Source organism: Lepisosteus platostomus, chromosome 4 (genome assembly GCF_059453375.1).
Source record: "Lepisosteus platostomus isolate fLepPlt1 chromosome 4, fLepPlt1.hap1, whole genome shotgun sequence".
Taxonomy (NCBI): Eukaryota; Metazoa; Chordata; class Actinopteri; order Semionotiformes; family Lepisosteidae; genus Lepisosteus; species Lepisosteus platostomus.
Window position 1 is genome coordinate 8,196,477 of NC_142614.1, and position 215,614 is coordinate 8,412,090.

General features: G+C 48.9%; 12 protein-coding genes and 2 long non-coding RNA genes across 29 annotated transcripts; 4 read left to right on the top strand and 10 right to left on the bottom strand.

Moving 5' to 3' along the window:
• Window positions 1-65,133: 65,133 nt before the first annotated feature.
• LOC148672401 (zona pellucida sperm-binding protein 3-like) lies at window positions 65,134-67,220 on the bottom strand. Its single transcript, XM_088630823.1, has 9 exons — window positions 66,843-67,220; window positions 66,654-66,772; window positions 66,475-66,578; window positions 66,199-66,376; window positions 66,000-66,117; window positions 65,799-65,884; window positions 65,599-65,717; window positions 65,372-65,497; window positions 65,134-65,285 (listed from the first exon to the last, which is right to left on the bottom strand). The coding sequence occupies exons 1-9, from the start codon at window positions 67,203-67,205 to the stop codon at window positions 65,170-65,172; spliced, it is 1,329 nt and encodes a 442-aa protein (XP_088486949.1). The 5' UTR covers window positions 67,206-67,220; the 3' UTR covers window positions 65,134-65,169.
• A 23,572-nt stretch (window positions 67,221-90,792) lies between these two features.
• LOC148672402 (zona pellucida sperm-binding protein 3-like) lies at window positions 90,793-92,040 on the bottom strand. The gene is made up of 5 exons (XM_088628133.1): window positions 91,663-92,040; window positions 91,474-91,592; window positions 91,295-91,398; window positions 91,019-91,196; window positions 90,793-90,937 (listed from the first exon to the last, which is right to left on the bottom strand). The coding sequence occupies exons 1-5, from the start codon at window positions 92,023-92,025 to the stop codon at window positions 90,808-90,810; spliced, it is 894 nt and encodes a 297-aa protein (XP_088484259.1). The 5' UTR covers window positions 92,026-92,040; the 3' UTR covers window positions 90,793-90,807.
• Window positions 92,041-104,237: 12,197 nt separating this feature from the next.
• On the bottom strand, window positions 104,238-106,234 carry LOC148672403 (zona pellucida sperm-binding protein 4-like). Its single transcript, XM_088628128.1, has 9 exons — window positions 105,980-106,234; window positions 105,717-105,904; window positions 105,542-105,639; window positions 105,340-105,467; window positions 105,073-105,262; window positions 104,838-104,985; window positions 104,686-104,761; window positions 104,480-104,602; window positions 104,238-104,394 (listed from the first exon to the last, which is right to left on the bottom strand). Exons 1-9 carry the CDS (start codon window positions 106,179-106,181, stop codon window positions 104,258-104,260), a joined length of 1,290 nt encoding a protein of 429 aa, XP_088484254.1. The 5' UTR covers window positions 106,182-106,234; the 3' UTR covers window positions 104,238-104,257.
• Window positions 106,235-108,259: 2,025 nt separating this feature from the next.
• On the bottom strand, window positions 108,260-110,349 carry LOC148672404 (zona pellucida sperm-binding protein 3-like). The gene is made up of 9 exons (XM_088627250.1): window positions 109,972-110,349; window positions 109,780-109,898; window positions 109,601-109,704; window positions 109,325-109,502; window positions 109,126-109,243; window positions 108,925-109,010; window positions 108,725-108,843; window positions 108,498-108,623; window positions 108,260-108,411 (listed from the first exon to the last, which is right to left on the bottom strand). The coding sequence occupies exons 1-9, from the start codon at window positions 110,332-110,334 to the stop codon at window positions 108,296-108,298; spliced, it is 1,329 nt and encodes a 442-aa protein (XP_088483376.1). The 5' UTR covers window positions 110,335-110,349; the 3' UTR covers window positions 108,260-108,295.
• A 4,936-nt stretch (window positions 110,350-115,285) lies between these two features.
• LOC148672405 (zona pellucida sperm-binding protein 3-like) lies at window positions 115,286-117,780 on the bottom strand. Its single transcript, XM_088628129.1, has 7 exons — window positions 117,300-117,780; window positions 116,906-117,021; window positions 116,683-116,786; window positions 116,183-116,360; window positions 115,981-116,098; window positions 115,824-115,906; window positions 115,286-115,755 (listed from the first exon to the last, which is right to left on the bottom strand). Exons 1-7 carry the CDS (start codon window positions 117,726-117,728, stop codon window positions 115,605-115,607), a joined length of 1,179 nt encoding a protein of 392 aa, XP_088484255.1. The 5' UTR covers window positions 117,729-117,780; the 3' UTR covers window positions 115,286-115,604.
• A 3,358-nt stretch (window positions 117,781-121,138) lies between these two features.
• Window positions 121,139-127,249, bottom strand: gabarapb (GABA(A) receptor-associated protein b). The gene is made up of 4 exons (XM_088628132.1): window positions 127,025-127,249; window positions 122,887-122,965; window positions 122,135-122,253; window positions 121,139-121,667 (listed from the first exon to the last, which is right to left on the bottom strand). Exons 1-4 carry the CDS (start codon window positions 127,112-127,114, stop codon window positions 121,587-121,589), a joined length of 369 nt encoding a protein of 122 aa, XP_088484258.1. The 5' UTR covers window positions 127,115-127,249; the 3' UTR covers window positions 121,139-121,586.
• A 215-nt stretch (window positions 127,250-127,464) lies between these two features.
• On the top strand, window positions 127,465-129,156 carry LOC148672407 (uncharacterized). Its single transcript, XR_015935779.1, has 2 exons — window positions 127,465-127,572; window positions 128,996-129,156. It is a non-coding gene; the product is annotated as an uncharacterized LOC148672407 (long non-coding RNA).
• Window positions 129,154-146,198, bottom strand: ctdnep1a (CTD nuclear envelope phosphatase 1a). 3 transcript variants are annotated; one of them, XR_015935777.1, is made up of 9 exons: window positions 145,599-146,195; window positions 136,800-136,866; window positions 136,532-136,650; window positions 134,429-134,500; window positions 133,789-133,905; window positions 133,163-133,274; window positions 131,807-131,891; window positions 130,375-131,058; window positions 129,154-130,340 (listed from the first exon to the last, which is right to left on the bottom strand). XR_015935777.1 is itself a non-coding variant. In XM_088628130.1 (8 exons), the coding sequence occupies exons 1-8, from the start codon at window positions 145,701-145,703 to the stop codon at window positions 130,998-131,000; spliced, it is 738 nt and encodes a 245-aa protein (XP_088484256.1). In that variant the 5' UTR covers window positions 145,704-146,195; the 3' UTR covers window positions 129,154-130,997. The 3 variants fall into 3 exon arrangements, 2 of the variants coding, with proteins under 2 accessions (XP_088484256.1, XP_088484257.1); XM_088628130.1 differs by having other exon boundaries at window positions 129,154-131,058; XM_088628131.1 differs by lacking the exons at window positions 129,154-130,340; window positions 130,375-131,058; window positions 131,807-131,891 and adding an exon at window positions 131,898-132,106 and having other exon boundaries at window positions 145,599-146,198.
• A 2,324-nt stretch (window positions 146,199-148,522) lies between these two features.
• On the bottom strand, window positions 148,523-157,298 carry elp5 (elongator acetyltransferase complex subunit 5). 3 transcript variants are annotated; one of them, XM_088628137.1, is made up of 9 exons: window positions 156,948-157,298; window positions 156,491-156,706; window positions 154,692-154,752; window positions 154,271-154,351; window positions 153,294-153,511; window positions 152,855-153,054; window positions 152,472-152,567; window positions 151,702-151,802; window positions 148,523-150,837 (listed from the first exon to the last, which is right to left on the bottom strand). In XM_088628137.1, exons 2-9 carry the CDS (start codon window positions 156,543-156,545, stop codon window positions 150,729-150,731), a joined length of 921 nt encoding a protein of 306 aa, XP_088484263.1. In that variant the 5' UTR covers window positions 156,546-156,706; window positions 156,948-157,298; the 3' UTR covers window positions 148,523-150,728. The 3 variants fall into 3 exon arrangements, with proteins under 3 accessions (XP_088484263.1, XP_088484264.1, XP_088484265.1); XM_088628138.1 differs by having other exon boundaries at window positions 156,926-157,298; XM_088628139.1 differs by lacking the exon at window positions 156,948-157,298 and adding an exon at window positions 156,880-156,898.
• A 155-nt stretch (window positions 157,299-157,453) lies between these two features.
• phf23b (PHD finger protein 23b) lies at window positions 157,454-162,503 on the top strand. 3 transcript variants are annotated; one of them, XM_088628134.1, is made up of 5 exons: window positions 157,454-157,983; window positions 158,961-159,962; window positions 160,361-160,453; window positions 161,285-161,867; window positions 162,242-162,503. In XM_088628134.1, exons 2-5 carry the CDS (start codon window positions 159,804-159,806, stop codon window positions 162,442-162,444), a joined length of 1,038 nt encoding a protein of 345 aa, XP_088484260.1. In that variant the 5' UTR covers window positions 157,454-157,983; window positions 158,961-159,803; the 3' UTR covers window positions 162,445-162,503. The 3 variants fall into 3 exon arrangements, with proteins under 3 accessions (XP_088484260.1, XP_088484261.1, XP_088484262.1); XM_088628135.1 differs by having other exon boundaries at window positions 158,961-159,917; XM_088628136.1 differs by having other exon boundaries at window positions 157,455-157,983; window positions 158,961-158,992.
• A 2,852-nt stretch (window positions 162,504-165,355) lies between these two features.
• Window positions 165,356-169,215, bottom strand: LOC148672411 (uncharacterized). The gene is made up of 5 exons (XM_088628140.1): window positions 169,111-169,215; window positions 168,759-168,848; window positions 167,470-167,669; window positions 166,737-166,803; window positions 165,356-165,920 (listed from the first exon to the last, which is right to left on the bottom strand). The coding sequence occupies exons 1-5, from the start codon at window positions 169,198-169,200 to the stop codon at window positions 165,825-165,827; spliced, it is 543 nt and encodes a 180-aa protein (XP_088484266.1). The 5' UTR covers window positions 169,201-169,215; the 3' UTR covers window positions 165,356-165,824.
• A 2,105-nt stretch (window positions 169,216-171,320) lies between these two features.
• On the top strand, window positions 171,321-174,496 carry LOC148672412 (uncharacterized). 3 transcript variants are annotated; one of them, XR_015935782.1, is made up of 3 exons: window positions 171,332-172,195; window positions 172,759-172,997; window positions 174,325-174,496. It is a non-coding gene; the product is annotated as an uncharacterized LOC148672412 (long non-coding RNA). The 3 variants fall into 3 exon arrangements; XR_015935783.1 differs by having other exon boundaries at window positions 171,321-173,005; XR_015935781.1 differs by having other exon boundaries at window positions 171,321-172,997.
• A 2,905-nt stretch (window positions 174,497-177,401) lies between these two features.
• LOC148672413 (phospholipid scramblase 2-like) lies at window positions 177,402-195,485 on the top strand. Of its 2 annotated transcripts, none has more exons than XM_088628150.1 (8): window positions 177,402-177,783; window positions 185,872-185,986; window positions 189,277-189,596; window positions 189,970-190,012; window positions 191,149-191,369; window positions 192,121-192,282; window positions 192,852-193,013; window positions 193,124-195,485. In XM_088628150.1, the coding sequence occupies exons 2-8, from the start codon at window positions 185,974-185,976 to the stop codon at window positions 193,181-193,183; spliced, it is 981 nt and encodes a 326-aa protein (XP_088484276.1). In that variant the 5' UTR covers window positions 177,402-177,783; window positions 185,872-185,973; the 3' UTR covers window positions 193,184-195,485. The 2 variants fall into 2 exon arrangements, with proteins under 2 accessions (XP_088484276.1, XP_088484274.1); XM_088628148.1 differs by lacking the exon at window positions 177,402-177,783 and adding an exon at window positions 186,947-187,053.
• A 2,143-nt stretch (window positions 195,486-197,628) lies between these two features.
• tnk1 (tyrosine kinase, non-receptor, 1) lies at window positions 197,629-212,977 on the bottom strand. 7 transcript variants are annotated; one of them, XM_088628145.1, is made up of 15 exons: window positions 212,722-212,977; window positions 211,898-212,019; window positions 205,499-205,683; window positions 204,959-205,029; window positions 204,404-204,586; window positions 203,589-203,741; window positions 203,136-203,413; window positions 202,750-202,876; window positions 202,359-202,505; window positions 202,062-202,156; window positions 201,023-201,220; window positions 200,756-200,826; window positions 200,014-200,423; window positions 199,830-199,925; window positions 197,629-199,540 (listed from the first exon to the last, which is right to left on the bottom strand). In XM_088628145.1, the coding sequence occupies exons 3-15, from the start codon at window positions 205,659-205,661 to the stop codon at window positions 199,418-199,420; spliced, it is 2,115 nt and encodes a 704-aa protein (XP_088484271.1). In that variant the 5' UTR covers window positions 205,662-205,683; window positions 211,898-212,019; window positions 212,722-212,977; the 3' UTR covers window positions 197,629-199,417. The 7 variants fall into 7 exon arrangements, with proteins under 7 accessions (XP_088484271.1, XP_088484268.1, XP_088484270.1 ...); XM_088628142.1 differs by having other exon boundaries at window positions 212,311-212,977; XM_088628144.1 differs by having other exon boundaries at window positions 211,902-212,019; window positions 212,722-212,976.
• Between the last annotated feature and the right edge of the window lie 2,637 nt (window positions 212,978-215,614).

The following is a 215,614-nucleotide window of genomic DNA, read 5'->3' on the forward strand; positions in this document are numbered from 1 at the left end:
AAGCCACCCGAGGTCACACCCACCCTTTGTTCTCAATGAAGGAGTAGCTGGGGGTGGAGGTCTGGTCAGGGACCAAGGTGGCCACGCAGCTGTCCACAAAGAGCCGAAGGGGCTGGTGGTTGGCCTGGGTGACGGAGGCTTCGATGTTCAGGACGTCCCCCAGGTAGAACACATTGGAGGACCTCTGGGAGCGCCAGTCATCTGGATGGGAAAGGAACCCCAATCTCAAGCACAGATCCCATCGATCCAACTGCACTGGCTGTACAGTCACACCGTGCTTCATCTCAGGGGAGACCTACCACTCATGAGGCTCAGGGAGAAGTCCAGCAGATCCTCAGCAGACTTGGTGGAGGTGTAGGGGACCCAGGTGGGCTTCAGGGCATTGCTGCTCACATTGTGGAGCCTAGCACACAGGAGGCAGGTGTCAGCAGGGAGTCAAGCTCCAGGCAGGCAGCCCTGCTGCTCCTCCAGGACTCACCTCATGTACTGACACTCGATACCCACAACAGCGCCATTCGTTCTCACTATGGGGGTGTTGGCCAGCGGCTTCGGGGTGTAGTTGAGAGAGAAGCTGTACACCAGTTGCTCGTCCACAGTCTAGACAGATCACAGATCCAGTCACCCAACTGCCGAGAACCCGAAGCTGCCCAACGGCAGAACCACTTACACTCAGCACACTGCGACACGCCTGCAGCTCAGCCTCGAAGATCAGGAGCTGCGCCGCGGTGTCCTGCCGGGTGACCGCACAGTCTCCCAGGCTGAGATCCGAAGCGTTGATCAGCTGCCCGGTGCCGAACAGGTCTGTCTTGACCTGCACCACGATCGTACTCTCCCCGCACTGCGCCGACACAGCCCGGATAACCTGCTGCTTCTGCTGCCGTGGCAGCAGAGGCGAGTCCAGAAAGGCGACCCCCTTGCGCCTGATGCCGGATTGGACGTTAGCGCGGGCGCGCCATTGCGCAGCATCACACAGAACTGCGAGGAACAGCAAGGTCAACAGCCGAAAGGCGAGACCACTAGAAAACCACATCTTGAAATGAAAACAACTCGCAAAACCACGATACCTGCTGTTTGCGAGCTCCTTCTTTTTAAAGCCACCGAGACTTTCGCACGTGATGACGTTCAGGTTCGCAGAGTGAAGATTTTCACGAGGACCCGAACTCGGTCAGCTCACACGCAGGAGGACAGGATATTGAATCCACCCCGTGGAAAAGCCATTATAGTTCAAGTGAAGGAGGATCATGGAGACTCATTTCTCCTGAATAGACGGGTCATTGTTTACAGTGAATACTTACGGTTAAACACCGGGGTAAAGTTAGCTTGAAGTTCGAAAACGATTTTGGCACGCCTGTAGCGTTTTCACGACACAAGCTATTGGCTTGTGAACAGCATTCCCCTATCCCAGTGCATAGTGCCACATTAAATAGAAGCACGAGAAAAAGAGATTCAGAACGCAAAGCTGTGTCGGTCTTCTGTGTAAACAATCGGTTTGAAAATCATGGGAGCTGTTTTTAATAAGCTGCTGAGTAAAGAATATTTGAATCTTTCTGCTGTCAGTATTGTGAATATAGTTGACCCTTACCTGAATGAAAACAGGACATAAAGAAAGGGTTTCAGAAATCAAGCAAAACTTTATTCCCGTGCTTACAGTCTGGGTAATTGGAGACTGCGCTGTTCTGCTTCCTATGGTGATATACGGTTTTTTCGCACGAAGCCGTGTTGAGCAGTGTTTCTCGCGTTGTGGACGTGTGTACACAGCGGTCCCCCCGGGTTCCAGTTAGTGCGTAATTACGCATCGATGAAAAACCGGAGGTTTAAAAAAAGATAATTAGCTCACTGATAGTTTGATGTAGAGGCTGTGGACATTTCCACAAGTCGTGGTCTTTAAAATGCATTTGGTTTGAAGGCGTTCTGTGCTTCCATTGCGAAGATATGGACAAAAGAATATTCGTGCGTGGTCCAAAAAAGTGCTAAAAACGACAATGTGAAGGCTATTAAAACATTCACAATGTACTTGATACACAAAGCAAGTGTTTTCGTAACCCTAGGAGGTTTCGTGAAAGCGCTACAGGCGTGCCAAAATCGTTTTCGAACTTCCGGCGAACTTTCCCCCGGTCAGTTACACTAGGACACTGGCTGTATTTTGCGGTACGTGCGTCTAATATTTCCTGTTAGAGCTTTTGCCTGCTGGCCACCAGATGTTAAGAATGATCTGATCAGAGGTGAACTAGTGAGAAAAGATAAGACCTGGTCCGAAAACGTCTCACTTTACATACAGTACATCATAAGATCTCATTATTGATTATGTGGGAAAGGTTTGCACAAATGATTTCAATGAATTTGCCGAAAATGAGATATTTCGTGGCTTTAATGTGTCCCTCTAGTGAAAAGACAAACTCGTAGTGATACAGTATTTCCTTCTCCAGATCTGTGGGCAGTGACGACACGTGTTTTGTCCCCCAGCTGAAATGTTGGTTGTGGGGACTTCAGGAGTCAGTCTTCTACAGTGGAAAACACGAATAGCTTTACTTTAAGTCTTCACGATAGCACACACACACACACAGTCATTGAAATCGATTTAGAGAGCTGGACTGATCTGAAGAGTGTCTATTGGGTTGGACTCCTGCCTAGTGTACATGCAGGGGGAGTTTGCATGTTCAGTTATGCTAGGAACTGGCTCATCTCCACCACTTTTATTGGACGCGGGCTGTAGAGAACTGGGTGAAAGTCACAATCATCTTGTTCATGCACAGCACTAGTCCCCAAGTTAAATCATGGTTTAATTTTTCCTTTGCCAGGTAGCTGAAGGAAAAACTAATTGTAATCAAACTAGAAATGTTTGGCTGCCTGGGTCCTGCTGTGTTGTTCTAAAGAACTAGAACAGGAGGGCATTGGCTGAACTCACTCAGAAGGGAGAGGGAGCAAGTTTGTCAACTTGCGCCCGAGGGCTGGAGAGATGAAAGAGGAATTGGTTATGAGCCCTATAGGTATTTCCCCCCTCCCCCAAAGTGCAGTCAATTAGAATCCAGGCCAGTCGAAGGAATATCATTAAGACCACAGACTCCAAGAAAAAGCAGTGGCCAAGAACTAGTGCAAGTACTTGTCTATGAAAGATGGAAAAACACGGCCATTGAAGAGGCTTACAGGGACATCTTCACATAGACACTGAACTACAGCACTTAATGCTGACAGAAGAGGGAAGCATACAAAAAAGTACACAAGGGAGTTCAGAACAAGGCCTTTATTCATACTCCAGATTAGGCTTGGTATTCTGGATGCGAGGTCTAGATCTCCACACAGCCACCAACACCAGAGAACAGACCACAAGCACAGTGGAGGCAGCTACTGCCAGCAGCCCATAGCTCAGGAACCGGGGTGCTGTGGAGAGAAGAGCTTTAGTGAGGGGTCAGACACAGGGAACAGGATCAGACACTCAGCCTCCATCCCCCTCCCTCACCTTCAGGATGGGAATCCAGCTGACCCAGAGCTGGAAGCTCAGATCCAACCAGGATCACTTCCCCACTGGACACCAGCACAGTTTCTCTGGAGGAGTCCTCTGCCACTCGAGCAACAGCTCTTCCTGCAAGAGGACAGGACAACAGCATCAGGAAAGGATACACACAGCTGACTGGCGCACAACCGCCCTGTCCCCAGAGAACTCACTCCTCCTGCCACAGGTGGGCACACAGCGGTCAGTAGCGGTCGGCTGGCACACTGCTGCACTACAGTGGATGAACACCTGGAGAGAGTACAGCAAGGGTCACTGCACAGCCCAGGACCAGCCACCACCTCCTTCCCCACAAGCTGCTCCCTACCTTCTCCTTCAGAGGAACCTGAGAGGCAGGATCCACAAAAGTGAACATCTGAATCATGAAGCGCTGGTAGTGCGTTGGGTACGGCAGCCCTGAGGGGCCACCCACGGGGATCAAGGTGGTCTGGTAGTTGTCACCTCCATAGGGACACCTGCAAGGACAGCAACAGGGAGGGTGAGCCCTGCCACAAGGGGACACTACTGAGACAAGCCAGTCTGAGCCACAGGGGTCAGGTTACCCAGCAACCAGAAGGCTCCAGCTGGGCTGGCTGAGAGGACTGGGAGTGGAAGTGGCCCAGCAGTCCCCCAGGGTCAGGACAATGTTGGGGTCAGTCCTGTTCAAGATGTGGACCTCCACATACACAGGATCCCGCAGCACCTTGGTCACAGGGTAGTCCAGGTCACTGTAGTAGGAGTCATACAGCTCTCCTGAGGACAAGAGCAGCAGCGGGGTTCAGCAGAAGCCCCACACACTCGGCTCACACAGCCCAAGGCCCGACAGCTACCTCTGGCAATCCTGAGCTCCACACGGAGAGGTCCTGGAGACACTGCCGGAAGGGGTGGGGAGACCGTGTAGACCACAGCCCGCACTGGAACAAGGTCATCGTCTGCATACCTGCACTGGAAGAACAGCCTGGAGAGAGAAGCAGGCAGTCATGGGATCCAGCAAGACCAGAGCACTGTGGGAAGCAGCAGCTGCTCACTCACTTGTAGAAACTGTCCCTTGTGATGGAGCCAGCAGGTCCCCCAATCACAGCAAATGTTGAGGACATCATGTTCTCATACACCACAGCACCACCTTCAGTCTGGAGGAAGGACACATGAACAAGGTCAGGAATCACCACAGGAACAACATCCTCAGCTGAAGGATCAAGCCCCTCACCTTCATGCTGGTGCCACAGGCACTGACTGGGAACTGGAACATGGCAAAGCCAGCAGTGGTGCTAACAGGGCCACAGGGGGCACTCCTGCCCCCTTGCAGGCTGACTGAATCCAGGCTCAGCTGAGGGCTGGTGGCATTCTTGGACACGACCACCACAAACTGGCCATCCCTGGTGCACTGGACAGTCACTGGAGGAAAGCAAGAGCTGGTAAACCAAGCCTGTTAAGCTCATCATAGAAGACGCTCAAGATCCCAAAACCCACCTTCATTCCCATAGTAACAGCGATTTTGGCTGGTCACATCAAAGCAGCAATTTTTAGCTTCACAGTCGCTTTTACCGATAGTCAAGTTACCACATGCTATCTTATCACCGTCATTAACCAGGCACTTCTGAACCTGAGCTACAGACCAATCCAACACCAGCAAAAACAACACACTGTACAACCCCATCCTCCCTCTGATCATGAACTTCTCCACCGTGAAACTCGCCGAGGAACTGCAAACAAGCGGCGCTCAGCTCCTGAAATACTCGCTGCGCCCTGATCGGCTGAGGGTGGCGATTGGAGGGCTGTAGGGCCGGAGCGCGCGCACGAGGATTTCGGACACTCAGAGGGTCGTCAGACTCAGCTGATTAATCACGGAGCGTCCTGTTCGACTGGAACGAGCTATCACGCGCGTTAGACCTAGGTCTCCGACTCAAAACTAAATATGTGTGGCGTCTATTGCTTCTTTTAGTGATGACCTCGTCTCACATGATCGTTTCGATCCCTGAATGACTTGTTGTGTTTAGCCAGACGTAGCGATGATTGCCGCTTTCCCTTTTGTATTAGGCCTCGTGAAATCCGACTGCCGCTAGCTGAGATTTTTGTTTTTCCACTTTTCTTTTTGCTTTTAGCTAACTCGCTATTAGCGGGAGAGTGTGCAGTTTTGAAATGTTGTTCTGTTTTTCCCTTTTTCGCGTAGACTCTGGCATTGCAGATTAGATATCATGCGGGTTAGACTAATGTATCTGACTCAAAACTAATTTATGGCGTCTGTTAGGGTAACCATATTTTGTTTTTCAAGAAAGAGGACGTGGGGACGAACATCGACACTCGACACATGCCTCCAAAGTAATGAATCTTTATTACTTTTTCTAATCAAAAATCAATTTAAACTCTAATTTTTATTAATCTTCTTAGTAAACTTTTAAACACTTGCAGGGATGCTCTTTCTCTTCCATATTGGCAAACAAGGAAAAAAAATATAGCCCTATTTTTAAAAGTTTTTTTTTTCATTTTAACAAAAGTCTTAACATCTGAGGAAAAAATGAGGACATCATAACTTTTGCAATCAATGAGGACTTCTCCTAAATGATCGATTTGGCTCTACCTTTATTTCTAGAATTCATTTATAATCGTCAATTGATAATGTTTTAGGCCAGGCGTTTAACTTATTAACGTTCATTTGAATTTGAACAGAAAAGACGCAGAGTACATTATACTGCGTTTTTGCGCTGTATTACTAAACATCGTTTTTACTCTCCCCAACGAGCAGAAAAGTGAGATGTAAGAATATTTCAACATGAATTCGTCCACTGGTTTGGCGCGAATGTTTTCTTGAAAGAGCGCTAGAAAAACACGCGGCGGCTGTGACAGGGGCCAGGCGACTCTCCCGGCCAGCGGAGAAGGTTAAAGCCGCGAGTTCAGCGTTTTGTGCTGAAACCCCGGGGGAAGACTGGGTCGACAAAACCGCTAGAATACCGGGTCTCTCCCCTTGTGAAAGAAACATTCGTTTCCTTGTGACCGGTATGAAGCTGGATAATACGATACCCGTTTGTGAGTAAAATTCTACTGCTCCTGGGAAGGGCAGGAACAATCGCTACCAGCACAGACGAGAAGCTCGGTCCCTAGCGTCCCCATGTAGTTTCACAGAAATTCCTACATTTTAATCCCATGTTCTACTGCCCAAAGGGACATGGATTCGTCCGATATACGTACATACACGGTACAGGGAAAACACGGCTATACGTAAAAATACTGAAACGCTCTCGGCTGGGTCTTTACACCCACCTTTGATGTCCAATAAAGGGATCTGTATGCTAGATCTCCAACCATTTATGTATAATGGTCATATACATTAGAATTTCATTCTAGACAAATTAAGGACCACATTTGTGCATCTAAGGTATGCATTTAATAGGTGTATGTTCAACATCTTCTCCTCAATAGATGAACAGCCCTAAAATCCTCTCTCCAAGGCTAAGGTGGAGATGGCATAAGTGCTCCTGCACTAGTGGGACTCTCCTCCAGGCAAGCTTGAAAGGGCAGCTGTTGTTCCCCCCGATTTGATGTCCCTGCTCTTCTGCCATTGAGCAGATACTAAGGAACAAGCCTGAGACTCCCACAGGAACAGCTGGTGTTCTTCCAAACCGCAGGTAGAGTCTGCTGGAGGAGCTGTAAGAAGAGTGGCCATAGCCTCAGACAGCACAGCATTCATACCCAACCCATACAGATCCCCCCCTCCAGCACAGCAAGAAGCAGCTCATGACAAGAGACCCTTTGCAACCAGTTTATTGCTCATTCACATCAAGTCAGTTCATGGGTTTGTGTTGCTTCCTCCTGCGCAGGACTGTCCCCAGCAGAGCAGCAGAGACCAGCCCCACCGCAGTCACCACACCAGCCAGGATCACAGCCTCCACAGGCAGGCCTGGAAAGAAAGCACAGAGGAGCCTCAGCAAGTGGGCACTGCCACAGAGAGGGGCCAGCCGACATGACAGCACCTCCTGCCAGTACCTGTGGACTTGCCCTCCTCTGCTCTTAGCTGGGAGCTCTGGCCTTCTGCCTCCACTGGCCTCTCAGCAACCTGCTCTTGCAGCACAAACACGGGACCAACAGTGGCATCAGCTTCCCACTCAGGAGCTGCAACAAGAGCAGGACAAGCCTGGCTGTAGACCACACTGCTTGACCCCCACTTTCCCGAGGAGATCCATGCCATGAGCGGCAGAGCAAGGGTGCCTTACCCCCTGTAGAAGCCAGGTCCCTCCTGCTCCTGCCACCCCAATACCTGGATCGTACACTTGGCACACAGCTCGAGTCACAGCAGCTGCAGACCTGGTCACTCCCATCCACTGATCTCCACCTACAGCAGGGACACAGGGTCAGAGCAGCTCCCTCACCTGAGCACCAGCTGGACACAGCAGCCCCCTGCCTCCTCACTGACCTGCTGCCCTCAGTGTAGCAGTCCTTGTTCAGGGAGTCCACACTCTGGGAAGCAGGAGTCACCTTCAGGTGGCAGGTGATGTAGATCTGCCAAGAGCACGAGTGGATCAAGCTACACCCAGGCCTCCATCTGGGGCTTGTAATGGAAATGCTGTTCCACAACCTTCACAAACCCATAAAAGCAGAAGGATCAAGTACTCACTGAGCTCCTGGCATCCTGATAGAACCTGAAGGCATCCAGCTTCATCTGCAGCTTGGTGTCCTGGGTTCTTGGCATGAACTGCGAGCTGGAGCCTGTGGATTTGGCGTCAGTCAGGCACCTGAAAGGAGAGAAGGCAGTGTAGAACTGGAGAGACGGCAGGCAGTATTCACTAGCTCAAGCCACCCGAGGTCACACCCACCCTTTGTTCTCAATGAAGGAGTAGCTGGGGGTGGAGGTCTGGTCAGGGACCAAGGTGGCCACGCAGCTGTCCACAAAGAGCCGAAGGGGCTGGTGGTTGGCCTGGGTGACGGAGGCTTCGATGTTCAGGACGTCCCCCAGGTAGAACACATTGGAGGACCTCTGGGAGCGCCAGTCATCTGGATGGGAAAGGAACCCCAATCTCAAGCACAGATCCCATCGATCCAACTGCACTGGCTGTACAGTCACACCGTGCTTCATCTCAGGGGAGACCTACCACTCATGAGGCTCAGGGAGAAGTCCAGCAGATCCTCAGCAGACTTGGTGGAGGTGTAGGGGACCCAGGTGGGCTTCAGGGCATTGCTGCTCACATTGTGGAGCCTAGCACACAGGAGGCAGGTGTCAGCAGGGAGTCAAGCTCCAGGCAGGCAGCCCTGCTGCTCCTCCAGGACTCACCTCATGTACTGACACTCGATACCCACAACAGCGCCATTCGTTCTCACTATGGGGGTGTTGGCCAGCGGCTTCGGGGTGTAGTTGAGAGAGAAGCTGTACACCAGTTGCTCGTCCACAGTCTAGACAGATCACAGATCCAGTCACCCAACTGCCGAGAACCCGAAGCTGCCCAACGGCAGAACCACTTACACTCAGCACACTGCGACACGCCTGCAGCTCAGCCTCGAAGATCAGGAGCTGCGCCGCGGTGTCCTGCCGGGTGACCGCACAGTCTCCCAGGCTGAGATCCGAAGCGTTGATCAGCTGCCCGGTGCCGAACAGGTCTGTCTTGACCTGCACCACGATCGTACTCTCCCCGCACTGCGCCGACACAGCCCGGATAACCTGCTGCTTCTGCTGCCGTGGCAGCAGAGGCGAGTCCAGAAAGGCGACCCCCTTGCGCCTGATGCCGGATTGGACGTTAGCGCGGGCGCGCCATTGCGCAGCATCACACAGAACTGCGAGGAACAGCAAGGTCAACAGCCGAAAGGCGAGACCACTAGAAAACCACATCTTGAAATGAAAACAACTCGCAAAACCACGATACCTGCTGTTTGCGAGCTCCTTCTTTTTAAAGCCACCGAGACTTTCGCACGTGATGACGTTCAGGTTCGCAGAGTGAAGATTTTCACGAGGACCCGAACTCGGTCAGCTCACACGCAGGAGGACAGGATATTGAATCCACCCCGTGGAAAAGCCATTATAGTTCAAGTGAAGGAGGATCATGGAGACTCATTTCTCCTGAATAGACGGGTCATTGTTTACAGTGAATACTTACGGTTAAACACCGGGGTAAAGTTAGCTTGAAGTTCGAAAACGATTTTGGCACGCCTGTAGCGTTTTCACGACACAAGCTATTGGCTTGTGAACAGCATTCCCCTATCCCAGTGCATAGTGCCACATTAAATAGAAGCACGAGAAAAAGAGATTCAGAACGCAAAGCTGTGTCGGTCTTCTGTGTAAACAATCGGTTTGAAAATCATGGGAGCTGTTTTTAATAAGCTGCTGAGTAAAGAATATTTGAATCTTTCTGCTGTCAGTATTGTGAATATAGTTGACCCTTACCTGAATGAAAACAGGACATAAAGAAAGGGTTTCAGAAATCAAGCAAAACTTTATTCCCGTGCTTACAGTCTGGGTAATTGGAGACTGCGCTGTTCTGCTTCCTATGGTGATATACGGTTTTTTCGCACGAAGCCGTGTTGAGCAGTGTTTCTCGCGTTGTGGACGTGTGTACACAGCGGTCCCCCCGGGTTCCAGTTAGTGCGTAATTACGCATCGATGAAAAACCGGAGGTTTAAAAAAAGATAATTAGCTCACTGATAGTTTGATGTAGAGGCTGTGGACATTTCCACAAGTCGTGGTCTTTAAAATGCATTTGGTTTGAAGGCGTTCTGTGCTTCCATTGCGAAGATATGGACAAAAGAATATTCGTGCGTGGTCCAAAAAAGTGCTAAAAACGACAATGTGAAGGCTATTAAAACATTCACAATGTACTTGATACACAAAGCAAGTGTTTTCGTAACCCTAGGAGGTTTCGTGAAAGCGCTACAGGCGTGCCAAAATCGTTTTCGAACTTCCGGCGAACTTTCCCCCGGTCAGTTACACTAGGACACTGGCTGTATTTTGCGGTACGTGCGTCTAATATTTCCTGTTAGAGCTTTTGCCTGCTGGCCACCAGATGTTAAGAATGATCTGATCAGAGGTGAACTAGTGAGAAAAGATAAGACCTGGTCCGAAAACGTCTCACTTTACATACAGTACATCATAAGATCTCATTATTGATTATGTGGGAAAGGTTTGCACAAATGATTTCAATGAATTTGCCGAAAATGAGATATTTCGTGGCTTTAATGTGTCCCTCTAGTGAAAAGACAAACTCGTAGTGATACAGTATTTCCTTCTCCAGATCTGTGGGCAGTGACGACACGTGTTTTGTCCCCCAGCTGAAATGTTGGTTGTGGGGACTTCAGGAGTCAGTCTTCTACAGTGGAAAACACGAATAGCTTTACTTTAAGTCTTCACGATAGCACACACACACACACAGTCATTGAAATCGATTTAGAGAGCTGGACTGATCTGAAGAGTGTCTATTGGGTTGGACTCCTGCCTAGTGTACATGCAGGGGGAGTTTGCATGTTCAGTTATGCTAGGAACTGGCTCATCTCCACCACTTTTATTGGACGCGGGCTGTAGAGAACTGGGTGAAAGTCACAATCATCTTGTTCATGCACAGCACTAGTCCCCAAGTTAAATCATGGTTTAATTTTTCCTTTGCCAGGTAGCTGAAGGAAAAACTAATTGTAATCAAACTAGAAATGTTTGGCTGCCTGGGTCCTGCTGTGTTGTTCTAAAGAACTAGAACAGGAGGGCATTGGCTGAACTCACTCAGAAGGGAGAGGGAGCAAGTTTGTCAACTTGCGCCCGAGGGCTGGAGAGATGAAAGAGGAATTGGTTATGAGCCCTATAGGTATTTCCCCCCTCCCCCAAAGTGCAGTCAATTAGAATCCAGGCCAGTCGAAGGAATATCATTAAGACCACAGACTCCAAGAAAAAGCAGTGGCCAAGAACTAGTGCAAGTACTTGTCTATGAAAGATGGAAAAACACGGCCATTGAAGAGGCTTACAGGGACATCTTCACATAGACACTGAACTACAGCACTTAATGCTGACAGAAGAGGGAAGCATACAAAAAAGTACACAAGGGAGTTCAGAACAAGGCCTTTATTCATACTCCAGATTAGGCTTGGTATTCTGGATGCGAGGTCTAGATCTCCACACAGCCACCAACACCAGAGAACAGACCACAAGCACAGTGGAGGCAGCTACTGCCAGCAGCCCATAGCTCAGGAACCGGGGTGCTGTGGAGAGAAGAGCTTTAGTGAGGGGTCAGACACAGGGAACAGGATCAGACACTCAGCCTCCATCCCCCTCCCTCACCTTCAGGATGGGAATCCAGCTGACCCAGAGCTGGAAGCTCAGATCCAACCAGGATCACTTCCCCACTGGACACCAGCACAGTTTCTCTGGAGGAGTCCTCTGCCACTCGAGCAACAGCTCTTCCTGCAAGAGGACAGGACAACAGCATCAGGAAAGGATACACACAGCTGACTGGCGCACAACCGCCCTGTCCCCAGAGAACTCACTCCTCCTGCCACAGGTGGGCACACAGCGGTCAGTAGCGGTCGGCTGGCACACTGCTGCACTACAGTGGATGAACACCTGGAGAGAGTACAGCAAGGGTCACTGCACAGCCCAGGACCAGCCACCACCTCCTTCCCCACAAGCTGCTCCCTACCTTCTCCTTCAGAGGAACCTGAGAGGCAGGATCCACAAAAGTGAACATCTGAATCATGAAGCGCTGGTAGTGCGTTGGGTACGGCAGCCCTGAGGGGCCACCCACGGGGATCAAGGTGGTCTGGTAGTTGTCACCTCCATAGGGACACCTGCAAGGACAGCAACAGGGAGGGTGAGCCCTGCCACAAGGGGACACTACTGAGACAAGCCAGTCTGAGCCACAGGGGTCAGGTTACCCAGCAACCAGAAGGCTCCAGCTGGGCTGGCTGAGAGGACTGGGAGTGGAAGTGGCCCAGCAGTCCCCCAGGGTCAGGACAATGTTGGGGTCAGTCCTGTTCAAGATGTGGACCTCCACATACACAGGATCCCGCAGCACCTTGGTCACAGGGTAGTCCAGGTCACTGTAGTAGGAGTCATACAGCTCTCCTGAGGACAAGAGCAGCAGCGGGGTTCAGCAGAAGCCCCACACACTCGGCTCACACAGCCCAAGGCCCGACAGCTACCTCTGGCAATCCTGAGCTCCACACGGAGAGGTCCTGGAGACACTGCCGGAAGGGGTGGGGAGACCGTGTAGACCACAGCCCGCACTGGAACAAGGTCATCGTCTGCATACCTGCACTGGAAGAACAGCCTGGAGAGAGAAGCAGGCAGTCATGGGATCCAGCAAGACCAGAGCACTGTGGGAAGCAGCAGCTGCTCACTCACTTGTAGAAACTGTCCCTTGTGATGGAGCCAGCAGGTCCCCCAATCACAGCAAATGTTGAGGACATCATGTTCTCATACACCACAGCACCACCTTCAGTCTGGAGGAAGGACACATGAACAAGGTCAGGAATCACCACAGGAACAACATCCTCAGCTGAAGGATCAAGCCCCTCACCTTCATGCTGGTGCCACAGGCACTGACTGGGAACTGGAACATGGCAAAGCCAGCAGTGGTGCTAACAGGGCCACAGGGGGCACTCCTGCCCCCTTGCAGGCTGACTGAATCCAGGCTCAGCTGAGGGCTGGTGGCATTCTTGGACACGACCACCACAAACTGGCCATCCCTGGTGCACTGGACAGTCACTGGAGGAAAGCAAGAGCTGGTAAACCAAGCCTGTTAAGCTCATCATAGAAGACGCTCAAGATCCCAAAACCCACCTTCATTCCCATAGTAACAGCGATTTTGGCTGGTCACATCAAAGCAGCAATTTTTAGCTTCACAGTCGCTTTTACCGATAGTCAAGTTACCACATGCTATCTTATCACCGTCATTAACCAGGCACTTCTGAACCTGAGCTACAGACCAATCCAACACCAGCAAAAACAACACACTGTACAACCCCATCCTCCCTCTGATCATGAACTTCTCCACCGTGAAACTCGCCGAGGAACTGCAAACAAGCGGCGCTCAGCTCCTGAAATACTCGCTGCGCCCTGATCGGCTGAGGGTGGCGATTGGAGGGCTGTAGGGCCGGAGCGCGCGCACGAGGATTTCGGACACTCAGAGGGTCGTCAGACTCAGCTGATTAATCACGGAGCGTCCTGTTCGACTGGAACGAGCTATCACGCGCGTTAGACCTAGGTCTCCGACTCAAAACTAAATATGTGTGGCGTCTATTGCTTCTTTTAGTGATGACCTCGTCTCACATGATCGTTTCGATCCCTGAATGACTTGTTGTGTTTAGCCAGACGTAGCGATGATTGCCGCTTTCCCTTTTGTATTAGGCCTCGTGAAATCCGACTGCCGCTAGCTGAGATTTTTGTTTTTCCACTTTTCTTTTTGCTTTTAGCTAACTCGCTATTAGCGGGAGAGTGTGCAGTTTTGAAATGTTGTTCTGTTTTTCCCTTTTTCGCGTAGACTCTGGCATTGCAGATTAGATATCATGCGGGTTAGACTAATGTATCTGACTCAAAACTAATTTATGGCGTCTGTTAGGGTAACCATATTTTGTTTTTCAAGAAAGAGGACGTGGGGACGAACATCGACACTCGACACATGCCTCCAAAGTAATGAATCTTTATTACTTTTTCTAATCAAAAATCAATTTAAACTCTAATTTTTATTAATCTTCTTAGTAAACTTTTAAACACTTGCAGGGATGCTCTTTCTCTTCCATATTGGCAAACAAGGAAAAAAAATATAGCCCTATTTTTAAAAGTTTTTTTTTTCATTTTAACAAAAGTCTTAACATCTGAGGAAAAAATGAGGACATCATAACTTTTGCAATCAATGAGGACTTCTCCTAAATGATCGATTTGGCTCTACCTTTATTTCTAGAATTCATTTATAATCGTCAATTGATAATGTTTTAGGCCAGGCGTTTAACTTATTAACGTTCATTTGAATTTGAACAGAAAAGACGCAGAGTACATTATACTGCGTTTTTGCGCTGTATTACTAAACATCGTTTTTACTCTCCCCAACGAGCAGAAAAGTGAGATGTAAGAATATTTCAACATGAATTCGTCCACTGGTTTGGCGCGAATGTTTTCTTGAAAGAGCGCTAGAAAAACACGCGGCGGCTGTGACAGGGGCCAGGCGACTCTCCCGGCCAGCGGAGAAGGTTAAAGCCGCGAGTTCAGCGTTTTGTGCTGAAACCCCGGGGGAAGACTGGGTCGACAAAACCGCTAGAATACCGGGTCTCTCCCCTTGTGAAAGAAACATTCGTTTCCTTGTGACCGGTATGAAGCTGGATAATACGATACCCGTTTGTGAGTAAAATTCTACTGCTCCTGGGAAGGGCAGGAACAATCGCTACCAGCACAGACGAGAAGCTCGGTCCCTAGCGTCCCCATGTAGTTTCACAGAAATTCCTACATTTTAATCCCATGTTCTACTGCCCAAAGGGACATGGATTCGTCCGATATACGTACATACACGGTACAGGGAAAACACGGCTATACGTAAAAATACTGAAACGCTCTCGGCTGGGTCTTTACACCCACCTTTGATGTCCAATAAAGGGATCTGTATGCTAGATCTCCAACCATTTATGTATAATGGTCATATACATTAGAATTTCATTCTAGACAAATTAAGGACCACATTTGTGCATCTAAGGTATGCATTTAATAGGTGTATGTTCAACATCTTCTCCTCAATAGATGAACAGCCCTAAAATCCTCTCTCCAAGGCTAAGGTGGAGATGGCATAAGTGCTCCTGCACTAGTGGGACTCTCCTCCAGGCAAGCTTGAAAGGGCAGCTGTTGTTCCCCCCGATTTGATGTCCCTGCTCTTCTGCCATTGAGCAGATACTAAGGAACAAGCCTGAGACTCCCACAGGAACAGCTGGTGTTCTTCCAAACCGCAGGTAGAGTCTGCTGGAGGAGCTGTAAGAAGAGTGGCCATAGCCTCAGACAGCACAGCATTCATACCCAACCCATACAGATCCCCCCCTCCAGCACAGCAAGAAGCAGCTCATGACAAGAGACCCTTTGCAACCAGTTTATTGCTCATTCACATCAAGTCAGTTCATGGGTTTGTGTTGCTTCCTCCTGCGCAGGACTGTCCCCAGCAGAGCAGCAGAGACCAGCCCCACCGCAGTCACCACACCAGCCAGGATCACAGCCTCCACAGGCAGGCCTGGAAAGAAAGCACAGAGGAGCCTCAGCAAGTGGGCACTGCCACAGAGAGGGGCCAGCCGACATGACAGCACCTCCTGCCAGTACCTGTGGACTTGCCCTCCTCTGCTCTTAGCTGGGAGCTCTGGCCTTCTGCCTCCACTGGCCTCTCAGCAACCTGCTCTTGCAGCACAAACACGGGACCAACAGTGGCATCAGCTTCCCACTCAGGAGCTGCAACAAGAGCAGGACAAGCCTGGCTGTAGACCACACTGCTTGACCCCCACTTTCCCGAGGAGATCCATGCCATGAGCGGCAGAGCAAGGGTGCCTTACCCCCTGTAGAAGCCAGGTCCCTCCTGCTCCTGCCACCCCAATACCTGGATCGTACACTTGGCACACAGCTCGAGTCACAGCAGCTGCAGACCTGGTCACTCCCATCCACTGATCTCCACCTACAGCAGGGACACAGGGTCAGAGCAGCTCCCTCACCTGAGCACCAGCTGGACACAGCAGCCCCCTGCCTCCTCACTGACCTGCTGCCCTCAGTGTAGCAGTCCTTGTTCAGGGAGTCCACACTCTGGGAAGCAGGAGTCACCTTCAGGTGGCAGGTGATGTAGATCTGCCAAGAGCACGAGTGGATCAAGCTACACCCAGGCCTCCATCTGGGGCTTGTAATGGAAATGCTGTTCCACAACCTTCACAAACCCATAAAAGCAGAAGGATCAAGTACTCACTGAGCTCCTGGCATCCTGATAGAACCTGAAGGCATCCAGCTTCATCTGCAGCTTGGTGTCCTGGGTTCTTGGCATGAACTGCGAGCTGGAGCCTGTGGATTTGGCGTCAGTCAGGCACCTGAAAGGAGAGAAGGCAGTGTAGAACTGGAGAGACGGCAGGCAGTATTCACTAGCTCAAGCCACCCGAGGTCACACCCACCCTTTGTTCTCAATGAAGGAGTAGCTGGGGGTGGAGGTCTGGTCAGGGACCAAGGTGGCCACGCAGCTGTCCACAAAGAGCCGAAGGGGCTGGTGGTTGGCCTGGGTGACGGAGGCTTCGATGTTCAGGACGTCCCCCAGGTAGAACACATTGGAGGACCTCTGGGAGCGCCAGTCATCTGGATGGGAAAGGAACCCCAATCTCAAGCACAGATCCCATCGATCCAACTGCACTGGCTGTACAGTCACACCGTGCTTCATCTCAGGGGAGACCTACCACTCATGAGGCTCAGGGAGAAGTCCAGCAGATCCTCAGCAGACTTGGTGGAGGTGTAGGGGACCCAGGTGGGCTTCAGGGCATTGCTGCTCACATTGTGGAGCCTAGCACACAGGAGGCAGGTGTCAGCAGGGAGTCAAGCTCCAGGCAGGCAGCCCTGCTGCTCCTCCAGGACTCACCTCATGTACTGACACTCGATACCCACAACAGCGCCATTCGTTCTCACTATGGGGGTGTTGGCCAGCGGCTTCGGGGTGTAGTTGAGAGAGAAGCTGTACACCAGTTGCTCGTCCACAGTCTAGACAGATCACAGATCCAGTCACCCAACTGCCGAGAACCCGAAGCTGCCCAACGGCAGAACCACTTACACTCAGCACACTGCGACACGCCTGCAGCTCAGCCTCGAAGATCAGGAGCTGCGCCGCGGTGTCCTGCCGGGTGACCGCACAGTCTCCCAGGCTGAGATCCGAAGCGTTGATCAGCTGCCCGGTGCCGAACAGGTCTGTCTTGACCTGCACCACGATCGTACTCTCCCCGCACTGCGCCGACACAGCCCGGATAACCTGCTGCTTCTGCTGCCGTGGCAGCAGAGGCGAGTCCAGAAAGGCGACCCCCTTGCGCCTGATGCCGGATTGGACGTTAGCGCGGGCGCGCCATTGCGCAGCATCACACAGAACTGCGAGGAACAGCAAGGTCAACAGCCGAAAGGCGAGACCACTAGAAAACCACATCTTGAAATGAAAACAACTCGCAAAACCACGATACCTGCTGTTTGCGAGCTCCTTCTTTTTAAAGCCACCGAGACTTTCGCACGTGATGACGTTCAGGTTCGCAGAGTGAAGATTTTCACGAGGACCCGAACTCGGTCAGCTCACACGCAGGAGGACAGGATATTGAATCCACCCCGTGGAAAAGCCATTATAGTTCAAGTGAAGGAGGATCATGGAGACTCATTTCTCCTGAATAGACGGGTCATTGTTTACAGTGAATACTTACGGTTAAACACCGGGGTAAAGTTAGCTTGAAGTTCGAAAACGATTTTGGCACGCCTGTAGCGTTTTCACGACACAAGCTATTGGCTTGTGAACAGCATTCCCCTATCCCAGTGCATAGTGCCACATTAAATAGAAGCACGAGAAAAAGAGATTCAGAACGCAAAGCTGTGTCGGTCTTCTGTGTAAACAATCGGTTTGAAAATCATGGGAGCTGTTTTTAATAAGCTGCTGAGTAAAGAATATTTGAATCTTTCTGCTGTCAGTATTGTGAATATAGTTGACCCTTACCTGAATGAAAACAGGACATAAAGAAAGGGTTTCAGAAATCAAGCAAAACTTTATTCCCGTGCTTACAGTCTGGGTAATTGGAGACTGCGCTGTTCTGCTTCCTATGGTGATATACGGTTTTTTCGCACGAAGCCGTGTTGAGCAGTGTTTCTCGCGTTGTGGACGTGTGTACACAGCGGTCCCCCCGGGTTCCAGTTAGTGCGTAATTACGCATCGATGAAAAACCGGAGGTTTAAAAAAAGATAATTAGCTCACTGATAGTTTGATGTAGAGGCTGTGGACATTTCCACAAGTCGTGGTCTTTAAAATGCATTTGGTTTGAAGGCGTTCTGTGCTTCCATTGCGAAGATATGGACAAAAGAATATTCGTGCGTGGTCCAAAAAAGTGCTAAAAACGACAATGTGAAGGCTATTAAAACATTCACAATGTACTTGATACACAAAGCAAGTGTTTTCGTAACCCTAGGAGGTTTCGTGAAAGCGCTACAGGCGTGCCAAAATCGTTTTCGAACTTCCGGCGAACTTTCCCCCGGTCAGTTACACTAGGACACTGGCTGTATTTTGCGGTACGTGCGTCTAATATTTCCTGTTAGAGCTTTTGCCTGCTGGCCACCAGATGTTAAGAATGATCTGATCAGAGGTGAACTAGTGAGAAAAGATAAGACCTGGTCCGAAAACGTCTCACTTTACATACAGTACATCATAAGATCTCATTATTGATTATGTGGGAAAGGTTTGCACAAATGATTTCAATGAATTTGCCGAAAATGAGATATTTCGTGGCTTTAATGTGTCCCTCTAGTGAAAAGACAAACTCGTAGTGATACAGTATTTCCTTCTCCAGATCTGTGGGCAGTGACGACACGTGTTTTGTCCCCCAGCTGAAATGTTGGTTGTGGGGACTTCAGGAGTCAGTCTTCTACAGTGGAAAACACGAATAGCTTTACTTTAAGTCTTCACGATAGCACACACACACACACACAGTCATTGAAATCGATTTAGAGAGCTGGACTGATCTGAAGAGTGTCTATTGGGTTGGACTCCTGCCTAGTGTACATGCAGGGGGAGTTTGCATGTTCAGTTATGCTAGGAACTGGCTCATCTCCACCACTTTTATTGGACGCGGGCTGTAGAGAACTGGGTGAAAGTCACAATCATCTTGTTCATGCACAGCACTAGTCCCCAAGTTAAATCATGGTTTAATTTTTCCTTTGCCAGGTAGCTGAAGGAAAAACTAATTGTAATCAAACTAGAAATGTTTGGCTGCCTGGGTCCTGCTGTGTTGTTCTAAAGAACTAGAACAGGAGGGCATTGGCTGAACTCACTCAGAAGGGAGAGGGAGCAAGTTTGTCAACTTGCGCCCGAGGGCTGGAGAGATGAAAGAGGAATTGGTTATGAGCCCTATAGGTATTTCCCCCCTCCCCCAAAGTGCAGTCAATTAGAATCCAGGCCAGTCGAAGGAATATCATTAAGACCACAGACTCCAAGAAAAAGCAGTGGCCAAGAACTAGTGCAAGTACTTGTCTATGAAAGATGGAAAAACACGGCCATTGAAGAGGCTTACAGGGACATCTTCACATAGACACTGAACTACAGCACTTAATGCTGACAGAAGAGGGAAGCATACAAAAAAGTACACAAGGGAGTTCAGAACAAGGCCTTTATTCATACTCCAGATTAGGCTTGGTATTCTGGATGCGAGGTCTAGATCGCCACACAGCCACCAACACCAGAGAACAGACCACAAGCACAGTGGAGGCAGCTACTGCCAGCAGCCCATAGCTCAGGAACCGGGGTGCTGTGGAGAGAAGAGCTTTAGTGAGGGGTCAGACACAGGGAACAGGATCAGACACTCAGCCTCCATCCCCCTCCCTCACCTTCAGGATGGGAATCCAGCTGACCCAGAGCTGGAAGCTCAGATCCAACCAGGATCACTTCCCCACTGGACACCAGCACAGTTTCTCTGGAGGAGTCCTCTGCCACTCGAGCAACAGCTCTTCCTGCAAGAGGACAGGACAACAGCATCAGGAAAGGATACACACAGCTGACTGGCGCACAACCGCCCTGTCCCCAGAGAACTCACTCCTCCTGCCACAGGTGGGCACACAGCGGTCAGTAGCGGTCGGCTGGCACACTGCTGCACTACAGTGGATGAACACCTGGAGAGAGTACAGCAAGGGTCACTGCACAGCCCAGGACCAGCCACCACCTCCTTCCCCACAAGCTGCTCCCTACCTTCTCCTTCAGAGGAACCTGAGAGGCAGGATCCACAAAAGTGAACATCTGAATCATGAAGCGCTGGTAGTGCGTTGGGTACGGCAGCCCTGAGGGGCCACCCACGGGGATCAAGGTGGTCTGGTAGTTGTCACCTCCATAGGGACACCTGCAAGGACAGCAACAGGGAGGGTGAGCCCTGCCACAAGGGGACACTACTGAGACAAGCCAGTCTGAGCCACAGGGGTCAGGTTACCCAGCAACCAGAAGGCTCCAGCTGGGCTGGCTGAGAGGACTGGGAGTGGAAGTGGCCCAGCAGTCCCCCAGGGTCAGGACAATGTTGGGGTCAGTCCTGTTCAAGATGTGGACCTCCACATACACAGGATCCCGCAGCACCTTGGTCACAGGGTAGTCCAGGTCACTGTAGTAGGAGTCATACAGCTCTCCTGAGGACAAGAGCAGCAGCGGGGTTCAGCAGAAGCCCCACACACTCGGCTCACACAGCCCAAGGCCCGACAGCTACCTCTGGCAATCCTGAGCTCCACACGGAGAGGTCCTGGAGACACTGCCGGAAGGGGTGGGGAGACCGTGTAGACCACAGCCCGCACTGGAACAAGGTCATCGTCTGCATACCTGCACTGGAAGAACAGCCTGGAGAGAGAAGCAGGCAGTCATGGGATCCAGCAAGACCAGAGCACTGTGGGAAGCAGCAGCTGCTGCTCACTCACTTGTAGAAACTGTCCCTTGTGATGGAGCCAGCAGGTCCCCCAATCACAGCAAATGTTGAGGACATCATGTTCTCATACACCACAGCACCACCTTCAGTCTGGAGGAAGGACACATGAACAAGGTCAGGAATCACCACAGGAACAACATCCTCAGCTGAAGGATCAAGCCCCTCACCTTCATGCTGGTGCCACAGGCACTGACTGGGAACTGGAACATGGCAAAGCCAGCAGTGGTGCTAACAGGGCCACAGGGGGCACTCCTGCCCCCTTGCAGGCTGACTGAATCCAGGCTCAGCTGAGGGCTGGTGGCATTCTTGGACACGACCACCACAAACTGGCCATCCCTGGTGCACTGGACAGTCACTGGAGGAAAGCAAGAGCTGGTAAACCAAGCCTGTTAAGCTCATCATAGAAGACGCTCAAGATCCCAAAACCCACCTTCATTCCCATAGTAACAGCGATTTTGGCTGGTCACATCAAAGCAGCAATTTTTAGCTTCACAGTCGCTTTTACCGATAGTCAAGTTACCACATGCTATCTTATCACCGTCATTAACCAGGCACTTCTGAACCTGAGCTACAGACCAATCCAACACCAGCAAAAACAACACACTGTACAACCCCATCCTCCCTCTGATCATGAACTTCTCCACCGTGAAACTCGCCGAGGAACTGCAAACAAGCGGCGCTCAGCTCCTGAAATACTCGCTGCGCCCTGATCGGCTGAGGGTGGCGATTGGAGGGCTGTAGGGCCGGAGCGCGCGCACGAGGATTTCGGACACTCAGAGGGTCGTCAGACTCAGCTGATTAATCACGGAGCGTCCTGTTCGACTGGAACGAGCTATCACGCGCGTTAGACCTAGGTCTCCGACTCAAAACTAAATATGTGTGGCGTCTATTGCTTCTTTTAGTGATGACCTCGTCTCACATGATCGTTTCGATCCCTGAATGACTTGTTGTGTTTAGCCAGACGTAGCGATGATTGCCGCTTTCCCTTTTGTATTAGGCCTCGTGAAATCCGACTGCCGCTAGCTGAGATTTTTGTTTTTCCACTTTTCTTTTTGCTTTTAGCTAACTCGCTATTAGCGGGAGAGTGTGCAGTTTTGAAATGTTGTTCTGTTTTTCCCTTTTTCGCGTAGACTCTGGCATTGCAGATTAGATATCATGCGGGTTAGACTAATGTATCTGACTCAAAACTAATTTATGGCGTCTGTTAGGGTAACCATATTTTGTTTTTCAAGAAAGAGGACGTGGGGACGAACATCGACACTCGACACATGCCTCCAAAGTAATGAATCTTTATTACTTTTTCTAATCAAAAATCAATTTAAACTCTAATTTTTATTAATCTTCTTAGTAAACTTTTAAACACTTGCAGGGATGCTCTTTCTCTTCCATATTGGCAAACAAGGAAAAAAAATATAGCCCTATTTTTAAAAGTTTTTTTTTTATTTTAACAAAAGTCTTAACATCTGAGGAAAAAATGAGGACATCATAACTTTTGCAATCAATGAGGACTTCTCCTAAATGATCGATTTGGCTCTACCTTTATTTCTAGAATTCATTTATAATCGTCAATTGATAATGTTTTAGGCCAGGCGTTTAACTTATTAACGTTCATTTGAATTTGAACAGAAAAGACGCAGAGTACATTATACTGCGTTTTTGCGCTGTATTACTAAACATCGTTTTTACTCTCCCCAACGAGCAGAAAAGTGAGATGTAAGAATATTTCAACATGAATTCGTCCACTGGTTTGGCGCGAATGTTTTCTTGAAAGAGCGCTAGAAAAACACGCGGCGGCTGTGACAGGGGCCAGGCGACTCTCCCGGCCAGCGGAGAAGGTTAAAGCCGCGAGTTCAGCGTTTTGTGCTGAAACCCCGGGGGAAGACTGGGTCGACAAAACCGCTAGAATACCGGGTCTCTCCCCTTGTGAAAGAAACATTCGTTTCCTTGTGACCGGTATGAAGCTGGATAATACGATACCCGTTTGTGAGTAAAATTCTACTGCTCCTGGGAAGGGCAGGAACAATCGCTACCAGCACAGACGAGAAGCTCGGTCCCTAGCGTCCCCATGTAGTTTCACAGAAATTCCTACATTTTAATCCCATGTTCTACTGCCCAAAGGGACATGGATTCGTCCGATATACGTACATACACGGTACAGGGAAAACACGGCTATACGTAAAAATACTGAAACGCTCTCGGCTGGGTCTTTACACCCACCTTTGATGTCCAATAAAGGGATCTGTATGCTAGATCTCCAACCATTTATGTATAATGGTCATATACATTAGAATTTCATTCTAGACAAATTAAGGACCACATTTGTGCATCTAAGGTATGCATTTAATAGGTGTATGTTCAACATCTTCTCCTCAATAGATGAACAGCCCTAAAATCCTCTCTCCAAGGCTAAGGTGGAGATGGCATAAGTGCTCCTGCACTAGTGGGACTCTCCTCCAGGCAAGCTTGAAAGGGCAGCTGTTGTTCCCCCCGATTTGATGTCCCTGCTCTTCTGCCATTGAGCAGATACTAAGGAACAAGCCTGAGACTCCCACAGGAACAGCTGGTGTTCTTCCAAACCGCAGGTAGAGTCTGCTGGAGGAGCTGTAAGAAGAGTGGCCATAGCCTCAGACAGCACAGCATTCATACCCAACCCATACAGATCCCCCCCTCCAGCACAGCAAGAAGCAGCTCATGACAAGAGACCCTTTGCAACCAGTTTATTGCTCATTCACATCAAGTCAGTTCATGGGTTTGTGTTGCTTCCTCCTGCGCAGGACTGTCCCCAGCAGAGCAGCAGAGACCAGCCCCACCGCAGTCACCACACCAGCCAGGATCACAGCCTCCACAGGCAGGCCTGGAAAGAAAGCACAGAGGAGCCTCAGCAAGTGGGCACTGCCACAGAGAGGGGCCAGCCGACATGACAGCACCTCCTGCCAGTACCTGTGGACTTGCCCTCCTCTGCTCTTAGCTGGGAGCTCTGGCCTTCTGCCTCCACTGGCCTCTCAGCAACCTGCTCTTGCAGCACAAACACGGGACCAACAGTGGCATCAGCTTCCCACTCAGGAGCTGCAACAAGAGCAGGACAAGCCTGGCTGTAGACCACACTGCTTGACCCCCACTTTCCCGAGGAGATCCATGCCATGAGCGGCAGAGCAAGGGTGCCTTACCCCCTGTAGAAGCCAGGTCCCTCCTGCTCCTGCCACCCCAATACCTGGATCGTACACTTGGCACACAGCTCGAGTCACAGCAGCTGCAGACCTGGTCACTCCCATCCACTGATCTCCACCTACAGCAGGGACACAGGGTCAGAGCAGCTCCCTCACCTGAGCACCAGCTGGACACAGCAGCCCCCTGCCTCCTCACTGACCTGCTGCCCTCAGTGTAGCAGTCCTTGTTCAGGGAGTCCACACTCTGGGAAGCAGGAGTCACCTTCAGGTGGCAGGTGATGTAGATCTGCCAAGAGCACGAGTGGATCAAGCTACACCCAGGCCTCCATCTGGGGCTTGTAATGGAAATGCTGTTCCACAACCTTCACAAACCCATAAAAGCAGAAGGATCAAGTACTCACTGAGCTCCTGGCATCCTGATAGAACCTGAAGGCATCCAGCTTCATCTGCAGCTTGGTGTCCTGGGTTCTTGGCATGAACTGCGAGCTGGAGCCTGTGGATTTGGCGTCAGTCAGGCACCTGAAAGGAGAGAAGGCAGTGTAGAACTGGAGAGACGGCAGGCAGTATTCACTAGCTCAAGCCACCCGAGGTCACACCCACCCTTTGTTCTCAATGAAGGAGTAGCTGGGGGTGGAGGTCTGGTCAGGGACCAAGGTGGCCACGCAGCTGTCCACAAAGAGCCGAAGGGGCTGGTGGTTGGCCTGGGTGACGGAGGCTTCGATGTTCAGGACGTCCCCCAGGTAGAACACATTGGAGGACCTCTGGGAGCGCCAGTCATCTGGATGGGAAAGGAACCCCAATCTCAAGCACAGATCCCATCGATCCAACTGCACTGGCTGTACAGTCACACCGTGCTTCATCTCAGGGGAGACCTACCACTCATGAGGCTCAGGGAGAAGTCCAGCAGATCCTCAGCAGACTTGGTGGAGGTGTAGGGGACCCAGGTGGGCTTCAGGGCATTGCTGCTCACATTGTGGAGCCTAGCACACAGGAGGCAGGTGTCAGCAGGGAGTCAAGCTCCAGGCAGGCAGCCCTGCTGCTCCTCCAGGACTCACCTCATGTACTGACACTCGATACCCACAACAGCGCCATTCGTTCTCACTATGGGGGTGTTGGCCAGCGGCTTCGGGGTGTAGTTGAGAGAGAAGCTGTACACCAGTTGCTCGTCCACAGTCTAGACAGATCACAGATCCAGTCACCCAACTGCCGAGAACCCGAAGCTGCCCAACGGCAGAACCACTTACACTCAGCACACTGCGACACGCCTGCAGCTCAGCCTCGAAGATCAGGAGCTGCGCCGCGGTGTCCTGCCGGGTGACCGCACAGTCTCCCAGGCTGAGATCCGAAGCGTTGATCAGCTGCCCGGTGCCGAACAGGTCTGTCTTGACCTGCACCACGATCGTACTCTCCCCGCACTGCGCCGACACAGCCCGGATAACCTGCTGCTTCTGCTGCCGTGGCAGCAGAGGCGAGTCCAGAAAGGCGACCCCCTTGCGCCTGATGCCGGATTGGACGTTAGCGCGGGCGCGCCATTGCGCAGCATCACACAGAACTGCGAGGAACAGCAAGGTCAACAGCCGAAAGGCGAGACCACTAGAAAACCACATCTTGAAATGAAAACAACTCGCAAAACCACGATACCTGCTGTTTGCGAGCTCCTTCTTTTTAAAGCCACCGAGACTTTCGCACGTGATGACGTTCAGGTTCGCAGAGTGAAGATTTTCACGAGGACCCGAACTCGGTCAGCTCACACGCAGGAGGACAGGATATTGAATCCACCCCGTGGAAAAGCCATTATAGTTCAAGTGAAGGAGGATCATGGAGACTCATTTCTCCTGAATAGACGGGTCATTGTTTACAGTGAATACTTACGGTTAAACACCGGGGTAAAGTTAGCTTGAAGTTCGAAAACGATTTTGGCACGCCTGTAGCGTTTTCACGACACAAGCTATTGGCTTGTGAACAGCATTCCCCTATCCCAGTGCATAGTGCCACATTAAATAGAAGCACGAGAAAAAGAGATTCAGAACGCAAAGCTGTGTCGGTCTTCTGTGTAAACAATCGGTTTGAAAATCATGGGAGCTGTTTTTAATAAGCTGCTGAGTAAAGAATATTTGAATCTTTCTGCTGTCAGTATTGTGAATATAGTTGACCCTTACCTGAATGAAAACAGGACATAAAGAAAGGGTTTCAGAAATCAAGCAAAACTTTATTCCCGTGCTTACAGTCTGGGTAATTGGAGACTGCGCTGTTCTGCTTCCTATGGTGATATACGGTTTTTTCGCACGAAGCCGTGTTGAGCAGTGTTTCTCGCGTTGTGGACGTGTGTACACAGCGGTCCCCCCGGGTTCCAGTTAGTGCGTAATTACGCATCGATGAAAAACCGGAGGTTTAAAAAAAGATAATTAGCTCACTGATAGTTTGATGTAGAGGCTGTGGACATTTCCACAAGTCGTGGTCTTTAAAATGCATTTGGTTTGAAGGCGTTCTGTGCTTCCATTGCGAAGATATGGACAAAAGAATATTCGTGCGTGGTCCAAAAAAGTGCTAAAAACGACAATGTGAAGGCTATTAAAACATTCACAATGTACTTGATACACAAAGCAAGTGTTTTCGTAACCCTAGGAGGTTTCGTGAAAGCGCTACAGGCGTGCCAAAATCGTTTTCGAACTTCCGGCGAACTTTCCCCCGGTCAGTTACACTAGGACACTGGCTGTATTTTGCGGTACGTGCGTCTAATATTTCCTGTTAGAGCTTTTGCCTGCTGGCCACCAGATGTTAAGAATGATCTGATCAGAGGTGAACTAGTGAGAAAAGATAAGACCTGGTCCGAAAACGTCTCACTTTACATACAGTACATCATAAGATCTCATTATTGATTATGTGGGAAAGGTTTGCACAAATGATTTCAATGAATTTGCCGAAAATGAGATATTTCGTGGCTTTAATGTGTCCCTCTAGTGAAAAGACAAACTCGTAGTGATACAGTATTTCCTTCTCCAGATCTGTGGGCAGTGACGACACGTGTTTTGTCCCCCAGCTGAAATGTTGGTTGTGGGGACTTCAGGAGTCAGTCTTCTACAGTGGAAAACACGAATAGCTTTACTTTAAGTCTTCACGATAGCACACACACACACACACAGTCATTGAAATCGATTTAGAGAGCTGGACTGATCTGAAGAGTGTCTATTGGGTTGGACTCCTGCCTAGTGTACATGCAGGGGGAGTTTGCATGTTCAGTTATGCTAGGAACTGGCTCATCTCCACCACTTTTATTGGACGCGGGCTGTAGAGAACTGGGTGAAAGTCACAATCATCTTGTTCATGCACAGCACTAGTCCCCAAGTTAAATCATGGTTTAATTTTTCCTTTGCCAGGTAGCTGAAGGAAAAACTAATTGTAATCAAACTAGAAATGTTTGGCTGCCTGGGTCCTGCTGTGTTGTTCTAAAGAACTAGAACAGGAGGGCATTGGCTGAACTCACTCAGAAGGGAGAGGGAGCAAGTTTGTCAACTTGCGCCCGAGGGCTGGAGAGATGAAAGAGGAATTGGTTATGAGCCCTATAGGTATTTCCCCCCTCCCCCAAAGTGCAGTCAATTAGAATCCAGGCCAGTCGAAGGAATATCATTAAGACCACAGACTCCAAGAAAAAGCAGTGGCCAAGAACTAGTGCAAGTACTTGTCTATGAAAGATGGAAAAACACGGCCATTGAAGAGGCTTACAGGGACATCTTCACATAGACACTGAACTACAGCACTTAATGCTGACAGAAGAGGGAAGCATACAAAAAAGTACACAAGGGAGTTCAGAACAAGGCCTTTATTCATACTCCAGATTAGGCTTGGTATTCTGGATGCGAGGTCTAGATCTCCACACAGCCACCAACACCAGAGAACAGACCACAAGCACAGTGGAGGCAGCTACTGCCAGCAGCCCATAGCTCAGGAACCGGGGTGCTGTGGAGAGAAGAGCTTTAGTGAGGGGTCAGACACAGGGAACAGGATCAGACACTCAGCCTCCATCCCCCTCCCTCACCTTCAGGATGGGAATCCAGCTGACCCAGAGCTGGAAGCTCAGATCCAACCAGGATCACTTCCCCACTGGACACCAGCACAGTTTCTCTGGAGGAGTCCTCTGCCACTCGAGCAACAGCTCTTCCTGCAAGAGGACAGGACAACAGCATCAGGAAAGGATACACACAGCTGACTGGCGCACAACTGCCCTGTCCCCAGAGAACTCACTCCTCCTGCCACAGGTGGGCACACAGCGGTCAGTAGCGGTCGGCTGGCACACTGCTGCACTACAGTGGATGAACACCTGGAGAGAGTACAGCAAGGGTCACTGCACAGCCCAGGACCAGCCACCACCTCCTTCCCCACAAGCTGCTCCCTACCTTCTCCTTCAGAGGAACCTGAGAGGCAGGATCCACAAAAGTGAACATCTGAATCATGAAGCGCTGGTAGTGCGTTGGGTACGGCAGCCCTGAGGGGCCACCCACGGGGATCAAGGTGGTCTGGTAGTTGTCACCTCCATAGGGACACCTGCAAGGACAGCAACAGGGAGGGTGAGCCCTGCCACAAGGGGACACTACTGAGACAAGCCAGTCTGAGCCACAGGGGTCAGGTTACCCAGCAACCAGAAGGCTCCAGCTGGGCTGGCTGAGAGGACTGGGAGTGGAAGTGGCCCAGCAGTCCCCCAGGGTCAGGACAATGTTGGGGTCAGTCCTGTTCAAGATGTGGACCTCCACATACACAGGATCCCGCAGCACCTTGGTCACAGGGTAGTCCAGGTCACTGTAGTAGGAGTCATACAGCTCTCCTGAGGACAAGAGCAGCAGCGGGGTTCAGCAGAAGCCCCACACACTCGGCTCACACAGCCCAAGGCCCGACAGCTACCTCTGGCAATCCTGAGCTCCACACGGAGAGGTCCTGGAGACACTGCCGGAAGGGGTGGGGAGACCGTGTAGACCACAGCCCGCACTGGAACAAGGTCATCGTCTGCATACCTGCACTGGAAGAACAGCCTGGAGAGAGAAGCAGGCAGTCATGGGATCCAGCAAGACCAGAGCACTGTGGGAAGCAGCAGCTGCTCACTCACTTGTAGAAACTGTCCCTTGTGATGGAGCCAGCAGGTCCCCCAATCACAGCAAATGTTGAGGACATCATGTTCTCATACACCACAGCACCACCTTCAGTCTGGAGGAAGGACACATGAACAAGGTCAGGAATCACCACAGGAACAACATCCTCAGCTGAAGGATCAAGCCCCTCACCTTCATGCTGGTGCCACAGGCACTGACTGGGAACTGGAACATGGCAAAGCCAGCAGTGGTGCTAACAGGGCCACAGGGGGCACTCCTGCCCCCTTGCAGGCTGACTGAATCCAGGCTCAGCTGAGGGCTGGTGGCATTCTTGGACACGACCACCACAAACTGGCCATCCCTGGTGCACTGGACAGTCACTGGAGGAAAGCAAGAGCTGGTAAACCAAGCCTGTTAAGCTCATCATAGAAGACGCTCAAGATCCCAAAACCCACCTTCATTCCCATAGTAACAGCGATTTTGGCTGGTCACATCAAAGCAGCAATTTTTAGCTTCACAGTCGCTTTTACCGATAGTCAAGTTACCACATGCTATCTTATCACCGTCATTAACCAGGCACTTCTGAACCTGAGCTACAGACCAATCCAACACCAGCAAAAACAACACACTGTACAACCCCATCCTCCCTCTGATCATGAACTTCTCCACCGTGAAACTCGCCGAGGAACTGCAAACAAGCGGCGCTCAGCTCCTGAAATACTCGCTGCGCCCTGATCGGCTGAGGGTGGCGATTGGAGGGCTGTAGGGCCGGAGCGCGCGCACGAGGATTTCGGACACTCAGAGGGTCGTCAGACTCAGCTGATTAATCACGGAGCGTCCTGTTCGACTGGAACGAGCTATCACGCGCGTTAGACCTAGGTCTCCGACTCAAAACTAAATATGTGTGGCGTCTATTGCTTCTTTTAGTGATGACCTCGTCTCACATGATCGTTTCGATCCCTGAATGACTTGTTGTGTTTAGCCAGACGTAGCGATGATTGCCGCTTTCCCTTTTGTATTAGGCCTCGTGAAATCCGACTGCCGCTAGCTGAGATTTTTGTTTTTCCACTTTTCTTTTTGCTTTTAGCTAACTCGCTATTAGCGGGAGAGTGTGCAGTTTTGAAATGTTGTTCTGTTTTTCCCTTTTTCGCGTAGACTCTGGCATTGCAGATTAGATATCATGCGGGTTAGACTAATGTATCTGACTCAAAACTAATTTATGGCGTCTGTTAGGGTAACCATATTTTGTTTTTCAAGAAAGAGGACGTGGGGACGAACATCGACACTCGACACATGCCTCCAAAGTAATGAATCTTTATTACTTTTTCTAATCAAAAATCAATTTAAACTCTAATTTTTATTAATCTTCTTAGTAAACTTTTAAACACTTGCAGGGATGCTCTTTCTCTTCCATATTGGCAAACAAGGAAAAAAAATATAGCCCTATTTTTAAAAGTTTTTTTTTTCATTTTAACAAAAGTCTTAACATCTGAGGAAAAAATGAGGACATCATAACTTTTGCAATCAATGAGGACTTCTCCTAAATGATCGATTTGGCTCTACCTTTATTTCTAGAATTCATTTATAATCGTCAATTGATAATGTTTTAGGCCAGGCGTTTAACTTATTAACGTTCATTTGAATTTGAACAGAAAAGACGCAGAGTACATTATACTGCGTTTTTGCGCTGTATTACTAAACATCGTTTTTACTCTCCCCAACGAGCAGAAAAGTGAGATGTAAGAATATTTCAACATGAATTCGTCCACTGGTTTGGCGCGAATGTTTTCTTGAAAGAGCGCTAGAAAAACACGCGGCGGCTGTGACAGGGGCCAGGCGACTCTCCCGGCCAGCGGAGAAGGTTAAAGCCGCGAGTTCAGCGTTTTGTGCTGAAACCCCGGGGGAAGACTGGGTCGACAAAACCGCTAGAATACCGGGTCTCTCCCCTTGTGAAAGAAACATTCGTTTCCTTGTGACCGGTATGAAGCTGGATAATACGATACCCGTTTGTGAGTAAAATTCTACTGCTCCTGGGAAGGGCAGGAACAATCGCTACCAGCACAGACGAGAAGCTCGGTCCCTAGCGTCCCCATGTAGTTTCACAGAAATTCCTACATTTTAATCCCATGTTCTACTGCCCAAAGGGACATGGATTCGTCCGATATACGTACATACACGGTACAGGGAAAACACGGCTATACGTAAAAATACTGAAACGCTCTCGGCTGGGTCTTTACACCCACCTTTGATGTCCAATAAAGGGATCTGTATGCTAGATCTCCAACCATTTATGTATAATGGTCATATACATTAGAATTTCATTCTAGACAAATTAAGGACCACATTTGTGCATCTAAGGTATGCATTTAATAGGTGTATGTTCAACATCTTCTCCTCAATAGATGAACAGCCCTAAAATCCTCTCTCCAAGGCTAAGGTGGAGATGGCATAAGTGCTCCTGCACTAGTGGGACTCTCCTCCAGGCAAGCTTGAAAGGGCAGCTGTTGTTCCCCCCGATTTGATGTCCCTGCTCTTCTGCCATTGAGCAGATACTAAGGAACAAGCCTGAGACTCCCACAGGAACAGCTGGTGTTCTTCCAAACCGCAGGTAGAGTCTGCTGGAGGAGCTGTAAGAAGAGTGGCCATAGCCTCAGACAGCACAGCATTCATACCCAACCCATACAGATCCCCCCCTCCAGCACAGCAAGAAGCAGCTCATGACAAGAGACCCTTTGCAACCAGTTTATTGCTCATTCACATCAAGTCAGTTCATGGGTTTGTGTTGCTTCCTCCTGCGCAGGACTGTCCCCAGCAGAGCAGCAGAGACCAGCCCCACCGCAGTCACCACACCAGCCAGGATCACAGCCTCCACAGGCAGGCCTGGAAAGAAAGCACAGAGGAGCCTCAGCAAGTGGGCACTGCCACAGAGAGGGGCCAGCCGACATGACAGCACCTCCTGCCAGTACCTGTGGACTTGCCCTCCTCTGCTCTTAGCTGGGAGCTCTGGCCTTCTGCCTCCACTGGCCTCTCAGCAACCTGCTCTTGCAGCACAAACACGGGACCAACAGTGGCATCAGCTTCCCACTCAGGAGCTGCAACAAGAGCAGGACAAGCCTGGCTGTAGACCACACTGCTTGACCCCCACTTTCCCGAGGAGATCCATGCCATGAGCGGCAGAGCAAGGGTGCCTTACCCCCTGTAGAAGCCAGGTCCCTCCTGCTCCTGCCACCCCAATACCTGGATCGTACACTTGGCACACAGCTCGAGTCACAGCAGCTGCAGACCTGGTCACTCCCATCCACTGATCTCCACCTACAGCAGGGACACAGGGTCAGAGCAGCTCCCTCACCTGAGCACCAGCTGGACACAGCAGCCCCCTGCCTCCTCACTGACCTGCTGCCCTCAGTGTAGCAGTCCTTGTTCAGGGAGTCCACACTCTGGGAAGCAGGAGTCACCTTCAGGTGGCAGGTGATGTAGATCTGCCAAGAGCACGAGTGGATCAAGCTACACCCAGGCCTCCATCTGGGGCTTGTAATGGAAATGCTGTTCCACAACCTTCACAAACCCATAAAAGCAGAAGGATCAAGTACTCACTGAGCTCCTGGCATCCTGATAGAACCTGAAGGCATCCAGCTTCATCTGCAGCTTGGTGTCCTGGGTTCTTGGCATGAACTGCGAGCTGGAGCCTGTGGATTTGGCGTCAGTCAGGCACCTGAAAGGAGAGAAGGCAGTGTAGAACTGGAGAGACGGCAGGCAGTATTCACTAGCTCAAGCCACCCGAGGTCACACCCACCCTTTGTTCTCAATGAAGGAGTAGCTGGGGGTGGAGGTCTGGTCAGGGACCAAGGTGGCCACGCAGCTGTCCACAAAGAGCCGAAGGGGCTGGTGGTTGGCCTGGGTGACGGAGGCTTCGATGTTCAGGACGTCCCCCAGGTAGAACACATTGGAGGACCTCTGGGAGCGCCAGTCATCTGGATGGGAAAGGAACCCCAATCTCAAGCACAGATCCCATCGATCCAACTGCACTGGCTGTACAGTCACACCGTGCTTCATCTCAGGGGAGACCTACCACTCATGAGGCTCAGGGAGAAGTCCAGCAGATCCTCAGCAGACTTGGTGGAGGTGTAGGGGACCCAGGTGGGCTTCAGGGCATTGCTGCTCACATTGTGGAGCCTAGCACACAGGAGGCAGGTGTCAGCAGGGAGTCAAGCTCCAGGCAGGCAGCCCTGCTGCTCCTCCAGGACTCACCTCATGTACTGACACTCGATACCCACAACAGCGCCATTCGTTCTCACTATGGGGGTGTTGGCCAGCGGCTTCGGGGTGTAGTTGAGAGAGAAGCTGTACACCAGTTGCTCGTCCACAGTCTAGACAGATCACAGATCCAGTCACCCAACTGCCGAGAACCCGAAGCTGCCCAACGGCAGAACCACTTACACTCAGCACACTGCGACACGCCTGCAGCTCAGCCTCGAAGATCAGGAGCTGCGCCGCGGTGTCCTGCCGGGTGACCGCACAGTCTCCCAGGCTGAGATCCGAAGCGTTGATCAGCTGCCCGGTGCCGAACAGGTCTGTCTTGACCTGCACCACGATCGTACTCTCCCCGCACTGCGCCGACACAGCCCGGATAACCTGCTGCTTCTGCTGCCGTGGCAGCAGAGGCGAGTCCAGAAAGGCGACCCCCTTGCGCCTGATGCCGGATTGGACGTTAGCGCGGGCGCGCCATTGCGCAGCATCACACAGAACTGCGAGGAACAGCAAGGTCAACAGCCGAAAGGCGAGACCACTAGAAAACCACATCTTGAAATGAAAACAACTCGCAAAACCACGATACCTGCTGTTTGCGAGCTCCTTCTTTTTAAAGCCACCGAGACTTTCGCACGTGATGACGTTCAGGTTCGCAGAGTGAAGATTTTCACGAGGACCCGAACTCGGTCAGCTCACACGCAGGAGGACAGGATATTGAATCCACCCCGTGGAAAAGCCATTATAGTTCAAGTGAAGGAGGATCATGGAGACTCATTTCTCCTGAATAGACGGGTCATTGTTTACAGTGAATACTTACGGTTAAACACCGGGGTAAAGTTAGCTTGAAGTTCGAAAACGATTTTGGCACGCCTGTAGCGTTTTCACGACACAAGCTATTGGCTTGTGAACAGCATTCCCCTATCCCAGTGCATAGTGCCACATTAAATAGAAGCACGAGAAAAAGAGATTCAGAACGCAAAGCTGTGTCGGTCTTCTGTGTAAACAATCGGTTTGAAAATCATGGGAGCTGTTTTTAATAAGCTGCTGAGTAAAGAATATTTGAATCTTTCTGCTGTCAGTATTGTGAATATAGTTGACCCTTACCTGAATGAAAACAGGACATAAAGAAAGGGTTTCAGAAATCAAGCAAAACTTTATTCCCGTGCTTACAGTCTGGGTAATTGGAGACTGCGCTGTTCTGCTTCCTATGGTGATATACGGTTTTTTCGCACGAAGCCGTGTTGAGCAGTGTTTCTCGCGTTGTGGACGTGTGTACACAGCGGTCCCCCCGGGTTCCAGTTAGTGCGTAATTACGCATCGATGAAAAACCGGAGGTTTAAAAAAAGATAATTAGCTCACTGATAGTTTGATGTAGAGGCTGTGGACATTTCCACAAGTCGTGGTCTTTAAAATGCATTTGGTTTGAAGGCGTTCTGTGCTTCCATTGCGAAGATATGGACAAAAGAATATTCGTGCGTGGTCCAAAAAAGTGCTAAAAACGACAATGTGAAGGCTATTAAAACATTCACAATGTACTTGATACACAAAGCAAGTGTTTTCGTAACCCTAGGAGGTTTCGTGAAAGCGCTACAGGCGTGCCAAAATCGTTTTCGAACTTCCGGCGAACTTTCCCCCGGTCAGTTACACTAGGACACTGGCTGTATTTTGCGGTACGTGCGTCTAATATTTCCTGTTAGAGCTTTTGCCTGCTGGCCACCAGATGTTAAGAATGATCTGATCAGAGGTGAACTAGTGAGAAAAGATAAGACCTGGTCCGAAAACGTCTCACTTTACATACAGTACATCATAAGATCTCATTATTGATTATGTGGGAAAGGTTTGCACAAATGATTTCAATGAATTTGCCGAAAATGAGATATTTCGTGGCTTTAATGTGTCCCTCTAGTGAAAAGACAAACTCGTAGTGATACAGTATTTCCTTCTCCAGATCTGTGGGCAGTGACGACACGTGTTTTGTCCCCCAGCTGAAATGTTGGTTGTGGGGACTTCAGGAGTCAGTCTTCTACAGTGGAAAACACGAATAGCTTTACTTTAAGTCTTCACGATAGCACACACACACACACAGTCATTGAAATCGATTTAGAGAGCTGGACTGATCTGAAGAGTGTCTATTGGGTTGGACTCCTGCCTAGTGTACATGCAGGGGGAGTTTGCATGTTCAGTTATGCTAGGAACTGGCTCATCTCCACCACTTTTATTGGACGCGGGCTGTAGAGAACTGGGTGAAAGTCACAATCATCTTGTTCATGCACAGCACTAGTCCCCAAGTTAAATCATGGTTTAATTTTTCCTTTGCCAGGTAGCTGAAGGAAAAACTAATTGTAATCAAACTAGAAATGTTTGGCTGCCTGGGTCCTGCTGTGTTGTTCTAAAGAACTAGAACAGGAGGGCATTGGCTGAACTCACTCAGAAGGGAGAGGGAGCAAGTTTGTCAACTTGCGCCCGAGGGCTGGAGAGATGAAAGAGGAATTGGTTATGAGCCCTATAGGTATTTCCCCCCTCCCCCAAAGTGCAGTCAATTAGAATCCAGGCCAGTCGAAGGAATATCATTAAGACCACAGACTCCAAGAAAAAGCAGTGGCCAAGAACTAGTGCAAGTACTTGTCTATGAAAGATGGAAAAACACGGCCATTGAAGAGGCTTACAGGGACATCTTCACATAGACACTGAACTACAGCACTTAATGCTGACAGAAGAGGGAAGCATACAAAAAAGTACACAAGGGAGTTCAGAACAAGGCCTTTATTCATACTCCAGATTAGGCTTGGTATTCTGGATGCGAGGTCTAGATCTCCACACAGCCACCAACACCAGAGAACAGACCACAAGCACAGTGGAGGCAGCTACTGCCAGCAGCCCATAGCTCAGGAACCGGGGTGCTGTGGAGAGAAGAGCTTTAGTGAGGGGTCAGACACAGGGAACAGGATCAGACACTCAGCCTCCATCCCCCTCCCTCACCTTCAGGATGGGAATCCAGCTGACCCAGAGCTGGAAGCTCAGATCCAACCAGGATCACTTCCCCACTGGACACCAGCACAGTTTCTCTGGAGGAGTCCTCTGCCACTCGAGCAACAGCTCTTCCTGCAAGAGGACAGGACAACAGCATCAGGAAAGGATACACACAGCTGACTGGCGCACAACCGCCCTGTCCCCAGAGAACTCACTCCTCCTGCCACAGGTGGGCACACAGCGGTCAGTAGCGGTCGGCTGGCACACTGCTGCACTACAGTGGATGAACACCTGGAGAGAGTACAGCAAGGGTCACTGCACAGCCCAGGACCAGCCACCACCTCCTTCCCCACAAGCTGCTCCCTACCTTCTCCTTCAGAGGAACCTGAGAGGCAGGATCCACAAAAGTGAACATCTGAATCATGAAGCGCTGGTAGTGCGTTGGGTACGGCAGCCCTGAGGGGCCACCCACGGGGATCAAGGTGGTCTGGTAGTTGTCACCTCCATAGGGACACCTGCAAGGACAGCAACAGGGAGGGTGAGCCCTGCCACAAGGGGACACTACTGAGACAAGCCAGTCTGAGCCACAGGGGTCAGGTTACCCAGCAACCAGAAGGCTCCAGCTGGGCTGGCTGAGAGGACTGGGAGTGGAAGTGGCCCAGCAGTCCCCCAGGGTCAGGACAATGTTGGGGTCAGTCCTGTTCAAGATGTGGACCTCCACATACACAGGATCCCGCAGCACCTTGGTCACAGGGTAGTCCAGGTCACTGTAGTAGGAGTCATACAGCTCTCCTGAGGACAAGAGCAGCAGCGGGGTTCAGCAGAAGCCCCACACACTCGGCTCACACAGCCCAAGGCCCGACAGCTACCTCTGGCAATCCTGAGCTCCACACGGAGAGGTCCTGGAGACACTGCCGGAAGGGGTGGGGAGACCGTGTAGACCACAGCCCGCACTGGAACAAGGTCATCGTCTGCATACCTGCACTGGAAGAACAGCCTGGAGAGAGAAGCAGGCAGTCATGGGATCCAGCAAGACCAGAGCACTGTGGGAAGCAGCAGCTGCTCACTCACTTGTAGAAACTGTCCCTTGTGATGGAGCCAGCAGGTCCCCCAATCACAGCAAATGTTGAGGACATCATGTTCTCATACACCACAGCACCACCTTCAGTCTGGAGGAAGGACACATGAACAAGGTCAGGAATCACCACAGGAACAACATCCTCAGCTGAAGGATCAAGCCCCTCACCTTCATGCTGGTGCCACAGGCACTGACTGGGAACTGGAACATGGCAAAGCCAGCAGTGGTGCTAACAGGGCCACAGGGGGCACTCCTGCCCCCTTGCAGGCTGACTGAATCCAGGCTCAGCTGAGGGCTGGTGGCATTCTTGGACACGACCACCACAAACTGGCCATCCCTGGTGCACTGGACAGTCACTGGAGGAAAGCAAGAGCTGGTAAACCAAGCCTGTTAAGCTCATCATAGAAGACGCTCAAGATCCCAAAACCCACCTTCATTCCCATAGTAACAGCGATTTTGGCTGGTCACATCAAAGCAGCAATTTTTAGCTTCACAGTCGCTTTTACCGATAGTCAAGTTACCACATGCTATCTTATCACCGTCATTAACCAGGCACTTCTGAACCTGAGCTACAGACCAATCCAACACCAGCAAAAACAACACACTGTACAACCCCATCCTCCCTCTGATCATGAACTTCTCCACCGTGAAACTCGCCGAGGAACTGCAAACAAGCGGCGCTCAGCTCCTGAAATACTCGCTGCGCCCTGATCGGCTGAGGGTGGCGATTGGAGGGCTGTAGGGCCGGAGCGCGCGCACGAGGATTTCGGACACTCAGAGGGTCGTCAGACTCAGCTGATTAATCACGGAGCGTCCTGTTCGACTGGAACGAGCTATCACGCGCGTTAGACCTAGGTCTCCGACTCAAAACTAAATATGTGTGGCGTCTATTGCTTCTTTTAGTGATGACCTCGTCTCACATGATCGTTTCGATCCCTGAATGACTTGTTGTGTTTAGCCAGACGTAGCGATGATTGCCGCTTTCCCTTTTGTATTAGGCCTCGTGAAATCCGACTGCCGCTAGCTGAGATTTTTGTTTTTCCACTTTTCTTTTTGCTTTTAGCTAACTCGCTATTAGCGGGAGAGTGTGCAGTTTTGAAATGTTGTTCTGTTTTTCCCTTTTTCGCGTAGACTCTGGCATTGCAGATTAGATATCATGCGGGTTAGACTAATGTATCTGACTCAAAACTAATTTATGGCGTCTGTTAGGGTAACCATATTTTGTTTTTCAAGAAAGAGGACGTGGGGACGAACATCGACACTCGACACATGCCTCCAAAGTAATGAATCTTTATTACTTTTTCTAATCAAAAATCAATTTAAACTCTAATTTTTATTAATCTTCTTAGTAAACTTTTAAACACTTGCAGGGATGCTCTTTCTCTTCCATATTGGCAAACAAGGAAAAAAAATATAGCCCTATTTTTAAAAGTTTTTTTTTTCATTTTAACAAAAGTCTTAACATCTGAGGAAAAAATGAGGACATCATAACTTTTGCAATCAATGAGGACTTCTCCTAAATGATCGATTTGGCTCTACCTTTATTTCTAGAATTCATTTATAATCGTCAATTGATAATGTTTTAGGCCAGGCGTTTAACTTATTAACGTTCATTTGAATTTGAACAGAAAAGACGCAGAGTACATTATACTGCGTTTTTGCGCTGTATTACTAAACATCGTTTTTACTCTCCCCAACGAGCAGAAAAGTGAGATGTAAGAATATTTCAACATGAATTCGTCCACTGGTTTGGCGCGAATGTTTTCTTGAAAGAGCGCTAGAAAAACACGCGGCGGCTGTGACAGGGGCCAGGCGACTCTCCCGGCCAGCGGAGAAGGTTAAAGCCGCGAGTTCAGCGTTTTGTGCTGAAACCCCGGGGGAAGACTGGGTCGACAAAACCGCTAGAATACCGGGTCTCTCCCCTTGTGAAAGAAACATTCGTTTCCTTGTGACCGGTATGAAGCTGGATAATACGATACCCGTTTGTGAGTAAAATTCTACTGCTCCTGGGAAGGGCAGGAACAATCGCTACCAGCACAGACGAGAAGCTCGGTCCCTAGCGTCCCCATGTAGTTTCACAGAAATTCCTACATTTTAATCCCATGTTCTACTGCCCAAAGGGACATGGATTCGTCCGATATACGTACATACACGGTACAGGGAAAACACGGCTATACGTAAAAATACTGAAACGCTCTCGGCTGGGTCTTTACACCCACCTTTGATGTCCAATAAAGGGATCTGTATGCTAGATCTCCAACCATTTATGTATAATGGTCATATACATTAGAATTTCATTCTAGACAAATTAAGGACCACATTTGTGCATCTAAGGTATGCATTTAATAGGTGTATGTTCAACATCTTCTCCTCAATAGATGAACAGCCCTAAAATCCTCTCTCCAAGGCTAAGGTGGAGATGGCATAAGTGCTCCTGCACTAGTGGGACTCTCCTCCAGGCAAGCTTGAAAGGGCAGCTGTTGTTCCCCCCGATTTGATGTCCCTGCTCTTCTGCCATTGAGCAGATACTAAGGAACAAGCCTGAGACTCCCACAGGAACAGCTGGTGTTCTTCCAAACCGCAGGTAGAGTCTGCTGGAGGAGCTGTAAGAAGAGTGGCCATAGCCTCAGACAGCACAGCATTCATACCCAACCCATACAGATCCCCCCCTCCAGCACAGCAAGAAGCAGCTCATGACAAGAGACCCTTTGCAACCAGTTTATTGCTCATTCACATCAAGTCAGTTCATGGGTTTGTGTTGCTTCCTCCTGCGCAGGACTGTCCCCAGCAGAGCAGCAGAGACCAGCCCCACCGCAGTCACCACACCAGCCAGGATCACAGCCTCCACAGGCAGGCCTGGAAAGAAAGCACAGAGGAGCCTCAGCAAGTGGGCACTGCCACAGAGAGGGGCCAGCCGACATGACAGCACCTCCTGCCAGTACCTGTGGACTTGCCCTCCTCTGCTCTTAGCTGGGAGCTCTGGCCTTCTGCCTCCACTGGCCTCTCAGCAACCTGCTCTTGCAGCACAAACACGGGACCAACAGTGGCATCAGCTTCCCACTCAGGAGCTGCAACAAGAGCAGGACAAGCCTGGCTGTAGACCACACTGCTTGACCCCCACTTTCCCGAGGAGATCCATGCCATGAGCGGCAGAGCAAGGGTGCCTTACCCCCTGTAGAAGCCAGGTCCCTCCTGCTCCTGCCACCCCAATACCTGGATCGTACACTTGGCACACAGCTCGAGTCACAGCAGCTGCAGACCTGGTCACTCCCATCCACTGATCTCCACCTACAGCAGGGACACAGGGTCAGAGCAGCTCCCTCACCTGAGCACCAGCTGGACACAGCAGCCCCCTGCCTCCTCACTGACCTGCTGCCCTCAGTGTAGCAGTCCTTGTTCAGGGAGTCCACACTCTGGGAAGCAGGAGTCACCTTCAGGTGGCAGGTGATGTAGATCTGCCAAGAGCACGAGTGGATCAAGCTACACCCAGGCCTCCATCTGGGGCTTGTAATGGAAATGCTGTTCCACAACCTTCACAAACCCATAAAAGCAGAAGGATCAAGTACTCACTGAGCTCCTGGCATCCTGATAGAACCTGAAGGCATCCAGCTTCATCTGCAGCTTGGTGTCCTGGGTTCTTGGCATGAACTGCGAGCTGGAGCCTGTGGATTTGGCGTCAGTCAGGCACCTGAAAGGAGAGAAGGCAGTGTAGAACTGGAGAGACGGCAGGCAGTATTCACTAGCTCAAGCCACCCGAGGTCACACCCACCCTTTGTTCTCAATGAAGGAGTAGCTGGGGGTGGAGGTCTGGTCAGGGACCAAGGTGGCCACGCAGCTGTCCACAAAGAGCCGAAGGGGCTGGTGGTTGGCCTGGGTGACGGAGGCTTCGATGTTCAGGACGTCCCCCAGGTAGAACACATTGGAGGACCTCTGGGAGCGCCAGTCATCTGGATGGGAAAGGAACCCCAATCTCAAGCACAGATCCCATCGATCCAACTGCACTGGCTGTACAGTCACACCGTGCTTCATCTCAGGGGAGACCTACCACTCATGAGGCTCAGGGAGAAGTCCAGCAGATCCTCAGCAGACTTGGTGGAGGTGTAGGGGACCCAGGTGGGCTTCAGGGCATTGCTGCTCACATTGTGGAGCCTAGCACACAGGAGGCAGGTGTCAGCAGGGAGTCAAGCTCCAGGCAGGCAGCCCTGCTGCTCCTCCAGGACTCACCTCATGTACTGACACTCGATACCCACAACAGCGCCATTCGTTCTCACTATGGGGGTGTTGGCCAGCGGCTTCGGGGTGTAGTTGAGAGAGAAGCTGTACACCAGTTGCTCGTCCACAGTCTAGACAGATCACAGATCCAGTCACCCAACTGCCGAGAACCCGAAGCTGCCCAACGGCAGAACCACTTACACTCAGCACACTGCGACACGCCTGCAGCTCAGCCTCGAAGATCAGGAGCTGCGCCGCGGTGTCCTGCCGGGTGACCGCACAGTCTCCCAGGCTGAGATCCGAAGCGTTGATCAGCTGCCCGGTGCCGAACAGGTCTGTCTTGACCTGCACCACGATCGTACTCTCCCCGCACTGCGCCGACACAGCCCGGATAACCTGCTGCTTCTGCTGCCGTGGCAGCAGAGGCGAGTCCAGAAAGGCGACCCCCTTGCGCCTGATGCCGGATTGGACGTTAGCGCGGGCGCGCCATTGCGCAGCATCACACAGAACTGCGAGGAACAGCAAGGTCAACAGCCGAAAGGCGAGACCACTAGAAAACCACATCTTGAAATGAAAACAACTCGCAAAACCACGATACCTGCTGTTTGCGAGCTCCTTCTTTTTAAAGCCACCGAGACTTTCGCACGTGATGACGTTCAGGTTCGCAGAGTGAAGATTTTCACGAGGACCCGAACTCGGTCAGCTCACACGCAGGAGGACAGGATATTGAATCCACCCCGTGGAAAAGCCATTATAGTTCAAGTGAAGGAGGATCATGGAGACTCATTTCTCCTGAATAGACGGGTCATTGTTTACAGTGAATACTTACGGTTAAACACCGGGGTAAAGTTAGCTTGAAGTTCGAAAACGATTTTGGCACGCCTGTAGCGTTTTCACGACACAAGCTATTGGCTTGTGAACAGCATTCCCCTATCCCAGTGCATAGTGCCACATTAAATAGAAGCACGAGAAAAAGAGATTCAGAACGCAAAGCTGTGTCGGTCTTCTGTGTAAACAATCGGTTTGAAAATCATGGGAGCTGTTTTTAATAAGCTGCTGAGTAAAGAATATTTGAATCTTTCTGCTGTCAGTATTGTGAATATAGTTGACCCTTACCTGAATGAAAACAGGACATAAAGAAAGGGTTTCAGAAATCAAGCAAAACTTTATTCCCGTGCTTACAGTCTGGGTAATTGGAGACTGCGCTGTTCTGCTTCCTATGGTGATATACGGTTTTTTCGCACGAAGCCGTGTTGAGCAGTGTTTCTCGCGTTGTGGACGTGTGTACACAGCGGTCCCCCCGGGTTCCAGTTAGTGCGTAATTACGCATCGATGAAAAACCGGAGGTTTAAAAAAAGATAATTAGCTCACTGATAGTTTGATGTAGAGGCTGTGGACATTTCCACAAGTCGTGGTCTTTAAAATGCATTTGGTTTGAAGGCGTTCTGTGCTTCCATTGCGAAGATATGGACAAAAGAATATTCGTGCGTGGTCCAAAAAAGTGCTAAAAACGACAATGTGAAGGCTATTAAAACATTCACAATGTACTTGATACACAAAGCAAGTGTTTTCGTAACCCTAGGAGGTTTCGTGAAAGCGCTACAGGCGTGCCAAAATCGTTTTCGAACTTCCGGCGAACTTTCCCCCGGTCAGTTACACTAGGACACTGGCTGTATTTTGCGGTACGTGCGTCTAATATTTCCTGTTAGAGCTTTTGCCTGCTGGCCACCAGATGTTAAGAATGATCTGATCAGAGGTGAACTAGTGAGAAAAGATAAGACCTGGTCCGAAAACGTCTCACTTTACATACAGTACATCATAAGATCTCATTATTGATTATGTGGGAAAGGTTTGCACAAATGATTTCAATGAATTTGCCGAAAATGAGATATTTCGTGGCTTTAATGTGTCCCTCTAGTGAAAAGACAAACTCGTAGTGATACAGTATTTCCTTCTCCAGATCTGTGGGCAGTGACGACACGTGTTTTGTCCCCCAGCTGAAATGTTGGTTGTGGGGACTTCAGGAGTCAGTCTTCTACAGTGGAAAACACGAATAGCTTTACTTTAAGTCTTCACGATAGCACACACACACACACAGTCATTGAAATCGATTTAGAGAGCTGGACTGATCTGAAGAGTGTCTATTGGGTTGGACTCCTGCCTAGTGTACATGCAGGGGGAGTTTGCATGTTCAGTTATGCTAGGAACTGGCTCATCTCCACCACTTTTATTGGACGCGGGCTGTAGAGAACTGGGTGAAAGTCACAATCATCTTGTTCATGCACAGCACTAGTCCCCAAGTTAAATCATGGTTTAATTTTTCCTTTGCCAGGTAGCTGAAGGAAAAACTAATTGTAATCAAACTAGAAATGTTTGGCTGCCTGGGTCCTGCTGTGTTGTTCTAAAGAACTAGAACAGGAGGGCATTGGCTGAACTCACTCAGAAGGGAGAGGGAGCAAGTTTGTCAACTTGCGCCCGAGGGCTGGAGAGATGAAAGAGGAATTGGTTATGAGCCCTATAGGTATTTCCCCCCTCCCCCAAAGTGCAGTCAATTAGAATCCAGGCCAGTCGAAGGAATATCATTAAGACCACAGACTCCAAGAAAAAGCAGTGGCCAAGAACTAGTGCAAGTACTTGTCTATGAAAGATGGAAAAACACAGCCATTGAAGAGGCTTACAGGGACATCTTCACATAGACACTGAACTACAGCACTTAATGCTGACAGAAGAGGGAAGCATACAAAAAAGTACACAAGGGAGTTCAGAACAAGGCCTTTATTCATACTCCAGATTAGGCTTGGTATTCTGGATGCGAGGTCTAGATCTCCACACAGCCACCAACACCAGAGAACAGACCACAAGCACAGTGGAGGCAGCTACTGCCAGCAGCCCATAGCTCAGGAACCGGGGTGCTGTGGAGAGAAGAGCTTTAGTGAGGGGTCAGACACAGGGAACAGGATCAGACACTCAGCCTCCATCCCCCTCCCTCACCTTCAGGATGGGAATCCAGCTGACCCAGAGCTGGAAGCTCAGATCCAACCAGGATCACTTCCCCACTGGACACCAGCACAGTTTCTCTGGAGGAGTCCTCTGCCACTCGAGCAACAGCTCTTCCTGCAAGAGGACAGGACAACAGCATCAGGAAAGGATACACACAGCTGACTGGCGCACAACCGCCCTGTCCCCAGAGAACTCACTCCTCCTGCCACAGGTGGGCACACAGCGGTCAGTAGCGGTCGGCTGGCACACTGCTGCACTACAGTGGATGAACACCTGGAGAGAGTACAGCAAGGGTCACTGCACAGCCCAGGACCAGCCACCACCTCCTTCCCCACAAGCTGCTCCCTACCTTCTCCTTCAGAGGAACCTGAGAGGCAGGATCCACAAAAGTGAACATCTGAATCATGAAGCGCTGGTAGTGCGTTGGGTACGGCAGCCCTGAGGGGCCACCCACGGGGATCAAGGTGGTCTGGTAGTTGTCACCTCCATAGGGACACCTGCAAGGACAGCAACAGGGAGGGTGAGCCCTGCCACAAGGGGACACTACTGAGACAAGCCAGTCTGAGCCACAGGGGTCAGGTTACCCAGCAACCAGAAGGCTCCAGCTGGGCTGGCTGAGAGGACTGGGAGTGGAAGTGGCCCAGCAGTCCCCCAGGGTCAGGACAATGTTGGGGTCAGTCCTGTTCAAGATGTGGACCTCCACATACACAGGATCCCGCAGCACCTTGGTCACAGGGTAGTCCAGGTCACTGTAGTAGGAGTCATACAGCTCTCCTGAGGACAAGAGCAGCAGCGGGGTTCAGCAGAAGCCCCACACACTCGGCTCACACAGCCCAAGGCCCGACAGCTACCTCTGGCAATCCTGAGCTCCACACGGAGAGGTCCTGGAGACACTGCCGGAAGGGGTGGGGAGACCGTGTAGACCACAGCCCGCACTGGAACAAGGTCATCGTCTGCATACCTGCACTGGAAGAACAGCCTGGAGAGAGAAGCAGGCAGTCATGGGATCCAGCAAGACCAGAGCACTGTGGGAAGCAGCAGCTGCTCACTCACTTGTAGAAACTGTCCCTTGTGATGGAGCCAGCAGGTCCCCCAATCACAGCAAATGTTGAGGACATCATGTTCTCATACACCACAGCACCACCTTCAGTCTGGAGGAAGGACACATGAACAAGGTCAGGAATCACCACAGGAACAACATCCTCAGCTGAAGGATCAAGCCCCTCACCTTCATGCTGGTGCCACAGGCACTGACTGGGAACTGGAACATGGCAAAGCCAGCAGTGGTGCTAACAGGGCCACAGGGGGCACTCCTGCCCCCTTGCAGGCTGACTGAATCCAGGCTCAGCTGAGGGCTGGTGGCATTCTTGGACACGACCACCACAAACTGGCCATCCCTGGTGCACTGGACAGTCACTGGAGGAAAGCAAGAGCTGGTAAACCAAGCCTGTTAAGCTCATCATAGAAGACGCTCAAGATCCCAAAACCCACCTTCATTCCCATAGTAACAGCGATTTTGGCTGGTCACATCAAAGCAGCAATTTTTAGCTTCACAGTCGCTTTTACCGATAGTCAAGTTACCACATGCTATCTTATCACCGTCATTAACCAGGCACTTCTGAACCTGAGCTACAGACCAATCCAACACCAGCAAAAACAACACACTGTACAACCCCATCCTCCCTCTGATCATGAACTTCTCCACCGTGAAACTCGCCGAGGAACTGCAAACAAGCGGCGCTCAGCTCCTGAAATACTCGCTGCGCCCTGATCGGCTGAGGGTGGCGATTGGAGGGCTGTAGGGCCGGAGCGCGCGCACGAGGATTTCGGACACTCAGAGGGTCGTCAGACTCAGCTGATTAATCACGGAGCGTCCTGTTCGACTGGAACGAGCTATCACGCGCGTTAGACCTAGGTCTCCGACTCAAAACTAAATATGTGTGGCGTCTATTGCTTCTTTTAGTGATGACCTCGTCTCACATGATCGTTTCGATCCCTGAATGACTTGTTGTGTTTAGCCAGACGTAGCGATGATTGCCGCTTTCCCTTTTGTATTAGGCCTCGTGAAATCCGACTGCCGCTAGCTGAGATTTTTGTTTTTCCACTTTTCTTTTTGCTTTTAGCTAACTCGCTATTAGCGGGAGAGTGTGCAGTTTTGAAATGTTGTTCTGTTTTTCCCTTTTTCGCGTAGACTCTGGCATTGCAGATTAGATATCATGCGGGTTAGACTAATGTATCTGACTCAAAACTAATTTATGGCGTCTGTTAGGGTAACCATATTTTGTTTTTCAAGAAAGAGGACGTGGGGACGAACATCGACACTCGACACATGCCTCCAAAGTAATGAATCTTTATTACTTTTTCTAATCAAAAATCAATTTAAACTCTAATTTTTATTAATCTTCTTAGTAAACTTTTAAACACTTGCAGGGATGCTCTTTCTCTTCCATATTGGCAAACAAGGAAAAAAAATATAGCCCTATTTTTAAAAGTTTTTTTTTTTCATTTTAACAAAAGTCTTAACATCTGAGGAAAAAATGAGGACATCATAACTTTTGCAATCAATGAGGACTTCTCCTAAATGATCGATTTGGCTCTACCTTTATTTCTAGAATTCATTTATAATCGTCAATTGATAATGTTTTAGGCCAGGCGTTTAACTTATTAACGTTCATTTGAATTTGAACAGAAAAGACGCAGAGTACATTATACTGCGTTTTTGCGCTGTATTACTAAACATCGTTTTTACTCTCCCCAACGAGCAGAAAAGTGAGATGTAAGAATATTTCAACATGAATTCGTCCACTGGTTTGGCGCGAATGTTTTCTTGAAAGAGCGCTAGAAAAACACGCGGCGGCTGTGACAGGGGCCAGGCGACTCTCCCGGCCAGCGGAGAAGGTTAAAGCCGCGAGTTCAGCGTTTTGTGCTGAAACCCCGGGGGAAGACTGGGTCGACAAAACCGCTAGAATACCGGGTCTCTCCCCTTGTGAAAGAAACATTCGTTTCCTTGTGACCGGTATGAAGCTGGATAATACGATACCCGTTTGTGAGTAAAATTCTACTGCTCCTGGGAAGGGCAGGAACAATCGCTACCAGCACAGACGAGAAGCTCGGTCCCTAGCGTCCCCATGTAGTTTCACAGAAATTCCTACATTTTAATCCCATGTTCTACTGCCCAAAGGGACATGGATTCGTCCGATATACGTACATACACGGTACAGGGAAAACACGGCTATACGTAAAAATACTGAAACGCTCTCGGCTGGGTCTTTACACCCACCTTTGATGTCCAATAAAGGGATCTGTATGCTAGATCTCCAACCATTTATGTATAATGGTCATATACATTAGAATTTCATTCTAGACAAATTAAGGACCACATTTGTGCATCTAAGGTATGCATTTAATAGGTGTATGTTCAACATCTTCTCCTCAATAGATGAACAGCCCTAAAATCCTCTCTCCAAGGCTAAGGTGGAGATGGCATAAGTGCTCCTGCACTAGTGGGACTCTCCTCCAGGCAAGCTTGAAAGGGCAGCTGTTGTTCCCCCCGATTTGATGTCCCTGCTCTTCTGCCATTGAGCAGATACTAAGGAACAAGCCTGAGACTCCCACAGGAACAGCTGGTGTTCTTCCAAACCGCAGGTAGAGTCTGCTGGAGGAGCTGTAAGAAGAGTGGCCATAGCCTCAGACAGCACAGCATTCATACCCAACCCATACAGATCCCCCCCTCCAGCACAGCAAGAAGCAGCTCATGACAAGAGACCCTTTGCAACCAGTTTATTGCTCATTCACATCAAGTCAGTTCATGGGTTTGTGTTGCTTCCTCCTGCGCAGGACTGTCCCCAGCAGAGCAGCAGAGACCAGCCCCACCGCAGTCACCACACCAGCCAGGATCACAGCCTCCACAGGCAGGCCTGGAAAGAAAGCACAGAGGAGCCTCAGCAAGTGGGCACTGCCACAGAGAGGGGCCAGCCGACATGACAGCACCTCCTGCCAGTACCTGTGGACTTGCCCTCCTCTGCTCTTAGCTGGGAGCTCCGGCCTTCTGCCTCCACTGGCCTCTCAGCAACCTGCTCTTGCAGCACAAACACGGGACCAACAGTGGCATCAGCTTCCCACTCAGGAGCTGCAACAAGAGCAGGACAAGCCTGGCTGTAGACCCCCCCACTTTCCCGAGGAGATCCATGCCATGAGCGGCAGAGCAAGGGTGCCTTACCCCCTGTAGAAGCCAGGTCCCTCCTGCTCCTGCCACCCCAATACCTGGATCGTACACTTGGCACACAGCTCGAGTCACAGCAGCTGCAGACCTGGTCACTCCCATCCACTGATCTCCACCTACAGCAGGGACACAGGGTCAGAGCAGCTCCCTCACCTGAGCACCAGCTGGACACAGCAGCCCCCTGCCTCCTCACTGACCTGCTGCCCTCAGTGTAGCAGTCCTTGTTCAGGGAGTCCACACTCTGGGAAGCAGGAGTCACCTTCAGGTGGCAGGTGATGTAGATCTGCCAAGAGCACGAGTGGATCAAGCTACACCCAGGCCTCCATCTGGGGCTTGTAATGGAAATGCTGTTCCACAACCTTCACAAACCCATAAAAGCAGAAGGATCAAGTACTCACTGAGCTCCTGGCATCCTGATAGAACCTGAAGGCATCCAGCTTCATCTGCAGCTTGGTGTCCTGGGTTCTTGGCATGAACTGCGAGCTGGAGCCTGTGGATTTGGCGTCAGTCAGGCACCTGAAAGGAGAGAAGGCAGTGTAGAACTGGAGAGACGGCAGGCAGTATTCACTAGCTCAAGCCACCCGAGGTCACACCCACCCTTTGTTCTCAATGAAGGAGTAGCTGGGGGTGGAGGTCTGGTCAGGGACCAAGGTGGCCACGCAGCTGTCCACAAAGAGCCGAAGGGGCTGGTGGTTGGCCTGGGTGACGGAGGCTTCGATGTTCAGGACGTCCCCCAGGTAGAACACATTGGAGGACCTCTGGGAGCGCCAGTCATCTGGATGGGAAAGGAACCCCAATCTCAAGCACAGATCCCATCGATCCAACTGCACTGGCTGTACAGTCACACCGTGCTTCATCTCAGGGGAGACCTACCACTCATGAGGCTCAGGGAGAAGTCCAGCAGATCCTCAGCAGACTTGGTGGAGGTGTAGGGGACCCAGGTGGGCTTCAGGGCATTGCTGCTCACATTGTGGAGCCTAGCACACAGGAGGCAGGTGTCAGCAGGGAGTCAAGCTCCAGGCAGGCAGCCCTGCTGCTCCTCCAGGACTCACCTCATGTACTGACACTCGATACCCACAACAGCGCCATTCGTTCTCACTATGGGGGTGTTGGCCAGCGGCTTCGGGGTGTAGTTGAGAGAGAAGCTGTACACCAGTTGCTCGTCCACAGTCTAGACAGATCACAGATCCAGTCACCCAACTGCCGAGAACCCGAAGCTGCCCAACGGCAGAACCACTTACACTCAGCACACTGCGACACGCCTGCAGCTCAGCCTCGAAGATCAGGAGCTGCGCCGCGGTGTCCTGCCGGGTGACCGCACAGTCTCCCAGGCTGAGATCCGAAGCGTTGATCAGCTGCCCGGTGCCGAACAGGTCTGTCTTGACCTGCACCACGATCGTACTCTCCCCGCACTGCGCCGACACAGCCCGGATAACCTGCTGCTTCTGCTGCCGTGGCAGCAGAGGCGAGTCCAGAAAGGCGACCCCCTTGCGCCTGATGCCGGATTGGACGTTAGCGCGGGCGCGCCATTGCGCAGCATCACACAGAACTGCGAGGAACAGCAAGGTCAACAGCCGAAAGGCGAGACCACTAGAAAACCACATCTTGAAATGAAAACAACTCGCAAAACCACGATACCTGCTGTTTGCGAGCTCCTTCTTTTTAAAGCCACCGAGACTTTCGCACGTGATGACGTTCAGGTTCGCAGAGTGAAGATTTTCACGAGGACCCGAACTCGGTCAGCTCACACGCAGGAGGACAGGATATTGAATCCACCCCGTGGAAAAGCCATTATAGTTCAAGTGAAGGAGGATCATGGAGACTCATTTCTCCTGAATAGACGGGTCATTGTTTACAGTGAATACTTACGGTTAAACACCGGGGTAAAGTTAGCTTGAAGTTCGAAAACGATTTTGGCACGCCTGTAGCGTTTTCACGACACAAGCTATTGGCTTGTGAACAGCATTCCCCTATCCCAGTGCATAGTGCCACATTAAATAGAAGCACGAGAAAAAGAGATTCAGAACGCAAAGCTGTGTCGGTCTTCTGTGTAAACAATCGGTTTGAAAATCATGGGAGCTGTTTTTAATAAGCTGCTGAGTAAAGAATATTTGAATCTTTCTGCTGTCAGTATTGTGAATATAGTTGACCCTTACCTGAATGAAAACAGGACATAAAGAAAGGGTTTCAGAAATCAAGCAAAACTTTATTCCCGTGCTTACAGTCTGGGTAATTGGAGACTGCGCTGTTCTGCTTCCTATGGTGATATACGGTTTTTTCGCACGAAGCCGTGTTGAGCAGTGTTTCTCGCGTTGTGGACGTGTGTACACAGCGGTCCCCCCGGGTTCCAGTTAGTGCGTAATTACGCATCGATGAAAAACCGGAGGTTTAAAAAAAGATAATTAGCTCACTGATAGTTTGATGTAGAGGCTGTGGACATTTCCACAAGTCGTGGTCTTTAAAATGCATTTGGTTTGAAGGCGTTCTGTGCTTCCATTGCGAAGATATGGACAAAAGAATATTCGTGCGTGGTCCAAAAAAGTGCTAAAAACGACAATGTGAAGGCTATTAAAACATTCACAATGTACTTGATACACAAAGCAAGTGTTTTCGTAACCCTAGGAGGTTTCGTGAAAGCGCTACAGGCGTGCCAAAATCGTTTTCGAACTTCCGGCGAACTTTCCCCCGGTCAGTTACACTAGGACACTGGCTGTATTTTGCGGTACGTGCGTCTAATATTTCCTGTTAGAGCTTTTGCCTGCTGGCCACCAGATGTTAAGAATGATCTGATCAGAGGTGAACTAGTGAGAAAAGATAAGACCTGGTCCGAAAACGTCTCACTTTACATACAGTACATCATAAGATCTCATTATTGATTATGTGGGAAAGGTTTGCACAAATGATTTCAATGAATTTGCCGAAAATGAGATATTTCGTGGCTTTAATGTGTCCCTCTAGTGAAAAGACAAACTCGTAGTGATACAGTATTTCCTTCTCCAGATCTGTGGGCAGTGACGACACGTGTTTTGTCCCCCAGCTGAAATGTTGGTTGTGGGGACTTCAGGAGTCAGTCTTCTACAGTGGAAAACACGAATAGCTTTACTTTAAGTCTTCACGATAGCACACACACACACACAGTCATTGAAATCGATTTAGAGAGCTGGACTGATCTGAAGAGTGTCTATTGGGTTGGACTCCTGCCTAGTGTACATGCAGGGGGAGTTTGCATGTTCAGTTATGCTAGGAACTGGCTCATCTCCACCACTTTTATTGGACACGGGCTGTAGAGAACTGGGTGAAAGTCACAATCATCTTGTTCATGCACAGCACTAGTCCCCAAGTTAAATCATGGTTTAATTTTTCCTTTGCCAGGTAGCTGAAGGAAAAACTAATTGTAATCAAACTAGAAATGTTTGGCTGCCTGGGTCCTGCTGTGTTGTTCTAAAGAACTAGAACAGGAGGGCATTGGCTGAACTCACTCAGAAGGGAGAGGGAGCAAGTTTGTCAACTTGCGCCCGAGGGCTGGAGAGATGAAAGAGGAATTGGTTATGAGCCCTATAGGTATTTCCCCCCTCCCCCAAAGTGCAGTCAATTAGAATCCAGGCCAGTCGAAGGAATATCATTAAGACCACAGACTCCAAGAAAAAGCAGTGGCCAAGAACTAGTGCAAGTACTTGTCTATGAAAGATGGAAAAACACGGCCATTGAAGAGGCTTACAGGGACATCTTCACATAGACACTGAACTACAGCACTTAATGCTGACAGAAGAGGGAAGCATACAAAAAAGTACACAAGGGAGTTCAGAACAAGGCCTTTATTCATACTCCAGATTAGGCTTGGTATTCTGGATGCGAGGTCTAGATCTCCACACAGCCACCAACACCAGAGAACAGACCACAAGCACAGTGGAGGCAGCTACTGCCAGCAGCCCATAGCTCAGGAACCGGGGTGCTGTGGAGAGAAGAGCTTTAGTGAGGGGTCAGACACAGGGAACAGGATCAGACACTCAGCCTCCATCCCCCTCCCTCACCTTCAGGATGGGAATCCAGCTGACCCAGAGCTGGAAGCTCAGATCCAACCAGGATCACTTCCCCACTGGACACCAGCACAGTTTCTCTGGAGGAGTCCTCTGCCACTCGAGCAACAGCTCTTCCTGCAAGAGGACAGGACAACAGCATCAGGAAAGGATACACACAGCTGACTGGCGCACAACCGCCCTGTCCCCAGAGAACTCACTCCTCCTGCCACAGGTGGGCACACAGCGGTCAGTAGCGGTCGGCTGGCACACTGCTGCACTACAGTGGATGAACACCTGGAGAGAGTACAGCAAGGGTCACTGCACAGCCCAGGACCAGCCACCACCTCCTTCCCCACAAGCTGCTCCCTACCTTCTCCTTCAGAGGAACCTGAGAGGCAGGATCCACAAAAGTGAACATCTGAATCATGAAGCGCTGGTAGTGCGTTGGGTACGGCAGCCCTGAGGGGCCACCCACGGGGATCAAGGTGGTCTGGTAGTTGTCACCTCCATAGGGACACCTGCAAGGACAGCAACAGGGAGGGTGAGCCCTGCCACAAGGGGACACTACTGAGACAAGCCAGTCTGAGCCACAGGGGTCAGGTTACCCAGCAACCAGAAGGCTCCAGCTGGGCTGGCTGAGAGGACTGGGAGTGGAAGTGGCCCAGCAGTCCCCCAGGGTCAGGACAATGTTGGGGTCAGTCCTGTTCAAGATGTGGACCTCCACATACACAGGATCCCGCAGCACCTTGGTCACAGGGTAGTCCAGGTCACTGTAGTAGGAGTCATACAGCTCTCCTGAGGACAAGAGCAGCAGCGGGGTTCAGCAGAAGCCCCACACACTCGGCTCACACAGCCCAAGGCCCGACAGCTACCTCTGGCAATCCTGAGCTCCACACGGAGAGGTCCTGGAGACACTGCCGGAAGGGGTGGGGAGACCGTGTAGACCACAGCCCGCACTGGAACAAGGTCATCGTCTGCATACCTGCACTGGAAGAACAGCCTGGAGAGAGAAGCAGGCAGTCATGGGATCCAGCAAGACCAGAGCACTGTGGGAAGCAGCAGCTGCTCACTCACTTGTAGAAACTGTCCCTTGTGATGGAGCCAGCAGGTCCCCCAATCACAGCAAATGTTGAGGACATCATGTTCTCATACACCACAGCACCACCTTCAGTCTGGAGGAAGGACACATGAACAAGGTCAGGAATCACCACAGGAACAACATCCTCAGCTGAAGGATCAAGCCCCTCACCTTCATGCTGGTGCCACAGGCACTGACTGGGAACTGGAACATGGCAAAGCCAGCAGTGGTGCTAACAGGGCCACAGGGGGCACTCCTGCCCCCTTGCAGGCTGACTGAATCCAGGCTCAGCTGAGGGCTGGTGGCATTCTTGGACACGACCACCACAAACTGGCCATCCCTGGTGCACTGGACAGTCACTGGAGGAAAGCAAGAGCTGGTAAACCAAGCCTGTTAAGCTCATCATAGAAGACGCTCAAGATCCCAAAACCCACCTTCATTCCCATAGTAACAGCGATTTTGGCTGGTCACATCAAAGCAGCAATTTTTAGCTTCACAGTCGCTTTTACCGATAGTCAAGTTACCACATGCTATCTTATCACCGTCATTAACCAGGCACTTCTGAACCTGAGCTACAGACCAATCCAACACCAGCAAAAACAACACACTGTACAACCCCATCCTCCCTCTGATCATGAACTTCTCCACCGTGAAACTCGCCGAGGAACTGCAAACAAGCGGCGCTCAGCTCCTGAAATACTCGCTGCGCCCTGATCGGCTGAGGGTGGCGATTGGAGGGCTGTAGGGCCGGAGCGCGCGCACGAGGATTTCGGACACTCAGAGGGTCGTCAGACTCAGCTGATTAATCACGGAGCGTCCTGTTCGACTGGAACGAGCTATCACGCGCGTTAGACCTAGGTCTCCGACTCAAAACTAAATATGTGTGGCGTCTATTGCTTCTTTTAGTGATGACCTCGTCTCACATGATCGTTTCGATCCCTGAATGACTTGTTGTGTTTAGCCAGACGTAGCGATGATTGCCGCTTTCCCTTTTGTATTAGGCCTCGTGAAATCCGACTGCCGCTAGCTGAGATTTTTGTTTTTCCACTTTTCTTTTTGCTTTTAGCTAACTCGCTATTAGCGGGAGAGTGTGCAGTTTTGAAATGTTGTTCTGTTTTTCCCTTTTTCGCGTAGACTCTGGCATTGCAGATTAGATATCATGCGGGTTAGACTAATGTATCTGACTCAAAACTAATTTATGGCGTCTGTTAGGGTAACCATATTTTGTTTTTCAAGAAAGAGGACGTGGGGACGAACATCGACACTCGACACATGCCTCCAAAGTAATGAATCTTTATTACTTTTTCTAATCAAAAATCAATTTAAACTCTAATTTTTATTAATCTTCTTAGTAAACTTTTAAACACTTGCAGGGATGCTCTTTCTCTTCCATATTGGCAAACAAGGAAAAAAAATATAGCCCTATTTTTAAAAGTTTTTTTTTTTCATTTTAACAAAAGTCTTAACATCTGAGGAAAAAATGAGGACATCATAACTTTTGCAATCAATGAGGACTTCTCCTAAATGATCGATTTGGCTCTACCTTTATTTCTAGAATTCATTTATAATCGTCAATTGATAATGTTTTAGGCCAGGCGTTTAACTTATTAACGTTCATTTGAATTTGAACAGAAAAGACGCAGAGTACATTATACTGCGTTTTTGCGCTGTATTACTAAACATCGTTTTTACTCTCCCCAACGAGCAGAAAAGTGAGATGTAAGAATATTTCAACATGAATTCGTCCACTGGTTTGGCGCGAATGTTTTCTTGAAAGAGCGCTAGAAAAACACGCGGCGGCTGTGACAGGGGCCAGGCGACTCTCCCGGCCAGCGGAGAAGGTTAAAGCCGCGAGTTCAGCGTTTTGTGCTGAAACCCCGGGGGAAGACTGGGTCGACAAAACCGCTAGAATACCGGGTCTCTCCCCTTGTGAAAGAAACATTCGTTTCCTTGTGACCGGTATGAAGCTGGATAATACGATACCCGTTTGTGAGTAAAATTCTACTGCTCCTGGGAAGGGCAGGAACAATCGCTACCAGCACAGACGAGAAGCTCGGTCCCTAGCGTCCCCATGTAGTTTCACAGAAATTCCTACATTTTAATCCCATGTTCTACTGCCCAAAGGGACATGGATTCGTCCGATATACGTACATACACGGTACAGGGAAAACACGGCTATACGTAAAAATACTGAAACGCTCTCGGCTGGGTCTTTACACCCACCTTTGATGTCCAATAAAGGGATCTGTATGCTAGATCTCCAACCATTTATGTATAATGGTCATATACATTAGAATTTCATTCTAGACAAATTAAGGACCACATTTGTGCATCTAAGGTATGCATTTAATAGGTGTATGTTCAACATCTTCTCCTCAATAGATGAACAGCCCTAAAATCCTCTCTCCAAGGCTAAGGTGGAGATGGCATAAGTGCTCCTGCACTAGTGGGACTCTCCTCCAGGCAAGCTTGAAAGGGCAGCTGTTGTTCCCCCCGATTTGATGTCCCTGCTCTTCTGCCATTGAGCAGATACTAAGGAACAAGCCTGAGACTCCCACAGGAACAGCTGGTGTTCTTCCAAACCGCAGGTAGAGTCTGCTGGAGGAGCTGTAAGAAGAGTGGCCATAGCCTCAGACAGCACAGCATTCATACCCAACCCATACAGATCCCCCCCTCCAGCACAGCAAGAAGCAGCTCATGACAAGAGACCCTTTGCAACCAGTTTATTGCTCATTCACATCAAGTCAGTTCATGGGTTTGTGTTGCTTCCTCCTGCGCAGGACTGTCCCCAGCAGAGCAGCAGAGACCAGCCCCACCGCAGTCACCACACCAGCCAGGATCACAGCCTCCACAGGCAGGCCTGGAAAGAAAGCACAGAGGAGCCTCAGCAAGTGGGCACTGCCACAGAGAGGGGCCAGCCGACATGACAGCACCTCCTGCCAGTACCTGTGGACTTGCCCTCCTCTGCTCTTAGCTGGGAGCTCTGGCCTTCTGCCTCCACTGGCCTCTCAGCAACCTGCTCTTGCAGCACAAACACGGGACCAACAGTGGCATCAGCTTCCCACTCAGGAGCTGCAACAAGAGCAGGACAAGCCTGGCTGTAGACCACACTGCTTGACCCCCACTTTCCCGAGGAGATCCATGCCATGAGCGGCAGAGCAAGGGTGCCTTACCCCCTGTAGAAGCCAGGTCCCTCCTGCTCCTGCCACCCCAATACCTGGATCGTACACTTGGCACACAGCTCGAGTCACAGCAGCTGCAGACCTGGTCACTCCCATCCACTGATCTCCACCTACAGCAGGGACACAGGGTCAGAGCAGCTCCCTCACCTGAGCACCAGCTGGACACAGCAGCCCCCTGCCTCCTCACTGACCTGCTGCCCTCAGTGTAGCAGTCCTTGTTCAGGGAGTCCACACTCTGGGAAGCAGGAGTCACCTTCAGGTGGCAGGTGATGTAGATCTGCCAAGAGCACGAGTGGATCAAGCTACACCCAGGCCTCCATCTGGGGCTTGTAATGGAAATGCTGTTCCACAACCTTCACAAACCCATAAAAGCAGAAGGATCAAGTACTCACTGAGCTCCTGGCATCCTGATAGAACCTGAAGGCATCCAGCTTCATCTGCAGCTTGGTGTCCTGGGTTCTTGGCATGAACTGCGAGCTGGAGCCTGTGGATTTGGCGTCAGTCAGGCACCTGAAAGGAGAGAAGGCAGTGTAGAACTGGAGAGACGGCAGGCAGTATTCACTAGCTCAAGCCACCCGAGGTCACACCCACCCTTTGTTCTCAATGAAGGAGTAGCTGGGGGTGGAGGTCTGGTCAGGGACCAAGGTGGCCACGCAGCTGTCCACAAAGAGCCGAAGGGGCTGGTGGTTGGCCTGGGTGACGGAGGCTTCGATGTTCAGGACGTCCCCCAGGTAGAACACATTGGAGGACCTCTGGGAGCGCCAGTCATCTGGATGGGAAAGGAACCCCAATCTCAAGCACAGATCCCATCGATCCAACTGCACTGGCTGTACAGTCACACCGTGCTTCATCTCAGGGGAGACCTACCACTCATGAGGCTCAGGGAGAAGTCCAGCAGATCCTCAGCAGACTTGGTGGAGGTGTAGGGGACCCAGGTGGGCTTCAGGGCATTGCTGCTCACATTGTGGAGCCTAGCACACAGGAGGCAGGTGTCAGCAGGGAGTCAAGCTCCAGGCAGGCAGCCCTGCTGCTCCTCCAGGACTCACCTCATGTACTGACACTCGATACCCACAACAGCGCCATTCGTTCTCACTATGGGGGTGTTGGCCAGCGGCTTCGGGGTGTAGTTGAGAGAGAAGCTGTACACCAGTTGCTCGTCCACAGTCTAGACAGATCACAGATCCAGTCACCCAACTGCCGAGAACCCGAAGCTGCCCAACGGCAGAACCACTTACACTCAGCACACTGCGACACGCCTGCAGCTCAGCCTCGAAGATCAGGAGCTGCGCCGCGGTGTCCTGCCGGGTGACCGCACAGTCTCCCAGGCTGAGATCCGAAGCGTTGATCAGCTGCCCGGTGCCGAACAGGTCTGTCTTGACCTGCACCACGATCGTACTCTCCCCGCACTGCGCCGACACAGCCCGGATAACCTGCTGCTTCTGCTGCCGTGGCAGCAGAGGCGAGTCCAGAAAGGCGACCCCCTTGCGCCTGATGCCGGATTGGACGTTAGCGCGGGCGCGCCATTGCGCAGCATCACACAGAACTGCGAGGAACAGCAAGGTCAACAGCCGAAAGGCGAGACCACTAGAAAACCACATCTTGAAATGAAAACAACTCGCAAAACCACGATACCTGCTGTTTGCGAGCTCCTTCTTTTTAAAGCCACCGAGACTTTCGCACGTGATGACGTTCAGGTTCGCAGAGTGAAGATTTTCACGAGGACCCGAACTCGGTCAGCTCACACGCAGGAGGACAGGATATTGAATCCACCCCGTGGAAAAGCCATTATAGTTCAAGTGAAGGAGGATCATGGAGACTCATTTCTCCTGAATAGACGGGTCATTGTTTACAGTGAATACTTACGGTTAAACACCGGGGTAAAGTTAGCTTGAAGTTCGAAAACGATTTTGGCACGCCTGTAGCGTTTTCACGACACAAGCTATTGGCTTGTGAACAGCATTCCCCTATCCCAGTGCATAGTGCCACATTAAATAGAAGCACGAGAAAAAGAGATTCAGAACGCAAAGCTGTGTCGGTCTTCTGTGTAAACAATCGGTTTGAAAATCATGGGAGCTGTTTTTAATAAGCTGCTGAGTAAAGAATATTTGAATCTTTCTGCTGTCAGTATTGTGAATATAGTTGACCCTTACCTGAATGAAAACAGGACATAAAGAAAGGGTTTCAGAAATCAAGCAAAACTTTATTCCCGTGCTTACAGTCTGGGTAATTGGAGACTGCGCTGTTCTGCTTCCTATGGTGATATACGGTTTTTTCGCACGAAGCCGTGTTGAGCAGTGTTTCTCGCGTTGTGGACGTGTGTACACAGCGGTCCCCCCGGGTTCCAGTTAGTGCGTAATTACGCATCGATGAAAAACCGGAGGTTTAAAAAAAGATAATTAGCTCACTGATAGTTTGATGTAGAGGCTGTGGACATTTCCACAAGTCGTGGTCTTTAAAATGCATTTGGTTTGAAGGCGTTCTGTGCTTCCATTGCGAAGATATGGACAAAAGAATATTCGTGCGTGGTCCAAAAAAGTGCTAAAAACGACAATGTGAAGGCTATTAAAACATTCACAATGTACTTGATACACAAAGCAAGTGTTTTCGTAACCCTAGGAGGTTTCGTGAAAGCGCTACAGGCGTGCCAAAATCGTTTTCGAACTTCCGGCGAACTTTCCCCCGGTCAGTTACACTAGGACACTGGCTGTATTTTGCGGTACGTGCGTCTAATATTTCCTGTTAGAGCTTTTGCCTGCTGGCCACCAGATGTTAAGAATGATCTGATCAGAGGTGAACTAGTGAGAAAAGATAAGACCTGGTCCGAAAACGTCTCACTTTACATACAGTACATCATAAGATCTCATTATTGATTATGTGGGAAAGGTTTGCACAAATGATTTCAATGAATTTGCCGAAAATGAGATATTTCGTGGCTTTAATGTGTCCCTCTAGTGAAAAGACAAACTCGTAGTGATACAGTATTTCCTTCTCCAGATCTGTGGGCAGTGACGACACGTGTTTTGTCCCCCAGCTGAAATGTTGGTTGTGGGGACTTCAGGAGTCAGTCTTCTACAGTGGAAAACACGAATAGCTTTACTTTAAGTCTTCACGATAGCACACACACACACACACAGTCATTGAAATCGATTTAGAGAGCTGGACTGATCTGAAGAGTGTCTATTGGGTTGGACTCCTGCCTAGTGTACATGCAGGGGGAGTTTGCATGTTCAGTTATGCTAGGAACTGGCTCATCTCCACCACTTTTATTGGACGCGGGCTGTAGAGAACTGGGTGAAAGTCACAATCATCTTGTTCATGCACAGCACTAGTCCCCAAGTTAAATCATGGTTTAATTTTTCCTTTGCCAGGTAGCTGAAGGAAAAACTAATTGTAATCAAACTAGAAATGTTTGGCTGCCTGGGTCCTGCTGTGTTGTTCTAAAGAACTAGAACAGGAGGGCATTGGCTGAACTCACTCAGAAGGGAGAGGGAGCAAGTTTGTCAACTTGCGCCCGAGGGCTGGAGAGATGAAAGAGGAATTGGTTATGAGCCCTATAGGTATTTCCCCCCTCCCCCAAAGTGCAGTCAATTAGAATCCAGGCCAGTCGAAGGAATATCATTAAGACCACAGACTCCAAGAAAAAGCAGTGGCCAAGAACTAGTGCAAGTACTTGTCTATGAAAGATGGAAAAACACGGCCATTGAAGAGGCTTACAGGGACATCTTCACATAGACACTGAACTACAGCACTTAATGCTGACAGAAGAGGGAAGCATACAAAAAAGTACACAAGGGAGTTCAGAACAAGGCCTTTATTCATACTCCAGATTAGGCTTGGTATTCTGGATGCGAGGTCTAGATCTCCACACAGCCACCAACACCAGAGAACAGACCACAAGCACAGTGGAGGCAGCTACTGCCAGCAGCCCATAGCTCAGGAACCGGGGTGCTGTGGAGAGAAGAGCTTTAGTGAGGGGTCAGACACAGGGAACAGGATCAGACACTCAGCCTCCATCCCCCTCCCTCACCTTCAGGATGGGAATCCAGCTGACCCAGAGCTGGAAGCTCAGATCCAACCAGGATCACTTCCCCACTGGACACCAGCACAGTTTCTCTGGAGGAGTCCTCTGCCACTCGAGCAACAGCTCTTCCTGCAAGAGGACAGGACAACAGCATCAGGAAAGGATACACACAGCTGACTGGCGCACAACCGCCCTGTCCCCAGAGAACTCACTCCTCCTGCCACAGGTGGGCACACAGCGGTCAGTAGCGGTCGGCTGGCACACTGCTGCACTACAGTGGATGAACACCTGGAGAGAGTACAGCAAGGGTCACTGCACAGCCCAGGACCAGCCACCACCTCCTTCCCCACAAGCTGCTCCCTACCTTCTCCTTCAGAGGAACCTGAGAGGCAGGATCCACAAAAGTGAACATCTGAATCATGAAGCGCTGGTAGTGCGTTGGGTACGGCAGCCCTGAGGGGCCACCCACGGGGATCAAGGTGGTCTGGTAGTTGTCACCTCCATAGGGACACCTGCAAGGACAGCAACAGGGAGGGTGAGCCCTGCCACAAGGGGACACTACTGAGACAAGCCAGTCTGAGCCACAGGGGTCAGGTTACCCAGCAACCAGAAGGCTCCAGCTGGGCTGGCTGAGAGGACTGGGAGTGGAAGTGGCCCAGCAGTCCCCCAGGGTCAGGACAATGTTGGGGTCAGTCCTGTTCAAGATGTGGACCTCCACATACACAGGATCCCGCAGCACCTTGGTCACAGGGTAGTCCAGGTCACTGTAGTAGGAGTCATACAGCTCTCCTGAGGACAAGAGCAGCAGCGGGGTTCAGCAGAAGCCCCACACACTCGGCTCACACAGCCCAAGGCCCGACAGCTACCTCTGGCAATCCTGAGCTCCACACGGAGAGGTCCTGGAGACACTGCCGGAAGGGGTGGGGAGACCGTGTAGACCACAGCCCGCACTGGAACAAGGTCATCGTCTGCATACCTGCACTGGAAGAACAGCCTGGAGAGAGAAGCAGGCAGTCATGGGATCCAGCAAGACCAGAGCACTGTGGGAAGCAGCAGCTGCTCACTCACTTGTAGAAACTGTCCCTTGTGATGGAGCCAGCAGGTCCCCCAATCACAGCAAATGTTGAGGACATCATGTTCTCATACACCACAGCACCACCTTCAGTCTGGAGGAAGGACACATGAACAAGGTCAGGAATCACCACAGGAACAACATCCTCAGCTGAAGGATCAAGCCCCTCACCTTCATGCTGGTGCCACAGGCACTGACTGGGAACTGGAACATGGCAAAGCCAGCAGTGGTGCCAACAGGGCCACAGGGGGCACTCCTGCCCCCTTGCAGGCTGACTGAATCCAGGCTCAGCTGAGGGCTGGTGGCATTCTTGGACACGACCACCACAAACTGGCCATCCCTGGTGCACTGGACAGTCACTGGAGGAAAGCAAGAGCTGGTAAACCAAGCCTGTTAAGCTCATCATAGAAGACGCTCAAGATCCCAAAACCCACCTTCATTCCCATAGTAACAGCGATTTTGGCTGGTCACATCAAAGCAGCAATTTTTAGCTTCACAGTCGCTTTTACCGATAGTCAAGTTACCACATGCTATCTTATCACCGTCATTAACCAGGCACTTCTGAACCTGAGCTACAGACCAATCCAACACCAGCAAAAACAACACACTGTACAACCCCATCCTCCCTCTGATCATGAACTTCTCCACCGTGAAACTCGCCGAGGAACTGCAAACAAGCGGCGCTCAGCTCCTGAAATACTCGCTGCGCCCTGATCGGCTGAGGGTGGCGATTGGAGGGCTGTAGGGCCGGAGCGCGCGCACGAGGATTTCGGACACTCAGAGGGTCGTCAGACTCAGCTGATTAATCACGGAGCGTCCTGTTCGACTGGAACGAGCTATCACGCGCGTTAGACCTAGGTCTCCGACTCAAAACTAAATATGTGTGGCGTCTATTGCTTCTTTTAGTGATGACCTCGTCTCACATGATCGTTTCGATCCCTGAATGACTTGTTGTGTTTAGCCAGACGTAGCGATGATTGCCGCTTTCCCTTTTGTATTAGGCCTCGTGAAATCCGACTGCCGCTAGCTGAGATTTTTGTTTTTCCACTTTTCTTTTTGCTTTTAGCTAACTCGCTATTAGCGGGAGAGTGTGCAGTTTTGAAATGTTGTTCTGTTTTTCCCTTTTTCGCGTAGACTCTGGCATTGCAGATTAGATATCATGCGGGTTAGACTAATGTATCTGACTCAAAACTAATTTATGGCGTCTGTTAGGGTAACCATATTTTGTTTTTCAAGAAAGAGGACGTGGGGACGAACATCGACACTCGACACATGCCTCCAAAGTAATGAATCTTTATTACTTTTTCTAATCAAAAATCAATTTAAACTCTAATTTTTATTAATCTTCTTAGTAAACTTTTAAACACTTGCAGGGATGCTCTTTCTCTTCCATATTGGCAAACAAGGAAAAAAAATATAGCCCTATTTTTAAAAGTTTTTTTTTTCATTTTAACAAAAGTCTTAACATCTGAGGAAAAAATGAGGACATCATAACTTTTGCAATCAATGAGGACTTCTCCTAAATGATCGATTTGGCTCTACCTTTATTTCTAGAATTCATTTATAATCGTCAATTGATAATGTTTTAGGCCAGGCGTTTAACTTATTAACGTTCATTTGAATTTGAACAGAAAAGACGCAGAGTACATTATACTGCGTTTTTGCGCTGTATTACTAAACATCGTTTTTACTCTCCCCAACGAGCAGAAAAGTGAGATGTAAGAATATTTCAACATGAATTCGTCCACTGGTTTGGCGCGAATGTTTTCTTGAAAGAGCGCTAGAAAAACACGCGGCGGCTGTGACAGGGGCCAGGCGACTCTCCCGGCCAGCGGAGAAGGTTAAAGCCGCGAGTTCAGCGTTTTGTGCTGAAACCCCGGGGGAAGACTGGGTCGACAAAACCGCTAGAATACCGGGTCTCTCCCCTTGTGAAAGAAACATTCGTTTCCTTGTGACCGGTATGAAGCTGGATAATACGATACCCGTTTGTGAGTAAAATTCTACTGCTCCTGGGAAGGGCAGGAACAATCGCTACCAGCACAGACGAGAAGCTCGGTCCCTAGCGTCCCCATGTAGTTTCACAGAAATTCCTACATTTTAATCCCATGTTCTACTGCCCAAAGGGACATGGATTCGTCCGATATACGTACATACACGGTACAGGGAAAACACGGCTATACGTAAAAATACTGAAACGCTCTCGGCTGGGTCTTTACACCCACCTTTGATGTCCAATAAAGGGATCTGTATGCTAGATCTCCAACCATTTATGTATAATGGTCATATACATTAGAATTTCATTCTAGACAAATTAAGGACCACATTTGTGCATCTAAGGTATGCATTTAATAGGTGTATGTTCAACATCTTCTCCTCAATAGATGAACAGCCCTAAAATCCTCTCTCCAAGGCTAAGGTGGAGATGGCATAAGTGCTCCTGCACTAGTGGGACTCTCCTCCAGGCAAGCTTGAAAGGGCAGCTGTTGTTCCCCCCGATTTGATGTCCCTGCTCTTCTGCCATTGAGCAGATACTAAGGAACAAGCCTGAGACTCCCACAGGAACAGCTGGTGTTCTTCCAAACCGCAGGTAGAGTCTGCTGGAGGAGCTGTAAGAAGAGTGGCCATAGCCTCAGACAGCACAGCATTCATACCCAACCCATACAGATCCCCCCCTCCAGCACAGCAAGAAGCAGCTCATGACAAGAGACCCTTTGCAACCAGTTTATTGCTCATTCACATCAAGTCAGTTCATGGGTTTGTGTTGCTTCCTCCTGCGCAGGACTGTCCCCAGCAGAGCAGCAGAGACCAGCCCCACCGCAGTCACCACACCAGCCAGGATCACAGCCTCCACAGGCAGGCCTGGAAAGAAAGCACAGAGGAGCCTCAGCAAGTGGGCACTGCCACAGAGAGGGGCCAGCCGACATGACAGCACCTCCTGCCAGTACCTGTGGACTTGCCCTCCTCTGCTCTTAGCTGGGAGCTCTGGCCTTCTGCCTCCACTGGCCTCTCAGCAACCTGCTCTTGCAGCACAAACACGGGACCAACAGTGGCATCAGCTTCCCACTCAGGAGCTGCAACAAGAGCGGGACAAGCCTGGCTGTAGACCACACTGCTTGACCCCCACTTTCCCGAGGAGATCCATGCCATGAGCGGCAGAGCAAGGGTGCCTTACCCCCTGTAGAAGCCAGGTCCCTCCTGCTCCTGCCACCCCAATACCTGGATCGTACACTTGGCACACAGCTCGAGTCACAGCAGCTGCAGACCTGGTCACTCCCATCCACTGATCTCCACCTACAGCAGGGACACAGGGTCAGAGCAGCTCCCTCACCTGAGCACCAGCTGGACACAGCAGCCCCCTGCCTCCTCACTGACCTGCTGCCCTCAGTGTAGCAGTCCTTGTTCAGGGAGTCCACACTCTGGGAAGCAGGAGTCACCTTCAGGTGGCAGGTGATGTAGATCTGCCAAGAGCACGAGTGGATCAAGCTACACCCAGGCCTCCATCTGGGGCTTGTAATGGAAATGCTGTTCCACAACCTTCACAAACCCATAAAAGCAGAAGGATCAAGTACTCACTGAGCTCCTGGCATCCTGATAGAACCTGAAGGCATCCAGCTTCATCTGCAGCTTGGTGTCCTGGGTTCTTGGCATGAACTGCGAGCTGGAGCCTGTGGATTTGGCGTCAGTCAGGCACCTGAAAGGAGAGAAGGCAGTGTAGAACTGGAGAGACGGCAGGCAGTATTCACTAGCTCAAGCCACCCGAGGTCACACCCACCCTTTGTTCTCAATGAAGGAGTAGCTGGGGGTGGAGGTCTGGTCAGGGACCAAGGTGGCCACGCAGCTGTCCACAAAGAGCCGAAGGGGCTGGTGGTTGGCCTGGGTGACGGAGGCTTCGATGTTCAGGACGTCCCCCAGGTAGAACACATTGGAGGACCTCTGGGAGCGCCAGTCATCTGGATGGGAAAGGAACCCCAATCTCAAGCACAGATCCCATCGATCCAACTGCACTGGCTGTACAGTCACACCGTGCTTCATCTCAGGGGAGACCTACCACTCATGAGGCTCAGGGAGAAGTCCAGCAGATCCTCAGCAGACTTGGTGGAGGTGTAGGGGACCCAGGTGGGCTTCAGGGCATTGCTGCTCACATTGTGGAGCCTAGCACACAGGAGGCAGGTGTCAGCAGGGAGTCAAGCTCCAGGCAGGCAGCCCTGCTGCTCCTCCAGGACTCACCTCATGTACTGACACTCGATACCCACAACAGCGCCATTCGTTCTCACTATGGGGGTGTTGGCCAGCGGCTTCGGGGTGTAGTTGAGAGAGAAGCTGTACACCAGTTGCTCGTCCACAGTCTAGACAGATCACAGATCCAGTCACCCAACTGCCGAGAACCCGAAGCTGCCCAACGGCAGAACCACTTACACTCAGCACACTGCGACACGCCTGCAGCTCAGCCTCGAAGATCAGGAGCTGCGCCGCGGTGTCCTGCCGGGTGACCGCACAGTCTCCCAGGCTGAGATCCGAAGCGTTGATCAGCTGCCCGGTGCCGAACAGGTCTGTCTTGACCTGCACCACGATCGTACTCTCCCCGCACTGCGCCGACACAGCCCGGATAACCTGCTGCTTCTGCTGCCGTGGCAGCAGAGGCGAGTCCAGAAAGGCGACCCCCTTGCGCCTGATGCCGGATTGGACGTTAGCGCGGGCGCGCCATTGCGCAGCATCACACAGAACTGCGAGGAACAGCAAGGTCAACAGCCGAAAGGCGAGACCACTAGAAAACCACATCTTGAAATGAAAACAACTCGCAAAACCACGATACCTGCTGTTTGCGAGCTCCTTCTTTTTAAAGCCACCGAGACTTTCGCACGTGATGACGTTCAGGTTCGCAGAGTGAAGATTTTCACGAGGACCCGAACTCGGTCAGCTCACACGCAGGAGGACAGGATATTGAATCCACCCCGTGGAAAAGCCATTATAGTTCAAGTGAAGGAGGATCATGGAGACTCATTTCTCCTGAATAGACGGGTCATTGTTTACAGTGAATACTTACGGTTAAACACCGGGGTAAAGTTAGCTTGAAGTTCGAAAACGATTTTGGCACGCCTGTAGCGTTTTCACGACACAAGCTATTGGCTTGTGAACAGCATTCCCCTATCCCAGTGCATAGTGCCACATTAAATAGAAGCACGAGAAAAAGAGATTCAGAACGCAAAGCTGTGTCGGTCTTCTGTGTAAACAATCGGTTTGAAAATCATGGGAGCTGTTTTTAATAAGCTGCTGAGTAAAGAATATTTGAATCTTTCTGCTGTCAGTATTGTGAATATAGTTGACCCTTACCTGAATGAAAACAGGACATAAAGAAAGGGTTTCAGAAATCAAGCAAAACTTTATTCCCGTGCTTACAGTCTGGGTAATTGGAGACTGCGCTGTTCTGCTTCCTATGGTGATATACGGTTTTTTCGCACGAAGCCGTGTTGAGCAGTGTTTCTCGCGTTGTGGACGTGTGTACACAGCGGTCCCCCCGGGTTCCAGTTAGTGCGTAATTACGCATCGATGAAAAACCGGAGGTTTAAAAAAAGATAATTAGCTCACTGATAGTTTGATGTAGAGGCTGTGGACATTTCCACAAGTCGTGGTCTTTAAAATGCATTTGGTTTGAAGGCGTTCTGTGCTTCCATTGCGAAGATATGGACAAAAGAATATTCGTGCGTGGTCCAAAAAAGTGCTAAAAACGACAATGTGAAGGCTATTAAAACATTCACAATGTACTTGATACACAAAGCAAGTGTTTTCGTAACCCTAGGAGGTTTCGTGAAAGCGCTACAGGCGTGCCAAAATCGTTTTCGAACTTCCGGCGAACTTTCCCCCGGTCAGTTACACTAGGACACTGGCTGTATTTTGCGGTACGTGCGTCTAATATTTCCTGTTAGAGCTTTTGCCTGCTGGCCACCAGATGTTAAGAATGATCTGATCAGAGGTGAACTAGTGAGAAAAGATAAGACCTGGTCCGAAAACGTCTCACTTTACATACAGTACATCATAAGATCTCATTATTGATTATGTGGGAAAGGTTTGCACAAATGATTTCAATGAATTTGCCGAAAATGAGATATTTCGTGGCTTTAATGTGTCCCTCTAGTGAAAAGACAAACTCGTAGTGATACAGTATTTCCTTCTCCAGATCTGTGGGCAGTGACGACACGTGTTTTGTCCCCCAGCTGAAATGTTGGTTGTGGGGACTTCAGGAGTCAGTCTTCTACAGTGGAAAACACGAATAGCTTTACTTTAAGTCTTCACGATAGCACACACACACACACAGTCATTGAAATCGATTTAGAGAGCTGGACTGATCTGAAGAGTGTCTATTGGGTTGGACTCCTGCCTAGTGTACATGCAGGGGGAGTTTGCATGTTCAGTTATGCTAGGAACTGGCTCATCTCCACCACTTTTATTGGACACGGGCTGTAGAGAACTGGGTGAAAGTCACAATCATCTTGTTCATGCACAGCACTAGTCCCCAAGTTAAATCATGGTTTAATTTTTCCTTTGCCAGGTAGCTGAAGGAAAAACTAATTGTAATCAAACTAGAAATGTTTGGCTGCCTGGGTCCTGCTGTGTTGTTCTAAAGAACTAGAACAGGAGGGCATTGGCTGAACTCACTCAGAAGGGAGAGGGAGCAAGTTTGTCAACTTGCGCCCGAGGGCTGGAGAGATGAAAGAGGAATTGGTTATGAGCCCTATAGGTATTTCCCCCCTCCCCCAAAGTGCAGTCAATTAGAATCCAGGCCAGTCGAAGGAATATCATTAAGACCACAGACTCCAAGAAAAAGCAGTGGCCAAGAACTAGTGCAAGTACTTGTCTATGAAAGATGGAAAAACACGGCCATTGAAGAGGCTTACAGGGACATCTTCACATAGACACTGAACTACAGCACTTAATGCTGACAGAAGAGGGAAGCATACAAAAAAGTACACAAGGGAGTTCAGAACAAGGCCTTTATTCATACTCCAGATTAGGCTTGGTATTCTGGATGCGAGGTCTAGATCTCCACACAGCCACCAACACCAGAGAACAGACCACAAGCACAGTGGAGGCAGCTACTGCCAGCAGCCCATAGCTCAGGAACCGGGGTGCTGTGGAGAGAAGAGCTTTAGTGAGGGGTCAGACACAGGGAACAGGATCAGACACTCAGCCTCCATCCCCCTCCCTCACCTTCAGGATGGGAATCCAGCTGACCCAGAGCTGGAAGCTCAGATCCAACCAGGATCACTTCCCCACTGGACACCAGCACAGTTTCTCTGGAGGAGTCCTCTGCCACTCGAGCAACAGCTCTTCCTGCAAGAGGACAGGACAACAGCATCAGGAAAGGATACACACAGCTGACTGGCGCACAACCGCCCTGTCCCCAGAGAACTCACTCCTCCTGCCACAGGTGGGCACACAGCGGTCAGTAGCGGTCGGCTGGCACACTGCTGCACTACAGTGGATGAACACCTGGAGAGAGTACAGCAAGGGTCACTGCACAGCCCAGGACCAGCCACCACCTCCTTCCCCACAAGCTGCTCCCTACCTTCTCCTTCAGAGGAACCTGAGAGGCAGGATCCACAAAAGTGAACATCTGAATCATGAAGCGCTGGTAGTGCGTTGGGTACGGCAGCCCTGAGGGGCCACCCACGGGGATCAAGGTGGTCTGGTAGTTGTCACCTCCATAGGGACACCTGCAAGGACAGCAACAGGGAGGGTGAGCCCTGCCACAAGGGGACACTACTGAGACAAGCCAGTCTGAGCCACAGGGGTCAGGTTACCCAGCAACCAGAAGGCTCCAGCTGGGCTGGCTGAGAGGACTGGGAGTGGAAGTGGCCCAGCAGTCCCCCAGGGTCAGGACAATGTTGGGGTCAGTCCTGTTCAAGATGTGGACCTCCACATACACAGGATCCCGCAGCACCTTGGTCACAGGGTAGTCCAGGTCACTGTAGTAGGAGTCATACAGCTCTCCTGAGGACAAGAGCAGCAGCGGGGTTCAGCAGAAGCCCCACACACTCGGCTCACACAGCCCAAGGCCCGACAGCTACCTCTGGCAATCCTGAGCTCCACACGGAGAGGTCCTGGAGACACTGCCGGAAGGGGTGGGGAGACCGTGTAGACCACAGCCCGCACTGGAACAAGGTCATCGTCTGCATACCTGCACTGGAAGAACAGCCTGGAGAGAGAAGCAGGCAGTCATGGGATCCAGCAAGACCAGAGCACTGTGGGAAGCAGCAGCTGCTCACTCACTTGTAGAAACTGTCCCTTGTGATGGAGCCAGCAGGTCCCCCAATCACAGCAAATGTTGAGGACATCATGTTCTCATACACCACAGCACCACCTTCAGTCTGGAGGAAGGACACATGAACAAGGTCAGGAATCACCACAGGAACAACATCCTCAGCTGAAGGATCAAGCCCCTCACCTTCATGCTGGTGCCACAGGCACTGACTGGGAACTGGAACATGGCAAAGCCAGCAGTGGTGCTAACAGGGCCACAGGGGGCACTCCTGCCCCCTTGCAGGCTGACTGAATCCAGGCTCAGCTGAGGGCTGGTGGCATTCTTGGACACGACCACCACAAACTGGCCATCCCTGGTGCACTGGACAGTCACTGGAGGAAAGCAAGAGCTGGTAAACCAAGCCTGTTAAGCTCATCATAGAAGACGCTCAAGATCCCAAAACCCACCTTCATTCCCATAGTAACAGCGATTTTGGCTGGTCACATCAAAGCAGCAATTTTTAGCTTCACAGTCGCTTTTACCGATAGTCAAGTTACCACATGCTATCTTATCACCGTCATTAACCAGGCACTTCTGAACCTGAGCTACAGACCAATCCAACACCAGCAAAAACAACACACTGTACAACCCCATCCTCCCTCTGATCATGAACTTCTCCACCGTGAAACTCGCCGAGGAACTGCAAACAAGCGGCGCTCAGCTCCTGAAATACTCGCTGCGCCCTGATCGGCTGAGGGTGGCGATTGGAGGGCTGTAGGGCCGGAGCGCGCGCACGAGGATTTCGGACACTCAGAGGGTCGTCAGACTCAGCTGATTAATCACGGAGCGTCCTGTTCGACTGGAACGAGCTATCACGCGCGTTAGACCTAGGTCTCCGACTCAAAACTAAATATGTGTGGCGTCTATTGCTTCTTTTAGTGATGACCTCGTCTCACATGATCGTTTCGATCCCTGAATGACTTGTTGTGTTTAGCCAGACGTAGCGATGATTGCCGCTTTCCCTTTTGTATTAGGCCTCGTGAAATCCGACTGCCGCTAGCTGAGATTTTTGTTTTTCCACTTTTCTTTTTGCTTTTAGCTAACTCGCTATTAGCGGGAGAGTGTGCAGTTTTGAAATGTTGTTCTGTTTTTCCCTTTTTCGCGTAGACTCTGGCATTGCAGATTAGATATCATGCGGGTTAGACTAATGTATCTGACTCAAAACTAATTTATGGCGTCTGTTAGGGTAACCATATTTTGTTTTTCAAGAAAGAGGACGTGGGGACGAACATCGACACTCGACACATGCCTCCAAAGTAATGAATCTTTATTACTTTTTCTAATCAAAAATCAATTTAAACTCTAATTTTTATTAATCTTCTTAGTAAACTTTTAAACACTTGCAGGGATGCTCTTTCTCTTCCATATTGGCAAACAAGGAAAAAAAATATAGCCCTATTTTTAAAAGTTTTTTTTTTCATTTTAACAAAAGTCTTAACATCTGAGGAAAAAATGAGGACATCATAACTTTTGCAATCAATGAGGACTTCTCCTAAATGATCGATTTGGCTCTACCTTTATTTCTAGAATTCATTTATAATCGTCAATTGATAATGTTTTAGGCCAGGCGTTTAACTTATTAACGTTCATTTGAATTTGAACAGAAAAGACGCAGAGTACATTATACTGCGTTTTTGCGCTGTATTACTAAACATCGTTTTTACTCTCCCCAACGAGCAGAAAAGTGAGATGTAAGAATATTTCAACATGAATTCGTCCACTGGTTTGGCGCGAATGTTTTCTTGAAAGAGCGCTAGAAAAACACGCGGCGGCTGTGACAGGGGCCAGGCGACTCTCCCGGCCAGCGGAGAAGGTTAAAGCCGCGAGTTCAGCGTTTTGTGCTGAAACCCCGGGGGAAGACTGGGTCGACAAAACCGCTAGAATACCGGGTCTCTCCCCTTGTGAAAGAAACATTCGTTTCCTTGTGACCGGTATGAAGCTGGATAATACGATACCCGTTTGTGAGTAAAATTCTACTGCTCCTGGGAAGGGCAGGAACAATCGCTACCAGCACAGACGAGAAGCTCGGTCCCTAGCGTCCCCATGTAGTTTCACAGAAATTCCTACATTTTAATCCCATGTTCTACTGCCCAAAGGGACATGGATTCGTCCGATATACGTACATACACGGTACAGGGAAAACACGGCTATACGTAAAAATACTGAAACGCTCTCGGCTGGGTCTTTACACCCACCTTTGATGTCCAATAAAGGGATCTGTATGCTAGATCTCCAACCATTTATGTATAATGGTCATATACATTAGAATTTCATTCTAGACAAATTAAGGACCACATTTGTGCATCTAAGGTATGCATTTAATAGGTGTATGTTCAACATCTTCTCCTCAATAGATGAACAGCCCTAAAATCCTCTCTCCAAGGCTAAGGTGGAGATGGCATAAGTGCTCCTGCACTAGTGGGACTCTCCTCCAGGCAAGCTTGAAAGGGCAGCTGTTGTTCCCCCCGATTTGATGTCCCTGCTCTTCTGCCATTGAGCAGATACTAAGGAACAAGCCTGAGACTCCCACAGGAACAGCTGGTGTTCTTCCAAACCGCAGGTAGAGTCTGCTGGAGGAGCTGTAAGAAGAGTGGCCATAGCCTCAGACAGCACAGCATTCATACCCAACCCATACAGATCCCCCCCTCCAGCACAGCAAGAAGCAGCTCATGACAAGAGACCCTTTGCAACCAGTTTATTGCTCATTCACATCAAGTCAGTTCATGGGTTTGTGTTGCTTCCTCCTGCGCAGGACTGTCCCCAGCAGAGCAGCAGAGACCAGCCCCACCGCAGTCACCACACCAGCCAGGATCACAGCCTCCACAGGCAGGCCTGGAAAGAAAGCACAGAGGAGCCTCAGCAAGTGGGCACTGCCACAGAGAGGGGCCAGCCGACATGACAGCACCTCCTGCCAGTACCTGTGGACTTGCCCTCCTCTGCTCTTAGCTGGGAGCTCTGGCCTTCTGCCTCCACTGGCCTCTCAGCAACCTGCTCTTGCAGCACAAACACGGGACCAACAGTGGCATCAGCTTCCCACTCAGGAGCTGCAACAAGAGCAGGACAAGCCTGGCTGTAGACCACACTGCTTGACCCCCACTTTCCCGAGGAGATCCATGCCATGAGCGGCAGAGCAAGGGTGCCTTACCCCCTGTAGAAGCCAGGTCCCTCCTGCTCCTGCCACCCCAATACCTGGATCGTACACTTGGCACACAGCTCGAGTCACAGCAGCTGCAGACCTGGTCACTCCCATCCACTGATCTCCACCTACAGCAGGGACACAGGGTCAGAGCAGCTCCCTCACCTGAGCACCAGCTGGACACAGCAGCCCCCTGCCTCCTCACTGACCTGCTGCCCTCAGTGTAGCAGTCCTTGTTCAGGGAGTCCACACTCTGGGAAGCAGGAGTCACCTTCAGGTGGCAGGTGATGTAGATCTGCCAAGAGCACGAGTGGATCAAGCTACACCCAGGCCTCCATCTGGGGCTTGTAATGGAAATGCTGTTCCACAACCTTCACAAACCCATAAAAGCAGAAGGATCAAGTACTCACTGAGCTCCTGGCATCCTGATAGAACCTGAAGGCATCCAGCTTCATCTGCAGCTTGGTGTCCTGGGTTCTTGGCATGAACTGCGAGCTGGAGCCTGTGGATTTGGCGTCAGTCAGGCACCTGAAAGGAGAGAAGGCAGTGTAGAACTGGAGAGACGGCAGGCAGTATTCACTAGCTCAAGCCACCCGAGGTCACACCCACCCTTTGTTCTCAATGAAGGAGTAGCTGGGGGTGGAGGTCTGGTCAGGGACCAAGGTGGCCACGCAGCTGTCCACAAAGAGCCGAAGGGGCTGGTGGTTGGCCTGGGTGACGGAGGCTTCGATGTTCAGGACGTCCCCCAGGTAGAACACATTGGAGGACCTCTGGGAGCGCCAGTCATCTGGATGGGAAAGGAACCCCAATCTCAAGCACAGATCCCATCGATCCAACTGCACTGGCTGTACAGTCACACCGTGCTTCATCTCAGGGGAGACCTACCACTCATGAGGCTCAGGGAGAAGTCCAGCAGATCCTCAGCAGACTTGGTGGAGGTGTAGGGGACCCAGGTGGGCTTCAGGGCATTGCTGCTCACATTGTGGAGCCTAGCACACAGGAGGCAGGTGTCAGCAGGGAGTCAAGCTCCAGGCAGGCAGCCCTGCTGCTCCTCCAGGACTCACCTCATGTACTGACACTCGATACCCACAACAGCGCCATTCGTTCTCACTATGGGGGTGTTGGCCAGCGGCTTCGGGGTGTAGTTGAGAGAGAAGCTGTACACCAGTTGCTCGTCCACAGTCTAGACAGATCACAGATCCAGTCACCCAACTGCCGAGAACCCGAAGCTGCCCAACGGCAGAACCACTTACACTCAGCACACTGCGACACGCCTGCAGCTCAGCCTCGAAGATCAGGAGCTGCGCCGCGGTGTCCTGCCGGGTGACCGCACAGTCTCCCAGGCTGAGATCCGAAGCGTTGATCAGCTGCCCGGTGCCGAACAGGTCTGTCTTGACCTGCACCACGATCGTACTCTCCCCGCACTGCGCCGACACAGCCCGGATAACCTGCTGCTTCTGCTGCCGTGGCAGCAGAGGCGAGTCCAGAAAGGCGACCCCCTTGCGCCTGATGCCGGATTGGACGTTAGCGCGGGCGCGCCATTGCGCAGCATCACACAGAACTGCGAGGAACAGCAAGGTCAACAGCCGAAAGGCGAGACCACTAGAAAACCACATCTTGAAATGAAAACAACTCGCAAAACCACGATACCTGCTGTTTGCGAGCTCCTTCTTTATAAAGCCACCGAGACTTTCGCACGTGATGACGTTCAGGTTCGCAGAGTGAAGATTTTCACGAGGACCAGAACTCGGTCAGCTCACACGCAGGAGGACAGGATATTGAATCCACCCCGTGGAAAAGCCATTATAGTTCAAGTGAAGGAGGATCATGGAGACTCATTTCTCCTGAATAGACGGGTCATTGTTTACAGTGAATACTTACGGTTAAACACCGGGGTAAAGTTAGCTTGAAGTTCGAAAACGATTTTGGCACGCCTGTAGCGTTTTCACGACACAAGCTATTGGCTTGTGAACAGCATTCCCCTATCCCAGTGCATAGTGCCACATTAAATAGAAGCACGAGAAAAAGAGATTCAGAACGCAAAGCTGTGTCGGTCTTCTGTGTAAACAATCGGTTTGAAAATCATGGGAGCTGTTTTTAATAAGCTGCTGAGTAAAGAATATTTGAATCTTTCTGCTGTCAGTATTGTGAATATAGTTGACCCTTACCTGAATGAAAACAGGACATAAAGAAAGGGTTTCAGAAATCAAGCAAAACTTTATTCCCGTGCTTACAGTCTGGGTAATTGAAGACTGCGCTGTTCTGCTTCCTATGGTGATATACGGTTTTTTCGCACGAAGCCGTGTTGAGCAGTGTTTCTCGCGTTGTGGACGTGTGTACACAGCGGTCCCCCCGGGTTCCAGTTAGTGCGTAATTACGCATCGATGAAAAACCGGAGGTTTAAAAAAAGATAATTAGCTCACTGATAGTTTGATGTAGAGGCTGTGGACATTTCCACAAGTCGTGGTCTTTAAAATGCATTTGGTTTGAAGGCGTTCTGTGCTTCCATTGCGAAGATATGGACAAAAGAATATTCGTGCGTGGTCCAAAAAAGTGCTAAAAACGACAATGTGAAGGCTATTAAAACATTCACAATGTACTTGATACACAAAGCAAGTGTTTTCGTAACCCTAGGAGGTTTCGTGAAAGCGCTACAGGCGTGCCAAAATCGTTTTCGAACTTCCGGCGAACTTTCCCCCGGTCAGTTACACTAGGACACTGGCTGTATTTTGCGGTACGTGCGTCTAATATTTCCTGTTAGAGCTTTTGCCTGCTGGCCACCAGATGTTAAGAATGATCTGATCAGAGGTGAACTAGTGAGAAAAGATAAGACCTGGTCCGAAAACGTCTCACTTTACATACAGTACATCATAAGATCTCATTATTGATTATGTGGGAAAGGTTTGCACAAATGATTTCAATGAATTTGCCGAAAATGAGATATTTCGTGGCTTTAATGTGTCCCTCTAGTGAAAAGACAAACTCGTAGTGATACAGTATTTCCTTCTCCAGATCTGTGGGCAGTGACGACACGTGTTTTGTCCCCCAGCTGAAATGTTGGTTGTGGGGACTTCAGGAGTCAGTCTTCTACAGTGGAAAACACGAATAGCTTTACTTTAAGTCTTCACGATAGCACACACACACACACACAGTCATTGAAATCGATTTAGAGAGCTGGACTGATCTGAAGAGTGTCTATTGGGTTGGACTCCTGCCTAGTGTACATGCAGGGGGAGTTTGCATGTTCAGTTATGCTAGGAACTGGCTCATCTCCACCACTTTTATTGGACGCGGGCTGTAGAGAACTGGGTGAAAGTCACAATCATCTTGTTCATGCACAGCACTAGTCCCCAAGTTAAATCATGGTTTAATTTTTCCTTTGCCAGGTAGCTGAAGGAAAAACTAATTGTAATCAAACTAGAAATGTTTGGCTGCCTGGGTCCTGCTGTGTTGTTCTAAAGAACTAGAACAGGAGGGCATTGGCTGAACTCACTCAGAAGGGAGAGGGAGCAAGTTTGTCAACTTGCGCCCGAGGGCTGGAGAGATGAAAGAGGAATTGGTTATGAGCCCTATAGGTATTTCCCCCCTCCCCCAAAGTGCAGTCAATTAGAATCCAGGCCAGTCGAAGGAATATCATTAAGACCACAGACTCCAAGAAAAAGCAGTGGCCAAGAACTAGTGCAAGTACTTGTCTATGAAAGATGGAAAAACACGGCCATTGAAGAGGCTTACAGGGACATCTTCACATAGACACTGAACTACAGCACTTAATGCTGACAGAAGAGGGAAGCATACAAAAAAGTACACAAGGGAGTTCAGAACAAGGCCTTTATTCATACTCCAGATTAGGCTTGGTATTCTGGATGCGAGGTCTAGATCTCCACACAGCCACCAACACCAGAGAACAGACCACAAGCACAGTGGAGGCAGCTACTGCCAGCAGCCCATAGCTCAGGAACCGGGGTGCTGTGGAGAGAAGAGCTTTAGTGAGGGGTCAGACACAGGGAACAGGATCAGACACTCAGCCTCCATCCCCCTCCCTCACCTTCAGGATGGGAATCCAGCTGACCCAGAGCTGGAAGCTCAGATCCAACCAGGATCACTTCCCCACTGGACACCAGCACAGTTTCTCTGGAGGAGTCCTCTGCCACTCGAGCAACAGCTCTTCCTGCAAGAGGACAGGACAACAGCATCAGGAAAGGATACACACAGCTGACTGGCGCACAACCGCCCTGTCCCCAGAGAACTCACTCCTCCTGCCACAGGTGGGCACACAGCGGTCAGTAGCGGTCGGCTGGCACACTGCTGCACTACAGTGGATGAACACCTGGAGAGAGTACAGCAAGGGTCACTGCACAGCCCAGGACCAGCCACCACCTCCTTCCCCACAAGCTGCTCCCTACCTTCTCCTTCAGAGGAACCTGAGAGGCAGGATCCACAAAAGTGAACATCTGAATCATGAAGCGCTGGTAGTGCGTTGGGTACGGCAGCCCTGAGGGGCCACCCACGGGGATCAAGGTGGTCTGGTAGTTGTCACCTCCATAGGGACACCTGCAAGGACAGCAACAGGGAGGGTGAGCCCTGCCACAAGGGGACACTACTGAGACAAGCCAGTCTGAGCCACAGGGGTCAGGTTACCCAGCAACCAGAAGGCTCCAGCTGGGCTGGCTGAGAGGACTGGGAGTGGAAGTGGCCCAGCAGTCCCCCAGGGTCAGGACAATGTTGGGGTCAGTCCTGTTCAAGATGTGGACCTCCACATACACAGGATCCCGCAGCACCTTGGTCACAGGGTAGTCCAGGTCACTGTAGTAGGAGTCATACAGCTCTCCTGAGGACAAGAGCAGCAGCGGGGTTCAGCAGAAGCCCCACACACTCGGCTCACACAGCCCAAGGCCCGACAGCTACCTCTGGCAATCCTGAGCTCCACACGGAGAGGTCCTGGAGACACTGCCGGAAGGGGTGGGGAGACCGTGTAGACCACAGCCCGCACTGGAACAAGGTCATCGTCTGCATACCTGCACTGGAAGAACAGCCTGGAGAGAGAAGCAGGCAGTCATGGGATCCAGCAAGACCAGAGCACTGTGGGAAGCAGCAGCTGCTCACTCACTTGTAGAAACTGTCCCTTGTGATGGAGCCAGCAGGTCCCCCAATCACAGCAAATGTTGAGGACATCATGTTCTCATACACCACAGCACCACCTTCAGTCTGGAGGAAGGACACATGAACAAGGTCAGGAATCACCACAGGAACAACATCCTCAGCTGAAGGATCAAGCCCCTCACCTTCATGCTGGTGCCACAGGCACTGACTGGGAACTGGAACATGGCAAAGCCAGCAGTGGTGCTAACAGGGCCACAGGGGGCACTCCTGCCCCCTTGCAGGCTGACTGAATCCAGGCTCAGCTGAGGGCTGGTGGCATTCTTGGACACGACCACCACAAACTGGCCATCCCTGGTGCACTGGACAGTCACTGGAGGAAAGCAAGAGCTGGTAAACCAAGCCTGTTAAGCTCATCATAGAAGACGCTCAAGATCCCAAAACCCACCTTCATTCCCATAGTAACAGCGATTTTGGCTGGTCACATCAAAGCAGCAATTTTTAGCTTCACAGTCGCTTTTACCGATAGTCAAGTTACCACATGCTATCTTATCACCGTCATTAACCAGGCACTTCTGAACCTGAGCTACAGACCAATCCAACACCAGCAAAAACAACACACTGTACAACCCCATCCTCCCTCTGATCATGAACTTCTCCACCGTGAAACTCGCCGAGGAACTGCAAACAAGCGGCGCTCAGCTCCTGAAATACTCGCTGCGCCCTGATCGGCTGAGGGTGGCGATTGGAGGGCTGTAGGGCCGGAGCGCGCGCACGAGGATTTCGGACACTCAGAGGGTCGTCAGACTCAGCTGATTAATCACGGAGCGTCCTGTTCGACTGGAACGAGCTATCACGCGCGTTAGACCTAGGTCTCCGACTCAAAACTAAATATGTGTGGCGTCTATTGCTTCTTTTAGTGATGACCTCGTCTCACATGATCGTTTCGATCCCTGAATGACTTGTTGTGTTTAGCCAGACGTAGCGATGATTGCCGCTTTCCCTTTTGTATTAGGCCTCGTGAAATCCGACTGCCGCTAGCTGAGATTTTTGTTTTTCCACTTTTCTTTTTGCTTTTAGCTAACTCGCTATTAGCGGGAGAGTGTGCAGTTTTGAAATGTTGTTCTGTTTTTCCCTTTTTCGCGTAGACTCTGGCATTGCAGATTAGATATCATGCGGGTTAGACTAATGTATCTGACTCAAAACTAATTTATGGCGTCTGTTAGGGTAACCATATTTTGTTTTTCAAGAAAGAGGACGTGGGGACGAACATCGACACTCGACACATGCCTCCAAAGTAATGAATCTTTATTACTTTTTCTAATCAAAAATCAATTTAAACTCTAATTTTTATTAATCTTCTTAGTAAACTTTTAAACACTTGCAGGGATGCTCTTTCTCTTCCATATTGGCAAACAAGGAAAAAAAATATAGCCCTATTTTTAAAAGTTTTTTTTTTCATTTTAACAAAAGTCTTAACATCTGAGGAAAAAATGAGGACATCATAACTTTTGCAATCAATGAGGACTTCTCCTAAATGATCGATTTGGCTCTACCTTTATTTCTAGAATTCATTTATAATCGTCAATTGATAATGTTTTAGGCCAGGCGTTTAACTTATTAACGTTCATTTGAATTTGAACAGAAAAGACGCAGAGTACATTATACTGCGTTTTTGCGCTGTATTACTAAACATCGTTTTTACTCTCCCCAACGAGCAGAAAAGTGAGATGTAAGAATATTTCAACATGAATTCGTCCACTGGTTTGGCGCGAATGTTTTCTTGAAAGAGCGCTAGAAAAACACGCGGCGGCTGTGACAGGGGCCAGGCGACTCTCCCGGCCAGCGGAGAAGGTTAAAGCCGCGAGTTCAGCGTTTTGTGCTGAAACCCCGGGGGAAGACTGGGTCGACAAAACCGCTAGAATACCGGGTCTCTCCCCTTGTGAAAGAAACATTCGTTTCCTTGTGACCGGTATGAAGCTGGATAATACGATACCCGTTTGTGAGTAAAATTCTACTGCTCCTGGGAAGGGCAGGAACAATCGCTACCAGCACAGACGAGAAGCTCGGTCCCTAGCGTCCCCATGTAGTTTCACAGAAATTCCTACATTTTAATCCCATGTTCTACTGCCCAAAGGGACATGGATTCGTCCGATATACGTACATACACGGTACAGGGAAAATACGGCTATACGTAAAAATACTGAAACGCTCTCGGCTGGGTCTTTACACCCACCTTTGATGTCCAATAAAGGGATCTGTATGCTAGATCTCCAACCATTTATGTATAATGATCATATACATTAGAATTTCATTCTAGACAAATTAAGGACCACATTTGTGCATCTAAGGTATGCATTTAATAGGTGTATGTTCAACATCTTCTCCTCAATAGATGAACAGCCCTAAAATCCTCTCTCCAAGGCTAAGGTGGAGATGGCATAAGTGCTCCTGCACTAGTGGGACTCTCCTCCAGGCAAGCTTGAAAGGGCAGCTGTTGTTCCCCCCGATTTGATGTCCCTGCTCTTCTGCCATTGAGCAGATACTAAGGAACAAGCCTGAGACTCCCACAGGAACAGCTGGTGTTCTTCCAAACCGCAGGTAGAGTCTGCTGGAGGAGCTGTAAGAAGAGTGGCCATAGCCTCAGACAGCACAGCATTCATACCCAACCCATACAGATCCGCCCCTCCAGCACAGCAAGAAGCAGCTCATAACAAGAGACCCTTTGCAACCAGTTTATTGCTCATTCACATCAAGTCAGTTCATGGGTTTGTGTTGCTTCCTCCTGCGCAGGACTGTCCCCAGCAGAGCAGCAGAGACCAGCCCCACCGCAGTCACCACACCAGCCAGGATCACAGCCTCCACAGGCAGGCCTGGAAAGAAAGCACAGAGGAGCCTCAGCAAGTGGGCACTGCCACAGAGAGGGGCCAGCCGACATGACAGCACCTCCTGCCAGTACCTGTGGACTTGCCCTCCTCTGCTCTTAGCTGGGAGCTCTGGCCTTCTGCCTCCACTGGCCTCTCAGCAACCTGCTCTTGCAGCACAAACACGGGACCAACAGTGGCATCAGCTTCCCACTCAGGAGCTGCAACAAGAGCAGGACAAGCCTGGCTGTAGACCACACTGCTTGACCCCCACTTTCCCGAGGAGATCCATGCCATGAGCGGCAGAGCAAGGGTGCCTTACCCCCTGTAGAAGCCAGGTCCCTCCTGCTCCTGCCACCCCAATACCTGGATCGTACACTTGGCACACAGCTCGAGTCACAGCAGCTGCAGACCTGGTCACTCCCATCCACTGATCTCCACCTACAGCAGGGACACAGGGTCAGAGCAGCTCCCTCACCTGAGCACCAGCTGGACACAGCAGCCCCCTGCCTCCTCACTGACCTGCTGCCCTCAGTGTAGCAGTCCTTGTTCAGGGAGTCCACACTCTGGGAAGCAGGAGTCACCTTCAGGTGGCAGGTGATGTAGATCTGCCAAGAGCACGAGTGGATCAAGCTACACCCAGGCCTCCATCTGGGGCTTGTAATGGAAATGCTGTTCCACAACCTTCACAAACCCATAAAAGCAGAAGGATCAAGTACTCACTGAGCTCCTGGCATCCTGATAGAACCTGAAGGCATCCAGCTTCATCTGCAGCTTGGTGTCCTGGGTTCTTGGCATGAACTGCGAGCTGGAGCCTGTGGATTTGGCGTCAGTCAGGCACCTGAAAGGAGAGAAGGCAGTGTAGAACTGGAGAGACGGCAGGCAGTATTCACTAGCTCAAGCCACCCGAGGTCACACCCACCCTTTGTTCTCAATGAAGGAGTAGCTGGGGGTGGAGGTCTGGTCAGGGACCAAGGTGGCCACGCAGCTGTCCACAAAGAGCCGAAGGGGCTGGTGGTTGGCCTGGGTGACGGAGGCTTCGATGTTCAGGACGTCCCCCAGGTAGAACACATTGGAGGACCTCTGGGAGCGCCAGTCATCTGGATGGGAAAGGAACCCCAATCTCAAGCACAGATCCCATCGATCCAACTGCACTGGCTGTACAGTCACACCGTGCTTCATCTCAGGGGAGACCTACCACTCATGAGGCTCAGGGAGAAGTCCAGCAGATCCTCAGCAGACTTGGTGGAGGTGTAGGGGACCCAGGTGGGCTTCAGGGCATTGCTGCTCACATTGTGGAGCCTAGCACACAGGAGGCAGGTGTCAGCAGGGAGTCAAGCTCCAGGCAGGCAGCCCTGCTGCTCCTCCAGGACTCACCTCATGTACTGACACTCGATACCCACAACAGCGCCATTCGTTCTCACTATGGGGGTGTTGGCCAGCGGCTTCGGGGTGTAGTTGAGAGAGAAGCTGTACACCAGTTGCTCGTCCACAGTCTAGACAGATCACAGATCCAGTCACCCAACTGCCGAGAACCCGAAGCTGCCCAACGGCAGAACCACTTACACTCAGCACACTGCGACACGCCTGCAGCTCAGCCTCGAAGATCAGGAGCTGCGCCGCGGTGTCCTGCCGGGTGACCGCACAGTCTCCCAGGCTGAGATCCGAAGCGTTGATCAGCTGCCCGGTGCCGAACAGGTCTGTCTTGACCTGCACCACGATCGTACTCTCCCCGCACTGCGCCGACACAGCCCGGATAACCTGCTGCTTCTGCTGCCGTGGCAGCAGAGGCGAGTCCAGAAAGGCGACCCCCTTGCGCCTGATGCCGGATTGGACGTTAGCGCGGGCGCGCCATTGCGCAGCATCACACAGAACTGCGAGGAACAGCAAGGTCAACAGCCGAAAGGCGAGACCACTAGAAAACCACATCTTGAAATGAAAACAACTCGCAAAACCACGATACCTGCTGTTTGCGAGCTCCTTCTTTATAAAGCCACCGAGACTTTCGCACGTGATGACGTTCAGGTTCGCAGAGTGAAGATTTTCACGAGGACCAGAACTCGGTCAGCTCACACGCAGGAGGACAGGATATTGAATCCACCCCGTGGAAAAGCCATTATAGTTCAAGTGAAGGAGGATCATGGAGACTCATTTCTCCTGAATAGACGGGTCATTGTTTACAGTGAATACTTACGGTTAAACACCGGGGTAAAGTTAGCTTGAAGTTCGAAAACGATTTTGGCACGCCTGTAGCGTTTTCACGACACAAGCTATTGGCTTGTGAACAGCATTCCCCTATCCCAGTGCATAGTGCCACATTAAATAGAAGCACGAGAAAAAGAGATTCAGAACGCAAAGCTGTGTCGGTCTTCTGTGTAAACAATCGGTTTGAAAATCATGGGAGCTGTTTTTAATAAGCTGCTGAGTAAAGAATATTTGAATCTTTCTGCTGTCAGTATTGTGAATATAGTTGACCCTTACCTGAATGAAAACAGGACATAAAGAAAGGGTTTCAGAAATCAAGCAAAACTTTATTCCCGTGCTTACAGTCTGGGTAATTGAAGACTGCGCTGTTCTGCTTCCTATGGTGATATACGGTTTTTTCGCACGAAGCCGTGTTGAGCAGTGTTTCTCGCGTTGTGGACGTGTGTACACAGCGGTCCCCCCGGGTTCCAGTTAGTGCGTAATTACGCATCGATGAAAAACCGGAGGTTTAAAAAAAGATAATTAGCTCACTGATAGTTTGATGTAGAGGCTGTGGACATTTCCACAAGTCGTGGTCTTTAAAATGCATTTGGTTTGAAGGCGTTCTGTGCTTCCATTGCGAAGATATGGACAAAAGAATATTCGTGCGTGGTCCAAAAAAGTGCTAAAAACGACAATGTGAAGGCTATTAAAACATTCACAATGTACTTGATACACAAAGCAAGTGTTTTCGTAACCCTAGGAGGTTTCGTGAAAGCGCTACAGGCGTGCCAAAATCGTTTTCGAACTTCCGGCGAACTTTCCCCCGGTCAGTTACACTAGGACACTGGCTGTATTTTGCGGTACGTGCGTCTAATATTTCCTGTTAGAGCTTTTGCCTGCTGGCCACCAGATGTTAAGAATGATCTGATCAGAGGTGAACTAGTGAGAAAAGATAAGACCTGGTCCGAAAACGTCTCACTTTACATACAGTACATCATAAGATCTCATTATTGATTATGTGGGAAAGGTTTGCACAAATGATTTCAATGAATTTGCCGAAAATGAGATATTTCGTGGCTTTAATGTGTCCCTCTAGTGAAAAGACAAACTCGTAGTGATACAGTATTTCCTTCTCCAGATCTGTGGGCAGTGACGACACGTGTTTTGTCCCCCAGCTGAAATGTTGGTTGTGGGGACTTCAGGAGTCAGTCTTCTACAGTGGAAAACACGAATAGCTTTACTTTAAGTCTTCACGATAGCACACACACACACACAGTCATTGAAATCGATTTAGAGAGCTGGACTGATCTGAAGAGTGTCTATTGGGTTGGACTCCTGCCTAGTGTACATGCAGGGGGAGTTTGCATGTTCAGTTATGCTAGGAACTGGCTCATCTCCACCACTTTTATTGGACGCGGGCTGTAGAGAACTGGGTGAAAGTCACAATCATCTTGTTCATGCACAGCACTAGTCCCCAAGTTAAATCATGGTTTAATTTTTCCTTTGCCAGGTAGCTGAAGGAAAAACTAATTGTAATCAAACTAGAAATGTTTGGCTGCCTGGGTCCTGCTGTGTTGTTCTAAAGAACTAGAACAGGAGGGCATTGGCTGAACTCACTCAGAAGGGAGAGGGAGCAAGTTTGTCAACTTGCGCCCGAGGGCTGGAGAGATGAAAGAGGAATTGGTTATGAGCCCTATAGGTATTTCCCCCCTCCCCCAAAGTGCAGTCAATTAGAATCCAGGCCAGTCGAAGGAATATCATTAAGACCACAGACTCCAAGAAAAAGCAGTGGCCAAGAACTAGTGCAAGTACTTGTCTATGAAAGATGGAAAAACACGGCCATTGAAGAGGCTTACAGGGACATCTTCACATAGACACTGAACTACAGCACTTAATGCTGACAGAAGAGGGAAGCATACAAAAAAGTACACAAGGGAGTTCAGAACAAGGCCTTTATTCATACTCCAGATTAGGCTTGGTATTCTGGATGCGAGGTCTAGATCTCCACACAGCCACCAACACCAGAGAACAGACCACAAGCACAGTGGAGGCAGCTACTGCCAGCAGCCCATAGCTCAGGAACCGGGGTGCTGTGGAGAGAAGAGCTTTAGTGAGGGGTCAGACACAGGGAACAGGATCAGACACTCAGCCTCCATCCCCCTCCCTCACCTTCAGGATGGGAATCCAGCTGACCCAGAGCTGGAAGCTCAGATCCAACCAGGATCACTTCCCCACTGGACACCAGCACAGTTTCTCTGGAGGAGTCCTCTGCCACTCGAGCAACAGCTCTTCCTGCAAGAGGACAGGACAACAGCATCAGGAAAGGATACACACAGCTGACTGGCGCACAACCGCCCTGTCCCCAGAGAACTCACTCCTCCTGCCACAGGTGGGCACACAGCGGTCAGTAGCGGTCGGCTGGCACACTGCTGCACTACAGTGGATGAACACCTGGAGAGAGTACAGCAAGGGTCACTGCACAGCCCAGGACCAGCCACCACCTCCTTCCCCACAAGCTGCTCCCTACCTTCTCCTTCAGAGGAACCTGAGAGGCAGGATCCACAAAAGTGAACATCTGAATCATGAAGCGCTGGTAGTGCGTTGGGTACGGCAGCCCTGAGGGGCCACCCACGGGGATCAAGGTGGTCTGGTAGTTGTCACCTCCATAGGGACACCTGCAAGGACAGCAACAGGGAGGGTGAGCCCTGCCACAAGGGGACACTACTGAGACAAGCCAGTCTGAGCCACAGGGGTCAGGTTACCCAGCAACCAGAAGGCTCCAGCTGGGCTGGCTGAGAGGACTGGGAGTGGAAGTGGCCCAGCAGTCCCCCAGGGTCAGGACAATGTTGGGGTCAGTCCTGTTCAAGATGTGGACCTCCACATACACAGGATCCCGCAGCACCTTGGTCACAGGGTAGTCCAGGTCACTGTAGTAGGAGTCATACAGCTCTCCTGAGGACAAGAGCAGCAGCGGGGTTCAGCAGAAGCCCCACACACTCGGCTCACACAGCCCAAGGCCCGACAGCTACCTCTGGCAATCCTGAGCTCCACACGGAGAGGTCCTGGAGACACTGCCGGAAGGGGTGGGGAGACCGTGTAGACCACAGCCCGCACTGGAACAAGGTCATCGTCTGCATACCTGCACTGGAAGAACAGCCTGGAGAGAGAAGCAGGCAGTCATGGGATCCAGCAAGACCAGAGCACTGTGGGAAGCAGCAGCTGCTCACTCACTTGTAGAAACTGTCCCTTGTGATGGAGCCAGCAGGTCCCCCAATCACAGCAAATGTTGAGGACATCATGTTCTCATACACCACAGCACCACCTTCAGTCTGGAGGAAGGACACATGAACAAGGTCAGGAATCACCACAGGAACAACATCCTCAGCTGAAGGATCAAGCCCCTCACCTTCATGCTGGTGCCACAGGCACTGACTGGGAACTGGAACATGGCAAAGCCAGCAGTGGTGCTAACAGGGCCACAGGGGGCACTCCTGCCCCCTTGCAGGCTGACTGAATCCAGGCTCAGCTGAGGGCTGGTGGCATTCTTGGACACGACCACCACAAACTGGCCATCCCTGGTGCACTGGACAGTCACTGGAGGAAAGCAAGAGCTGGTAAACCAAGCCTGTTAAGCTCATCATAGAAGACGCTCAAGATCCCAAAACCCACCTTCATTCCCATAGTAACAGCGATTTTGGCTGGTCACATCAAAGCAGCAATTTTTAGCTTCACAGTCGCTTTTACCGATAGTCAAGTTACCACATGCTATCTTATCACCGTCATTAACCAGGCACTTCTGAACCTGAGCTACAGACCAATCCAACACCAGCAAAAACAACACACTGTACAACCCCATCCTCCCTCTGATCATGAACTTCTCCACCGTGAAACTCGCCGAGGAACTGCAAACAAGCGGCGCTCAGCTCCTGAAATACTCGCTGCGCCCTGATCGGCTGAGGGTGGCGATTGGAGGGCTGTAGGGCCGGAGCGCGCGCACGAGGATTTCGGACACTCAGAGGGTCGTCAGACTCAGCTGATTAATCACGGAGCGTCCTGTTCGACTGGAACGAGCTATCACGCGCGTTAGACCTAGGTCTCCGACTCAAAACTAAATATGTGTGGCGTCTATTGCTTCTTTTAGTGATGACCTCGTCTCACATGATCGTTTCGATCCCTGAATGACTTGTTGTGTTTAGCCAGACGTAGCGATGATTGCCGCTTTCCCTTTTGTATTAGGCCTCGTGAAATCCGACTGCCGCTAGCTGAGATTTTTGTTTTTCCACTTTTCTTTTTGCTTTTAGCTAACTCGCTATTAGCGGGAGAGTGTGCAGTTTTGAAATGTTGTTCTGTTTTTCCCTTTTTCGCGTAGACTCTGGCATTGCAGATTAGATATCATGCGGGTTAGACTAATGTATCTGACTCAAAACTAATTTATGGCGTCTGTTAGGGTAACCATATTTTGTTTTTCAAGAAAGAGGACGTGGGGACGAACATCGACACTCGACACATGCCTCCAAAGTAATGAATCTTTATTACTTTTTCTAATCAAAAATCAATTTAAACTCTAATTTTTATTAATCTTCTTAGTAAACTTTTAAACACTTGCAGGGATGCTCTTTCTCTTCCATATTGGCAAACAAGGAAAAAAAATATAGCCCTATTTTTAAAAGTTTTTTTTTTTTCATTTTAACAAAAGTCTTAACATCTGAGGAAAAAATGAGGACATCATAACTTTTGCAATCAATGAGGACTTCTCCTAAATGATCGATTTCGCTCTACCTTTATTTCTAGAATTCATTTATAATCGTCAATTGATAATGTTTTAGGCCAGGCGTTTAACTTATTAACGTTCATTTGAATTTGAACAGAAAAGACGCAGAGTACATTATACTGCGTTTTTGCGCTGTATTACTAAACATCGTTTTTACTCTCCCCAACGAGCAGAAAAGTGAGATGTAAGAATATTTCAACATGAATTCGTCCACTGGTTTGGCGCGAATGTTTTCTTGAAAGAGCGCTAGAAAAACACGCGGCGGCTGTGACAGGGGCCAGGCGACTCTCCCGGCCAGCGGAGAAGGTTAAAGCCGCGAGTTCAGCGTTTTGTGCTGAAACCCCGGGGGAAGACTGGGTCGACAAAACCGCTAGAATACCGGGTCTCTCCCCTTGTGAAAGAAACATTCGTTTCCTTGTGACCGGTATGAAGCTGGATAATACGATACCCGTTTGTGAGTAAAATTCTACTGCTCCTGGGAAGGGCAGGAACAATCGCTACCAGCACAGACGAGAAGCTCGGTCCCTAGCGTCCCCATGTAGTTTCACAGAAATTCCTACATTTTAATCCCATGTTCTACTGCCCAAAGGGACATGGATTCGTCCGATATACGTACATACACGGTACAGGGAAAACACGGCTATACGTAAAAATACTGAAACGCTCTCGGCTGGGTCTTTACACCCACCTTTGATGTCCAATAAAGGGATCTGTATGCTAGATCTCCAACCATTTATGTATAATGGTCATATACATTAGAATTTCATTCTAGACAAATTAAGGACCACATTTGTGCATCTAAGGTATGCATTTAATAGGTGTATGTTCAACATCTTCTCCTCAATAGATGAACAGCCCTAAAATCCTCTCTCCAAGGCTAAGGTGGAGATGGCATAAGTGCTCCTGCACTAGTGGGACTCTCCTCCAGGCAAGCTTGAAAGGGCAGCTGTTGTTCCCCCCGATTTGATGTCCCTGCTCTTCTGCCATTGAGCAGATACTAAGGAACAAGCCTGAGACTCCCACAGGAACAGCTGGTGTTCTTCCAAACCGCAGGTAGAGTCTGCTGGAGGAGCTGTAAGAAGAGTGGCCATAGCCTCAGACAGCACAGCATTCATACCCAACCCATACAGATCCCCCCCTCCAGCACAGCAAGAAGCAGCTCATGACAAGAGACCCTTTGCAACCAGTTTATTGCTCATTCACATCAAGTCAGTTCATGGGTTTGTGTTGCTTCCTCCTGCGCAGGACTGTCCCCAGCAGAGCAGCAGAGACCAGCCCCACCGCAGTCACCACACCAGCCAGGATCACAGCCTCCACAGGCAGGCCTGGAAAGAAAGCACAGAGGAGCCTCAGCAAGTGGGCACTGCCACAGAGAGGGGCCAGCCGACATGACAGCACCTCCTGCCAGTACCTGTGGACTTGCCCTCCTCTGCTCTTAGCTGGGAGCTCTGGCCTTCTGCCTCCACTGGCCTCTCAGCAACCTGCTCTTGCAGCACAAACACGGGACCAACAGTGGCATCAGCTTCCCACTCAGGAGCTGCAACAAGAGCAGGACAAGCCTGGCTGTAGACCACACTGCTTGACCCCCACTTTCCCGAGGAGATCCATGCCATGAGCGGCAGAGCAAGGGTGCCTTACCCCCTGTAGAAGCCAGGTCCCTCCTGCTCCTGCCACCCCAATACCTGGATCGTACACTTGGCACACAGCTCGAGTCACAGCAGCTGCAGACCTGGTCACTCCCATCCACTGATCTCCACCTACAGCAGGGACACAGGGTCAGAGCAGCTCCCTCACCTGAGCACCAGCTGGACACAGCAGCCCCCTGCCTCCTCACTGACCTGCTGCCCTCAGTGTAGCAGTCCTTGTTCAGGGAGTCCACACTCTGGGAAGCAGGAGTCACCTTCAGGTGGCAGGTGATGTAGATCTGCCAAGAGCACGAGTGGATCAAGCTACACCCAGGCCTCCATCTGGGGCTTGTAATGGAAATGCTGTTCCACAACCTTCACAAACCCATAAAAGCAGAAGGATCAAGTACTCACTGAGCTCCTGGCATCCTGATAGAACCTGAAGGCATCCAGCTTCATCTGCAGCTTGGTGTCCTGGGTTCTTGGCATGAACTGCGAGCTGGAGCCTGTGGATTTGGCGTCAGTCAGGCACCTGAAAGGAGAGAAGGCAGTGTAGAACTGGAGAGACGGCAGGCAGTATTCACTAGCTCAAGCCACCCGAGGTCACACCCACCCTTTGTTCTCAATGAAGGAGTAGCTGGGGGTGGAGGTCTGGTCAGGGACCAAGGTGGCCACGCAGCTCTCCACAAAGAGCCGAAGGGGCTGGTGGTTGGCCTGGGTGACGGAGGCTTCGATGTTCAGGACGTCCCCCAGGTAGAACACATTGGAGGACCTCTGGGAGCGCCAGTCATCTGGATGGGAAAGGAACCCCAATCTCAAGCACAGATCCCATCGATCCAACTGCACTGGCTGTACAGTCACACCGTGCTTCATCTCAGGGGAGACCTACCACTCATGAGGCTCAGGGAGAAGTCCAGCAGATCCTCAGCAGACTTGGTGGAGGTGTAGGGGACCCAGGTGGGCTTCAGGGCATTGCTGCTCACATTGTGGAGCCTAGCACACAGGAGGCAGGTGTCAGCAGGGAGTCAAGCTCCAGGCAGGCAGCCCTGCTGCTCCTCCAGGACTCACCTCATGTACTGACACTCGATACCCACAACAGCGCCATTCGTTCTCACTATGGGGGTGTTGGCCAGCGGCTTCGGGGTGTAGTTGAGAGAGAAGCTGTACACCAGTTGCTCGTCCACAGTCTAGACAGATCACAGATCCAGTCACCCAACTGCCGAGAACCCGAAGCTGCCCAACGGCAGAACCACTTACACTCAGCACACTGCGACACGCCTGCAGCTCAGCCTCGAAGATCAGGAGCTGCGCCGCGGTGTCCTGCCGGGTGACCGCACAGTCTCCCAGGCTGAGATCCGAAGCGTTGATCAGCTGCCCGGTGCCGAACAGGTCTGTCTTGACCTGCACCACGATCGTACTCTCCCCGCACTGCGCCGACACAGCCCGGATAACCTGCTGCTTCTGCTGCCGTGGCAGCAGAGGCGAGTCCAGAAAGGCGACCCCCTTGCGCCTGATGCCGGATTGGACGTTAGCGCGGGCGCGCCATTGCGCAGCATCACACAGAACTGCGAGGAACAGCAAGGTCAACAGCCGAAAGGCGAGACCACTAGAAAACCACATCTTGAAATGAAAACAACTCGCAAAACCACGATACCTGCTGTTTGCGAGCTCCTTCTTTTTAAAGCCACCGAGACTTTCGCACGTGATGACGTTCAGGTTCGCAGAGTGAAGATTTTCACGAGGACCCGAACTCGGTCAGCTCACACGCAGGAGGACAGGATATTGAATCCACCCCGTGGAAAAGCCATTATAGTTCAAGTGAAGGAGGATCATGGAGACTCATTTCTCCTGAATAGACGGGTCATTGTTTACAGTGAATACTTACGGTTAAACACCGGGGTAAAGTTAGCTTGAAGTTCGAAAACGATTTTGGCACGCCTGTAGCGTTTTCACGACACAAGCTATTGGCTTGTGAACAGCATTCCCCTATCCCAGTGCATAGTGCCACATTAAATAGAAGCACGAGAAAAAGAGATTCAGAACGCAAAGCTGTGTCGGTCTTCTGTGTAAACAATCGGTTTGAAAATCATGGGAGCTGTTTTTAATAAGCTGCTGAGTAAAGAATATTTGAATCTTTCTGCTGTCAGTATTGTGAATATAGTTGACCCTTACCTGAATGAAAACAGGACATAAAGAAAGGGTTTCAGAAATCAAGCAAAACTTTATTCCCGTGCTTACAGTCTGGGTAATTGGAGACTGCGCTGTTCTGCTTCCTATGGTGATATACGGTTTTTTCGCACGAAGCCGTGTTGAGCAGTGTTTCTCGCGTTGTGGACGTGTGTACACAGCGGTCCCCCCGGGTTCCAGTTAGTGCGTAATTACGCATCGATGAAAAACCGGAGGTTTAAAAAAAGATAATTAGCTCACTGATAGTTTGATGTAGAGGCTGTGGACATTTCCACAAGTCGTGGTCTTTAAAATGCATTTGGTTTGAAGGCGTTCTGTGCTTCCATTGCGAAGATATGGACAAAAGAATATTCGTGCGTGGTCCAAAAAAGTGCTAAAAACGACAATGTGAAGGCTATTAAAACATTCACAATGTACTTGATACACAAAGCAAGTGTTTTCGTAACCCTAGGAGGTTTCGTGAAAGCGCTACAGGCGTGCCAAAATCGTTTTCGAACTTCCGGCGAACTTTCCCCCGGTCAGTTACACTAGGACACTGGCTGTATTTTGCGGTACGTGCGTCTAATATTTCCTGTTAGAGCTTTTGCCTGCTGGCCACCAGATGTTAAGAATGATCTGATCAGAGGTGAACTAGTGAGAAAAGATAAGACCTGGTCCGAAAACGTCTCACTTTACATACAGTACATCATAAGATCTCATTATTGATTATGTGGGAAAGGTTTGCACAAATGATTTCAATGAATTTGCCGAAAATGAGATATTTCGTGGCTTTAATGTGTCCCTCTAGTGAAAAGACAAACTCGTAGTGATACAGTATTTCCTTCTCCAGATCTGTGGGCAGTGACGACACGTGTTTTGTCCCCCAGCTGAAATGTTGGTTGTGGGGACTTCAGGAGTCAGTCTTCTACAGTGGAAAACACGAATAGCTTTACTTTAAGTCTTCACGATAGCACACACACACACACACAGTCATTGAAATCGATTTAGAGAGCTGGACTGATCTGAAGAGTGTCTATTGGGTTGGACTCCTGCCTAGTGTACATGCAGGGGGAGTTTGCATGTTCAGTTATGCTAGGAACTGGCTCATCTCCACCACTTTTATTGGACGCGGGCTGTAGAGAACTGGGTGAAAGTCACAATCATCTTGTTCATGCACAGCACTAGTCCCCAAGTTAAATCATGGTTTAATTTTTCCTTTGCCAGGTAGCTGAAGGAAAAACTAATTGTAATCAAACTAGAAATGTTTGGCTGCCTGGGTCCTGCTGTGTTGTTCTAAAGAACTAGAACAGGAGGGCATTGGCTGAACTCACTCAGAAGGGAGAGGGAGCAAGTTTGTCAACTTGCGCCCGAGGGCTGGAGAGATGAAAGAGGAATTGGTTATGAGCCCTATAGGTATTTCCCCCCTCCCCCAAAGTGCAGTCAATTAGAATCCAGGCCAGTCGAAGGAATATCATTAAGACCACAGACTCCAAGAAAAAGCAGTGGCCAAGAACTAGTGCAAGTACTTGTCTATGAAAGATGGAAAAACACGGCCATTGAAGAGGCTTACAGGGACATCTTCACATAGACACTGAACTACAGCACTTAATGCTGACAGAAGAGGGAAGCATACAAAAAAGTACACAAGGGAGTTCAGAACAAGGCCTTTATTCATACTCCAGATTAGGCTTGGTATTCTGGATGCGAGGTCTAGATCTCCACACAGCCACCAACACCAGAGAACAGACCACAAGCACAGTGGAGGCAGCTACTGCCAGCAGCCCATAGCTCAGGAACCGGGGTGCTGTGGAGAGAAGAGCTTTAGTGAGGGGTCAGACACAGGGAACAGGATCAGACACTCAGCCTCCATCCCCCTCCCTCACCTTCAGGATGGGAATCCAGCTGACCCAGAGCTGGAAGCTCAGATCCAACCAGGATCACTTCCCCACTGGACACCAGCACAGTTTCTCTGGAGGAGTCCTCTGCCACTCGAGCAACAGCTCTTCCTGCAAGAGGACAGGACAACAGCATCAGGAAAGGATACACACAGCTGACTGGCGCACAACCGCCCTGTCCCCAGAGAACTCACTCCTCCTGCCACAGGTGGGCACACAGCGGTCAGTAGCGGTCGGCTGGCACACTGCTGCACTACAGTGGATGAACACCTGGAGAGAGTACAGCAAGGGTCACTGCACAGCCCAGGACCAGCCACCACCTCCTTCCCCACAAGCTGCTCCCTACCTTCTCCTTCAGAGGAACCTGAGAGGCAGGATCCACAAAAGTGAACATCTGAATCATGAAGCGCTGGTAGTGCGTTGGGTACGGCAGCCCTGAGGGGCCACCCACGGGGATCAAGGTGGTCTGGTAGTTGTCACCTCCATAGGGACACCTGCAAGGACAGCAACAGGGAGGGTGAGCCCTGCCACAAGGGGACACTACTGAGACAAGCCAGTCTGAGCCACAGGGGTCAGGTTACCCAGCAACCAGAAGGCTCCAGCTGGGCTGGCTGAGAGGACTGGGAGTGGAAGTGGCCCAGCAGTCCCCCAGGGTCAGGACAATGTTGGGGTCAGTCCTGTTCAAGATGTGGACCTCCACATACACAGGATCCCGCAGCACCTTGGTCACAGGGTAGTCCAGGTCACTGTAGTAGGAGTCATACAGCTCTCCTGAGGACAAGAGCAGCAGCGGGGTTCAGCAGAAGCCCCACACACTCGGCTCACACAGCCCAAGGCCCGACAGCTACCTCTGGCAATCCTGAGCTCCACACGGAGAGGTCCTGGAGACACTGCCGGAAGGGGTGGGGAGACCGTGTAGACCACAGCCCGCACTGGAACAAGGTCATCGTCTGCATACCTGCACTGGAAGAACAGCCTGGAGAGAGAAGCAGGCAGTCATGGGATCCAGCAAGACCAGAGCACTGTGGGAAGCAGCAGCTGCTCACTCACTTGTAGAAACTGTCCCTTGTGATGGAGCCAGCAGGTCCCCCAATCACAGCAAATGTTGAGGACATCATGTTCTCATACACCACAGCACCACCTTCAGTCTGGAGGAAGGACACATGAACAAGGTCAGGAATCACCACAGGAACAACATCCTCAGCTGAAGGATCAAGCCCCTCACCTTCATGCTGGTGCCACAGGCACTGACTGGGAACTGGAACATGGCAAAGCCAGCAGTGGTGCTAACAGGGCCACAGGGGGCACTCCTGCCCCCTTGCAGGCTGACTGAATCCAGGCTCAGCTGAGGGCTGGTGGCATTCTTGGACACGACCACCACAAACTGGCCATCCCTGGTGCACTGGACAGTCACTGGAGGAAAGCAAGAGCTGGTAAACCAAGCCTGTTAAGCTCATCATAGAAGACGCTCAAGATCCCAAAACCCACCTTCATTCCCATAGTAACAGCGATTTTGGCTGGTCACATCAAAGCAGCAATTTTTAGCTTCACAGTCGCTTTTACCGATAGTCAAGTTACCACATGCTATCTTATCACCGTCATTAACCAGGCACTTCTGAACCTGAGCTACAGACCAATCCAACACCAGCAAAAACAACACACTGTACAACCCCATCCTCCCTCTGATCATGAACTTCTCCACCGTGAAACTCGCCGAGGAACTGCAAACAAGCGGCGCTCAGCTCCTGAAATACTCGCTGCGCCCTGATCGGCTGAGGGTGGCGATTGGAGGGCTGTAGGGCCGGAGCGCGCGCACGAGGATTTCGGACACTCAGAGGGTCGTCAGACTCAGCTGATTAATCACGGAGCGTCCTGTTCGACTGGAACGAGCTATCACGCGCGTTAGACCTAGGTCTCCGACTCAAAACTAAATATGTGTGGCGTCTATTGCTTCTTTTAGTGATGACCTCGTCTCACATGATCGTTTCGATCCCTGAATGACTTGTTGTGTTTAGCCAGACGTAGCGATGATTGCCGCTTTCCCTTTTGTATTAGGCCTCGTGAAATCCGACTGCCGCTAGCTGAGATTTTTGTTTTTCCACTTTTCTTTTTGCTTTTAGCTAACTCGCTATTAGCGGGAGAGTGTGCAGTTTTGAAATGTTGTTCTGTTTTTCCCTTTTTCGCGTAGACTCTGGCATTGCAGATTAGATATCATGCGGGTTAGACTAATGTATCTGACTCAAAACTAATTTATGGCGTCTGTTAGGGTAACCATATTTTGTTTTTCAAGAAAGAGGACGTGGGGACGAACATCGACACTCGACACATGCCTCCAAAGTAATGAATCTTTATTACTTTTTCTAATCAAAAATCAATTTAAACTCTAATTTTTATTAATCTTCTTAGTAAACTTTTAAACACTTGCAGGGATGCTCTTTCTCTTCCATATTGGCAAACAAGGAAAAAAAATATAGCCCTATTTTTAAAAGTTTTTTTTTTCATTTTAACAAAAGTCTTAACATCTGAGGAAAAAATGAGGACATCATAACTTTTGCAATCAATGAGGACTTCTCCTAAATGATCGATTTGGCTCTACCTTTATTTCTAGAATTCATTTATAATCGTCAATTGATAATGTTTTAGGCCAGGCGTTTAACTTATTAACGTTCATTTGAATTTGAACAGAAAAGACGCAGAGTACATTATACTGCGTTTTTGCGCTGTATTACTAAACATCGTTTTTACTCTCCCCAACGAGCAGAAAAGTGAGATGTAAGAATATTTCAACATGAATTCGTCCACTGGTTTGGCGCGAATGTTTTCTTGAAAGAGCGCTAGAAAAACACGCGGCGGCTGTGACAGGGGCCAGGCGACTCTCCCGGCCAGCGGAGAAGGTTAAAGCCGCGAGTTCAGCGTTTTGTGCTGAAACCCCGGGGGAAGACTGGGTCGACAAAACCGCTAGAATACCGGGTCTCTCCCCTTGTGAAAGAAACATTCGTTTCCTTGTGACCGGTATGAAGCTGGATAATACGATACCCGTTTGTGAGTAAAATTCTACTGCTCCTGGGAAGGGCAGGAACAATCGCTACCAGCACAGACGAGAAGCTCGGTCCCTAGCGTCCCCATGTAGTTTCACAGAAATTCCTACATTTTAATCCCATGTTCTACTGCCCAAAGGGACATGGATTCGTCCGATATACGTACATACACGGTACAGGGAAAACACGGCTATACGTAAAAATACTGAAACGCTCTCGGCTGGGTCTTTACACCCACCTTTGATGTCCAATAAAGGGATCTGTATGCTAGATCTCCAACCATTTATGTATAATGGTCATATACATTAGAATTTCATTCTAGACAAATTAAGGACCACATTTGTGCATCTAAGGTATGCATTTAATAGGTGTATGTTCAACATCTTCTCCTCAATAGATGAACAGCCCTAAAATCCTCTCTCCAAGGCTAAGGTGGAGATGGCATAAGTGCTCCTGCACTAGTGGGACTCTCCTCCAGGCAAGCTTGAAAGGGCAGCTGTTGTTCCCCCCGATTTGATGTCCCTGCTCTTCTGCCATTGAGCAGATACTAAGGAACAAGCCTGAGACTCCCACAGGAACAGCTGGTGTTCTTCCAAACCGCAGGTAGAGTCTGCTGGAGGAGCTGTAAGAAGAGTGGCCATAGCCTCAGACAGCACAGCATTCATACCCAACCCATACAGATCCCCCCCTCCAGCACAGCAAGAAGCAGCTCATGACAAGAGACCCTTTGCAACCAGTTTATTGCTCATTCACATCAAGTCAGTTCATGGGTTTGTGTTGCTTCCTCCTGCGCAGGACTGTCCCCAGCAGAGCAGCAGAGACCAGCCCCACCGCAGTCACCACACCAGCCAGGATCACAGCCTCCACAGGCAGGCCTGGAAAGAAAGCACAGAGGAGCCTCAGCAAGTGGGCACTGCCACAGAGAGGGGCCAGCCGACATGACAGCACCTCCTGCCAGTACCTGTGGACTTGCCCTCCTCTGCTCTTAGCTGGGAGCTCTGGCCTTCTGCCTCCACTGGCCTCTCAGCAACCTGCTCTTGCAGCACAAACACGGGACCAACAGTGGCATCAGCTTCCCACTCAGGTGCTGCAACAAGAGCAGGACAAGCCTGGCTGTAGACCACACTGCTTGACCCCCACTTTCCCAAGGAGATCCATGCCATGAGCGGCAGAGCAAGGGTGCCTTACCCCCTGTAGAAGCCAGGTCCCTCCTGCTCCTGCCACCCCAATACCTGGATCGTACACTTGGCACACAGCTCGAGTCACAGCAGCTGCAGACCTGGTCACTCCCATCCACTGATCTCCACCTACAGCAGGGACACAGGGTCAGAGCAGCTCCCTCAGCTGAGCACCGGCTGGACACAGCAGCCCCCTGCCTCCTCACTGACCTGCTGCCCTCAGTGTAGCAGTCCTTGTTCAGGGAGTCCACACTCTGGGAAGCAGGAGTCACCTTCAGGTGGCAGGTGATGTAGATCTGCCAAGAGCACGAGTGGATCAAGCTACACCCAGGCCTCCATCTGGGGCTTGTAATGGAAATGCTGTTCCACAACCTTCACAAACCCATAAAAGCAGAAGGATCAAGTACTCACTGAGCTCCTGGCATCCTGATAGAACCTGAAGGCATCCAGCTTCATCTGCAGCTTGGTGTCCTGGGTTCTTGGCATGAACTGCGAGCTGGAGCCTGTGGATTTGGCATCAGTCAGGCACCTGAAAGGAGAGAAGGCAGTGTAGAACTGGAGAGACGGCAGGCAGTGTTCACTAGCTCAAGCCACCCGAGGTCACACCCACCCTTTGTTCTCAATGAAGGAGTAGCTGGGGGTGGAGGTCTGGTCAGGGACCAAGGTGGCCACGCAGCTGTCCACAAAGAGCCGAAGGGGCTGGTGGTTGGCCTGGGTGACGGAGGCTTCGATGTTCAGGACGTCCCCCAGGTAGAACACATTGGAGGACCTCTGGGAGCGCCAGTCATCTGGATGGGAAAGGAACCCCAATCTCAAGCACAGATCCCATCGATCCAACTGCACTGGCTGTACAGTCACACCGTGCTTCATCTCAGGGGAGACCTACCACTCATGAGGCTCAGGGAGAAGTCCAGCAGATCCTCAGCAGACTTGGTGGAGGTGTAGGGGACCCAGGTGGGCTTCAGGGCATTGCTGCTCACATTGTGGAGCCTAGCACACAGGAGGCAGGTGTCAGCAGGGAGTCAAGCTCCAGGCAGGCAGCCCTGCTGCTCCTCCAGGACTCACCTCATGTACTGACACTCGATACCCACAACAGCACCATTCGTTCTCACTATGGGGGTGTTGGCCAGCGGCTTCGGGGTGTAGTTGAGAGAGAAGCTGTACACCAGTTGCTCGTCCACAGTCTAGACAGATCACAGATCCAGTCACCCAACTGCCGAGAACCCGAAGCTGCCCAACGGCAGAACCACTTACACTCAGCACACTGCGACACGCCTGCAGCTCAGCCTCGAAGATCAGGAGCTGCGCCGCAGTGTCCTGCCTGGTGACCGCACAGTCTCCCAGGCTGAGATCCGAGGCGTTGATCAGCTGCCCGGTGCCGAACAGGTCTGTCTTGACCTGCACCACGATCGTACTCTCCCCGCACTGCGCCGACACAGCCCGGATAACCTGCTGCTTCTGCTGCCGTGGCAGCAGAGGCGAGTCCAGAAAGGCGACCCCCTTGCGCCTGATGCCGGATTGGACGTTAGCGCGGGCGCGCCATTGCGCAGCATCACACAGAACTGCGAGGAACAGCAAGGTCAACAGCCGAAAGGCAAGACCACTAGAAAACCACATCTTGAAATGAAAACAACCCGCAAAACCACGATACCTGCCGTTTGCGAGCTCCTTCCTTTTAAAGCCACCGAGACTTTCGCGCGTGATGACGTTCAGGTTCGTAGAGTGAAGATTTTCACGAGGACCCGAACTCTGTCAGCTCACACGCAGGAGGACAGGATATGGAATCCACCCCGTGGAAAAGCCAGTGTAGTTAAAGCGGAGGAAGATCGCGGAGACTAATTTCTCTTGAGCAGACTGCTGATTGTTTACAAAGAATATTATAAACTAGGATCTTCGCTATATTTTGCGGTCACGGTATCTAATATTTCCTGTTACAGCTGTTGCTTCTGACAAGATGTACAAAATGAATAAGATAAGAGTTAGTCCCGAAACGTCTGAATTCACATAAGTTATATGATTATTATTGAATTGAAACTGTGAATGTCTCCTTCTGTAAAAATGACCATTGTATAGTTACAGTCTTGTAAATGATAAAACTCCTTCTTTATTTTCGTTCGAATATTCACTCTACTTCGCCGGTCAATTTGGAGGAAAAGCGCTGGGTGAACGATTTCAAGAATTAAAAGCCTAAAACGACATCTTTCGTGTTTTAACTATGTCCCTGTGGTGAAAAGGGAGAAACTCGACGTGATATTTCCTTCTCCGGATCTGTGTGCAGTGCAGACACGCTTTGTCCCAGCGAACATGTCGGGCGCGCGCGGAGCGCAGACAACTGTTCTCACACCTTCCGATTCAGGAGTGAAACAGGCGCCTGGCGTTGCTGCTCTTTACATTAGCAGCCGCGCTTGATCGTTTGCAACAGATTAAAAACGGGCTGCACGCATGCTTCTCTGTTAGCATTGCTGCGTTGCAGCTCTGGGGTCCTGGGTTCGATTCGTGGTGCTGTTTGTTCTGGAGGAGTTTGCAAGCTCTCCATTTTCACCCCACCGTCCAAATACTGTACGTGCTGTCTTGCTTAAGCCTGTATTTTACACACAAAAGAAACATTTGTAGCGTAACAGGAATTGTGTAATAAATCTGTAGATTTTCTAACATTTTTATCCTGTACAGTGTTGCAAGGGAAGCTGAAGCCTATCCCAGCAAGCAACAGGCCCAAAGTGGGGTACACCCAGGATGGGACACCAGTCTATTGCAGTAAATATTGGAAGGTAGTGTTGTTTTTTTTAAATGGTCCAATAAAACAATGAATTTCCGATCCAGTGGGGGTGTTCGAGACGTATGCCTAGCTTTCCTGTTTAATCTTTCCATGCTATGTTTCTGCTGTAATAGTGCGTCTTCCTGACTACATAGTTTTAAATCAGCACTGCTTCTACGACAAACCAAGGGAAGGTGTTGAAAAAGTGGTTTTTAAGAGCTCTTCGATGTCAATCATGCGTCACATTTCCGGTTTTGCTTTTCTTTCAGATATCTGCTTGAGCATGTACTGTGTCCTCCAGAATTATTGTCACCCTTGGTAAAGATGAGCCAAAAAGGCTATGAAAAATGTCTTTGTTGTTCATCAGCTTGATCTTACACTGAAAATATGAGAGAAATCGAACCTTTCGGTGAGGTAAAACTGTTCAAAGACAAAAAATCCTTTTAAGAAACATAAACATTTTTCTCAAAAACACACGTGTCACAATTATTGGCACCCCTCCCTTTGCCAAGATAACAGCACGGAGTCTTCTCTTATAATGCTGGATGAGGTGGGAGAACACATACTGTATAAAGGGATCTTAGATCCTTCAGAGTCCTTGGTCCTCGCTTGTGGACTCTCCTCTTCAGCTCACCCCACAGCTTGATTCTGTGGTCAGTGAACCATTTCTGTGTGGGTTTGGATCATTGTCCTGCTGGAAGATCCAACCATGACCCAGTCTTAGCCTCCTGGCAGAGGCAGCCAGATATTGACCTAAAATCTCCTGGTATTTGATGGAGTCCATGATTCCATGTATCCTAATAAGATTTCCAGGGCCTTTGGGAGATAAACAGCCCCACAACATCACAGACCCACCACCACACTTCACAGGGGGGAGAAGGTTCTTTTTCTGCATCACCTTGACTCTTTTTATGCCTAACCCACCACTGGCGTTTGTTGGCAAAATGCTCTCTTTTTGTCTCATCTGACCATAGAACCCGTTTCCAATCAAAGTTCCAGTAGTACTTCGCGAACTCCAGGCGCTTACTTTTGTGGTTTGACGACAGCAGGGGCTTTCTTCTGGCAAGCCTTCCAAATAGTCTGTTGGCATAGAGGTGGCGTCTAATTGTAGGTTTGGAGACTTGGCGACCCCAGGATGCAACCAACTCCTGCAATTGTCCAACTGTGATCCTTGGAGAAAGTTTTGCCCTAATAGTGGAGATGGGTATTTTCAGGTGTGAAGCTATTTTTTATAGGCATTGTCTATGAAAGTCAAAAAACCTTTTGTCTCCTTTAATTTTTGTCATCTCTGGTCTTCCCCATGTTTATGGATGACTGAGGGTGTTACCTCATATTTATACTGCAGTGAAACAGGAAGTCATGGATGACCACTTAAGAGTTCCTAAAGACTCAGGTGTACTTTAAAAAGGTCAAATATGAATGGGAATACATGTCAATTAGATTTTGCTCTTAGGAATTTCTAGGGATGCCAATAATTGTGACACCTGTGCTTCTGAGAAAAACAATTAAGGCTTTTTTTTTCTTTGACTAATTTTACCTCACTGAAAGGTTAGAGTTCTCTCCTATTTTCAGTGTGAGATCAAGCTGATGAACAAAGATTTTTCATAGCCTTTATTGCTCATCTTAACCAAGGGTGCCAATAATTCTGGAGGGCACTGTAAGTTTGCATTAAAAAGTCTGATTTGAAAAGGGTGTGTAAGTACCATCTGTTACCCAGCAACATTTGAAAAGGGTCTGGATACTTCTGCAAGGCACTTTGGCTGCTTTCAGGGACACAGACAAGCAGTAGCAGATTCTTAGTAAGGTCTCTGGTAAAGAACTGCCAACCACTGACAATGACTGTTGGAGGCAATGCACAGACATTCATCACAGGCATTTTGTTTTCACAAAATGACACGATACACGATGCACTGACAGCCTTAAGTGTTGCCCTTGTGGTAAAACATTAAAGACCTGGACTGGTGTGGATTTCAGGCAGCCCATTTGCTTAAGGTGACCAAGTGAGGGAACTGACCAGGGTCCTGAAGTGCTTCAGCAGGCAGCATTAACCTAGCTCTACCTACTCACTCAAGAATAAAAGGCAACAGGTTAATTAGATAGCAGCCCACTTCCAGCTCTCACTACTGACAGGAGTATTTCACAACAAGACCACCACTCTTGCGACTCAAACTTGTGAACAGGCACTAAACAGACAAGTCATTACAGATTGATAAACACATCGTCTACTGGACGGGCAAAACCCTCCAGCTGGGAGCAGGGGTGTAGCCTAGATGGAACTAGAGAAGAAAGCCCAAGTACACCCCAGCAAGCTACCGTTCTTCAAATTGGAGAGGTGCCCCTATGCTGGCAGGACAGCCAGTTAGAGCCCAGGCCACTCGCTTTTGCACAGCTCCAGCCCCAAGTGTAAGCACTTGAACAGGAAATTTGGAAAACACTGATCCCCACCAAGAGTCTTCCAGCTTCTTCTGAGCATACTGGAAGAGCTAAAGCAAGCAAATAGGATGTAAACAAGGGGTGATGCAATTGTGCATGACTACACAAAGGGAATGATGGAACTCTCCCAAAATCAGTACATTTCGGGAAGAGAGCTCACAACTACAGACCCTGGTCAAGCAAGAAGAAATCAGGGGTAGGATAAAGAGAAGGAACTACACTGAGTAACTAAATGTGGAAAGGAAGCTTAGCCGGGTGTCAAAAACCTAAGCAGATTCACATCTTTCCCGCAGAAGCAGCCAGGAATCAACACCACTACTATGATAGTCACAAGGAACACACTAAAACAATACCAAGCCACAATGAGTAGAGATCAGTGCAAATCCTTTATTCACACTCCATGCACAGCTTGGTATTCTGGATCCGAGGTCTAGATCTCCACACAGCCACCAGCACCAGAGCAGAGACCACAAGCACAGTGGAGGCAGCTACTACCAGCAGCCCATAGCTCAGGAACGGGGGTGCTGTGGAGAGAAGGGCTTAACTCAGTGGTCAGACACAGGGAACGGGATCAGACACTCAGCCTCACCCTCCAACCCCCTCCCTCACCTTCAAGATGGGAATCCAGTTGACCCAGAGCTGGAAGCTCAGATCCAACCAGGATCACTTCCCCACTGGACACCAGCACAGTTTCTCTGGAGGAGTCCTGTGCCACTCGAGCAACAGCTCTTCCTGCAAGAGGACAGGACAAAAGCATCAGGAAAGGATACACACAGCTGACTGGCGCACAACCGCCCTGTCCCCAGAGAACTCACTCCTCCTGCCACAGGTGGGCACACAGCGGTCAGTAGCAGTCGGCTGGCACACTGCCGCACTACAGTGGATGAACACCTGGAGAGAGCACAGCAAGGGTCACTGCACAGCCCAGGACCAGCCACCACCTCCTTCCCCACAAGCTGCTCCCTACCTTCTCCTTCAGAGGAACCTGAGAGGCAGGATCCACAAAAGTGAACATCTGAATCATGAAGCGCTGGTAGTGCGTTGGGTACGGCAGCCCTGAGGGGCCACCCACGGGGATCAAGGTGGTCTGGTAGTTGTCACCTCCATAGGGACACCTGCAAGGACAGCAACAGGGAGGGTGAGCCCTGCCACAAGGGGACACTACTGAGACAAGCCAGTCTGAGCCACAGGGGTCAGGTTACCCAGCAACCAGAAGGCTCCAGCTGGGCTGGCTGAGAGGACTGGGAGTGGAAGTGGCCCAGCAGTCCCCCAGGGTCAGGACAATGTTGGGGTCAGTCCTGTTCAAGATGTGGACCTCCACATACACAGGATCCCGCAGCACCTTGGTCACAGGGTAGTCCAGGTCACTGTAGTAGGAGTCATACAGCTCTCCTGAGGACAAGAGCAGCAGTCGGATTTAGCAGAAGCCCCACACACTTGGCTCACACAGCCCAAGGCCCGACAGCTACCTCTGGCAATCCTGAGCTCCACACGGAGAGGTCCTGGAGACACTGCCGGAAGGGGTGGGGAGACAGTGTAGACCACAGCCCGCACTGGAACAAGGTCATCGTCTGCATACCTGCACTGGAAGAACAGCCTGGAGAGAGAAGCAGGCAGTCATGGGATCCAGCAAGACCAGAGCACTCTGGGAAGCAGCAGCTGCTCACTCACTTGTAGAAACTGTCCCTTGTGATGGAGCCAGCAGGTCCCCCAATCACAGCAAATGTTGAGGACATCATGTTCTCATACACCACAGCACCACCTTCAGTCTGGAGGAAGGACACATGAACAAGGTCAGGAATCACCACAGGAACAACATCCTCAGCTGAAGGATCAAGCCCCTCACCTTCATACTGGTGCCACAGGCACTGACTGGGAACTGGAACATGGCAAAGCCAGCAGTGGTGCTAACAGGGCCACAGGGGGGACTCCTGCCCCCCTGCAGGCTGACTGAACCCAGGCTCAGCTGAGGGCTAGTGGCATTCTTGGACACAACCACCACAAACTGGCCATCCCTGGTGCACTGGACAGTCACTGGAGGAAAGCAAGAGCTGGTAAACCAAGCCTGTTAAGCTCATCATAGAAGACGCTCAAGATCCCAAAACCCACCTTCATTCCCATAGTAACAGCGATTTTGGCTGGTCACATCAAAGCAGCAATTTTTAGCTTCACAGTCGCTTTTACCGATAGTCAAGTTACCACATGCTATCTTATCACCGTCATTAACCAGGCACTTCTGAACCTGAGCTACAGACCAATCCAACACCAGCAAAAACAACACACTGTACAACCCCATCCTCCCTCTGATCATGAACTTCTCCACCGTGAAACTCGCCGAGGAACTGCAAACAAGCGGCGCTCAGCTCCTGAAATACTCGCTGCGCCCTGATCGGCTGAGGGCGGCGATTGGAGGGCTGTAGGGCCGGAGCGCGCGCACGAGGATTTCGGACACTCAGAGGGTCGTCAGACTCAGCTGATTAATCACGGAGCGTTCTGTTCGACTGGAACGAGCTATCATGCGCGTTAGACCTAGGTCTCCGACTCAAAACTAAATATGTGTGGCGTCTATTGCTTCTTTTAGTGATGACCTCGTCTCGATCCCTGAATGACTTGTTGTGTTTAGCCAGACGTAGCTCACACGATGCGATGATTGCCGCTTTCCCTTTTGTATTAGGCCTCGTGAAATCCGACTGCCGCTAGCTGAGATTTTTGTTTTTCCACTTTTCTTTTTGCTTTTAGCTAACTCGCTATTAGCGGGAGAGTGTGCAGTTTTGAAATGTTGTTCTGTTTTTCCCTTTTTCGCGTAGACTGGCATTGCAGATTAGATATCATGCGGGTTAGACTAATGTATCTGACTCAAAACTAATTTATGGCGTCTGTTAGTTAGGGTAACCATATTTTGTTTTTCAAGAAAGAGGACGGGGGGACGAACATCGACACTCGACACATGCCTCCAAAGTAATGAATCTTTATTACTTTTTCTAATCAAAAAATCAATTTAAACTCTAATTTTTATTACTCTTCTTAGTAAACTTTTAAACACTTGCAGGGATGCTCTTTCTCTTCCATATTGGCAAACAAGGAAAAAAAATATAGCCCTATTTTTAAAAGTTTTTTTTCCATTTTAACAAAAGTCTTAACATCTGAGGAAAAAATGAGGACATCATAACTTTTGCAATCAATGAGGACTTCTCCTAAATGATCGATTTGGCTCTACCTTTATTTCTAGAATTCATTTATAATCGTCAATTGATAATGTTTTAGGCCAGGCGTTTAACTTATTAACGTTCATTTGAATTTGAATTGAAAAGACGCAGAGTACATTATACTGCGTTTTTGCGCTGTATTACTAAACATCGTTTTTACAGAATGAATCGTTTTGCTCATTACTCTCCCCAACGAGCAGAAAAGTGAGATGTAAGAATATTTCAACATGAATTCGTCCACTGGTTTGGCGCGAATGTTTTCTTGAAAGAGCGCTAGAAAAACACGCGGCGGCTGTGACAGGGGCCAGGCGACTCCCCCGGCCAGCGGAGAAGGTTAAAGCCGCGAGTTCAGCGTTTTGTGCTGAAACCCCGGGGGAATACCGGGTCTCTCCCCTTGTGAAAGAAACATTCGTTTCCTTGTGACCGGTATGAAGCTGGATAATACGATACCCGTTTGTGAGTAAAATTCTACTGCTCCTGGGAAGGGCAGGAACAATCGCTCCCAGCACAGACGAGAAGCTCGGTCCCTAGCGTCCCCATGTAGTTTCACAGAAATTCCTACATTTTAGTCCCATATTCTACTGCCCAAAGGGACATGGATTCGTCCAATATACGTACATACACAGTACAGGGAAAATACGGCTATACGTAAATATACTGTAACGCTCTCAGCTGGGTCTTTACACCCACCTTTGATGTCCAATAGTCCTCTAAAGGGATCTGTATGCTAGATCTCCAACCATTTATGTATAATGATCATATACATTAGAATTTCATTCTAGACAAATTAAGGACCACATTTGTGCATCTAAGGTATGCATTTAATAGGTGTATGTTCAACATCTTCTCCTCAATAGATGAACAGCCCTAAAATCCTCTCTCCAAGGCTAAGGTGGAGATGGCACAAGTGCTCCTGCACTAGTGGGACTCTCCTCCAGGCAAGCTTGAAAGGGCAGCTGTTGTTCCCCCCGATTTGATGTCCCTGCTCTTCTGCCATTGAGCAGATACTAAGGAACAAGCCTGAGACTCCCACAGGAACAGCTGGTGTTCTTCCAAACCGCAGGTAGAGTCTGCTGGAGGAGCCGTAAGAAGAGTGGCCATAGCCTTAGACAGCACAGCATTCATACCCAACCCATACAGATCCGCCCCTCCAGCACAGCAAGAAGCAGCTCATGACAAGAGACCCTTTGCAACCAGTTTATTGCTCATTCACATCAAGTCAGTTCATGGGTTTGTGTTGCTTCCTCCTGCGCAGGACTGTCCCCAGCAGAGCAGCACAGACCAGCCCCACCACAGTCACCACACCAGCCAGGATCACAGCCTCCACAGGCAGGCCTGGAAAGAAAGCACAGAGGAGCCTCAGCAAGTGGGCACTGCCACAGAGAGGGGCCAGCCGACATGACAGCACCTCCTGCCAGTACCTGTGGACTTGCCCTCCTCTGCTCTTAGCTCGGAGCTCTGGCCTTCTGCCTCCACTGGCCTCTCAGCAACCTGCTCTTGCAGCACAAACACGGGACCAACAGTGGCATCAGCTTCCCACTCAGGTGCTGCAACAAGAGCAGGACAAGCCTGGCTGTAGACCACACTGCTTGACCCCCACTTTCCCAAGGAGATCCATGCCATGAGCGGCAGAGCAAGGGTGCCTTACCCCCTGTAGAAGCCAGGTCCCTCCTGCTCCTGCCACCCCAATACCTGGATCGTACACTTGGCACACAGCTCGAGTCACAGCAGCTGCAGACCTGGTCACTCCCATCCACTGATCTCCACCTACAGCAGGGACACAGGGTCAGAGCAGCTCCCTCAGCTGAGCACCGGCTGGACACAGCAGCCCCCTGCCTCCTCACTGACCTGCTGCCCTCAGTGTAGCAGTCCTTGTTCAGGGAGTCCACACTCTGGGAAGCAGGAGTCACCTTCAGGTGGCAGGTGATGTAGATCTGCCAAGAGCACGAGTGGATCAAGCTACACCCAGGCCTCCATCTGGGGCTTGTAATGGAAATGCTGTTCCACAACCTTCACAAACCCATAAAAGCAGAAGGATCAAGTACTCACTGAGCTCCTGGCATCCTGATAGAACCTGAAGGCATCCAGCTTCATCTGCAGCTTGGTGTCCTGGGTTCTTGGCATGAACTGCGAGCTGGAGCCTGTGGATTTGGCATCAGTCAGGCACCTGAAAGGAGAGAAGGCAGTGTAGAACTGGAGAGACGGCAGGCAGTGTTCACTAGCTCAAGCCACCCGAGGTCACACCCACCCTTTGTTCTCAATGAAGGAGTAGCTGGGGGTGGAGGTCTGGTCAGGGACCAAGGTGGCCACGCAGCTGTCCACAAAGAGCCGAAGGGGCTGGTGGTTGGCCTGGGTGACGGAGGCTTCGATGTTCAGGACGTCCCCCAGGTAGAACACATTGGAGGACCTCTGGGAGCGCCAGTCATCTGGATGGGAAAGGAACCCCAATCTCAAGCACAGATCCCATCGATCCAACTGCACTGGCTGTACAGTCACACCATGCTTCATCTCAGGGGAGACCTACCACTCATGAGGCTCAGGGAGAAGTCCAGCAGATCCTCAGCAGACTTGGTGGAGGTGTAGGGGACCCAGGTGGGCTTCAGGGCATTGCTGCTCACATTGTGGAGCCTAGCACACAGGAGGCAGGTGTCAGCAGGGAGTCAAGCTCCAGGCAGGCAGCCCTGCTGCTCCTCCAGGACTCACCTCATGTACTGACACTCGATACCCACAACAGCGCCATTCGTTCTCACTATGGGGGTGTTGGCCAGCGGCTTCGGGGTGTAGTTGAGAGAGAAGCTGTACACCAGTTGCTCGTCCACGGTCTAGACAGATCACAGATCCAGTCACCCAACAGCCGAGAACCCGAAGCAGCCCAACCGCAGAACCACTTCTTACCTGCAGCACACTGCGACACGCCTGCAGCTCAGCCTCGAAGATCAGGAGCTGCGCCGCAGTGTCCTGCCTGGTGACCGCACAGTCTCCCAGGCTGAGATCCGAGGCGTTGATCAGCTGCCCGGTGCCGAACAGGTCTGTCTTGACCTGCACCACGATCGTACTCTCCCCGCACTGCGCCGACACAGCCCGGATAACCTGCTGCTTCTGCTGCCGTGGCAGCAGAGGCGAGTCCAGAAAGGCGACCCCCTTGCGCCTGACGCCGGATTGGACGTTAGCGCGGGCGCGCCATTGCGCAGCATCACACAGAACTGCGAGGAACAGCAAGGTCAACAGCCGAAAGGAAAGACCACTAGAAAACCACATCTTGAAATGAAAACAACCCGCAAAACCACGATACCTGCTTTTTGCGAGCTCCTTCCTTTTAAAGCCATCGAGACTTTCGCGCGTGATGACGTTGAGGTTCGCAGAGTGAAGATTTTCACGAGGACCCGAACTCTGTCGGCTCACACGCAGGAGGACAGGATATTGAATCAACCCCGTGGAAATGCAGTTGAAGTGGAGGACGACCGCGGAGACAAAATTCTCCTGACTAGACTGGTTCTTGTTTCCAGTGAATATTCCTACTGTACTACTCTACACTACGACTGCAGCTTTATCTTCCTATACACGTCCGCCCTAACATTTTCCCTCACATCATTTGCCGATTGATTGGAACACGACATCAATGAACCAATCTGTCGATTGAGCCACAGTTTAATAGATCTTGTATATACATCTCGGAGCTACTGCTTTATTAAAGTAATTATATCATTCTACTGTCGTACCTTTTATTATCGTAAACGTCCAGTTTTCTTTTTAATTTTTTTTTGGGGGGGGGGGTTGTTTTCGCTGTTTGCGTGAGAGCAAAGAGACAGCTGAGTGTGCGACATCATGAACAATGACGAAATGGACGTCTTTTGTTCTTTCAATATCGGTGTCGAAACCGAAACTATTATCTCCTCCTAATCTGTGTACAGTAACACTATCGATGTGACGCGAGTTTCATCCGCCATCCTTATTGAGATGTGTGCCGAAGTGTTTTACAATTGAAGAAAAATTAATGACGCTCATTGCCTGAAACTGTTTTTCTGTTTACCACAGAAAACACACACTGTCATTTGCGCTACACTGAAAGCTGCCAGGCTGTTACAGAGACGAGTTTGTTAGCAGCTGGGTCGCTGTGCGCCAGATCCTGTCCTGACAAGCAATGGGCGCAAGGCAGGTCACACCCTGGACAGGACACCAGTCCATTGCAGGGCACACACAGCCACAGACATGCGCACACTCACACCAGAGTCCATTTTCTCAGAAAGTAGAATGTGTGGAGGAAACTAGAGCATCTCGAGAAAACCCACCCCAAAATGGGGAGAACATACAAACTCCACGCAGATGGCACTGCTGGAAGTGAAGCCAACACTCCAGCACTGCGAGACAGCAATGCCTGCCACTGCCCACGGTGCCAGCCTGCCTTGATATAATTTCTGATATTAAACCGTTAAAGGTTTTCTATGTCTTGTGCGTTCGTATTGAAATTTGTTCCAACATGCTTGGCGTCCTTTTGATATCCCGTCCTTTCTCGAAAGACCATGGTCAGCTCACAGCTCTTGGGGACCCTGGTTTAATTCCGAGCTGGGGCACCTTCTGTGGGGCGTTTGTACTGTATGTCCTCCTTGCAGATGTGAGTGCTTGGTGTGCTGTATAAGCACCAGAGCACCTCAGTAGTGAGGGATATGATCAGGCTTGGGTGGTGAGGTGATTAACGTACCAAATGTCAAAGTGTGATGTCGCTGCTACAGAACTCCAAATGCACAGATAAGTGCAATCTTGGTTTTTTATTAACTGGAAAACATAAAACGGCTCTACATACAGTATGATTTGATACAGCAGGAATTAGTCATATGGAAAAACAAATAACTGAAGATACTTTACAAACCACTTAACTGTAACATCAACTATTTCTCATCTGAAGAGTAGGAAGCAAAGGATCAGCGCCCTTGGAAATCTTGGTAACAAAATAAATTAATTGAAAGTATCACAAAATTGTATGAATTCTGAATTAAGCACAAAATCAAGTTCAAGTTCAAGTTTATTGTCATTATACTCATATACAGGTATATGGTATAACGAAATGCTATTTAGCTAGCTCTCAGACGATACGTAGTACAAAAAAAACAACAATACAATTGTATAATAAAAGAAAGACCGAGACAACAGGCAGTGTGCAAAACAACAAAAAGGTAACAGGTAATGTGCAAAAACAACATCAGATGTGCAAAAACATGCATCGACAGAATGAAATAAAAGGATAGAAATTATGGGGAGTGAGCTTTTTGACATGTAAGGTAGAGGTAGATTTCAATCTGTGTTTGAGTCTTTGGTAAGAAAGAAGGCACTGTGAGGTTCAGATCATAGGTGAGAGGTGAGAGAGGCTGGGAGTTTAATAGTTTGATAGTGCGGGGGTAAAAACTGTCTCTGAGTCTGGTGGTCAGGGCCCGAATGCTCTGGTACCGTTTTCCAGATGGTAGAGGGTCATACAGTCTGTAGCTGGGATGTGTGGGGTCTTTGACGATGCTCAGAGCTTTCCTCAAGCACTGTCTATCATAAATGTCCTGTATAGATGGGAGGGCAACCCCAGTGATGGACAGTTTTCACCACCCGCTGTAGGGCTTTGCGGTCAGCAGTACTGCAGTTGCCATACCACACTGTGATGCAACCTGTCAGTGTGCTTTCTGTAGTGCATCTGCAAAAGTTAGTGAGGATCTGGGGACATAGCCTTCTTCAACCGTCTTAGGAAGTACATGCGCTGTTGCACTTTCTTGATCAGACAGGTGGCATTGAGAGACCATGTGAGTCTCACAAATCACAAGCTTTGTGAAAGTATTGCATGGTTCACCATTGTTGTTGCAAAGCCTTGGGCTCGTCACAGGCAAGAGCGAGAGTTAACGAGAATTGTGACGTGAAGTGGCCCTTCCTGCTCACTAGTCACTGTAATGACTAATGTAATACAATGGACGAGCACCTAAAAACAGGTTGTCCAGCAGATATTCCACTGCAGAAATGTTCCAATGTGATGCAGTTAACAAGTAAGTATTTTTCAGCAAAACCATCTCAAAGTCAAGAGCAATATTTTTTTTGGATTAGAACAGATATACTCAAAAACCTGCAATGAAATAGGGGCTGCTTCACCTCACGAGATGTTTTGTTTCCTTATTCTGAATTGCAGACAATGATAGCAATATGATGCTACTCATACCGGGAAATTCTATTTTTTATGTAAATAAGAGGTTTTAGAAGTTGCTGTGTAATTTTACTTGCACAGTGGTTTGAAATGCACTCATCAATTCCCATTTTTTCTAACCCCAAAACCTAAAAATAACATTGCAGTTCCCCTTTCAAGAGTGGATATGTTGCTTAACAGAAGCATATGGTGTCTATAAACTAATCTACCAGCTACTACTGTCTCTTTACTAATCAGCAAGATCATAGGACTAGTGACCAGAGAGCAGCCCTGTTGCTGCAGTGCAGACTTACCATGTCCCAGATCACCCAGTGTGTCTGCAGTGTTCCTTCCTAACAGCACTTAACCTAAAGGAGCTTATTGGCTCGATTGTAGCAGTTCAGTTTTATTAAGATGGTTATGCTGTAAAGAGGGCATGCAGTAGGGAAGCTCTTGAATTTCTGGTCTGCCTATGTCCTCATCCTTACCTATGGATTCAGATGGTCAAGAGCTTATGCTGTCAACTGAAAGAATGGGATCATGGATATGAGTTGCAGAAATGAGGTTTCTCTGGAGGGTTACTGGGATTGCTCTCTGTGACAGGGGGAGGAGCTCAGCAGTCTGGGAGAACCCTGGAAGAGTATCGCTGCTCCTCCGGATCAAGAGGAGCCAGTTGAGTTGGCTCAGGAATCTGGTAAGGATGTCACTCTTTGGGCCTCCCACCGGAAGTGTACTTTGTATATGGGCGATCCATGACACACTGGAGAGATTATATCCATTGACTCATGTCCAGCTGGTGCCCAAGCTGGGCACCATCGGAGTTGGATGCTGCATCCCTGCCATAAATCTATGAGGGATTTTGCAGATACAGCTATCATTTAGGAGGATTTGCTGGTCTACAGCGATCCACATGGTTTACTAGCACACAGAAGGACATAATGGAAGACTTAATGCTCCACATCTAGTACTTTTTCAGAATTGTATAATGTTAGCATACCCAGAGGGGTTGGGCAGCCAATTGACCTTGGACCCCTAGAGGTTTTTTTTCCCTCATTACAGAGGAGTTTTGGATTCCTCTCATCCTTTCTGCTTCCACCACCACCCCCCCCCCTTCTGTATTGTAATGTCATGCATTGTCATACAGCTGTTAAGTGCCACAGGGCAACCCTGTGAAAAGGTGCTATATAAAAATGCATTGACTGTTGCTGGGGAAAGGGAAGTCTGGTCTGTATGGCACAGCCTATTACTGCACCCCTCACCAGGAGTCAGCAACTAGAAAATAGGTGTCAAAAGATGGAAGACCCTCATGATTCCATTCTCACACCAGACATGCATTTTCTTACTGATGCACCAGTTCACAAAATGCAGGTATAACCCACTCCTGTAGATTTGGGACAGAGAAGACCTACTGGAGAAGTCAAGGGATCCTCAGAATCAGTATTCTGAATGTTAAGGAAACCCACAACTGTGGCTAGTTGTAGTTTGGCTACCATTAAGTGTTTAACAGTGTCCAGCACAGCACTCTCCCATGGCCATTTGCCTATGTTAAATTAGGCAAGCAGTTGCAGTCCTGTAGGACAGCAAACAGATTTAATATAAAACTACCTTAAAACCAGTTCCTCCAGCCTACCAGTTACCAGCTTGCTTTTGCAGCTTAGTCTACCCAAACCTTCTGCATGGAAGATATGGTTCCACAAGAAATTACATGGATTGGCTATTAAGAGAGCCTTTCAACAAGAGAAGCTGATGCTAGTGTCACTTGGAGATTTGTGTTCTCCTACATACCTAATGCTGGGGCTTCAATTTTGATGCTCTGCCACATTTGTTTGAATTTTATTCTGAGGTAATGTACTCCAGATTCCATTGATGCCTTTAGATATCAAGTGGGTCTCAGTGTTATCTTCTTTGGTCAAAAGCCTTTAGTTTCAGCCTGCCCTGTAACTAGAGGATTCAGGCATCCATGGGCAAATGAAGTTCCTCACATTTCCTAAAGAAACATGCACATTTATACCATCACACCCCCAATTTACTCCTTAATATAGAAAAAGGGAAGTCCAGTTTTAATTATGTTTTTTTTTTTATTTAGCACATAGCACACATGAGGTTATGCATAAAGACACAGCAAGACATCTTTCAGCCAAAACCAACTCCACTTGGATACATTGGGGAAGGGGCAAACCTCAATGCAAATTCATTTAAGTACTTGGTTGAGCCAAAACACATCCAGGTACTCTAAGCTGGAGTGTCTGATGGAGGTCTAGTATCCCATCACTCCATCCATGATGGACAGAGGCCCAAGCATAGAGTCACCCTCCCACTCTGATCCTGCAACAGAGAACAGGCATCAATCTCCACCCTAGAGACGGTGGTAACAAGCTCAAGAGCAGATGCTGCACAAGGAAAACTCACTGATCTTGGAAGATGAGTCCCCCCTCTTCCAGCGGAGGAAAGCCCGAGATCTGAAGCCATTCCCACAGCTGGAATCACAGCAGCCACAGACCCGATTGCTCCCATCTGCCGACTCCCACCTAGGAGAGACACTGCATGAGGATCCACACAGGGGAGACCAACAAGTCAATGGACAACTGAGACCCACCTCCCACCAGTATAGGAGCAGGCTTTGTTCTTCATGTCCACTTGGGAGACTGGAGCCACTTTCAGGCGGCAGGTGATGTAGATCTGGAACAGACCAGAAGCTCACAGTCAAGCCACACCAGCTCAGATTCCAGTTGAACAGAGGCTGGAAAACTCACTGAGCTCCGGGGATCCCGATGGAACCTGAAGGCATCCAGCTTCATCTGCAGCTTGGTGTCCACTGACCTTGGCATGAACTGAGAGTTGGAGCCGGTCACTCTGGCATCAGTCAGGCACCTGTAATTACAGCAAGTGGGCATGGAGAAGGTATATAACCTGACCTACTGGGGCTTAGGCCCACTAGTGGCATTTAATGCACACCCATATTTCTCAATGAAGGAGTAGCTGGGGGTGGAGGTCTGGTCAGGGACCAAGGTGGCCACACAGCTGTCCACAAAGAGCCGCAGAGGCTGGTGGTTGGCCTGGGTGACGGAGGCTTCGATGTTCAGGACGTCCCCCAGGTAGAACACATTGGAGGACCTTTTGGAGCTCCAGTCATCTGCATTAAATCAGACACATTAGGCTGATTAATAGAAACCTGGCCTTCAGCAATCATGGCTTCCTAATCACCATCTATAGATTGACTTCATTACTGTTCTCTTCCCCATCAAGAGAAGAGGCAGGTCAAGTGTACGGTTGCACTTCCGCTGCATGCATCCAGGTAGAGGAGGGGACTCCCCTCCCTGACCTGTAATGTACAGTGCTTTTCTGGACACTCCAACTCTCCTATACTTGGACTTTGAGTGAAGTCAAGTCTCCTGCACATCCCCCTCTGCCAATGGCCAGCAGGATCTACAGAAGCACATTAAGAAAAAGAGTACCGTTCATGAGTGTCAGAGTGAAATCCAGGACATCCTCTGCAGACTTGGTGGAGGTGAAGGGGACCCAGGTTGGCTTCAGAGCATTGCTGCTCACGTTGTATCTCCTAAGAATGAACAGGAGACTCAGGATAGTTTACCCATAATGCCAAGACCAGGGGTGGGTTAAAACCCAGGGCTGCAAGCAGCTCAGACGTTTCGGTTCAGGCCAGCAAACACCACCCACCTGGCATAACGGCACTCGATGGGAATGGCTGCGCCGTTCATCCTTATAATTCCGCCGGGAGAGGGGGCGGGCGTGTAGAAAAGCTGATTGGTGTAAATCAGCAGCTCACCCACAAACTAGGAGCAGAACAGGAGATCAGCGTGGACTCGCGAGTCGGAAGCCGACAGCAACAACAGTGCGCCTACACGAGCTTTTAGAGAATACCAGGGCATCGGCGCAAGGCAACCGAACAGAACCATAGCGCTGCCCGAATCCGCATTCTTCTCCAGTGCCTCACCCTCCTCGCACAGGAGCTGCATTCGCAAAGGACCCGCTACTATTCCAAGACCCACCCTTGTCTTCAGTTCAGCCGTAGCCCCTCACAGTGCGGCGCCCTAGGGCTTCGGTTTCTTACCGAGAGCGCGGTGCCGCAGTCGCTCAGGTTGGCGCGGATGAGGAACGAGCCCCCGGACCCGGCCGCCGCCGCCGCGCCGCAGGAGCCGCCAGCCGAGAGTGGGCCGAGCCGCAGCTCCTCGGCGCGGACGGGCGTGCCGATGCCGTAGAGGTCGGCGCTGACCGTGATATCCACGGTGGCCTCGTGGCACTGCACGGTGACGGTCTTAGACGCCGCGCCGGCTCTCCCCTCACCCTGCAGGAAGTGGGAAGCCCGGGTTTGCGCTTGGCCGTGATGGTGCCCAGCGAGGCGGAATCTCCCGCCGGCTTTAGAACTGGGCTTCGGGATGTGAACGTCCTTGTGGTGAGTTCGCCAGCGGTAGCCGTGAAGTGAGCTGCACATCAGCAGCACAACCCCCAACACATAAAATGCTTTAGTTAAGCTCCCCATTTCGCCACACTCAAAACTAGGATGTGTTAAAACTACCACAGACGATAACTTCTGCTGCCCTGGTTCTTATTTATACACGGCAGGACAGCGGACCTGCTGGCTTAGACCCAGGTGCGAATGCGCTCCGGCTGCCTTGCTCTGATTGGTCTATTTGGAACAAGGTTCTCTGCACTCCAATCAGTTAATTGACACCGGATGCCGTTGAACGTGTTCTCATGCAACGCAGCTGAACAGCAGAATAGTGCTACAGCTTTTAAAAAAGTTTGCTGGCGCAAGTAGATTGCTGACTACTTTTACCACAAGCTTGGAGTAAGAAAGGCACTTGCGGTTTGTTTCAAACAAACATGGATTATGATTAAGGTCATATATAGAGATTTTATTTATACCCTATTTACATAAAAATGGAATCTAATGCAATTAATTTAATCATGTTATAATAGAGGTCATATGGTATCATTTTGTACATTCTTATAGCGTGCTATATAGGTAATATTTATACTATGTTCTAAAATATTTCGATTGGTTACATTGGTTTTATCATTTAATTAGCCTATGGGTTTATCTGAGGCGGCAGTTGTACAGTTGTGCTGGGATTCTTACTGAAAATTAGAATCCCCCCACCCGACCCCCCTCGGGATTTGAAATCATAGCTCTCCAGGTCCAAGTTTCAAAACCCCTAGCACTGCTGGAGCTTCATCCATTTTCTCCCAGCTTTCTCCCAGTCAGGGAACGGAGCCCCACGAGGCAAGCAGGGGGTCCCTGCAGAGGGTGATGGGAAACCTGCACATCACACGGCAAACCCAGATTCACACCCACTCACACCAGGGTCACGAGGGGAACATAGAGACTCCACACAGACAGCACCCCAGGTCCAGAATTGAACCCCAACGCAGTACTGCTAACCATTGTGCCGCCCCCTGAAGTTTTGTCAAATGCATGTCAAATTCTGCCATATGCTTTATGATGAGGTAATTTATTTACAAAATGTAATGGCCTACAAATCACGTTACACATTGATTAACAGCATTCCTGCTGAAGACCCCTATATTGTTTGAAACCTTTTGTGGTTTGCACAAAAAGCAATACAATATTAACCTTGCAGGAGTTACTTTTGAGTTTGCCTGAGAAAAACAGATCAGTCGAGGTAACTAAAAAAATAAGCAGTTTTCTTACAGCCGGCGTCCGACAGCTGACAAGTCTAGCCTGCTAGACCACTATTGACCACTAGAGACCGCCAAAAGACATGAAAATAGTTCACATGTTACATTGGTCTCGTTAATTGTAAAACTGGGTAACGGTTTAGGGTGCACATTCCCACATAAGCTTCTTTGTTTGGGTTATTTGTCAATGTAAAAAGATGTATCTGAGGTGTAAAGGTTGTTGTGATCAGGTTACATGGTATAGTGTGATAATGTGAATATCTTAGGCTGTAACAGCAGAAGGAGTTCAAACCATTCTCTTGTCAAGGAAGTAGTTTTGTGTATGCTCTCTGGGATTTTTAAATGTGGCTGCTCTCGGAGGTCTGAATGAAGATCTGAGTATAGCTGTTGGAAACAGGGCTTTTCCACAGCAGGATTTTATAAACAGGCGGCTGAATTAGTGTTCTTATGGGGTTTGGGCATCTAAGTGGGTGCCATTTGCTTATTCTTTCAGTTTTACCAGTTTGAACAGCAGACTCTGGGCTCCAAAAGCAAGAAGGTACTGTTCTAGCAGCAAGCAACCAGACATATTTGACTTGAATACCTGCCTAGTAACAAAAATTTGAGCTGATGCTCAAGCATGTGGAGCTTCCATCATCAGTCCTGCTTCAAAATGAGAATCGTGCGTGATTCCCTGGAGTGACTGGATACATCATCAAGAGAAGACACCAGGAAAACAAAAACAACTTGATGGGCGTGAAGACTGCAGAACGTGGGTTCTTGGTACCTTTTTCACACCAATTCCTGAGCACCACCTCTTGGTAAGGAAGAAAAAAAATCAAGTCCCATGATCCTGCCGACACAGGAAGTGCAGACATGCATTCTCCATTAATATCTTTAATCATGCTGGATTCTAGATTTAAGTCTGTATCATTAGCTTCTGTATTTGGGGCTCATGAGCAGGCTTGTATTCCATTAAATACTGGCATGAGTTTGTTTCCTGTAGCTATTGGCAAGATGAAGAAAGGGATAAGTATTAAAAGGTGGCAGCATGAAAAATTGTTTCACACACAGAGCCCTTCAGCCACCCAGGCTATACGGAACTGCTTGGTTCTCTTCTTAGCTGTGTACAGTGGTCACCTGTGGGTTCAGCCTCTACACCAGTCCTGAACCATGTCTGAGCCAGACCCCTCCAGACTGGTCAGGGAAAACAGCAGCAGGCACAGAGCTGAATATATCACCACCAGCCCTGCAAAGAACTCCTTCCCAGGAGTGGGCGAGTTCCCCCACATGCAGCACGAGAATTTCAAACATTACTACAATGGCCAATGATATTCATGTGGGAGATGATTATATGTGCTTTTAAAAATAAACTGTAGGTGCTTTACAGACCATTTTAAGGAAAGATGCAGGCAGCCTGGCTCAACTTCCATGTTTTAGCCAGATATTGACTTTTTTTAATCACTTCTGACATGTCAGCCTTCCTGGGAGCTGTTCAAGACTTCATAGAAAAAAAAACATCTCAAGCTGTTTAGACTTCCATCAGCTATTCCTGATAATTGGCCATAGCATTTTATTTCCAAGAAGCAGAAAATGCAGGGAAAAAAGAAGGCCAACAAAATCTGTTCCTTTCATGCTGCCCATTTCTAAAATTGTTATTCCTCTCAACTCGTCATTGGCTTATTCTTTCAGTTTTACCAGTTTGAAAAGCAGACTCTGGGCTCCAAGACTATGCTAGAAACCACACACACGTTTGTCTTGAATACCTACCAAGTCACAAAGATTTCAGCTGATGCTCAAGCAGGTGATCTGTTGGAGGTCATCTCATCTGGTGAGATTTTTTTCCAGTCCTCTTCAGTTCAACAGATCTCTTTTACCCCCCTAAGCGACGCGCAAGTAAGGCAGTGAAGCCATCTCTCTGCAAGAAGGGGGTACCCTTTCCAACTAATTTTGTCCCCTTCCTTTTTTTAAAGGATACAGTAAGAGTACAGCACTCATTATCACAAGCATGAAAATGTGTGTTACATGCGACGGGGGATAGCAAGTAAGTACGATACGAAGAAGTGACAGAGGAAGGGGTACAGACTGGAAATCCTACAATTGATCATTACTACCTGTGGCAACATTTACATGGGGCACTTGAGGAACATGGACTGCACTTGAAAACCACAGTTCCCAAATTTGATGATGACACAGATGTACTCTTGGCACCAACCAGTTTAAACGCACAACCCAGAGTCAGGCAAAAACACAAAGAAAAAAAAAGGGACCTTTAGTTTATACCTAAATTTACTTGGCAAACTCTAGTTACACACTCCAGACTGTCATGTATGTTTTAATGTCTATATACACATCAAGACTTTGCATCTTCATTAATAAAAGAACAAAACAGAAAAGAAAGCGGAAAATCAAATCCATTTTTTTTTGCCACTTTTATAATGGTCGCAAGTGGAAAACGCCAACTGCTACAGAGTTAGGATTTACAAACCAAAAAAAAAAAAAAAACCTGAACAGGGCTTGACAAGAGCTCAAGAAATTGAACCACCAAAATAATTACAAGAACAATAATAATTAGACCCATAAAGAAGTCATTGAAAGCGGGAGGGGAGTGAAAAGTGCTTTGATGTCTCTACTCAGGACACGAGACTGCTGCTCCAGCCAGGAAGGGGAGGTTGGGGTACACAGGGAAAGGGAGAGGGGTCAGAGGGCGTCTTGGCTGTTACATCTCAGTCACTCCTCCGCCATATACGCTCTCATCGCTGTACGCAATGTAAAGGAAGAAGTCTTCTTCGTGGTGCTCCTGCCGTAGAAGAGAGAACAGACCCAGCGTTAAAGTCTTGAGGGGCACAAGCCCCCACACAGCACAGCCGCAGTACAGTTCACCTAGGGGCGAACAGCGAGACGCTGCAATGCCAACAGCTGCCACAAGGGGGCAACAATTAAAAAAACGTTGTGACATTTGCGGCACAGTTCAGGTGTCCAGGATCAAGGGGCACAGGGAATCATAAGATTACACAGTCCAGGAGGCAAAAGGTTTAAGCTAGTTGACCCCACCTTCCACAGCTAGTTATCAAGACGGAGCAGGAAATGAGGAAAAGGTGTCCAGCTGGGACTGGTCAGAAGCACTGGGAAGTATTACACAGCAGACACTGTGCATCCGATACCACAGCAAGTAGGAGAGTAAAGGAGAAATTGACACAAGACACCCAGCATGGAGCAAAGATAAACAGACCCAAGACATAGCGAGAGAGGAGGCGGGGGGCGTACCTGGTACAGCAGGCCCATGGTGGCGCTGGTGGGGGGAATGACATTGTTGACAAAGAAGAAGAGAGCGTCCTCAGCCCGCAGGTGGATCCGTTTCCGAATCAGGAAGTAGAACTGGCCCACTGGGAAAGGGGGAACACAGCCAGTTAACCCACAGCAGTCTGCCACCTCAACACACTTCAAAACAGGAACATGACAAGGCAGCAGGAACCGGAGCGGCTCAAGGTGAGCCACGCGACACTGAAGGAGCAGAATCTTTTCCACGACAGCCGGGCACCCTGTGGAACTCCTGAAAGTGGGAAAAATAGCCCAGCACGGTAAAATAACAAGGAGATCACAGGAGTGCTGGAGCTAAAAATCAACAAACTGCAAAGGCAAGTCACATCACCAGCCTGCAAAGGGATGGGAGGCGTTTTGACAGCAGTGCCTCCCCTCAGTGGGCAAGGCAGGCAGGCTGTTTTACCAACGGCCCTCTGGCAGGTGGAGGGCCTGCTGCCTTGCAGTCTCACGTCGGGCACTGCACCTCTCTTCGAAAACGCTGCCATTGCCCGTCCCGACAGCTACCGTGCCGATCTCGGAAACGCCCGCACTGCTTGCTTCCGGAGTGCTCGGGAGTGCTGGCGATGGCTGTAGCCATGCCCGATTGTCAGGGTGTGCCACCTGGACCTTCCCGACGCTCAGAGAGCCAGGAAGTCACACCACAGTGGCCCGACCCCAAGGCCTCCACTCTGGCCACAGACAGGAAGTCTTCTCACCTGTAAGGTCAGAGGGCACCAGGTACTTCTTCTTGTCCAGATCTCCTATCCTGGCTTTTGGAGCTTTTTCGACAATCACCTAAAAACACAAGAGAACAAATTGCATATAAAGACAGAGCAAGCAGCACGAGACATCAGGACTTACAGAAATGCCTTTCCTAAGGGTTAATACCCCAACTGACTACATTAACTGGTGTTACCATTTTATCTACTGGACAAGACCACTGTGCAACAATCTGATCTGTCACCTTGAAAATCCAGCTTGGAACTTAAATTGACTAAAGAGAGGATTCCTGCTAGCTGGCTGGTTTGATACCTCAGTCTTAGCAACCCAAAAATTCACACACAGGCACACCATGAGGGAACTGCTGTCTTCATAGAACCCAGAACAGTCCAAGTGTTCCAGATGAGCAGGAAATCCATCTGAAGTCTTCGGGATCAGGCCGTTTTAGAAGTTGCAGGAGCTGAAGACCGATTCCCACAATAACAATCCTTTTGTAAAACTGACACTCTTCTCCAAGAAGGAGTTAATCTAATTTTTGTTCACTCATCCTCTCCACTGCGCCCTCATGATCACCCAGAGCTCTATTTTTAGGGCAGTTCCGTCTAGAACCTGCAGGAATGTGCCGGGTCTACTGGCAAACTTTCTAATTAGAACGGCAGCCTTGGGAATCCCAGGGAAATAAAGGAAAAGCAAAAAACAGAGGTCAGCCCACGCTCGGAGAGAAACTGACCCTTTCCAGGGCAAAGCACTGCGACAGAAAACACAAGTAAAAGAGGACAAACCAAATGCCAAGGAGGAAGCCTCCAGGAATCAAGACGCTCAGATCTGGTGGCCTTCAGAACCGCCTGTGCTCAAACTCTAGATCCCCGAAACTGTAAGAACAAGCCAGTCAGAGCTGACATCTCAAGGAATTGACACCAATCCGTGGCTAAACTTTAACCTGCACCTAAGGCAGGGTACAGAGCTGCAGAAATCACCAGAGTGGCAAAATAACAGGGAAATGATCAGGGCTTTGTGAATACAGGCACTGGAAGGGAGCCCCTCTTCAAGTCATAAGAAATGAAAAGGTCACCAGGCTGCATGGACTACTGCAGAGCAAAATGAATGAACACTGCAGTACCAGCAAGAAGATTATAACAACAGACAATGCAGTGCAGGAAGCTCTATAATAATAAACAGAACAGCTGTCTGTCTGTGTCTGTCTGTTGAAATGAATGAAACTGAGAGGCTACCAACTGCCCAATGGTCTGCTCACAGGCAACAGCCCAGAAAACAGGGAATCGTGCACAGCGCCTTACAGAAACGCGCAGGATGAGGACAGTTAACCCATCTAGCTCGCTTATTTCCTAGTGGCTGACTGGAGGATCTCAAAGCATCGGCCTCCAGGACATTTGGCTACAATCTCCTCTTATTTTGGGCTGCAGATTATTGCAAACTGAGCAAGAAAGAACCCATCTTGAAGAAGTGGATATGTTAGGTTAGAACACACACCTGAGGGTGGCATGCAAACCCTACACTCCTGAGAATGTGTGGGAAAGGCTAGATGACTCTGTTAGAAAGGATCTGACTGGTTGGTAGGCATACTAGCATGAGGGTGGGGAAGGATACTTTCCATTCCTCTCTCGCAGAACGCACCACAGCTCACTAACAACAACCGCAGAAACAACGCAGTGAAACCCGTTCACCTCCATCTAACTTCTCCTTTCTGGGAAAAGCAAAGCCAACCAGAGAGAAGAGGAAGTGAGGAAACCCCCCCCCTCTATACTCTCACAATTCAGTCCGTCTTTTTAAAAGCCACACAGCCCTGTCCCGGGACCTTCTGGGCAGGAGGAGAGCAACGATGAGCCTGGACTGGATGAGCTTGTCACTTAACAGATAGCACTGCCACTTCAATTCACATTGACCACCTGCCCTGCAGAGTCTCTTGTCTTGAAAGCAATGGATTATTTTCACAAGGATACTGCGTTTCTACAGTACGTTCAACTACAGGCCTCGTCAGATTGAAACCTCTATAAACCTGACTAGGCTGCATGGAAATTAAACTCACGATAGGCATTATCTCAAACTATCACCACTAAGTAAATATTAAGGCAGAGGGCATCGAGCCATCAGTATAGTCTATGGCTGGTTCACTGCAGCAGTTTGTATCTGGTGTATAAGGTTTTCAGCCAGAAGAGGTTTGTCTGAGCGAAGTGCTCCCCTCCTACAAGTCTGACTCACTCCCGCTGAGTGCAGCCAACATTAAACATATTATTAAGCCGTCGTCTGCAGATGTTAACTTGGGGCCACTGGATCAATTTGATCATGCATTTTGAGCAAAACACCAAAATGCACAGCTACACACGGACAGAATTAAGGTTTTCTACTTCCCATTTAAAACGATCAGATTAAATCGCTTTTTTCCTCCCCCCAATAGATAAACGGACAGCAAAAAACCATGCACCTGCCATGGACCTTTGCAAGTTTTTGACATGGAGAGCTGTGCGATCTGCAACGCAGGCTGGCTGGATGCTGCAGTGGCAGAATTGCAGTTTAAAAGCTGCATTCACTGGTGAGCCACCGCCGACTGCGCACAGCATGGCTTTCAGACAGCCCTGCTGGCAGCACAAGGCAGAAATGAGGATCTCCAGGCCCTGCAGCAGGGAGAATCACGATCAGCCCAGGTTTCACAGGTCTCCTCAAAGCACCAGCACTGCGAGGAACCGGGAACATCGATCGACTGGGGGTCCAAGCGAATCATTCATGAATCAAACTTAGCCATTACGAGCTCAAATGAGCTTCCGAACTTAGCCATTACGAGCTTCGAAATAAGAGGAGGGGAAACTTTGATAAAATACTTAACTCGGCCTCTCTCAAGGTCATTGATCATCCTAGCAGCATTACAAGGACTACAGAGGTTGATGAAATAATCTGCACCCTCTCGTTTCCACTTGGCCCAGCCCCACCTATACTCACTGCTGATCCTGGACTCTTCCTTCATCTGGAATCAATAGCTCGCTTAATCAATCAGTACTACTGCCTGCTCCTGCTCTTGAGTACCGATTACTACCTACACAACCTGGTGGGCTGTGGTTCTCTGGGCCAGGCAGTGAATGTAGGGTTAATTCTTTCCATCCCAGAGTCACTCCCAAAAAAGAAATGCACACCTCGGTAACCCCTCATCTGATTCACTGTAAACTCCCCTGTCGGCGCCACTGATCAGACAGGATCACAGCAGGCGAGGGAACAGCGACCCGAACGGCATTCTCCGAGAAATTCAGCTCAGATGCGAGAGGAAGGCTACAGAACGAGACAACCGTCAATCACCATTCAGATGTCATCTCTCAAAAGCTGACCATCACACATCAAACCGGCATGGAAACCGAACTGAAGCCTTCTTATTCCAAATCCAGGTCCCACACTTAAGGCCCAGAGCTCTAATATTTTGAAGTTCCCCAGTAAAAGTTTCTTTTAGAAGTTCCATTTTCACTGGAGTAAGGTTGTCTTTTGCTCCACACGCTTTGTTGTTGTTGTTGTTGTTTTTCTCCCATGAAGAAATGATGATGTTCTCTTAGCTGAACACTCGAGCTCGCCTGCACCGATTTGGACAGAAACAAGATGACGTGTGGCAGAGAGAGCCGGGGTTTATAATTCGGGGCGCCTGTTTCGGGGAAACTGATTCATCAGGTCATCGGTTACACGGTGAGACCCTAACTTGTAAAACAAGAAAATTGGGTTAACAAAAAGGGGGATATCGCTTAACAGCGCCGACGTAGGGTTCATCTGCTATGCAGGGCGGCTTTCAAAACAAAAACGCTTTAACAGAACTGTTACGCAGCTCTCTATTCTCGCTATCTTCGACGATATCGGGGTGTTATTTAAATTTAGGTCTTAACAGCCCCCTCCCACCCACTTTTGCAGGACCCCTATAAAAATGATCAGACGTGCAGGAAAAAAACCAAAGTCCTGGGACGAAATCGCACCCCAGTCTCAGCAGATCCCTAATAACTTCATGGCCAGCGGTTTCTGCTGACTGGATGAACCATGCCTGCTTCGGGCCCCAGATCTAAATACTGTTGTCCTCACCGGACACCCAGGCCTGCGCCAGTTTTCGCCTGCCTTTACACAGTTGTCATTCGCCGTTACTGTACTTACTGGCACCCGGTCGGGGTATTTCTTCCTAATCTTCTCTCCCTCCGACCGCCTCTTCTCGAACGGGTGTTCTTCTTTGTACTGAAACTTCATAGTCGAACCGGGACTGAGCTCAGTCCGATCAAGTCTAGAGAAATTTAGGTGAAGACGAGGTTGTTTCGCGTCGCTACCTGGTCGCTGGGTCCGGGAGCTCTCGCTGCTTTCAACACTGCAGCGGCGGAGGGATACCGTGCGATAACAACACAGGCAGCGCCGCATGAGCCAACCAGCCGAATTCTGCAAACCCCGCTACGCCCCTCCGCCGCTCACCTCGGAGGACTGTCCCCGTGCTTTACGTAGAGAACGTACGTGTACAACCCCCCCATCATTTTACGCTGTTGTAGTATTCTCAAAGAGAAACTGCGCGTTGTTGGTAACGTAGCAATCCGTGAGGTTGAAGGGAGATGAAAACACGCAAACGGAGATTACGGGACGGTGTTGCGCTATTCCTGCAGCAAGTTCAACAGGCGCAGTTTTTTTTCTTGCATTGATTTTGAAACTGCGTTGAACGGGTCTGAGCTCAAGAAAAAGTCATAACTTTTCAGATGTTTTTTTTTTCATTCGAGTGTGCGTATGAACTGTTTGATTTTTCTACAAAGTTTCAGAACCGGGATTCGCTCTTTGGAAACTGCAGAGCTGGCGAGGTGGTTGTTATTGCTATTGCGCAACACGCAAGTCCAGCTAAAAATGATATTAAAAGATAGGACTGACCCGCCCCGACTGATAAGAAAAACGTTTAAATTGACGATTGTGCTGGTGGAAACTGCTCCCATAGATTAACCTGCGTGAACAGAACGTTTTTAATTTCGAAATGTCGTGTTTTTCTCAACAACTACGTTAAATGACAACGTATCCTTTTACAACCTAATTCCTAAACGCCGTCGTAAAACCAGTATTTTTCTGCTCGATAATGACGTATTTTTTCAAATTGATTTAAAAGTCAATAAAGAGCTACCGTCACAACGTCACTTATTTGTAAATGTCACTTATTGTTTTTGTCGGGATCTATTTTGTTTTGACTCCAGTGCCCGTTTTCCTATTACGAGCAAAGCGGAAGGACACATTTGTGGCCCGAGAGGGTGGTTGGGAGTCGCAGACTAATCATGTGACTACGTCGTGATTGTGACATCATTAGTCTCATGATGTGAAAAAAACTTCCGGGTAACACAAGAGTCATTGGGGAGGAGTCAATGGAAATTTCCGTCATCGTCGATGTATCACCAATTTGTAATGTGTAAATGGAAACTGTGACAACATATATTCGTTATCTGAATGCAGACTGTTCTGTGTTATGTATTTAGGTACAATTAGTGAATGCAGTCTTCGTTACTTGAATTGGTGGATGCTGTAGCTCTCCTAAAGCAAATAGTTTGCCATTAGGAATTTGGTAGTTCGACCTTAAGTGTTACATCACCAAAGCAAACATATCAAAGTCTGACTGCTTTAATTTCCCCCCTGAGAAAGAGACTATTTAACACACTACTCCATGGGTCTTGAGTACTAGCTGGTTCTGGAAAACCCAATACATCATTTAATAATAATAATAATTGCTTACACTGATATAGCGCTTTACAGGTAATGGGGACTCCCCTCCACCACCACCAATGTGCAGCCCTCAACTGGATGATGCGACGGCAGCCATAGTGCGCCAGAACGCTCACCACACATCAGCTATCAGTGGGGAGGAGAGCAGAGTAATGAAGCCAATTCATAGATGGGGATTATTAGGAGGCCATGATTGGTAAGGGCTAAGGGGAAATTATCAAAAATTTGATCACTTGTGCATCTATGATTATATATGATTAGTTAAGGAGCTGAAGAGCATTCAGATTTATTTTCCAAATGAACTGCAGTCTAATAACCTATTTTAATTGATCACAAGAAGTCTGTAAAGATATAATGGTGAATTACAATGCTCTTCTTGTTGTGTTCCAGAGTGTTGGAATGAGAAAAAACCAAAGAGATGACACCAAAAAGACACCAAAGGTTTGCGTAGTGGAGTCTCTAAGGACCAGAATTGGTCGCACTCGTTCTAGCTGACTAAACACTGGATTTGTTGCCGTTTAATAAAAATAAAACACACCTAAGAAATGTCAGCGATACCGAAGAGTGTTTTATTAGTAACACGTAGAGATCTGGGCACTGAGCCATAAAAGATGCCCCCTGTAGCCTGCTGAGACTAAACTGTTCAACTGGCACAATCTGGGGCATATCTGAGGTGTGTATTGGGGATCAGAGGTAGCAGGACTGACAAATGGTCACCCAACCCCAGAACCCCTGCAAACGGGACAGGGTTCCTGAACAAGGGTGACAACAGAAAAAAATCTGATTATGGCACCTTTAAAGCTCTCTTTGCAAGTCAGATGGCAACATCTGAAACTTATTATGGTCTCTAGTATTCAATGTAGTAGTCCTTTCTGCCAATCAACCAATCTGAACCAGGGGGCCGTGCAGACAAAGGCTGCATGTCGGTCATCGGCAGGCAAATATAAAATTTAGGTTAACAGCACCATAGAAAAAATGAAGATAAATTATCCACATGAATTTTATTTCCTAAAAATGACAGTGCTGTAGTGCTGCCTTATTGCAATTAAGGAGAAAAAAAGGTCCAAGGGTATAGCATTAGGGGTAACTAGAAGTTCATTTCCTGTAGAATATGATCCTGGAATTGGGTGCCAGGTGTCAGCCCTAGTAACAGAGGGAAGGGTGGGGCACTGGGGGAGGGCACTGCGGTTACGTAGGATTTCTCAAATGGTTTGGTAAAAAAAAATCTTTAAGTTCCAGTCAAAAATTGAGATCAAAGATGAAGGGCCTCCAGTGAGCTATGGCTTCTGCAAGATGCAGGGCAAGGGAGCACAAGCCCATTCTCTGGGGGGGGGGGGGGGGGGGACTTGGTGGGGTAGCTATTTTAGCAGTGTACCCCTCTGCTCCTTTCCCCCCAGCACAAAACAGGAATAAAAAAAAACAGGAGAAAATGACTGACTTTCTTTGATGGACTGAACAAGACCAGCAAAGGACAATCCTCTTTCGTCATCTGTTAAAACATTTCATTGTCCGTTTCCGGCTCTCTCCCTCTGGGCGCCTCTTTCTGCAGATCCCTGTACCCTGCTGGCCGAGCAAATGCGTCAGATGTGGAGGGAGGGAGAGGAGGAGGAGGAGAAGAACGTGCAAAGGAAATCGCAAAGGATATGATCAAGCCCAGAGGTGGCAACAAGCCATCAATCTGTCCATCTGTCCACTGTGGCCTATATGGTTCCGGCCCATTGCCTCCATCCCAGGGCTCCCCAGCCTCGCCTTCCTTCCAGTCAAAATACAACTGGACTCCTCAAAAGTGTTGTACCGTTATTGTCCCTCAACCTCTGCCTCCGGCACCCCCAGACATCCCTAAATCTCCCATTCTCAAACGTGATCCAGTTAGGAAAAAAAAAACACTCCGTATCCCGCCTTCTCCCCTGTAAAGTCAATAACCCAGGCTAGTTGCTTTTGAAAGAGTCCAGCAACTTGTCATTTCTGCGTGGGAGACAGGAACAGGGGATCTCTGCTGAGAGCGACCAGGGGCGCTGGGGTGGGGGGGTGATGGAGAGAACGCAGGAGGGGAACAAGGGAGGCTGGCTTCACGGATTTCTTTCTTTCGTCTTTAAAAAGAACTGCTCGAGGGAAAAAAAAAAACAGACAGGCATACATACAGTCACACACACGCCCCAAGGGGAAGCAAGTTGTAAGGCAGAGGTTCAATGTCAGAAAATGGCCTCCAGAGTCACCCACCCACCACCCCCCACTCTCCCCTCCTGAGCCCCCCCTCCATGTGTGCCTTCTCCCCTCCCGGTGCTTGGTGGGGGGGGGGGTCCTATGAAGGGTTCGCTAGGAGGTCATTGAGAGGCGGGGTCCGGCGAGACGAAACAAGGAGGGACTACCCCTCCAGGCGGGAGACGACCCATCACCAGAGCCGGTGCTGATGTAGGTTTCGACTGAGGACGGATCGGACATCTGCAGTGAACCTGCTCCGCCGGGACACAGAGGGAGAGGAGCGATCAGAAAGAGCAGCAGCACCTGAATGCCTAGCGTGCAAGATTTGTTCCAACAACCCGCCCCACCACCACCACCATCCGCCCCTCCCAGTGTCTGCAGTTTTCATTCTGCTGCGCAGGGAGAAATTAAACCACTGATGCTGAAAATGCTGGAAAACATTAACAGTGCCAGTGCATCATCCACAGGCAAGCAGATCAAATTCAACTTTATAGGCAGTTTAGCAGGTCAAACCTAACGCCGATACAAAACTAAAGGAAATGGCACCAAGTGACACAAAGAAACGTTTCTTTATCATTTGGAAATACAATGATAAATCCCAGATATTTTGAAACAATCTGTTTGGGGTGAATGGAGAAGCTTGCAGACCAATTTAAATTGAACTGTAGGAACTATTTTTTTCCTTCTATAAAGTACAACCAGGCCTTAAATGGGAGTATGTTCTGTCTTGGATCATCTGTGCATTCTTGTTGATTTTTACTGAAATCTCCATGTAATTTACGTAGTAATGGTTTAAACCTCAGACACAATTTTAATGGGTGCCACTGCCTACAAAAGCATACTTTCAAAGACACAGGCCCAGATAGTAAAGATCAATACTAAATTTCCCTATAAGAGCCTGATGACAGATCTGATCTCAGGCTGAACCCTTTCCAATGGGCACAAAGCTGGATCTCAGGACACATGGATCAACCAAAGACAGGCTCTGGAATTACCTACCTCAGCGCGTCCAGCATAGGTAAGAGGTTCAGAAGTGCTGTGTCGCTGGGGTCGCTAAACCATGATTTTATAGGAATTGCATTGTCTGGAAGGTAGAACGGACACAGGTTAGCATGGAAAAATGGACCAAATATTACCTCGATCATCGGAGAGCAGAGACAGTAGGTGCTCCAGCATCACTCTCCTACAGTGGGTTTTACTGTAATGCTGTTACAGCTCCCTGCAGCCAGTTCTGCTCCTTGCCACCTCTCTTTTGTGCGGGCAGCAGTGCACAAGCTCAAGTTGTCTTTGAACAGAGAACTGAGTAATGGATGAAAATGGAGAGCACAGATAAAGGGTAAGTAGTCAAATTGGGAAAGATGTCATCAGTCATCAGGACTAATGCTGATCCTAATTTAGAGCAGGGTTTTAGATTCTGGTGTAGGCAGGTAAATAGTACATGGATGATACCAAAACAGAAGGTCCAGCAAACTGTAGTTGCCAAAAGATTGAGACAAAGTTTAAAATTGGGAAAATACCTAGCAGCTTCATCTGCTGTGCCCCAGAGATCTGGAATTCTATCCCTAAGGATATAGAGAGTCACCTTGACTGAGCACTCTCAAATCAAGACTGAAAACTTGATTCTTCAGAAGGGATTTTATTTAGGTGGTTCCATGTCTGCCCCTTTTGTTTTCTTACTATATTCCAAACCCTTACTGAAATTGTGTAATCCTGCTGTCTCCACTCATTGTGCACTTTGTTTCTTACTGTAAAGCACTTTTGAGAAGCTACTTTTAATGGCCTTACATACAATACAATTTTATCATAACAACAACAACAAGAACAATAATCATTATTATTAGTTCGGGTGGGTAGCTGCGTCAGCATGCTCACACCCGAAGAAGGCTCCATAGCCAAAATGTTGTTTTCTTTCTTCTCTTTTCAGCATGGAATAAACATATTACTTGTTCCATAATTATTATTATTACTACTATTATTATTATTATAAAGATAGGTACTGTATATAGTGTTACATGCAAGTAGCAGAAAAACTACATACTGTACATTCGATGGGAACCGCTGAGCTTTAAAAGGGTATCTACCGTATGTTGCACTTTTATCTTTTGGGGGAAGGAATGACAAACAACTAGTGCTAATTGTGCAATTCACTAGTAAGTCCTTAGGCACAATAATAGTTACCACATTACAGAGAAACTCTGGAATCAGTCTGGAGAAGAAAGTCCAACTACATCCACAGGCTCAAAGACCTCAATCTTTTTAGTCCTGGCCAGAGAAGGTTACAAGCGCACCCTGACTCATATGTGGGAAAGCCCAGAGAGGCTGGAGAAATTGGGGAGAAAGAGGGTGCGCTCTCACCTGGGTGGCTGCGGTAGGCCCCGGGGGAGTTGTCTAGGATGACAATGCTGGAAAGGTCGCTGTGTACCACAGACAAGTCTTTAATGTAACTACCTAGATCCAGCGTACAGTGCTGCAGGGAGAGAGGGGGAGAGAGACAGTGAGATCTAGCATACAGAGAGATAAACTACCAAAATCCTGTACAATGCAATGCAGGCCTGGGTCGTATACACACTTGGACGCAAATAGTCACCGACAAGCAAACGGTGCGGAAGTCCAATATCATCACAGACTGTCACGACCGCCTTTTGCACAGTGAATTTGCCCTCCTGCCATCAGGGCATGAATTTATACTGCCTAGATTCAAGAGCTTTGGAACTGAGTCGTGTTTTATTCTCATAGCTATTAACCTGCTTAATTTGGACAATTGCCTGTTAATCTTGCTTTACTTATATATTTTTCTTTTCCTCATGTCTCATGTCTCTTTTTTGTTAATGGGTTCATGTTGTGTTAAAAGTGTTGTGTATTGAATTACATTTTTACCTGCCTAAAAAGCAAATTTCCCATCTGGGACAATAAAGTAAAGTAAGTAAAGACATGCCGCACTCAAAAACAAGATAGAAAAGACAGACAGAGAAGGGAGTCACCTGTCTGTAGTATCTCCGTTTCAAGATCCCTCTGTTGTTGTCTAGTTTGTCAGCCACTGCTGAGCCATATATCTCCATACTGGCTGTGAAGACTACCAGCTCATACCACTGGCTGACCTGAGATGAAGAGAGGGATAGAATAAGGAAACGGCTTTGAAGAAAAGCCTGGATGCGATCCTCCAGGAACCCTTCTGAAATGACTCCTGATCTGTCCTAAACGACTTGTTCATGATTAATGCTAATTGATCTCTCAATCACTATAAATAATGACTTAATTAGATTAAGGGCAGTAGGCACATCTTTACTTTTACAGTAGGGTGGTGGTACAGAACAAGCTACCCAGCCATTTTGTTGACATTGATACCCTGGCTTATTTCAGGAAGCCAGCTGGATGAGATCACTGGATCAATTAACTACTCCCTACCAAACGGGCCAGAGGGGCACAGTGGCCTCCTCTCGTTTCTAATCATTCTTATGTTCCTAAACAAAATGATCAAATCATTCAGCTGTGGATTAGAACAGGGCTGAGAGGAGCTGCAGCCAGATCTGCACAGAAACACAATCCATGGGCCAGCGCAGCAGGTCCAACTCGCATCTCACCTGAAATTAGGAAATCAAACAAGACAGAAGTCTCACTCACCACTTCCAGAAAGAAGTCGACATGCGGCCTTTTATGTACAAAGAACCTGACGGGGTGTTTGTCTATTACCACCTAGGTGGGCAGAGAGAAGAGAGAGACAACCAGAGGCTTAACATCGCAAAAAAAAAAAGACCTCAGTGTGGCGTTCATCCTCACTGACCCACAAGGCACCTACTCCGCTATTGCAAGAGCCACTGTTACAAAAGAGAACAGCGTTCCTGCAAATAATGCCACTGCAACAATGTCTTTTTTTAAACGCATGCTATTTAGAAACCTTGGGAGAGCTGAAAGGGTGAAGCGACAGAGAGAAGAGACCTTTTCGCCTTCCGCCACTGTAGATGGGCTTTCAGAAGGGGCACAGCATGCTCTCTAGTGATGCCACCCACATCGCCTCCACTCCCGCAAAGAAGCTGAGCAAACCACCAGCCCTGGTTTCTTACGTAATTGCTCATTCAGCAAAGCCAACTCCAATCTCAATTTCAATAATGAAGTTAGAAACATCACTTCCACACACTATAACATTTTCACCTTTCGTTTAAAACATTTCTGAAGTGTTCAGTGAATAGGTAGGTGCCTTTTACTCATCACAGTCCTAGAGGAAAACCTCACCACTGCAGTCAGAGCCCATATTCCAGCTGCAGAACGTTTAGAGCAGACTCCTCTAACTCTTGTATTTTATTAACAAAGTACCAGATTTGGGTGCAAACACTATTTGAAAACTTTTTAAATCAAAACTTTAAAACTGAGATATGCCAAGATGAGATATACTAAGTACATCCCTGAGCAAATATCTTCCATTCAACGCACTCTTACCTGCTTGCGATCTTTTTGAACCACTAAACATATAAAGGTTGCCATTATATCACAGGGATAGACAAGGAGTCATGACAGGTCAGTCAGTGATTTTCAGGTTCCCAATCCTAGTCCTGGAAATTAACTAAATATTCTATTCAAGCATCTTGCTAGTTAAATGAAGACTTTAACTGGGTAATCAAGCTAGGCTGGAATGAAAACCAGCAGGTCCGTGGTCCTTCAGGACCCAGATTGGGAACAAGTGTTATAAAGGAATAAACCTAATTTTCAGGAACCCTTCCCAAGTGTTTCCTTGTTACTCCTTGACTTGTGTAGCAACATATTAGTTCATTATTAACGCTAATTGAGCTTTCAATTACACAAAGGACTAGTTTTTTGCAGGTTTTTTCTGCAGTTGGCACTCTTGGCTTTCTGAAACACAGGGCTGCTGGCTTACAGCAGCCAATACATTCAGCAAACAGGACTCTGATCAAAAAGGGCTTTTTTTGCTTTCTATGACAAATTCTACAGTCCTTAATAGGTGACTGATGAATGCTGTGCAGACAGATGGGAAATCTCTGACACAAGAGGATACTGTCTAAAATACAAAACGCCTGTTAACTGGAATAGCAGACCTCAAAGAGCAGAGCTCTGAAACCCAGCTCTTGGGACGAGACTGGTGCAAATGTGTAATCCTGTCCAATGCTTTAAGAGCTGGTTGACAACGGTGCTGCAGGAGACCCCAAGTGACTTTCCTAGAGCGTACCCAGCACGAACCAGGTCCAGGTCACAGGCCGCGTTCCATTCGCAACCCCTCGGCTTGCAGACCCCGTCCTTCTACCTGCAGGGCGTCGAGGGGCTCCCAGCGTTAAAACCGCTGCAGGCTCCCCTCCCCCCAGTCCGCACGGCGTCTCCTCGGCTGAGGAGCTGGGCCTGATGTGACCGTCCGCGCAGCCACCAGGACAGAGCAGCACAAAGAGCGAACGGGCAGCTAGCTGCACGGATGTAAATGCCTAACTTACATTAGCCTAAACGCTGATCAAGGGTGCAATCTAAAAAGTCCAGAATATTACATGCCGTACAGCAGATGGATTTTTTTTTCCATTCCCCTGCCGGTCGAAATATTTCAGTGTATAATGCCACCACTGTTTCAGTCAAAGCACGTCCTCCCTGCTTTAAACTGATCAGAAAACCTACAGAACCCAGTAAATCGTTAGGCATTTCTACTGTGTGTAAGTGCCAGCCTGCACAGCCCCCTGGCTCACTCCAGAGACTGGAGACCACCAGACAGGCTAGGGGGATGCCGCTCACCTTCAGGATGAAGTCAGGCGGCGTGCCAGGCCGCACTGTGGGCCGCAGGACGCCGTCGTGGTGCGAGTGGATGAGCGTCTCGTCCAGGTCTAGCACCAGGATCTTCCTCTTCACTGCGTCTGCGCGAGAACACACACACGCGTATTCAGGCCAGGAGCCAGGCACGGCACGCAAAGGCAGAGCAGGGTGGGGGGTGCAGGTTGGCAAATCTGAGCTTCTGACACATCATGCCGACATCCAACCTGTGGAGATGTAGAGTTATACTTACTCAATCTGTTTCTGGAGATGGGGGAGAGAGGTAACGTGTCATAACGCACAGTCTGGTACTGGATTATCTGCAAAGAGAAGAGGAGGAACCAGTTACAAACAGTGGCGGCCAGGTGGCGCTGTTGCGCCACAAGTCCGGCAGACCCAAGGAGTCACCTATTGCCATATGATGCAAAGGAGCACATAAACGTTCCGTGCTGAAAAGAGAAGACAAGAAACACAACGGTTCGGCTGTGGAGCCTTCTATGGGTGTGACACACTCCATGGCCGAAACGTTCTTTCTTTTTTCTTTTCAGCATGGAATAAACCTTAACTTGTTCCTTTGCCGCCTACGTATGCTGACTAAGCTACCTACTTGAACTACTATTGCCACATGATGCCTGATGTCTCCGGAGCCCTGAAGAGCCCAGAGGGACTGCCAGTTTGGAAAGATACTTTTAAACAGTTCATGGCACGAGACGGCACATAAACACAGGTTCCACTCGATGCGGATTTTGCACATGCCGCTCCAATTTCCCAAAGGGAGACATTTTAGGAATGAGAACACTCTGTAAACAGACGAAAGAAAACCAACAGTCGGATGGGGAGTAATTAACGTCCAGACAATTTTGGAAATTGTGGGTTGTTAATCGATCAAGCCAGCCGCCTGAGACTCCCAGCTTCCGTACGCTTGACACTCTCCTGGGACCGGAAGCGCGTTTCTTGCCGATGTCATTGCCAGGCCTGGAGCAGTCGGCAAGCCTCGAGTGCCTGTTGGCAAATCCAGGGAAATCCAGCCGACCCCCAGCCATGCCAACACCGGCAACGTCTGGCACATTCAGCGTCTGGCAAGGCAGCCCGGGGAGTCCTCCTGCTGGCTGGCCGAGGACCGCAGTGCCAGCTGAACCCAACCACAGCAGAGCCCCTTGGGAGCCTTGTAGGGGGGGGGGGAAAGTCTTGACTCAAAAAAGCAAATTCTCTTGCTTTTAATGGCGGTGGGGACTTCAAACGCAACCCCCAGTCCGCATTTCCTCCTGACCCAACAACCAGAGCCGGTTGCAATTAAATCTTGTACCGGGGAGGAGGGAGGGGGAGCCTGGGGGGGTGCTGGTGTGCGAGAGAGAGATGATCCGGACCAGTAGCGGGGATTGACAGAAGAGCGGATGTGGAACACAGCTGTCCAGCACGCACTCCTTCAGGGATCCCAGTCACATTCCTGTGCAGCCCTGGCTCTCCTGATCTCTGCTAGGTCTCCCTGTTCCGATTATACTTCCTGCCAGTGCAGCTGCCTCACTAACCCATCTCTGAAGCCAGCAAAAGTCGTTCTATCCAAGAATGGACGAGACGTGGCTGCACCTGGCGCCAACGGTTTTCTTGTAAAGCAGAACACTTCTTAGACTGCCATCAATCTTTTACCGCTCTGTGCTAAAAGTGCTTTTGTCAAACACCACACAATCTCAGTTTTTTACTACAACTGCCATTTCCCTCACCCACCCTGACTATTCCAGCAAAAGCACCTTCTTAAAAGCCCTACTGTCAGGGTGCTCTTTCACCCAGTGCTTTTCGGACAACCCTGGGACCTACGCACAGCCAAGGAATTCACCTCCCGGCTTCTGTTCCTCCAGCCACGAAGAGCGAAAGCTTTTGTTTATCTGCCATTTTCAGAACGTAAAATTGAAAACCGATCCTGCCAAACAAAACAGAAGGAGGTGGCCCACAGGGGAAGAAAATCCTCTAGCGTCTGCTTTGGCACGGATCGGAGAATGCGCCGGTGAAAAGGGGAAGGCAGGTGAAGTTCAGAAACCACCAAGAGAGATCTGATAGCGGTAATCACAAGGCTGTGTAACGCGATGCCATTACCTCTCCCTGCCCCTCTTATGTAATCCAAGACTGTCATCAGCCATCCCTGCAGCTGCCTCTCCATGGCTCTGCGTTATACAAGAAAGCCGCCTCCCATTCTCTCTCGCGCTCTCACTGGGTTTGGAAACGACTAGGCATCGCCGGACAAAGGCAGGGAGAGAGAGGTACCCTCTCCCCCACCCCCCACCTCGACTCTGGTGGGGCACTGCCAGCGGAAGTGTCCCAGCACCGGCTATTCCTGGCCGCCTCAGCTGTCGAGGCGCGTCAGCCGGGGGGCGAGACAGGGCGCTGGGGAACAGCTGGAAGCGCCTGTTTGTCACGCTGGCGAATTCCGGGTGGATGCCGGGCACCTCAGTCCAGCCAGTGTCCGGGCCCCAACTCCCACCCCCCATTTCCCTGCATCCTCTCTGTTGGAGCCCCCACATGCTGCCAACCAGAGCCGTGCTGAAGACACACGAGAGACAAGAAGCAGCAACAGACAGAGGTCTGCCGCTCGTCACTCAGATGAGCAATGTCCGCATCACCGCACCTGAACCCCCTGGGGGGGAGAACATTGTCAAACACAAGGGAATCATGACCCATCTAGGTTTCACAGAGGGTGCTACTTACACACAATGCATAGAAAACCTCCAACTCCCCAAAGGATTCTCTGTGGCTACAGTAAGCTGCAGAAATATTATTGTAGCGCAGGTTGCAATCGCAGATCTTCAGAAGTATGAGTGAACAAAGTATAGAGATCAGTACTCAGCGCGCACACTCCTGCATCTCGGGATCCTGGCTTGTTTAACTGCCTAGGTCACAAGCTTCCAAATCCCACAGAGCAGTTTTCCATCACTCCAAGTAAGCCCTACAGACCCTCTGTAACAAGTCTTAATAAAGAAATGAAGACTGGGGCTGTATGCGTCACTCAGGAACACACCTGAAGAGTGCTGGCAAATGGATCACAAATTGTACTTTGCGAAGCTAAAAAGTGTGAAAGCCAAAAATGTGCATTTAACGTGTTATGAAACATCTTCAGCTGAGAATGAACTTGGACAAGAAGGTGGGGAAGTACAATGAGGAAGTGTATTAGCTTTGTGCTGCCTAATGATTCAGCAGTGGAAATCTCAATTGCGACCCGAGAGTTAAAAATATACTTGGATTTCAACACTTTGAAAGTTTTGAACATTACTGCCTGCCTACCATTACTGATCTGTTTTTTTTTCATTTCATCTTAAGAATCACTATGCGTTTGTAAAATCACTTGAAAATTCAGCAGTTTTATTTTTGCATGCTACACCCTGTGACCAAATTATGTTCACCTTTCCCAACTTTAGCCATGTAATATCAAAGACCAGCGGCTGTGGCTTCAGGGATGGGAGACACCAGTGGCGTAGCCATGGCTACAGCGATGGGAGACACCAGTGGCGTAGCCATGACTACAGCGATGGGAGACACCAGTGGCGTAGCCATGGCTACAGCGATGGGAGACACCAGTGGCGTAGCCATGGCTACAGCGATGGGAGACACCAGTGGCGTAGCCATGACTACAGCGATGGGAGACACCAGTGGCGTAGCCATGGCTACAGCGATGGGAGACACCAGGGGCGTAGCCATGGCTACAGCGATGGGAGACACCAGTGGCGTAGCCATGGCTACAGTGATGGGAGACACCAGTGGCGTAGCCATGGCTACAGCGATGGGAGACACCAGGGCCATGGCTACAGAGATGGGAGACACCAGGGGCCATGGCTACAGGATGGGAGACACCAGGGGCCATGGATACAGGGATGGGAGACACCTGTGGTGTAGCCAAGGTTACGGGGATGGCATATACCAGTGGCCATGTTTACAGGGATCAGCAATTTCTATCACATCTTTAAGAGGATTTTTCTAAAGCATAAGTGACTATTGCTACAGGAGCAGAGCCTTGTGCTTTCTGTTCTCTCACAACAGTAAACCCGGCTGACCGTGCCCCGACACAATCAGCTGACTCCTGATGTATTTAAATAGAGCCAGGGAGGCAACTGCACAGAAACAGGGGGCATAAAAACATAACATTTAAAAATTAGAGGAGGCCTTCCTGCCCATCAAGCCCATTTCCTAAAAGCAGCTAAAGTATCTACCAGAAAACAACTGGAAGAGGTTATAAGACCAATTAGCTCTAAGAGAAACCCAAACTCTTATCTTCATCGGGAAGCTGCAGTTAGACACGGCCTGCATTAAAAGAGCTCTTGATATTAAAGAATACAGTTTACTATTCTCAAAGTTAAAAATTCTCTAAGAAAAGGATGCTTTCCTTAACCAGATCCTTCTGAACCAGTCCTCTCTGGGTTTAATCACAGGGAGGGATTTTTTTAAATACAAGCACCATCACACTACACAGTCAGAAAACACCCCCGATATAAAAGACGACTCGACATCGTTTCTGGAGCAGTAACTTGAGTAACAAGTATTAACATAATTGTTTTCCAACCAGACATACCTGTTTGGCACTCTCTCAGAAGCAATGTTGCCACACCGGTAACTCAAGCTATAAACTGTATAGTGCACTCAGAACAATGGAATTTAGATTTCTAACATTGAATAGTATATACATAAAGTATGTTATGCAGGAAGCCGTGTGGTGGGGAGTCTTTGAGTTAATTCAGTAGAGAAAAACATACTTTTTTCAAGGAAGTCATCACCACTGCACATTACTTCTGCTTCACTTAAGCAAGCAAAAAAACAAAGGAGAGACCTGCAAAAAGTCTCTCATGCAGGCACTTATGGACTGAGGGAGGGAACAAGCCCCCCTTTGTGCCCAGTAATCTCCAAAGCACAGAGTCTGTGATGTGATTTGATGTATTGGGACCATCTTTTCTATAAGATCCTGCTGCTCTGGAATCAGTCCAAGTAAGAGCGATCAGGTGCATTCCAGGGCTCAAGAGAATGTCCAACGCTGACAGGCTGAAAGAACTGAACACTTTTCGTCTTGAACAGAGCCAATTACAAGGAGCCCTGATGCAAGTATTCAAAATCCTCCAGGGCACTGACAGAGTCGACCCAGTGGATCTCTTCAGACTCGACAGTGCAACAAGAACCAGAGGGCGAAAATAGAAACTACGTGGTACTGTATATGTCACCGAGACGGGAAGGTGCTTATTTACACAAAGAGTGGCTGGAGTATGGAACATGATATCATGTTCAAGAATCCGCTGGGTAAGATCTGGGCCAAAAGGTCTCTTTCTTATTTGTTCTCATGGTCTTGCCTTGCTCTGACACAGGGCTGTCTGCTCCCTGCTCTCTACATTTCAGAATCTTTACTGACTGCAATGACAATCTCGTCCAGGAGTTTACAGGTGAACATGACTCATTTGTCCGCCGCGCTGTGATCAGGATTTATCATGACAGCCTTCAAATAAAACATGATTCACCACAGGATATTCTCTGCAAGGCAGCAAAGATTGACCTAAGAAAATTAACCCCAGGGGCACATCTTTTGGTATTAGTTTTAAGCTCTTAAAAAAGATCAACATACTCGATGAAGTCACAGCTCTGTAGTGGAACCAAACTCATGTTACACTGTTTCCTAGGAACAGCCTTAGGGACGTACTGGCTTAAACTCGGAGAATAGAAGACTTATCCCCCCCACACTTTTGACCTCCCAGCTCTGCAGCGCCATCCCCAGGCAGTTAGTAAGGAAAAGCTTGCCCACACAACCCAGGACAGAACGAGCACAGAAGTTACTGTTACCATAAAACTTCAAGTTACATTTACAGTGCCTGTCCTACGGATTAATCCAACACCTTCAATTCAGGTAACACTGGATCAGTGTTTTAAATTGTGCCATTTCAATGGGTTTCTACAAGCTGCACGTTTGGAACCCATCACAAAAGATGGGATCCAAATCAAATCTCATGGCAGATGACAGAAAGAGCAAGAGGTGAGCAGAGAGAGCCATTTATAAACCACATAAACAAGACTACGAATAGGAAAATGAGCACCTCTGATAAAATCTTTCGACAGGCTAGCTGCAAATGTAACTCCACAACCAGCTTCAGCAGAATGGGCTGTGACGCAGTTACCCCCACACTGGCCAAGACTAATTAACTAATTAGGCCAATTAAGCAATTGTGCTTGGAAATGAGGTAAGACCCTTCAGGGCATATGAAGCTGCTGAGCACTTCTGATTTCAATAGCGGGAAAAAAAAGTGGTTATCAGGAAACTTCTCTTCACTCCTGTGCAGTCCAACAGTGTGTGAATTCAACCTCTCACAGAAGATCTGCTCCCTGATCGACAGATCTTACAGCTGGCCTGAGGGTCTGCACTTCTGCTTTCGATATTTTAGAATCATGTATAACAATTAAGGAGTTCAATCTGCCTTCTTGAATGGGGACAGAAATGGATGAAACTTTTCAGGCAGAGCGACTTTCACTCAAGCAGAATGAAAAGAGTGACCCTTTTTTTTCCACTGTGTCTGAAGGGAACATTTATTCTGCCACTGCTCAGATACTTCTGACAGTCTCCAAAAAGGGTCTCTCTCTCTCTCTCGCAAACCACATGCCAGCATGACAAGGACCAAGGTCTTGGATTCTAAAGATACTTTCCCCTTTCTGAGTTGGCTGGGAGGCCACAAGAAATATACAGATGATGAAAGAAAATAACATGCCTGTCAAGGCATGGTAATTCTAACCATGTGTGTGGATACGAGGAGAGAAAAGAGTCCTTCACACGCCTCAACACACTAAGAAAGCTTCAAGTTCAGAGGAGGCCACTGTCCCTCGGGCCCATTTGGTTGCGAGTAGTTAATCGATTGCAGGATCTCAAACTGCGGTGTCCTGAAAGAAGCCAGGGTATCAGCTTCAACAACGTAGCTGGGTACTTTCTGCCACACTCCTGCAACTCTTTGTGCAAAGGAGTGCCTCTTCCTAACCGAAGGCTCCCATTCAGGGTAAAACTGATTCAGGGTAACGGCTTCAACAACATGGCTGGGCAGCTAGCTCCATCTAAGCCTTTGTTTAAAGAAGCACCTCATTTTCTCAGTTTTTAATTAAACTACCTCAGAGGTCCCACGTTTGGCCTCTGGTTTGTGTTTCCCTGTTAGTTCCAAGTTCACTGGCTTGACTTTATCAGTGCCTCTGAGGATTTTGAATACTTGTATCAGGTCCCCTCGTAAATCTTCCCTGTTAAAGACTAAAAAGATTTGGTTACTTAAGGCAGACAGTGTCTGACATTCCCTTAAGAGCCAGAATGCGTCTGGTTACTCATCTATGCACCACTTTTTGAGCAGCAATGTCTGTTCCAAAACGCTTGACGTTTCTAACTATAACACACACTTAACTGACCCAAAACCACTACTCAAAATGTGTGCTACCACATGCACCTCTTAAATCTATGGAAATCCAAATTAAAGAGGGACTTTGAAAATAATTCATGAGGCTGCCTCCGTCTCAGTCTCTGCCCTCTGATGGGGAAGTGCAGATACACATCTGCAGGGAAGTTTGGGCTCCCAGGTCAAGATCAAGACTGTCCAAATCACATTTCGCAGTCCGGATGCGAGTGCCTACACACGTACATGGCATAGCCCCACAGAATCACGTACTTCTCAACAACAGCTCCTCGGCGCCCTTTTCTCCGCGATCTTTCTCACTCCTGGTCCCAGGAAAAGCACCTGTCAGGATATGGCTGACCAGAACGCGAGATCGCTTGTGGTACAGAGGACGAGACCGGACACCGGCCTCTGGAGCAAGCAAGCTAGAAACGTGGACCTTACCCACGTTGTTAAATTATTTTTCACACTCTTGAACTTGAACTTGAACTTTATTGCCATATGTAACCAGTACTGGTACAATGGAATTCTTACTTACAGAAAGTCTCTCGATTGTAAAAAACAAGACAAAGTGCAAACGGTGCATCAAGACAATGTACAAACAAACAATAGACAATGTGCAAGTAAACATGTAGGCAGTTTGAATGTAAACAATACAGATGTGTAAACAATGACTGGAGATGTGCAATAGATAAGAAATCATAAAGAGGTAGATGGTGATGGTGTAGGTGTGGTCCGAGGGGGATGGCTAAATGTGTTCGCCAGTCTCACTGCTTGTGGATAGAAGCTATTGAAGAATCTAGTGGTAAGTGTCCGTATGCTCTTGTATCTCTTGCCTGAGGGCAGTGAGGTGAAGGGCTCATGCCCGGGGTGGTGACTGTCCTCTGTGATGGCCAGAATTCTACCACGGCAGCGGTCCTCATAGAGCTGTTTAATCTCGGTGAGACCGCAGCCGATGATCTTCTGGGCAATATTGACCATTCTCTGCAGTGCCTTTCTTTCTCTTTCTTACTCTTTTGAAAGAATACCGCAATCCGAAAGAGGGAAGCCAGACCGTGATCCCCGTGTAGCTAATGCATCTAGGAAATGACCACCTGCAACAGCTTTTGGCGTTGTTTTTTGTTTCCAAAGATCCCGATAATGACACAAAGCGCGCTGGGAGGGGGCGGCACTGCCCCGCAAACTCAACTTGCACACTCTCTCCGCCCAGTGCTCCAAATCCAACGAGCTGGGCTCGGGCAACCCTCGGATCGAGCAATGGCAGCACCACCGTTTAAGAGTTCGAGTTCGAGTTCGTGAGGGTTTGCTACCGGAGTTGAACACATCGTTGAGCAGCAATAAACTTTACGTCGATGGCTCTCCCGGGGTAGGTGAGAGGAGGACATTAAAAAAAAAAACAAGATTAGTTTCCACAGAAGTGAGAGATCACTCGTTGCACAAATCGTCTAGTTCACAAGTTACAAACTAACCGGTGCGTTTGTAATAAGCATCGGGTCTCCAAGGTGTGTGTGCGCACATAACATACGGTTCACACTCAGCACGGTGTGCGCGTTTCTAATTTGTGGTGCAGCCCCGCACTTCGCTTGACAGCTAATTTGACTTAGAGAAGGAAGACAGAAGCGATTTTATGCCCCCCATCTAGGAAGATACATGCAGAATTTGCTACTCACTGTGCGAAGGTGTTTCCTGAGAATATAGAGGATCAATCCCCAGATCCGGGAGGTGACCCCAAGGAAAGTCCGGATCCCGAGCAGGCACTGTCGGGTCTTGAACATGTCGACAGACTCGGGGCCGCAGGATCTAACACCACAATCAGGCGCCACGAAAGGGTTCCGACGCGACCACCTCGCAGCCGGCGCACTGACAAAGGCGGAGGTGGCAGAGGGGAGGGGGGGGAGGCGAAGCCGGTACCGAACCGAACCCGCTCCCGGGCGGGTTGGTGGGTTGGTGGGGGTAAAACAAGTATGTGTTTGGTTGAAGGCGAACCAGCGCTCCTTTCACTTTAAAAATTGAAGTACAAAAAAAAAAAGAGCACACAGGACCAGCGACCAAGTAGGCTCCGAGACCGAAACAAATTCCCCCCAAAAGTTCCGAGAACCTTTTAGGAATGATAATGTTGTTGCTGTTGTTCCACTCCTTCCCAAAAAAAAAAACACCATACATAAGTCCAGTCCAGCAGTCAAAACCGCTTCTCCACTTCACAGCGAATCCGGAACCGAACTGAGAGCCGCCATGGCCGCCGAGACGTCACTTCCGCCGAAAGCTCCCACATTCATCGCGTTCTCGTGGCAGAAGGGTTAGCGGCAGGGTTGCCCGCTGCCTGACGTCACACGCAGCTCCTCTGCACACCCCTTTCCAAAGACGCGTTGTGCTCTACAGGAGAGAACGGCTCTGATTATTGTATTTGCGTCGACAGCGATTCAAGTACTTAATGCATGCTAGTGCAATACCAGTATATAACACAGCAGCCATGAAAGCAGCGCTGGGATCAACTGCACGGGCCTGCGCCGAAATAGCTGGCGTGGTGTCTGGCAGTTCCTTCGAAGAACGCACAGCTGCGCAGATGCTGGTATCTGCGCTCCACAGACGCGCCTGCGCACGCCCCATGGCAATCGGGGACGCGCTTTCAGTTCCAGACAGCGCGCGCAAGTCTTGCTCAAAAATAGAAACCACTTTCTTCTAAAGGAAGAGACACGCTCTCACTAACCGACATAACGAGGGATGTAGGCCTCAGCACTATTCATTCAGCGCTTTCCAGAAATCCCGTGTCTTCAAGTTACTGATTTTTCTGAAAGCTTCATACTCATAATAAAATTAAAAAAGCTTAACTCATACTCAACTTCCACAGAAAACAACAATAATAATAATAATACCCCCTACACTTATATACTGCTTTTCTGGACACTCCACTCAAAGTGCTTTACAGGTAAGGGGGATCCCCTCCACCCCCACCAGTGTGCAGCCCCACCTGGATGATGTGACAGCAGCCATAGTGCACCAGTACTCTCCCCACACACCAGCTCTCAGTGGGGAAGAGAACAGAGTGATGAAGCCAGTTCAGAGGGGGGGATTATTAGGAGGCCATGATTGGTAAAGGCCAGGGGGAATTTGGGCAGGACACCGGGGTAACACCCCTACTCTTTTCGAGAAACACCCTGGGATTTTTAATGACCACAGAGAGTCAGGACCTCGGTTGTAAGTCTTAACTGAAGGACCGTACCTTTTTGGCAGTATAGTGTCCCCTCACAATATTGGGGCATTAAGACCCACACAGACTGCAGGGTGAGCGCCTCCTACTGGCCCCACTAACACCTCTCCCAGCAGCAGCCTTAGTTTTTCCCAGGAGTCTCCCTCCAGGTACTGGCCAGGCTCACACCTGCTGAGCTTCAGTGGGGCTGCTGGTTATAAGCTGCAGGGTGATATGTGTATTTATTCACTTTCATTGGTATGTGGCCCTATCTAGAAATAAAAATTCTTAAGAGCAAGAAACATGGAGGAAATTTTGACAAAACACCTATAATCAGTATCTGGTGAAAGTAACCCCTTACTATTAAATCTTTAGGCAAACATAAAATCAAAACGAATTTAAGGAACATAAATGAATTATAGCTGATTTTTAAAAAATGATTTAGTTAAGGAACAATAACTTTTAAAAATCATCTCTTACGCACTTAGCATGTGTGTAATGGCGGGTTTTTTAAAAAAAGTCACTTTCCTCAACACTGTCTGTGAAAGGGATATTGCTTTATGAATGTGCACACGTCTCCAGGAACAATAGAAAATAAAAAAAGGTGAATTCCACAGTGACATAACCTCACTACACTGCTCCGGAAAAGGGCATTGGCAAATCAAGTCAATAGAAAAGCACAGATTGAATGCTTCTTGACCTAACTACAAAATAAATACTCCTACAACACAAAATACTCATTGCTTTTAATGTATACTACTGAAATCTATATAGGTTGTACTTACTGTACTTTGATATACCATAAGCCAGTTTGTCAGGATAGGCTCCAGCTCCACCATGACCCTGAATTGGAGGGAGTAGTTAGAACATGGATGGACAGATATCAAAACCCAGTACAGGGTTTATTCCATTTTATATTTCACATAATTAACTTAAACTTTCATTAATGAAACCATCTGAGGTCATTGGGGATAAAAGGTACTATATAAAGATAAGATGTGCAGGCTTTATATGTATAAAGGTATAAAGTGTCTGTTATTCACTAAGAAATGCTTTAGAAGATTTTCTTACTTCATTTTGTGTTTTATTTTTACCCTTATTTAAGTAGATGTGTCAATTGAGAAGAAATTGTCATTGACGGTGAGGACCAGGCTGAAACATATAAGCCCCCTGCAGCAGAGCTCAAGTTAGAAAAATAAGATCAAGTCGAAAATGTAGAAATCATAGCTAGCATGAGCCAAGTATCCGTGAATAGGAATTTAATTATATAAAGAGACCCTCAGACACAGAAGTAGATCGTTTTAGTGGAAACACTTTTAACACTGGAAAGAACAATACCCACAAGAACAGTACATGTTCAGTGTGATGGCTTGGTCTTAAATTCTAACACAGAAACACAAAGAACTGTTGTAAATTAGATGGGGTCATCCAGTTGTTTTTTTATTTCTTCCTTGCCACATTCCTTATCAGTGACTGTACAATGGCCATCAACATTTTGCCCACTTTCCATATTTGAACGGAGCAACTGTACCCCAGTCTTCTACGACGGTAACCCCAATACACTTGGGATGAGACTCACAGTTGTGTACTGTTATTCTTCAATGGCTGCCATCACACAGCACAACACAGGTAACAACAGCTGTAGGCCACAGCATGTAGATAAACAGGCTGTAGGGACACACAGGTGTCCAGTGTGGAGAGAAAAAGGCTGTAGGGACACACAGGTGTCCAGTGTACTGAGAGAAACAGGCTGTAGGGACACAAAGGTGTCCAGTGTGGAGAGAAAAAGGCTGTAGGGACACAAAGGTGTCCAGTGTGGAGAGAAAAAGGCTGTAGGGACACACAGGTGTCCAGTGTACAGAGAGAAACAGGCTGTAGGGACACAGGTGTCCAGTGTGGAGAGAAACAGGCTGTAGGGACACAGTCGTCCAGTGTGGAGAGAAACAGCCTGTAGGGACACACAGTCCTCCAGTGTGGAGAGAAACAGCCTGTAGGGACACACAGGTGTCCAGTGTATTTAGGGATACAAACACTTAATGGGCAACAGGCAGGCAGGAAGTGGTCCCAGAAGAGGACTGGTGTCCACAATGACCCAGCACTCTTTGCTGCTGCTTTTAATCTTATTGTAATTACCCCACCTGGTGGCAAAACGTGCACACTACCACCCACAGAATGCAGCACCACCTGTTGCACCCAGGGCCACCATATCATCCGAAGACACGCCATACCAGATACATAAGAAGAAAAAACACTTACTGCACCATAATTCAACAGAGGATATTACAAAACACAACACTTAACAAAAAATTATTTATTTTTATCCAGTTCCCTTTAGGCAACATCTAGATCACACACACCTCTGGAAATGGTCATGTGTTTATAAAATTGCATGACAGCCTGCAGAACTAGCAGACTCCACTTAGGTCATAAGGTCTGGTCTCTATTCCAATGGCAGGAAGGTACTGCTGCTGTAAATTCTGCATTTTCAACCGCCCTCCAGCCCAGAACACGTGGGGAGCTTACAACCACACTTAAATCAGCACTAAAACTGATAAGGATAGGGTTGTCAGCATCTTTCATTCCTTAATTGACACAGCTTGTAACAAAACGACAAAAACATTACTTGTGGTCTCACTGCAAACATGGAAATGATAAAAATCTTGTTACCAGGAGCAGAGCAATTAGAGAAACAGGGGCACTGCTTGATTAAATGGGACAAACGTTTGTGACCAGAGACCACTGGGCACAAAACTTCAATGGATGGAAACATGCAGGTAAAGAACATTTCAACAGCAGCGCTGGCTTTCAACAATGTCAATACCGAGTCCATGGCGACTTGAACTGCCAGGTCCATCTCCCTCTGGAGCTGGGCTGGGAAAAGGGTGCAGCAGGCATTGATATAAAGAATTTTACCTACTACAGGTGTGGCAGATGCACAGTGTTGTGGATGTTTTACAGCCTGCTGGTGGTTGGCTGGGGGGGGGAGGGCTCCTCTGCTGTACCCAGCAGAAGCTGCAGCATTAGGAAAGCTGGCAGCAACCAGGAACAATCATGTGAACGGTAAAGACCGCAGGCGCGTTGCCTGAACACTCTCACTGACCTCCGGATTAGTTAGAACAGTGTTCTGTGAAACAAAGGAAGCGAGCAGCTCCCTTTAAAATGATAGAAAACTCAAGAATCTAATAAAGATCAAGATCAATAAAGAGATGCGGAGGTGAGATTTTGTGTTTCTCTTCGCAGGAAGGTGGGCTTCTTGTTGACTATTGTTCTCCAAAGACGTGCTGTCAGCATGACCAGTGCAGAATCCTCTCTTTTTCCACTTGCGAGCAGAAATGGCCATTCCGGAAAAAATCCGGCGTGATTATAATTAAGCAGATTCAGGATATGACATGTCTACAACGTTTTGGCCCAGATATGTTGAAACAGCACCTTTCACCCTGCAGTAACAGGGTCGTCCCACAGTTAATCAGATCAAGTTAAATATTTTCTTGACCGTTCTTGGCATGTCACCGCAGACTTCTCAGGAGAGGAGCAGGACAGGAGCAGTAAAGGACACAACTCCTCAGACAGACTCCCTTCCCAGGTGCTACTCGAGTCAGGTGGCTCCTCCAAGTCAGACATCCAAGTCGTCATCCGGGTCCTCCTGGTCGAAATCATCGGCAGCGTCAGGCTCATACAGAATCTGCCCGCCGCCGGCACGGGGCCGCAGCAACGCCGACTTCCTGTGAGAGAGAGAGAGAGCGAGAGACACAGTGACGGTGATTGCCAGCAGCCATATCACTCTGCAACTCACAACTGGCAGCCCACTGAAGCTCCGCAGGTGTGAGCCTGGTCAGTACCTGGAGGGGAGACCTCCTGGAAAAACTAAGGTTGCTGCTGGAAGAGGTGTTAGTGGGGCCAGCAGGGGGTGCTCACCCTGCAGTCTATGTGGGTCCTTATGCCCCAGTATAGTGATGGGGACACTATACTGTAAACAGGCGCCGTCCTTCGGGTGAGACGTAAAACCAAGGTCCTGACTCTCTGTGGTCATTAAGAATCCCAAGGTGTTTCTCGAAAAGAGTAGCGGTGTAACCCTGGCGTCCTGGCCAAAATTTCCCATTTACCCTTATCAATCATGGCCTCCTAATCATCCCCATCTACGAGTTGGCTTCATTACTCTGCTCTCCTCCCCACTGAGAGCTGATGTGTGGGGAGAGTACTGGTGCACTAAGGCTGCTGTCGCATCATCCAGGTGGAGCTGCATACTGGTGGCGGTGGGGAGTCCCCATTACCTGTACAGCGCTCTAACTGGAGTGTCCAGAAAAGTGCTATAAATAATTAATTATTATTATTATTATTTTTATTATTATTACAACCGCGCCACCCCCTTTCAGACTGCCATTGGCTTAAATCACCCTCTAGGTGGCACTGCTGTAACACATAGTTACCACCTGTCACCTGTTAATCCACTGGAAATCTCTACCACTGCTGGGTAGGATGAGCAAGCGCTCAATATAAGATTGTAGGTGACATTTCACTTTCACGTTTTGAAGGCAGAGAGCAAGTAAATGCTGGAAGGATCCTGGGAGAGGCAGGTGTAGTCTTACTTCTCCTGGCTGAAGGCGAAAGGCAGGGCCAGGTTGTCCTTCGCCTGGCGCTCGTGCTCTGATAGTCGGAGGTTGAATGTGAGGTTGGCGGCCGGGTCAGCCTGCGGAGCCGAGACAAACAAGCAGTGTTAGGAAATGTAGCGTTGAGAAAAGGAGAGGGAGAGCAGCATCTGCAATACAGGTGTGTCAGTGTGTGTGTGTGTGCTGGTGAATTCAGGGGGAGTGTGAGAGGAGAGGGACAGCAGTGGCTCTAGCAGTGTCTACAGTACAGTCAGGTGTGACAGTGTGTGTGTGTGCTGGTGAATTCAGGGGGAGTGTGAGAGGAGAGAGACAGCAATGGCTCTAGCAGTGTCTACAGTACAGTCAGGTGTGTCAGTGTGTGTGTGTGCGCTGGTGAATTCAGGGGGAGTCTGAGAGGAGAGGGACAGCAGTGGCTCTAGCAGTGCCTACAGTACAGTCAGGTGTGACAGTGTGTGTGTGCTGGTGAATTCAGGGGGAGTGTGAGAGGAGAGGGACAGCAGTGGCTCTAGCAGTGTCTACAGTACAGTCAGGTGTGTCAGTGTGTGTGTGCTGGTGAATTCAGGGGGAGTGTGAGAGGAGAGGGACAACAGTGGCTCTAGCAGTGTCTACAGTACAGTCAGGTGTGACAGTGTGTGTGTGCTGGTGAATTCAGGGGGAGTGTAAGTGATGGGGAATAGCAGGTTCTGTTTCAATGTGTAATGTACATTAAGCTGAGGAATCTAACACTGACGCGTGAGGGCTGTGTGTACCTGAGAATCCTCTGGCTCTGGCTCTGTCAGGCCTGGCTGGCTGGGTCTGCCGTACACTTGCACTGAGAGATCCTCTCCTACACTGAAACATTCCTCCTGGCCAGCAGAAAAACACAGTACAGAACACTTCATAACACATACACACTGAATAAAACCTACATGTCAGGTTCAATGTTTTAAGTGCTACAGAATAGAACAAGACACCAATCAAATGGTTTCTGCTTGACTATTTGTCCATAGCCGTCAACACACAAGAAATGAGAAATCTGCACAAAACCATTATAATGATATATGAAACTACAGCTGTTTTTTTAAAACAGTTGTCTCAGGTGGCAAGTGCATGCCAGCGAGCCTTCCAAACCCAGCATGCTGGGTCCCCTCACCTCTTGCAACACTTTCCCCGATTTGATGCGCTGTGTCGTCATGGCGATGCCCTGCGGCGCTGCCTCCCCGACCACGCCCCCCAACCCGGAGAAGGGCGTAACCGTGACGACTGTGCTGGCCAGGTGGCACACGCTATCCACCATCCCATGCTGGTGAAGGTCAGAGTGCAGGAGGACCAGGATACGTTTCAGCAGCCCATCTGTGGACACACAGACAACGGATCAGAAGCCAAAGCAGACAGACAAGAGAAGATGTTGTAATGACATAATAATGGCCGAGCATGATGCTGTTCTGCTCGGGGAATTCTAGCAGTAGGCAGTCATGGTTCCACCTGAGTGATGTGTATACTATAGAGATCAGCCTGTTCTCCGAGCCAGCATTCCAGATGCCCCACCCCAAAGTGTTGCTGATCCCTCACTACCCCTGTTGGGTCCTGACCTCTCCTCAGCTCCTGCAGTGACTGGCAGACGGAGGCCGTGGGGTTGTGCCGCAGTACCCAGGACAGCGAATCCACAGCCAGCGTCACCGGCTCGGGCCCCCTGGACTGGCTGATCTGCGCCCGGATTTCCTGGGCAGAGAAGTGGAGTGCCGTGAGCTGGCCCGTCCCCATCCCGGTCCAGCAGAGGGGGTCCGTGTATCCGTTGTGGAACACCAGACTGCCGGGAAAGGAAAGACAGAGAACAGGAATTCAGGAAGCTGAGACAGGCCATCCTGAAGATCGACCTGGTCAGATCTCGAAAGCTAAAGGGCAATTTCATAGTCAGCCATTGCATGGACTCAAGAGCTCAAATAAAGCACTATTTGGCCAAAGGTTTTGCTCTTAGACCCAAATGGCTATTTTTCAAACACAAAAATGATCTGGCTTATACCTCTTGTTAAGCTTGCTTCCTTTCTTGCAATACCCTACCCCAGGGACTCCGCATTCAACATCTGGGAACCCACACAACTGCTCATTTGTTTTTTCAGTTTAAACATGTAGGAGATTGCCTCTTAACTATTGTGTTTCTTAAAAAATCTTCTAATGTAGGTCATTTTAGGTCAGGTGCCCCTAATCTTGGACCTGAAGGGCTGCCACATCTGCAAAGCTCTGCCAGCTGATGACATGGGAGAAGTTGCTAAATTGGTCTCATTAAGAAAATAATGAGCTGATGGAGATGTTTAAGAGCCGAGCTGGAATGAAAACGTGCAGCTACCCCCCATGACCAGGGCTGCCTGCCCCACCCTTAAATAAATGTTAACTAAAGAATAATAATAGAAACGACTGACACAGACAGGTAAAGGGAACATTTTCAGTGGAGATCATAATTTTATTTCGCAGGGTCAAGTCTGCGGCAAAACCAAGTGATGCCACCTTCAGACGGGGATGTTTGATGGGATCAACAGGGAATGAAGTACAGGACTTAATTCTCTCCCACCTTTTGGCTGCTTCACCATCCAGCCCAGCCCGCAGCTCCTCCTCGGAGACATCAAACCCCAGAACATGGACAGACTCCTTCCTGAAACACAGCCGACATCAGACACATTGTCTTCAATGGGTCCTAGTTCTCTAAAGTCCCTCAGCCAGAGACTGGGAGGGAATTTCAAGTAGCCAATCGGATCAAAACCTGCAAACTTCTGGGACTGAACGTGGGAAGAACACAATCCGTCCAGATCCTTCACTCTGAGTAATCAACATTCTCTCCCCTGCAGGTGCTGGAGAGGGTGCTACAGACCAGAAACTTAAAAAACAATGTTGTGCCTCCAAATAAGGTGGGTGTATGATAAAAAAATGACTATTTAATCCTTTTTCTTCCCCCACTTGGCACAAAGAAGATGCCAGCGGACAGGCTATCTCACCGTCTCAGTGCAGCATTGACGCAGCTCTTCAGAAGGCGTCGGCCGGGGCAGTTCACAGAGTCTGGGGCAAAACAAGAAGGAGGGTAGGAAAGGAAGAAGAATAACAAACAGGGAATTATATTGACTCAGGTAAGCAGGATTAATCAGCCCAGACCCAGAGTGGAAACTGCAATCCAAAGTCATCTAGTCATATCACCGTGTGTTTTTGCTATTAAACTCAGATCTGGTGAGGCAGGGGAAGAGTCAGTCCGAATTAAAAATCCAATAATAGCTACACAGTTAGCAGAACACTGTAATTACTGCGATACTGTATTCAGAAGAAGACTAGGTGGTCCAGTTGTTAAGGCAGAGCTCCCAGCTAAGAGTACCCCAAATCTGCCCCCGAAACCCTGTTTTTGTGTCCACCTTAGCAAGTCACTGAACCCCCTTGTCCGTCAGGGAAGGAAATGTCAAACCAAAGTCCTCTGCATCACTAACTCTGCAGTAGTAGTTCTGGATGCATAATTCACCTCAGTGATCTCTGTTAACTTACTGGATTATGGCACAAATGTTGTTACAATCACCCAGTGACGATTGCGCAACTGTAATAACACCTCATAGTGCAATTCTAGCAGAAGATCACATGAACATAGAATGATGAAACTTTGTACAAACGAGTCCTGGTGGGGAAGTAACTTACAAGGATTGCTTAGAATGCAATTAAAATGCAATAGGTGGAGAACACATACAGTTTCCAAAAAAGACATCCGTGCAATCCATGTCCTTGTAATAATCATTCCACCTGGGACAGGCCTGTTAAACTCTGTGTTTTGACCAGAGGTATCCAAGCCTGAGTTCTGAGGAGCCCCAGTCCAGTATGTTTTATATGTAACCCAGGCGTCTCAAATTCAAATCCTGGATGTCCTGGTCTCTTCTGCATTTAGTTCCAACCTGACTAGTTAATAAACAAACAAGGATTTTTCTTCAGCTATTTAACTACTGCTCACAAAAGACATTCCATTCATTTTTAGCTACAGTTACTTATAAATTAATTTGGGTCCTTTTTAGACATATCTCAGTTATGCAGCTAATTAAATAATTTGGCCAATTACGTAAGTGAGATCAGGGATTGAACAAAAACCCAAAGATGGTGGGCAAAAAAAAAGATCTACTCCAGGTATTATGTCTGAGACCCCTGTGCTAAACCCTCCATTTCTAAATTTATTTAAATTTAATCGAAGAAACAGGTTATTTGTTATAAGTAATTTAGTGTTCATTTGGAACCAGTTCCCTTAACTGAGCAAATAACTTGCTTAATTGACCAATAACTTACAAGTCCACCAAGTCGTTAAAACACAGATGAATTAATGAGAGCTATAAAACTACCCAGAAGGAGAACTATAGACCTCATATGACTCCCTGTTAATGTAATCTAGGGTACGGGTATTCGTGGAGACTAATAATTCAGTTTTATATAACGCCAGCAAGAAGGGTTATAACAAAAAATGATCCGATTGCCATATAATGAAAAGAAGAAATAACTCGAACAATGGGAAAGTCATCGAGCTGGTGTGCGCTGCACTGTGGATTGACTGGTTCTGTGGTCAATTTACCATTTCTACATTAATTTCAAAATACTGTTACACTGTATTTCTTTCTTTTGCTAGAGGACGTAATTTGAGGAAAACGATAACCACGGAGGTTGTTGGTGTAAACGCGCCGGTGGGGCCCGACTCTCTATATTCAATGGAGCTGTTCGCTAGCGAGTTTAAAAAAAACAACATACTTCCCCTATTCCTATCTCTTCTGTTTTTATTTACCTTTAATGACGACAAGTCCTCCCCCTTCCGTTCCATCGATTATTTCAAGCAACATAACCGAGTTTACGGGGGAACAGTCTGCCGATACAAAAGCCAGACTCCCTCGGTAACCCCGCAGCACACAACGAGGCTTGGCCTCTCCACCATGCGGTCTCTTCGCGCTTTAGCGCCGGATCGGCTCTCCACTCTACGCCGAGGATCGAGGGCCTGTACAGACTATGATAGAAACAGTGAGAAGTACAGTATTGTCATTCTGTCATGCATTTTGGTCCCAAGGCGCATCTGAAGAAAGGAAGTTTGAAAATAACTATACGATAACTTAAAATTTAATGTTCTATCTTTGTTATAAAATCAGTCATTTTTCAAGTTTGTAAAAAAGATGAACGTACACGCAGATGAGTTTTGACTTTCACGATAACGTATAAAGTTACTCACACCCTGAGTATTCAATACTCACTATCGTACAGAAGCAGCAAGTTATAGTCTGCCTTCAGCTCAAGTAACGAGGTAGAGTGTATTCATTTCACATCATTCTCCAAACGGAATGACAAGCCTGGTGATTATACTCCCCAGATTCCACTCCGCTTTTAGCCAGAAGAAAGACAACAAGAGTAACATAAATCTTTAGAATAAGTAGCTTTGTAGTTGTTCAAAAATACTTTCCAAATTAAACAGCACAATTAAAAAAAGCTTCCGTTTGCTAAAATGGGAGATGTAGTTTCTTGTTGTTTCTTTTCTAATGCTTGTCAATGCCTCGGTGTAACCAATAGAACGTCATCTCCCAGGATGCCCCTCAAAAGGTGACGTTCCCAGCGGTGTAGATGGAGAATGTATTTTCTTTTGCGTTCCCGTCAGGCGCCTCGCAGAGCACTAACTGCCGCGATTGGACTACATCTCCCAGAATTAAAGGCGCTCTACGGCAGCTCCCGCAGCAACCGCAAGAGGTCGCCGTGGAGTCAGTTGACAGTGAGTTAATGGTGGTGTTGGAGTGAGGCGCGCTGAAGACGACACGGAGACAAAATTTGGGAACTTTCATATGTTCGAAAACAAAAAGGTTATCTTCCCTCCCCCCCAGAAAATATCAACTGAGTTTCAGCCAGATTGGAACTTTAACGGCCGCTGACAGTTCTTTGCGAAGGGACTTATTTGAAGTTGGCTCGGGCAGGGAAGATTTTCGACAGCGTTGTGACGAAGAAACATTTTTTTTCTCTTTATTTGGGATAGCGGTTCTTCGGAAGGGACAGTCGGGGGGGATCCGGATTTTTAAAGTGTGGAGGGGGGCGCACGAAGGTGGATTGCCTGCTTCGAAAGCGCTGTGAGTCTCGGAAGGATTTTTTTTTTTGAAAAGGGCGGTTTTTAAACGCCTCCAGCGGCAGCCTTTTCGTCCCCGGGCCGGGGCTGAGGCTCCTGAGAGCCGGGAGTGAGTCTCCCCGCAGCCCGGTGTGGAGCGAGGCCTCAGGCGACAATGCTCGAAATTATGGCCGAGCATCAAGGTACCGTGACTTCATTATTAGACCCAGACCCAGTACGGATGGCTTCTAAAAACCCGAGTGCGGAAAGACAGTCGTGGCGCAAGCCGAGCCGGTCTGCGGGCGCTTTGTCTGTTTTCGCGATAGGCAGTTGTTTCGAGTGGCGTAGGGCGAAGAATAATTGAATCCGAGCCCCGCCAGACACGCACGGCACCGACGATCTTTAATTATGATGGTGGCCTTTGACGAGGGGAGTTTGTAGACGGGTTGAGCCGCAGCCTGATTCTTCTCTCATTGTCACAAGCTGACACGACAGGGGGGTGGAAAGTGCCGTCTGGTGTTTCCCCCCCCCCGAGACAGGAGGGGTGATCGTGTTCTGGCTGAGCCGAGTCCAAAAAAAAAAACAACTAAAAATAAAAATTAAATCAGTTTCTCCGCTTCTCTTCCCTCGCTTGCCTTCTGCCCGGATCCGTCTCGTCTTGCGCCCGGGCACGGTCTCGATTCGCCCTCGCAGGAGGGTGATGTTTCGTGAGGGGAGGTGGTGTGTGGGTTGGTTGGTTGGGGGGGCTCCGGTTGCTGGGACCCGGGGCGAGAGGAAAAGGTCCCCCCGAAATTGGGCTCCGATACCGCCGCCGAAAGCCCCACAAAAGCTCATCGGGCCCCGTCGGATGCGAGCTTGCCGCCCTGAGCCCGGCGCAGGAATGGCAGGCAGGCGTGTGAGCAGAAAGCGTCCCAGCTCTCCGCTCGGGGGCTGCAGACGTCGGGTGGCGGGGTTTTAGGTGGAGAAACTTCACATTCGGTACATTTCTGATCTCCAGTCTTAAAACGATCGCAGCACACCGGGGGCCGAGGCGCACCGTCACCTCCCGGGAGCTGGGCTGCGGATCAGGGGCAGAAACGTGGCTGAGTGGAGGAACCCTTTGTCGCGTCGATCGATCAAGTGTTTCATTTTTTTTTAAAAAAGGGGGGAAAAACTAAACTTTTTTTTCCTTTTCTTACAGATACCCTCCTGAAATGCAAATCGGAGCCTCTGGTGAGTAGCAGCGGCAGATAATAATAATGGAGTGTTTATCTTTGGCGAGTTGGGAGTCACATGACGCATGCGGCTCCGGCTGCTTCTGAGTGGAGACTGACGGCGAGGCGGTTTCTCTCTGTGTCGGGGACTCCCGTCTGCTTTTCCGCCTTGCTTTGGGAAGGGGGGGCGCTGTGTGATCGGACGGGATAAGTCAGTAGTTCTGAGGAGGGCGAACTGAGCCGACGGGGTTCCATCGTGGGGTTTTCCGAGTCGTGACCGCGGTCCACCCCAGAGCGCTCGTTATCTAGCCGGGTGGGTGGGTGCCGGCTACAGCCCGGATGAACTGAGGCCGGTGACGCTGTGAAGTGCGCCTGGGCTCGCTGAGATCTGCTATAACGCTGTCACGGCAGTCGTCTCTCGGCGTCTGCACCGAGTGTGACGGGTTCTAGGCTGGGCCGGGGGAAGCTGCTTTCAAGAACTGAACGTCATCCGCAAGGACGACCTCTGCATGATGTGTCGTTTGTGTGGCGATTGCCCGTGTAACCTTAGGAACGGAATCCCTTGCAAACGCTCTGTAACGTGCATTGCGTCCCGTGTCCGGTTCCGGTACCGATTGCATGGAGGGAAGCCGCCAAACCGGACGCGTCTGTTCTGCAGATGAATTGGGAATCGGCTCACGGGCTGGAAATAGCCAGCACCTGCTGTGGATTGGGGGGGGGGGCTTTTACCTTCAAACCCGCTTGAATTGTAAGGAGAGAGCGCGGCCCGACTCCGGTGCGTGGTCCGGAGTGGAGAAGGCTTTGGCTGCTGGCGGCGGCGAAAATAGAAGATGCCGCTCCAGAGAGAGAGGGTGACGACGATGAAGCCGTTGTACCCGGAGCGTGCTCTCACCGGGATCGGGGTGCAGGAGAGCCTGGGAGGGGTGGCCTGGACGGATCTGGAGGTCCGGTACCGTCGTCGCCGGATCGAGTGGACGCGGGCCCATCCAGTAACTACAATCCAGTAACTGGTTTCTCTTCTCCATGTTGTGGCTGGCAGTTTTGCTAGCTCAGTCTTCGTGCCCGTGAGAGATAAGACTGCTTACGAGCAATCGTGCTTGCCGTGGTGGCACAAGGGAGTGTTTCAGATGGAGAAGCATGCCCAGTGGTTATTTGTAAGCCTGCTATTCCCAACAGCCAGGGAAGTGCAGCTCTGTTTCCAGAAATATTTACCAAAAAAAAGCATAACGAGCTGATCTGTTTGGGATAACCAGGAATAGCTGGTTTATCCCAGTGGATACAAAAAAAAAGAGGTTTAGAGACTTTTGATTCACAAGGCCTGTTGTCCTAATCCTCCTGAATATGTGTTCAGCAGCCTGGCCCTGTGCTGATGTGATCTGTCTTTCAGCCCCCAGAGAGGAGGAAGAGGACAGTAGAAGACTTCAATAAGTTCTGCAGCTTTGTCTTAGCCTACGCCGGCTACATCCCTTCCACCAAAGAGGTGAGCATGCGTTTTGGGCTGGGTTTTCCTGAGAAGCAGGGTGACAGGGCTCTGGGGTAGAGGAGACAGGAGGACTCTCTGTACACAGGCAGCAGTGGGTGAGGTGTCCTGCTCCAATGGTGCAGCTTTGGTACAGAAGCTGTTCTGGATGAACGTGATCCTCCAGGACAGCTTCTGTACCATAGCTGCTACGCTGGTGTCTGTGCGTTTGTGTTCTCTCTGGCTCATTCTGCTGCCCCCTGGGGTTGTTTCCCATGCGCTTTACCATGGGAACCAATAACTCCAGCAGTCGGAGGTTTTGCACAGATTTCCTTGAGGTCTGAGGAGAGTAAAACCGACCGGCGATGCCCACTGCTGCGGTGCACCTAGCCCCACTGATTGGCTTCAGCGGAAATTGCAACACGGATAACTTTCCCCCCACATTCTTCATTGCAGGCACTGTTAGAAGTGACTAGTTTTGAAAACTGGTGAGTTTAGCTATGAGCTGTTGTGGGAAAGAGAGGAAGATCTGGTCTGATCACTCTTCAGCCTCTTGGCAGTGTTGGACCTTACTTGTTGTTTATGCTTGTCGTCTTTTGTTCACAAGGTACCTTTTTTTTCATGTGCTTTGTCTTATATCCTGTAGCTTCTTACAAGACTCAAGCTGTGTTCTGTGCATTTCTTGTGTATAAGGTTTTTTAAGTTGCCCTTCCTGTTTTTTCGTTGGCAACAATACGCGTTTAATGTGTTTTGCCTCGGTGCAGCATTCTTTACAATTGCTAACGCAATTAGTCCCAGCAGTCAGTGTGGTGCTCTTTTAAACTGCAGACTCCCTCCTTGCTTGTTTTCCAGGAGCCCTCATGGTCTCCAGCCTCCTCCAGCTCCCCCAACAGCAGCTCTGGTGTTTCAGGGGAAGGGGTGGGCGTGGAGGGCTGGCCGCACGCCACCTCCGACTTGCACACTATCCAGACCTTCGTGAGGAAGGCCCGTGCCTCCAAGGGCAAGAGCCTGCGGCGGCTGCACTCGGACAGCACCCTGCTGGACAAGATGAGGCTGAAGGACTCCCTGTTCGAGGGCCAGCGCAGCGCAGGCCCCAAGGCGGAGCGCAAGAAAGACAAGAAGCTGAAAAAGTTGTCCCTGGGCGGGAGGGAGGAGAAGCGTGCACGCATCAAGCGCAGCAAAAACCCCAAGCCCACCAAGGGCCTGAAGAAGCTCAAGAGCAGCTCCGCCCACAGCGAAACGGACTCTGAGACTGGCCCCGCCCAGGAGGAGGGGCACAGTCCCGCGGAGGAGCCGACGGAGCCCAGGAAGGCCAATCAGAGTGGAGGGGAGGGGCTGGTGGAAATGCTTGGTGGGGAGTCAACCCGGGAGGCGGAGCTCAGCTCCAGTGAGGGCGAGACTTGGATCGCGGATGAAGACATCATGGTGGAATCAGGTGAGTTAAGAAAGTGTGACGACTTCGTGCCGTAATCATAAGCGCCGACTACGTTAATGTGACCAACCGACTCCTGAATTCTAGAAGTGATCTTGATCCAAGTCCAGGTTGTGCATCATAATGGCTTCGGCACACCAGATCCCCACACCATGTCGTAGTATTGTCCAAATACTGCAGGAATTGGGGTGGGAAAGAGTTGGCTTGGGTGATTTTTATACAGTGTAGGCAAATAATTGGAAGTGCCTGATCTACACTTACTTGCCTTAATTAGGAGCTGGATAAAGTACAGTATGTAGGCAGTTCTCTGAGGCCACAGTGTTAGGATTTCTCAGAAAAGGTTTGATTTCCTAACCTTGTGTCTTGTCTCCTCCCAGGGGACGACTCGTGGCACCTGATCACCTGCTACTGCGGCAAGCCCTTCGCAGGACGTCCCATGATCGAGTGCAACCAGTGCGGCGTCTGGGTGCACTTGTCCTGCGCCAAGATTAAGAAATCCAATGTGCCCGACATCTTTTACTGCCACAAGTGCAGGGACTCTCGGCAGGACCGGCGCTCGGGGCACAAGAAAGACCCCTGAAGATGAGGGCCCACCCTCCCGCGTCCCACCCTCCCGCGTCCCACCCTCCTGCGTCCCCCGTCCCTACCCACACTTGCACACAAGGACGAAGAAGCCATCGGTCAATGCCCTCCGCCTCTCCTCTTCTCCAGACTGCCCTCTCTGTGTGCCAGGCTGCCTCAGTGGCAGTGCTGGGGGTGGGCCCAGGTGGCAAGGAGCCCCTTAACTGCAAAAGAGATCTCTTTACTAAGGATTGCAACGTGTTCACTATCTCTGTGTGCAACATGCTTCAAGTCACTTAATCGGGGGAAATTTTAACTTGGTGTTTGATACACATAGCCACACTGAGAGTGCCTGTTCTGAGGTGCGCTGTAAGTACATAATGGCGATAAGTGCAGGTAGAGTTGCACTGTGTCCCACGCCACTTTTGTTTCAGAAATACTTGATAAAAGGAACCTTATATAAGCTTTTCTGTTGATTTCCTTATACTCTGCCTTTGTCCTGTCTCTCGGTCTTTGGGGTTCAGGGTACCTAAGGGGAGCAAGCTGAATTCTCCTTGTGGCTCCCAGGTGCAGCTGGGAACGTGGAATGATTGGGGGTAGATGCGGTGAGGAGTGGGGTGAGATCGGGGCGGGGGGGAGACAGGAAGCCTGGTAGTAAGGCAGGTAGGGGGGTTTGTAAGGTGGGGTGGGGATGCTGGCAAGTCAAGCTCCTTTGCAGAGTGAGGGGCTCGGCTGCCTGGAGCTGCTTCCCCAAACAAACCAGGCCCCATCTGTTACTCTGGACTGGAAAGGGAAAAAGCAGCAAGTGTTGGAGGTCAGGTTGCCAGGGCTGAAGGTCACAGCTGTTTTACATGCGTGTAAATCTGAACTGGAAAAAGGGCTGTGTTGTTGTAACTTCAAGATGCAAGTTCTCAGGTGTCCTGATCCCGAAGTTATGTTGGCTTCGGAATTCCTCTGCCCATTTTGCACTTCATGTTTTCCCTGATTTTGTTTTTGTTTTTTTGGAGCTGTCGACAATCAACGGAGATTTTGTGCTCCCGGGTTTGGGAAGAATTGTCCTGCCGGTGCAACCGTGAAGGGAGTCTTTTGACGGGGCTGGGAGGGACGTTTCCTCAGCCTGTGTCCCAGCACACCTGTGAAGAAGCCACAGATCCACTGTTGTTTGAAAAGGGGCAGTAAGCTGGAACTGGAGGCAGCTATGATTTCTGAATAGAAAATACATCTCGCAGGCTGTATCTCTTTCTGAAACAGCCCCTCCCACCACCATTGTCAATGAGAAGGACGCAAAAAACGGTTGACCCCCAAGGGGTGGAGCTTTGCCTTGAGTTCAAATTGAGAAGCAAAAAGGAGTTCGGAAAGGCAGGCTGCTCAGTAAAACGAGAGCGGATACAGGTCTGTGGTGGGGTGGGGTCTTTTCGGAGCTGCCCTCCTCCGAGAGCGAGGTTGTTCCACGGCAGAGCTGCTTCAGTCCGGCTCGTCAGATTTTGCAGAGCTTGGCGTCCACCGTCTGAAAGCACTTAACGACCTCCCGCCCTCCTGACTCCCTCACCGGCCAGCGTCCTCTGGCAGGCCCCCCGGTTTGTTTTTTTGGTTTAGGTCTCCTGCTCCCACCCGTGTCCCAGCTCCTGAGTGTGTCCGGTCTCTCTGTCCGTGCCTTGGCCCCCCTTCACTATGACACTGCGAGGCTGTTCAGCATCTTACAGAAGGCAAGGAGAGGAGGTTAAAGATTCCAGCAGGGTTGAGGAAAAAAAAACTGTTTTTCTTTAGTTTCGCCATTGCGCAGAATTGTTTTTTTTTTTCTTTTTGTCTCGATTCCATTGCAAGAGGTCTCTTCCCAGCGGATAAGGAGCTCTGCTGCTGGGACTGTCGGACAGGAGTGCAATGCCAAGTAGCCCTTGACCATCCCCTCCTTTATTTCTTCAAGTGTTTGGAATTCTTTGTTGTTTTTTTTTGTGTACAGAAATGTTAATGCTGCTGTTGGCAGGTTTTTGTGTTTGTTAATTTTGGCGTATACAGGGGGGGCAGTCAGGGCATCTGCCTCCACAGCCTCTGTACATAGATTGTCCCTGAGGTTGTACATATGTGAGAGTAAAAGACAAAGCAAAGTGGATGTTATATTTTTGGCATCGGATGTGGTTTTCTTTAGGAAATCCTGCTTGAGAAATAAATTTTTTGGGGGATCTTATTCGAACCTCTTGGGTGTGTTTGTGTTTTGCTTGTGCCTGGAAGGCGTTTGGAAAGGGTACAGCCGATAGCCCTGTGGAGACACAGGTGCTCACTTTGTCGAGACACGAGCTGTGCTTCCTGATTCGACCTGCTCCGGAAGTGCCCCTAACTCCCGATTGTGGGGTACCCCCCTCCCTACCCCCAGTAGTTTTCTGTATCTCCTCTCCTGAACCATTCATACAGTGGTCTTATTTGTCAGTTTCTTTCCTCACCTCCAAACAACAATCTAAAAACGACAGCCGCACCTAATAACACAGTTGGCATCGAAGCAGGGCGTAGGGCGAGTGAAGTTAACATTGCTAAAGTGTTGAGAGATAAGACTCAAAGGAGGGAGAACAAAAAGCAGGGAAGAGACTCAAGCATCTGGATAAATTAATAACATTCAGCATTGCATGCATGTCCAGATGTGCCAAGTTGATCTTAAAGAGAACTGTATATTCATAGTATGGAACCTTCCCCTAACTGCAGAGCTCTGTGTACTCAGCTGCTCTGCCCAGCACTTTCAACTCCAGGAGCCACGAATGGCGAGTTGAACCCGGGCTGTCCCCCCCGCCGGCGCCCACTGGTCTTGAAGCATCGCTGCCGATGAGTTTGTGAAAAACAAGTCGAACGCAGGCCTTGCAAAATCAACGTGTCCCCAGGTCTTTTTAAGGTGTTTAATTCTACTGATCATCTCAAAATACCAGCGTTGAATAGAAGCGGAGTCAACCAGAATTTCTTTTAATAAATGGCTTACTGCATAGAATTAAAAAACTATTTACAGTTTGCGTAAATATTTGTAAAGTTGTGGATACATGAAAAAAAAACCGCAGACAGAAATGACTCCTGGTGTTTCCATACACGACCGCAAGGGGGCGCATCAGTCGTTCACTTCCGCAGTTTCTGGCTTCAACAGGCGACCCCGGCTTTTTCTTGTAATGTCAAATGTGAAAAGAAAGCGGTTCAGTGCTATTCAGATTTTCTTTATTTTTTAGGGATTAAAATATATTGATCCCATTGTTTAGACTGAGGCTTAATTGCAACTGAAGCAGTTATTGGCGAGGAAAGCTACAATACTGGGACCAGCCGTGCCCACAGTCAGGTGCGCGCACACACACACACACACTATGTGTGCTTGTCAGCAATAGGCAGGTTGGACGTTATCTTTTGGAATATTTTTTTTTTGGCCTGGTGTTAATTTAGTGTTGGTAACACCTCCACTCCCCACGCACGGGCCTCCACCTCTGCAGCAGCATCTGTGTAGTACTCCCAGTAGTCTTCGGGGTCGTCCTATGGAAGGCGGATGAAGGGAGAAGGATGTGAAGATGACCTGCGTCAGGCAGCAATGGTACCGTCCGGTTCTGTCCCTCATTCCTGCCCCCCCCCGCCACCTCATGAGCACCCCCAGGTTGGCACACCCCTGAAGCCCTTCCTGCTCCGCCAGCCACTGCAGGCGTGGGTACTGATGCATGGCTACCCTCTGGTTTCTCCAAGGCTGCTTAGCAAAGTGCTTGAGGACTTACTCGTTTACTCAACCAGCAGCCATATCACCCTGCAAGTCCCAGCTGGCAGCCCCACTGCAGCTCAGCAGGTGTGAGCCTGGCCAGTACCTGGATGGAGACCTTCTGGAAAAAATAAGGCTGCTGCTGGAAGAGGTGTTAGTGGGGCCAGCAGGGGGCGCTCACCCTGTCGTCTGTGTGGGTCCTAATGCCCCAGTATAGTGATAAGGACACTATTCTGTAAAAAGGCACCGTCCTTTAAATGCGAAATAAAACTGAGGTTCTGACTCTCTCTGGTCTTTAAAAATCCAGAGAGACATTTCTTGAGTAGGGGTGTTACTCCGGCGTCCTGGCCTCCTAATGATCCCCATCTCTGAACTGGCTTCATTACTCTGCTGTCCTCCCCACTAATAGCTGGTGTGAGTGTACAGTGTGCCCTATGGCTGCTATCGCATCATCCTGGTGAGGGCACACATTGATTGTGGTGGAAGGGAGTCCCCATTACCTGTAAAGTGCTTTGGGTGGAGTGTCCAGAAAAGCGCTTTATAAGTTTAAACAATTATTATTATTTTGTTATTATTACACATTTACTCTGTGCCTTGCTCACCTTCTGGCTTTTGTGGCTGGAGAACACAGAGGTGCCGATGGAGTCGATGGGAGTGGAGACACGCCTCCTGTTGGGAGAGAGGTTTGCAGGGTAGCATGGGAACTGTTTTTGGGGCTAGTGGTCTCACAATGACCGGGGGAACTGCTCTGTATCCAGATAGGGTGTCAGGGACCCCACTCTCCCTGCAATCGAAGCCCCTCATACCTGTGGGCGGTTTGTGTGAGATCTCCTAACAAGCTGCTCTGTCTGTTTACTGGACAGCCTTAGTGCTGGTCATCAGGGCTTCCTAATGCCAGTGTTACCTTATGTAACGTCTGTAGCTTAATTCAACCTTTAATAAAGAAACGGGCTTCTGCAAGGCTGTCAGCTCTTCATGGAACGGTTCAGAGGAAACATCCAGCACATGTCAGAGCAGAGAACAGTTGAAGAGGTCTAATGAATCAGATCCACAGTTCATTTAAGGGGGTCAGCTACCTGTACAGATCTAAGAGCACCGCCGGGTCAGAACCCAGGAGATGCTGGGAGCTCTCAAGGGCTGGAACTGAGAACCCCACTCATATGCCTTCTCAATCGGAAAATACCTGGTTTTCCGTAGAGTGAATTGTCTGCTGACATGCAGTTTCTGCACTCTGCCAGGATCTGTGTTCTGGCGTGCTCTGGGCTGGGAGATCTCCTGGTGTGCTGCTCTCCGCACGGGCAGGGGAAACAGGAGCTGGTCCCTCCCCGCACTCACCTCTTGCCTTTATTTCTCTTGCGGGAGGAGCTGTGCGGCCGGCTGGAGATCCGCTTCAGGGGGGCTCGGAAAGGCGAGGGGCGCTGGCGCCGGATGCCCCCCTCGCTCGCGGTCTCCTCTGCCACCAGTGGCCACAGGAACTCGGAGTCCAGGTGCTCAGGCAGCGGGAGGGAGAGATCGGCATCCGGCAATGCCGCGTCCTGGGGAAAGAGTCACAGTCAGGACAGAGCGTGCACGCGCGCATACACACCACACGCATGGATACAAGCACACACACACACCACACACACGGACATGGACACGAGCGTGCACACACACCACGTGCACAGACACGAGCATGAATACACACCACGCGCACGGACACAAGCACGCACACGCAGACACAAGCATGCACACACATCACACACACCACACACAGGAATACAAGCATGCACGCACATCACACACACCACACGCAGGAACACAAGCATGCACACACATCATACACTTGCACGCTCTCATGCACACACTCATGCACGCGCTTATGCTCACACACCACACACATGCACACACACATGGACACACACAATATATCACACACCACACATATGCACAAACAGTTGGCCAGGGGAAGTCATGCAGTAGCACAAAGACAGTCAGAAGATTCCCCAAACATCCCAATACCTTTTTCTTTATATTTTCTGAAAGTATTGTCCGCAAGCTGCTAAGTGCAGACCACACTGATCAGTAAAAGCTAGACTTCCTGAGCTAGGGAAGTGGTCGCAGGGACTCCTGTCACCAACGAGACCTCTCATAACTGCACATACACAGTCTCCTACAGTCCTGTGCCATATAACTGCACATACACAGTCTCCCACAGTCTAGTGCCGTATAACTGCACATACACAGTCTCCTGCAGTCTAGTGCCATATAACTGCACATACACAGTCTAGTGCCGTATAACTGCACATACACAGTCTCCTACAGTCTAGTGCATAAAACAATCAAGTATTTTCAATTCAGACCCCGAAGCAAGGAACCTGACTGCCTAACCAGAATCAGTCCACAAGAGCTAAATACCCTTTAAAATCTGTGCATGTGGCAAAGACTAAACCACTTTTCTTTAAGGAATGCTAAATATCTCACCAACACGCACATGCTATTCAATGGAACAGAAACAAGACAGTACTAAGCGTCCACCTCTCTGGCAGAGCAGAGCGATGAGGTCTCTCCGCGCTCATCTGATTTTATTCGGCCGGCCATCCTGGTGCGGCTGAGTCAAAAGCACCTGTTTTTTTTATTTCCTTCACCTGTCTGACGCTGTCGGGCAGCAGGAAGGCTGAGACCTCCTCCAGGAGCAGGCAGAGCACCAGGATCTGCAGCAGACATCTGGGCTGCATCTGGGGAACAGGAGCACACCTGGATGTCAGGTGCAGAGCTGCTCCGAAAATGCTTTGCGGTGGCATTTCGGAGCCATCAGAGACACCAGGATTCCGGGCCGCATTCCCTGCTGGTTGGCACTAGCGTAATTCTCTGGTTAACTGGCGACACGAACCTCTTCCAAACGGTGCTGGAACCTGAAAGAAATTGCAGTTCTCTGGCTCGGCAGAGGATCCAGGCGGGAGGCGGGGAGGGGGGAGTGGAGAGGGAGAGAGCCCCTACCTTGGTCTTGTCAGTCGGGATGGGCGAAGCTTGGCGGTCGTGGGCAGGCCGGGGGCTCGCTCTACAGCTGTGCCCCTCTGTGCCGCCCATGCAGCGAATTTATACACCAGGAGGCAGGGTGTGTTTATATAGCGGGAGCCCCCTCCGCTGTGTTCATTAGGAGCGTGTGTGTGTGTGTGTGTGTGTGTGTGTGTGTTCACGCGCGGACGGACGGACGGGGATGGGTGGCTGTGCTCTTGGGCACGATAATTACAGCCCGTGCCCCTCCATCGCTGACCTCAGGTCAAAGTCATTAAACCTGGGCTTTTTTTTTTGTCAAGTTTTCTGGCGGCCCGCTTGCTCTGGACTCCTCCCACAAACAGAAGAAGGAAGCAGGTTGGTACGTGATCAGACGGCTGTACGGGGAATCCTCATGGATGCCAAGCTTAGATTTCAGGGGGAGTGTCGGCCATAGCTGGGGGGGGGGGGGATGGCTCAGGGGCTGACCTGGCTGAGGTCATGCCGGCAGCAGGATGCTGTAAAGGCAAAAGTGCAGGACGACTGAGGAAGAGACCGAAACCGGGCAACGGTGCCAAGCCAGTGTTGCTGGCCAATCAGCCCGTGTCGCAGGTTCAATCTATGCATTTACACAACACCCCCCCGCCACCTCCCAACGTAGGTTCGCTCCAGGCACCTGCCACCCTTTGTGCAAAGAGGAGGTGACTCCTACGTCTGTCCTGCATCTAACTGTCACATTTCCAGGTGTGTTTTTAATGTCACGTGCCTCCAACACCCACGTCACGGCAGCTCCAGGAAAAGTGCGCTGACCCCTGGAAGACCCCGCTCGCCGGCAGCCCTGAGCCGTCCCCGTCGGGGAAGATGCTCAGAATGGGCTTCGCTCGCTGGGAGCTTTACTGGAAATGAAACCACCGAACCAGCTTCCACAATGTGGTTGGGTAGCTGGTTCGAAACATTCTCCACCCTCTGGAAATTTCAGCTCGCAGTCCCAGATACGCACCCTGTTCGTCTGCGTCTTCAGATCCTTTCTTCAACGCAGCAGTGGTGAACTGCTATCTACTGTGTTGGCTCTGTCGATAAACTTTCAGGATTTTAAACCCCAATATCTTCCCCCACTCACACCTCTCACTGCGTGGCCTCCTCTGTTCAGGTGGAAAGAGAAGCGGCCCAGAGCAGGATCCTTTCATAGATCCTGGCGCAGGAAGGGAGAAAGCCAGGGCTGACCCTGCCTGAGCCGAGCCCTTGTTCCTTAAGGACCTGACCAAAGAGTGGACTGCTCGGCCACTGCTGGCAGCTTGAAGGTTTGGGTGGCTGAGGAACAGCACATAAGAAAATTAGGTAATTAGTAGCTAATTGGTCCAGAATGAAGCCAGGGTAACTGCCTTCAAGAGCTTGGCTGGGCAGCTTGCTCCATACTCCCACCACCCTTTGTGTAAAAATTAGACTGCTGTTTCTCGAAAGAGGCCAGGGTATTGTCTAGGAAGCTTGTTCCAAACACCCGCCACCCTTTGGGTAAAGACATGTCTTCTGTTCCCCTGTTTAAAATAATTCTGCACTGTTTCCCAAACACTCAGTGGAAGACAGGCAGAAAACATAACCACACTCTTTTCATGTCCTCACCCCAGTGTACTTAAAAAAAGTAACTCTTGTTGTTCAGAGGGCAAAGAGGACTGGGAGAAAGTGGACATAACTGAGATATGTGTCTAAAATGTGACCCCAAATCAACCCTCCACGGTAGGCAGCTGGCCAGTGGAGTGTGAACTGAGCTGTGGGGAGGGAGAGGGGGGGGCATCGATTTTTGAATTTTGGGCCCTACAGCACGCCAGACAGGGCTGCCAAGGAGAGGAGCAACACTGCACCGTCGCTCCGGAGATCAGCTCTGCGCTGCGGAGGAGGGGGTGCGCCCGGTGGATGTGCGGCCGTGACCATCTCGGCATCTCTCTCTCTCGCTCTCTCTCGCTCTACCCGCCGGGGGCGCTGGGAAGTCTCCGGGGCCACGCGCTCCCGCCGGGCTCAGGCTCGCTGCCATCGCTGCGCCCTGTCGCTAATGGGCGGAAAGAAAAGACGAGGACATCGGCGAGGGGGAGGTGGGGTTGTTCTGCGCTGGACAGTGTCGGGAGGGGCTCGCCTCGGAGCGCACTCGCAGTCCGACACGTTTTCGCCCTTCCTCTGTCAGACGCCCTGCTCTAATTAAGTCTATTTCTGGCCGAGGACAAAGTCCAAAGATAGCGGGATGATGACAGACGTTCCCCCAAAATGAACCGCGGACTAATTCTCCGGCAGCGCAGAGAGGCGGGAGCCCGGGCCGGCTGGCTTTATCTCGGGGGCAGGGCCCAGATCGGTCGCGCTGATAAAGATTAATTATCGGGGGGCCGTTGTGTGTGCCTGTAGGGGAGCATGCAACGCTGGTGTGTGCGTGCTGTCCAGGCTCGGTGATCCCCTTGGCTCCGAAAATGCCTATCCCTATCCGCCTTCCCTTTTATGTGCTCATCGGCGGCTGTGGCCAAATTTAGCATCCCGAGAGAAGTCTCCCCACGCCTGACCGCTGGGGCTTTCTGTAAACGTGCGCCTGAGCCCATTGATGCAGCCTGCCCCTAATCTCTGGTCAGATATGCAGACCGGGTGCCTTCTGAAACGCGCGGTGAACGAGGAGGTCGGTCTCAGCGGCATTCCGTTAATACGTGTTGTACTGACGCCCAAGATAACACAGGAGGGATGGTTTGGAGAGGCTGTGTCCCCGCACAGCTCTTCAGCTTGGTACGCGTGAAGCGCTGAACCTCTATAAAACACGCGAAGATAAGCCCTCAGAATTATGTTAAACCTCACATACGCGTACCTGACCAGAAGTATCTAAAAAGGGGGGAATCTCGCACAAATACGCGTGGATTGTGTTTATTACTCAATATTCAAGTTTGTAGCTCTCGTTGTCTTTTTACAGATGAGCAGTTATTCCGATTTAAGCTCTGGCTGACGCTCTTGCTTGGCGACTGGGCATTTCAGACCCATGCGGACATCAGCTCTTCCTGCGGGTGAAGTACGAACCGACTCCGGGACAAACAGCACGGCTCTGTTTTCAGTTGAAAGTAAAGTATGTTAGAAGACGATATATCTGAATACACAGAACCCAACGTGACTTTTAATAATAATAATAATAATAATAATAATAATAATAATAATAATAATAATAATAATAATAATAATAATGTTAATATTTCATATAGCGCGTTGAGAAGACACTTTTAAAGGCGTTATATGAAATGTATTATTATTATTATTATTATTATTATTATTATTATTATTATTATTATTATTATTCGCTAGGCGGTAAGCATATGGACAGCAAAATTAGAATGAAATTTACAATTAAGCTTAAGTAAATTAATTAAGAAGCCTAGTTTAATTTGGATAATATCACGATTTGTCTAAAGTAATAATAACAAGCTCTCATACCAAGTCAGGACGAAAAACGAACATGTTTTCCAAGAAACCGAAGCGGTATTAATTAATATAAAGACGGTGCCGGCGGTGATTACACACTAAAGCGGCCAGATTAAAACAGTAAGGAGGCTGAATATCGATAATTGCTCATAATATAAACCAGCAAATACGGAGTAACCGGGCGCACGGCTAATACTTTTTAACTTTTTTTAGGAAAATTTCCTCCGTACGGCTCCGGAAAGATAATAATATAGTGTGGAAATGCAGCGGCAGGGAAGCGATGTCTTAAAAGAATCATACAAAACAGAGCTGAAGCTCAATTAAGCTACATCCTCGTGTCCCAGATCGGCAGATGAAATACAAGGTTGGTTTGTTCTGAGGGTCCCAGACAGACCCAGGAAACCGACGGCACACCAGCATGTCCTGCGAACAGAGGACACATCGTCAAAACGGTACGGTTGTTATTTTTTATTTGTATAACAATGAATTAAATCTGAATGATTTTTAAATGCATTGTTAACGATTTTATTAAATAAATGAAATGGGTTACCCGGTTTTACTTGCAAGTTTCAGAATTCTATAAAGAAAAAGAAGAAAAGATTACAAAGGAAGATAGCTCCATAAAGCAGCCGGTGGTCTCCTACAGCATAATAGTTATATAATAATAATAATAATAATAATAATAATAATAATAATAATAATAATAATAATAAGGTTTTTGTTCACGTTTTAGTAAAACTAAATATCATGCAAAAGTAAGACGCAAAAAGTCTGTGGAGCTCGAAAACAAAGACGCCTTAATCTTCTCAGACATCTATTTTGAGACAAAAAGTGCGACTACAAACTTCTCATGCCCGGGAGTTATTTCAAGTTCTTTCAAGCGGGTATTTGGCCCCTATTGTACTTCAACACTGCGACTGTCCCGCGGCGGTCCACTTACATCAACGTTAATTTCAGTAAATTTTGTAAAAAAAATGTGTAATGGTAAACATTTCTCTGATTTACTCCTTTTCGAATAGGTAGCTGCGTCAGACACAACTTTTCGGGCCGTGGAGTCTCCTTCGGGTCTCACACGTTGTAATGGAATGGAATGGGCCTTGTTTCTTCGTTTTGCGCTTTTTTCATGAAAGACACTACATCATCAACACCGTTATTATTATTATTATTATTATTATTATTATTATATTTATGATGATGATGATGATGATGATGATGATGATTATGCGCTGGGCGGTAGGCATATGAACAGTAAAAGTAGAATTCCTCTTTATTTGCTCAGTCCTATGAATTACAGTACCGTAATTCTACGAATCGACCTCTGTGGAACAGTGATGCTTGAGCTCAACTGCCCCCTCGTGCGGACAGATTAATATTGCACCCTTGGCCACCTGACCCCGCACCCCGCTTAACAACAGTGATTCATTGCATATAGCTGCAGGTATAGGAGGGGACCCACTTCATCCGACGCCAGTGCAAGTACGCAACCCCATTACACAGCAGCGCGGGTAGAGGAATGACAAATTCCTTCCCTCCTTAAATTAAAGGGGAATTAGGAAGGCCAGATTGTGGAAAACCAGTATGGAAATGAGCCAAGACACCAGGATTGGCACACCTTGCAAAAAGGGTCATGGGATCTTTAATAGCCAAGTAGTCATGACCTTGTGGTTTAAGGTCTCATCTGCAGAACAGACTCACCTAGAGTAGAGGTCATAATAGGAGAGCACAACCTACTGCACCATCATCACAATCTGTACTAACCACCTTGTCCGTTTCCCTCAGAGCATGGATCACCAGCCCTGATCCTGGATCACAGACTGGCTCCAGATGTGCTGCTATTGATGGAATTGAGCCCTTAATTGATCAAGTAACAGTATGAACCTCAACTCTTTGTCTTCCATTCCAAATGGATCTCTAGCTTTTCAATCGGAAAAATAAACTTGCAAAGATTTCAGTCAAGTAACTTGTTCAATCAATGCAGACACAACCTTAAGGTAGAATGCAAACCGGCAGGTGTGTGGGGAGCCCCACACCCAGGGCTGGGAACCCCAGAGCACGTTCAGCGCTGGTTGCCACAGCAGGATGTCCAGGAAGGCCTAAATTGAGCCTTAATTGCGTAACGAGCTCAGTGCTAACAAGCTTAGCTGCAGAGAAGGCTTGAAATGCAGTACAATCCAGATGCCAAGGCTGACCACCGCTGTCCTGTTTTGGTGATTTCAGTTTAAAGAGTAAGACCAGTTCTCCAGCTCTGGTCCTGGAGAGGCCCTGTCATTAAATCATTGCTTTCTGAAGACCAGAGACAATTTGATTTGGATCTGTTCAACAAGTTTTTAAACCATGAAACAGAGCTTATCTGTCCTTCCATTGGATAACTCCTCAGGCTCACAGGGGAGCAAGGTAGGACACACCCTGGACAGGACACCAGTCCATCACAGGGCAGACAGACACAAACACACTCACGCCAGGGCCAGTTTTCCCAGAAGCCAATTAACCTACCAGCATGTCTTTGGACTCTGGAAAGAAACCGGAGCACGTGAACAAAAGAAGAACATGCAAACTCCACACAGACAGCACCCCAGAAATTGAACCCAGAGCCAGAGCCCCAGAGCTGCTAGGCAAAAATACTGTGCTGCTGTGCCACCCTTCTCTGGGTCTGCAATTATTAAATCAGTCAGCACTGGACAGAAAAGGGCAAAATTGTCCCTAAAGCCAGCATGATGAACGAGTAATTATCACAATGAGAAGTCACCGTGTCTTTTTTTAAACACATTTCTTCAGTGTCGCAGTAGAAGGAAACAAATTAAAAATAAAAAAAAGCTTACAAAGCATAGGGGTGAATTTAATGACTAATTGTGAATGTTTAATATCCACCTTTTAATTGTGAGTGTTTGATATGAACCTTTCCATATTAATATTAATATTTCAATATTAATATTAATAGCCGTTGTGTATTTCAATCAATTATTGATTCAGAGAAAAAGAGATGAGAGTAATGTTGCAATTTCCCCATTGGTAACCGATAGTATTTCCCGGAGTTGTATCTATTAGTCCTATATATACTGTACATAACGTGCTTAAAACATTCACAAAAAAGGTCCCGTCAATGCCTGACGTCAATGCCTGACAGAGCAGTCCGTTGGTACAACTATTTATATCGACCTCTGTCTGAGTTTATTTTATTCCATTTCTTTTGTACTGGTATGTATTATTATGTACATAATACATTTCATTGCTACTACAACTACTGCTGCACGCTGTATGGTTGCACATTTGATCAATAAACTTTGATTGATTGATTGTTCGTTCCAGCGGGCAGTGGTGAATGGCTGACTCACTCTAACCCAGAACCGCTCTGATTAGAAAGTATGCTACGTTATTCGATTTAAATCAATTTTGATCAACACTCGCTGTCACCTCTCGGGTTGAGGTCGCAGACTGCACCACTGTGCTTCAACATATCTATGTACAGGTTTATACAGTGCAATAAAGGTTTTGTGATAGACATCGTGCGCACGGAGAGAAGCCTGTTTTAGACAGACAAAATAGGTCAGATGTAGGCAAGAAAACGTGTAAATGGAAAGAAGCAAGTAAAGGTTTATTCCCTGCTGAAACGAGAAGAAAAAACCAACGTTTCGGCTTTGGAGCCTTCTTCTGGTGTGTAAATGGAAATACATGTATGCAAACTTTGCTGCTCCTGTTTGACGTTTGACAGTTCTTTATATTGTTGAATCCCAATGAGAAAATAGTTCTAAAAAACAAAATGTTTTTGAGGTCATTCTTGCAAAAGACTAGCTCGGGTCTACGGGCAGATACAGTGTGTCCTAGTGGAGTCAAGGCGTAAGAACGGCTTATAGCATTGCACGCCGGATACAGACTCCTAGATCAACCTTGTGTGGCGCGTTTCGCAAAGCTCATTTGCTTTACGTTCACTGACCCTGATTATGTTGCGCTAGAAAGTGTCATTTTTTATACACAGTTTCAGAAAAGCAAGAGATCTCAAGTGGTTGCACTGACTACGGTATAGACACCCTGGTAGAACAGAAAAATAAGAGCTGATATCTAAATGTCGATCACGCAGGCATACGTTCTATATTACTACTGGTGAGGGAGGCGCAATGCTGACCCTGTCCCGCAAGCATGGGTCAGGTAAAGGTCGCACACGCGCGCGTATGGAATAATTAGACAGTAATTCAACTAACCTGCTATTACCTAACGAAAGAGAACAGGCGAACTCCACAGAGCAGTTAAAGGGACCCTAGTCCTTAGTCCATATTCTACATATGAACCTATATTTGAAAGTTTTTCGGTGTTGTGCAAAAACTAAAATGTGAAACATTAAAAAGGACTTATATTATGACATCAATCCAGTTTTGTTAATATAGTTTTACTTAAACCAACAAGACAATCGGAGCTCATAAGAACAAAAACACGCATGTCATCTCTGAGGATATGTTATTTTAAATAATAATAAATGATAATGACTCGCCCTAGCCCACTTAAAACTAGTAAGACAATTTAATTATTAATAATAATGATCATCATCATCTTTATTTTATATAGTGCCTTTAAAGGTGGCTTCTCGAAACGCTTTACAGAAAGACAACAGCAACAACAACGATAAAAAAACAACAATAAAATAATACACAAGATAACGATGCAAATAATCACAATCACAAGCTCTTTATTCTGCCGTTATAAACCGTGTGATTAGAAATAAAGTCTCTTGGAGCGATCCGTTTAGAAGTTGTACAGAGTGTAAATACCACGCACTGCCGGCATATACAGTGTTTCTTTGCTAAAAAAAAAAGCGTTTTGTTTTTCATTAATCTGGGGAAAAAACACGTGACTGACTTCCCGGTATAAAATAATCCCACTTTACGAGACTCTGTCGGAGATTAAGTGACTGAATAAAGCAGAGAGGGAACAGACACCCTCCAGCGTTCCCTCGAAACCGGGTTCAAGAGCCGATAAGCCCCTCTTTAGCCGCAAGACCGAGACTGCGAGGCGGGGGGCTCGCAAGTGAACACCCTGTGACCTCACTGCTCACTCGCGTCAAACTGCAGGGCGGGGTGTCAGAAAAGGAGGTATTAACCAAAAGCAGCTAGCGCCGAGCGCTTCGACTTTCACCCTGGAGAGACGGTGTTTTCCCGACTTTAGTCTTGTGCTGTTGTTGTTTTTCTTTCCGGTTGTGGAGTTAAAACGCGATCCCGATTGGAATTTGTCTGGAAATCCCTGATCCGGGTAAGAACATTCAAGAATTTTAATAATAACTCGTTTCTGGAGGCGGGGAGGCAAATTGTTTGAGGACAAAAGAACAAATCTAAAGCAGGCATTCTTCGGGGAAATTAGCGTGGCTTGGTCTCGAAGTCACGCGTGTTCATTAAGCGCGCCGGTTCGCTGCCTCCAGTCTTGTTTTTTCTGTTTCTAACCTGTGACCCTCGACTAGCCCCGGAGATAAGGAAACCGCACTGGGGCGCGTAGGGCTGCGCGATGAGACGGGGGAGGGTCCCTGGCGTTCACACGGCTCAAAGCTCAAAAGAAGGAAGGAAGGAAACGAAAACCCAATGCCAAAACGCGCATCTTCCAGGCAGGGGATCTGAATCTCACAAAGACCAATATTCTCCCCCATCCACCTCCCCCCGACACCCCGCTCGACGTGTGTACTGCAAATTCACTGTGACTAAAAACACAGCTCCCCGGCGACATGTTGGCGTGCTGAATTTTCTGAGTTCTGTTTTTTTTTCCGGTTAATTTCTGTTTCTTCTCCCGCTTATTCCCCCCCGTGGTTGTGAACATTTCTAGCGTTAATTTGCGCGGACCGAGAGGGGAGGCTGTGAGCCTTATTCACAGAGCATCTGAGCGGTTCTGAAGACGAGCTGTGCTTTGAAGGCACATTGAGCCCCTCTGTGGTCTGCGCTCGTTTCTTTTGAAGGCGTAGGAGGGGCGGGAGGTAGGCGTAGGTAGGGTTGCGCCGATCAGTCGGGCGGAGCTGGTCCGGATTCTCTTGGGACAGGGATCGAGGTGGAGAATCGGGCTGGACGGACTGCTTGGCCCAGACTCTCTTGAGGACCCCCAGAGCTGTTGTTCTACAGCAGGGCATGCAGACCTACACGGTTGTTGGACTCGATACAGAGGAAGCGAAACCAGTTGAAGTCAGACTGCACTGCCGCGTTATTTTCGCTATCATTCTGAGCAGTTACTTGACTGAGACTAGACATCAGATAAACACCGCGCCACTTCTTGGCATGCCAGATGATTGATATTTCTTAATAAGATTTAATTCATCTTTGACTCATTTTGGGCGAGGGGGGGGCATACTTGTCCGAGGTCAGACAGCAGTATTATCTCCGGGCATCCTGTTTGAAAGGCGCTGGGAAGTCAGTGCGGTGTCCCGGCGGTTCAGTAACGAGCGCGCTCGCCTCCGTCAACGGCGCCTCCGAGCTGGTCATGCATTTGCCTCGAATTCGCCTTGAAGCCCACGTGTCCTCCTTGGGCCGAGCCCTGAGCAGCTCTTCGAGAGGACAGCGGCGCTCTTGGCAGGCCTCAAGATCCGTCCTGTGCTCAGCTCTGCGGATGCAGCGCATGCATGCGTGAACTATGGGACACTAGCCTGTATTTTGTGTTTCCAAGCTCCTCCGTCATGCAGCTCATTTAGAACGAAAAGCACACTTCCACCTCTTCCGGAAGTGTTTCTGAAGCCAATGATCTTCCTGGGACATAACATTCCTTCTCAGTTGGCTACTGTTTGTGTCCCAGGTGGCGCAGCCTCCTTGGTTCAGATTACAGCCATGTGTTCTTTCCCCTTTTTAGACCTCCGAGTTATTCCTGTGAGTTCTGTCTTTATGATAGACCCAACAAAAATGCCTAAATGAATCACAATCTGGAGAATAGCGCAGCATCATCTGTGGCTGCGGAGTCCGCTGTAATGATGGAAGCGTATTTAAAACTGACCACAGGAAGCGGGTCTTTACACAGAGGGTGGCGGGAGCATGCTACAAGAATCCCAGCCTTGTTCTCGAAGGCGATATCCCGGCTTCTTTCAACAAAAGTTTGGGTGAGATTCTCAGAGGATGAACTCCTACCAAACTGGCTAAACGTGCACGCCCTCCTCTCGCGGGGTCACTCGGTGCCCAGGACTCCGATCTGATCGGGGGCATTTAGGCAGGGCGGAAAAGCAGACTCCCAGGATTTAATGCTGCAGCGAATTGGCTCAGTCCCTTCATAAAAGTAAAACAGATGTGTTTAACAAAGTGCAACATGGCCATAAGCACAGCTGAGTGGAAATTATAACTCCGATCCGGTTTCATTGACACTTGTTTCATTGATTGAAGTTTGAGCCGACAAAGAAGCAAAGCCTTCGGATGGGTTGTTTTTCCGAGGCAGCTCAATAAGTGCAGATAACAACTTTCCCAGTCTTCACAGCTCCACACTGCCCCCCCTCCCCTTTACAAGGTGCCACCCATCTACCCACTCTGGGTGCAAGAGCGGGTTCTGAATTGCTCTTTGTGTGCCATCGCCCTTCCTCTGCCTGGCCACTCGGAGCCCAGGACCGCCCGCAGACCTGTCTCTGCATACCTGTCAATAATGGGCCGCTGGCCAGCGCCCCACGAATCTGGTGAAGTAAGCACAGAGATTTCCTGTGCACGTGGTGTGTGTCGCTCCCTGCCCGATCTCACGGGGAAGCGGAAAGCTGCCCAACCTGTTCTAGAGTCACCCTGTCACATTTCCCAGCGCTCTTTTCAGAAGCGGCCTCTGTCATGGAAAAAACCCACACGTGAGGTGTGCTTTGTCATGTTATCCATCACGCCAAGAGTTGACCCAGAGTTCGGCCATTTCCGCCCCACCCTCTTGACCCCAGTGTACCTTCCTAATGCGAGGGAAGTCACCTGACTGCTGTTTGCCCATTTGCTTCCTTCTGGAACCATAAAGGTGTCTGATGCCACAGGTGAGACGGCAATTTTTATTTTAAGTGTGAGCAGGCTGAGGGGTTTGGATATCTGTGGAGTGCTCTGGGTCGAGCTGAGATGGAACCAGAGGGGATGGGTCTTCTCTTCTGGGTCGTTCGATATCGATTCAACACGGGCTGTTACCCACCTGCCTCACGTTGTACTAGAAAAAAATCACCTTTATGGTTTTCGGGCACACGCAGCACAGAAATGCTAGTTATTTTTTATCCCATGTCCTCCGTAGGGAAAAAAAAAACCCAAACAATTCCCTTTTGAACTGTGACTTGGTGAGGATCGGCCCTCAGTGAAAAGGTGATCTCGGAGCTGGGAAGGGAATGGCAGCCGGAGCTCAGCTCAGGCGATTCATAATGGTGAAAGCTTGCATGAAAACCAAGATGGGCAGCTCCCGAAGAGTATTGTTCAAACTTCCACGCAAGGGGGCGGGAGCCCTAAAAGTGTAACATGACAGATATTTATATACTTCTTTGACAAATCATACATGACGTGCAGCGAATTTGTAATATTGTACTTCTGTACAAATGTTACCTTAGCCAAGAGTTCTGCATCCCAGAGAGCTCCGGTAATCTCTTATTTTCATGCCTGCCAAGCTCTGAATAACCTTAACCAGATCAATCTGTTGCTTAATTAGGAGAAGTTCCTGTTTTCTCTTTGCTATAAACCCTTCAGGACAAAGGGTTCCTAGGAGAGGGGTTGCAGGCCACTGTTAGGCTGTACTCGTAAAATGGTTCATGCCCATATGCTGTTGAGCACTAGTTAGACCAACTGAACAGCAGTCTGCAGGTATTAAGCTTTTGATGATTTCAAGAGACCCAGATAACTTAATGGCTTGTTTCCAGGTGGTTTATGCATCAAAACAAGCAAACGTGTTGCTGTTTTCGTAAAAAAAAAAAAAAGAATCGGTGCAATTAAACAATGCTGATTTGTTAGCTGGAACAACACTTCTTGGTATTTTGATTAACTAAAGGTTCTGCCTGAAACCAGATCCCCTCTCATGCTGTGAGAAATGCCTGAGAAGCCAGCAGCTCCAGGGACTGTGACTCATAACTAGGCAGCGATATTTCTCTGTTGTGTTTAATATCACACAGCTTCTGATTGGAAGTTTGGGATCTGCGGGTTACAATCCCACCGCACAATCCCAGAGTGGTTGCACATCACTGCAAATGATTATTTTTCCTCTCCTCCTCTTTCACTTGTTGGTTTATTGCTAGTAGTGTTTCTACCACTTTTCCAGGAAATTGGTACTCCTTTTGACTGAGAAACGGAGGCTAATCAATGCTTTCCCCCCAAAAGATCAATAACACAGCTGACGGACGTGAGCTGTGTGACTAATGTTAAGAGCACGGGCTGTTAAAAACACCAGTGTCCCTCAGCAGAAGTGCAGGCAATCCTGCCGATTCAGTGCTGAAGAAGTGCTGTAAACCATAAAATAGAATTTGCAAGTGCCCGTTTAGTTTATGGGCTCCCCCAGCCATGCGACTGGGGTATTGGAGGTTTTTCATGACCTCCCTGTAAAAGGTTTTCCATGGAAAACGGAGATAAGCTCTGGAAAAGCAAGCTGCCTGGCTCAGGAGAGGTTCTTTGTTGGAAAGAATAGCGGAAGGCTTTGTGATGAAAGCTGCAGGCTCTCGTACGAAAACAACACAGGATGGTCCAGCATCTGCTGTTGCCGACTATGATCGGAGCAGCTATTCACGGGCTGCTCTAGGAAATGAATACGAACGTTTTGTTTTCACCTGCTTCAGTAAACTGGAGCAGACTTGTCAGTGGGAGACGTTTTGACGTGGTTTATTAGATAAAAGATCACTTTACTGGCCATATACAATTTGTTGCATTAGGAAGTTGTCTTTTCGCAGACCCCAGCTTGCTCTCCATGAGACACACAGGCAGGGAGAGAAGCTTGGGGTCAGAGTGCAGGGTCAGCCATTTATACAGCACCCCTGGAGCAGTTGGGGTTAAGGGCCTTGCTCAGGGGCCCAACAGAGCAGGATTCCTCTGCTGGACATGGGATACGAACCGGCAACCTTCCAGCCACAGGCGCAAATCCTGAGCCACAAAGCCACCGCTTCGCCCATCAAGAAAAGCAAACGCCTGAAAAGGGACGTGAGCCCTGGACCCTCAGATTAAAAGTCTGATGCTCTACCGACCGAGCTAACCGAGCAGTGGTTTCAAGTGGTCTGAAAGTGCTGGACCTTGTCTGCTTATTCCCCGTCCTCCTGGAGACGTGAGGAGAAATTTGACAGGCTCACAGAGGGAAGGTTTGTGGTGGCAGGCTGGCGCTGTGCCGGGCCGAAGTCAGCTGACTGCTGCTGTGCTGCACGGCGCCCTGGACGTCGTCGTCTTTGCAAAAAAAAAGGGGAATTCTTTCCGGTCTGTTTATTAGATCCCGTCTCCCAGGGAGAAGACAAAAACTGCTGCCTTCTGCCAGATGATGGTTAGAGGGACTCCCGAGTGGTGTGGGCTTGGAGCCGTGATCGTCAAAGATTTTCTCTTCAAGCTACATCTTGGAAAGAGGACAAGCCAGCTGCGAACGTTACAAGATTATTAAAAAAGAGGGTTTATAAGCCGTCTGCGGACAAATTCTAATATAATTCTTTATAATTATATAGCGCTTTTCTGGACACTCCACTCAAAGAGCTTTACAGGTAATGGGGACTCCCCTCCACCATCACCAATGTGCAGCCCCACCTGGATGATGCACCTGTACACTCACCAGGAGAACATAGATGGAGATCATTATAATAATAATATAATAATGTTTCTTTATTAGCCCAATACAATTTCTTGCATTAGGAATGCGTCTTTTCGCATACCCCAGCTTTTTCTCCAGGGAGACACAGACACAGAGACAGGGAGAGAAGCTTGGGGTCAGAGCACAGGGTCTGCCATTGTACGGCGCCCCTGGAGCAGTTGGGGTTAAGGGCCTTGCTCAGGGGCCCAACGGAGTAGGATTCCTCTGCCGGCCGCGGGATTTGAACCGGCAACCTTCCGGTCACAGGCACAGATCCTTAGCCACAGAGCCACCGCTCCGCCCAGGAGGAGGCCATGACAGTCATAGGAGGCCATGACTGGTAAAGGCCAATGGGAACTTTGGCCAGGAAACCAGGGTAACACCCCTACTCTTTTCAAGAAACACCATGTGACTTTTAATGACCACAGAGAGTCAGGACCTCACTTTTACACCTCATCTGAAGGACGGCACCTTTTTACAGTGTAGCATCCCTGTCACTAGACAGGGGCATTAGGACCCACACAGACCGCAGGGTGAGTGCCCCCTACTGGCCCCACTAACACCTCTTACAGCAGCAACCTTAGTTTTTCCCAGGAGGTCTCCCATCCAGGTACTGACCAGGCTCATACCTGCTGAGCTCCAGTGGGCTGCCAGGTGTGAGCTGCAGGGTGAAATAGCTGCTGGCACGCTTCTCTTTCAGTGAGAAAGAAATGGTAGAAATGGTCTTGTTTGTCTCCGTTTCAGTCCCGTTCTCTCAGTGCTCCACAGTGCCCTTTTATTGTGGAAAATAATGAAATAAAGATCTAGAAGGTAAACATGTCTTACTAAAGAGGGCAAATTCGCTTACAGTGCCTTGCGAAAGTATTCGGCCCCCTTGAACTTTTCAACCTTTTGCCACATTTCAGGCTTCAAACATAAAGATATAAATTTTTTATTTTATGTGAAGAATCACCAACAAGTGGGACACAATTGTGAAGTGGAACGAAATCTATTGGATTTTTGAAACTTTTTTAACTAATAAAAAAATGAAAAGTGGGGCGTGCAAAATTATTCGGCCCCCTTGCGATAATACTTTGTAGAGCCACCTTTTGCTGCGATTACAGCTGCAAGTCGCTTGGGGTATGTCTCTATCAGTTTTGCACATCGAGAGACTGAAATTCTTGCCCATTCTTCCTTGCAAAACAGCTCGAGCTCAGTGAGGTTGGATGGAGAGCGTTTGTGAACAGCAGTTTTCAGCTCTTTCCACAGATTCTCGATTGGATTCAGGTCTGGACTTTGACTTGGCCATTCAAACACCTGGATACGTTTATTTGTGAACCATTCCTTTGTAGATTTTGCTGTATGTTTGGGATCATTGTCTTGTTGGAAGATAAATCTCCGTCCCAGTTTCAGGTCTTTTGCAGACTCCAACAGGTTTTCATCCAGAATGGTCCTGTATTTGGCTGCATCCATCTTCCCCTCAATTTTAACCATCTTCCCTGTCCCTGCTGAAGAAAAGCAGGCCCAAACCATGATGCTGCCACCACCATGTTTGACAGTGGGGATGGTGTGTTGAGGGTGATGAGCCGTGTTGCTTTTACGCCAAACATATCGTTTTGCATTGTGGCCAAAAAGTTCGATTTTGGTTTCATCTGACCAGAGCACCTTCTTCCACATGTTTGGGGTGTCTCCCAGGTGGCTTGTGGCAAACTTTAGACGAGACTTTTTATGGATATCTTTGAGAAATGGCTTTCTTCTTGCCACTCTTCCATAAAGGCCAGATTTGTGCAGTGTAAGACTGATTGTTGTCCTATGGACAGACTCTCCCACCTCAGCTGTAGTTCTCTGCAGTTCATCCAGAGTGATCATGGGCCTCTTGGCTGCATCTCTGATCAGTCGTCTCCTTGTCTGAGCTGAAAGTTTAGAGGGACGGCCAGGTCTTGGTAGATTTGCAGTGGTCTGATACTCCTTCCATTTCAAGATGATCGCCTGTACAGTGCTCCTTGGGATGTTTGAAGCTTGGGAAATCTTTTTGTATCCAAATCCGGCTTTAAACTTCTCCACAACAGTATTACTGACCTGCCTGGTGTGTTCCTTGGTCTTCATGATGCTCTCTGCGCTTTCAACAGAACCTTGAGACTATCACAGAGCAGGTGCATTTATACAGAGACTTGATTACACACAGGTGGATTCTATTTATCACCATCAGTCATTTAGGACAACATTGGATCATTCAGAGATCCTCGCTGAACTTCTGGAGTGAGTTTGCTGCACTGAAAGTAAAGGGGCCGAATAATTTTGCACGCCCCACTTTTCATTTTTTTATTAGTTAAAAAAGTTTCAAAAATCCAATAGATTTCGTTCCACTTCACAATTGTGTCCCACTTGTTGGTGATTCTTCACATAAAATAAAAAATTTATATCTTTATGTTTGAAGCCTGAAATGTGGCAAAAGGTTGAAAAGTTCAAGGGGGCCGAATACTTTCGCAAGGCACTGTAGTCTGTAGATAGCTAGCTGTGTGGCTCTGTAATGCAGAACACTTATAGCAAGGAATTTGCTCCACACTGACCTGCCCTATCTCATCCTCCATTCTCTCTCTCTCTCCCTCCCACACCACCCCTCCCCTCCCTCTTTCCCTCTCTGCTGGTCTCCAGGCAACCCGGTGACTAAAAGGAGAGGAAGCAAAGCTCGGATTTCCACTCTTGTTGCCAGAGACATTAACTGCCCCTCCCTGCGACCTCTCCTCCCCCCCCAGCATGGCAGCTCCAGGTAAGACGCCCAATTCTCCTCCTGTGCTAGACGGGCTTCCAGATGTCATGGAGTATATAGATTAGGCCTTTTCAATTTTTTTTTTAAATCTAGGGATTGTGAGAAAACAGTGGTGTGTGTGTGTGTGTGTGGGGGGGGGGGGGGTTGTACATTTTCTTGGTAAGATGCAGCTCTGACAAAGTACCGAGCATAAAACGGAGAATGCACAAACATATCAAGATCCCTTTAGTATCTCGGTATCTTCAGGGCCTTTTGGGTGCAGGACTTAGGCATGGAAGCACTGGACTGTTATGCTTTCCATTACAACAGTGGCCTGTATAGTGGAGTGGCTTACAATTGGCTGTTGGCAAGATCATCATGAGCCAGCAATCAAGTGTTTATTTAGTGAGTTCACACCTGATTAAAAGCTGGAATGGATCGTGCATGCTATGCATTGCATGATCTTGCTCAGATCAGATCAGACTCCAACACAGGTACGGACCACAGGCACCCTTGCGTAGAGGGTGATCAGCAGGAAACCTAATTAGCTGCAAGTAGAAAACTTCCCAGGACCAAGTCCCCAAGGTAAAACAATTTCAACTCACTTGATACAAAATCAAAAATCTTGCAGCGTTGACCACTCCAGAGGTAACAGTCCCACACCTCTCGCAGTGGATCTGTCGACATCGGGGAGGGACGGTCACAGTGTGAGCACAACTGTGGCACGGAGCCCAGATTTACTCACTTGCAATTCCAAAAAATGCAGGAGCGCGAGCAAAAGCTACTAAATGTGGCGGTTCTGAATAGGAGCTGTAAAGAAAGTTGTGTAACGCAAATGAGCTGCTTTCAAGACGTCAGCGATGCAAAGCGGAGAGGAGTTTCCGCTGCGCACAGAGGCCACGCCTGGCTTAGTTCGATTTGCAAGGTTCCCGGACGGAAAAATACGTTTGACCTACTTATTGTTTGCTCTCCCCACCCCAGTGCATGTGAGGATGTACAGGAGAGGGGCTCCGGTATCAGCTGTGATGCTTGACAGAGGGTGGAAAAAATGGCGCTTTCGAAAGCTCCCACATGGCAGCAGCCTGCAGGTGTGTCTCTGCGCGTGGGCGGCTCATTCCCCCCGACTCAGCAAAAAACCTGCTTTTCTAACTAGACATCACAATAAGCTGGGAGGGGAAATTCCTGTTCTGGGCCACTGCTTCATTTCACAGCTCTATTAATACCAACAAGGCTGCTTATTAACTGGAGGAACTGGTAGATCCGAAATTGGCAGGCGTTCCTTTTTTTTTTATGCCGTCGAGGATTAAAAAAAAGTTACTTTTGTAATGGATTGGACTACAAGAATGGAAGAGATTGAGAGATGAGAAGCTGCTTCTGCCAAAAACATAATAAGGGAGGCGGGGGGGTCGTAATGATTTGTGATCAAGCTATTGCCTGCAGGCGTGGCCGAAGCTCGAGAGGTGGTGACACACTACTTCAGGCCCTCGTGGCAAGATGACTACAGTTGTCTGTTCTGAATGACCTTCCCCTTCTGTCCCCAGATCCTTGCTTTGCGGTAATAATAATAATAATAATAATAATTGCTTACACTTATATAGCTCTTTTCTGGACACTCCACTCAGAGTGCTATACAGGTAATGGGGACTCCCCTCCCCCACCACCAGTGTGCAGCTCCACCTGGATGATGTGACGGCAGCCATAGTGCACCAGAACACTCACCACACATCAGCTCTCAGTGGGGAGGAGAACAGAGTGATGAAGCCAGTTCAGAGAGGGGGATTATTAGGAGGCCATGATTGGTAAAGGCCAATGGGAAATTTGGCCAGGACGCCGGGGTTACACCCCTACTCTTTTCGAGAAACGCCCTGGGATTTTTAATGACCACAGAGAGTCAGGACCTCTGTTTTACGTCTCATCCAAAGGACAGCGCCTGTTTACAGTATAGTGTCCCCGTCACTATACTGGGGCATTAGGACCCACATGGACTGCAGGGTGAGCACCCCCTGCTGGCCCCACTAACACCTCTTCCAGCAGAAACCTTAGTTTTTCCCAGGAGGCTCTCTCACAGAAGACCCCATTAGGTGACTGGCTCAGTGCTTTTCAAGATTGCACATGCCTGTTGGATGAAGTCGAGCCCCACTGGTGTCCACCGAACACTTGTCTGTGATGTTTAAAGGGTGGCGGTGGTGTAATCAGAACTCTCGAGAACCCTGCAATTAGAAGATGTATTGGAAGTAGACTTTGCTGGGAGATTTTATTTTTATGCTATTTATTTTACTGCTGAGCCACACCCACACTGCAGACATGGGTGGGATCTCCTCTTAAACCCATTTTTGGCAGAAACCTGCCCTCACTTTTTTCTTTATTTAACGTCTAAGAGATATAATGGGGTATGTAATTTATACTGGTGGTCGAGAATATTTTGCGGGAACAGTACCTTTATTTATAAAACGGATATCTAGATCTTGGCACCTCCTATGGAGAACTTGGATCTGTATACAGTGTATGCACGTCCTGGACATGTGACCGAGACCTATAAGCATTGTTTGCCATGTTGTGGAAGACTGTGAAAAGGTGAAGCTCAGTTCAGGGCTGATTGTGAGATGGGAGGGAAGGCATTGGGTCAAGCAGAGTGAGAAGTACTGTTAAGCCATATCAGAGGAAACGGTGACACCCGATTGGTGAGTATAGTGTGCACTAGTGTACATAGTGGGGCGTTGCTCCTATGTGGCAGGCAAGTGAGGTCTGGGTCTTGTGATTTAGCTGCACTGTGGGGCCGAGGCTCTGTCTAGGCAGTCGAAGCTTCAGGCGTGAGTTCTGAGCCAGAAGGTCTGTCCTGCTCCCCACTGGTGCTTCGTCTGTGCTCATTGTGTGGAATGGTGTCGATCACGACAGAAGGTGCTCTGCAGTTCAGCTGATCTCAGCAGATCTCTTGCGTCCTCTGGTTTGTGTCTCGCAGAATCAGTAAGAATTTTACTTAGATCAGTTAAATACCAGCAACCGCATTACCCAGATGGGCCACGTGGCCTGCTCTCGTTTGCAACTGTTCTTATGTTTTTCCAATGTCGACTCAAAGGCGTTATTTCAAAATGAAGGTAACTGAACCGGTTAGCGGTGGCTGATTGTGCACAGGTGCTGGGAAGTGTTTTTGTTTTTTTAGAAGGAGAGCCGTCAACATATGGAGAAGCTTACTAAAGCGACCTTGCAGGGAGACACTTTTGATTTGTTTAGGGGAAAGCTGCTCGGGTCACAGTCCTGTGTCCCAGTGGCGATTTCGAAATCCTGCCCACTGCCTTGTTTTTTCCCTGCAGGTTACCCTTACGCAAACCAGCCCCCGTACCCCATGACCCAGGCAGGGGGGTACTCCATGCCTCCTTACCCCATGCCTCAGCCTGGGTATGGAGACCCCAGCATGTCTGCACCCCCACCTGGCTTTGCGATGGGGTACCAGCCCCCCCCTGGGGGTCCCCCCATGCAGCCGGGTGGCCCCGTGATGTACCAGCCTGGCCCGGTCAGCCCCCATCCGCCTGCGGCGGTGCCCGAGTACGGCAGGGGGCCTGCACAGGACTTCACCAACTACACCCCATTGGCGCCTGTGGGTGTGCCCCCCGGACTGGAGTACCTCACTCAGGTGGGTGCCCTCCCCTCCGAGGGTCTGTCCTCCTGATCGGGAAAGGTAGTGACCGGAAGGCCCTGCAGCCTCCAGAAAAACAAATCCTGCAGCACGCTCGGCAAGAAAGGCACCGATCTGGTGTTTCATTTCTCATTCAGCTTCTATTAGCATTAGCGGAAAGTTTTTTAAAGGTGTAAAGGATTACATTCAGCGGTAAGATCATCCCGATGTTTATTCTGTCACCTGTCTCGTCCCTCTTTCTGTTAGTGGTTTTCGAAATCCAGGAAATGAGCTTATTTTCAGGCTCTGCGCGCTGCTTAGATCCCACAGCTTCCAACGGACGGACTGGGGGGATGTTTCACTCTGCCTCTCTCCCGATCTTCTTTCCCAGATCGATCAGATCCTGATCCACCAGAAAGTGGAGCTCCTTGAGGGTAAGGCCACAGAGAATCCCGTCGGCTTTCCATCCATCCATTTATGGACCGGTTCTTCCAGTTCAGGCTCGTGGGGGAGCCGGAGCCTATCCCAGCAGGCACCAGGCGGACGTCAGGGTTCACCCTGGACGGGACACCACCTCTCACTGGCCAGACAGACACAGATACACACACACACACACCAGGGCCTGTTTTCCCAACTAACTCACCAGTATGTTTTTGGACTGTGGGAGGAAACCCAGAGCAAACCCACACGAACACGGGGAGAACATACAGTACAAGCTCCATCCAGATGGGTCTGAAATTGAACCGGGGGCCCCAGCGCTGCGAGGCAGCAAAGCTCACCACTGCCCTGCCGAGTCCCATCGGTCTGTGTCGGAAGATCAGCAAGAATTCTAGGTCAATTCTGAGACACGTGTACAGCCTTACTGTAGTGAAATAAAACTGTGTGGTTTTAGGAAGAAGTTTCATTGTGAAGGACGAAAGGCTGTTACAGAAAGCAAAACGCTGAAATGTTCCCAGGGTGATGGTCACACAGGCACTGCCCAAGCGAATGTGCTCAATACCCGGGCGAGAGGGTGAGGCCAGCTACTCTACAGCCTAGCATCTGAGAGGAGCGCTAGGCTGCTTCAGGCACGGGAGGGATCAGGCTGTGGGAAAGGGCCCCTCCAGTCTTGAACTCGCTCCGTAGTTCACAGTGAAAGAAGAGTACAGTAGATTTGACACGGAACAATTGCCACTAGGTGAAAATCCTGGAGAAATGAGTTTTTGGCCCCTGCTGGCGGTATTATTAATCTACTTCCTTTATTGTCCTAGATGGGGGGAATTTGCAGCAGCTTAAGATGTTTAAGCCAACAGGATCTGTTAACAGATTAAAAAAAAAACACATGTATGCATCAGATTGAAACAAACAAGAGAGAAGCTTTAAATAAACCTCACTGTCCAAGACAAATCATTACAGAAGGCTGGGTCATCAGTGAGTGAAGTAGAAATCTTGGGTACATACATGATAAAAATAAAATAAAACTATCAATCAAGCAGTGCACATTCAGCAGGTTAATAGCTGCGTTAGTATGCCTAAGTGCTCAGTCTTACTGTGAGTCTCTCCCCCCCCCCATCTCTCTCCCTCTGTCCAGCCTTCATCGGCTTCGAGACCAACAACCAGTACGAGATTAAGAACAGCCTGGGCCAGAAGATCTACAAAGCCAAGGAGAAGAACGACTGCTGCACGCGCAACTGCTGCGGCTCCCTGCGCAGCTTCGACATGAAGATCAAGGACAACAGCGACCGCGAGGTCATCCGGCTGATCCGGCCCTTCCGCTGCGCCTCCTGCTGGTGCCCCTGCTGCCTGCAGGAGGTACTGCGCCCGCCCGCCCGCCGCCGTGTGGACAGGAAGGGCAGTGCCATAGGGATGGCTTAGTAGTTGTCAGCAGAGCAGCCCCAAGGCGCAGGCGATGTCCAACCCTGGTCCGGCCGCTAGTCTTCCGGGTCTCTTGTTTGTAAAGATTGGCAACAATCAAGCAAGCGATCTGTTCGATTAAGGGAGCTCTGGTCCTTGAGGGCCGAAGAGCGCTTCGGTTTTAGTCCAAACGACTTAATTTAGCTAATCGCTTGTTTAATTGCTCTAGACCTTTAGAAATGGGTGATTTAACAGTGCCCTACAAACAGTGCTGGTCTGGGGCTCTCCAGGACCAGGGCTGGAGATCTCTGCTGTGCTGTTTTGGAGAGTATTAGTTAATAGAATAATCCTTCACTGCACCAGTAGTAATGCATTAGTGTTTTGTGCTGTGCTTTGGCCACCAATGGTGCAGAAAGGCACTGATGTGGCTGCTGTTCCTAGACCACCGCCTGTTTTTCAATTTATGCGCTAATAGAATTAAGCCCCGTGCGTCGGTTTCACAAGTGTTCTCTTGGGAGCAGTTGTTGCCTTGGAAACGGCACGGTACAAGAACAGCATTGTTGTGTTGTCTGCTCACGCAAGAGGCTGGGAGGGAGTGTGACCTGCCGGTTAGGGACCGGGAGGGAGGGTGCTGCGCGTCTAAAAATGGACCGGGGCACGGGGTCCGGTCGGGATATCGGGTGACTAGTGTCTGGCTTGCGATTGGTAGATGGAGGTGCAGGCGCCACCGGGCACCACGATCGGCTACGTGCTGCAGGACTGGCACCCCTTCCTGCCCAAGTTCTCCATCCAGAACTCCTCCAAGGAGACGGTGTTGAAGCTGGAGGGGCCCTGCTTCGCCTGCAACTGCTGTGGGGACATCAACTTCGAGGTGAGAGGGGGCGGGGTGCAAAACGGCAGCAGGCAGCAGGGGATGGTGCGTTAGCCGCGTGTAATAATAAATAATAAGCCTTACACTAATCTGGACACTCCACTCAAACCGCTATAGAGTTACTGGGGACTCCCCTCCACCATCACCAGTGTGCAGCCCCACCTGGATAGATGTGACGGCAGCCATAGTGCCCCAGTACGCTCTCAGTGGGGAGGAGAGCAGAGTGATGAAACCAGTTCAGAGAGGGGAGGCAAGGACATTGGGGTAGCACCCCTACTCTTTCCAAGAAACGCCCTGCATAATTGTAATGGCCTACGTTTTACGTCTCATCCAAAGGACAGAGCCTTTTTACAGTATTGTGTCCCCGTCACTATACTGGGGCATTAGGACCTCAAGAATGAGCGCCCCCTACTGGTCCCACTAACACCTCTTCCAGCCGCAACCTTAGCTCTCCCAGGAGGTCTCCCCTCCAGGTACTGGCCGGGCTCACACCTGCTGAGCTCCAGAGGGGCTGCCAGCTGGGCGTCGCGCAGTGATGTGAGCGGTGCCGTGTGCCTGTGTGTGTTCAGCTGAAGGGCAAGGACGGGGGCGCCAGCATTGGGCGGATCAGCAAGCAGTGGAGCGGCCTGCTGAAGGAGGTCTTCACCGACGCGGACAACTTCGGGATCCAGTTCCCCATGGACATGGACGTCAACATGAAGGCCGTGCTGATGGGAGCCTGCTTCCTCCTCGTGAGTGAGGGGTCCCAGCGGGGCGTGGGGAGGCTCGATCGTGGCGTCGGCTGTCTAACCAACCCTGGGTCTTCTCTCTGTCTTTCTCTCGTGCCATTGCCCTCTTCTAGGACTTCATGTTCTTCGAGAAGGTGGGAGACGCTAACCAGCGCAGTACCGTCTTCTCCTGAGAAGGGGGAGCGAGAGCCGGGATCGAACCGTCGACCGAACCAGACCCCGCTGCGTTTCCAAGGAGAAAACACCCAAAACACTCCTTCCCTAGTGCATCCTCCAGCCCCTCGTCTCCTCCTGCCCCACTCTTCCACTCGCTGCACCCCACAGGAATGCCGCCCCCTCGGTCTGTCAGCTCCCCAGTTCGTCTCTTGTCACCTTCTCTCCAAAAACCCACGTGCCCCGGAAACCTGTCGGAGGTCCGGTTTACGTTTCCGATCCGATCTGATCGTGCAGGTTGTCGTTCCACCTGAAGTCCACTTCGGGAGAGGCTCCCCCTCGGTGGGGTTCTTGCGCAAGGAAAGGAGGGAAAGTGGAAGGGTGGGATGGGTTGGGGTGGAGAACCTTAACGCGATGGGCTTGGAAAAACCCAAAAGAGGAAGCGACGCATTATGCACATTCCCTTTCTTTGAGCTGCCTTCTGAGGAAAGGCTTTCTCTTCCTGCTACAGTAGAGAAATGCCAGTCAAACACGCCACAGGGTCCAGTCTGCGTCCGGGACTCGGCCTTTCTTTTTGTATTTCTGTATGCCTTTGCGTTTTTGTGAACTCAAGGTTCAGTAGCACTTAAGAGGGTTTTAACATGTTTCTCCCAGGCCAAAGACCCCACAGGTCTGCCAACTGAACCTTGATTTTTATTTTATTTTTTTTGTGGTTAATGCCATGTGCACAACAGCCTTGTTTCTGAACCCTGGCCCAGTGGCATGATCTTATGGTATCACCAAAGACTTCACAATTACCAGAGGAGGGGTTGACTCATTCCTGCCCCATGCTGTTACAGCCAGGACTCTTTGGGACAAGGATAATTGGATAACTGTCAATTAAAGGCACGTTTGTGTGACAGCAGTTCTCCACAGCTTGACTATTCAGGAGTCATTTAGCTCACATCATTCTGAAATTACAGGTGTGCCCTTGTCTTTTGGCACAGTTCCTGTCCTGTCTTTTAAGATGAACTAATGTGTCCTATATAAACAACAAATACTTAAGAAGTCACTTATATGATAACTCAGAAAAGTGTGTAGTGTGTAATGTGCTTTGGGCCAGAATTAAAGAGCAGCCCTTCAATATAGCTATGGTGTAGACTTGAGTAGTCCAGAATACGTTAATTGAACAAAACACTATGAATGATATTATATGGATCTGCATGATTTTTTAGATATGCAAGACTGTTGAGATGTTTTGTGGCACTGGATAATGTTCCACCTGGAGTTTGTTTTCCATTCTGTTGAGTCAAAAAGCTCTTCAGTCACGACACTGCAGTCATTCCAGTCAACTGCACAGTGTTTTTATTTTTGTCTTTTTGTGATCCGAGCAGCCTTTATCCAATAAGCCCGGCCCTTGCCTTCGTTTTGTTACACAGTGTTCCGCTCCTGGAGGAGCTTATTCCTGCAGTTTCCGTGCCCAGTCTGGGTCAGGAACTCTCCTCACTGCGGTGCCTTCACCCTACACTTCTTCATGTGCCAGTGCCTTAACCGCACAGCACTGCTATGGACTTGCTCCTTCTTTCTGTTCATTGAGGAAAGCTGTGCCTTTGGCTGCTCACTAGTCTGTGATGACAGGAACAGGTGAGCCTCTTTCCCCTCACAGCTGTCGCCCATGTGTCATTGGGATTAGGTGGATTGTAGTACCTCCCCACGCCTCGCATGCCTCAGTCTGTCTTGCTCTCTTCTGTACAGTTTTCTTCACAGTGGGAACATATTTTGTAAATAACAGGAGCTGGGTGGTGAATAATTTAAATGATTGATTTTGGCTCTTGTTCTTCTATGCATTTCAATGTTTGTCATTGACAATAAAAATAGACATAGACGGTGTTTTACAAGGATGCTAGTATGTGCAAATCGATCGCTGTGTTTCAAAAAAGAGTTTCTGCGAGTTTGTCTAGACCTGTTTCACCCTTCTTTTTTTATTTTACTTTTGTAATTTTGTCCCTTGTGTTGTTTGTGCTTTTTTCCTGCTCTGTTTGTCTTTGCCTTGCCTTCAGTCATTGATCTTCATGTCTAGTGGCTAAGGTACTCAAAACCATAACTTGACCAGACCACCCGAATCCCAGTTTAGACAGCTGTTGGGGAAGTGTTTTTCTTCTCTGTGTGTATGTATGAGTACAGAGACAGGGCATACACATGTATCTGATGTCTTGCATGACATTAACAGTGGAACTCTGTTGATGACCTGCTTTGCACCTGCATTTTTTTATAACTCTTAAACAAAAATAAAACCAGCATTGTTTGTTTTGAACCAATAAAATATCAGTTTTTTAAAACATACTGTCCAGCTACTGTCCACGTCTTTCATTTTTGCTCAGTTTCGTTGGTGGGGGGGCTCAGTTTCTGTCCTGCCACAGAATGACCCAACATGCCAGGATGTTCAAGAGTCTGCTGCCCCAGGCGAAACTAGTTTTCAAACCAGACAAAGCCTCTTTGTTTCAAGTCTTCTATAGCTGGTACTACTGAGCTTCAGCACTTGCAGTGTTATGCTTCGAGATGAGCAGCTCTTAATTTCTCGATAGATCCTGCTGATTATCAAAGAAATCACAGTGCTTCAGCTGTGACCCCAGAGAGCTAGTGTCTCTGAAGGCTTTTATACCAATACAGCTCTTCATCACCTAAATCAGCCCATTGTTAGATTATCTGGACCGATTTACCATCTCTTTTGAGTGTGCCGATTTACACCTGCAAACACACCAACCCACCACATTTTGAAATCTCGTCTAGAAGCAGAGCCACAGACCATCCACAAATGTCTGCTTAGTACGTTGGGTTCAATGAAACTGGCCAAGGGCTCGGCTGGAACAAAACCCAGCGGCCAGTGGGCTCGTGAGGATGCGGGTTGGGAGGAGAGAAGGTGAGCAAGAGGAGCTGTTACTCTGAGGTAGTCTGGGTTAGGCCTGCTAGACTGCAGGGCTTGGCACTGAGTGCACCGTGTGTACTCGCCGTGAGCAAATTGCACACTGGTGCGACTCCATGGGAAGTCCGCAGGAGCCCCCTTCCATTGTAGTCCGGATTCGGCTCTGCAGATCAAACCTGTCTACAGATCCTGTTAAACAATTGAATGTGATGGCTCATAGACGTTTGCAGGTGTTGTACATGATGTTACAGCTTGACAATGCTGCAGTCAGTATTTCTGCCTGTTCGGGGTGAGGCCCGTTGTCGTTGCCCTTCTTGAAACACTGTGGCGGCTTCCGCCAGGTGTTCCTTGTCCAGGTCAGACTCCTTCCCGCCTGAGGTATTGACCCGGGGCTCAACGGCCTCCACATTAGAAATGGGTGTGGATCTGACGAGGCCTCAAGGCTCTGCCAGTATTTCAAGACCAAATGTAATAATGTGAGAAGAGGAGGAGGTGGGCATTTACAGAGGCCTCTTAGCTAAAACAGCTGGAAACAATTGGAAAATCTGATGTTAGTCCTGGTTCCTGCCTTCTCCCAAAGCCAAGCAGCACGGTGTTTTGGTTCTGTAGAGCTCTGCACACAAAGAACACAACACCCTCTAGTGGAAGCTAATAGGATTCAACAGGGACTGTACAAGGTCTTGGCCTGTGTAATCCAGACCGTTACGGCAAAATCGTTATTGCGCAGGCAGTCAGTGAGAAACATTCCAATTTAAATTTATTATGATCCAGAGAAAAAAACTGAAACCAAGTATGTTTTTTTTTAAAACAAATTGAGATTTTACCCAGAGAAATTCTTTCTACTTTTCACAGTCATCTGATCAAGGAAAGCAGTTCCCAAAATAGTCTGCAAGCTACCCAGCTGGAGTACTGGGCATTAACTTCAGGCTTTTTGATGTGCCCTGCAATCCCATTATTTGTAACAAAACCCTGCTGCTTTCAAACTGCTACATGGGGCTTTATTTGCTTTAGGTCCCAGATTGATACAGCATTCTGTGTGCAGTGTCAACCAATGAAAGCACAGGTTAAAAGAAATGTAATACTACACTTTTTTTACTTTAGTTTTAAACATTACATTGAAAATACTAGAACAGGGAACTTCACCTTATTCCAAAAGAAAATTGGGACAGTTTGGGATAGTGTAGCTATACTGCTAGGTATCAAGGTCTGGGAAAAGGGGTTTAGGGTTCAAGGAAGTGGGAGCTCAGATGCGTGAGCTGCTGAAATCACTGTTGCATAGGCTAAGATGGGGAGGCTAAAATACTAATACTCTGTCTCCCTGCCCCCAACATGAGGGTCATGTGAACCTGAGGCCTCTAAACTGAAGTCCCCTACAAAACATGGAAAAGGAAGGGATTCTCAAGGTCCAATTGTCAAGGGCCCTCCCTCCAATAGCCTTTAAAGAACAAGAAGTAAGCAAAAATGATTTTAAAAAAATTATATTTTTTAAATTGCTAAATCTAACATTTAGAAATTTAGATTTGCGTGTCCACAAAGAAAACAGAAAAAGAGACCGGAACACAGTTTAAAAGAAAATAATTTTAATTTTAGGAACAGATCTTATGAGTCAGATCAGATATACAGTATACCTGGTTTCTCAAATTGAATATCTTAAAACACAGTTCAAAGTGGAAACACCTATTATTTACATCTGTTATTAACATTATAATTTAAAAAGTAATAGTAATGCAGACCATGCCGTACTCCTGCACCCACTTCAGTTCTTAGAGCCCCACAATCGCATCGAGTTGCTGCTCAGTCCCTGGAGTGGGACAAACACTTAGAAACCCAGGAGGAGCAGAAGTGTCTCAGATTGGCCCTTGCTACATGGCAACACTAATAACTGCAATGCTTTGCCTGTAAATCTGATGTCATCATGGGGATTTTACCCATTACACCACTTCTCCTTTAAACGCAGCAAACCCACTGCATTTTGAGAATGTCACAAGAAAACAAAAAAGCTTTGTGCCTGAGCAACAGCATTTGTCTTTTTCTACCCTTTTTCACTTCTGAACAGAGACTCATGATTATTAACAGGTAAGTGATGGCTAATTATTGATTGTTAGGTGCATGACTAATAGGAATAGGATTGCTGGCAGTGTTACAAAAGGCAACTTAGCAGGACACGGTGATAAGGTACAAAAGCTACCAGTAGACTGCCTTGAGTAACAAGAGCCTTTAGACGCAGATAAAGTTAAATCTGTCCTACAAGGTTTCCTGGTATTCTAGTCCCAGAATAATTGAGGTTAAAACTGGACTGCACTGTGGCATCACAGTAAAATGTGCAATATATTACTCAAAAAATACACAATGGATTACTCAACAGAAAACCCCAATGATATATTACCATTCCTTCCACAGGCCCTGTGATGAAAATGTGCTGATGATGATTACATGAATCCTACATATCAGGACCAGGGTAATGTCTTGTACACAGCAAGAGTGTCACTTTTTTACCCACCTTACAGTTTTTCTCTCCCCGCTGCACATTCTAGCGTTTGACGAGCACACGATCCAACAGTTCACCTTGGCAGCTGCCGTAGGATCGCGCCATACTGACCGCCCACGACTGACGGGGGACGTTAGGATGCCCCAGCTAATGTATGTGGGCTTTTGCATGTGGCAAAAATGGAATCTGTCTCCCAGCTGTCATGTCTTTGGTAAATAAAAGATGATTAACCGCTTAACAGGGCATTGCGTGATGCAGTCCTCAAGGTTGAGAGATATTTCAGATATAGCCCCATCCTATCCCATCTGCTTAGTAGTATAACCTTCACTTGGCGTCATGCTGAGAAGTAATGGTCCAGCAGTTTCTGTTCCAGTAGACAATGTTAGCAAGGTTATCAGAAAGTCCAGGGATTGGTGGTGCTAAAGTGCCTCACAGCATTGCCTTTTGCTGCAGAGACTTCCCCTTTGTTGGGTGCATTGTTTCACTCCATCTGCCGAGGTCATTATTGCACAGAGCTTTATTTATCACAGACGCGATCCTGCTGATGGACAAGTGTGCAACTCTGGGAGGTTATGCCCAGGCCTGCTTTAAACAAGCAACACTGCAGTTCAGGTATTAACAACACCAGGCCACACTAGGTAGGAGAAGATCACAGATTTTCGCCATGAAAAGGATGCACAGTCAAATTATTAGCTCTGAGATCAAAGTTTCGACAATTGGTTGAGAGCAGCCTTGAAGACACTGGCACGGGCCAAGATTGAGAGAAACAAAGTCCAAGGAGGCTGGAGGATGGAGATGGCCGTAGAGATCAGCACTTCTACTGTAAGATCAGAGACCGCTTCCCCCCCTGTTTTACTCTTTTGGTCATAGGGCCTGTCTGTCCTGCAACATGTATCGGCTGGCTGCTTGCAAGTTCCACTGGAACCTGGCCAGGATCCTCCGACAGTTCTCTCTGGAGTGATGGCACATGAAATACAGCTGCTCTGTCTTGGGAAAGAGAGCAACAATGAGAGTGAGACTGGGTTAATGTGCGTCACACAATGGCAGCCAACTGAGACGGTAAGGGTGTGAGACAGTCAAATGGTGTGACTCTTGACAGACTGGGACAGCATGAGACAGTGGTTGTTAAAGACAGGGGGATAAAATGAGTGTGAGACAACGAGAGAATGGAACTGACACTGACAATGTGAGGTACAGCAATGAGAGAGAAAGTGTGAGAATGAGCGAGTAAGACAGATGGAAAGAGTATGACACCGAGACAGAGAGGCAGAAATACCTTGAGGTATTGTTCTGCTTTGACAGGGTTCCAGTCGTGGCGCCGAAGGGCATCTTGACACTCCTCAATAGTCACTCCATGCACCGCAGCCTGCACCTGGCCAATTGAAGAGAAGGGAAGAAGTGTTTACAGGCCAACCACTGGGGAGAACTCACAGATCTCGGAGCTGAAATTACAGACAGACCTGAGCAATAATGGAGCTCCTCTCATTTGCCAGCGGGGGGTGCACCTCACTGTGGTTGTCCAGCTGTGGCGTGGACCGGGCGAGGTGTGCCATTTTGGTCAGATTGCAAGCCGAGCTCTCCTGCTGGCTGGTGTTCTCCAGTCTGGCCTGGGTCTGCTGTGGGACCCAAAAGCCAGGAATCTGGTTTAGTGCCATTCGGCGATCACGGCTCTGTGGGGGAATCTTGAAGTGCTTGATGCTGGGCAATGGCGGGCGGGGTGGTGGGGCATCACTAAGACGCTGCGTGTCTGGGGGAGGGACACTAGGACCCTTGGGGTCTGGATGCCTTTTGGGATCAGGGTGCACATCCTGGGCACGTGGGCCACCTCCCCTGGGCCCGTCCAGCACTGACTCCAGGCTCCTGGACAGGCCTGGAAAGATAATAGCCATAAACCATCAAAACACTACACATACATCACAACCAAAGAAAACCCGAGGTCTCATCGTATTGATCGGAAAATCAATATTTTGTAATAATCGTAAAACCTAGATTTTGTTCAAGCTGTTACTCTGGCTTGCAAAGTTTAAACAATTATTTATAAGGGAAAAAAAATAATAATACTTGGACTTACACATGGACCATACCATGAGTTTTAAGCACACCCTTCTGTATTCTTATATTGGGATCTGCTCTTTGTGCCAATCTGCTGTCTAAAAAAATCAGTCCTCAAAGAAGTAATATCATGCACATGAATGACTGTACCTGCCATTCTCCCCAGGTTGGAGGGCTCCCTCTCCCTGTCCTTCTTGTTCCCAGAGTGCCTTGAGTAATTCCTGCCAATGAATGACAAGCTGAGCAATTCAGTTGTACAAATCGGAGAGTCTTTTTCTACCCACTGTTTTCCCATCCAGCACTGGGAGAGTCAATAAACACACGCATGAAAGACACAGCACTATAAAGCCCAGAAAGCAGTGAGGCACAGCGCAGTGACAATATGACACAACAAAGCAAGAGGGTGGTGAAACTAACTCATCCGGGCGGTTGGGGAAGCCCCAGCTGCGCTCTAGGCGCATGTCTCCATGGCCAGTATGGACCAGGGTATTCCTCAGGGGGGCGCTGATGAGCAGGGAACTGGGAGTGGGCACAGTGGGTGCCACCAGGGAAGGGGGGAACCATCCCACAGCCAGGGTGCTCTGATTCTGGCCACGCCACTCGAGCATCTCCAGTCTGAAGGAGAGGGGAACGGGAGAGCACAATAAGACCACAGGGAAACAGGGTGAAGACACAGCAAAATGCAAAATGGCACAAGACACAGTCGAATCCTTTTAACTTGTCCATGCATTTTAACTTGAAACTCAGCAGGAAATAAACAATAAATGTTCAATAAACAATTCAATGTTTCATTCATTCATCCATCCATCCTTTCATGAGCAAAAAGAGCTTATTGCTCGTAAGATTTGCATTCCATAGCAGGCTCACCATGTATCTGGAACATTATAGAGATGCCAATTTGCCAGTGATTGGAAGATGTGAGCACACCAAAGTACCAAGCGAAAAACCACAGAGGCATGAGGACACCCCCTTCTGGAACTGAACCCAAACAATGGCAACAGCCACACCACCGTACCACCCATTTAACGAATCTGATATGGAATAGAATCAAAGCAGTACAGATCAAGTGGTCAGTTGTAAAAACTCGAATGTGCAATAACAATAATAGAAAAATGTGAGGAACATGCCAACAGCAGTTTTTGCAAAACCACAAGCTTCATGCTTTTCCTGAAGTCACGCACCAGACTACTTACCCCATGCAATTTTAAGCTTTTCATGTGAAGAAATTACAATCTAAAACATTTTCAACATTGTTGCATGCTTTTCGACTATATCGTCTAATGTATTTGAACAGCTAGCTAATGTTAAGGTTAATTCCATCAAGGATTATCAGTCTTTTTCATTAAAGACAACGCCCGTGGAAATGGGCTGTAATTTTGCCCAGCTCTTTCTGGGCAAACCTGGGCCTGGGAGACTGGGCTCTCGAGTCCCACTTCTGCAACCCTCTCTCTCTCACCCATGGTCGACCACAGTGATGACGTCGTTGGCTTGCAGGCGCAGCTTCCTGGGTTCGTTAAAGTCCCTGAGAGCGCAAACCTCCATGGGCTGAGCCTGGAAAGGGAGAGTCAATAAATCGGCGGCGATGGGAATCAGACGAGGGTGGAGCGAGAGGGTGAGCTGGGAGAGTGGAACGGGGTCAGGGGAGCTTGAGCTGAGAGGGGTGCAGAGCCGGAGAGGGAGAGGGAGGAGTGAGGGTGAACTGGCGGAGCAGGATGGGAATGAGGGGTGTGGTGGGGAGTGTCGCGGCCGCTACCTCGGCCACTAACGAGCTGAGGGCCGAGAAGGAGGGCCGCTCACTGGGGTTGGAGGCCCAGCACTTCCTCATCACCGCGTACATCTCCTGAGGACAGTCCGGGGCCCGAGGCAGGCGCTCTCCTTCCCTCTCCACCTTCCACAGGATCTGGAAGGGAGAGAGAGAGACAGGCATCACCAGGCCTGTCACACACACTGCTGTCTTCAGCGTCCACTGAAGAACTGGTGGAAATACTCATTTCTGGTTCAGCTGTAAAAAAAAAACCAGCCTGTGCAAAATGGTAAATCCGGGAAATGTGTCCCTTCCCCCCCCTTTTCGAACATGCTACTATCCCTGTAGTCGGTTATACGTCTGTGTGTCTGACGAGCTCAAACAGCAGGATACGGGTTACCTGTCGCCCTGATAGACCCAGCCATGGCTCCTGGCAGTAAGTAAACATCTCCCATAGAGTCACTCCGTACATCCACACATCCGAGGAGTGAGAGAACGTTCCCGTCTTCAGACTCTCCGGCGCACACCTGAGAGAGTGAGGGTGAACGAGGAGAATGAGGGAGCGTGGGCGAGACGAAGAGTGGGAAAGAGCCAGAACCAGGAAGCAAGAGAAAACTGAGAGGGTGGGAGAACTGGAGTGCGAGAGTGGAGACGGACCGACTGACAGAAGCAGAGGCACAGACCACTAGGGAGTGAGAGACCGATGGTGTAGACGGAGGTACGGGCAGACAGAAAGGTGCAGGCAGAGAAAGAAACAAAGAGGGAGAGATGTTGCCCGGGAAGTACCATGCGAAGGGTATCCTGCGATGGGTGTTCATGACGTAGTGGTCTCTTTCGGTGCTCAGTCCCTTCATCAGCCCGAAGTCCCCTATCTTGACCAGCTCCCGCGAGGCCAGCAGCACGTTCCGGGCTGCCAGGTCTCTGTGCAGGAAGCGCTGGGACTCCAAGTACGCCATGCCTGCTGCCAGCTGGGTGGCAAAGAGCCACAGCCGTGCCAGGGGAAACTCTCCACACCGCGCTCTTAGCGTGTCGTACAGAGCACCCAGGGGGGCCAACTCTGTCACCTGGAGAAGACATAAGAAGGGAGCAAGGATCGGTTTCTCACTTCCTCCGTGTCTCTGCATATCAATGCTCTAGCCTGTCAGTCGATCAGTATATTTGTGTGTTACTGAGTCAGCCCATTAGTGTATCAGTGGTACCAGTGTATTTTAGTGTGCGTATCAGAGCACCAGGTATTACCATCTTCAGAGGCTGTGTGAGCACCACTCCATACAGTCTAATTATGTTGGGGTGGTCCAGGGTCTGCATGATGGTTACTTCCTGCAAGAAGTCTGTCAGAGTGTCTGTCTCTCTGGACATGTCTGTCCGAAGGGACTTCACTGCAACATTGATCTGAAAGAGAGGAAAAGAAGGGGCGTGAGAAAGGGATCGAGAGGGGGTCAGGACGCACAGTGACAGAGATTGAAGGTCTTAACCAAACAGATCTAAGAAACCCAGTTCAGGGGGCCTGGTCAGTGCTGAGAGTGAAAAAGAGAATTCCTCTGCAGTGAGTGCAATGCTGCTAGTAAACCAGCAGGTGGTATACACTCTCTCTGCTTTGTGATCCCAGATTTTCAGTCTAAAGCTTTCATCTGTTGCCAGGAGACAATAGAGAGTAAGGACTTACAGTAGATGGGCCGTTCATAAAGAGTCCCGATTACATTCCATTACAGGATTCATAGCAGGGTCCTGCCTACACTCCCCTTTCAAGTAGAACTGGCTAAGTGCTATAATTCCTCTCTTCTCTCTGTCATCTGCTGAGAGTCTGAGCAAAATGGGGTTGCCACCCCTCAGAGGAGGTGCACTTCAGTGGGGGACTAACTGGGCCATCTCCTACCTCTAGAGAGTGCTATATAAATGGACCATGAATGGACACTGAACACCTTTCAAGTTAAACACCAAGTTTTAACCTGTGCAAAGGACCACAGACATAAATGGGATCTGCAAATAGAAGAGGTTAGATATATTGTCTCCTCCCATCCCTTATCACCCTCTTACTATATTGTCCCACTCACCACTCTGCCAGTGGGCGTTCTCCACTCGCCCCTCTTCACTACCCCAAATGAGCCACTGCCCAGCTTCTCGCACAACGTCAGATCACGGTCCGGGATCAGGCAGGCCAGGGACCGCCCGACCTCTGGTTGTCCCGCACTGCCTCCTGATTGGTCATAGTGCTCCTGGCTCCGCCCACTGAACACCTGCAAGAAGGTGGCGGTGAAATGTAGATTCAAGAATGCTGGGAAAAGACAGGGCGCCTTTTCACTGGATGGAGGTTAGAGGTCAAGAACAACATGTGATGGGGTAAGTTCATGTACAACTTTTCTCAGCCTCCTCCTGCTTCCCTCAATAGGCAAAGAGGAAGACACTGTGTCGCTCAAAGAGGAGTTTCCTGGAGGAATGCCTGGAATCAAATCCAGTGAAGTGAAGAGAAAATTCATAATGGAATAAAACCAGGGGCCAAGGAACATTGGGTTAATATAATTCACAACACTGATTAATACATGCTAAAATGAAATAAACTTCCCAGAGTTATATTAACATTCCTATACGTCGTGATGATGACACTGTACCTTGGGTATCCGTGAGCGATTGCGAAGGGCTATCTTATACTTCTTAACTGCGTCCCACAGCCGTCTCTGACCTGGAAAACACCGGGACATCATCATTTGAGATTTCTGCTTATATGTCCTCACAATTCTAGCACACAGATATCACAGTTAGATGCTACAATCAATGGTCCCCGACATGCATGCTGAACAAACTGGACACAGCACCACGTTGTCTTGGCAGTAAATAGGCACTGTACCTCTCAGCTCATTATAACATTATAACATCATGGTAGTTTGCTGTTGTCCTTCTGCATTTGGCTATGCCAACAGCTGCAAAATCACAAAAAATAGACTTGGGAAGTTTCCATTATAAATTAGGGGTGGGACAAACAGCTCTTTTGGAAATTGGGGGCAACTTGGCAGGATTCTTCAGGAAAATGCAGGGGAGGCCTTTTCTGTATGTGGGTGTTTGTGCTGGATGAGTGGCGGTGCTGGATTTTCGCATGTGTTGGCAAGCTTGTGTGTCCAAACAGTTTCCGACCACAGCAGCTGTGGACTCACCAGGTTTTCCGATACCTATCTGCTCGAGGTCAGCATCTTTGACGTAGGTGAAGTGCTCGATGCGCGTCACGTTGAGGTTGTCCCGGATCAGCAGGTAGAACCTCTCCAGCTGGATCTCCAGTAGGACCTGGTACAACCATTGAGTGTCCTGGTCCATCAGCATGGCATGCACGGGCACTTCACTCCTGGCACAGACCGAGAGAAACTGCATTTATCACATGGACTGTATATATACTGATGCAGCATGACCGTGTGACGCGTTATCAGTTGTAAACTGATCCCCAAATCCCCAGCTCAAGGTGAAGATGAGGTCTTTCAGATCCACCTTAAAATGTTGCTAAACATCAATTTCAACACAAGGAAGGGGACAGGGCACAAATATCGGCAGCAGAAAGAGGAGAGAGGTGGTCTTGAGATGTGAAGCCATGGTTTTGGGGGAACTGGCAAACTTAAAACTTTGCAATAACTCTTTAAATATTCCCGTCAATGGCGCATTTAGCTTTGATTGGAATCTCACAGACAGCAGGTAAAAGTCGCTAAAGGAAGCTGGGAATAAGCGGGCCTTAGTTGGCGGAGCCTACTCCATATTTCAGCATATTTCCAAGTGAATTACAGAAAAGAAATAAACAGAAAGCATGTTGAAGTAGATCCAAAAATACAATGCACCAAAGATCGTATAAATGTTTTCTCAGTTTCACAAAGCATTTTTCTGCAGGTTGTCAGGGAGGAAATACCGGTTCGACAGGATCATTAAGTGAGAAACAGCTGAGCTATGAGCAAGGAGGTTCACAAAAGCAACAGGCAGGAAAAGGACACAAAAACAAGAGCACCCGACTCTTCAACTTCCACATTACATATGATTTGATCTTGTAATTAGAGCTTAAACACCACCCACATTATTTAAAGGACATAACAAGAACTGTTTAGGTCAACAAACCCATTTAAACCATCAGAGCTCAACATGTTGATGTCGAATAACAGATTGTTCAAATGTCAAAGTTTTTTCAAAAGTCCAACATGCAGTATTAATTTCCACTTATTTATTCGCAGAAAGTATTCCAGAGAACAATAATGGCAATGAAAAGCACTCTCCAATATCAACACAGAATACATTTTGAACAATCTATCACCAGTGTCATCAAATTCAACCTTCTACAATAAACTTGTCTTGAAGTAATAATAAAGGTCAAACTGGTCTTTAAAATGTCACTTAAAATGTCCCCCGTTGCAAAAAATGTGAAAAACTTTGCACGCTCTTAAGAAGTTAATCTATTTCTGCCAAGTTAAACGCCTGTGAACGAAATGTAGCTCAACTGCATGGTTGTTAATACTCTTTCCTCATCGCTCCAGGGTCCTAAGTCTGGTTCCAGTCTTCTCTGTGTGAAGTTTGCACATTCTGTTTTGATATTCTGCCAGGTGCTCCTGTTACCTCCAGCCTCCCAGAGACATGCAGGTTAGGCTGGTACTTTAAACTGTCCCTCTCTCTATCAGTCTGAAATAGATGTGCAGAGAGAGTGCACTCAGTCCTATCCTGCACTCAGAAGGAAAAGCAAATTTCTGATATTGGATGGAAGTATGATTGGATAGTCCAGGAAAAAACACGACAGCTTTTGCTTCTTTTCATTGAGAGAATGCCTGATCTGTGAACATCAAACCATTAACAGGCTCTCTTCTGTCTTTTATATGGGAGCCACAGGCACTGAGACTTTTGCTCGTTCACCATTTCAGCCAGATAGAATTGTGTCTACCTCTCCAATTTACCAGGCTTAATTCCAACGAGGACAGATACTGCTTATGTCAACTGTTCATAGCCTCTAACAAATTGGTCATTTTGAGTTACATGATATCTGGCAGCAAGATACTGTGAATTACCGAGTTGCTGAAGAACTGAAAAAGAGTCCAGTTTGGCAAATTATTCATTTTATTACGAATTAAGCAGCCATATCACCCTGCAACTCACAACTGGCAGCCCACTGAAGCTCAGCAGGTGTGAGCCTGGTCAGTACCTGGATGGGAGACCTCCTGGGAAAAACTAAGGTTGCTGCTGGAAGAGGTATTTTGGGACCAGTAAGGGGGTGCTTTCCCTGAGATCTGTGTGGGTCCTAATGCCCCAGTATAATGATGGGGACACTATTCTGAAAAAAGACGCCGTCCTTCGGATGACACATTAAACCGAGGTCCTGACTCTCTGTGGTCATTAAAAATCCCAGGGAATGTCTGGAAAAGAGTAGGGGTTTAATCCCCATCTATGAATTGGCTACATTACTCTGCTCGCCTCCCCACTGAGAGCTGGTGTGTGGTGTGCGTTCTGGCGCACTATGGCTGCCATCGCATCATCCAGGTGGGGATGCACACTGGTGGTGGAGGGGAGTCCCCATTACCTGCGCTTACAGTGGAGTGTCCAGAAAAGCACTATATAAATGTAAGCAATTATTATTAAATGAGAGTACAGCTAGAAAGAAAACCAGCAGACACACATAAGCATATTTTAGGGCTGGTACTACTTTAAAAAGACTGAAGCATGCCAACTGAAAAGAGCTCAGATTCCCAGGATTCACACCTTTGTTTTAGCAGAGATCCAGGCCAGCCCAGGCAGGCCCCCGGCACTTCTCTAGACCGTGGGGTGGGGTTATGAGTGTGTGTTGTTTTTCTGAGTCTAGGAGACTTGAGAGAATGAGAACCGTTCCCTGTATCCGACAGGGCATTCCTGAACGGATACACGGTCACACAGCCAACAGATGGCACCATGTCCACTTAGTTGACCCCAAGAGCCATGAGAACTGTGAGCGCCAACTTAACACTGCTGTACTGCTCCTGTCTCCAACCTTCGAACCACAACAAGTGAAAAAATGTCACAGCTTACAGACATTTTGACTACAGGTCCTTCAAGAAATGGACAAATAAGATCCTTGGATCAATGAGCTTCCAGCAACCAAACATACAAACATATTGAAACAGTCTGCTTATAACCTTAATTAAGTCCTTCTGTTTTTTTTACATTAACCTTCTCCTCATCAATGCAGGTCAGACGGATTCATGAAATTCAGAACTGCTGAATAAGAACACCAGCACAACAGTTTGAGCATTCCCGGACACAGCAGAACAAATTTTGCCTTTATGCAGACATACCTAACTTGAAAAGACTCCAGGATGGGTGGCAAATAAGGACTTTTTCTTTCAAATAGCCACAAGTTCTGCATTTTGCCCCCATCTTAATCCTGTGATTGACAATGCATAGAGCTGGCAGCTCTCGGACAAAAACCCATATAGGAATGCATCTTCACACTAGAGATACGAAAATCAATTTTGAAAGCTTCCGTATAACAGGTGTAGTTTCTGGAGGTGGGATGTGCTGTGAGCAGCTATGAACACGCTGACCAATGTGCCAATCCTCTCCTATTGTTTCTCCTTTATGTGTCATGCCAGGTAATCTTTCCAGTAAATTCAGCCTATGAAGTATCCCTACTGCCGGGAATTACACAAGAGGAATTAGCAATTAAATCAATTAGCAAGCAGGAATGAAAAACACCTCATGGGCGCAGGAAGAAGTGAATTTAAGAGGGAAAATAGGAGATGCATCTTTATGCAAAGTTTGGGATTGCCTGCAAGATCAGCCCAGCCATAGTGTTTGAAGCTGGATCCCAGGGAAGATCCAACAACATCGATAAGTGGCTTTCAGCAACTGGTGACCACTGGGGTGTTCCAGTACCAAAGGTTTGAAGGAAGTTACTGCACCAGTCTGCTGAAAAGCCAAAGCCATCTCCTAAATGGATGTTAACTCAATTCAAAAGAAACCACGTCCAAAGGTTTGATAAAAACTGGATTTATTTCCAGCTCGGCTTCCCACTGGGGAACTTCTAAGCAACGACAAGCACAGACATCCATTGACTGAGCAAACTGAGTCACTTCTGCGTGAGCCGTGTCATTTCCAGTCACTACAGTCCAAGATATTCAGGCGAGATCCAACTAATGTATAGGTGTGGCCCCTTAGCACAACCGAAATCAAACTGCACTCTCAAAAAAACAGCTCAGGCTTGGAGGAGCGGGCAACAATTTGTTCCGATTGCTGGAAAAAACTCTGGCAATGTTTTGAACCATCCTGTTTTTTTTTTTCAAATAAGCTCCTGGGAGAAAGATCTGCTAGAGAACTGGGTAAGATGGGGTTTGCTCATTTATTCCAATGATCCTTTCACCACAAAAGGAAGAAAAATCTCCTTCCTGTGTCAGTGAGTTCATTGCTCATCATTACCCCGCACTGCTCACAAGATCCGATTCTTATCATGCATGAATTCGTCATCTGTTTTGATCTTGTTTTTTACTAATTACACCCTGGTATGGGTGTAATTTCAGGAAGTATTTCAGGAAATGTCTTTTGAACTTTTGAGTTTCAGGTAATGGGTTCATCCTGTGCTCATCAAGGCAGGGCCAAACACTTGTTTACAAATTTACCAACCCAAGGATCTCATGCAGTCAGAGGGAATAGAAAGAAAAAATAAACTTGAGCTCTCTTGCCTTCGTGGGATGCTCCAGATTTGAGCCGGTGTTGCAGAGTAAACCCTCTCAACTCAGTCGGATTCCTCTACCAGAAGATGCTAGTAGGTCTGCCTCCACCCATAATAATAATAATAATAATAATAATAATTGCTTACACTTATATAGCGCTTTTCTGGACACTCCACTCAAAGCGCTTTACAGGTAATGGGGTCTCCCCTCCACCACCACCAATGTGCAGCATCCACCTGGATGATGCGACGGCAGCCATAGTGCGCCAGAACGCTCACCACACATCAGCTATTAGTGGGGAGGAGAGCAGAGAGTAATGAAGCCAATTCATAGATGGGGATTATTAGGAGGCCATGATTGATTAAGGCCAATGGGAAATTTGGCCAGGACGCCGGGGTTACACCCCTACTCTTTTCGAGAAACGCCCTGGGATTTTTAATGACCACAGAGAGTCAGGACCTCGGTTTTACGTCTCATCCGAAGGACGGCACCTGTTTACAGTATAGTGTCCCCATCACTATACTGGGGCATTAGGACCCACGTGGACCACAGGGTGAGCGCCCCCTGCTGGCCCCACTAACACCTCTTCCAGCAGCAACCTTAGTTTTTCCCAGGAGGTCTCCCATGCAGGTACTGACCAGGCTCACACCTGCTTAGCTTCAGTGGGTTGCCAGTTGTGAGTTGCAGGGTGATATGGGTCCCCAGAAGCCTCACTCGAGGGCAAACTTGTATGTGAACTCTGCATGACCACTGCATTGATCTACTATGAATCTAGGGTCAAATCTGGGTCTATATGCACGGTCATATTTTCTGAGGACCACACCACTCCCTGGGTCACGGACCACTGCTGCTATTGGGTGAAGTACAACTTTTAAAGCATGCAGGGAGCACAGGCCACCACTTCACATTAATAGTCGGATCCACATCTCGATGAGCTCACTTTCTGCAGAAGGGTCCCATAACTGGGTCACATGACTGCGTGATTCTTTCAAGTGAAAAAACAACGCCGGGAATATGCCCGTGCTGTTGATGAATGACGTTTTTGGGATAAATCCCATGTCATCAAGCCAGAAAAAATACCTGTTCATATTTTGCTTAATCTGTTTCATTAATGTTTCACAGTTGAAATGACAGATATAGTACTGGCACTAGCAATAGATATAGTAGTGGAAGTGTTAATATTCTTAATAGTCCAAACCTGTTTTGCTGAGGAGACGCACTAGGGCTCTTTATATCTGACTCCAGAAGACCTTCTTTTCAAAAGGCCGCGTTTCCGATATTCGACGTTTCTATTTTTTTTTCTTCTCGAGGCCTCGACTACGTTATTCCTACCTTTACTTTCTTCATATACAAGTTTTTCTACCTAAACGAAACGGAAGAAAGGGTTGTTTGTAACTTGCCGGGACTGTTTTGCTATGGCAACAGCGAACTCGTCAGTGGCGCCACTGCATAACCGCAGCGAAAATCGACAATCTTTAAAAATGGAACTCCAACAGAAGTGAAATATCGTCGGATATAATTTCTTCTCGTTCGCTGGATTAGTATCAAGTGCTGCATCATCGGATTTAATCTCGTTTTGCAAAAATACTGATCACAGTCCGCCTTGAGCCGTTGAATTAACTGTCCTATAGTACTTAAGTATTTAGATCCACGTACAGAACTAGTCAATATTACTACATTTGTGTCGATAAATTGTATCAGTCTTTCGAAATAGGATTGACCGGATGTTACCTCGGGTTTACGGCACTGTACTAAATGTTCATTTGCTTTTCCCACCTGTCGAGTCGCACAGGACTAGCACCTTTTGCCTTTCTCAGGCCCCACACTGCAGTTAAGCAACTATGCGAATTTAATCAAGATTTAGCGCGCAATTTACAATAAAATTCACTTTCATACCTACTTTCACATTCAGTGCTGTCTCAAAGTGTCCAGGGACCGGGTGGCTACCGTAGAGGTAAAACGAGCGAGTAGCCACCTGATTTATCGCACTACGGGAGCAGGGTTAAAAGACGGCAGAACTACGGAAAAACAAGAAAAACAAGTTTCAGGGCTGGTGTTTGAATAATGACCCGGTGCAGAAACACTGTTGAACCAGCGAGAGAAACAATGTTACTTTTGTCATTGTAATTTGTTATGTATTCTGTTAAAAGAAAGAGGGGAAAAAAAACTTTTGCGTTTTTCGGATGTGGTGTGCATTTCTGAACCCCGTGCCATTAACGTCAGATTAAATTATTGCACGTTGGCCCAGGCGGTTTCCGTAGAATCGTGCGCCGCGGGATGCCGAAACTCGGTTCCACATACTAACTTACCCTTCAGGAAATCCCTGAGCTTCGAGCCTGCTGTCCACACTTACGCCTGCTCTCCCGTTTCCCTTCTGACTCCAGTACTGCCACCAATAAACCAGACAAGATAGCGACCAGTTCTGCTCAAAAGTGAGCCGGTGTCCTTCTTGACCTTTTCAGTTGTACTATCATTACCTTGTGCCCCCCCTTGTTGCTTTTTCTTATTCCGATTTTGTTATCCTTTTTCGTCTTCTCTATTCCTCTTTTCTGGACTCTTCCGTCAAAACTAATCCATGTTATCTTCCTCCACCTCTTTCTTTCCCTCCTCCTCCCTTCTGTCTTTGGCCCACACCCACAAACTCTTATCTGCTGCTTTGTTTTTGAAAGGTGGTTTACCTGTAGGGTTTTTCTTTTGCTCTCACTCACTCTCACTCTTACCCTGGTCTTCTTCTTTCGGTCTGTTTCTCTCTCTCCCTCCTCTTCCCCTCTCTTGCACAACCACAGGTGAGCCGGTCCCTTACTTTCTCCAGGTACCAATGACCAAAACTGGAATGTCCTCATTTCAGTTTTTCCATTTTAAAGGCGGAACTGCCACAAACAGAGAAAGGCACATCGAAAAAATTTGCAAGACAGATGCTCTCGTCTTGTCTCTCTGCCACCAACTAGAACACCCACACAGGTGAACTCACCATCAGCCAATCTCCTTACCCCCTTTGAGCTGGCTAAGGGGTGGGGCGGGGTGGGAACTTGAATAGGGATTGGCCAGTCCTGCTTTGGGACAGCGGGGAAAGAAGGGATTGATTGGCCAGAAAGGGAGAGTGACTGAGAGGTGATTGGCTGTTGAAGACAGAAGAAGTGACGTGAGTGGCCAGCCAGACTTTGAAAATTTACAGAACAGGGAATTTGTCGAAAGATAGGGCTAGCAGACTGCACTGTAGTTTGATGGTTTAGAGATTAGATACCCTAGGGAGTCTTGAGTCTTCTCTTAATTTCAAATCACCTTAATATTAAGAATTGTTTACACTTATATAGTGCTTTTCTGGACACTCCACTTGAAGCGTTTTACAGGTAATGGGAACTCCCCTCTACCACCACCAGTGTGCAGCCCCACCTGGATGATGCGACGGCAGCCATAGTATGCCAGAACGCTCACCACACACCAGCTCTCAGTGGGGAGGAGAACAGAGTGATGAAGCCAATTCATAGATGGGGATTGTGGAGGCCATGATTGGTAAAGCCAATGGGACATTTGGCCAAGACACTGGAGTAACACCCCTGCTCTTTTCAAGAAACTTCCCAGAATTTATAATGGCCTTTGTTTTTACATCTCATCCAAAGGACAGTGCCTTTTTACAGTATAGTGTCCCCGTCACTAAAATGGGGCATTAGGACCCGAACAGACTGCAGGGTGAGCGACCCCTACTGGCCCCACTAACACCTCTTCCAGCAGAAACCATAGTTTTTCCCAAGAGGTCTCATACCTGCTGAGCTTCAGTGGGTATGAGCTGCAGGGTGATATGGCTGCTGGATATCAAAGACCTAAACAAAGCCTTGAACACACTAATGATTAACCCCTTCTTTCTTTCCATATCATAGTGACATGGCAAATTTTATGTAACTATGTTAAACTATTACAGGTAATTTTTAATCTCCAACTACTTCTGAACTGGAAAGCAGACTCCAGTGGGGTAAAGATTGAGAACTAAATGGTCAGATTAAAATTAAATGTTAAGATTGTTGATTACTAAATTTTAAGAGTTCAGTTACACCACTGAAAGGCCAGATGGACAGAAAAGCAGGGCTCACCAGCATTGGGTTTAAGAAATTCCAGTTTAAGATGTTGAGGAAAACCAGCTGGATTGTTGCACTTTCGGTCTGTGACTGGGAAAGTTGTTGTAGCCTATACACCTCCTCTACTGTAACCCAGACCAGTGCTCCTCTCGCTGGGCACCCATTGCATACAAAGACGTCCCAGGGCAAGGCTGAGACACAAGCAAACACGCTAGTCCAAGGAGAGAACAAATTAAATAGAGCAAATAGGTCTTGCTGGTCCTAATAAACTGGCCAGGGGTGTGGTGGGGGAGGGCAGTTTTAAAACAGAACGCCATGTTTTGAAATGTCTCCTTTCCTGGTCGGGATTTGATTAATTTATTTTGTTCCTGATGCTCACCCAATTCTAAAAGAGAGAGCTGGAAGCCTGTGGTCAGTGATGCCATATTTAGCGCAAGCTTTACCTTTTCAACATTTACTATTTGTTCACAAGTCAGACTTCCCAAAACAAAACAGCCTGATGGGGGCCCTCAGTTCTCTCACTTTCAAGAATATGTAGGATGCAGGATCTGCAAGTGCTCTGGCACCACCAGAATTGTGGATCGCATTGAAGGGGCCTGCACTAGAGCCAGGCCATTGTGTTTAGCAAGATGTGGGTGGGAGGGGCCATCTGGATGCATGCGTCTTGGTGTGCCTGTGTCTGTGCTGAAACCTTACAGCAGCTCCTGTATAACTGCCAGACTCTCATACTGCCCCACCCCCATTCCCCCGCCTGGCTTGCCAAACTGGATTGTTACTTAAGACAAGGAAACTCGAGAGAATGCATAGAAAAAAACAAAACCATTCACACTTCGGCCTGATCTGCCAGACAGGCTGTCCGTTCACTTGTTAAATGGAAGGTCTGTGGGTTTTTTATGTCCCCAGATTCCTTCGGCGATCAGGTGAGGGGTGTGTGGGGGAGAGGCTCATGTAATCAATCCTAAAGCTTTGTGAGAAATGAATATTAGAACTTCAACATGCAAAACACCCATCTGAGCATATACTGCAAATGGAAAATGCTTTATTTGCAATATGAAAGTTGTTAAATTAAGTCTTAAGCTTGATCTGTAGGGAATCACATGGATATTGCACAGGGCTCTGAAGTCCATAGCTCTCAGCTGTACCACATTGAAATACCTAAGCTATGTTATTTCCCCTCAGTCTGCTTTGGTTAAGTTATTTCCTTATGTTTCATAGATACATTAAACAGCTAATTATGTCGGCTGTTGACAAGAATTATTCTACTGCCTTGATCACAAATCTGTAGGATGTTTTAACCTTTATATGCCCTATTTTCCCTACCTCGAGTCTTTGGCGCTCTCTTTTGGTTAAGGCTACGTAATACAATATATTCAATTACACCCAAATGTCTTTTCTGAGAAGATGAAAAGTGTCAAGTATTTACGGATATTGAGTGGCTTTCTCATTTATTTCTTCCACTCCCTCTTAGCTTGCATTCGTATTCTGCTTTAAGACTGCACATATAATGTTCCTTTAACCCTGTAACAAATATTCTTTTGAA

What these genes read in the sequence shown, in the direction of transcription:
- elp5 (XM_088628137.1), bottom strand. Translation starts at nt 156,545, where the DNA reads ATGTTGCTTGAAATAATCGATGGAACGGAAGGGGGAGGACTTGTCGTC. An exon ending in GTCAATGCTGCACTGAGACG is followed by an intron (nt 154,352 to 154,691) that starts GTGAGATAGCCT and finishes GCTGTGTTTCAG; the next exon opens with GAAGGAGTCTGTCCATGTTC. An exon ending in TTCGCCTTCAGCCAGGAGAA is followed by an intron (nt 150,838 to 151,701) that starts GTAAGACTACAC and finishes TCTCTCTCACAG; the next exon opens with GAAGTCGGCGTTGCTGCGGC.
- ctdnep1a (XM_088628130.1), bottom strand. Translation starts at nt 145,703, where the DNA reads ATGTTCAAGACCCGACAGTGCCTGCTCGGGATCCGGACTTTCCTTGGG. An exon ending in TCAGGAAACACCTTCGCACA is followed by an intron (nt 136,867 to 145,598) that starts GTGAGTAGCAAA and finishes TTCTCTTTGCAG; the next exon opens with ATAATCCAGTACCAGACTGT. An exon ending in TCGACTTCTTTCTGGAAGTG is followed by an intron (nt 133,906 to 134,428) that starts GTGAGTGAGACT and finishes TCTTCATCTCAG; the next exon opens with GTCAGCCAGTGGTATGAGCT.
- LOC148672403 (XM_088628128.1), bottom strand. Translation starts at nt 106,181, where the DNA reads ATGATCAGAGGGAGGATGGGGTTGTACAGTGTGTTGTTTTTGCTGGTG. An exon ending in CTGTTACTATGGGAATGAAG is followed by an intron (nt 105,905 to 105,979) that starts GTGGGTTTTGGG and finishes GCTTTCCTCCAG; the next exon opens with TGACTGTCCAGTGCACCAGG. An exon ending in CCTGTGGCACCAGTATGAAG is followed by an intron (nt 105,640 to 105,716) that starts GTGAGGGGCTTG and finishes TCCTTCCTCCAG; the next exon opens with ACTGAAGGTGGTGCTGTGGT.
- LOC148672402 (XM_088628133.1), bottom strand. Translation starts at nt 92,025, where the DNA reads ATGTGGTTTTCTAGTGGTCTCGCCTTTCGGCTGTTGACCTTGCTGTTC. An exon ending in CGTGTCGCAGTGTGCTGAGT is followed by an intron (nt 91,593 to 91,662) that starts GTAAGTGGTTCT and finishes TGATCTGTCTAG; the next exon opens with ACTGTGGACGAGCAACTGGT. An exon ending in ATCGAGTGTCAGTACATGAG is followed by an intron (nt 91,399 to 91,473) that starts GTGAGTCCTGGA and finishes CCTGTGTGCTAG; the next exon opens with GCTCCACAATGTGAGCAGCA.
- gabarapb (XM_088628132.1), bottom strand. Translation starts at nt 127,114, where the DNA reads ATGAAGTTTCAGTACAAAGAAGAACACCCGTTCGAGAAGAGGCGGTCG. An exon ending in AATACCCCGACCGGGTGCCA is followed by an intron (nt 122,966 to 127,024) that starts GTAAGTACAGTA and finishes TTGTGTTTTTAG; the next exon opens with GTGATTGTCGAAAAAGCTCC. An exon ending in CCATGGGCCTGCTGTACCAG is followed by an intron (nt 121,668 to 122,134) that starts GTACGCCCCCCG and finishes CTTCTACGGCAG; the next exon opens with GAGCACCACGAAGAAGACTT.
- LOC148672411 (XM_088628140.1), bottom strand. Translation starts at nt 169,200, where the DNA reads ATGGGCGGCACAGAGGGGCACAGCTGTAGAGCGAGCCCCCGGCCTGCC. An exon ending in TCCCGACTGACAAGACCAAG is followed by an intron (nt 168,849 to 169,110) that starts GTAGGGGCTCTC and finishes CCTGTTCCCCAG; the next exon opens with ATGCAGCCCAGATGTCTGCT. An exon ending in TGCCCGACAGCGTCAGACAG is followed by an intron (nt 167,670 to 168,758) that starts GTGAAGGAAATA and finishes CTCTTTCCCCAG; the next exon opens with GACGCGGCATTGCCGGATGC.
- phf23b (XM_088628134.1), top strand. Translation starts at nt 159,804, where the DNA reads ATGCCGCTCCAGAGAGAGAGGGTGACGACGATGAAGCCGTTGTACCCG. An exon ending in AGTGGACGCGGGCCCATCCA is followed by an intron (nt 159,963 to 160,360) that starts GTAACTACAATC and finishes TCTGTCTTTCAG; the next exon opens with CCCCCAGAGAGGAGGAAGAG. An exon ending in ACATCCCTTCCACCAAAGAG is followed by an intron (nt 160,454 to 161,284) that starts GTGAGCATGCGT and finishes CTTGTTTTCCAG; the next exon opens with GAGCCCTCATGGTCTCCAGC.
- LOC148672405 (XM_088628129.1), bottom strand. Translation starts at nt 117,728, where the DNA reads ATGGGGAGCTTAACTAAAGCATTTTATGTGTTGGGGGTTGTGCTGCTG. An exon ending in ACTGCGGCACCGCGCTCTCG is followed by an intron (nt 117,022 to 117,299) that starts GTAAGAAACCGA and finishes TTCTGCTCCTAG; the next exon opens with TTTGTGGGTGAGCTGCTGAT. An exon ending in TGCTCCTATACTGGTGGGAG is followed by an intron (nt 115,756 to 115,823) that starts GTGGGTCTCAGT and finishes TGTCTCTCCTAG; the next exon opens with GTGGGAGTCGGCAGATGGGA.
- tnk1 (XM_088628145.1), bottom strand. Translation starts at nt 205,661, where the DNA reads ATGCTGATGGACCAGGACACTCAATGGTTGTACCAGGTCCTACTGGAG. An exon ending in TGGGTCTATCAGGGCGACAG is followed by an intron (nt 202,506 to 202,749) that starts GTAACCCGTATC and finishes TCTCCCTTCCAG; the next exon opens with ATCCTGTGGAAGGTGGAGAG. An exon ending in AAGCAGAACAATACCTCAAG is followed by an intron (nt 199,541 to 199,829) that starts GTATTTCTGCCT and finishes CTCTTTCCCAAG; the next exon opens with ACAGAGCAGCTGTATTTCAT.
- LOC148672413 (XM_088628148.1), top strand. Translation starts at nt 187,014, where the DNA reads ATGGCGCTTTCGAAAGCTCCCACATGGCAGCAGCCTGCAG. An exon ending in GACTGGAGTACCTCACTCAG is followed by an intron (nt 189,597 to 189,969) that starts GTGGGTGCCCTC and finishes CTTCTTTCCCAG; the next exon opens with ATCGATCAGATCCTGATCCA. An exon ending in GAAAGTGGAGCTCCTTGAGG is followed by an intron (nt 190,013 to 191,148) that starts GTAAGGCCACAG and finishes CCCTCTGTCCAG; the next exon opens with CCTTCATCGGCTTCGAGACC.
- LOC148672404 (XM_088627250.1), bottom strand. Translation starts at nt 110,334, where the DNA reads ATGTGGTTTTCTAGTGGTCTTTCCTTTCGGCTGTTGACCTTGCTGTTC. An exon ending in CTCCCTGAGCCTCATGAGTG is followed by an intron (nt 109,503 to 109,600) that starts GTAGGTCTCCCC and finishes TTTCCCATCCAG; the next exon opens with ATGACTGGCGCTCCCAGAGG. An exon ending in AGAGGAGGGCAAGTCCACAG is followed by an intron (nt 108,412 to 108,497) that starts GTACTGGCAGGA and finishes CTTTCTTTCCAG; the next exon opens with GCCTGCCTGTGGAGGCTGTG.
- LOC148672401 (XM_088630823.1), bottom strand. Translation starts at nt 67,205, where the DNA reads ATGTGGTTTTCTAGTGGTCTCGCCTTTCGGCTGTTGACCTTGCTGTTC. An exon ending in TCCTTCATTGAGAACAAAGG is followed by an intron (nt 66,118 to 66,198) that starts GTGGGTGTGACC and finishes CTCTCCTTTCAG; the next exon opens with GTGCCTGACTGACGCCAAAT. An exon ending in GGACCTGGCTTCTACAGGGG is followed by an intron (nt 65,498 to 65,598) that starts GTAAGGCACCCT and finishes CTCTTGTTGCAG; the next exon opens with CTCCTGAGTGGGAAGCTGAT.